Source organism: Maniola jurtina, chromosome 3 (genome assembly GCF_905333055.1).
Source record: "Maniola jurtina chromosome 3, ilManJurt1.1, whole genome shotgun sequence".
NCBI lineage: Eukaryota > Metazoa > Arthropoda > Insecta > Lepidoptera > Nymphalidae > Maniola > Maniola jurtina.
Window position 1 is genome coordinate 12,511,085 of NC_060031.1, and position 257,477 is coordinate 12,768,561.

The following is a 257,477-nucleotide window of genomic DNA, read 5'->3' on the forward strand; positions in this document are numbered from 1 at the left end:
TGCATTGTAAAAATTAAAGGTCATTATTGTTAACCTTGAAACTGTTAGCACATTATTTCCTCTCCCCTCCGGACCACGGAAGTGTATAGACGCGTTCTCTGCGTCGCGCTTAAATCTAAAAATTATTTAACATTTTATATCAAAAATAATAGTGGTGAAATATTAGGAGTGCATAAAGTGCATCGCATTCGATCTTTGTCCTCACAAGCGCACACAAACACGTGAGTCAAGTATTATCATCACTACCTAAATATTACCTATGCATGCTTGAAGAGAGACAACGTTCCAATGGTCATTAAAGAAAAACAGGAACAAAAGAGACATAGGTATTTCTACAATTACCGCTTCACACTAACAAACTGAGCTCAACATATACTGGACGGACACACTCATTATATGAAATCTCTCGATATTGACCATTTAAATGAGATCTCTGCACCTGTTCTGAAGGCATCCAATATTGACAAGACGTATTTACATGTTTTTATAAACTCCTGGTAACTGAAGGCTCGCTATTATAATGTCGGACGAATTCAGCTCAACTCCCACCTCTCCCCTGCCGCAGACCCCCACAGACGAAGCGCAGGCGCAGCCGAAAATGACTTTTGAACGCACTGTTATAGGTGCGAAGTTACAACATGGCGACTCAGCACCTAACTTGCCTACGCTTGGATTGTATAATATTACCGAGCGCAAAAAAAGGAAAATGGACGGAGTTGACTTAGATACTATGTCTTACATAAGCGAAATGTTTAGTTCTTTTTCACGGCAGCAAGCGAAGCTCTTTCAGGAATTAAAAAGCTCAATTAATAATTTAAGGGAGCAAAATGAGGACCTAAAGAAAAGTGTCGACACTATGTCAAGCAAGTATGATGAGTTTTTATCCCGCATTAACACCATTGAATCAGAGAGAAAACAAGACAAACAAATTATTCATCAACTGGAAGAAAAAATTGAAAACTTGGAGCGAAAATCTAGGGCTACAGGATTAGAAATACGAAATATCCCGAAAAAAAGCGGAGAAACCAAAGAAAATATTTTGGAGAGTGTTCAATGTCTTAGTAGGGCATTAAATATGGACCTGAGTGTCTCGGATATTCGAGAAGTGTATAGGATAAACGCAAAAGATGGCTCAAACCCTATAATAGCTGAATTTTCCAGTGCCATCCTCAAGGAAAGAATAATAAGTAAAGTCAAGACTTTTAACAAATCAAAATCCAAGAATGAGAAACTAAATACGTCTCATCTAAACTACACTGGATCAAAAAAACCTATTTTCATTTCCGAAACTCTGACACACAATACTCAGAAGCTTTTCTACTTGGCGAGAAATTTTCAAAAAAATTATAACTACACTTTTTGCTGGACGTCGAGAGGAATTGTATATCTACGTAAAGATGAAAAATCCTCGCAGATTAAAATCAGTTCGGAAGCGGACCTCGAAAAACTTAGAAAGAAAGAATGACTAGATTTAAGACTTAAAAAGTGCTACTTATATATTATAATTAATTTAACCTTAAATAATATACATTCTACACTTGTACACTTATTTACACTATTATACAAAATCGTGCATTTTATTACATTTTACAATTTTTATCACAAATTTTACCATACATCTTTCCATAATTTTTACTCATCTTGGCCAAACCTTACAATTGTTTTCTACAAAGTCATAAGACGACAAAATTTACTGAGGCAATACATTTATTTTTCGTTTAATGCTAAATAGCCTCAATGAAATACTAAATGACCTAGACAATGTGTCTGTATCAAAGAGCATAATTTGTGATGTTGAAGAATGTTATAGGTATATTAATTTTAAAAGAAATTCGACTTTCACAATGATCACACAAAATATACGTAGCATAAATTGCAATTTTAATGGTTTTGAGGTCTTAATGTCCAGACTTAATATAGAACTAGATTTAATAATTCTTACGGAGTGTTGGCTCGGGAACACAGTGTCTCTGCCGCCTATTACTGGCTACAATTCAATGTCATCAAATAACCACAAAAACCAAAATGATGGCATAGTAATATATATTAAAGAACAACATGACGTTATAACTGAACTACCCTCATTTCAAGATGGAAACTGTCTAGTGATAAAACTTCGAAACATGGTTGTAATCGCGATCTACCGTTCTCCATCATACAAAAATATTGACAACTTTTTAGCCTCTTTGGATAGCTTACTTCAAAAATATTCAAATTGCAATAACATTGTGATTATAGGGGATATTAATATAGATCTCATTGCAGATAGAATGGACTCTAATTCAGAAAAATATCTCAACCTTACTGCATTTCATGGCTTATTACCTGCTCATAGTTTTGTAACGAGAGATGTTAGTGGATCATGTATTGACCATGTGTTGCTAAAAACAAAAAATCCTTCCACAGCATTAGTTCCACAAACACAAATAACTGATCATAAGCCTGTAATTTTAAATATGCAAATAAAACAGCCTATTACTCAGTATGCCATCACCCATATTAAAAAAATTAATACAGAAAAATTATATTCAGACATATTAAATAGTGATTTAACTCCACTGTTAAACGATCCGGACCCAAATTCTGCTTTAAATCACCTAATAAATACATTGAGCACTGCTATTAATAACAATACTCAAATAGTCACATTGTCAAGGCGGAAAAAAATTATCAAACCATGGATTACACCTGGACTTCTTAGATGCATAAGACATAGAGATAAACTGCACAAGAAAGCCAAGTGCTCTCCAGAAAACGAAAAAATAAGTCTTATTTATAAACGTTACAGAAATTTCTGTAATTCTCTTTTGAAAAAAATTAAAAGAAATTATGAGAAAGAACAGGTGAATATGGCCAAAAATGACAATAAAAAGCTATGGAATGTCCTTAAAAATATGATAAATTCCCCAAAGCAAACAGGGTATAATAAAGAATTACTAACGCTTAAAGACTCCCCACAGTTATCGGTTGAACATATTAATCACTATTTTATTAACGTTGGTAGAAAATTAGCTGAAGGTTTTGACTGTGTGAGTGATAATGCATCCAGATTGGATCGAGCATCCCGAAATAAATTAAAATCTTTTGTGCTACTAGATACGGACGAAGCGGAAATAAATAATATTATTAAAAATCTAAAAAATGAATGTACAGTAGGATGGGATGGAATCAATAATAAGTTACTTAAAAATTGTAAGAATCATTTAATTCCTACAATAACTCACATCTTCAATTGCTGCCTGCAGAAAGGCATTTTTCCAAAAGCCCTAAAAAAGTCTGAGGTTCGACCAATTTTTAAAAATGCGGACAAAAATAACATTAGCAACTATCGACCAATCTCTATTTTGCCATCATTATCTAAAATTTTGGAAAAAATAATAAATACAAGATTGGTGCAATTTTTAGAAAATAATAATCTCTTATCTCAAAATCAATTTGGCTTTAGACACGGTAAATCAACGGATGATGCAGTACATACCTTAACAAACTATATAGCTAACAGTCTCGATCAGGGTAAAAAATGCATATGTATCTTTTTAGACTTGGCTAAGGCCTTTGATACCGTATCCATCCCAGTCTTACTTGATAAGCTTGAATGCATCGGTATCAGAGGTCTTCAGCTGAAACTATTTAAAGATTACCTAGCAGATAGAGTACAATGTGTTAGAGTGGAGTCCTACACAAGTACTGACCTGATGGTTACGCATGGGGTGCCTCAAGGCAGCATATTGGGACCTACTCTTTTTCTTATCTACATTGATTACCTTACTCGCTTGCAACTGAGACAGGGGCAAATTGTTTCGTATGCGGATGACACTGCACTTGTCTTTGCTGCGGACTCTTGGAAGGAGGTGTTTGAGGCAGCGCAAGAGGGTTTTGACACTGTTACTAAATGGCTTCATGATAACATTCTGTCCCTAAACATTAATAAAACCAAATATATCACCTTTTCAATACGTCAAACTGTTAACTTCCCCGATAATCTCCATATAGTAGCTCACTCATGCTCTCATTCTAATATTTTCCCTTGCAGTTGTCCAACATTGGAAAAAGTTCAGCATATAAAATATTTGGGTGTGACCCTAGACTGTAACTTAAATTTTAAGCAACATATCAATATACTAAGGAGTAGACTGAATAAAATGATCTACATTTTCAAAAATCTTAGGCATGTAGTTGAACCTAAAATATTAAAATCTATATATTTAGCCTTGTGCCAATCTGTAATTACATACTGTATATCGTCTTGGGGAGGAGCGTCTAAAACAATCTTAATGAAAGCTGAAGTTGGTCAACGCACAATTTTAAAGGTGTCCACTTTTCGCCCGTTTCGGTACCCAACATTTTTGCTTTATAAAGATTGTGAAGTTCTTTCAGTAAGAAAGTTGTTCATATTGAGTATATTATTGAAACAGCATAGTGAACTAACGTATGACGCTTCTCATCTAAACAATCGTAGAATACATAAAGTAGCAAGCATACCACATAAATTAAAAACAGCTTTCATTGAAAAATTTTACTGCTTCCAGGGGCCTCATATATATAATAAAGTTAATGCATTGACACATATCTACCCACTAAATAGAACTAATTGCAAAAAAACACTAATTTCATACTTACATAAATTATCTTATGAAGACACCGAAAATTTACTTACCACTTTTAAATAACTTATACAAACTGAAGTTATAGATTTCATCTAAATACCCTCGAAACTTTTCACACTATTGTATCTTACACACCCTCTCTCATATACACACATACACACACAGATAGCAGACATACATTATAGGTACTATATTAGTCTATTTCCGAGAGAGGTCATCTAGTATGTATATATGTAGGTATATATTAAACTTCACCTAATACACATAACATAATTTTCAATTCTGTAAGGGGAGAGCCCTGATGCCTATAACACAAGTGTACAACTTATTTTAGGCATCAGTGGCTTAACCTAATTTCTTGTTGTAATTTTTTATGGGGAAACAATAAAGATTATTATTATTATTATTATTATCTTCTGCGAGAAGTACCTATACCTACACTGTGCTTCTGGATAATTCCATGTTTGCTTCGGGATAATTCCACGTCTGAATCACTTATCACATTTCCTTTAGCGCTGCAATCAAACTCTCCAATTAGCAGGTAGTTAATCGGATGTATCGTGTATTCGGAAATAGCAATTCTGATTGATTCGGTCGGGTCAGACTCATCTGCCAAATCAAATATCGCATTGCGCACAGCCGGGTCCGTGGTGTATATCAAATACGGGATGCAATTACGAATGCATAGCAATACCTATAAAAGGTATCGTAACTTTAAAATTGAACATTCCAAAACAGTTATATTCAGATTTATTTTCATAAAATATTCTTCCATATCTGCTTCTTTTCAAGATTGCTTCTTTTAAACTTCTTTCGTCTTAAAAAAATGAAAAAAAAAATTAGATTTGCTCTTAAAACATTGCGTAAAAAAACTTTATGATTAAAATGAAAAATTTGATGAATGGTGACCAAAATGCGTGAAAGCTGAGCTGAAGGCTGAGCTTTCAGTTGCTTACAAGATGGTGTAAGTTGTTTTGTTACATTATTGTAACTTTTTACGATTTGAAAAGAGCAACGGCAGAGTTTCCTGCTAGCTCTTCTCATTTGAATCTACATTCTGAACCGGCGGTGGTGGCAGGGTTACTGGCATAGCATAAGAGATACTTAACTAGTTGTCCTACATGATTTGATTCTTCTAGACTTAGTGTTTAGTACAAACTTGAGAATATTAATTGATGCGAAAAGAATACATCGGAATGTGCACTGTGGAGCACCTACCATTTTTATTAGTGAACTAATTCGTGAAAGCGTAAAAAAGCGAAGATGTTATTCTTAAAAAAGAAAGTTTCTAGGTGCTGCATATTATGCAAACAGTATAGAGAGTATTTGCATATAATAGACATGCAAGCTAATAAAAGATTTTTAATCAGCTGATTTTTATCTAAATTTTTTTAGTTACGTACTAATCTGTACGAGTATTATGTAACCTGCGATAGCAAATTAGTAGATCCTAAGTAATATTCAGAGCAAAATAACCTAACTGCAAAGAACCATTTTTAAAGCTGGTATTTAATAAAGTTAGTTGATGAGATAATATCCAGTCACAAAATGTCTGTATACCTAAAGAGCAAGGAACGACCGTGAACTGAGTAGGTAGGTAAGTCTGAAGATAACGAATTTTAGGCCTCAAGTTCTGCACACCAATAAATTATATGAATGCTCAAAGGTTTAGGTTTTTTTGCCAAGTTTATCATGATGACTAATATTCCCCTTTACTTTACAACAATTACGGGTCTTACAACGGCAACGGGTGGGGTTTGAACCGGCGACCATTCGGATTGCAATCCGGAGTGGATTGCCGATGATCTATCGCGGTTCTGAAATTTTTCTTACTTAAAAATGATTTTTAACCCCCGACCAAAAAAGAGGGGTGTTATAAGTTTGACGTGTGTATCTGTGTATCTGTCTGTGGCATTATAGCTCCTAAACTAATGAACCGATTTTAATTTAGTTTTATTTTGTTTGAAATGTGGCTTGATCGAGAGTGTTCTTAGCTATAATACAAGAAAAACGGTTCAGCCGTTTGAAAGTTATGTTCTTTTCTAGTTACTGTAACCTTCACGTGTCGGGGGTTTTAATTTACACTTTTTACTACTAATTCGGACACACACTAGACTAACACTGCCTCTTACTTGGCTTACTCGTACATGTAGGTATACCAAATGCATTTAACCTTAATCCAATTCTGCTTGAGAACTTCAATAAATATATGGGAAAATGGCAAATTATTAAACAAACCTATATTTAGTTTAGTAAACAAACCTATAAAACTAGATTGGCCGAGTATGACGCGAGGAACTTCGTTTGGACTACCAATTTCGCACCAAGCAAGCGGTCGCATGAATCATACATGACACAGCGTACGTAGCCTCGACTGCACACTGCACTATGAATTATCAATCGCTGTAATTTCGATTCGTCTAGCGCACTGAGGTCGGTGTCCGTGATTCCGTGCCACGTGATCGGAGCCGTTTTCGACTTTTCACTAAAGCCACCTTAGCACGCAACTTGTGATTATCCCATTGCTAGTCTCAATTGTTGTGATTGGCTGAATTGATATTCTCCCTGTGACAGTGTATTTCAGCCAATGGTGAGAGGGTGTCAGCCAATCAGATCAGTGACTGACAGTGATTGCAATCGTCACACCTGTAGCTGTAAATTTGGTTTGAATAACATTTTTTTTTTTTTTTCATTTAATTTACACTATTTAAGGTCCAGTTTTATGACATACTTACTGAAGATAGGATCCTAAGGAGGACGTGTTTTACTACCGCTATATGCATTATCAGTCTATGCCCCGGATGCACCTGCGTGGACTACACAAATCACAATCCCCTATTTTACCCCCTTAGGGCTTCAATCCTTTTTAATGGATATACCTATACGTCATAACAGCTTCTGTATGCCAAATTTCAGCACGATTTGTCCAGTAGTTAGAGCTGTGCGTAGATAGATCGGCCAGTCAGTTAGTCACCTTTTCCTTTTATCTATCTAGATATTCCAGAAGGTTAATTAAGAGAAGAAGAAGAGAAGAGAAGATTAATTGGGAGATACTACGAGTAAATGTGCCACTTTTTAATATGCCGATGTTTTCACTCGAGTGCCTTTTGAGCTACGCTATCGGTTTAATTAACGAACGTTATTGCATTTATGAGGCTGATGGGATTGCAATTTATGAAACAGCGCGACGTCTCATCTCTACAAATTGCAACTCAACATGTTGTTCGCAATAAAGATTAGCAGAATATCGGTTAGATAACAGCCGATAAAGGCTGTCGACCGCCATTTGTAATGCATTTCGTCGAATACTTATCTGCTTATCGATCGTAAAGTCCTTGTTTATTTTTCAAAATTATCACTTTTATACCTATTTGCTAATAATTATTTCCTCGCAGTATCTCTCTTGACAGTGTAGGTAGTCGTGCACCGTGCGCATCATCATCATCAACCGATAGACACCACTGTTTGACATAGGTCTCTTGTAGGGACTTCAACACGCCGCGGCCTGAATTCAGCGGCTTTCTGTGATTTGCCTAATGTCGTCTGTACTCTGTACGCCTAGTTTGGGGGTCTTCCAACGCTTGGGATTAAGATCAGCTCCAGATGAAGGAACGCTTCCAATAACAAGACTATTTTATGGATATCTATCATAGCTCATTAAAATCACTATTTGGTTTTTAGCTTCGCTCGTTTTCCCCCTGCCTATCCCTCGCCCTTTTCAAGAAATGCTATAAAAATAATAATAATCGATCTTGTTCATTAGTAACACTCGCTATTCTTACTCGCTCATCCTCAGTATAAAGACAGCTTTAAACTTGTATGCCCACTTTGTTGTGGTGTATTTGACTCTCTTATTTTTACTATCAAAAGGTATTGTTCTTCAAGCTATTTTTAATGTTTAAATACCATTTACTGAATATAACCAAGTCTATTTTTGCTAAACCGATTAAAGTAAATTGCTGGATTTAAGTAAAACAATGAAAAACAAAATCCATTACTCTATTGGTTACCTCGTTAAATAGTCCGCAAAAAAATAAAACATCGGTCAAGTGTGAGTCGGATTGCACACGATGGGTTCCGTACCATCGTACGAGAAATGACTTTTAATTTGTTTTGTGATGTAAGTTGTAACCACAAGTGCATGCTTTTTGGATTTTTCCCTTTAATTGTGCTATAAGACACTGCTACTTGCCCCTGATTATATGTAGGTCAACTGAAGTTACCCTATTGGTTTTGGTTCCCTTCATGGGGCAGACTAGCAGACAGATAAAGTTGTGATCCTATAACGATCTTTTTCTCTGGAGGTACGGAACCCTAAAAAGAAAACAACAAACCTGTAACAAAACTCTTTCATGCGAAATATTCGTGCATATGAATAACAAACCAGACCTAACCACGCTTGTTTATTCGGCCAAGAATGTAGCACTTGTTGCGTGGGTTTCCAAGTTTTGCATATAAAGGTAGGCGTGATTTGTCGCTTGAAAAAGTCACCGCGAACTGGAGCGCGCGTTAGAAACTAAGCATAAAGGGCGGGACCCACCTCCTGTTCGTCCCGTATTTTGCTAGCCAAGCGCTCATGGTTCCGGAACCGTAAGAATATTATTTTAGTGTTCCCTACCCCATAATAGAACGGTCTAGACAAGCACGGTTCAACCTAGACCTCGCTCATTGCTTTTTATTAAGCATGATTGAAAAAAAATAGATAGAATAGAAAAAATGGTAGGCTGAATCTTCGTCATCGTTTCAGTCGATAAAGGTCTATTGCTAGATTTATTTAGGTCTTCTCCACATACCACGGTCTCGTGCCGCTTGTGTTACGCTGGTCAATATTGTGGTCATAGTTGGAGAGTCAAAAATACACTTGACATTACATAGTATCGATAGCCTCATCTTCCTAAATATGTGAAAGGAAACGCTTACTGACTGACTTACTGACTGATCTATCAACGCACAGCTTAAACTACTGGACGGATCAGGCTGAAATAAGTCTTATGTACCTGTTTGCGCCCACCCTATAACCACCACGACAGCCATGGCAGGCACAACGCATGAGCAGACACGAGACGCGCGATCGATGGCGTTGGCGGGACAAACCAAATTTTAATTTAATTTCCATACCCTGTCACGAAAATAATAAAATTATGTAGTTAAAAAATTCGTTTGACTTTTCTGGTTTTTAAACAGTTACATTTATTTACCCATACATAGAAAAATTCCAATCTCTTTAAAATTTTTAGAGAGACTGGAATTGAGCCAAATTATTAATTTGTGTTTAAATCAAAAATCAGTACCTATCTATAGACAATTTATGATACCTGGAGTATCATAAATTGTCTCTCTGACTAAACCCCTCTGTTTTTAACCCCCGACCCAAAAAGATGGGTGTTATAAGTTTGACGTGTGTACCTGTGTATCTGCGTGTCTGTGTATCTGTCTGTGGCATCGTAGCGCCTAAACGAATGAACCGATTTTAATTTAGTTTTTTTGTTTGAAAGGTGGCTTGATCGAGAGTGTTCTTAGCTATAATCCAAGAAAATTGGTTCAGCCGTTTGAAAGTTATCAGCTCTTTTCTAGTTATTGTAACCTTCACTTGTCGGGGGTATTATAAATTTTTAATTTACACTTGTAATAAAACAAAATAAGGGTCATCCGTTAAGTTTGACTGTAATAAAATTGTGATTTTCGCTTTGTTTTTTTTTTTAAACATATTATGATTAAACAATATTTTTTGGATACATAATTTAATTTAAAATAAACCATTTTATTTAATTTAAATCAACATCGCTGGAAATATTTAACTATTTTAAAATATCAACAAAGTTTTATGGTCCTTGTTTATGTAGTAGATATATTTTGTTAAAAAAGTTTAACGAGTCCCATAGCGTCCGCCGTGTTTGATATGTACTTATTAGTTAGTCCGAGTTATAGTTTACAACGGTTAAATGTTTCCCGGAACACACATACATTTTGGCCTGATTCTCATCTTTCACGCCGTATTCAATTCTGGTGTAATTCGGGTCGGCTTAGCGCAGTGGAAGCTGTCCATTGTGTGTCACATTGTTTAACTGTGAGATCAGCGGGTTCAACCGACATTCTCTTTAAGTGGCCAGGTATCACCGCGGTATCAGAGCTTTAATGGGTATAACGTGTGACTGAATGTAAAGGAAGACTTAAACTTTTGGCCCCGTTTCTAAAAAGCCTTTCAGTCTTTGCCGTAGAATTTATAGCGAGCTTTGATAGCGATATATCGATAAATGGAGCGTCTAAATATTTTATTGCATTTTTCAAACTCGGTGTCATTTTGTAGACACGCACTAGAAAGTAATATCTATGTCTGTGGTTTGCCAGATTTCCGTAAAAATAAAATTAGTTTAAAGTTACGCGGATTTAAAGATTTGTGTGTAAATTTTTGAGACCGAGTACTTTTGAAACAATATTTTAACAGAAATCTGGAAAATCACAGACATATATATTGATTCCTAAAACGCGTATTCAAAATTTTATTGAGTTTGATTAGTTAGTATTCAAATGAGAGCCAAACTACGTTTGTTTGATGCGCACTACGAATAGACCCCTCTTAATTAGAGGGTTCCCGCTACGGACAGCTCCACGGATAACTCTGCCGTGCCCTCTGCCCCTCTCGCCCTCACGCTAACCAATTAGCGACCACGTGATGAAGCTACATGTACTGGGATCCCCACTCAATGTAATGAGAGTACATACGTATGTAGTCCACGAGTGCGACTAGCTGTAAGCTGATGCCATAACAACAGAAGTGGGATATTTCAATTACAGGACTAAACCTTTATAATAAAACTCGTATAAAGTAGGGAGTCTATGTTTGTCTTTTGTTTTTAATTAGAGTTCCATCTTTGAGGCAGTTTTTACGGCGTATTGTGAACAAAAAGATTTCCTTTGGCAAGATTTTGGTGGCTGCACTTTTTGAATCAATCCTTGAACCCTTAAGGAGTTGGCCTTTGAAATTTGAAAAACCAAAGAAAATTATTTGTTCACGAAACGTTCCTTTTAAATTTGTATGTCTTGCGAAGGGTTATACTCTTTGTGAGATGTAACCAATTCGGTCAATTTCTTCAGATTTTCTTCTCTATTTTTAATTTTGCCATTTAGAAGTAGAAACTTAGAAGTTTTATCGAAGGTTCTTGATTTGATATATTTGATACTTATGCATAATATTATTGTTGATTTCGGGCCAAATCATTACTCACGGTTATTATTAAAGGCAACAAGTATGATTCAAGTTCGACCTAAATAACTCTAAATATAATAATCGATGTTGCCCAAACGCTGTAACATGTAATGATGTGATATTTTAAAAAAATAACTAATCATACTTTATAACAAGCGTTCGCAAAGTGGCTCGTGTATTCGAAGGTAAAGTACCGTTTAGTGTTAAAATTGTAATGAACTTTTGAAAGGGTTCTTTAGCCTTTACTAAATGCTTTGACATTAGTTACATAGTTCTAAAACGAATTTTTAACAAAAGATCGATATTGAATTCATGGAGTTTCGGATTTCTTCTGATATGCTAGGATTTTCAGGTAGGTAGGTAGGTACCTACTTGCCAAAATTTTAGAATCTTATCTTTTAGAATGAACTTAATTATTATTAATATTTTATTTATTTTATTAAAATGATACTTTTCAAAATAAGCAAAACATTTATTCTTTGATTCCATCTTGTTTAATCAATAGTAGGTATAAAGTCAAAGTCAAATAATAATTAATTCATAGTATAGGTGCTATTTGATTGTGCACTTTTTAACCCCCGACCCAAAAAGAGGGGTGTTATAAGTTTGACGTGTGTATCTGTGTATCTGTCTGTGGCATCGTAGCGCCTAAACGAATGAACCGATTTTAATTTACTTTTTTTTTGTTTGAAAGGTGGCTTGATCGAGAGTGTTCTTAGCTATAATCCAAAAAAATTGGTTCAGCCGTTTAAGAGTTATCAGCTCTTTTCTAGTTTTCTTGTAGAAAAGAAGGTTAGATAACCGTTAGGTTCATAATATTATGTCAATTGACAAATGTCAAGCTGTCAAGATGGACGTTGCCTAAATACATAATTATTTATTTGAAAATGATGTTTTGGAAAACTCAGATCGTAAGCGCGGAATAGTCCAAGAAAATCGGTTCAGCCGTTTGAAAGTTATCAGCTCTTTTCTAGTTACTGTAACCTTCACTTGTCGGGGGTGTTATAAATTTTTAATTTACACTTGTTGATTGTCAATTGTTGGATTTGTAAGATGATCTAATGGTGACAATTAATTACGTAAACTTTAAACTAAAGCTACGAGGGTTCCACATATTGTCAACATGATCAAATAAGTAATTAAAAATGATATACCTAAATGCGTATTCTTCATTTTCTTATTTACCGGTCCTTTCAATAGAAGTCAAGCTTTGGTCAGGTCTTTTCAATTTAACAACGGCTGGTAACCCTATACTCAATGGAATGCTGTGGCTGGACGTCGGGTCGGTCTAATGGAATTACGCAACTAGATATGGGATATCTGCAAGAAAGCTTTTGGATAAGATGGCCTTTATTTGTAGAAGACTAGATGATACCCGCGACTTCTTTCTCGTAGATTTAGATATTTAAAGACCCCGTGAAAACTTTTTGATTATCCTATCTAAAGTAAGTAGTAAGTTCCCTATGCTATGGCCGTCTCCAAGACGGAAGCTACATATTATCTCTGTACCATATAAATGACGTCCGTGACTTCATCCACGTGGTTTAAGATTTAGGTTTTTAAGAATTCCAAAGGAACTCTTTGTTTCCGGGACAAAAGGTAACTTGTGTCAGTCCCTGGGATGCAAGCTTTCTGTGTACCGAATTTTGTCAGATTCGGTTCAGATTCTGCAGCAGACAAGTAGACACACTTTCTTATTTCTAATACCTACTAGATTATGCCAGCGACTTCGTCCACGTGGATTTAGATTTTTTTAATCCAGTGGGAACTGTTTAATTTCCCGGGATAAAAATTTATCATTTTCCGGGATAAAATGTCCGTCCTCGGGATGTAAGGGAATTCTGTACCAAATTTCATCAAAGTCAGTTAAACTGTTGGGTTGTGAAAAGCTAGCAGACAGACAGACACACTTTCGCATTTATAATATTAAGTATGGATTAGGATTAGTATGGATATGTCTCAAGTCTCGTTAGTTGGAGGCCGCCCCGCAGTCGCGCAGACGGCTGGGCTTAAGTGGCAGTAGCGAGTTTGTTTTCCTACGATAATGTGTCTGTAAATATCAGCCCCTCGTCGCTTTCACGGCTCGGATGCTTATTTGCGTCTACAATGGTTTAATTAACGCTTTCACTTTGGGTGGAGACATTTCATACGTAACCTCAGATATTGGTCGCAGATGGCACATAGTTAAGAATTTTATATATTTACCTATGTGTAATACTTTGTTGCACTCAAACATACATACAGAAGACATTAGAAGAAACTATACTAGATGGTGCAAAGGCGGCCTTATTGCTGCAGCAATCTCTTTACAGGCAACCTTTGGTTTACGGATTTAGTGACCAGAGTGCGGGATGGAAGTATATAAGAACCTACCTAGGTTCTTATTTGCTAAGTTTCAAATCTACTGAAGGCACCCGTGCTAGTCCTATATAAGCCGTGGTATCGTAGTGGTTAAGAGGTCCGCCTCCTATTCGGGAGGTCGGGGGTTCAATCCCGGGCTCCTCTTACTTTTTGGAGTTATGTACGTAAAGCAATCAAATATCACTTGCTTTAACGGTAAGGGAAAGCATCGTGAGCAAATTCTGAGAGTTCTCCATAATGTTCTCAAAGGTGTGTGAAGTATCTCTCATCATCATACATTCGATCGTCGGCCCACTACCTAGCACGGGTCTCCTCTCAGAATGAGAGAGTTAAGGCCATAGTTGGCCACGCTGGCCTAGTGGCAGACTTTACACACATACTATTACACACGGAACATTATGAAGAACTCTCAGGTATGCCGCTTTCCTTACGATGTTTTTCTTCACTGTTAAAGCAAGTGATATTTATTAGTTCTTAAAACGCACATAACTCCAAAATTCAGATGTGCATGCCTGGGATTGAACCCTGAGCTCCCGCATAGAAGACCGACGTATTTGACCACTAAATTATCACCGCTGTTCAGGCAGGCGTTTCATATGTAATTAAAAATGAACTCTAACGGCCTAACGGTATCTAAAACCGTCACAAAATATGTGAACGGATTTATTGTGATAAATTTTATTTACAACCACATCGAAATGCTCTACATCTAAAATGAGATTACAATTTGTATTCTCCGCAAAGCTGCTGGAATCGCTTTAATCCAAGTTTAATCTCATTTATTGTATTAAAACCATTTTGCTGGAAACTTCATGGACGAATAGTATATTCTATAACTACGATCCATTTTTGATATTTTCGGATGAAAATATGCGGTCCTCTTTGGCACATTTTACTGAAAAGTAAATAAATTTAATGCTGTAGGCAACGTAGGCTTCACAGAGTTGAATTCAATGTATAGTTGAAACGTTGGTCGGAGGTCGTAAGTGGAGCCTGGAGTGGTGTGGGTTCCTCCCTAAACTAAACTTGCTGCAGCGCGAAGCCGCCCAGACTCCCCCATCTCACGCACACATCGGTCTTTCAATACAAATTTTTGTGCGGCCACATGAAATAGACATAAATAATAAAAAAAAGCTACATAGTTGCATTTTCTGAAGCAAAGTACACAGTACATTTGAAGGTTAGACCGAAAACTGTCTGGAGACTTATTTGGTAGGACAAACACATAATTAAATAGCGGGCGTACCTAGCCCGTTTATAAATACCATATAAATACATATTTATGTGACAGTTTTATTCGCGTGATATAAGAGAATTGTATTTATTTCAATGGTGATTGTTTTTTGTTTATTGTAGATTTTTATTGAGATAAAAGAAATTATTTAATCTTATATAAGTCTTTATAACTGTTAAATTATATCTTTTAATCTGTAGTAAAAGAAAGCGGTATAAACATTACCTTTAATTTCAACAACGTTACTAAGAAGTAATTAAAAGATTTTATTTCTTATTTATTCTTGTTTCAGAGGTAAGAGAGAGATCGATAAACTCTGAAACTACTGAACCGATTTTAATAATAATTCTTTCACCATTAGAAAGCTATTTTAGCCAGAAGTAACATAAGCTATTAATATGTACTAATATCAAATTTTACCCGAGCGGGGCTGGGCGGATTAGCTGGTATCAAATAAATTCAGTAAATTATTTATATCTGATTTATATTTATATCTTATAATGACATCATGTCACATCTTTATTAGCTAAATCTTTTTACGGCTTTGGTTAGAAGAGATCGGCAAATCTTACCCGGTGCCATCTACCTAACTTGCTGTACTATATCATATTTCATTTTTCTTCAATCCCATTTATCCTGTTTCAGTCACAGCTCTATGATGGCTCTATGATTCAGTTGTTATTTATACTAAGCATTCAATGCAAAACACATCATGGCTAGTTATACTATACACCTACTCAATCTTACAGCCGACATGCAGGTTGCACCGGGCCGGATGAACTTGCTGCAAAATTGCACTTGATCCCCGCCCCACCCCGTTTTCCGCCTCTCAATTCCATTACAGATCTACTGCATTTCCTATCTACATCAACACTCTGTATAAGGCATTACCTTACTTTATATTATGTCGTCTCGTCGTTCTTTACAATTTTTCATCTTTCATTTAGTTTGAGTTTACATCATAGATTTGGTCTTGTTTAAAACCTAGCTCTGGAATTTATAGCGTTTCATCAATCAATAAAGCTAACTACAAACTGCCTATGCCTAGCCCTGACAGTTTTCATTTTGTAGGTATAAGCATTTTGTTTTCTAGCTATTTCTCATATTTACACTGCATTATAAATGATTACTGACTTTTCAGTTTACATTATAAAAATAATCTTACTATTAAGGTCAAAGTATAAACTTGCTTCGTCTGATTTTTTGACATTTTGTTCATACAGCTAAAAAATAGTGAACTCATTTCTTTAACATGCTGTTAAAGGTTGTTCTTTCACTCGTTAGATATATATTATGTATTTCTGACAGCAAAAATTGACAATTTAAATCCTCGATTAAAGATTTTCTAGCTATTAAAATATTGGGCACGGTACCAGTTTGCCAATTTTTTTAAATAGATTGTCCATATTTATAGTTCACAATCACGTTTTACCTTTAATTCGTGCACGGCTTTTATAATCGCGACCTAAAACTTGTCAGAGGGCAGGTGTTCGGCTTAGTATGCGCTGACGTGATCCGTTTTTGCTCAGTTATAGGAACAATGGCCGGCGGCGGCACATTCCTCCCGTATCACCGTTAGGTGGGCGAGTACCGCAGTAATCGCTGTAATAATCACCACCGCACTATCATCGTTGTTGCATTGCTTGTATTTATTCTGCTGATGCCCTTTTGATAGCGTTAATTTTGATCTCGTTTCTTAAGTTAAATAGAAAACCACAGCAAGAACATTCCGTAATCTTATGTAGGTTCATACGAGTACCTACTATTTACACTACTTAGATTTGGTACGGTATGTTCTTGTTGTGCTCCTCATCAGTTTTCATCTGAAACTTATTGGCATCACTAATGATTCAGTATTTTACTACCTTTAGGGCTAATTCGCACGAGAGCTTTTTTAACGTCCTTTAAGAAGTATTTAAATAGAACAAATGCATTCCCAAGTATCTGTTCACACGACAGCGCTTTTTAACGCGCACTTTGTATTTTCAGCGTAACGCCGGGTTTTAACGCAACGCTTTTTAACGCTCGTGCTAATTAGGGCTTATGCCTGCGGCTTAATACATTCAGAAGATTATTAGCATTATTAGCAATTTCGTAGCAATTTTTCATAATGATTAATGTCATTATAGAAGTCTACTATCGTGTTATTATTACCTTTATTAACATTCCTAAATCAGAGTCAAATTCATGTTTCCTGAAATGAATGCCATATATTATCTTATAATCTTAGGCATGTCTTTCCTATTAAGAGACAAGGCGCGGTTGGCTGCGAGCCAGACCAAACAGGGTAAAAAAGCAAAGGGCGGTGGCGATGACCGCGCCCCGAAATAGCGAGCAAAGTCAAGGCGTGTATCTACTATACCCAGCGGCGAGCGAGCTCTATTTTCAAAAAAGTCCTACAAAAGTCCTACAACTACTTGCCAAGGATAATATTCCCAGACAGTAGACAGGGGTGCGTTCGCTCAAGGGAGTGCTTTGATAATTTCGCACGATGGGAACATAATTTTCATTAGACATTACCTAATACACGTTGACGCAATTCGACCTTATAATAAAAGTACACGCGAAAGCCATGTAAATTAAAACGAAATCGCATGTAGTGGGTACATTTCTGCAGAATTTCAAAACGAAACCGTGTCGACAGCGCTCAACGAAACGGGCGCACATGTTCTGTTCATAGCCAACCTTATAAGAGTCGATAATGCTGACCAACTTTGATACTTTTACAAAATTGGAGTTGGATTAATAGCTCGGAGAAAATAACGGAGTACGAGTTAGTATCGAACATACGTGAAATGTACCTACGCATGTTAGAACGGGCCCAATAGGGCACAATAGCAGCACGGTGGCCAGTGAATCATGCGACAAGCTTGAGACTGAACAAGGACATCCTCACACAGCTCAAGCTGTGGCAAATGGAAACATAAACATCGTTACTCCATATCCGTCCGCTCTATTCACCATTGTGCCGCAACTAATTGCAGACATAATAGACTTCGCAACGAAACTTCGCGCTAGATGACACGTCGGTCTTTTAAGGATAATAATAGCATTGGGAAACATTGTCCATAACGTTTTCTTATCTGTATTTTATTTTTAATCACACTAATATTATAAAGCAGAAAGTTTTTATGTGTGTGTGTGTGTGTGAATGTTTGTTATTCCTTCACGCAAAAACTACTGGACGGATTTGGCTGAAAAGAATGGAGATAGATTATACCCTGGATTAGCACATAGGCTACTTTTTATCCCGGAAAATCAAAGAGTTCCCACGGGAATTTTAAAAAACCTACATCCACGCGAACGAAGTCGCGGGCATCAGCTAGTGAATTATAAAACCTATGCTAATATTATATTTGCAAAAGTGTAGTACATGTCTTCTTTGCGTGGCTCTCTGCTAAACCGATCTTGACGTAAAATTATATCTTTATGGGGATGAACGTAGGCGTAGTACGACACTCATACTTTTATCCAGAAAGATTAAAGATTTCCCAGGGGATGTTTTATAGGCACAATTCCACTAAATGGATACAAATATATATATCATACTTATTTCTGCGCCTGGGACTGCTTTTTTGCGAACAAAATATATTTATCCGCCCTATAGACGTAAAGTTATAAAGATTATTTTTTGTCCGTACAGATGACTTGAAGGCGGTGCCCAAGAATCTGGTAAGGCAGGCGAAGAGGGCCGGCTCCGAGGACAACATCTCCGTAATCGTGGTGTTCCTGAAGGACCCGCGTGATATCATCGCCGATAACTGCCCGCCCATGGACCTTGGGTAAGAGTACCTGTGCTACTACTTATTAGTATAATTTTATGCTCGCACAATTTAACGACTTACAAGGGCACGCTTGCAACTTATTGCTTTACTGGTTTTAAAATGATTGAGCCTTACTAAATCCTCATTGGTTTTGGAAATTGGAATGTGTTCAAAGGAAAGATGAAGTCGCTGTAAATGTTCCAAAACGAATGCTATGATCATTAGGTTATACTGATATTATGAGTCGCAACTCGCAACTCTATGCTTGCGAAAAGCGATCTAAATGCCGCGCCGATCAACGATGCTACTCGTACATGTATTTTGTGTGCAGTGGCTCTTATCGTTGGATTACGCTTGCCCACAACAACACCTCTGAAGTAATGATGCAGCCAAAATAAAACGTGATAACAGAATCTCATTCACGCTCGCTTTGGAAGACACCCAAATTGTGTGTCAGAGATTATCAAAGGTGTCAGACAACACATAAGCCATCCTCTAGTATGGGATGAAATGATGTAGTCTAGCGTATATTGTTAATTGGTGTTGGTGTGAATAAGGCTTTGTGTGGTTTTCTGAACAATCGTTAATTGATGTGTGAATACTTTCAACCAGGTGTGATTTAAACGCTGCTCTAACAAGCGTTATTAAAATAGTTACAATAAATGAATCATGCAATAAAGTTGGTACGACGCGCGACGCAAGAAACCCAATGGATCGTGATTTAAAAAAATTGTTGTATTTTTTATTTTAAATCCTGACAAGCCACTGAAAGCTTCACATCTTCATCTATATGTGACATTCAAATCTTCAATCATTTAAATCTGACAGCATACTACATAGTCTCTACCACAGGCGGCTCGTCTTAAGGTGCGCTGGTGCAGTGCACCCCCACAAAAATTATAGAAAAATATGTTTTAAATCAATATTATTTATTATATTTTGTACTTAGTTGGTTATCGTGACACATTATTTCACATCCCTACCTAATATACTTACTATAAATAATTAGTACGCATTTAACTAAAGGTAAACTTGTGTTTGCACTGACTACAGCTGAGTGGGAGCGCTAGCAATATCGCTCCTATGAAACAAATCTCCATACAACCGCCAGTACCGAACTCAAGGAGTGCGAAAGGGAAGCCTCGGCAAGCTCCGACACGTGAAACAAAAGATTTTGTATGAGAAATTAGCTAAATATGGTGCGCCGCTCCGCGCTACGTTGCCAGCTCGTAGAGTTCGTAGCTTAGAAATTAAAAACAATCCTCAGGGATCATGTCAAGCAGAGTGGTCAAAAATGCGACGTTGCCGATTCTATGTAAACAAACATTCGTGAAACTGATTCGTCGCCGGCGTCGTATCACCTCTGACCTCATAGTCACTTTGCGCGCGAAAGCGGATTATAATTAGATAGCATTTAAGGCATTTAATAATTTAAAAAAAAACATGTGCGTTATTTGAGTTGTTTATTGTTAAAATAGAACAATATTATGTGTTTTTTTATGAAAAAAAAGTAAATAGACTTTAGAGAATCGTTTCGAACTAAAGGCACATGAGCTGGTGGCCACCACGGCCTGCATTTGAATTAACACAAAAATGTAACGTGACAAATAAGAGCTACACACGTGTTTTTAAATCTGAACAATTAAAATTATTAAAATTTAATACACTGTGGTGTTGTGGTTGTAAAGATACTCTAACAAATTATTTTGTTTCCCGTGCCCCGTGTCTTGTGTGATTGTGCTTGGATCTTCCACCCCCGGCTCTCGGCGGTGGTGGTGAGCCTGTAGGTATGGATTGAAACAGGAACTCTAAATCATCAACTGATTTAGAGTTTAAACTATTATTTTAGCGCATCAATCAATCAAAGTAAAGAAGCGACCTAGCAAAGTGAGTAAGTAAGGTAGAAGGTAAGACATTTGCTATTTTTTTTTTTGTGAACACCCATGAAAAATTTTCACGAGCCGCCTCTGGTCTCTACCCGCAATTTCGTTCGTATGGATTTATGTTTCTTAAAGATTTCGTTGGAATTCATAGAATGGACTCAAAATCCTTGAATAGTGTAGGTACCTATTGAAGGATTTTGAGTCCATATAGTTAGTGTGTAGGAATATTTCCCCTCAAGGAAGATTTGCTGGATTTATCTATGTTCTCTGATTTAGATTGAGCATTGCCTATCAGTCAGTCACGTGTCTGTTTTAAATGTGGAATACCTTCATCAGATTCTACTGTATACCTTCATTATATGCTTTTACCAACCGGTATCGATGAGTAATCTTTGAGACGGGTAATTTTGCTTAAATGGAAACATATTTACATATCTAGTAGACGCTAGCCTTGACATGCTTTTAACTATCTTTTCTCAAGATAAGCCATAAAAATGAAAGTATTATGTGACTTTCCTTATTAACTTTATATGGCTTGAATGATTTGAATATGACTTTATCAATGATGTCATTGGCAGCAATTGAAAAAACTTGAATAGGTACCGCTTTAGTAAACTAAATTATTTTTTCGTAACCACGAATTTCACATGGTATTCGGATTTTTCCTTTATTTATGTAATAGTTATTTTCACGATTATAGATGAACGGGAAGTAGGCACCCCATAGGTTTTCTTGACAGACACGACAGACAGACAGACAACGAAGTGATTCTATAAGGGGTTATTTTTTTCTTTTTGAGCTAAGGAACCCTAAAAAGAATAAAATGTGCAACCTCTATCTAGAACTATTTGAAGTAATGATTAACTCACATTGGTAGTAATGGTAGTAGGTAGTTTGTAGTAAACTTAAAAAAGCTTGTAAAAATTACATAAACAATATGGCTGTAATAACACAGGCTGGACAACGCGCGGGTGACGAACGTGCCACCGTTCGTCTTGAAGGATGAAGCCTGCAAAACCGTGGTCGCCGAGACGGGAGGCGGCGACTGCGCCGAAGGGGGCGACAACGGCGTGTCTGACAGCGACAGTGAAGACCTGGGGCCGGAGACTGCGGTAGATGCCGACCTAGATGTAGATGACGACGCCGAATTGAGAGACGAGCCTGCACCTCCCACGCCGCCTGCACATGCCGGTAAGTTTTCTTGAAGCGCTATAGCCCAATCAGAAGTGACTTCTTGCCGAAGCCCGGCAGGAGTTTCAATCTGAGTGGTTAAGACAATGCCGAAGGGGGCGACAATGGCGTGTCTGACAGCGACAGTGAAGACCTGGGGCCGGGACTGCGGTAGATGCCGATGTAAATGACGACGCTGAATCGAGAGACGAGCCTGCACCTCCCACGCCGCCTGCACACGTCGGTAAGTTTTCTTATAGCGCTATAGCCCATTGAGAAATGACTTCTTGCCGAACCCTGGATGTTTCAATCTGAGTGGTTGGGACGGTGCCGAAGGTGGCGACAACAGTGTTTCTTAAAGCGACAGTGTTGAACTGAGGCCGCAGACTGCGGTAGATGCCGACCTCGATGTAGATGACGACGCCGAACTGAGAGACGAGCCTGCACCTCCAACGCCGCCTGCATAGCCGGTAAGTTTCAAGTACTAAAACATTACACTATGCTGTGATTAGCATAAAAAGTTGTCATACCGACGATAGTCGAGACGGAACTTGGAAGGCAGAAACTGCGATAAAGGAGGCCACAATGGTGTTTCTAACAGCGACAGTGATGAACTTATGCCGGAGATTGTGATAGATGCCGGCCTGGATGTAGATGACAATACGTAATCGAGAGGCGAGCCTGCACCTCCGACGCCGTCTGCAAATGCCGGTAAGCTTTGAGTGATAGGCCCTGACAAGTTGCAACTTTTACATACGCTGAGTGAATGGTAGGAAAAATGCCGAAGGAGATGACATGTTTTGGGACTGCAAAGGGAGCCAAAGGAGGTAACGGCAAAATAAATAAGCTCGAGTGGGAGGCCCCGGTAGATACTAAGTTATTATAGTCTATGCGAGTCTAAGTCTCGAGTTTGACAAGAAAGAAAAGTGGAAAGGCGTCAATATCCGAAATTATGCTGTGGCTGCCGTGGTAAAGTTTGACTGTTAATTGTTCGATATTTAGCTAATTAAAGATCGACACTGATAGGTAAGTAGGTTAGGTTATTAATTAAATAAAATTGATATTCGTCGTTAAAAGGTGTGGTTATGATTCGCATTTCGCACCTATTAATTACTTAGAAACAATTTGCTTCTGTTTAAACTGGTTAAGTTACAGTGGGTGGTGTAGGTGCGGTGGCCTGTATCTAGGTACTTGCGTCACGGTTTTAATGAACTGTTAGGTTTTCCACTAGTGTTTTAATTAGAAATAGCTTTATACCTAAATTGAATAAATAGGTACCTACCTACCTAATTTTTATTATATTGACCCTCTTTTAACAAGTAATACGTACGCTGATCAAAAACTAGTTCCTAACCACTGAGCCATAGGGGTCTCCTCAAAGTTCAGTTAATTATTAAGTTAATCCCTAATTAACTGATGTATTATTATCTAATTGATATTTTGTAATGTCCGTTCTCTCATTCTTCGTTTCGAGTACACAAATTAACTGCGGGAAAGTAGACCGGAGAAGGTCAATTAACTTTATCTTTCAACCTAGCTAGAAAATCAAGACTATCAATTATTCTAAATTAATATCAAGAACAAAATATGTATTAATATGAGATTTAAAGAAAACTGAATCCCTGAACGTAGTGTGTTCCCTACGCTACCGGGGTCCGACTCCGGGTGTCGGGCACGGGAGTCGGGACACCGGGCGCCGCGGCCGGCCGGGCGGCGCGCCGGTTCCGCCCGTCGTGTGCCCTCGCCTCGCGCCCGTCGCGGCGCCCCCGTCCCGCACCGATCAGTCGCACGCCGAACGCTCGTGGGCTCTGTTCCGCTCTCTATCGACATTTGCACTATTGTGAACGGCTTTTTGTCTATATTTTTACACCGTGAATTTTATTTCGGTGGTGATTACTGATTAAAATCTGTGCAGTGAAATTACCGTTAGCGGTACGTGACGAGAATGTTTTCTATATTTTTAACATTCCAAATAGTTAGTGAAAGGTTATTTCTGTGTTGATTCATGCGGAGCGGTGTTCTGGAAATAGATCGTTCGTACTGTGGCGCATCCCTGCTTTGGCCTGCGAAGGATTCCCGCAAAGGCCGCTGCTCGACTTGCATATTTTTACCCGGATATGTCTCGATACACGGGCGTGTCTCCGGCCTCCGCTAGCCGTTCTCGAAATGGCGTCCGCGAAGTTTTCGCGAGTTTGAAAAGCGACCGGTAAAAATATAGCCGGTAGCACGCGGCTTCGTCGCCGGTGACATTGTCTTATCGAAGATAAACGCAGTGACTCCCTATTATATTGAAACATATGATCGACATAGCGTCTGTTTTTTTGGCAGGGTGTGTCACCTGTTGATAGTGCGAAGGGCTAAGGGATGATCGTGTGATCACCTGGTGTGAAACTACGCGTTCGGAACGTCGAAAGAGTATTGTAAATGTGTTATTTTTGTGTTGTGCAGTGGAATCGAGCCACGTCGACGGCAACTTGGCGGATAATGTAGCGGAGAGTGGCGAGGAGTCCGAAGACGAGTGGAATTACTTCAAAGGCGAGGGTGAACGGGAACAGATCCCCAGTGAGGAGAACGACGAGCCGCCACGCTCAGAGACACCCGGTCAAGATAATGTTAGTTTACTATACATTTCAGTAACAACTTAATCCTATTCAAATTTTAAACACCTAGTTATGCGATTATACGCCTGCTGCAAACATTACTAACAACTTTGTATGTTAGCAAGGAGTTTTGCCTTGAATTCAACTAAAACTTGGTGAATTCAATAATTGTAATGCAATATTTTGAATTGAAGACAAGAAGTTCTTAATACTAGTTAGCTGTTAGACCAACAACAAAAAGAGTTCATACCTATGTTCGGCCAACAAAAAAAAATATGATGATACCTATAATATATGAGACCTTTGATAATATGATATTATCAAAGGTTGGTTGTTAAAATAGTTGTTTTACTTAATTTGTTATACTCTGTGGCCCTTTCCTTTGTCATAAAGTGTAAATTAATCATAGATAAACAACATATTCAAAGAGTACTTAGGAGTACTTAAACATAGGTACTTAAAGTATTTTTTAACTCACAATATACTTACTGATTGTTTATGCAGCAAAGTAGAAAGAATCCTTGATTACAATTCAAAGTGTGAGTTACATTCATGGTTTCCAAGAAATGTGTATTGATAATGTGGTCTACAAATAGCTATGCTTTGCTATTCCATTGTGTACTTGAGAATGGGACAGTTTTTATATTCATTGGCAGCTGGTGGCTTGGAATGTAAATGTTTTTCATATGAATATATTTAAAACTAGGCAAAATAATCACTAGTTAGAGTACTATCTGTTACTTACTCTGTTATAATGTTAGGTATTAGTGATAAAGGTCAAGCTTGTTGATATAATAGTATGTTGTCTGCGCAGTCCCATATAGAGAAGAGAGAAAGAAAATAATATGCATTTATTTAAATTTCTATGCAACTACGTACTTAATAAACAATTTAAATATACAACTATAAATGTTGACTTAATATTATTGGCTGAAATATTACTGACTAAATGCAGATAAGTAACAACAACTAATCAAAAATTTTCCTTTTAGTCTGCCTGGGAAAGTAGTTCAGTAGACATGAACAGTTCACCTCTCAACCCTGACGCGCCGGTATTTGTACCCGGCGGGGTGGGCGGCTCCGACGTGCTACTGGCAGAGTCTCCAAGGAAACCCATGCCCATGGATGACATTGAGCTGCCAGATGCAAACCAGTTCAAGACTGAAGCTGTGGTACGACCAGCTGAGTTACAGGACTTAGATAACTGTGACCAACTTAATGGGCATCATGTGAGTTTGATATCACTTAGCTTTCTTTGAATTGATGACTTCATTTCAACGTGTTCTTGACATGGTATGTTTTTGGTTTTTATATGAAGTCATTGGTTTCTGATAATCAAATCAAATTAAGGATAGGAATCAAAATAAATACCTCAGTGTTAATTTTAGTATATTTTAGTCGAGTGGTGACATCCAAACTAAAACTACTCAAAGATATATTTATTTAATAAACATTTATTTCACCATCATTTTGATCTGGTTCAATCATTTTATCCATCAAAGAAATAGCCCTTTTTATGAGTGTCTAAGAACTTCTTAAGGTTCTTAGTAGGAAAGGTGTTCTGAACCTGTGTTAGATTCACTTGAATGGACTTGTAAAAGATTATTTATATAAAAAACATTTCTATTCTATTAAAGTCAGCTGTTTCATAGTAAAAGTCAAAATATATTATTATGCTGTATTAAAAAGAATTGTGTACCACTCTAATAACATATTATATAAGTTGTGAAAATATGAATAGAAAGTAATTTCTATTTTAGTCAAATTATTATGAATTTATCAACACTTCTTTGTATCCAACACTAAGTAATGCAACTCGCGCGTCACCTTTTGTAATTGTACCGTGAGAAATTTACCGCAAGTCCCAATAACAATTACACAAAGTTTCAACTCAACCAGATGAAATATGCGAACACATAATATTACAAACAAACATAATATATAGAAAAACATTAATTTTTATTATATTATAAGATGACAAAAAATATGCTTTGATAATTTCAGAATATATCAATGGAAGGTGTGACAGAACATTTGAATGGGAATGACAAGGATGAAATGGAGAGCTTAGGGTTTGGCTTCAATGTAGGAATTGAAAAAGAGAAGGTCAAAGACAACAATCTCATACAAGACTTTGAAAGAATACAGAAGGACACAACAGATTTTTGTAATATTCAGGTTGGTATTACTCCTACAATGTAAAGGTAAAATAAATTATTAGAAAGCTTGGGGATGAGTTGATTTGATAATTTTGATAGTTCTATTAAGTGTTATGTGATATTGTGAAATGGTGATAAAGAGAATAGCCGGCTGAGTTTGTTATGGGCTCATCTCAGACCATGGCGCGCTTGGAACCTTCGTAGCTTTAGTTTTAAGTTTACTTAATTAATTTATCACCATAATAGTACCTATTACAAATAAATGCCTTTGCAGGAAAATTGTTTCAACATCATCAGTCATGACTGATTTGTCGAGCACTACTCCACAAGACATGAAATCAAAAAAAAAAAGTGTACAAAACTCAAAGCCTAATAAGAATAATCTTTTTACAGCAATATGCAAATGTTTGAGCAATTCTTGAGCTAAGTTGCGTAGGCAGGTGCAGATCTTATTTTAAATTGTAAAGTTATAGATATTAAAATTTAAAAACCAATTAATATTTCAGGTGTTTCCTGCACACACTGAAACAAATCCTTTCAACACTGACGTTGATGACGAATTCTTTGAAAGACTTAAAAACAAAGAAAGGGATCCAATGAGTATGAGCTTCTACCAGGAAAAGGATGATGATACATGTGAACGCTTTGGTAAACTGGAACCGAGCGTTGATCTCAATGCAGTTCAACCTCTACCTGACAGTGACGATGAGGACATGCAACCAAATGGAGGACATCAAAGTGACCGTGATGACAAAGAAAACGTATGCCCTAGTGAGAAATCAGACTTGTTCAATTTAGAAGATGGCCAGGAACCAAATAATGATAGAATGAGGTTTGATGAACAGTCTGATACCCTAGCAAACAATATTACCAACTTAGATAATTTCATGGACTTCAATGTCAACAGCACAAACAATATACAAAACTATTCCAACACTGAGTTTGAATGCAACATACAGGAATCAGTTGTTCAAACAGATACGCCTGAATCACACAAGCTTCTTTTCGAACAAATACCAGAAATACCTGATGGCAAAAGTTCGGAATTAGGATTTACGAATGAAGACTTACTGGAACCTTCAGAGAGTGAAAGAGATGCGCGAGCCATCACACCACAGGACGAGACCTCACAGGACATCGAAATGGAGAGTAAACTTGAAGAATCGCCTTCAGAAGAAGTCCAAGCTGAATTAGCTGGTGAAGTCAAAGATGAGCTAGCTCATTCAGATCACATTGACATTTCTGAGACAAGCGATCATGTTGAACAACTAGATATTATTGAAAATGAAATCACTAATGAAATTACAGAATCTGAAACCACGCCGGACTTAGAAGAAAAACTAATTGAACAGTTCTCCAACTCTCCAGAGATGGATCACGAAAACGTCGTAGTGGATGTTCATAAAGAACCCGAGTTTAGAAATTTCGATGAATTTGACGCTGAGAATAAACAAGATAATATGACCCATGATAATATTAAAGACTCGTCAGAATTCGATATAGATACTGAAATAAGATTAGAAACTGAACAAGAGGTAGAACAATTACAAGCGCCTGTATCACAGATGCCAGGCGATTCCCCAATACAGTCCCCTGCGCCGAGCGAGACTTTGCTGCCGAATGAGTCTCTATTGCCGCGTGATTCTCCCTTACGTGATTCGCCTGCTCCACAAGAATCTTTATTGAGGGAGTCCCCACTGCCCCAAGACACTTCATTACCAGAAAGTTCACCATTGCCCCAAGAAGATTTGTCTGTGCTTCGAGAATCTCCACTGCCCCAAGAAACACAGTTGCCCAGTGAGTCGCCACTGCCCCAAGAGTCACAGTTGCCCCATGAGTCGCCAGAGCCCAGTGAGTCGCCACTGCCTCAAGAGTCACAGTTGCTCCATGAGTCGCCAGAGCCCAGTGAGTCGCCACTGCCCCAACAGTTACAGCTGCCCCATGAGTCACCAGTGCCCAGTGAGTCTCCCTTACCCACTGAATCACCAGTCCCCAGTTCGGTTGCACATCTCAATGCACCGGAACCAACTACTTCACCTCTCGCAAACTCTCCTCTTCCCACAGAGTTAGAGGTTTCAGAGTCTATTGCACCAGCACAGTCACCATTACCCTTACAATCTCCAGAACCAGAGTCAAAATTACCCGCACAAGACGATCTCGAGCCTCCGGTACCGGCCGAGATTCCCCTACCACGGGAATCACCCCTACCTTCTGAGTCACCCTTACCAGATGATGCACATCTCGCTGATTCATCGCTTCTCAGGGAAACGTCACAAACTAAAGACACATTCTTATCTGAATCACCTTTACCTATTGAAACTACCATTAATGAACAAGTATTAATCACTGAATCGCAAATTGAGCCACAAATAGAATCACAAATTGAAGCACAATTAAATTCACAACAAATACTGGAATTTGAACAAGAAATATCTGTCCCAGATGATATACAACGAGAATCTCCTCTTCCAGTTGACAACATTGAAGAACGAATCCATAGATCGCCCCTTCCTGTAGAACAAAACTTCGAGGAAACTTTCTCAAGAGAACAACAAGAGTTTTCTGCATTTGTACAAGAATCAGTTGAAAAAAGTGTGCCCGAACAGCCCTGCCGGTCTTACAGTGCATCTCCACTGCCTGTTGAAGCACAACTTCAAGCACAGTCACCTATTAATAGACATATTGAATCACCTGTATGCGAGCCCCTCAGAGATTCACCGTTGCCTGTCGAATCGGTAGCTACTGAAACTTTGTCTGAGCGACTCGAAAGCTTTTCGCCAGCGCCCGTAGATACCATCGCAACCCCCGAGCCGACAAAACTCGCGGAGCCCGTCGCACTTGCAGACGAGCCCGCGCCCGTTGCGCCTTCCGCTCCTTTAGTTGAATCCGTTTCAGAGGTCGTGCCTCCACAGGAGTCGGAAGTAAAATCTGAACAATTAGCCGAAATGACTACCTCGACACCCGACATCGTGCCCGAAGAACGACCGCGCAACGAACTAGTCACAGACATAGACATCGGCATTCCCGAATCGAGGGCGCAAGAAATATGCGTGCCCGTCACTAGCGAGATCCAGCACGAGGACGTCGTGCGGCCTGGTGCCACGCCGCCGCCCACGCCCGCCGTCGGCGACGCGCCCATCGCGGCCGCCGTCGCCGTCGCCGCCACCGCCGCCGCCGCCACCGCCGCCGCCGCCGCCGCGATCACCGCGAAGGCCGCCAAACCGAGTTCCCCCAAGAAGGCGTCCACGACGCCGGCCGCGAAAACCGACTCGAAGGCTACGCCGAAGTCGACCGCCGCGCGAACGCCGACATCGGCCAAACGCGTCGCCTCCGCTACGACCGCGGCGCGCTCGCCGGCCCCCCGCGCGCCCGCCGCGCGCTCCGCAAGCGCCAAGGCGTCGCCGGCCGCGCCGCGCGCCGCCTCCAAGCCAGCCGCGTCGCCGGTCAAGTCTGCCCCCTCGCCCGCCAAGCCCACGGCCGCGTCCGCCAAGCCGACAGCCGCGTCCGCCAAGCCGACAACCGCGTCCACTAAGTCGGCCACCCTTCCCGGTAAAACCGCCGCGAAACCTGCGCCCCGCGCCGCCGCGGCGCCCGTCCCGCGCACGACTGCGGCTCCGCGGCCCGCGCCCATCACTCGGTCGGCCCCCAAGGCCCCCGCGACGAAACCCGCCACAGCACCATCTAAACCGATGACCGCAACACTCAAGGCGACGACCATATCAACCAAGATGGCGGGCGCACCACCCAAGACGACCGCAGCGCCCAAGACTACGACCACGGCACCGAAGACGATGAGGACCGCATTATGTGATGGTATGCTTCGAGGTGTCTCAGCCGAGAAGACAGCAAGCCTGCCCAAAGCTAAGGCTCCAGGGCCGCCGCAGCCTTTGACGAATGGAGATGTGAAGACGAGCGCCAAGCCCGCGCCCATAACGCGAGCCGGGGCCGCGCGCCCCGCGCCTCCCAGGTCAGTACTACAGCTTACTACCAATTTTGTGGCTCGTAGCTTGAGTTTTAAGTTTGCGTAAATAATTCTTACAGATCTTACAAAACGAACAATTGACAGTCAAAAAGTGTACAATAGTACCTACTTTGAATAAATTATTTGAGTTTGTGGTGACAATGTTGACTACAATTTGTTTCAAGAAGGATTGAACTTTAGAAAGCTTGATGCGTCGTTGTTGATCATACCTACATGATCTTTTGTCGCTGACTTGTCAGTCTCAATGACAGAGACGACGTTCTACGAAACTGAATCTGCCGATCATCCTTTCTGATGTGCGATCTGTCTTGCCGAGTACTGTATGTGTTGCGGTCAAAAACCGGTCAAGTGCGAGTCGGACTCGTACACACAGGGTTCAGTACCACCTTAGTACCACCTGCCAAATTTTATGATTCTAAGTCAACGAGAAGTTCCCTATAGGTTTTGATTCTTCCCTATAGGTCTTGACGGGTCTTGACAAACAAACAGTGAATTGATCATCATATATGAATTCCTTTTTTCCCCTTCGAGGTACGGAACCCTAAAAGTTACTGTTGTAAATAAGATTGTACAGTGCACGTAACGAAGTATATAATGTTGTATTATGGCGGCAGACCCACGGCGCCGAAGCCGGCGTCGCGCGCGCCTCTGGACAAGCAGAGCAAGGACCTCGCCAACAAGCGCATCACCGCCAAGGCCGCGCCGCCGAGGACCGCCCCCAACAAGGTCAGTCTTCTATCTGGGCAGGTTCCAGCACTTAAACATTTTCGTCTATTGTGCGTGCAGTTCCTGTCGCCGCTGGAGTCACTCCAGCCATCCAAGCTCGCTCCAGAAGCCGAGCAGACCACCTAGGTTGCCGAGGGCTTCCCGGAGCGAAGCTGGGGATCTCAAGTAGCGTCCACCACGCTCGTGCACCTTAGCACGTGCGTCGGTGTTTCATCTACCTCCTAGCCGGCCCTGCACAGAGGACTGTATGTCGAAACGAGAAGGTGTTTGTTTAGTGCTTCCAGCCCTTTCAATCAATTTATTTAGTTCGTATTTAAAAAAAAATTGGTATATAAAGAAGTTTACCAGGATATGAAGCTGTGATAGCCTAGTAGTTAGATGTTTGCCTCCTAATCGGAGGTCGGGGGTTCGATTCCAGACACGCACCTCGTAACTTTTTGGAGTCAAGTGCCTTTTAAGTAATTAAATATCACTTGCTTTAACGGTGAAGAAAAACCTCACGAGGAAACCTACATGCCTTGGAGTTCTCAATAATGTTCTCGTAGGTGTGTGAAGTCTGCCAATCCGCATTTGGCCAGCGTGGCAGACTATGGCCAAATCTTTCTCATTGTTAGAGCAGATTATGATGATGATAAACCACTAGTAATGCATGTTTTATTTGCAGGCCCCAGTTGGCATCAAAGGCACAAAAGCGGTAACCAAGAGGCAAGACAACAAGAAGGACACTGAAGCGGCGCTCACGAACGGCGCGCCCGAGGCGTGCAAGGCGCCGCCCAGCCCGCCCGCCGACGCGCTGCCCGACGTCATCGCGTAGGCGCCATCACACGATTCCTATTATTTTCCGCTTCAATTTTGTGATTTTCTATAAGTGTATCATAGTTTTACGGCTCGCGCACACGCGTCGAATTTTGACGTACGTTTTATACCTTCACAATTTGATAGCATAATGCGCAAAAAACCGACACAACACGTTTTATTAGTGGACTTTATTGTCAGCACACATCAGAGTATCCCATCGTGAATATCATTAGTTTGTCAGTACTAAAAATTAGAATGAAGTCAGCGAACGCGCTTTACCTCTATTTCCGTCAGTAAAGGTCCAGTTAAACTGATCGGCTGACTCAGTGTTATTACTATCATTGATATTTTTCAGTACTGAAGAATAACCTGCGTACGGCTTCTTTTGTCTCGTCGTATGCCATCAACTTTAATTACATCTTTTTAATCAGCGTCTATTTATTATTTTAAACCATAGTGTTTTCTCAAGGTCTTGAACAATTAAATCCTGTTTAAAGAAAAAATGGCGAACATACTAGAATGAAGAAATGTACGTACGAATTCGAAGAGTGTACGTTGGTCTTTATGGCTAAGTAATGAATCTTCTCTTAATACTTGATAGCATCAAGCATGGTAACTATTAAGTGTCTGATTTCTGGCATTGCGTCCTTACAGCAAATGTCAAAAAACAGTCGTTAATATTTAAAAACCTCTCCAGTGTTAAGAGACGTTTCGGTATACGCCCGTTAAGGTGATCAAACATTACGCACACGCAAACGCAACACATCTTTCAGTACGGAAAATTCGAATGACGTCATCATTACGTCGATTGCACACGCGTACAATTTCGAATGACGTCACAAGAACATTTTTGAAAGTGAGATTCAGCTTGCTGCGTGTATTTTGTCTACATATTGAAAAATGCATTGCGCGATTGCGTATGTAGTGTGTGATCAATATTTAGGCTTGACTACTTTCTACGCTGATGTCGGTCGCGCGTACAATTCGCTTTGCCAGCGTCACAGTGTTGGCAACCTGTTATCGTACACGAGACCGACATCAGCGTAGGAGCAGGCCTTAGGTTGAGATCTATAGAGCGTACTTTAACATTGCTTAGACTTTGTGTTAAAACGAGACAGATGTATGTGTTTGATGTATAAATCCGTCTCGTTTTAGCTCTGTCATAAGTCTGGGTAAAGTCGAAGTATGCTCTATAAATCTCAGCCTTAAAGTCGCTCGTAGCGGCTAGTCGTTAGGTGCGGGAGGCGTCTCCCATTTTTATATTATAGACATCAGCTTTTAGATAAGAGTACGTTGCGGAGAGCGAGCGCGTCGCTGCGCGCGACTACGTGCGTGTAGATGCGCAGTAACGCGCACCGACGCGCCCGAATTATTATCCACTATTATGAGAATTTTTATATTACCAACGAATGATTGATTTTAATAAATCCGGCTTTTAATTTATTTTCTTTGTATAACCGTATTATTTAAATAAAAAATGTGAAGAACGACTGAGACATTGTTTTATTTTATTTTTTGAGGTTTTAAACTTATGACTTATGATAGTGATAAATAATAATGATGATAAAAGTTAAAAAAAATGTTTACTTATTATCTACATTTAATTGTCAATGTTTAACTTAAATATCATGGTGTTACAAAGAAATACTAAATAAAATAGAGCATTTTATTCAAATAAATGGTTATATCACCCATTTTTGTTTTTTTTCTTTACTTTGGCAGGATCTCCTGTAGTGAAACAATTTTAAATTCAAAATATCCTTTATTCAATAGTAGCTATGATATTATTATTTACAAAGTTATAATCTAACTTAAAAATAATTGAAAGGGATACGAAATAAGTATACAATCTATATTAAAGTGAGAATGAGAAAGTATAACCTCGACGCGCTCTGTCGTGGTAATCGAGAACCACTGACCAAGAGTGGTCTGTGTCGAGAGAGCAGTAATTTCGAACAGCTGTATTTTCGATTATTTTTTTAAAATACTTAGAATGTTCGCCAAACGAACTTTCTGCCTATCAGGGTTTCATGCCTCCTAAGCAACATCAAATTATAGGTAGGTACTTTTTTATAAACAATATTAGAAAAAAAAAATTGGTTGTCTGTAAAGTCGGTTTACTGACGATAGTTGAACGTGACAACAAAGGCCGATTGTGCTTCTTTGTCGCTCGTTCCGCGCTCTCGCTTGCACTTCAAGCCGCATGGAACGCCTCAGAGCGAGCTCTGAGGCGTTCCATGCGGCGTTACCGAGGTAACGCCGCATGAGTCATGTTTTTTCGTGCGTGCAGCCGGCTCTATCGAATTATAAGACGTTGTCACGTCAAAACTAAACAACGTTTTTTCGCAACTGCCTTTTCTGACTTACTACCCGTTCGATTACCACGACAGTGCTGACGTCACACGTCAAGGCTTATTGTTGAAGATGAGGGAACCGCATGTCTGTATCGCGGAGGTTGTCCGAGATCCACTGCTCAGCTTCAGCTGCCATTTCTTCATCGAAGTAGTCCCGCCATCCACCCGCTTTTCCTATTTCAATAATTTTCTTTGTATTAGGATCCCGAATCATACCTACGTGACTAAATACACATACCTATAGGTATCTAACCCGCCTAAACCCACCCACTTAGGTAACAGCAAATATCTAGGTAATCCGTTTGAATTGTCACCATAATTTAGTAATTTGTTGCATTTCCAAATTATTGCAGATTAATAAATCCAGTTTGTTTGAAAGACTAACAATTTATAATGTTTCTGAGCTCAAATGTTGATTTAATTGAATAGGTAAGACTAAACCATTTTCCAAATAAGCTTTTAGAAGGCTGCCAGTCAGTTCGGTTATAATATTCTGAGTACAGTTCTAGCGTAAAAGTAGTGTGTTTTGATGAGTTAGATTTGTAGTTTGAGCATGCAAGAGGTTAGTCTAATTATATTTTCTAAGTATACAACTACTGACGTGAAAAATGTAGCTACCTTTTCTAATAAAATTTTCCGTTCCCGCCTGAAGGATGCCAAGTTCGCTCATGACGTCGTAGTTCACGGACTTGTTTTGTTTGAAGCTCTCTATACTCAGGTGTTCACAGAGTCGCGCCAGCTGCTCTTCGCTATATTGCTTGCCAAAGAATTTGCTAACTCGACGAACGGCTGCAGGCAGATCCTAAGGAAAAGGTGCAATTTTTTTAATTTTTTTCGGTCCATTACAAGTGAGCCCTTGAATGCGATCTCACCTGTTGGTCAGTGATGATCCAGTCTAAGGTGGTAGCGGGCTAACTTTAAAGGAGTGCGGCAGTTTGAAAATTTACATGTACCTACCTACCTACAGTCTCTTTAAGCCCGCTCTTCACTCGTGCGCGTCGCTAACTTGCCCGCGACTAATAATGTCCCTCTACACACATTAACAAAAAGAGCGGCGATAACCTAGTAGTTAAGAAATCGGTCTTCTAGTTAGGATTCCGAGGTTCGATCTCGGGCACGCACCTCTTAACTTTTCAGAGTTGTGTGCATTGAAACCAATTAAATATCACTTGCTTTAACGGTGAAGGAAAACATCGCGAGGAAACCTGCATACCTGAGAGTTCTACATAATGTTCTGAAAGGTGTGGTAAGTCTGCCAATCTACACTTGACCAGCGTGGCGGACTAAGACCTAACCTAAATCATGATAGTGATGACACTCGCAATTATTCGCAATCTAGTTAGCATAAGCGATATCTGATGGGGAACGCCACGAAGCGCGATAGAGAAACAATGAAACGTGCGTGAAATCATCTACTATCGTTACGAGGCTTTCGCGGTGCGAGTGAAGAATGGGCTTCATTGTGGTGTGCCGCAACTTGCAAGTCATAACGCACTTAGCGTGACGATCGATATTCGATCCATTGGAGCGCGTCGAGGCACTAGCGTGCACGCCTCCATAGATTGAAGGATTTACGACATGGAATGGAAATCAAAGCTCTGAGTCCGATTGCTTTCTGTCTCATCATGACTCTTCAGAGAAAAATGCTAATCGAGATTCGAACCTGCAACTTCGTGCCTACTTCAACAATTTCTTGGAGGATTCAGCTTTTTGCATTGTGCAAAGTATAAACACTAGCAGCAGGTCAGCTTTTGCAAGTTTTGTATGTATGCTAAACCTACTAAAACCTTGCTGAAATTGACAATGACAACTTCTGCAAGAAAACTTGCCAGTGAAAACAGCAGTGCACTGCTGTGCTTTTTATGATACCTACTTATCATATTATTTATTTATTATCAAATAAGTATGCATTGTTCTCACTTTAGACAGTTCCTCGTAAAATAAAAATAGCATGTTCGGGTGATTTCTCTTTTCCCACGATTCTTTAAGGTGCTCGAAATATGGAGTCCAATGATCTGAAAGAAGATTGCTTCTTTTAGGGTGATTTTAGAAAATACTTCCTGCAGAAAATATTTCAAAGATTATTTTATTCCAAATAACTTTTATACCTGCTTACCTATGTGCTTTTGCAACGTCAGAAGAATCTATTTTATTGGTTCGGAATGCCATTCATATTAACAAAAACCAGCAAGAAACACGGCGGTTGCTCATTTCAAAAGTTTTTACGATAACATTACGCCGTTTCAATTTAAATAACCTACGAGCGTTGAAGTCTAGTATGGCAAAGACGTGTTTTATTCGTCGGATCCTGGATTCGATCCCCGGCATGCACCTTCTAACTTTTCGGAGTTAGTTTTTAAACAAGTAGGTAAATATCACTTGCATAAAGTGTGAAGGAAAACATCGTTTTGAAACCTGAATGCCCGAGAGTTCGCCACAATGCTCTCAAAGATGTATGAAGCCTGTCAATCCGCACTTGGCGATCTTGGTAGACCCTTCGAATTCTGTGCGGAGACCCGTGTTTAGTGGGCTGGCGATTATAATGATGATAATCAAAATATAACCTATGTACAAACCATACAGTATGAACGTAAAGTCGGAGGTACTTACGTAAATCGCTTATAAAGAAACGCCAGTAAGTTTTGAAATCGCCAATGTATCCCTGGGTCCTCATCGATTTGTTGAGGTGGTAGAATGAGACTACGACATCTCTCGGGTCCCGAGCGACGTAAATCACTTTCGCTGTGTCCAGTAATGTGGGGGGCAATAGAGAAAGGGGTAGATGTGTTTTGACGAAGCGTGGTGAGGGTGCGTTGACAAGCTGCTCCGTGCCAGGTTGGCTGACGTATTCGAGGAGTTTCAGCTTCCTTTCGCTGTCACTGTTCTCTTGGCGGAAGCGTTCTTTCATTACTGGATGGACGTATACTGAGAATCTGCAAAAAAGTTGAACTGACTGACTTCCTTTAAATGATCTATGAATGCATAGCCTACACCGCAGGGGTTGGAAACTAGGTAAGGTTCCTTTTATAATGAAGGGAGTCACTAAGAAAAAAATTTGGAAATTCCAAAGGAGATGAAAGTTTGTATGAAAGTCCGTCGTTTTTTCGAGTTAAGAGTAAAGCCATAAAAATTGGAATTTATGCCTTCGATTAAAAATGAAGAAATAAACGTGGATTTTATGCGAATCCACCTAGAAGAGGGTGAGGAAGTCTGTTACTGTTCAAGTTAAATCAGGTAAGTATATAGTTCGCGACAGCTTGAGATGGCAATCGGGGCGAGGACGCCCGGCGCACCCGCACGTCACCCGCGCTATTCCGCACGGGGTTAGCGCGGGCGCTGTGCGGGTGTGCGGGGCGTCCCCAACCCGGTTGCCATCTCGACCTGTCGCGTATCATAGTAAATAGTAGCATAGTATATACCTATACACATTATGTTATATTGTTTATGTTATGTTGTTTTATTATGTATGGCACAGTACTACATAAGGGTAATTAATGTATGGGTAATGGTAATCTGAATTACCATAGTTGTCGGATGAATCACCTCGTAGGAATCTAGGGCTTTGTACCGTTGCGCGTTGCAGACTGGTTGGTAAAAATTAGTAAGTGGGTCTCGCTTACGATTAAATGAAAACTACAAGTAAGTACATGATGCCCGCGGTTTCGTTCGCGAGGATTTATATAATACTAGCGGATGCCCGCGACTTCGTCCGTGTGGATTTAGGTTTTTAAAGATCCCGTGAGAACTGTTTGGTTTTCCGGGATAAAAAGTTGCCTTTGTCAATTACAGGGACGCAAGCTACCTCGGTAGCAAATTTCATACAAATCGATCAAGCGGATGAGTATTTAGGAATCCCGCGGGAACTGCTTGTTTTTCCGGGATAAAAAGTAGCCTATGTCCTTCCCCGGAATGTATCCTAAGTCTGTACAAAATTTCATTAAAATCGGTTCAGCGGTTGAGCCGTGAAAGCGTAGCAGACAGACAGACACACTTTCGCATTTATAATATTAGTATGGATAAAAATTCAGTGAGAACTGTTTGATATTCTACTACTATGTCTATCTCCCTACTAAATAAACGGTACGGTTACCTCATGAGTTCCAATGGGAACTCCACGGAAATACTTTTATTTTCCGACATAAAAATTAGTTCATGTCCATCCCCGGGATGTAAGCTATCTCTGTACCTTTCGTCAAAGTCGGATACACAGATGTGCCGTCAAAAGCTAGTAGACAGACAGACACCCTTTAGCATTTATAATATTATATATACCTAGTATGGAATATGGTTGGATACAAGCACACACGCGCGTACAGTATGAAACGCTATGGTCATGCGTGGCCATGTCTTGCTGTTTCGCACACACACGTTTGGGTCACATGCGTGTTGTATATAAGGCTTTTAAGAACTTGAAATAAAAAGTAAGTAAATGCCTACTTACTCTAAAAATGGATATCTTTCTGTGAGTGGTGTTGCATTTGATCTCTCGTAATCTAGATCGTTAACCACCATCCAAACTAGTTCTTGCGTCCAAGTCGTTCCTAAGAAGATAAAATCATAATTAGTTTTTTGAAAACGCAACACGCTGTAATTAAGTAGGTAAGACTGATGAACAGGTTTATCGTAGCGGTGCGCTGTAATTAAGTAAGTAAGACTGATGAACTGTTTATCGTAGCGGTGCGCTGTAATTAAGTAAGTAAGACTGATGAACTGTTTATCGTAGCGGTGCGCTGTAATTAAGTAGGTAAGACTGATGAACTGTTTATCGTAGCGGTGCGCTGTAATTAAGTAAGTAAGACTGATGAACTGTTTATCGTAGCGGTGCGCTGTAATTAAGTAAGTAAGACTGATGAACTGTTTATCGTAGCGGTGCGCTGTAATTAAGTAGGTAAGACTGATGAACTGTTTATCGTAGCGGTGCGCTGTAATTAAGTAAGTAAGACTGATGAACTGTTTATCGTAGCGGTGCGCTGTAATTAAGTAAGTAAGACTGGTAGCGGTGCGCTGTAATTAAGTAAGTAAGACTGGTAGCGGTGCGCTGTAATTAAGTAAGTAAGACTGATGAATTGTTTATCGTAGCGGTGCGCTGTAATTAAGTAAGTAAGACTGATGAACTGTTTGTCGTGGCGGTGCGCTGTAATTAAGTAAGTAAGACTGATGAACTGTTTGTCGTAGCGGTGCGCTGTAATTAAGTAAGTAAGACTGATGAACTGTTTGTCGTAGCGGTGCGCTGTAATTAAGTAAGTAAGACTGATGAACTGTTTGTCGTAGCGGTGCGCTGTAATTAAGGCTATCGTTGTCAACGATCCCCCGTCGATTTCCTACGTATGATATTATTGTTCTTATCTCTATCTGCCCTGGTTCGTGCATTCTCGGTTCCTAGATCGGTACATTTGTGATAACCAAATTTCAAATTGCTGTGATTGGCTGAATTTACCATGTTCTTGCTGCGACAGTGAGTTTGAGCCACTAGCGGAACAATGTTAGCCGGTCAGAAATGATTGCAATTAGTCAACCTGTTTGACGTCCGTGTTCTGTTTTCGATTACAAAAAAGAAAAAATTGTTGTTGCAATCATCAATTTTAGCAAATAGTGAAAGAGAGTCGGCCAATCAGAGGTCACAACTACCGTCACACTTTCTGTCACACTATGGCAGTAGGCATACCGAGTAATGAAAACAATTTTTCATTCTGTCTAGGTCGAAGTAGGGTTGCCACCTGGCTCTTTTTGATTTACAGGCTACACGATCAAAAATACGGGGTTAAGATTTGAAGAAATTTGAAAATTTGAAGTATTTGAAGAAATAGGCGTTGGTTCTCTCTGAAATGCATGGAAAGCCTATTTAGATATTTCAGTTTATTTGTAAGTTTTGTATTTTTTCTCTGTATGTTGCCGTGTCTTGATTGGTGAACTGTGTTTGCAATGTGGTTTTAAATAAAAGATTTATTTATTTAAATAGCTTTTAAAAACTCTTAGTGTTGTAAAGCAAAATGTTATACATTTCATGCATACAATCTTCTCATTTCAACTTAAAATTACATTTAATTCGTAATTCCACCTTCACAGTATCAATACTATGGCCGTAGCCAGGAATCGATTGCGGGAGAGGTTTTATTAGGGCCGGAACTGAATCCTGTCATGAGGAAAAAAACATTCGCTCAACTTTATGGGCTAATTACCTGGTTAGTGGAATTTCGCCTTTCAATTTGACAGTGAGATAAAATACAACAATAAAAAAGCGCGAGCGCAGTGAGCGTAAGTGTTTTTGGTTCAATACAGAAAAAATTAAAGTGAAAGGGAAACGAGTTTAGCCATAACAAGATTTTATTTTTAAAGCTTCCTATCCATACTAATATTACGAATACGACAGTATATCTATTTGCCTATCTATTTGTTACCCTTTCACGGCCCATCTTCTTTACCAAAATTTTGGTACTTACTATTCAGAGGTAACTTGCATCCCAGACATTTTTTTTAGGCGGCTTTTTAGCCCGGAAAATCCCCCACGGAATTTTTAAAAATCTAAATTCATGCAAACGAAATTGTGGGGTTTACACCAAGTAATAGAAATTCAAAGCGCGAGTGAAGTGACCGCGAAATGTTTGATATATTTCCAAAAAAAAAAATTGGTAAGCAAATGCAAGAAATAGTGTAAGTATTATTTTAGGCTTAGGTTTTTGACGGCTTCCCAGGCGCAGTCGCCATTTCAAAATTTCTGGTCTGGTGGGAGGCTTCGGTCATGGCTAGTTATATGGTTAGTATGGCCCTAACGGCCAAGAAATTAGACTGCATCATCACTTACCACTAGAAAAGATTAAAGTCACGGGCTAGCTTGTATAAAAAAAGGCTTACATCCTCAAACCAAGCCCCGCCGCCTTGGCTACGACCATGATCAATATCGAGTGGGTTTCGGCTACGCATTGCCGCAAAAGGAAAATATTCTTTCTACTGGAAATAACGTCAGTGTTTGATTTCGCCAGCCAGCTCCTGCTGAATTTGTAAAAAACCGGCCAAGTGCGAGTCAGACCCACGCACCGAGGGTTCCGTATTCGGGTATTTTTTCCGACATTTTACTCGAGAAATCAAAAACTGTTATGCATTAAAAAAATATGCATAAAAATAAATAAAAATCTGTTTTAGAATGAACAGGTAAAGCCCTTTCATATGATAACCCACTTGATATATGTAGTTATCTTACTTTGAAAATTGAAAATACTAATATTTGTTCATGAACACATGACAGACGGATAGAAGGACAAATGGACAGACGGACAGACGGAAAGACTGACAGACTGACAGACAACGAAGTGATCCTATAAGAGTTCTTTTTTGCTTTTGAGTTACGGAACCCTAAAAATATTTAGTTTTATTTGCCCCGTATTTTATTTTCATAATTACAGGTTTCTGTATCCTGAAATACGGGGTAACCAGTAAAATACGGGGCCTCTGGCAACCCTATTCGGAAAACACTGTCACATTCAAGTTAATGTCAAATATTTTGTTTTCAATTACAGAAAGCTGCATCAATCATTATTACAATATTTTCTTTGTTGTGATTGGCTGAATTTTTGAGTTTCAGCCAATAAACAGACTGTTTGCCAATTAAACGTCATAACAATATAAATGCCAGAAAGTTTAACCAAATAAAACAAACTTAATGAGAACCTAGTGAGAATGCAAACGGCACACAATTTATAATACATATTATGTTAGTCGTATATAATAGATATTATAGTAGTCGTTCACTTTGGTAATAGTCAGATTGTCATCAGTAAAATTGATATTGGTCGATGAATCGTAAATTATTGTTTCGGTGACAAATATTTTTATTATCTATTTATCTTTGAACAGAATGGAATAGAATGAAATGGAATCGAATACAATGATAAATTTTTATTCCTGTAAACTTTTAGGTAAACTTCAAAGTGTTTTTGGATGGTCAGAAAAATTTACCACTGGTTCGGAATGCCGTTCCTACGTTTTCTAGGGTTTCGTACCTCAAAATGAAAAACGGAACTCTTATAGGATCACTTTGTTGTCTATCTCTCTGTCTGTCGTGTGTGTCAAGAAAACCTCTAGGGTACTTCCCGTTGACTCAAAACCATGAAATTTGGCAGGTAACCTAACTGCGTAATTTTGGGTAGTTTTTTTAATCGATAAAGAAAGTTTGCGACATTGTTCAATAAAAAATTTGGATTCCAACTCCTCAACCCTGATGTTGCAGGGGACCTGACTACTAAAGCTAATGGGATTTAAAAAGTGTCGATTATTAATTGATATTGAAGGTATCTATACCAAGTAAACACTTTGTCGTTGATCTCAACCCTGATGCTGTAAGAAATTGCATTCCTAAATCCTGGTGATCCCTCGGGATTTGAAAAGGATCATCCGTTTAAATATTCTTACGTGATACAGAAACAAGTTGCATCCCGGGGACGGGCTATTACGGAGAGGCAACTTTTGTTCTGGGAAATGAAAGGATCGGGATTTTTAAAAACCTAAATCCACGCGAGCGAAGCTGTGGGCATTAGCTAGTTGTAAATATATTTAGAAGCTACTATAAGATAATAGATAAGGTACTTATTTCCTTATATTTTTATTGTATGGCAGCGCGCGGTTTTAAATTATAAATTGCACGTCCTGTCCTTTTCTGTAATACATTTTTTTCTCAATATCTACCGCTTTATCTCATAGCAAGAGTCCGTAAGACATAATACAGTGAAAATAGGCAAAATATACAATTTTTGCAGTTTCCACGTCAGTACCTGTCGAATTTTTCTAACAGTGTAAGCAGCAGAGCTGAGTTTACCATCAAGTGTTGATATGTGGGTGTTCCATAGAAGCTTTGCATCTAACATTATACCGAGAAACACGGGGTTCTCCTTTATTTTCAACATATGATTATTTATCAATGAATTTATGTCATTTAAGGTCCTGGTATTGGGCAGTGTGAATTCAACACACTTAGATTTCTTTGCATTTGGAAGTAAATTGTTAGCAATAAATCAGAGAGTGACCTGTGATATGGCATTACATATAGTATACATTGTCAAAAATTATAATATTAAAGCTGTGCGTATTGCGTGAGGAATAGGTTGCAAGAGAGTTGCAACTTGCAGGGTTTGATGCATGCGCTATTGCCAGCAAACATGAGACATATTTTTATCTACAGGCAACGTCTGAGTAGGTAACGCATACGTCTAACGTAAGTTGAAATGTACCAGTGTATTTAGTTAGACCTATTGACAAGTTTGGAGTTGGGTGCAGTCTAAATGTGGCCCGTGTGTTTAGACTGTCAGTTTCTGTCAGTTTCACGTGTCGTCCCCCGCACTTCACCACCCCGCTTGCACAAATCGAGACAGCACGAAATTTTCAAGATTTCTGGGTGTAATTTCTGGTTTTCGTAGTTCCCACATAATTATAACAATATAAAATATATAACGATAATTTTTTTACTACATAATATTCATTAAATTTTCTAGGTCTGTGGTTTTTCCAAATTTCATTAAATTGCTTCGTTGTCTAGAAAAACGAGCACAAAGTTGGGCCTTTTTTTAAAGAAAAATACAAATCTTTGAGCCCCTGTAATTTTAAAACTACATATTTTTAGAAAAATCTAAAACACCACAGACACAGATATTAGTTTCTAGACTATGTCTGCAAAATTTCATGGACTTTGGTTGCTTAATATTCAAATGAAATGGGAACTACGATTGTATGGAGTAAGTGACGGAGACAGCCCTGTTAAGTAAGTAAGACTGATGAACTGTTTGTCGTAGCGGTGCGCTGTAATTAAGTAAGTAAGACTGATGAACTGTTTATCGAAGCGGTGCGCTGTAATTAAGTAAGTAAGACTGATGAACTGTTTATCGTAGCAGTGCGCTGCTCTAAAGAGCTCATTCAGGTTATTCTGAGATTGTCTTTTGTGGCAATTAAATCCGGATAAGACATTACTTATTAAATAATATAATTGAATAAGTATCTACTTCTAGAAAAACCGTTGTTGGTTAGTCGAATAAAAAAAAAACAAAACGCCCTCCTTTGGTGTGAACAACGTACGAACTGATTATATTGCAGTTCCGACGGATTTGAAATCTGAAATGTTTCTAGAAAGCTGAAAGCTTACGCTTACCTACGTTTAAACCGTCATGCTGATCTACTTGGAACGGAAATTGGGGCATCATGATAAAGAAAATTTCACCTGATCGTGGATAGCTGGCAACGAACACATCGCTTGGCCGGATTTTCATGCTGTATATGTTCCATGCCTCCTGTTTGAACTTGTGTGGTAGAAAATAGCCTTTGCTCCCTACGCGGACGAAGCCTGTGTGTTCCCCTGAAAAAGAAAATATATGAGTACTTAGGATTTTCTTTAATAACTTAGTAGTTAGGTAGTAACTTAGGTAACTTAATGGCCCCAGTTGCTACAAAGTTGTCTAATCTAGTCATTGCCATTCGACTGCGCTAGATAAGCTACGTGGATACAAATCTATCTATCAATAACTGCCTACAAACCGTCTTGCAGCCTAGTTTGACGGCTAAGTGCGACGACGCAGTCTCCCACTGCAAGTAGGTTTGGTTTGGCTAGCAAAAATATCCAACCTTGGCTAACACAAATTCAGCATGGACCAAGAATAGTTCAGAATAGATTGTTATCGTAGCAAAATTATAATACAACTTTTGTGCTCTAAAGGCTGATTAGTGTCGGATTAGAAATCCGAACATGACGAAAAAACCTATTTCGAGTCGGTTGGTAGGTAGGTTTGTGTAGATGTAAAATTTTTGGAGATTAAATAATTTAATCGTCTGCAAAGGTCTTGATCAGATCTTCTCTAGAATGACATTAAACTGACGGGACATCTAAATTATATAAAGTAACTGGGAATAATTTTGGATTTGATCGGGATATAAAGTAACGTCGCGTCGTCACTCGTCACCAGATGGACTTGCCTCCTCCATATAAAAATTTCACGGTGTAGGACGTAGGTCCTATTGGGTACCTATTGCTTTTCTGGAAAATTATAAACATAGCAAGTTTGAACTGAAGTCAAATGTAATATAAAAATGTAAAATCGACCTGACGATGACGTGACCTTCCTTCATGAAACTGTTGTTTTTTTCACCTTATTATAAGTACAAATAAGTAGGTACTACAAGGAATTTTTTCTCTCCACTTTTTTCAATTGGTTCCTACCTTGGTATCGTAATTAAACTTCCTTATTCCATTTAACAGCAAGGTTTCCAATGACTTTGTTAGGTAGGTAGGTACTATTAATAACTTTTAATAGAATAGAATAACAGTTCCTAAAACCTTCAAAACTTGCACGTTCGTTCGCATTGTACCTACCTCTACCTAGCCGGGTTATTACCTATTGAATTAATGAAAGCAATCAAATATGTAATCCATACTAATATTATAAAATATACGAAAGTGTGTCTGTCAGTCTGTCTATCTGTCTGTCTGCTATGATAAACGCCAAACTAAGACAATACTAACACAGCATACCCAGAGTTTTTCACAAACATTTAAGTTTCATACCTAAATATTCTTAATGATGCTTTTTTGCACACCGTACCCATGCGTCGCAGTCCATCATCGACGCCACTGTCCAGTCTTTTAGTAAACGGGTTGTACTTATGTAATAAAATAATAATAAGTTAGTAGCCTCTATACCTACTCTATTTGATTTGTTCACTATGTTGTTGTAGTAAATAAATTAACTCATTAATGTTTTAGCATTTAAATCAATCAACTTTGTATATGTGTATGTAATAAAATTGGTACTAATAATGCACGTCTAGGCCACGAACAAACCTACCTTGTACATTGGAAATATTAATTGTATGTTTTTAATTTGTATGAAGGTTTTATAAAGGTCAAATTATATAAAATCCTTTGTTTTGCAGAAACATTATAATGTATTTGGTGTTACGGTGTTGAACAGCAAAAAATAAATTATGAATACAGTTAGTAAACTGCACATGAAACCAAATTAAGTGCAAAGAAAAGGTTTATATATAGTAGAAAATAAGAAGAAAGGTAGAGTAGGAACGTATCACTAGACTAATCAGTAAACATAATTTCACGTATTGGAAATATTGAAATAATTGGTACGTTGCATTGCATTGCAACTTAGATAGTTTCTTTTTACGGTCTTTCAATACCTACTCTTGAAAATAAAGAAATAAGTCAGTACCCACAGAGTATACTTATCTACCAATTTTTTTATTAACCAATCCTGGATCGGTCCCATTTCTGAAAAAATTACAACATTGCCGCCTTTTATATTTTTTTCAGCATTCGTCCGTATTTAGAAATAAATGTTGTTGAGGAACTGGGAACTGTTTGGTTTTCCGGGATAAAAAGTTGTCTATGTCAATTAACATGGACGCAAGCTACCTCGGTGCCTTTCATACATATCGGTTGAGCGGATGGGTCTTTAGGAATCCCGTGGGATTTTCCGGGATAAAAAGTAGCCAATGTCCGTCCCCGGGATATAAACTAACTCTGTACCAAATTTCGTCAGAATTGGTTAAACTGTTGGGCCGTGAAAAGGTAGCAGACAGACAGATAGACAGACAGACCGACACACTTTCGCATTTATGATATTAGTATGGAAGTATGGATTTTGTCCGCGTGATTAATATAAGTATTATTTATAGCCATGCCAAGTTAAAGCTTTCTAGTACTAATGTCTGAGCTAAGCCGCGGACGGACGCGTACGGTTGGACGGACAGACAGACGCACATGGCGAAAGTGTAGTTTCTTGTTTACGGAATTCGAAAAACATATTCCATGGAGTAAAATTTTGAAAATAACTAGCTCGAGCACCATTTTCCGAAGTTTTCGTCGAGTTATCAGCTTATAAACAAAATCAACTTAGGTAGGACGTACAAAACGATTATAATTAAGTAACTGCAAAACAAAAGCAATAAAGGAATCGATCTATGCATAATATTCTGATGATCCAAGAGGTGACTGGAGAATTCATTAAGCAGTAAAACACCTCTAGGTAGGTAGGTATTTGCTATCAAAGAGGTCGATAGCGCCATCGTCTCGACAATCATGGTGAACATTTGGAAGTTGTACCATGTACTTAGGGTATTTTTAGGTCTCTGTAATTATTACTTATTTTTTACAAAACTTACCTGTGAAATACTTCATCAGCATCTCCGCTACTTCTGGCTCTACATCTTTGATCTCTAGAGGATAGTTATTGTTTGATTTCTCCATATTTGACTCACTAGAACACCGAGGTCAATGACATTTAAATATGTTTTTATTTAGGTAACTTTGAACGGTCGTCCGTTGTGATTAAACCTGCGCTCGCGCGCCAGTATCGCGGTCGACTGTTGAATGTTGATTTCATTATTTATGATCAAACAGACTGTCATCTGTGTTACTTATAAATTCTATAGGTAGGTAATTGTTATCTCTACTCCAATTAGGTTCAGATTTGAAAATAATGTCATTACACTATTGCTTTATAACAATGGAAAGGTTAATTAATCTATACTAAAGATAAGTGAGTAGGTACGTAAGTATATATACATGTTTTGTAAAAATAAATTGAAATGCATTATGTGGGTCTGTGATTTCGAAATAACTGTCTTTTATTAAATTGTTCATTATGGATATTATGAACAGTTTAATAAAGGACAGTAAATCAGGATGATTTCTAATGCTATTTACTTACAGGTTTTTATTTAAGACCACTCATTTTTTAGGGTTCCGTACCTCAAAAGGAAAAATGGAACCCATAGGATAACTTTGTTGTCTATATGTCTGTCTGTCCGTCGTGTCTGTCAAGAAACCTATAGAGTACTTCCCGTTATCCTAGAATCATAAAATTTGGCAGATAGGTAGGTCTTATAGCACAAATACAGGAATAAATCTCAAAACCGCGAATTTGTGGTTACATCATTAAAAAAAAAAAAAAAAAATATGTTTCAATTTTCAAAGTAAGATAACTATACCAAGTGGGGTATCACATGAAAGGGCTTTACCTGTCTATTCTAAAACAGATTTTTATTTATTTTTATGCATGATAGTTTTTGATTTATCGTGCAAAATGTTGGAAAAAATACCCGAGTACGGAACCCTCAGTGCGCGAGTCTGACTCTCACTTGCCCGGTTTTTTTTAATTTCTTATGTAGGACTGTCTTTGTGCGCAATCGATTTTGACGGAATTTTCATGATCATAAACACGATCGAAGGTGCAACAAAATATAGTGTGGTAGGTAGGTATACGTACCTACCTACGTGGACGTATGTACGGTCTGTTACTTACTAGTTAAATACTACTCTAATAGGTACCTAGTGTAAGCTTGGCCCATCTTAATTATCTATAAACGTATAGAAGTTACTGATTAGATAGTTGGCGCCACTCAAATCATAACAAATCATAACATCATATTAGAAGGCGTCATTGATTGGCTGAAGTTGTTCAACATCTGATCGATAAACGTACTGTATATAAAATTCTTATAGTTTTTAGTTGATGAATTGTAGCATAATAAAGGATAATATTTGTAATCAATATATAAGATGAAAACATCTTTATTACTTAGATGATTTGTTAAACGAGCTTGATGATTTGTATATTAGTCACTAAGTTTATTCATTGTACAATTTGGATTGGCCGATAACGATAAGATAAAAAGGGGAGTGGCTAATAAACGTGGAGAGGTTACCTGTAAGAGTGGTTTTAAAACGACGACATTCGGAAATATACTAACGTAAGAGGAACAACATTTATTTGACACAAATGTAAAAGTTAATAAATTTAAATATGTAATAAAAGTATAATAATTTATCATAAAGATTGTGTTTGTGATTTCGTCAGACCTTACCCAAAAGGTCAGAAGAGGGACATCAAGAAAATATAATATTTTCTTGTCACGCTCACGACTCAGAGAAACAAGTGGAAATATACAGAGGAACGAGAAAGAAGTGGAGGTCTAGTAGACCACAGACATTTTGGAGCACAAGGCCAATATTTGGGCCTCAATATATCAAAGTACCTAGTCATGGCATCAAAGGATTTCTGGATAAACGGGTAGGATCTTTCCATGATTTTATTTTTATTGATAGCTATTAATGGTAATTTTTTTTTTTTTTTTTATTTGTGTGGGTTTTCGTTTTGTTTGTTCTACATTTAGTTATCATTTTATTAAAAAGCTTTGCTCCGAGTTGGAATGGAAATTATATAACGTTATGATACCTAGAATTACCCACATGTTTATAATTCATCTTGTATATTGGTTATACAAATGCGATCGACCTTCAAATTGTGGTTTAAATAACATTGAGGTATTTAGAAGGCTTATTTTACAATGAAAAATGAAAAATGTTTATTTACAAAATACAGTCTTGTACAATTTTCCTGTTTCTGGTGGTACCCGCACTAGGTTATCCTGTATCGTGGGTACAATGGAATAGATAGTGAACATAGTGTTAAACAATATAAAAAGTGTGGTTTACTTAATGATGGGCGTTATTGTTACTTTTAAATAGTTTTCAGGATGTATCTACTATGTCCTGCCGGGGTTTTATTTCTCATTAAATGATTTCACAGGTGAATATCTCACGGAACGTGGTATTTCAATCTTCACACTTGTAATCGTGTGCCGAATTAGTTTGGTTAAGAGTTACGATAGGGATTTATTTTCACATACCTAGTGGTTTTGTTTTACGGAAGGTGAATTTCTGGATTTAGGTTCAATCGTTTGCTGCATTCATTGTATAGATAGATGTTTTCCTTTTTCTAGCACACAGTGACGCGATATTATCACACAGCACTCATTGGGCATCTTGAATGTTGTTTTGTGAAATTATTATTTTTTGTAAACCGCTTTGGGATAAGGTAGAAAAAGTTACATGAAATAGCTTTTCGTTTTACGCCTGCCAGTGAAATAATCCGCCTCTACTTGTAATGGTTACTGAGTGATTGGGGATATAAAATGTTAATTGATAAAAATGAAGGTGATCCGTTGTAATAAAGTAATAGTGACCAGGGTTAATAAATTGAGCATTTTGAGAAATATAAATCCTAAAATGGGTGTAAAAGTAGGTTTATCTTATCTGGTTATTCTTTAACTAAATTTAAAATTATGGTAGGTAGGTAGTCAGATAGTTTTAAATACGGGGTGCATAAATAAGTGTTTTTTTTTACAAAAGTGAGGAGAAATGTTTTCATTTATCTATTTTTACCACTTGAAACGCGTAATGTTTGAGTTTCAAACATAACTTTGCTGATAACAGCTCACCATGAACAACCCATGGCCGGCCCACTACTGAGCAACAAGTGTCTCCTCACAGAATGAGAAGGGTTTAGGCCGTAGTCTACCACGCTAGATAACAGCTAATTTACTTTTAATACTGGCACAATAATTTGAGTACTACGAGTAGTAGGTAGGTATAGTATATGGGCAGCGGGGTTTTTTTTTTACCTGTATTCACGCAATTAACTGTGTACTGCCGCATTTAAATGCAATATGATTTTGTTTTTATTGGAATAACATCGCTTGGCGGGTTAAATTCCTGGCAAATGTTCTATTAAAATTAGAGTAAGTTTTTTTTTAATGGTAATATACCTACAGTACTGCCCTTAGGGCAGGGCGCGATAATAAGTACCTACTACCAAAATACTATTTTCTTTGTTGTACGCAAGAAATTTTAGGCAAATATCTTTGCACTACGCTCGCGTTTGTGGCATGACATTATCCCAGAAATATATTTTAAAAAAAAATTCACGCTCGCTTGACTCGCTTCGCGATAGTTCAGTTTCGATATGCATTTAGTTAACAAAACTCTCAGGAAACCACGTTTGTTGTGCTCTCGAAATTGATCAGTCTATTTGATAAAATCGAAATGCGGTGCCTTATAAATTTCGCTTAGGAGCGCCGGTAGTATCTCATGATAATAATATGAATATTGATCATAATTTTTTTTAGGATGATTAAGCATTGAAGGGTTTTCGGCTGGTCTGGCATTTCGCCTGATTTTATGTTTTTGCTTATTTAGCGCGTTCAGGAAAGCTTTGACAACGTTTTATAACATGAGTATATATATTTTTTTGTTTTAGTTACCCAAACAGAAAAAAAAAAGCATTAAAGATGTGGGACCGAGGGATAAATCTAGTTTGATTTTTGGTTGGATTATGAAGTTGTAGTTAGGGTATTTAAAATAGAAAGATTTCAATTGTAGGAAATGATGTAAAACATGTTGAGGATAAGTTGTGTAATAAAGTCGATAATTCACTTGTTGGATGTCACGCGATCTATTGCGAGGAGGAATCTTTTTCTTGTCTCTGTTTTTATAAATACGGTGTTCTGACGGGTTTTTATTTACGTCTCGGATTATTGAATACTTTCGGTGTTTGATTGGACGGTTAGAGGTTGCAAAAGCAATCGCCCTCTAATTAAATCATTTATTTAGGCATTAGTTCAATTTGGATTAAATCTCGCGAAAAGCCACGGTGGCTGTCTCTCGCGCGTCTTGGAAAGACATTCCTAATGCCTGTTTTTCTGAGGGAGGGATGCATTATCAAGTGAGATGAGCTGCAATGTTTGCGGCTGATTATTTTGGAAAATTTGCAATCGTGGCAAGTGGAGTAAAGTTTGACTAAACGATTTAATGAACTAAGTATATAATGGATTTGGTGAATGGTTATGTTATATAACATTTTGATAAATGGATGAATTTGAAGAGTGTATGTATGTGGTTGATGCACATTTGTTTCATATTTTTACTTAAGTTATAAAGTATTACATTTGGTGAGTAGTTATTTATATTTGGTAGGGTAGGTTTGATAAACAGGTAGTTATCTTGATTAATAAGTGAGTTATCATTTTATAAATGCGTACTTTAATGTTTGATGGACTGGTATACTTGATAAATGTGCATATTTTCATACTTCAAAGACAAGTTGTACCTATTAGTTTCTTCAAGCTTTTAGTTGCTGATAATTATATTAACATTCTTTAGAGCGCATGTCCTATGGACGAAATCGTTTATACATCCTTTCACTGTTTGAAATGTTACAATCATAAAGAGATAGTTATGACTAGAGGAGGTCATAGCTTGTTGCCGCTCTTGTACATCCATGTGTCGACTAGGTATTGTTATCTCAGTATATTTCAGGGAACCTCCGTTCGGGTGAAAGCGATAGCTGTTGGATAAATGCTTGTTGGGTTATCAGAAGACCGTGTAGTCTTCGATGAGGTTACTTGTAAATATTATAGCGAAATAGTAAGTTTAAAAATAGAATGAGGCTAAACTAAAAAAATGAGACAAAGATAAAAATAATAACTTAAAGCATTGAAACAGCATAAAGTGAAATAGTAACTTACAAACTATACATACATATTTACGAATTATGTAGATAGATATAGTATTACTGGATTACGTATATCAAATAAGAATACTGTCAGCTCATGTTTTGTTTTCGGCGTGGTAATTTTACGCTTAAAACTCATAAGAGATATCATGAGGTTCGCTTTCTGTAAAAGTTATTAGCTTTAACAGTTAATTGATTTATTACATTATTTATTTATTATACGCTCAACAAGTAAAAGTATTTTGTTTTGACAAAATCCAAAGAAGTACCTATTGGATTAATAAGGCAAGGTACGAAGCATTGGCTGGATTTTACAACATTTAAAGTTTCCTGTTCATTTTTATCATTGAGTTAATTTGAGGCGGAAGGATCCTCTTGAAAATTTTTAAGATTAAGTTATTAGTAAGAAAATATATTTTGCTTAGGTTAGTTTAAAATGTACAGCCGGTAATTTAAAAAAAAATATATATATTTAATTTTACATAATAGGTGAAGCTGGTTGATGCACCAAAAATCGAATTATCATAGGAATTTAATTAAGCTAACATTTTTATTTATTATCAACTTCAAATATACAGTAGCAAACTGATTAGTTGGAATACATGCAGTGATTGGAATATTTAAGTTCCGATAGAAGAATCTATATCGTGGCTTGTTCCTTTATGGACAAGAATATTTTTTTTGACTCGTGGGACCACTTACACAAAATATCAACGTTCGGTTTGGAGGTCTTCCATGGCTATTCCTACAGTTCCATGACGTATTGAAGAGGTTAACACTTTGTCGCTCATCACATCAACCAGCACGGCATTTGGGTATGATGGATGGATGTAGATAGGTACACATTTGATGGGGGGGGGGTTTAGTGGTTTGTATCAATAGGAACCAGGGGTTGAATGAGGAAGGCTGAGGACAGTACGTGTGGTGCTTACTAGGGAAGGTTTATGTTCAACAGTGACCTTATGATGATGACGATGTAGATGACGATGATGATGATGATGGACGTACGAGGATGAATCTTTTACGAAACGAATAAAGGGAAATCGAACAGATGCGGGTCATTACGGTTAACATATAAAATAATGTATGTAAAGTACGCCATATGGTGCATATTATGGCTAAAATAAAATATATAAGTATCATGTGAAATTATAAATCAAAGATTCTTTTTGCATGTAGATATTATATGGTTAAGAGGCACAAGTGACGCAACTACTGTACCCTGGCGTTTGTTTAACATTGTCCATTAGTACTTCAGAATGTGGATTTTGCTAGAAAAAAAAACAATAGGTAATTGTAAGAAATATGGGAAGCGTAATCTGCATTAAAAGAAAAAGTTTGAATTGGAAGCAACCAGGCATAGGATTTTCATACATCCGTAATCACGTTCCTTTCAACTCTCTATCTATCACGGTTCACGATACGCCGTTCGCGGTTCGGGCCGTGACGCACGTGCAGACGGACAGACGGACGGAGAGCAGAGGTTTAGAAAATAGGGTCTCGTAGGCACCCTTCGAGGGGTACGGAACTGGAGAAAACTAAATTATAATAATGATAATAGGTTTTCTAGGTTACCAAGTAAAATTACTTCTCTTAGGTCGGATTGTATTATGATGGATGCTTATGAAACAAAATTAAATGAACGGTCTACTCAAAGTGTTTTATGTTTGCAGGATCCAAGGATGTTGGAAATGAACAAATGAGGGAAAGGATGACCCAAAACTAGGTATGGGTCAGGGACACAAAGTCCCAAGGAAGGAAAGGATGGAAAAGCCCCGAGGTTACGGGCTATGGACAAAAAGTCCTATAGGAGGAAGGAGGTGGACCCTAGGATAAGGGTCATTAAAAATTTGGATCTGGAGGGAAAAGACCCTAGGATAAGGGTCATTAAAAATTTGGATCTGGAGGGAAATAAGGACAATCATATATGTATCCCGGTAGAAGAGAGACGCGCCAAGGCTCGGAATCCGCGATTTTCCAATAAGAAGGGAAGAAGAAAATATGTGCGTAAAACTATTGCGTTGAAAGTGTATGAAAATGTTTTGTGATTTAAATCGAGAACTGGCGGCGATTAACTTTAAGTTTAGAGAGTTTATTTTATCAAAAGGACAAGAAGTTCACTTACACATATTCATATTAAGAATCGCTCCCGATTCTAAATATAAATATAGAAGAAAACATAATCTTTAAAGGTATGGTGACTATACAATAATATAAAAAGTCAAAACACGTTATATTCGTTAACAAACTATACCTACATCTAGCTAAGATATCTATGGTGTTTGACACTGTTTGATTAAACTTTAAACTTTGTAAAAGATTTTTCCTCCAGTATGAGTTTCGGCAAGTACATTATGTAGTAGAGCTAGGTAGTTTACATACCATAATTAGTCCTAGCTTTATGTAATTGTAGCATAATAGGTATGTTCGTTTTGTGTACCATATTTATGAGATTTAGCTTTAAAGTGATGCGTGTATGTACGGACTTTAATAGTATTTTCCTAACAAATAGACATATTTTGAATTTGTATAATTGACTTATATAATATAGTTCATCAGTTTTCTTATATAATTCTTTAGTGGGAAGGAGAGTCTAGTTGGAACAGAACTTTTAACAATTTATTTTGAGATACTTGAAACCCTTTAAAGTAGTTTTTAGTAATTAGTTTTACATGCTCATCCCCAAATCTCTATTGAGTGTTCCTGTAAAATATTGGCTTGTGAGTTATAATTGATACTTCGGACTTTATGCATGTACCTACCTTCTTTGATTAAATGGAGGCCTCCTTTAGTTGCTACTGGTCTCGCAATTTTTGATATCTTTATGATTTTTGAAAAATTATTTATAAATTTAGAGTGTCTGCATCTTTTTATTTTAATATTAGCGGAAGAGAACAGAAAAATGAATTTTAGATTAAAGGCTAAATTTGAGTGCTACTGTAGACTGGCAGGTAAAGTTGCGAGGGTAAATAGTTTGGAATTGAATTGAGTTTATCTGCTATTTTCTAATTATATCGGATGGAAAGGGTTGCTGCGAGTGCTCTAAAATTAAGTTGCAATCATAATCAATACCAATGTATCAATAAAACTGTATATTCCTTCTAGTTAAGGTTAGCAAGAATATTAATTTAATTAATTACTATCTTAATTTTTTTTTGTTTTGTTGAACTAAGTCTTTGTCATTTTGGTTGTGAAGTTTACATGTTACTTAAGTTTTAATTTTTTTTTTAAAAGCGATGAGACTCGCTTAAAACAGGATGGCCGAGCTGTAAGCTTGGCCCATCTTAATTATCTATAAACGTATAGAAGTTACTGATTAGATAGTTGGCGCCACTCAAATCATAACAAATCATAACATCATATTAGAAGGCGTCATTGATTGGCTGAAGTTGTTCAACATCTGATCGATAAACGTACTGTATATAAAATTCTTATAGTTTTTAGTTGATGAATTGTAGCATAATAAAGGATAATATTTGTAATCAATATATAAGATGAAAACATCTTTATTACTTAGATGATTTGTTAAACGAGCTTGATGATTTGTATATTAGTCACTAAGTTTATTCATTGTACAATTTGGATTGGCCGATAACGATAAGATAAAAAGGGGAGTGGCTAATAAACGTGGAGAGGTTACCTGTAAGAGTGGTTTTAAAACGACGACATTCGGAAATATACTAACGTAAGAGGAACAACATTTATTTGACACAAATGTAAAAGTTAATAAATTTAAATATGTAATAAAAGTATAATAATTTATCATAAAGATTGTGTTTGTGATTTCGTCAGACCTTACCCAAAACTAGGTACCTACGCACTTTCACTTAAGCTAGCTTAGCTTTCTTTTTTAAATATTCCACATGTTTTACGTAAAAGATAGTGTTTAACAGGGCTCTCTCCGCCACTTACTCCATACAATCGTAGTTCCAATTTCATTGGAATATTAAGCAACCAAAGTCCATGAAATTTTGCAGACATATTCTAGAAACTAATATCTGTCAGTGTGGCGTTTTAGATTTTTCTAAAAATATGTAGTTTTAAAATTACAGGGGCTCAAAGATTTGTATGTGAATTTTTAAGACCGCGTAACTTTGTAACCGAATATTTTAACAGAAATCTGGATCGAGTGACAGAGAGACCCCTCTTAAAAGTATATCTTTCTTCTTTGGCTTACACCTCCAGCTCTAACAGAGCACGTATTTGATTACGTCAATTACAAAATTAGCCCATGACTGCAATCTTACCTGATGGTAAGTGATGATACAGTCTAAGATGGAAGCGGGGTAACCTGGTATGGCAGTTTTGATTAAACCCATACTCCTTTGGTTTCTACACGGTATCGTGCCGGAACGCTCACGGCTCTGCCGCCAAGTTGACTTTTGACAATGAAAGTAGGTACTAAGTATATAAATCATCTCGGTGAAAATATGTTTATTTTCTATTAGATAGGTACTTACGTTATAGCTTCTTATAGCTGATATACCTCAAGAGTTAATTATTCCAGTTGGAGTTTATTTCGCAGTAACAGCAATTTCACAGTACAATGAATTTGCTATATACTTAATTTGCATAGGTATAACCACCTATGCAAAAGGTCGCTTACATAATAATATGTACTCGCCCGATTTACTACCTGAAGCACACACGGGTATAAGGTTACATAAAAACCTTATAATTTAAAAGATCAAGATTTTTTAAATAGAATATTCAAAGCATGGCTAGGTTCAAAAGGAAGTTCATCGGCCAGAACAATAACAAGAGTTATCTAACAGGATGCAATTTAGTTTTATATCGTTTATTACTTTTAGCAAAGTATACGTAAGTATACCCTAGTCATAACTATAATAATTATATTTATTTATAAATCCATAGTTTAACAGGGCTGTCTCCGTCACTTACTCCATACAATCGTAGTTCCCATTTCATTTGAATATTAAGCAACCAAAGTCCATGAAATTTTGCAGACATAGTCTAGAAACTAATATCTGTGTCTGTGGTGTTTTAGATTTTTCTAAAAATATGTAGTTTTAAAATTACAGGGGCTCAAAGATTTGTATTTTTCTTTAAAAAAAGGCCCAACTTTGTGCTCGTTTTTCTAGACAACGAAGCAATTTAATGAAATTTGGAAAAACCACAGACCTAGAAAATTTAATGAATATTATGTAGTAAAAAAATTATCGTTATATATTTTATATTGTTATAATTATGTGGGAACTACGAAAACCAGAAATTACACCCAGAAATCTTGAAAATTTCGTGCTGTCTCGATTTGTGCAAGCGGGGTGGTGAAGTGCGGGGGACGACACGTGAAACTGACAGAAACTGACAGTCTAAACACACGGGCCACATTTAGACTGCACCCAACTCCAAACTTGTCGATAGGTCTAACTAAATACACTGGTACATTTCAACTTGCGTTAGACGTATGCGTTACCTACTCAGACGTTGCCTGTAGATAAAAATATGTCTCATGTTTGCTGGCAATAGCGCATGCATCAAACCCTGCAAGTTGCAACTCTCATGCAACCTATTCCTCACGCAATACGCACAGCTTTAATATTATAATTTTTGACAATGTATACTATATGTAATGCCATATCACAGGTCACTCTCTGATTTATTGCTAACAATTTACTTCCAAATGCAAAGAAATCTAAGTGTGTTGAATTCACACTGCCCAATACCAGGACCTTAAATGACATAAATTCATTGATAAATAATCATATGTTGAAAATAAAGGAGAACCCCGTGTTTCTCGGTATAATGTTAGATGCAAAGCTTATATGGAACACCCACATATCAACACTTGATGGTAAACTCAGCTCTGCTGCTTACACTGTTAGAAAAATTCGACAGGTACTGACGTGGAAACTGCAAAAATTGTATATTTTGCCTATTTTCACTGTATTATGTCTTACGGACTCTTGCTATGAGATAAAGCGGTAGATATTGAGAAAAAAATGTATTACAGAAAAGGACAGGACGTGCAATTTATAATTTAAAACCGCGCGCTGCCATACAATAAAAATATAAGGAAATAAGTACCTTATCTATTATCTTATAGTAGCTTCTAAATATATTTACAACTAGCTAATGCCCGCAGCTTCGCTCGCGTGGATTTAGGTTTTTAAAAATCCCGGTCCTTTCATTTCCCAGAACAAAAGTTGCCTCTCCGTAATAGCCCGTCCCCGGGATGCAACTTGTTTCTGTATCACGTAAGAATATTTAAACGGATGATCCTTTTCAAATCCCGAGGGATCACCAGGATTTAGGAATGCAATTTCTTACAGCATCAGGGTTGAGGTCAACGACAAAGTGTTTACTTGGTATAGATACCTTCAATATCAATTAATAATCGACACTTTTTAAATCCCATTAGCTTTAGTAGTCAGGTCCCCTGCAACATCAGGGTTGAGGAGTTGGAATCCAAATTTTTTATTGAACAATGTCGCAAACTTTCTTTATCGATTAAAAAAACTACCCAAAATTACGCAGTTAGGTTACCTGCCAAATTTCATGGTTTTGAGTCAACGGGAAGTACCCTAGAGGTTTTCTTGACACACACGACAGACAGAGAGATAGACAACAAAGTGATCCTATAAGAGTTCCGTTTTTCATTTTGAGGTACGAAACCCTAGAAAACGTAGGAACGGCATTCCGAACCCGTGGTAAATTTTTCTGACCATCCAAAAACACTTTGAAGTTTACCTAAAAGTTTACAGGAATAAAAATTTATCATTGTATTCCATTCCATTTCATTCTATTCCATTCTGTTCAAAGATAAATAGATAATAAAAATATTTGTCACCGAAACAATAATTTACGATACATCGACCAATATCAATTTTACTGATGACAATCTGACTATTACCAAAGTGAACGACTACTATAATATCTATTATATACGACTAACATAATATGTATTATAAATTGTGTGCCGTTTGCATTCTCACTAGGTTCTCATTAAGTTTGTTTTATTTGGTTAAACTTTCTGGCATTTATATTGTTATGACGTTTAATTGGCAAACAGTCTGTTTATTGGCTGAAACTCAAAAATTCAGCCAATCACAACAGAGAAAATATTGTAATAATGATTGATGCAGCTTTCTGTAATTGAAAACAAAATATTTGACATTAACTTGAATGTGACAGTGTTTTCCGAATAGGGTTGCCAGAGGCCCCGTATTTTACTGGTTACCCCGTATTTCAGGATACAGAAACCTGTAATTATGAAAATAAAATACGGGGCAAATAAAACTAAATATTTTTAGGGTTCCGTAACTCAAAAGCAAAAAAGAACTCTTATAGGATCACTTCGTTGTCTGTCAGTCTGTCAGTCTTTCCGTCTGTCCGTCTGTCCATCTGTCCTTCTATCTGTCTGTCATGTGTTCATGAACAAATATTAGTATTTTCAATTTTCAAAGTAAGATAACTACATATATCAAGTGGGTTATCATATGAAAGGGCTTTACCTGTTCATTCTAAAACAGATTTCTATTTATTTTTATGCATATTTTTTTAATGCATAACAGTTTTTGATTTCTCGAGTAAAATGTCGGAAAAAATACCCGAATACGGAACCCTCGGTGCGTGGGTCTGACTCGCACTTGGCCGGTTTTTTACAAATTCAGTAGGAGCTGGCTGGCGAAATCAAACACTGACGTTATTTCCAGTAGAAAGAATATTTTCCTTTTGCGGCAATGCGTAGCCGAAACCCACTCGATATTGATCATGGTCGTAGCCAAGGCGGCGGGGCTTGGTTTGAGGATGTAAGCCTTTTTTTATACAAGCTAGCCCGTGACTTTAATCTTTTCTAGTGGTAAGTGATGATGCAGTCTAATTTCTTGGCCGTTAGGGCCATACTAACCATATAACTAGCCATGACCGAAGCCTCCCACCAGACCAGAAATTTTGAAATGGCGACTGCGCCTGGGAAGCCGTCAAAAACCTAAGCCTAAAATAATACTTACACTATTTCTTGCATTTGCTTACCAATTTTTTTTTGGAAATATATCAAACATTTCGCGGTCACTTCACTCGCGCTTTGAATTTCTATTACTTGGTGTAAACCCCGCAATTTCGTTTGCATGAATTTAGATTTTTAAAAATTCCGTGGGGGATGTTCCGGGCTAAAAAGCCGCCTAAAAAAAATGTCTGGGATGCAAGTTACCTCTGAATAGTAAGTACCAAAATTTTGGTAAAGAAGATGGGCCGTGAAAGGGTAACAAATAGATAGGCAAATAGATATACTGTCGTATTCGTAATATTAGTATGGATAGGAAGCTTTAAAAATAAAATCTTGCTATGGCTAAACTCGTTTCCCTTTCACTTTAATTTTTTCTGTATTGAACCAAAAACACTTACGCTCACTGCGCTCGCGCTTTTTTATTGTTGTATTTTATCTCACTGTCAAATTGAAAGGCGAAATTCCACTAACCAGGTAATTAGCCCATAAAGTTGAGCGAATGTTTTTTTCCTCATGACAGGATTCAGTTCCGGCCCTAATAAAACCTCTCCCGCAATCGATTCCTGGCTACGGCCATAGTATTGATACTGTGAAGGTGGAATTACAAATTAAATGTAATTTTAAGTTGAAATGAGAAGATTGTATGCATGAAATGTATAACATTTTGCTTTACAACACTAAGAGTTTTTAAAAGCTATTTAAATAAATAAATCTTTTATTTAAAACCACATTGCAAACACAGTTCACCAATCAAGACACGGCAACATACAGAGAAAAAATACAAAACTTACAAATAAACTGAAATATCTAAATAGGCTTTCCATGCATTTCAGAGAGAACCACCGCCTATTTCTTCAAATACTTCAAATTTTCAAATTTCTTCAAATCTAAACCCCGTATTTTTGATGGTGTTAGCCTGTAAATCAAAAAGAGCCAGGTGGCAACCCTACTTCGACCTAGACAGAATGAAAAATTGTTTTCATTACTCGGCATGCCTACTGCCATAGTGTGACAGAAAGTGTGACGGTAGTTGTGACCTCTGATTGGCCGACTCTCTTTCACTATTTGCTAAAATTGATGATTGCAACAACAATTTTTTCTTTTTTGTAATCGAAAACAGAACACGGACGTCAAACAGGTTGACTAATTGCAATCATTTCTGACCGGCTAACATTGTTCCGCTAGTGGCTCAAACTCACTGTCGCAGCAAGAACATGGTAAATTCAGCCAATCACAGCAATTTGAAATTTGGTTATCACAAATGTACCGATCTAGGAACCGAGAATGCACGAACCAGGGCAGATAGAGATAAGAACAATAATATCATACGTAGGAAATCGACGGGGGATCGTTGGCAAGGATAGCCTTAACATGTTAGGAATTTGGGAAACGTAAGTCAGTGTCACGTAGATATTTAGCGATCCACTCGTCCGCCTGAGCCGTCATCTCTTCGTCGAAATACTCTCGCCATCCGCCTGACTTGCCTGTAACAATTTCCGAACCTTAAAACAGGACGGTTCTGACTCTTTCTTGGTTTTTACTAGGCGACCAAATTATGAGGGAAACTTAAGAGGGCTCTCTCCGTCACTCGTTTCCACTCGTTTCATACAATCGTAGTTCCAATTTCATTTGAATATTAAGCAACCTAAGTCCATGAAATGCAGACATATTCTAGAAACTAATATCTATGTCTGTGGTTTTCCAGATTTCTGTTAAAATATTCGGTTTCAAAGTTACGCGGTCTTAAAATTTTCATACAAATCTTGGAGCCCCTGTAATTTTAAAACTACATATTTTTAGAAAAATCTAAAACACCACAGACACAGATATTAGTTTCTAGAATATGTCTGCAAAATTTCATGGACTTTGGTTGCTTAATATTCAAATGAAATTGGAACTACGATTGTATGAAACGAGTGGAAACGAGTGACGGAGAGAGCCCTGTTAAGTCACTGTCGCGTAGATGCTTCGCGATCCACTCGTCCGCCTGGGCCGTCATCTCTGCGTCGTAATAATTTCTCCGTATGTGGATTAATACAAGGGTTTTAGACCCTCAGTAATAAAGAATTATCATGTTCAACTCATCACCGGCTCATTACTGAGCACCGGTTTTCTCTGAGAATGACTAGGTTTTAAGCCATAGTCCGCCACGCTGGCCAAGTGCGGATCGGCAGATTTTACACTCCTTTGAGAACATTATGGAGAACTTTCAACCTTCTATCGATCTTTTCCTTCACCGTTAAAGCGAGTGATATTCATTGCTAAAACGCACATAACCTCCGAAAAGTAGATATATAGATAGAAGTCTTTATTGCACACAAAAAACATGTAAACGAACAACACAGAAGGAAGAAACCAGAAAAAACAATTGTGTGCAAAGGCGGCCTTATTGCTTAGAGCAATCTCTACCAGGCAACCTTTGCTGAAAGGAGAAGCTAGTGTTGAATAGTACCAAGTCGCAAAGAATTATTCGAAATTATTTAAAAAGCAATTAAAGAGCATCGGGATCGATCATTAAACCCCCCGACTTCCCAAATAGGAAGGTGACATTTTAACCACTCGCAATATTGAATGCTACTTACAGAGAAAAACTTTCGAATCCCAAATTACGAGGATCGAACCTAGGCCATCAGAGAATCGAACCTAGGCCACTCAGATAAAAGATCGCAGCACTTGCCACTATGCCACGGAGGTCATCACAAACATTCTTACCTTTTCGTATAAAAGCTCCGTCGCTCGTGTACACGCCAACCTGCTGCAACGTCTCCATGTTTACAGATTTGTTCTTCTTAAAGTTATCGAAATCAAGATGCTGTGCAAGCTTGTTAACTTGTTCGTCTGAAAGTGTTTTGCCATAAAAATCCGCGACACGTTTTATAGCTCCAGGTAAGTCCTAAAGAAATAGAAAATCAATCTTTTGATATCAATCACTAAAAACCAGTCAAGTTCGAGTCGGACTCGCACACCTATGTGTACCATTGTACAAGAAATAAACACTTTTCAGGGTTCCGTACCTCAAATGGAAAAACAGAACCCTTATAGGATAACTTTGTTGTCTGTCGGTCTGTCCGTCTGTACGTCTGTCCGTCTATCCGTGTGTCGTGTCTGTCAAGAAAGCCTGTAGGGTACTTCCCGTTAAACTAGAATCATGAAAGGCAGGTAAGTAGCAAGTAAAGGAAAAAATCCGAAAACCGTGAATTTCTGGTTACATTACACAAAAAAAAAAATTAAAATGTATTCGATTACTAAAGCGCCATCTATATGATATTTACTAAATCACATATACGAGTAGATGGCGCTGTTGTCATTATTTTTGCAGTGTTGCATATAAAAATGTTAAAATGTTTTGTACATCGATGGTTTTGTACGATGGTACGGAACCCTTCGTATGTGAGCCGGGCTCGCACTTGACCGCTTTTTTGTGATGTAACCACAAATTCACGTTTTCGAATTTTTTCCATCACTTGTACTCTACCATAAATTCTATAATAATGTTAACTGTACTGACTTTAATAATGATTGGTGCAAGTTTTTCGGAATCGACCTACAGGAACATTGTTCGGAATATCGATCCATCTTAATTTAAGTACCTTTATGATTTCCTCATAAAATAAGAATAACATGTTCGGTTGGTTCCGCTTCTCCCAAGCTTCAAGCACATGTTCACAAAACGGTCCAGATAAAACTAAAAAAACAAAAAACGGAAGTTACATTAAAAAAAGTAAGGGTCTCCAAAATTTTTTTCTGAGAAAGAGAATGAAAGAGGAGAAAATTCTGAATTCATGAATATAATAATGTATTACAATATTAAAATAGATAGAAAAATAAATAATTTTACTATAATATTTCAGCGTTTATTATGACGATCGTAGCCGGGTTTTAGATTCCAACTTTATTTCCTTTTTAGGTACAGAACCCTAAAAAATTACATAATCTATCCATTATAATTATTTATTTATTATAATGTCTACTTTATCCTTACCGAGATCTGAAACAAAATACTTCCAAAATTCCTTGAATTCCATATCATATTTTGACATTTTCATCAACTTGTGATGATGATAGTAAGAAACAGCGACGTCTCTTGGGTCGCGAGCCACATATACTACCTATTGAACAAAATATAATAGAGACACTTCATAAAATTAAGTCTTACAATACATAAAAATATTTTTTTATAGAATGTCGTAAAACCTTTGTCTTATCTAAGAGTGACTGTGGTAACAGTGACAGCGGCAGATGGCTCTTGATGAATCTTGGCGAAGGCATATCCTCTAATTCCTTAATGGTCATCGGTATTACAGATTTCTTCAATAGGTCTACTTGATCTTCCGAGTAAGAAAGTTCAGATACACGAAGTATTCCTGACAATCTAGAAATATTGTAAGGGTTAATTTCTTAATATTTTTTTATGTTTCATGATAGTTTTGATATAATATTTTGATGTTGATATTACCACGGTGGCGCTTCCAAACAATGGATATTAGGTACATACTTTTTTTGTTTTAACGTATATTATGATAATGTTTAGATTTTTTTATTTATTTTTTATAGACCGTATGTTTTAAGTACACAACTTATATCTTAACTGATAAAAAATATTTTAGTAGGAAAGATGAATTTAAGTAAAGACCCAAGTTATACAACTACGCATAGGCGCATAGGCGCGTTCCCTCTGATGCAGAGAAAAGAAAATACTGAGAAAACAAGCACAATATAATGTAAATATCTCTGAATCGCGTATCGTCAACCTAGATCAGAGTGGCGATTGACGAGCGGCTGTATTGCATCGCTTCAGCCCACGGACTTGAAATAGCTTCATCCCGTAGTTTAATTCCTAACAGGCTTCAGCCTATGAACTGTGTTATGCTATGTGAACTGTATAGTCTCTGAACTGGCAACGGTACTGTCACAATTCTGGCAACTTTATAGAATGAAGGGAAATGCTTCTTTCCTTCAGCTAAATAGTGACTAGACTATAGCTAAATAGAGTGTGATAGTGATAGTAGTTTATCATTACTAACGATTAACACTGGAGAACGACTCTTCTTTGTAAAATTCTTAATAACCGCTTAACAAATTGATAATCCCAATGAATTCCATTCATTTAATTCATCATGAAACGCACTTTTTGTAAAAAAATCAAAAAATTAAAAAAAAAACAAAACATTTTTATTCAATTAGACTTTTACAAGTTCTTTGAATCGTTCTGTAGTTATAACTTTGGAAGTTGTAGGTTCTTTTTGAGAAAATCGAGTCAGAGTAGCGGGTGGCCCGGTTTATTTGCTATCGAATGTATTTCGAGCTACGCTTTAATTTACATATTGCTATTCACAACAGTAATAGACCAGATTAAAAAAATATAATAAGTATAAAAACTTACTCTAAGTATGGGAATCTTTCATTGAGCAGTGAGGATTTAGCTTTCTGGTAATCTAAATTATTGCATACCAACCACACTAACTCTTGAGTAAGAGTGGTTCCTGCAAATAATAGGTCTTTTAGTTATGTTGCCAATAGGCGGAGCGTCCTAGCCTCTCTTTACTCTTACATTTTAGCTAGTAGATACATTCCAATATGAAAATAGGTATACCTAAGTAAGTAATATTATGTAGATATTCACTGACTTTGCACCATAAATGCATCAAAAAATATTTAGCTATTCGTAATACCGAAAAGTTACCTGCTTTTGGGTAAGTAACGACGAAAGTGTCGTCAGACCTCAGCGGTAAGTTGTAAATGCTTGGAAGTACTGACATGATTCCGGCCTGGAAAATGTATTGTTTTGGGCCAACCCGGACAAAATATAGCTTATCACCTACACAAAAAAGCAATCTTTTATTAATAACTATTATCTATTCATAATAATTTATAATATTACTCCATTCAAGAGTGAATATGCAACTTCTAGACAAGCGTGCTCCACTTAGGCTGCATCATCACGTACCCGCAGGACTGAGTGCAGCCAAGCGCTAGTCTAGTAATGTCTAGGACTTACGACTACTGATGAATACTGAACAACTGATTTCTCGTGAAACTGGGAAAAGATTCTGGAATAAAAATATTAATTATTTCTGCATCAAACACATACATTCTTGAAAATCTATCTGTTTGTGAAATTCCAATTAAAAACGCAGGTTTTGCTAATGCGCAAATAACCGTAAGATATTATGACCTTAAGAAAGATATTTCGAAATCACAAATTGAAACGTTAAACTGGGTAATTTTTCGACTTATCACTGAAATGTGATTAAATTAATTATTATTATAAAAATTACCATATAAATAATCCTTGAACTCTAGATTATCCTCAGAATTAAGCAATTCAACCTCGTAAGGGAAATCTTTACTAGGCTTATAATCCATCATGTAACGTAACTACTTTAATTTAGATTTATTTGAAGTATTTATTATTACTACTTGTTTTTTTATTTATATTATTATTAGTTATTACACACAGCTTGTGATAAAGAAGTTCTGAAAGTGTGCCTCCGAAACAATTTATATGTGCCTTTAAGTAATCATATCCCGTTTTTTAGGGTTCCGTAGGCAAATGGCAAAAAACAGAACCCTTATATATTCGTCATATCTGTCTATCTGCCGTAATATGTCACAGCCACTTTTTTCCGAAACTTAAAATTAGGATAACTATACCAAATGGGGTATCATACGAAAGGGCTTTACCTGTATATTCTAAAACAGATTTTTATTTATTTTTATGCATGAAAGTTTTTGATTTATCGTACAAAATGTCGGAAAATTACCCGAGTACGGAACCCTCAGTGCGCGAGCCTGACTCGCCCTTGGCCGGTTTTTTAATCTTTATTTGTCTGCAAGTAGTATTCAAAAATATTTGCCTAAAGATATCTATATTGTATTTAAATTTTCCGGAATTAGGCACGAAGATAAAAAATTAAATTTTGTATTTCGGCAGAACTATTTGCTAACTACTTATAATGATACGAATTTAAAGAAAACAACAGTAATGCCAAGTCATCTTAATATTTAGGAAATATGAAAATTCTCAAGGATTTTCCGTTATCGCTAGCAAAATATGTCAACCTTTAATTATAATATCTCGGGCGTTTTATTGTAAATAGATAGATATATTCTTCTGACTTCATCTTAATATTATATTTGATTATTATTATTCTTTATTGTTGATTTTTTTAATTTTGACTAAATTTTGTATTTTTTCTATATAACTTAAATTAATTTAAAGTGACCACTTACTGGCTATTTCTTGAAATACTTATTACGAAAAAACCTGTTAAACTTTTTTAGAGACTTTCAATTCTACCTATGTGTACCGAAATCTCCTAGATTTCTGAACCGATTTGCGTAATTTTTTTAAATTCATTGTTCTATAAAAAAAATTGGATTCCAACTCCTCAATCCTGATGCTGCAGGGGACCTGACCACCCAAGTGGAAGGGATTTAAAAACTATCGTCGGTTATAAATTGATATTGAAGTTATCTAAGTACTTATATCCAGTAAACACTTTGTCGTTGACCTCGAGGACCCAACTCCTCAACCCTGATGCTGTAAGGGATTGCATTCCTAAATCCTGGTGATCCCTCGTAATTTTTAAAGAATCATCCGTTTAAATGTTTTTACGTGGTACAGAAACAAGTTGGATCCCAGGGACGGGCTATTACGGAGGGGCTAATGTTGTCCTGGGAAATCAAAAGTACCCACGGGATTTTTAGAAACCTAAATTCACGCGGGCGAAGCTGCGGGCATCATCTAGTGAGCATAATAAAAATGTGAAAGTGTCTTTCCGCCTGTTTTTCACGGCACGGATCCGTGACACTTTGTCACGTGTTTGGATTTTAACGAAAAATAAGTAAAATAAATAAATAGAAGATTTATTTTATATCTGTTATTAATAATAATACAATTGTTACTTATATTTTAACATATTAAAATTAACAATATGAGAAACGGAAGTCGGTGTCACGCAGATGTTCCGCGATCCACTCGTCCGCCTGAGCCGTCATCTCCGCATCGAAGTGATCTCGCCACCCGCCTGACTTACCTGGAACAATTTTTACAATAAGTTTTTCAAAAATATCGCTGTCGAAAATGTTTTAGGTATGCAATTTTAAGTTACCTACTATTATTAATACAATATAATAGTAGAAGCCGTGAAATACTAGTGGTAAAGACGTCGGTCTGCTATTCCGGAGGTCGGGGTTTTGAACCCGAGACTGAATTTTCGGAGTTATGTGCGTTTTAAGCAATTAAATATGTATTGAAGCAATACATCGTGAGGAAACCATGCCTCAGACTTCTCCATAATGTTCCAAAGGTTTGTGAAGTATATACCAATCCACACTGGATCAGCGTGGTATGGCCATACTCTTCTCACTTTGAGAGAAGACTCGTCCTCAGTAGTAAGCCGGAGATTGGGTAATGATGATACAATATGTAATAATAGTGTGATGAATCGATATACGTTGGGTTCTCAAGGTGCCTGAATGGCGATCTCGCACCGGAAAGCAACGTGTTGGCAGAACTCTCCACTAGACAGACGACGTCAAACGAGTCGCAGGGAGTTGGGTCGCTGGATCCATGGGACCCACCCAAGACCTGAGTGCGTGGAAGTAGGTCCAGCAATGGTCGTCTAGTCTTATTCGCTTTGACTGAATTTTTGGTCATGTTAATGTATTGTATTATACCCAATCGCGTGTTTGAATGACTAACTATCGATTGAACTAAAAATATGTTAAACATTCGCAGTTTTGAAGGCTTACGTTCAAATATACCTACCTACTATGAGCACTATATTTCATACCTACTCTTAAAAGATGTGAAAATCAAGCACGATTGAGGATAGGTATTAGGTACCTACCTACTACTAGCGCCACCTAGTATTTTATAAATATGTATTATTTACAATTTTATGCTAGATTACCTACATTGAAAATAAATATACGTAGGTATTATAAGTATCACTCATTCTAGGTTCATATGTACAGACCAATAAAGAAAATCGATTGATGATAGATAAATATATATTCATTTCTTTCATAAGTTTCACCTTTTCGTATAAAAGCTCCGTCGCTCGTACATATGCCAAGTTCCTTCATGTCCTCCATGTTAATTGATTTGTTTTTTTTAAAGTTATCAATATCAAGGTGGTCAACCAGTTTGTTTATTTGTTCTACGGATAGTGCTTTGTCATAAAAATTCGCCACACGTCGTATAGTTCCCGCCAAATCCTAAAGAAATTGGGAATACCTACTTTAAGAAATCTTGTATTCTATGGACATCTTATAAGAAAGTACTTATATTAAATTATGATATTTGTCTATGCAACACAACAATGCAAATATATAAAGTTTAGGGAAAAAACAAAAAGAAGAGAAAAAGTAATAAGAAAGATACCTACTAAAAATGTGGCCTATGTACTTATCTAGTTTATATGTATAATGAAATGAATACCTGGTTTATATAAGGACGCTTTAGTTAGGTTGGCTTTTTATACGTAGGCCTATATTAATTTCTACATTCAGGCTTTAATTTTCTTAAAGCAGATTTTTTAATATCATTTTAAATACAGTGTATTTTTTAACTGGGACAGTATGGGGAAATCCAAAACGCATCGATGTACGATGCCAAAACCATAAGAGATACAGGGAAACTGTCTTACATGCACATGGCCGGTTTTTATTTAACATGAGATTTTGTGCATGTAATGCATATTTCTACCGACCTTAATCATATCATCATAGAATAAAAATAACATGTTTGGGTGGTATCGCTTCTCCCAAGCTTCTAGAACATGTTCAAAATACGGAGTCCACACAACTGTAATTAAGAAAACAAAATTAATATGTTAGTTTGGCACGACCTTAGAACACGACATAACAAGATGCAGTCATAGATAATGACTATGATGCAGTAATCGTTGTTGAGGGAATTCTCATAGCTTTATGTGTAGCGCTGACTCTACCATGCAGCTAAGACACGAGCGGCGGCGTCAGCTATTTTATCACCGCAACCCAAATTCGAGTTTTCTTTAAAAAATGTATTAAACTATTTAGAATCATCCTATCTGTTACATCGCGTTGCGTTAGACTCAAATTCTATTTGTTACATCGCGTAGCAATACCTACACAAATTATTTTTATTATTTATTTTTAAATAAATAGTAATAAATTCATTGTTTCTGTGTCTTCCTTCACTAGGGTATAATCCATGTTGTGCTTAGTGTCCTTAGTGCGCCCACGAAGGCTCGGTTAATACGTAGATAATTTGAAGTGTGTAATCCTGACGTATCCGGTTGATCATTATTCCAAGCTTACTTTTAGTTTATTCATTTTTCAATCTTAATCCTCATCTTTCTGATATTGTGCCCTCATTTATAATCTTTGAAAAAAAATTGGTTGTCTGTAAAGTCGGTTTACTGACGATAGTTGAACGTGACAACAAAGGCCGATTGTGCTTCTTTGTCGCTCGTTCCGCGCTCTCGCTTGCACTTCAATCCTTACATGGAACGCCTCAGAGCGAGGTAACGCCGCATGAGTCATGTTTTTTCGTGCGTGCAGCCGGCTCTATCGAAATATAACACGTTGTCATGTCAAAAAAACTTACTATTATTAGAAATGAAATAATTCCAATAGATCTTAAACTCTTTATCAGGCGACAGCATCCTCAAAAATATATGAAATTTATAAAAGGAAATGACGACGTCTCTTGGATCTCGTGCTATATATACCACCTGGCAAAAAATACAAAGTACGCTAAAATAAGACGAAATTTTGCATGAAATACCAATGTATCATCAAAATATCATATACAATAGCGTTATAAGTGATGTAACTAGTACCGTCTTTAAAAAAATGCACTTTAGCAATTTGAAAGAGCTTGATAAAGTCATAAAAGAAGCTACTGTGGAGTTTGGACTATACTGTACCGAAATCTATATTTTCCTATTTCTGCTATCAAAATTTCATACCTACAAAACATTAATCCATACTATCCATACTAATATTATAAATGCAAAAGTGTGTCTGTCTGTCTGTCTGCTAAGTTTTCACGGACAACTGCTGAACCGATTTTAATGAAATTTGGTACAGACTTGGGATACATCCCGGGAAGGACAAGGCTACTTTTTATCCCGGAAAATCAAAGAGTTCCTACGGGATTTAAAAAGTCTACGCCGGCGAAGCCACGGGCATCCTCTAGTTAAGTATATTATACATATCTAAGCAGTGCATATATCTAACCAGTGTCTTTTAATTTATATGATACTTATCACAAGTATCTAAACCAAAAATTCTAGTCACATGATACAATTTTTATTGAAGTTTGTTTGACCTTTGTAGTGTCCAGTAACGTTGGTGGTAGTAGTGAAAGCGGTAGATGGCTTTTGACAAATCTTGGTGAAGGTATTTCTTTCAAGTCCTCAACTGTTAAAGGTAATTGAGATTTCCTCAGTTTTTCTTTCTGACTATCGGTTAGTGGGGTTTTTTCTACATTAAACATTGTCGATATTCTGCAAACAAAATAGCAATACAACTTGTCAGTTTCATAGTGGGTATTAGTTCTGCAATAAAACAGGATTTCACTAAAATTGAATAATACATGTTACATCAATTCGCAGCGTTACGCAAAGACAACGGGAAGTACTCTATAGGTTTTCTTGACAGACACGGCGACGGACAGACAACAAAGTGATCCTATAAGGGTGCCGTTTTGCCTTTTTAGGTTCGGAACCCTAAATAGACGACGTCCGCACCTCTCGAGAGACCTATTATTTTGGTCGCGACATCGTAAAACTGTAAACATGGCGTGCGGTTTCTTACCTACTGCCCTATTAGCTCGTTTTCCTGAACAAGGTGTAGACCTACCTACGTTATCCTATTCGTTGGAATCTTTTTTTAGGATAAACACTTACTCTAGAAATGGAAATCTTTCAGTGATGATTGTTGATTGAGCTTTCTCGTAATCTAAATTGTTGCATAACAACCATACTAGTTCTTGAGCCAAAGTTGTTCCTGCAAAATAACAAGAGGTATATTTTGTGGTATGAATTTTATTTTTCAATGAATGCTTTTTTTAAATATTACTACACTGGGTTCGAGATTGTTTTCAAGCAAAATTTTGTCTTCTGTAAAAGTGTGAATTACTAATAAAATATTTTAAAAAAACTTACCTGACTTTGGGTAGGTAACCACGAAAGTATCGTCAGAACGTAGAGGAAAGTTGTAAATATTTGCAGCTTCTGCCAAATATCCTTTAAACATGAAGTATTTTTTTGGACCAACGCGAATAAAGTCTGTATTGAAATCTACACATAAAAAGTTAAAATAAGAATTTTGCAGAAATCAAAATACCTATTTATCTTAGATTTTAGGAAGCAGGCAATTCTTTTTAATTTAAAATAATTATATGAATAAAAAACTAAACGAGGTCCTGGGTTCAATTCTCAGCGAAGGCAATGTCGAAGCTTATAATTTCTAAATTGATCTACCGACAAGGCCGTTCTTTTTTTTAATGTATGTTTCGCTGGCAATCCTTACATGGTTATCGGAGACTTTGTATAGGTTTACACGACATTTTTTGTAACCTTATTCTTTTTAGATTGTCACGAAACAGGTTCTTTTTTTTGTACTGTGATCATGATTTCTAAGTTAAAGCCTTACTTTTTTTAACTTATTCTATTCAAACTGATATTTATATGCATATGTAACTTAAGTCAATCGAGCATAATAAAAGAAACTAGAAATCTAAGCGTGAAGCTCACGTAGCGTAAAGCCGGGCGGGCTTTACCATACAAATATTATTGGCGTCACTCAGAAAAGCAGGTATTATTTAAATATTTTTATCGAATTATTGGAATGTCCTCTCAAACCAACACAAAAAACATCAGGTTCAATGTGTAGAGGTTATCCGAGAGTTTTAATCTAAAAAAAACTAATGCCAAAATAAATAATTTAATTAGAGCGTGATTGCTATCACAACATCTAATTATCCAGTTCACAATACAAAAACCGAAAATATGCGATATCGCCCCGAATCTCGGAAGGAGACTAAACTAAAACCTTCGAAACACCCGTATTTATGCAAGTTCAATCTTGTTGACCTCCTAGCAACAGATTGTATGACATCGAATGAGCCAAATATCGATTTTATCAAACTACCTGCATTAGGTAAATTAATAATTTTATATTATTTTTGACAACTCAAATCAATATTTTAAAAATAACCTTACAGTTCGGCCGTCCTGAATTTAACACGTCCTCGTGTTTCTAATCAATCTTGTCATGTCAGTCGCGGGCTTCCCTGCCCTAAGTCAAATCCAAATCATGGGCTATCCTGCCCTCCGTCAAATCATTAAAACCTATCCATGAACTGCCGAACTATCAGTTTTAATATCAAATCAATAATAAATCCAAACGACTAACCTCTCATTCGATGTACACGAAATCTGAATTACTTACTGCAAGTTACTTTCCACTTCACAAAAGACTAAATTCTTTAAAAAAAAACTAAAAATTTTAATCACCAAATCAAACTCAATAAAAATTTTAATCAAATGTGGGTTGTTTACAAAAAGATACCAAAGCGAAATTAAGACAACGTGAGACACATCCCACTTCTGAATTATTGGCGTCACTCAGAAAAGCAGGTATTATTTAAATATTTTTATCGAATTATTGGAATGTCCTCTCAAACCAACACAAAAAACATCAGGTTCAATGTGTAGAGGTTATCCGAGAGTTTTAATCTAAAAAAAACTAATGCCAAAATAAATAATTTAATTAGAGCGTGATTGCTATCACAACATCTAATTATCCAGTTCACAATACAAAAACCGAAAATATGCGATATCGCCCCGAATCTCGGAAGGAGACTAAACTAAAACCTTCGAAACACCCGTATTTATGCAAGTTCAATCTTGTTGACCTCCTAGCAACAGATTGTATGACATCGAATGAGCCAAATATCGATTTTATCAAACTACCTGCATTAGGTAAATTAAAAATTTTATATTATTTTTGACAACTCAAATCAATATTTTAAAAATAACCTTACAGTTTGTATGAGTAGGTACACGTGAAACAATAAAATATATTTTTTACTTTTTAGTGGTTTCGGAAGTTAGTTTTTTAATTAAAACAAAATAGTGGTCTAGACAAACACGATTTCATGCTAATTTAAGTCTTTGCAACAACTAAGTACTTACCTACTACTTTAGATAAATTTAAAACAAATTAATTTAAAGTAGTAACTTAAACTTTAAATTAATTTGAACAAATTAAGTCTCCATTAATAAAGATTAAGCATCTTTACCTTTAGAATATTCCATCAGTTCTTGGTTTTCCTGAGGATCCACTATTTCAACCTCGTAAGGAAAATCTTTTATTTTTATTTTATCCATGACGAACACTTAACTGTTCTGCAAAGTTTTTCGCTACAAGAGAAGACTACTTGCAAAGATAATTGTTAATATATATAAGAAGGAAAATTTTAGAGTTCCGTACCCAGAGGGTAAAACGGAATCTTATTCATGTCATCCTGCTGTCTATCTGTCTGTTCGTCTGCCTGTCTGTCCACATGTCATGAGTCTCTAGCTCATAGATAAACGAAATGAGTTACAAACCTGTAAATTTGGTATTTGGTGTAGAACGCAGAAACTGAATATTGAATTATGAATCTAATTAAGTTATAATTGAATTATAACTTAATTAGATTCCTAATAGTCTAATTAAAATTTACAGGAAAAGTCGTTAACAGTAACTAACAGTAGGCACACACACAAAAAAAACAGCAATGAATCTTTACAAACAAACTAAGTTTTGCGGTCCCAAATAAAGGGAATATGCTTTTGGGGCGGTAGATTTTCAACCAAATAACTACTTATGACGACCACCAAGGGTTCTGTAGCTTGGAGAGAATCCAAACTACAGAATCCTTGGTGTTCGAGTTTCACTAGCACTTGGCCAGTTTATATGCATTTATCTTTATTTGATAATAAATAAGTGCCTGTATTTGAGATGGGTACTAAAATATAATTAAAATATCTATCTGATATTTTCTGAAAGTAGGTATTTGTTCAAGTTATCATTATACAGTCTTATGTATAATTCATTATTCCACGTAATAAGATAAAAATAAGCCGATAAACCAAAAATTGCACAGTGCATTATGCATAATATAAAAGTACATACCTACTATGAGGATTTTTATTTTCTACTCTGAAGATAAGAATTCAATTGCTAAGTGAAATCGCTAGCAGCCGCAAGATCCGAAGGTGGCTTACCAGTGTCGTAGGAGACGAATTTTTCATATTCATTTAAATTATAGTGAATTTTTAATTTAAAACCTATCTAGTTCTTATATGTTAATGACGGTCTCTGTCACTCACTCCATACAAACGTAATTTAGTTCTTATTTAAGTATCCAATCGCACTCAATGAAACTTTGTAGACACATTCCAGAAACTAATATCTGTGTCTGTAGTTTGTCAGATTTTCGTAAGAATAGGTAAAATAAATGAATAGGACATCTATTTTATATCTGTTATTAATAATAATACAATTGTTACTTATATTTTAACATATTAAAATTAACAATGTGGGAAACGGAAGTCGGTGTCACGCAGATGTTCCGCGATCCACTCGTCCGCCTGAGCCGTCATCTCCGCATCGAAGTGATCTCGCCACCCGCCTGACTTACCTGGAACAATTTTATTGCATGTCGTTTTAGTAATCATTTAATCAAATATGTTTACGAAAAATTAAAATAACTGACAATAATTTTGGAACACAAGAAACAAATAAAATGAGCTGATAGATAAAAGTGGGAAATAATAATTAATCTAATTTAGTAAGTAAATAAAATTTTAAGTGACTGAATTAAAAACTAAAGCGTGCGAAAAGAAAAATGTACTAAGTGGGCGAAAGTGACCAGTAAATAACTGCATAGCGGGTTTTTAGTTAATTCATGAAATGTTACAAAAAATGGGATACTTTTTTAAGCTGCAGTAATAATATTGTTAGATAAGGCAATATTATTCCTAATGTGAATTGTATTTTTTTCTATGTTAGCATATTTTTTTTTTGAAAATAGCTGAATCAGTTCGATTTGTAGGGGAGAAAATATTAGGGGGGATAATATTATAATAATATCTATCTCTATTATTTGTCTAATACTAATTTATACCTTTTCTTATAAAAGCTCCGTCGTTCGAATATATCCCAAGTTCTTTCATATCCTCCATGTTAAGGGACTTGTTTTTCTTAAAGTTGTCGACACTCAGGTGGTCAACCAGTCGGTTTATTTGCTCTTCTGAAAGTGTTTTTTCATAAAAATTCGCCACACGTCGCACAGCTCCCACCAAATCCTGAAGAAATTGCAATTATTTTTTAAATATCTTGTTGTATTTACATCTTTAATTTATTTACCACAACAATGGCAGATAAAGGCTAAGGCAAAAATAAGAAGTAGTACATACTTAGACAAAGTTAATACCTATAGGATGTGCCTAAACCGCTTGATCGTCCCGGAAGCCCTATTAATCCGTAGGGCACAAAAGCTGTTTAAAATAGATTGTTTATTTTTTTAATTTTACATTTATTACTATTTTTTAATTTATCTTAACTAAAATACTTACTACAAATTCAAAAGTTAAATAAATTAAATTAAATCTAAAACCGCAGCGGGGCATTGTACCCAAGATGCTGGCAGCGTGGGTATTCAATTTCGTTTTCTATCTACTTTACATTAGATTCTCGTAAGTATCCAATAATTGTATTCAGTAGGTAGGTATATTAATTTTTTTTTAAGGAAGTTGAAATTCCCTAGTAATAAATATACCCTACTTTTACATTTAATTTAAGTAGGTATACAGTTTCCAGGAAAAATGTAAAGCAAAATAATATTATATCTACCTACCTTAACCATGTCCTCATAGAATAAGAATAACATGTTTGGATGATTCCGCTTCTCCCAAGCTTCTAGAACATGTCCAAAGTACGGAGACCACAGAACTACAACAAAAAAAAAACAATCAAGTGCGAGTTGGACTCGCAGACGAAGGGTTCCGTCCCATACAAAGTACCGTACCTTACCGTACAAAGAACTAACACTGTTTAATTTTTTAATTTTTGGAATGGCTTTAAACTTGAAATTTTGCATGTATGTTTTCTGTACTACGAAAAATGCTATAATAGGTAGCTATTGAGAAATTCTAACGGGATCCTTAAACCTATAACCTACGCGGATGAAGTGAAGAACGAAAACAAAAAGGGAATAGAATAATCTACTTAGTTAAATAATATTATGTATAATCTACTGAAAATATATCTTACTGTTATTAGAAATGAATAATTTCCAAAAGGTCTCAAAATCTTTGTCATTTGACATAAGCCTCGTAAACTTATAAAATGTATAGTAAGAGAAAGCTACGTCTCTTGGGTCACGTGCAACGTACACCACCTGTCGAAAAAAACACAAATATATTTTTTATTATTATTTTCACTTGTATTATCATGAAAGCTATAAATATAAGCTGTGATATCCTACGTCCACCTCCTAATCGGAGGTCGGCGGTTCGATCTCGGGCACGTACTATGCGTGCCAACAAAGTGACGAGCGGCGCGGGCAGTGGAAGTTAAGCGGGCGGAACCACAAACGCATAATTCTGACTTTTGATTATTGCTGTTACAACCCTAGCCTAGGCCACATATACTGCTGAATTGCTATTTCCGAATTGACGTCCTGCTAATATTATAAATGTGAAAGTGTGGATGTTTGGATGTTTGTTGATCACGGATTTGGCTGAAATTTGAAATTCTTTCCGCCCTTCCCAGTTCCCACACCCGCCCGCAACGCCCGCGCCGCTCTAAACTTACTTTTTGTGCGTATTGGTAGATTTCACGCACCTTTTCAAACATCATGGAAAATTCTCAGGTATGCAGGTTTCTTCACGATATTTTCGTTCACCGTTATACCAAGAAATACTTAATTTTTTATAGGCTAACATCTTAATCACTAGCCTATCACCGCTCCGCTCAAGGAGCAATTCTGCTCATATGCAATTACGATACATGCAATTTTTATCAAAGCTTCTTAAACCTTCGTAGTGTCCAATAATGTCGGTGGTAGTAGCGACAGCGGCAGATGGCTTTTAATGAATCTCGGTGACGGCATTTCTTCTAATTCCTTAACTGTGACAGGTAATTGAGATTTTCTCAATTGGTCCTTCTGATGCTCGGTTAACGGCAGCGATTCTACGTCGTACATGGCCGTTATTCTGCAAATACGATACGAGCTCTAGCATCAGTTATTCACAGAAGTCGTATAGAACATGTAATATCCATTAAAGAGCTGGCGGACAAAACGGTGTAAGTAGTTACACTTGTAATCATAATACTTTTTAAAAAAATGATATGAAATGTGCACATTAATTCATACCCTGTAGATTGGTTCGAAAGTTAAACTTCTCGGACAGTATCTGTCCAGAAAAGTAAGCAAAGCCTTTCGTATCATAAGTTTGAATTTGGAATAATCTTTCTTCTTGAATATCTTGTAATGTTCATATTTTTTGCGTTGGCCGAATTAGCTAAATATGTTATTTTTTAAATAATGTACTTGTTTCATTTTTTAGAAAAGCACTATACATGCCTCGACCGGGAGTGCCTTTCTGGCGTCGTGTTATAGAAACTCACACTCGACCAGAAAATGCTTACTTCTCGGTCTCCTGGAGTAATGTATTCTTTAATCCAGACTGTTTACTCACAAATCTCAACTCATTTCCAAGCAAAACGGCTTAAAAATGTACTAAAATTGAATCCGAAGTTCATGATTTCGATCACTAAATACTGAATACATTTCCAAGCAAAACGGCCTAACATATGCCAAAGCTCGTTATATCGATCAAAACGGTATAACTACAGTAAAGTTTCAGCTACTCTCATTTAGTTTTTGCTCTAACTGTATATGCAATTACTACATTGTTAATATTATTGACTGAGATCGTCTAAAATAACCGAGCATACATAGTAAATACATTTAATTTTAATGCTAATACTTAATTAGTCGTAATTTTCTAGTGTACTTAACTACTCATATTTAATTGTCGTTAAAAACTTACTCCAAAAATGGAAATCTTTCATTGATGTTTGTTGATTGAGCCTTCTCATAATCTAAATTGTTGCCCAACAACCACACTAGTTCCTGAGTCAAAGTTGTTCCTGTAAAAGTATGATTGTGAGATAAGGTAAGTATTTAGTCTTGAATGAAGCGACTTGCAAGTCTATAAGGTCAATTGATTGGAGTTGATGGGGTAGATGATTTAGGTAACACTTAAAAACATTAAGTAATCATTTAAAAAATACTAAAAATATTGTTTATGTGTCTGGATAAATAAAACAATATTTTAAGTATTTTTTTACATTATTATTCAATGTTAAGAACTGCTGAAGAATTTAATGAAAGAAAAATTGATGAAATTGGGTTGGGCTTTGGAAACTGGACCAAAACTGCAGTAGCCGAAGGTTTGGTTTTGGCATTCCTGAGGATTGTTAAGGCCGATGTGCCGTCAATTCCACTTTGCTCTATAACATACACATTACACGAATATGAATTAAATACGAAGTTTTTAAAATATTTTATTATAACAATCACTAAGGGTTCGAGCTAGTAATTTGTTGATTTGCAAAATTCTATTCCAGTTAAAATAATTTATATAATAAAGGCAATAACTAATTAATTTACTAAAGACAATAATTAACTTACCTGATTTTGGGAATGTAACAACGAGAGTATCACGTGAACTCAGTGGGAAGTTGTAAATATTTGCAGCTTTTGCCAAATATCTTCTAGGCAAGAAGTATTTCTTTGGCCCAATGCGAATGTAGTCGCTCGAGTAGCCTACAAAATTAATAAAGGATTAACATAAAGATATAATTGGGATTTTCGAATTTGTAATTTAGGGACCATGTCAACATAATTCCATAAAAATAAAATTAGGATTTTTTAACCCGAAGCTTTGGTAGAGTTACTTGGTTTCCCTAGCGCGTTCCCCAGCATTTTTTACATACCTACGTACTTGTAGTTTGATTTACATTTGAATATGAATTATGAACCAATCAATCTCAACGAAATTTGGTAGACACGTTCTAGAAACATAAACGTCAGGTGTGGCTGTGGTTTGCCAGATTTCCGAAAAAATGTGTAGTTTCATTTCATAGTTTCACGGACTCCTAATAATCTTTGACCCCGTGGAACTTTAATAGGACTTGCACTGTCTAATACAGACAAAAATTAAAAAAAAAACTGTTTGGTATATATATCGGTAATAATGTTTCCTCCGATTAAAATTTTCTTTAATGTACAGAAATCGTCCAGTTATAAGTAAGTAATAAGTATCACGATTTTGGTTCGTCTTCACTATAACTTACAAACTTAGTCACAGCGGCAATAGGTAGTTATTTTACCTTTTAAATATTCCATTAGCTCTTGGTTTTCCTGCGGATTCACAGTTTCAATCTCGTAAGGGAAGTCTTTAATTTTTATTTTGTCCATCACGAATACTTTTAACAGTTTTATAAGGTTTTTATAACAGTACCTAATATGATAGGTACAACGTTGCCGTATCCAGTCGAAAGAAAAAATAAATTAATAACTTGTTTTGCAAAGATTTTATAGTAAGTAGGTTAGGAGTTGTTGTCATTTTGTTTTTATCTTTATTAGATTAAAGTACTTATCAACTTATCTGAAAGGAAGGGCACAAGCAGAAAGTGCAAGTAATCAGTTATCAGTCGTGTGGGGTAGGAATTAATTGTGCCGTTTAAAAATAAGATTAGTTCCAGCCACGTTTCAGCTTACCTATTTACCAACATCAGGGGGCACGGCAGTGCCCCCGCCAAGACGAGCCAAACGGCGGCTGGGGCGCTACGTACCATTTTCTCGAAGTGTTTCGCCGTATTTTCGACCCGTCATAACTTCGGTCTGGATGACGCTAGAAAGCTGAAATTTTCAGTATAAGGTATCCTCAGCAAATTTACCAAATATACTAAGTATCAAATATCTAGCTTTTATGGTTACAGATTTATTGATACCTAAAATACGCCGATTTCGTCCCTCACTGATGATCATCAAAACCTCTACTCAAAACCTCTAAGGTACTTCCCGAAGTCCTAGAAGACTGAAATTTAGTATGTAGACTAGAAATTGCATACAAACTACAGAAAAATTAAGAAATTGGAAATTTCCCCCCTCTACGCCTCTTATGGGAAAAGCAAATCTGTAAATTCTGTTGCTAGAATGCTGATATTTTTAGGATAAGATGTCCTTGGCATATTTATTGAATGCATTGAGTATCAATTGTCTAGCTTTTATAGTTTCAGATTTATTGATAGTCCAAACTTCTAGTCTGTAATTCTAGGGTACTTCCCGAAGTCCTAGAAGACTGAAATTTGGTATGTAGACTAGAAATTGCATACAAACTACAGGAAAATTAAGAAATTGGAAATTTCCCCCCTCTACGCCTCTGTATGGTTGAAGCAAATCTGTAAATTCTGTCGCTAGAATGCTGATATTTTCAGGATAAGATGTCCTTGGCAGATTTATTAAACGCACTGAGTATCAATTGTCTAGCTTTTATAGTTTCAGATTTATCGACATTCAAAACCTCTAGTCAAAAATTTTAGGGTACTTTCTGAAGTCCTAAAAGACTGAAATTTGGCATTAAGTAGAAATTTCAAGAAATATGAACAACAGATAAATTCAGAAATCGAGTCCCCCTTCATCCCTTGTATATGAGATGCATATCTGTAAAACCTGTTGCTCGAATACTAAAGTTTTCAGGATAAGATATCCGTGGCAGATTTATCAAACGTGCCAACTATCTGTGTTTCCTGAAGTCCTAAAAGACTGAAATTTGGTATATCTGCTTCAAAATTGAGTTGCAAGATTCCACCCGAACAAACATAGTTACATACGAGTAAATTGCAAGTTAAATAAAAGCTTTTAAAAAAAGAGGTAACGATAGAGAGTGGGCCATGAAAATGATTTACCTACAAGAAATATATCCAAAAAAAATCTAGGGCACATGCCAAAAAGAAATGAAATCCCACCAAAAACATTTCATGTAAAAAAGTGGCCAAGACTCACAAGTTCATAATGTTTTCACTGTTAAAAAGTTATGAGATCTCTAGTAGAGCAAAGCCCCTAGCTGAGCTTAGATTTGTGCTGGCCATGGGAGCTATCCCAAGTCCAAAGTAAATAGCTTTTAAATTCTCTTGACTATATCACATTTATAACAATAAATAACAAATAACTCTACTTACAAGCTCTGATTCTACAAACCCTAAATCTTGGTTAAAAAAGTACGGCTTGGCCGTTTAATGTTCGTAAAACTATTACATGACATAACATATTTTAAGGCCAAAGGAATAGTTTGTTCGACAATCACTAATTTGTATTGTACTTCGTGATGGTCGCAGAAGCTATTCTGGGCTTAAATGTCATTTCAGATAAAAAATCCACGAACTGTAAACGGCCAAGACGTACTTTTTTAACCAAGATATAGGGTTTGTAGAATCAGAGCTTGTAAGTAGAGTTATTTGTTATTTATTGTTATAAATGTGATATAGTCAAGAGCATTTAAAAGCTATATACTTTGGACTTGGGATAGCTCCCATGGCCAGCACAAATCTAAGCTCAGCTAGGGGCTTGGCTCTACTAGAGATCTCATAACTTTTTAACAGTGAAAACATTATGAACTTGTGAGTCTTGGCCACTTTTTTACATGAAATGTTTTTGGTGGGTCATTTTTACCCGAAGGGTGCCAACTGTCAACGGGGCCCTAAAAATTTAAGTAAATAATAATTTAAGTATTTTTATCCTATATTTATTAAGTAATTTTTATCCTAAATAGCCGTGACAGCCCAGCGGTTAAGGAATCCGAATCCTATTTGGAAGGTCGGGGGTTCGATCCCGGGTACGTACCCCTAACTTTTAGGTAAACATCACTTGCTTTAGCGGTAGGGAAAACATTGTAAGGAAACCTGCATGCCTGGAAGTTGTCCATAATGTTCTCAAATATGTGTGAAGTCTGCTAGTCCGCACTGGGCCAGTGTGGCGGACTATAGCCTAAGCCCTCCTCATTCTGAGAGGAGACCCGAGCTCATTAGTGGGCCGGCGATGGCAATTTGTATCCTAAATTAACATGTATGTAACTAGGAATATACCAAAGTAGATTAGGAACGACAATCAAAACTAATTTTAGCAGATTTAAAACATGAGCACCATCTTGATAAAATTAATTAATTCACATCATTAAAATAAATAAACTTTATTTAAATAAAAAAAATCTTAACCTATTCGTATAGTCAAAAGTTTTGTCTAGCAAAATAAATAGCTTAAATTCTACAAACAGTAATACCCTCTATTAATTACGTTGGCACTGGAATTACTTCAGGTGTACTATCTGGTTTGGCAATGCGAAGGTCGTTGATAGATTTACACGTGAGGGTGACCGGGTCTCGCGTCCGCTCGGGTCCACACTGCTCCGTCGCGCCAATAAGCTTCATCTCCTCGTTAGGCTCGGCCTCCAAGCGCCGCCGGCCGGCGATGACGATCGCATCACCACCATCAGCTTCCACAACCTTCTCGCCCTCCGTACCGATTATAACTCTATACGGTGTGTTAGGTTCCACAAACGCATTCAAAGAGTTTGAGACATCAGCCCTGTCCTGAGCGATCGACTCCTCTCCACTCCTCTTCGAGTTCCTCAAAAGAGCACTGAGTAGACTCATGGGTATTTTTTTTGGTAAAGCAACAACGAATAGTATGTTCGAGACATCGGCTTGTACGTTGAAACCTCCATCCTGCCTCCGGTCGTAGGTCGGTGCGGCGGCGACCGCGGCCAACATGCATACGAAGATGAGGAGCATGGTGCGTGCGTCGGTTACACCCTGTGCTCGGTGACTGCGCGCAGCCAACTCTCGCTCTGCTTTTACCAAGAACCCGCGAACCAGTCGCCGGATAAATCGAGAGCACTGTAACGGTTTAAGCGACACGATCTCGCTGTTGATTTTACATACGGCGCCAGGGCCGGCGACAGGACTTTTTGGGGCCCAGAACGAAATTACCAAGTGTGGCCCTCCTAATTAAAAAAAATCGAACCGGTCTGAACACATATACTGTCCGGTCCGGTCAGGTTCAGGTACCGGTCTGAAAACTATACTCGAGGAAAAATTCGAAAGCGTAGCGAGCCCGAATTTTTACTATTTTTCAGAATAGTTAGTAGAGCAGGAGGAAACTACATTCTAAACAGCATGGTTACTTTTGTATTTAGTTTCTAAGTTGATACCACATAAGTATCTACTCGTGTGTTGATACTGCAGAAGCGCGAGCATAGCAAGCGATTTTTTTACCGTACGAGTATCAAACAGTAAACACGAGGCCTCTAAGGCCCGGGGTGCCCGGGTCCCAGACGCTGTACCATAGTTATTTCCTTCTTTTGCCAGCCCTGTATGGCACGCGTGATACTTTGCTACAATGTTCGCTACTGATTGGCGATTGCTGACCGCAAGAGCGCAGAATGTAGAGCCGCAATAATATTTATTGTTATTGTGAGCCGGTATCATCGCATGTGTCACCTTTGCATGGATTGTTTACCTGTTAGTATTGGGCAATGTAGGTAGATATCTCAAGAAGGTAAAAATAAATACTTACTATAAAGTCCTCGAGATGACCTGATTTGATTAAAAATCGGTTCATTCGTTTAGGCGCTACGATGCCACAGACAGATACACAGATACACAGATACACAGACACACAGATACACACGTCAAACTTATAACACCCCTCTTTTTGGGTCGGGGGTTAAAAATGAGTAGGATGATCGTAGATCGCATGTTTGTTATCTCAGTATATGTAAATGTTAATTAATGATAGTCTGTTTGTCTGTCTGTTCGATACAATAAACTCATCCAATTGAGTCGAAACTTTGTAAGTTGAACTTGCGAGAAGGTTTCTGAGCGTACCATCAACATACTCGTAGCTAAGTGTCGCGTGAGTCGCATTGAAACGTATGCTGATTACCTACTAGGCATTAGCTATAGGAACCTAGTTACCTATTTGTGAAGTTACCTAAAACCACAGACCTATAGCATTTTGTTTCTTAAAGGTTAAGACCTCAAGACCTAAAATTTTTAACCCAAAAACTGGTCTATATCGAGATCTTAACTTTCACGATTGACACAGTAAAAATATCTCTTTTTGCTTTTGCAAATAAGCTTTCATATTTTATGCACAATTAGATTTTAATAGTTTCCGTTTAAAACCTCACTATCTCGAAGGATTAATGATAGAAAGTTTTGAGAATCTAGAACCTAATATTTTCTTCATGGGCACAGTCATGAAAAAAATTTTGTACACTTCTATCATAAATTGAGGGAAATTTGTATATACCGGAAAAAATATATATATGTAATTAGTTCCAATGTAGTGGTACAAAAATAATTTGAATCAATAATTTCATGAATTTTTAATAATGACGCCCTAAATAATTAACCTTACTGATTTAAAGCCTTTGAGGTTTTATTTCAAGTACTTATAGCTACAACCTCTAAAAAATCAAAGTCTTTGGCTAATAATAAAATTAATTAATGGTAATTGACAAAAAAATTGTACCTCCCAGTTTTTAACAGGATGTCATGTCGCGATATCTCATTGATTCAGTCATCAGTTGGTCACCTCTGACTGTAACCGCAGGTTATCGATACGATAACCGAGTTTCCTACAAACTGTCAGCGCACGCGCACAATTCATTCGCGAGAGAAGTTGGTAAGTTGACTGTAGAGATAGTATAGCACAATATTATCTACTCAGTACTTAGCTGTGATACGCCTACTTGTTAAAACATTGAGCTCTTATTTGGTTATGTTTCGGTGGTCGATCCGACCCCGTCTAATTTTTCGGAGTTAGGTAAGTGTCTATGAAGAAATAAAATATCACTTTCTTTAGCGGTGAAGGAAAACATAATGAGAAAACCAGCATACATGTGGGTTCTTCATAATGTTCACAAGGGTGTGTGAAGTCTGCCAATGACAATGGCCAAAATATGAGGAGAGCCTGGTTCAGTAGGCAGGTTTGAAAATTTAAATGATCATGACTTAGCTGATTAAAGTGAGAAGACGATTTTATCTTGCATTTCGGAAACGGACATAGGCTATTTTTTATCCCAGAAAATCAAAAATTTCCCACGGATTTTTTTAAAAATTACCTAACTACGTTATCCATGTGGACGAAGTTGCGGTCATCAGATAGTCTTCTATAAAATCATAAAAGCTACATGCCAATCTGTGCGGCATTTCCTCGAGTTCCTACCTACTCTAAATTAAATTAAAAAGAAGTAGATAATGACGTGTAGGAATTTTGTGTGTATTTATGAGAGTTTTAGTGGTGTATTTTCATTTAAGAAAGCAGATAGTTTAAAGTCAGTAATTCTTCTTCTGCTTCGTCGTAACACTCTTGGCAGAGCGGTCATGGTCATCATGAAGTGACGTTTTTGGGGGCAGATGTTATACGTTTCACGAGCATTCGCCACTTCTCCCTGCTGGCCGATAGTCTGGTACACTCGTGCACGGGACTTTGGTCGGTGCATCGTGTAGGCGACCTTCCTCGCCCTCTGGTATCCTCCACCTTGCCTTGCACCACTAGATGCTTAACGGAGTCACTCTCACGCCGGGAGACATGTCCGAAGAACTTTAGTATGCGACTCTGTACTAACGCCGTAAGACGTTGTTTAACGCCGAGTTCTTGGAGTATAGAGAAGTTGGCGCGAAGTCAATTATCGATAGACAAATTATACGCAGCAGTGCAGTTATCTAAGCATCCAATCCTAAAGTATTCAGTACCGTTACTTACCTGTATCTGATCTTGTATCTACCTAGTTACAGCTAAGTGTCGGTATTAGCGGTCAATCGATCTTGTGACGGGAAGAAATTATAAATTTTGTATTATAAAGTACTGTTTTTGCTAATAAGATATCTAGAACCGTTATTGCAATTTGCAATGGCTTCTATCGTTTCATATTCTACTAGATTAAGCCCGCGTCTTCGTCCGTGTGGACTACATAGTTAATTTCCAAACCCCGATCATTCATTCCCTAAGAGAGCTACTTAGGGAATGAATTTTAAAATTCCTTTCTTAGCGGATGTCTATATTGTCTACGATATAATAATTCCATAATAAGTCCAGCATTTGAACTGTGCATTGATAGATCAGTCAGTCAGTCAGTCCGTCAGTCAGCTTTTCCTTATATATATAAGGAAAAGTTAATAATTTATAAGTCCGATTTGTGAGAGTTCCTCTACTTTTCTAGGCAAGCGCGCTTCACCTTAGGCCGCATCATCGCTTGCCAAGCAGGTCATTTAATCTATAAATTTTAAAATAAAACCACCACCAGTCAGACTCGCACACGAAGGGATCCTTACCATCGTACAAGAAATCAATCAAAGAATTTAACAGGCTATGTACCTACCTAGTAGCTGTAATTATAGACTTGTGGGAACATTATCACACTTATAATATTATAAAGGAGAAAGTTTGTATGTGTGTGTGTGTGTGTGTGTGTGTGTGTGTGTATGTTTGTTACTCCTTCACGCAAAAACTACTGAACGGATTGGGCTGAAAAGAATGAAGATAGATTATACCCTGGATTAGCACATAGGCTACTTTTTATCCCGGAAAATCAAAGAGTTCCCACGGGAATTTTAAAAAACCTACATCCACGCGAACGAAGTCGCGGGTATCAGCTAGTATTTAATAATTTGTATTTAGTGCACGAGTAGGTAAGAGGTCTAATCATTGTCTAAGGCCAAGCCCGCACAGCGATTTTTATTATCTTTTCACCTGCACGCACTGCGAATGCGGTAAGCGCTATACAACTAATTGCTAACTCCCTACTGCACAAAATATTCGCGCGAATAAAATAAAATAGCACCGCGTGTATATAAAATCACAGATTGTTTTTCCCGTGCGAATTTTATATCGCAAGTGCGCTCCATATGATTGCAAGTGTCAGAATTGCGAAAAAAAATTCGCGCGATTTTTATTCGCAGTGCGGGTTAACTCTAACCCTATGGTAAGTAGTTTTAGGTCAGTACCGTACTAACTAATATTATGTTGTAGTAAGACTATGATTTTTATGACATTGCATTCTCTTGTTGCATGAAAAACCACTTACTTGCTCGTAAGTACTTCAAGACCATAATTCCGATCGATTTAAAAACTGATTTTTTCCATATTATGCTACAATTAAATGACCCATGAAACTGAGTTTTATAGCCTGTGTTACTTCTGAGTAAAGTAGCTTTCTAATAAAGAAAGAATTATCACAATATTAGTCCAGTAGTTGCAGAGTTTATCGATTACGAACAAACTTACATATTATCAGTAGGTAGGTACCCTACATAGATTAATCTAATCCGAAGTACAGTGTGAATTTGAAGTGCACATAATTAAAAGGTGCTCTACTTTTCTTTATCATAATGCCTCTTAACGAAACGGACTAAATTCCCAAAGGCCCGGCGATTCAAACCCTACCCATTGAACTACTCCCCCGACAACCCCACCACTGAGTGAGACCCACTCCTTGCACAAACTTTACGCTTAGTTGGAGGGGAAAGAGGAATATAGTCATGATAGGAAAATACGACTTTGCCTGAGCAAAATCGACCATCACCGTAAAGTTTCTTGAAGGCTGAACTTCCTAGTTCCAATTTTAGATTAGTAGGTATCCTTTTAGTTATCTGCTACGTTGTCCCCAAGATGGGAAAATTCGACTTTGCCTGAGCAGCATCGACCACAAATCGGACGCAGAGCTTTTGAGCAGAGTTCTCAATCTCAAATAAGTATCGATTTTTAGCTTCATTAATTTTTAACTTATTTCTAACCTGTTAATCTGGCAGTTACCTTGGTCAGCATATTAGTCTGGCCATTCAACGAGGTAACGCAGCCAGCGTTCTGGGCACCCTGCCTCGTTACAGTGATTTGGATGATATTTTTGTTTTATAATTTTTATATTTAAGTATTTTTAACATTTGTGAAAATCTGTATTATTACTTTCTGAATAAAATATCCCACCTGTTAATCAGGTATTAGAACTCATTAGTTTTCATCGACAAATCTGACCTATATGCGATTTTATAGCTATTCAGGGACCGGTAGGTACCTACCTACTACCTAGGTACTTAGTTATATACTTATAAGTAAATAAAACATGAGCTTATAGAACGTTCATGAAGAAAAAGTTGTTGACCACAAGCTTAGGATACCTACGATCTTCCACTTAGGTAAGTACAGAGTACCTACTAAGGACATATTTTCACAGATAATAATTTAAAGAAAAATAAAACAAAACATATCTTTTTAGGGATTTTTCAATAAAAATTATCTTTTATTTTCAACGAAACAATTTACATACAATCATACGACTTAAAAATAAGTAAGTAACTAATTAAAACTAGAAATAAATAAAAATAAATGCATTTTGCAATATCACTCACTCGTGGCTACATTATGGCCTAATTTGTTACTCGACTGCACCAGAAAGAGGGTGCTTAATGCTTTATCTTAGTAGAATTTATTCTTCAATGATGGCGTGTCTTTCTTAACAAGGGTATCAAAACATGCGCGAGGCGATTCTTCAGTCTGGAAAGAAGAATAAAGTATTTTTAATTATAAACGATTTCAAAAAGTACCTAGATGGATCTAAATTAGCTGGGCTCGTATCAAAAGGTAAGCTTTTGCCCTCTGTTCCCCAGCGTGAATTTCAGGTCATATTGTAGGTATAAAGTTCTATTGGAACGACTTTTTAAATCTCGATAGGGACATGATTCTGGACAGCGAAAGTTTGATCAATATTTACCGGTTTATATGCGTGGTGTACGCACGAACATAAACAAACGAATGCCTATGGTTTTACAGCCTAGTAGAAAAGTAGAGAAGAGATAAGTAGAGACTTTTAATTGGTCTGGTCTAGAGACAACTTCATGTAATTAGACTTTGAGTCAGTTGATAAAATAAGGCAAACCCAGTGTGGTTATTCTAAGGTGGCAAAGATTTATTTAGATATGATTTTAACGTTTATTGATAAGTAACGGAAAAGCCAAAAGGTAAATAGATAAGTTATCTTAATTCGCAATGTTCTGACAACTATTAAGATAGGTAGGTAAATATCTTATCGACTCTCACATTTAAAATATTGAGGAAGGTTTTATCATGCTAATATTTGTTTTTAAGATAACAATTCTGAACTTGCATGATGACTTTGCATTTCTAAATTTATTCGTGGCATTGTTTTTCGCACTCCTTCTATGTAACCAAACTAGGCCAAGCGATTGGTTGTTATAAAAGTTTGATTCAAATATAAAACTTATTTCAATAACTACTTAGTATTAAACAAAGATCTTTTTTATCATTTTTTATATAATCGATTAAAAGTCTAATTTCTAAAGTTTTAAAGTATAACATAGGTAAGTAACTATATCATTGAAGATAGATTACCTTTGAATTTTCTCTTGCTTTCCTGGTTTTCCTGCAGACGCGTCCTTTCTCTGGGGCTTAGCTTCAGGGCTGAGACTAACATCGCTTAGTGGGGCTTCGGCGGGCTTCTCCGAATCAGGCTTGGCATCGCTGCTTACTTCTGGTTTGGTACTCGAGTCCGAACTAGATGAGCTAGACGAACTGGATGAACTGGACGAACTGGGCGGTTTTAACAAGTCATCGATATCAGAAATGTCGAATAAATCACTGAATTCTGAAGCGGCGTCAAGGAGAGTTTCAGCTGGGGCCACGGCGATGACTACGCCGTCGATGTTTAGTCTATAGTTCTCAGTACCATTCTGCCTTTGATCGTAATGCTTTTCGGTGCAATCAGGAGCCGGCGCGGCGAAGGCCACAGCCGCCAGTGCTACAAGCACGGCGACCACACATTTGTAATTGACCATCGCGTTAGTATGTTGGAGTCACACTGAGCTTACGCTAGCGGGGCCGTCTTTGTAAGCACAGCGGGCTGCATCTTTTATTTATTCGCCGAGATAGCGGTACAGACGTGAGACGGCTTCGATCTTACCTTACCACCCAGTCAAGCAAAACTGGAATTGATACGCTATGTAGGCCGTTATATGTTCATGGACCAGGAACAGTTTTCATTGCCGCAGTAGCGAAGGAAGCCATTAAAATTTTCTTAGCTTTTTCCAAGTATCTCTTCAGTACCTACTTACTATAATAATTCTGTGATTATATGAAACTCAGGAGGTATAACCATGTACCTAGATCCATACCTACATTGTAGTGAAAAAATCATAATTTACCTTGTATCTAATGCCTAAACATTATTCGACGAAGCCAGAAACCCATGCAAAAATCTCGACCTAAGCTCCGTCACTAATGTACATAATTTGACACACAGTCTAAATTGCAACAAATAACTATGTACATTTGTATCGTAGTGGGTTCAGGAACATCCTTAAATCTATGCTGCCGTCCTGTATCTAAAAATGGTTCATAAATTATGGCTAAAAACACGGGAATTTAGAAAAACTTCTGTTTTTGACTAAAACCCTAGGTCCTACGAAATTTTTGGCGGTGACTTTGAACACGTTGAGGCATGCAGCTTTGCTCACGATATTTTCCTTCACCGTTAGGTAAACCAAGTAATATTTAATTGCTTAAATGCATATAACTCCGAAAAAGAAGTGCGTGACTAGGATCGAACCCCTAGCTCTCAAGTAGGAGGCGGACGTCTTAACCACTAGGTCATCACGGCTTTTTGGAGGATATCTACTAAAAATAGTTAAATAAGTAGAGTTTGGCACAGATCTGGAAGTGAAGTAAACCAACCTGTTGCGATGCGCCTGCGATCTCCGTCGATAACTGTACTGCACTATGCCAACGGTAAACGGCACCTAAACGGTTTTAATGCTTCGGTTTGCTTGTCCACTCGTAGATCGAAAGATAGGATGTCTCAAATAACTTAGGACTGCTCTTTTTTACCCGACTACGGCAAAGGCAAAAGGGTTATGATTTTAGCAGTCTATGTATGTACGTAAGTTTGTATTTATGTGTGTGTGTGTTTCACCGTAGTGCCTAAACTATTGAGCCAATTTTGATGAATGAGATGTCTATCGATTCATTATTAGGGTCCGGGTGACATAGGCTACATTTTATACGAGTAAAATTGACCAAACGGATGTTACATGAAAGAAAGTTGGGCTCTCCAAAAATTTTTTTTTGCTATTGTATCGAGTGGGGTGTCAAATGAAAGAGGAGAAAATTCTGAGTTCATAAATATAAATGTACTACAACAATCTACCAAGCGACAGAAAAACAATTTTACTACAATATTTCAGCGTTTATTAAGACGATCGCAGTTGGGTTTTAGTTTTCAACTTTTTATTTGATGTTAAGTTACTCCTTGACTGCGATTTCACCTGTGGATAAGATGAGGATGCAGTTGATTTTAAATGGAAATGGGCTAACTTGGAAGCGGGAATGGCAATTTTATTAAAACCCTCAGAATACAGAACAAACTCTTAAAATCATACCTATCCCTTAGATATCGCTTCTACACGGTTTAGTACCGGATTGTCGGCTTAACTGCGATTTCACCTGGTGACAAGTGACGATGCAGTCTTAGATAAAACCAGGCTAACTTGGAAGTGGCATAGCAGTTTCATTGACCTCTTATAGTTTTCTATGCGGGCGATGAGGCGTCGTATCAGAACGTCTCGCTTGTAATCTGTCATTTGGTTTGATTTAGCCACGACCAAAGCCTCCTTGGTAGGAGACAATTTAGAAATTACTTACATATTTTACATTCCCGAATTGTTTCTGCTGGGAATTGAACCCGGGACCTCCCCATTATAAAATCCCGGCGCACATTACAGCGCCAAGGACGTCGTTAACTTTAAAATCACAATGCACTCCTGTCGCCTGAATATGAGATGCAGGAAGATGCGATGCCGTGAACAAGTGACCTGCCCATCCTCCAAGGAATGTAAGGAACGTCATGCCATCAGGTCTCTTGCCATCGCTACACGTCAAGCCAATTGGTATTAAGTACAGCTGGATATACCTAAATAAATCTGTAGGTTCCTCATAGCCATGATCAACCCATCGCCGGCTCTCAGTAAGAGAAGGGTTTGGCCATATAGTGGATTTGTAAATAGACTTCACCTTTGAGAACATTATGGATAACTCTCAGGCATACATTTTTTCTCACGATGTTTTCCTTCACTGCTAAAGCCAAATATGATATTTTTTTAACGCACATAACTTCGAAAAGTTAGGAATGCGTGCCCGGGATCGAATCCTCGACTTCTCAAATAGAAGGCGGACGCGTTAACCACTAAGCTACCACGGCTTTTTAGTGTAGTCTGTAATCTGTAGTTTATTAAACTGGAATATGTTTGACCTTAATAAGAAGGCACTAGGTAAGTATGTTTACAGAGTGAAATGCTAATCCGACTCTCCTATTTGCATAGCAGGTTTTTATTTCGGTCAACGAAAATTAACCTTCTTTTAATCACGAATACGCCGATTAACCGACCAATTACAAGAAAGTAAATGTAGGTGTGAAACGGGACTGCCCGAGGCGACCTACTTGCAATGAAAGCTTTTTCTGATAAGTACTAGCTTTTGCCTGTGACTCTGTTTGCGTTAGGCGACCTCCCTGGCGGTGCACCGGTCGGTGTGCTGAATGATGGAATGATAAGCGCGCAGCTTCACTTCGATAAGTTTCTTTGTTGCACGCGTAAGGGTGAAGTGTCCACTGAAGCAGAGTATTGGGATTGGTCTGTTGAACACAGCTCCGCTCCGCCCCGCTTCATTAAATGGGCGCCCTTATAAACCAGATTTTTTTTAAAAGATAGCAATGTACCTTTTGCTAATAGTTCCTCTGGTGGTGCAAATGTTCATGCGACATACACAGGCGGCGGTAATCACGTTGGTTCAGGTGACCTGCCTGGTCGTTTTCTCGCTATTTTGACTTTAAAAAATACACATACCTATTGTGAAGTAGGTTTTTCCACCCGAGCGGTGCTGGATCAGCTAGTAAAATATTATAAGGTAGTTAGGTATTTAAATGAAACAGAAAATAATTTACAAACTTAAGTTTTATTAAGGCACTTACAACTAAAATAATTTTTAACATAAAGAGTAATTCCCTTATAATTTACAATGATTCACAAACTTAGAGATTTACGCAAAACTTTTATTTTTATTAATCAGCCGAAAAACTAAACAATAAAAAAACATTAATTTTCACGTAAACCTCAAGGTAAACCTATCAAAAACTAGACACAAAAATAATAATAACGCTGCAGAAAACTAATAATAACAATAAGGAAGAAATAGGTAGGTACTATGCATTTCAATTGAGAAGATCAGTAACTATTTCATACAGTAACTATTTTAAATATTTTATTCTATTGACAGAGACTTAATCAGACCATGACAGCAATTATTTAATACTACTATACTTTGACCATATCTTTATTTTGTACTAATCTTGCTTTAACATTCTAGTCGACATTCTCATAATATAATAATATATAAGAATACAAATGAATAATATTTAATATCTAGTAATGGTAATTTTAATCCTATTCTTATTGTATCTTTAATATTAACCATTTTACTGTACCTAAAATTGTATTTGCCATGCCCTGACAGGGTCTCATGTATTTAACTTTTAGCTTTAAGCACCCACCATCAATTAATGTAAATAATAATAAATAAATCTGAAATAAATAATATGAAAGCAAATAAATAAATCTGAATCTGAATCTGAAGACCGTCGACAAGGAAAGTACTTCGTAACACCAACTTGCATACAAACACAATAAACTTATATTAAAGAGTCGTTGCTTACATTCTTTTAAAATTCGTACCACCGTGTTTTTTTTTAATTTATACCAAAAATCACGCAATAAATTAACAGAATAATGAAATGTCAAATTTAGATAAGTTTATATTTTAGATACGGCGATGGTTTTCTTAGTTCAAACGCATAATAAATATAACAAGGGGAAGACTCGATTGTGCTTTATTTAATACCAATCAAAATAACATAAAATCAACCATTCGAATAGTCACAAAAGACGTTTTCAAAGTAATCTTAACTAACTATAACTTTTATTTTGTAACAGTCGAAATTAATAAATAATAAAATCTAATCTTTAATCTCTCGATAAGTTTCCTAGCAACGTTGTAAAATTGTGTCTTTTTTTTAACAAATAGCTAAGGGCCGATTTTTCAATCGTCAAATAACTTTTATCATAAAGAGGTTTAGATATTTATTCGATAGAAAGTCTGTCAAAACGTCAAATTTTTTCTGTAGATAAAAGTTATTTGACGATTGAAAAATCGGCCCTAAGTAACTTTAACTTATTGATAGATTACGGATAGATTGAATAATTATTAATTTTAGCCGTAAGTCAGTGACTTAGGGCGTTTGTGCACTAATTCGTATTCGGCTCGTAAGTATTCGAGTGTTCTAGGTAAGCAAAACAATAGATCTCCGTTTTCTTGCTTAGGTACATAAATAAATACGAACCGAATGCGAATGAATGCACAAACGCCCTTAGAAAGAAAAAAAAATACTTCACTTTTTAACGTCTGTATTCAATATTCAATCTACCTTTAATCTGTAAATATTATGTTAATTAGTAACTTTGTTATTTGTACAATTTTGGACAAATAAAAACGTACAGATAGATTCAATACTGAAAACGGACATAAGTTTGACAAAGTAATTTCAATCTATAACTTAGAAAGGATTTTTTTATTGTTTACAACGTTACTCCACATTGAAAAAGCAACTGTTTATTATGTATTCTATTCTAAGTAACAATAATTGTATACAATTTTACGATAGTAACAAAAATATTATTGATTACAAGACTAATAATAATATCATGAAAATAATATCAATTTTTTCACTCAAAATAGGAAAATGGATGGCGAAGGCCACTTTGGAAGACTTAAACTAAAGGCACTTATAATTAGTTATTATTTGTCAACTTTTTATCACTATAATCATAATACTTGGTTATTTAATATTAACACAAATCTAACATCTTTCTCCGATTTTCCGATCGTCTTTCCCCGATCATTTGCCGATTTTCGGTCGTCTGTGAAAGGTGTTAGATTTGTGTTAATATTGAGACCGAAAATCGGCAAAAACATAACATTGAAAACAACCTTCTACGTGAAGGTTCTTATATTCACAACTCACAAATAATTGACCCGAAAGATATAAGTAACAATAATTATTTATACTCCAACCGCGGAAAGTTACTAGCTAGGAGTAGCGCTCTCTCTCTCTTACGTCCCATCTCTCTCTGTTGTCCCATATCGCGGTGTAAGAACCAGATGAACGTAACTACAAAAAAATCAAAAATCGTTTTTTTTCATAAATCGGGTCACAATGTGGTCCTTTATGAACTGCCAAAACGACGTAACGATATAGTCAATATTTCACAAATTCCAATAAAACGTATTAGCATTTCAACAAATTTCAATAGAACCAAAAAAACATATCATGAGTTCCGCTAAAATAGTTTTAAAAATCTTGCAACCAGTTAGGGCTATAGGAACGTATTTGCAAAGACAATATTTTTAACCGTAGAAATATTGTTTGTTTCACAATATCATAGAACCATATCAACGCAAAAGCTTTTACGTTGTTTTGGGTGTTACAAAATTGTGTTTGACGCTAAGTTTAAAAAGCCAAAACAACGTTTATCTATTTACGTTCTATTGGCCCGAACATTTTTGTAAAATAAATAATTTAAGTTAATGACCAAAGCGACGTAATACGATACACGTTACTCTGGCGGTACTATTTTCTTTGATAATTATTATAGTCCATTGAAAAATAAAAACTTACGTTAGTATGGCAGCTAAAAATTGATGATATTTTTTGAAAAAAAAAAGGGAGCAACAGAAAGAGAAAATGTATGTCAAAAATTCTTTTTAGCAACTTTGAGTATCTCAGAAACATTCGTAAGATTTTGTTTCAAAAAACTGACTGAAACTAATGTTGTTCAAATCGATAAACGGGGCAAACATGAACCTCACAATAAAAAATCGGCAGATACTAAGCAATTCATACGAGATCATATAAAATCTTTTCCCCGAATGCCTGCCCACTATGCGCGAAAAGATACAAAAAAAGAGTTTTTACATCAAGATCTGAATGTAACCAAGATGTATGAGCTTTATAAAATTAAATATTCTGAAGAGCAAAGAGAACCCGTTGACATAGCTTACTATCGTATAATTTTTAATATAGGTTTCTATAAACAACGGAAAGATATATGTGACAAATGTTTTACTTTTCAACATTTGAACGCAGAAGAAAAAGAGATGCAAAAAGAAGAGTATGAAAGGCATTTAGAAAGAAAAATTACCGCACGACGACATCGTGATGAAGCAAAAATATCAGCCCAATCTGGTGATATACATTTCGTTGAATATGACTAAGAAGCCATTTGTAATTGCCCTTCATCATCCTCTAAGCTAATTTATTACAAACGCCGAATTGCGATTTACAACTTTACCATGTTGGATTTTGAGGCAGAAAAGCGTAATGTTTTCTGTTATTGCTGGCACGAAGGTATTGGAAGGAAAGGGGCTGTCGAAATCGGGTCATGCTTATTGAAATATTTGAAAACCAAAGCTGATGGTAAACCGATTACATTTATGTCCGATACTTGTGCGAGTCAATGTCGTAATGTATATATTTCAGCTCTATTACTGTACTGTGTTGAAGCTTTCAATATACCAGAGATTAACCAAAAGTATTTTGAACCTGGGCATAGTCAAATGGAAACAGATAACATCCACGCGACTATTGAACTGGCTAAGAAGAATATACCGATATTTCATCCATCTGAATTCTATACAATTATCAGAAAAGCTTCCCGAAAAAATCCATATGACGTCTATGAAATTGATACAAAGGATTTTATAGATATTAAACACCTTAAAACCGCACTAATTAAGAATGCTAAGGTGGATTGTGATGGCAATGCTGTCAATTGGCTCAAAATAAGATGGCTACAGTACCGCAAAGAAGACAATAAACATATATATTTTAAATATGACCTGGATGATAAAGATTTTAAAATGATTAAGATTATTAGACGAGGCAAAAGAGCACCTGTGCAACAAATTGTGTTAAAAAATGCATATAATAAACTTTTACCCATTTCTGCTGAAAAATATGAAGATTTGCAGGACTTATGCAGACTAGAAATCATCCCGTCACAATATCACAGTTTTTATGAAGGATTTTCAGAACAGATGATGACGAAGATAATTAAGATTTTTCTATGCGGATGGCTTTAACATGTAAACTGAACTATGTTTATTATTAAAATTGCACGTTTTCAGCAGTAAATAAAGATTAAGTTGTGATTGATTGATTATTTTCATTGAATGATTTATTTAATTTTTTTATTCATTTCATCACTAATACAAAATTAAAATTAGCTTCACAAATTTAATGACGTATTTCAGTACGATAACCTTACGATAACAAGAGAAGTTTAAAAAATTAAGGGCCACAGTAACGTATGTCTACCGAATTAAAAAAAATATTGTATCTATGACGTAAGCATACATATTAAATAAATAATTCTTAACTTTTACAAATCTCAAATAGTATGCCAATATATCAGTATATATTTTTTTTTCGTCAATTGTATAGTTTCTCTTTAAATAGCTGGTAAAGTCTGAAGAGGCAATTTTAGATAGTTTTTTCGCTCTCCTGTAAAGTTTACGAAAACGTAGTTACGTTCACCTGGTTCTTACACCGCGATATAAAGTCAACAATCTCAGTGGGTGTTAACCATTTTGAGTCACCGAGTTTACAAATTGAGTAACTTTATCAATCAAGCTTATTGCCACAAGGATTGAGCTTGATTTGAGAGATGAGAGCTCAATATGCTCAATGAGCTCGGCGCTTAATCAGTCGTGGCCTTCAGTGTGAATGCATTAGATATGACCCTCAGTGTGTGTGTGTAGAAGCCGTCGCCGTATCGCAGGCGGTAGAGCGCGGTGTCGAGGTAACGCTGCACCGCGACCGCGCAGGCAGACGAGGGTGCGCCTGCGCAGATGTCTCGCGACGCCGAGCATAATGTTAGCGCTTGCGTCCATATTCTTGAAGTTACTGTGAATTAAGAGTTTGTGATCATTTTATTTATTATTCTGACTCTCTGTCTTAATCTATAGTGATGTGTCTGTTGTCTGCCTATCTATTTGTTTGGTTGTCTGTCTGTCTTGTTGGTTGTCAGATACCTAGACGTAGTGTCTTCCAGTTAAGGTGCACATGAGACCGGTCTGCCCGCGAAATTAAAAATTAATTTGGTTTTTCGCAATTCATAAACTAATACTTCAAAGTAGGCTTACGGCATTCTAATTCCGACAATAGCAATATCATCTTCACAGGATTACGTAAAAATCTTTACTTGAAAGTATTCAGTTTAAGAAATTAGTCAAAATAATGAGTTTGACATGAGTTACTCACACATTAGTCAATACTAAACTAATTTCTTAAACTGGACCCTTTTAAGTAAAGATTTTTATATAAACCTGTGACGATGATTGCCATTTGCGCAATACGACAACGTGGCATTTTGCCATAAGTCTACGTTATCGTATTAGTTTACAAATTGCAAAAAACCAAATTAAATTTGAATTTCGCGGGCAGACCCGTCATGCCCCTTAACCTTTGGTAATAGGGATAGGATTGTCTTGTTGACTTTCTGGCTGGTTGATTGATTGTCTGTCTGTATTAGTCGTTTTATCCGGCGTGCTATCTGACTTGACTGACTGTTATCTTGTTGGTTATCTATCTGGCTGGTTGTTTGCTTGTCTTATTGTGTCTAGCTGGTTGACTACCTGTCTGTCTGGTTGTCACTATCGTCTTGTTTGTCTGGTTCTCTGTATACCTCTCTGTTGTATGTCTATCAGTCCTATTGTCTATCTGTCTGTTGTTCAACTCACAGAAACGCTGCATATCGACGTCACAGTGCTGCATCAGCTGCTGCAAAGGGATTGTCCCATCCACGGGCACATTGTTACCCATCACCAACATAGACTGTGCGTCCGTTTCACTTCTTAGTACTTGCTCTATTTGTTCTCTAAGCAACTGATCCTGTTTACTTTGTGGTTTTTTGAGATCATCCCGAATCACATGAAGTTTGTAATGTGTGGGAATGTGCTGTAAAAAAACAAATAAATCATTATAATATTACGAAATACAGTTTTCCTGCCACAAATCGGCTATATTCATCCTTAATCATGAAGGCATGAAGACAGATTAGCCAAAGTGCTTATAGACGGTCAAAGTCTAACGGTAACATAACCTAACTTTAATTGCCTGTCATGCAACTGACCTAAGAATCCATGATTGCGGCTTTTAAGTTCAACAATTAATTCAGTGCCTCTAGTAATGAAAGGGAATAATTCAAATTCGACACTTTTTACTGAAGGCACTGATTTATTTACTATCAAATGTATGATAATAGCCATGACCGGCTGCTTAAAGGTCATAGCTCATTACCAGCAACCCGACTCGGACCTGTAAGTATTCTTTATATGGACTTCTATGGACATACGCTCGCTACATCAACTCCAAACAACAGATCGCCTCGCTCGGAGTTGATATAATGAGCGTATGTCCATTCCGTCCTGCACCGCCACTACTACCGCGGTTAGGATTCTTTATATGGGCTTCTATGGATCTCTCGCTGTCACTCGGCAGTAGAAGTAGGATAGCGATAAGTAGATTTTACTTGAAGTAGGTACTACGAATAAGCAATCCAGGTATACATTATAGGTTCATCTTGTACGAGTGTGAGAAGCGCCATCTGGTGTCAACTGTGTCGATCACTACAAGTTGGTCACCTATCCATTTACCAACTTCGTTCAACAACTCCAACCTCCTCCTCCCTTACCAGTGCGCTAGGCACTGGAAAGGGCTGTGATCTTATTAGTGGGAGGTCCCGGGTTCGATTCCCGGTAGGGATTTGGAATTTTATAATTTCTAAATTTCTGGTCTGGTCTGGTGGCAAAGACGTACCGCTAAGCGATTTAGCGTTCCGGTACAATGCCATGTAGAAAACTGAGTATGGGTTTAATGAAAACTGCCATACCCCTTCCAGGTTAGTCTGCTTCCATCTTAGACTACATCATCACTTACCACCAGGTGTGATTGCAGTCAAGAACAAAAAAAAAACTGATATGAACTGTCGCAACTAGGCCACACTCACCTTGGTATCAGCAAGCATCAGTATCCTATGCACATGCGGCTGATCAGTAGTATCTGGAGAGAGCCTGTTTAAGCAGTCGGGGTATATCTCACTAAGGACCACGGAATTCTCACCGCCTAGTTTAGTCTTCTTCAGCTCATTTATTGCCAGATCATCCAGTTTGTCATATATTGAAGTGGCAACCCTGGGTTTTATATCTGGAATTAAAAAAAAAACGCTATTAACTACTATGAGCCATGAAGAAAAGAATTATTGAAATATGAAAAATTGATAAAATCCTATACAAAATATTATGAAAAACATATACATTTTTAAAGAAAAAATTATTGTAATTTCTACTAACGGCAGCTATGTAAAGCTGCATGAGTAGAAATTACTGGATTTTACACATTTACAATATGACAAAATAATTCAGTCAGTTTTACTCACCAGGACATTAGGTATGATAGCATGGAAAAGAGATCATAATAAATTACAATCCTTTATCAATAAATTGTAAGAAACAAGTGCAATTTAGCTACAAAGCTAGTTGGTTTCAAAGCTAAAAAAGTCAGTCATTATACCAAACTCTTATCAGCACCTTATATTTGGATCTAATGCACAACCCCTCATACAAACAGTACTATAGCTAATTCAGAATGGATGCATTAAGTAGAGGGACTTAGGGCCAACGCATACTGGCATACTGATGGAGTTAAGTCTTTTGATAACAACATAAATTTAGCTTTACTTTGCTATACGGTTGAAATTGGCATAATAAAATGCATGGACGAGACTCAAAAAACCGACGCCCGCTACACGGTGCCGCCATTATCCCGAAGTAAAATCAAAGTAAAAGTCAAAATCATTTGTTCAAAGGAGGTACAATTGTAGGTACTCATTTTGATAGTCGAAATTGTTAAGAGGAAAACCATCTCGAATGACTTAGACGATTTCACCTTCAAACTAGCAATTTTGACATGTCATGACCCTCTATTGACAATTAATCAAGCAGACATTTCAATCTGCGAAATTTACGCGGACTTTTAGTATTTTGACGTAGGAGGGTAAAAGATCCAGTACATGAACGAATAAGGATTACCCTGACTTTCACCTAAAATTAAGATATATGAGAATTGTTCTATATATAATTTTTATTTTTTGTGTATCTGTACACAGTATATCAAAAAATCAAATAAAATGCGTGGTATTAATTATTATAAATTATTTTATTTAACAAAAGGATAAATTGCCAGTAAATGAACTGGAAATTTCAGTGAATGAACGAACTCTATCTAGTGCATAAACTCTCGATTCCTATTAATAAATTCTTAAGTATATTTTCGGCTTGGAATTTTTAAAAAAATGTCAGATTTTCAGTTTTTGACTTATTGTATATTTTTTTCTACATTTTGCGCGATAAATCAAAAACTCTTATACATAATAATAATAAATAAAACCTGTTTTAGAATGTATAATAGAGCCCTTTCATATGATATTATCCCCTTTGGTATAGTTATCTTAGTTTGAAAGTCACCTAAATTTTCTGGAAAACAGTCCAAATGACTACAGAGAAAATGAAACTTAACGCCCTTGTTGCATCCAAGTCGCTGGAAGTGCAACATCAGCTACTGAATGTGTTAAGAGTAGTGAGAATAATATACCGTAACACAAGTGTCTGATGTTATCAGATTTGTTCCTTTGAGCCGAGAAGCCACATGTTCTGATGCTTTTTAGACAATCTAAGATCTCTCATTAAGTGATCCAAATAATTTTGATTGAATGGTCTAAGTTGAGATGTAAAAAAGTCACTACATCGTCACTACCTTCTGAAAGTTCTTGAAATGGTAGATTAGAGGTACTGGGTTGGGGCTGAGGTACAGATTTATCACCAGAAGTCAGAATCGTTCAAATTGCAGACTGCAAGTTACAATAGAGCCGCTTGGAACAATTTTTTTGCTGTTTCTTCTGGTAATATTCACAACGCAGAAATAATAATCATCATGGTGTTTAGATGGTTTGCGCCAAATAATAAAATTTTTTTTTAGTAAAAGTAGTTAACTATTCTTATTTGCTCATAAACGCAACGAGGAAATACAGCTTCCACATATAAAAATTGGAGTCCAGGCCTTGCTGTTAGCTGCTAATGGGTTCTCAAAGTAGCCCGAGTATGCTTGTTTTACTGGGCACAAAAGGAAAGAATGAAAGGAGCTTACCCAGTACATCTTAAAAGATCCGTTATAGATACATGCATCCTGCCATGCCTTACCTATGCCAGCCAAACATGGGTCCAGACAAAGAATATAAAAAGAAATAGTAACTTGCTAAAGGGCGATGGCAAGTTGCATAAATTAAGCAAAAAATATTCAAAGTGAGAATTGAAGACATAAGAAAAAAGACAAAGCCTACAGACACCTTGAGACATGCCCTAAAACTGCAATGCAAATGGTCATATTGTATCGATTTTTACAGATGAAAGAAGGACAGGTAGGTAGACCGAAGACGCGTTGGTCTAATGCTATTGTGCAAATCGCGAGAGAAAATTAGCTTGATAGTACCAAAGACAGAGAGAAATGGGGATACCCAAGAGGGATCCATATCCAAGAAAGAAGAATACCAGAATAAATATAAAAAAAATTCAAAAGAAAAATAAAACCGATTTCAAAATCACAAACACTAAAAAGTAAAAAATAATTTAAGTTATTGTGGTTTTTGAAGTTGGTTTTATTTTTCTTTTGAAAATTATTTATTTCAAAATTTTTAGTGGCCCCACTGTACTATAATAATATGCCATGCCCAGCTAAAACCCTACTGTTTACTAAGCAATTACACTGATCGCGAGCAATTTGCTCTTATCCATTGAGGAGTTCTGTTCTCCATCTCAGAAGATATTCATCAGAACTTCATCAAATTTATATGGGACCACCTGCAAAGTATACCTAGCTTTTCAAAAAAAAAATAATTTCCAAATCGGTCCAGGCGTCTTTGAGCAATCGGTGAACATACATTAAAAAAAAATTGAATTTGCTCTTATCCATTGAGGAGTTCTGTTCTCCATCTTCAAAGATATTCATCAGATCTTTACCAAATTTATATGGGACCACTTGCAAAGTATACCCTATCAAACAAAAAAAAAATCCAAATCAGTCCAGGCGTCTTTGAGTAATCGGGGAACATACATAAAAAAAAGATACCGACGAATTCAGAACCTCTTCCTTTTTTTAAAGTCGGTTAAAAATATACTAAGATTTACTAACATGGTGTTATACCACAGAGTAGCAAACAGAGGCAAAGCTTCTAAGAAGCGAGCAAATTTTATAACTATTTTGGTAGGGTTGGCAAATACAATTTAATTAACAATAGTTATTTGTTCAACAAGATGGTAAAGTTTGTTTTTGTTGTGATTGCCTAGTTTAAATATCGATCAATAGATCTAAATATCGATTTTGAACGAAATCAGTCAATTTAGAAAGAATTATAAATGGTGCCTACTTTTTTAAATTTTGGTTACAGTTTCCTATTTTGTGATCCCAGGGAGCTCTAAATATCGATTTTGAACGAAATCGGTCAATTAACAAAGAATTTCAAAATGGCGTCGACTTTTTTAAATTTTGGTAACAGTTTCTTATTTTGTGATCCCAGGGAGCTCTAAATATCGATTTTGAACGAAATCGGTCAATTAACAAAGCATTTCAAAATGGCGTCGACTTTTTTAAATTTTGGTAACAGTTTCTTATTTCGTGATCCCAGGGAGCTCTAAATATCGATTTTGAATGAAATCGGTCAATTAACAAAGAATTTCAAAATGGCGTCGACTTTTTTAAATTTTGGTAACAGTTTCCTGTTTTGTGATGCCAGGGAGCTCTAAATATCGATTTTGAACGAAATCGGTCAATTAACAAAGAATTTCAAAATGGCGTCGACTTTTTTAAATTTTGGTAACAGTTTCCTTTTTTGTGATCCCAGGGAGCTCTAAATATCGATTTTGAACGAAATCGGTCAATTAACAAAGAATTTCAAAATGGCGTCGACTTTTTTAAATTTTGGTAACAGTTTCTTATTTTGTGATCCCAGGGAGCTCTAAATATCGATTTTGAACGAAATCGGTCAATTAACAAAGAATTTCAAAATGGCGTCGACTTTTTTAAATTTTGGTAACAGTTTCCTTTTTTGTGATGCCAGGGAGCTCTAAATATCGATTTTGAACGAAATCGGTCAATTAACAAAGAATTTCAAAATGGCGTCGACTTTTTTAAATTTTGGTAACAGTTTCTTATTTTGTGATCCCAGGGAGCTCTAAATATCGATTTTGAACGAAATCGGTCAATTAACAAAGAATTTCAAAATGGCGTCGAATTTTTTAAATTTTGGTAACAGTTTCTTATTTTGTGATCCCAGGGAGCTCTAAATATCGATTTTGAACGAAATCGGTCAATTAACAAAGAATTTCAAAATGGCGTCGACTTTTTTAAATTTTGGTAACAGTTTCTTATTTTGTGATCCCAGGGAGCTCTAAATATCGATTTTCAACGAAATCGGTCAATTAACAAAGAATTACAAAATGGCGTCGACTTTTTTAAATTTTGGTAACAGTTTCTTATTTTGTGATCCCAGGGAGCTCTAAATATCGATTTTGAACGAAATCGGTCAATTAACAAAGAATTACAAAATGGCGTCGATTTTTTTAAATTTTGGTAACAATTTCCTGTTTTGTGATCCTAGGGATCCTCAGATATTGATTTTGAACAAAATCTATGACAGTTCAAGAAAATAGATTTTAAACACTATTTAAATTATTATCATTAACATTAAATTAAATGAAAACACGACGCGCGACGTGTACTGCAGCCCCTGAGCTTGAGCACAGGCCGAGCCGGTATAAACCGATTTCTCTCCGTACGCGACGTAGCGCCTGTGCTCACGCACACACGCGCCTCAAGCTTGTAGTAGTGTACCTATCGTAGCGCGCTTGTATGAAGCTTTGACTCTGTTCGCTACTCATGTGGTTATACAACGCAATACCACACTCACAAACACTCGTACAAACATACAACACACTCACACACACACATGGACGCACGCACACGCACTTTTGAACGGTTTGAACGGAACACGGTTTTGAAATTGAAATTGAAAAAAGTGTAAGAATTTGTAAGAAAATATTTAAAAAAGGTATATCAGCCGGTTTTTTATTCCAGCTCTTAATACATGTAAAAACGTCCAATCTGTTCATTTACTCGAGCCTTTACCCTAGTACCTAATTATATCGACCGCCCCATATCAAAACAAAGTAAATGTCATTTTTCCGAAAATCGTTTTATGTCATAAGCCTAACTTTCATAGTATGTCCCGTTGTATTGTAAGGACACCCACATTAAAGTAAAATTAAAAGCTAGTAAGTCGCTTTGACCATTTTAAAACATAGTAAGTCTTTGAACTGGCTAGGTTTTTATAGATTAATGCGCCTTACTAAGTTTTTAAAAGGAATTAGATTAAATAAAATAAATATCACCCATTATCTAAATACCATGTCAAAACAGTAAATACTTAATAATGCATTAAAACTTAAAAGTAAGATAGGAAAAGTCAATGACCTCTACATGTCAACTGTTAAAATATGGTTTGCAAGGGAAATACTTTGCATACTTACATAATGTTTTTAGACAACAAATGGACAGACAGCAAAGTGGTCCTTTAAGAGCTCCGTTTTTCATTTTGAGGTACAGAACCCTAAAAAAGAAAATGATGCACATGTAATGAATAAATGTGTTGGCCAGTCTTCACACTAAAATATTTAAACCCCTTTAATTTAAGAACTGTCATAGCCTAGTGGTTAGAACGTCCGCCTCCTAATCGAAGGTCGGGGGTTCGATCCCGGAATCACGCACTACTAACTTTTCAGTTATGTGCGTTTTAAGCAATTTAATATCACTTGCTTTAACGGCGAAGGAAAACATCGTGAGGAAACCTGCATACCTGCAAGTTTTCCATGTTCTCAAAGGTGTGTGAAGTATGCCATTCCGCATTGGACCAGAAAGAACTACGGCCTAAACTTCTTTTGAATTTAAACCACTTACTAGGTTTTGATCTGAGAAAGAAATTTGACATTAATTGACAAAATTGAGAGACCTAAGCTTGTATAAGAACACAGAAGTGTCATAATTCGTGTTCACTTTGCCTAACGTCTCTCAGAGAGCAGAGAGAGATTTAAACTGTTTCTTATAATCACTGGCCATATTTCAAATGCGAAAGTGTGTTTGTTGGTTTAATATTCAATCACGCTGCAACGGAGCAACCAGTCGACGTGGTTTTTTGCATGGATACATTTAAAGACCTTGAGAGTGACATCTCTCTCCGCATCGTATTCTTTATTGCTGAGGGTTGTGACCTCTTTCCATTATTCCTACATCTAATGGTAGGTTTTCTTGGGATAATAATGCAGTGGGTTCAAAGAGCCTACGGAACTCGACTAGAAAAACGAGATTTTGACACTTAGGTTTAACGGTTATGAATTAGTTATTAATATCAGTGATAAAATTGATTAGGGCTGTCAGGTAAAATGACATTTATCTCGGAAAATCAAAGAGTGTCCACGAGATTTTTTTCCAAGTTTGCGCTACTAACTACATATATTATGAAGAGGAAAGGTTTGTTTGTTTGTTATCGATAAACTCTGAAACTACTGAACTACTTGCACTAAAGACATAATCATCAACATCAACCGACAGACGTCCACAGAGAACATAGGTCTTTAATAGGGTCTTCCACATGCTACGGGTTTGCGCCGCCTGAATCTTTGCGCTTGCGCTTGACGACAATCATGCTTTAAAGAAAGCAATGATGAGGTCCAAGTTGGAGCACGCTTACCTAGAAGATGCCTATTCACTCTAGGCTCTTCCTAGGCTCTCCCCATTGCCCGCAGCATGAATCTGAGCTTTCTTATGATGGTTATATTATGTACATATAATATCTCATAAGAAAGCTCTAACACACAATCCAGCTAAGTAAGTCCAATTTCGAAAAAAGCTAGCTAGCCGACAAATCTAACTCAGGCAGCCTTCGGGAACCTTCGAGATGTCTCTGTCCAAAATTCCTCAATGCTTGAAGAACAGTCTTTGAATAGTGCATATTGTCAGTGATGAAATATGGATCCGAAATATAGGTCTTTTTTTTGTACACAGGAAATGCCTGACGCATACCCCTCCGTCATGTGGGTCTTGCACCAAACTTGCACTACTACGAAATCCATTTCGGAACACGGCACCCGGAACGAGGCGCGCTATCTCCTAACATAGGTATAATACCTATTTAGAACACTTACTATCTGTCATCATAATCTATGACAACCTCCGAGTATTTACCTGGTAAAACCGTAACTTTAGAATAAAATTTAGTATATAAGCAGGCTTTATTTAGAAATGAAAAAATCCCTATTTTATTTTTCAACGATTATAAACACAACTTTCATTCAAAAATAATAAGCTTAAATTCATTTTAAATAATATTTTGCGACGAAATGATGCGCGCAGTCCTTCCGCCATGACAGTCCAGTGGACACTGAATTCCATAGAGCGCCTGCAAGAAAATAAATAGCACAGGAAGTTTTTTGGTTAGTTTTAGATTATTTAAGAAACGAAAAACATTTAGTATAAAACTAACAGTTAAAATTGATTGCTAAACCTAAACATATCATTTTCTGGAGGTTGGCTTCAAAGTATCAAGATGTTAAAGAAAACTTTTACAGAACAAGTTGCGAACAGCAATGTTTTCAACTTGGTTTTTTTTTTTATTGGGATAATGTATACTAAATAAAAAGAGGCCCTTATAATCTTCACAAACTGAAGTTTTTAATTGCATGTATTTAATAGCTGTTAATGCTTTAGAAAAATAAACAATTTACTTCAAAGTACAGCATTTTTGCGATTTGTCAAATAGCAATTACCTTAAATTTGTACGATATAGTGGTGATAATTAATTACGTAACTTAAAACTAAAGCTACGAGGGTTCCAAACGCGCCCAAGTCTGAGAGTAAATTAAAAAGTATTTGAAGTTGTTATAAAAATAACCTCAACTTCACTCTGTACTATGCTACTGGTGTGCATTGCACCTAATGTAGCTTTGTATTTTTGTAAATTTTTATTATCTTTTTTATCAATCCATACTAATATTATAAATGCAAAAGTATGTTTATCTGTCACTTTTTCACAACCTATCTGTTTAACCGGGTACAAACTACAGAAATAGATTGCATCCTAGAGAGTGATACTGATTTTGACCACAACTTAATTTTAGAGTAATATAGAGCACCCTCTTCTTACTAATGTAATATGAAAAAAAACAGACAAAAGATACAATTTGACAGTTTTAAATTTAATTTAGAGCTGTCAAACCTCCTGACTTTAACCACAGCTTTAGCTACCACTTGGGAGCCTACTGTTTAAAGTAGTGTGCACTATAATTTAGAGTTTTCAAATGTAAAATTCATATTTTGTCCTTTTTTAGCAATATTAAAAAGAAAAAGATGCAGATATGCTCTACACTTAATTTAGAAATAAGGACAACAGAATCTTCGCCAATAGGCTACATTTTGTCCTGGAATTTTTACACACATAACTTGTCCTAGTAAAGAATAAAATTACCAAAGTATTGTGCAGCAGTCGTAACATCAGCATCCTCACACCACGCCAGTATCAGTTGCATAGTTTGAAGTAGAGAACATGGTAGCTTGAAGAAGAATGACCCTGTTCGGATTGGCTGCTTCCTACTGCACCCTTCGCACAGCCATTGTACTCTGAAAAGTTAGAAAAAGATACAAAATGATTATTATTGGATTGATAAAATACTTATTTAAAAAGTTCGTGGGAAATAACATTCGACAATAAATAATATGGTGGAATATAAAATGAATAGTATTCTCAGAATAAAAAGAGCTTTCGTCTTTATCTACTACACTGGCTAAGTGCTGATTGGCAAACTTCACACACCTTTGAGAACATTATGAAGAACTCTCAGGCATGCAGGTTTCCTCACAATGTTATCCTTCACCATTAAGCAAGTGATATTTACATTTATTTGGGGTTCAATCGCAGACAAAACAATCTGATTTAACTAATCAAGTGTCATACTATCGTTTTAGAAATAAAACTTTTTGATCTTTTTCAATGACAGTCATTTTGAAAATTTTATTAGTTGTTAGCAGCAGCAGCAAAAGAAATACATTCTAGATACAGCCTGCAGACAGACAGATGGACAGGCAGCAAAGGCTTAGTAATAAGGTCCAGACAGGTCCAGTACAGACAGTAGAATATGGGTACTGTTGTGGTGGACTATATTTGAAATAGCCCTTCTATAGTTATTAATCTGGTTCAATGAGGATCAACTAATAAATAAATTAAAACATTTACCTGTCAATAACTCGAGCTGATTTGCATATAACTTTACAGTTTGCCCCATTTGTGGGACACGTAATATTTGAAGGAAGTAGTCCAAAAGATTGCAGCTTTCCTATTAAGTTACTTTCCAAGTTACGCATCCCATCGCAACTAATTAATTCTTTATACAGATTCAAATTCCTGTAATTACACCATTAAAATATTAAAGTCGCTCAGTCAATTTTTAGCTAACTTTTGATAAAAGAGACGGTATAAGCATTTGTTTTTGGCGTTGTATATTTATTACCACTATCCTGATTAACTTCTAAGCCGATTTTGATGCAGTTTTTGCATTATATAGGTTTAGGTATTAAACAGAGCATGCAAACATGTGAATGGTATAAGGTTACAGGAGCTCAGGGCAGCTCCAGAAAGTTTTGTCAAGGGACTCATGGGAAAAAAATAATTTATTGTAATACTACATAATTTATTGTAATAATTTATTCTCCTTACCCCGGACTTGTATTGAATGGTAAAGTAATTTCATTAATTTGAGATTTTGGATTAGTTTCGTAGGTAGTTGAATCCGCTTCCATGTTTTTAGATGACCGTGTAACCTACGCACGCGTTTACTTCCATACATTCAACTATTACACATAACAAACTATGTAATTTACAATTACAATATTTAAAACAAATTAATTTATTGAGAATTATCATCAAAGAGTAGGAATGTAATTACTACCTTCATCACATCACAAAAACAAAACCACGTGACCACCCAATAATTACAGTTGATTGATGACAGTCACTTGACAGTCACCACAGACCAGTAAACTGAAGTCACACAAACCTCCATGCCAATATCATATCATATGACAGTTTGTTTCGAGTTTTGACTTTTCTTTGGCATAGTTACCTAAGTACCTAGTTAGTCCTATTTTTTCAGTGAGGAAAATCCATTGAGTTTGATAGAGCCACTATTCTGAGGGAAAATCCGTCATGGATACTATATTCAATGTACATACTCTGCAAGTACTCTGTCAGATAGATATAGATCTCTGTCATGAATACCACCGGCCACAGGTGGAAAGCAGTGGTTTTGTTAGACTCCTACCGACTAAAAGCCTCACGAAGTTCCATCCCACCACAATAACGGAGTACAAGGGACCGACAATCCTCCGTTATTCCGCCAGCAGATAACCACCGCAACAGACCAAAAACCTTTAGAGGCATGCCGGAACCACAGCAAGCCAACCAACCCGAGGACCACACTGGGAACAACGGGTTACCTAGTGAAATTTATTCACAGGTCCTCCTGAGGGCTAAGGCTCGCGAGGAGGGCGATTCCCTCTCCACGTTTTCCATCCTCAACACCTCCCTCACCCATCTTGCCTGTAAAGACCATCTGTAACTAGTTATGAATGACGGATATTTTTACACACAGTGTTTGGCTATAGTTTGGCTTGCATCCACCTTGCAGCTTTGCAGCCAATCGGATCAAAAGATGAGCGTTGGCAAAGAAGCAATTACCCAGACACGCTTGCTAGTACTTGTTGTTTGCTGTTTGTCACAAGAAGGTCACAAGTATGTGGCTCTGCCATTAGTTGCGATTTATCTTTTCAATGTTACCCGTTTCTTGTCCAATCCGTGGAATCTCTAGATTTTGTTCATTCTCTTCTTCAATCTGTGGTTTATGGCATGGTTTATGATTTTTTTTATGGTGGTCTTTACTCTTTGATTGTATTATCTATGGTTTGTGGCTTGCGTTGTGAAATGTGAAGGTGGTTTTAACTTTTAATTTTTCGAAATCTTTATCGTGTGTTTTTTCCATTTCTGACATAAACTTTAAATATTTTCCAGTGATTTGATAAATATTTAAAACGAAAATTGTTTTCCTATTGAAAGGCTTTAAAGCCGTGAGTTTTAACGACTTTTTATGAAGACTTCGCTATGGTATGTTATTCAATTTGTTTTTATTTATTTAAATTAAAATATCACCGAGAAAAATATTATAATATTTAGTCCCAGTTTGGATATACAGTACTTATATTACTTATATAAGATGAAACGAACTGATACATGCAACTCAAACCGCTCAACAAAGGTGATATTTTGGACCTTTAGATCCTCTCTTTAACTCGGATTTTTTTAGAGATGAAAAAAAGATTTTGAGAAAGTCCAACGTTTAAAAAAATATACTTAAATAGATGCAGGTGGAAAAAATAGCGGGAAAAAGCTAGTTCCAAACAAATTACGAGATGATGATCTAATTTCTTGATCCATTGAACGATACCAATTTATAATGAGCATGGGTCTCCTCTCAGACTGGGATTCCATACTTAGGCTACTTGGGCCATAGTACTATGGCTTAAGTCCTTTACAGTCTCACACTATGCTGCCCAAATGGGCATTTGGCAGTCTTCAAAGGTTTGAGAACTTTATTGAGAACATGCAGGTTCTTCACTGTTAAAGCAAGTGATATTAATTAATTACTTAACATGCACATATAACTCTAAAAAATGGATGTGCATGCCTGAGATCAAACGGGATATTAGGAAGAGGAGGCTGAAGTCTTAAGTACCAAACTTAACTATTGCTTAATATAAAACACCACTCTTTCTTGGAAGCAACAAATAGTTCAGGACTCTTGCAGTCTCTGTATCACTTCAAAGCGATAAGGCCACCACTAATTGTACTTCTATTTCATTTGATTGATTTTTCTATTGAAGGGTTACAAAACTGTGCATTAAATAAAACAACATTTTATAAAGCATTTTGTATTTATGTCTATGGTATGTTTGAATGAACTTCCCACCACATTGTACAGTTTCCATTAACAGTCTCCATAGCATGAAAGTTGTAGTTATCGCATTGCTACAATTTTGCTGCAAGTATTCGTTTTAGCTAAAACTAGTCTGTCAGCCAATCAGAGGTAATTGTGATTGTTACATTGTGGTAGGTAATTATTAAAAATTGCTTTGAATTTTTTTAAATAATTTGAGATTATTAATTAATTTGTTGAAGATAGTTTAATTATATCAACCTCATTGGCGCAGTGGTGAGCGCCGTGGTCTCATAAGTAGAAATTTATATTTTCTAATTTGTTTCTGGTCTGGTCTGGCACTGGTAGGAGGCTTCGGCCGTGATTAGTTACCAGTTACCACCCTGCTGGTAAAGCCCTGCCGCCAAGCGATTTAGAGGTCTGGTACAATGCCTTGTAGAAATCGTTCAAGGGTATGGGTTTAATGAAACTGCCATACCCCTTCCAAGTTAGCGCACTTCCATCTTAGGCTGCATCATCTCTTACCATCAGGTGAGATCGCAGTCAAGGTCGTGTGCTTAGTTAAGGGAGTTGGCTAACTAACGGCTTATGCAATTTCCCTGCGACATATACAACAGCAACGGGCTGAGCAGCCCATGAGCCTGAGCTCGCAGGTGTGGATCCTCATTTACACTCGTAATTTCTGTGTAATGTGCGTGATAGGAGGCGTAGCGTTATTGATATGACGCAATACGCGTATTTTCGGTGGCAGGAGCGTATTTGCTTATACATAACGCGTCGCGCCCGCTGAAACACTGAAATGACTATAAGCTGTTGGGTTCGATTTATGTCGGCCACTTACGATACTATATTGGTCAATAAAATTTTATTATTCTAACTTTATGACCGTAAAACACCCAAAAATAATGTTATTATTGGAAACCGTATGCGTCGTAAATTTTAAAAATATATTCTTTTTTACTAACCATATAGCTACCCCATTAAAACTCGGTCATTCATCACTTATTTACTACCTATTTTATTACTTACCTAACTCAGGAAAGGATCAAGGCAGGACCTTTTCTTGGTTGTATTTAGAAAAACAATTTACTGAACCGGTAACCTGGCTCCAAGATCCAGGCCAGTACAGTACAGAAAGATTGTCAAATATTTAGATTTTCGTCATTCGGTGAAAGAGAAAACATTTTTCAGATCTCGAGATAGTGAAGTGAACCGAGAAGGTGATTCCACGCTATATTAGGCACGATATGACGACGGACGAGATTTTTATATAACGTCTATAAAATTCGCCATATTATTGCAATGCAAAAAAAGTAAGCAATATGAAAATATTCAAACTACATATTTAGTATATTTAAATGTAAATGAATATCCGAGAGGTGTAAAAGAAAACAGGAGAGGTGTAAAAGAAAAGAGCAAGCTTAAAGTAAATGAAAACTAACTTAAATATACGTCAGTCTTTTATTTCATTTACTCTGATTTCTCCAATCTAATGTTTTCCTTCCATTGTTTCCGTTTTTGGGTGTGATTGCCCCCCAGGTAGGTACGAGATTGCGTAGGCGCATTCTATGTAATTTGCAACTCTTTACTGCCTTCTGTTAAGGCGAACGATGTCAAGATTCAAAAAAATGTGCTTTCTAAAATACCAAAACCATATATATGTACATAATATTATATTTAACTCACATAAATCGTTCTTATAATAATTATTATTATTGGTCAGAACTACAAATAGGAAAGAGTCTATATTTGTAATATTGTCACTTGAAAATTATAGTTTGCACGAAAAATACTTTGCATTTCAATTTTAATAAAATTATTGATGTATTTCTATAATAATTAAAAAATTATAATAATTACTTAAGTCTTAGTTCTACAAAATCCATTGAAAAAAAGTATTGCTTTGAAATCCTATTAAATAGTCACAAAATACTTATCAGATTTTTTCCTATTCTAAGTTCGGCACATTATACCTACTCAATTTTGTCTTTGTATAACTTTTTATATTATGTAGATTTTAGGGCCTCTTTGTGTAGGTATATCGCGCACTATTAATAAACACTAACCGGTATCGGCAGAATAACATCTTTGCCAGAACATTAATGTAACTTGTTTGTACGTAAATACATAGCCTAGTATGTAATTTGTTTCTTGAAAGAACCCATTAGACATTGTTGGTTGAAGTCTTTGTGTGGCCCATCCACCGCTCTCACCAAAATCCTTGAGGTAACTTCAGTTATTTGATACGAGTTATTAATGGAGCTTGTTGATAAATGTGTATAAATAAATGCAAATATTTTCGGGTATTCTTGCTAGATTAGATGCTAAGCAACAACGAAATCCTAAGACGCACCGGTAAAAGTAGAAACTTAATTTTGACTATCAAACGCAGGAAGGTCAGTTATCTGGGACCCAAATGTAAACCAAAACGCTAAGCGTTTGATAGAAAAAGTTAGAAAACCAGTACCAATGACATCGCCGGCCCACTACTAAGCAAAGATCTCCACTCAAAATTGAGAAGGGTTTAGGCCATAGTCTGCCACGCTGGTTCATTGCGGATTTGGCGGTCTTCACACCTTTGAGAACAAACACTATGAAGAAGTCTCGGACATGCACGTTTCTTCCCGATGTTTTCCTTTAACGCTAAAGCAAGTGATATTTAGTTGCTTAAGTTTTCCCCATTTCTGAGGGTCGTGACTTTCTTAATCACATAGTAGTAGGGATTTTCTTGATACAATAATGTGGTGGGCTCCCCGTTTCGTCCGCATCATATAAGTACGCGGCATATTTTGCAACTTTAAATCTGTTTTAAGTCGAGTTTGTTGACATTGTTCTCATCGTTTGTCTGAGATTCCAATTTGTGGACCACAAGGCTTAGAGAAAATTGCCAATATCGCCGAAATTTTCCAATCGAGCAAAATAGGGCGCTGCCTGCTACGAGTAAATTCTGTTAAAGCAGCAAACAGAATGTTAGGAATGCGGACCTAGTAACTATAATTAGCTAAACTGTCCTATGCAGTATGGAGCAGTCTACATCGTTCCTGGTACGTCTTTCACCACTAACAGACGTGTCTTTAGCGCTCCTGGACATGTTCCTTTTTCTTTTGCCTTTTGAAAAGATTAGATAATTGAAGTTTCTTACTGGTTCTTCTGTCTTGACATTTTTATCAGAGCCATAAGTTTGTTTACGCACATTGCCAAAGAAAAATAAATGTTCTTGAATTTCGAATTTTTCAAGCCATGCAAAATTGTTACAAGTTACAATGCATTACTTCAAAAGTAATATTTTTACATACGCATCATGCTTTCTAAAACATGCTTCTTCTTTATAGAAATAAAATACTAGTAACAAGAACACTTCAAATAATTTTGTCGAAAAATTCTGTATTAAGTAGGTAGTGGTAGTTGTGTGGAGTAATCTTCGTTTTTACAACATCTTTGAAAATAACCTAGCCATCATCATCCCGGTGGCTCTTTTCTAAAATCAATGATGTTCACAAATTGTATTTTGGCGTTAAAGAAAGGTTGAGGAAAGGTATTGGGTTCTGTTATTCATAGGTGGGTACAGGTTTTAAAATTTGAACATCTAGGTTCAACTCGTGTATGAAACGCTCATTGCGAGTCACTATAATTAGGCGAACTCTCCTATGCAGTATGCACGAATGTGGATAATTCCGGGAACGTCTGTCAGGCTGCGTCACTTAGCACGCCGACGTGTCTCGAGCGTTCGTACTCGAAGAATATTCTCGACGCTCTACATGTCAGACATAAGTGCATAATATCTTGAGCCCTAATAAGTGCAGCTAGTTATTTTATATGAAATGTTATGATAAATTGAAGTCACCATCTAAAAAAAACCCACTCCAAAAATTAAGATGAACTCTAGCTTACGTATACTTATCACGGAAAGTATGATATCACTGGGTTATTTAGTACATAATAATAGACAACGGATATCATGAAATAAATCAAAATACCCTCCTTAAACTATAATTTAAAGACATCCTTTTTGCCTGTAAATGCAGAGTCACAAAACACCGATCTATATTATCGAATACCTAAGTTACTCGCTTTACATTGCTAACCGCCGATTCACTTACTTTTTTATTAGGAGGAACAGAGTTTCCAGCCATTCATGATTTGAAAGTGCCTGTAAAAAAGTCCCATAAATATTTAAACAGTAAAAAACTCTGTTTGAATGTTAATTTAATTTTTAGTTAGGAATAAAAACAGACAATATAATTTCGTCACAAGGTGGTGCATCCTTACTCTGTGTATCTTTTCAAAAGTGATTTCGTCTCTTTTCCGTTTACCGCTAGTTTTAAAAGACCCTCTCAGAGTTAAAATTGCACGCGCAACACAACTGCGCACTTTATGTCTGTCTTTTATGTATCATTGTTAGTTTGTTACTTAATTCTACAAGAAGGCGGTGGGAGTTAGGAAGATTGGGATGCGTTTATCGAATCAACTGGCTCGTACGATGCTTTGTGATCGCCAGTTCGCACGACAATCTCACTAAATGGCTATCATAAACCTAAACTATCTTATAGTTAGTAATTGGATACAATAAACAGACAAAATCAAGGTTTTTTACAAAGTTTTTTTAGGTTAACTTATCGGTATGTTGTAATTCCGACAGATTTTTCGAGACGAGTGGAAAATATATGTAAAACATGTCTGGTTTGGATTACAATATAGATTAATACAATTGAGCATTTCTGAAGATAGAATATGAACTTTGGAAATCTGATGGCAAAGTTTGGTCTCATCTTAGTTCATGATTTGTTTATGATGTATACCTACTACATAAAGAAATTTCGGTATTGAGTACCTATTCATCACAATCAGCCTATTAACCTAACTCTTCTTTATACACTCATATTGCATTCTGGACATTATATAAGTTTTTTGAAGAACAACTCGGCCTTCTACCGTCCTCACCATTGAATAGGGAAATATACCGTTATCTATGGTCTTCAATAAGCCACATCTTGCTACCTTTGGCATGTTCTCTATTTTCATCCTATAATACTAGATCTCCTCTCCTAACAGATGGACGACCTCGGTAATCGGTGTTACAAGTCATCATATTGAGCGTATTATAACAAGTTCATTAATTATGATCAAAGCTGGGCATAGGTCTCTCTACACGCCACAATCTTGCGCTTGAATCCAGCGGCTGTCTGTGACTTCTTTGATGTCGTCTGTCCACCTGGTGGTAGGTCTTCCACCACTGCGTTTCCTGTTCAACGTCTCCATTACAGCACCTTTCAAATTAATTCATTAACATCAAATTTGACTGCACGCCAATCATAAGGAAGTCTCAATAAAGCAAAACTTGCATATTGTTCCGGAAGTTATTACTCTCATAACCATAAAGTAACAAAGCAATATATTATAAGTATAATCGCGACGTTCATCGCTGCTGCATAACGTCGAAAAACGCATTTCCTATATGGTGGGAGAGGATGCGCGCGCGTATACTACAGAATTATATCCGCAAGTTGTTAATTGCAAACATCAGATACATGCTTTTGAGCAGATGGTTAACACTTAACAGAGATAAACGCTCTGGTAACATTCACAAAACTACCGCTATGTGAACTGGTTACAATAATTCACGTTAATGTACACTTTTACAGCCTTGCTAATAAAAATTTACATACAAATCATGGCTTAAACACATTTAACAGTTCATCATCTTCTAATATGTATAAAAGGATGTGACTAACTGGCGATCTATCAACCACTCAAACTATGTATTAGACGGATCCGGCTAAAAGGCGTGCAACTAGCTGTTGTGACGTAGACATCCGCTAAGAAAGGATTTTTGAAAATTCAACCCCTAAGGGGGTAAAAATTGGTAGGTTGGTAGTCGCAGGCATAAGCTACTTCAGTCATACATTCAATGCAGTGTGTACTGAATTTTTTTATTTGCAAATGTACAACTGATTTTATCTGATTACCCAAAGCTTCAAAAGTTAGTGGTTTTATGCTTATTTCTGAAACTAAAAATAGTATCTTAAATGGTCGAACTACCAAAATAATACCTACCTCTTGGTCACGGCCCTTAGCCGAAGTGAGACTTTCGTCTATGGAACGACACATGCGGAGAAACCCTGCCTTCCGTAATCAAAAGACCTGAAGAGAAGGACGTCTTAACCACAAGGCTATCGCCGCTTCATCAAATCACATAAAATGACTAGTCAATAATCGATTCTTTATTCCAAAATGAAATAAAAGACCATACCCATTACGTTACACAAGACAATTTTCGCAGCGATTAAGCTTCTATCAAAAAAAATGTTACGTGTCTAACAAAACACCAGTTGCATTCACGATTATATTATTGGTTGGTACTCGATTGTGAACCGATTTGTTACAAAAAGAAGAATTCTGTTCCCAGGCGAACTTTCACCTGTCAAACTAACAATATAGCCACTTAATTTTTAGAGTTCCTTTAAGAACCCTTATAGGATTACTTTGGTGTCTGCCTTTCGTGTCTGTCAAGACCCGTCGTCAGGGAAATCAAAACCTATGGACTTCCCGTTGACCTAGAATCATGAAATTTAGCAGGTAGCTTTGTCTTATATCACTAACTAAAAGGGAAAATCCGAAAACCCTGAATTTGTAATTACAAGGTGGGTAAAAAAGTGTAATTTCTCGTACGATGGTACGGAACCATCGTGTGCGAATCCAACTCACACTTGACCGGTTTTTTTAACCGCCATTAGCATTACGTACGTGGGACTAATCAACTGTGTCATCTATTCTACACATGTTACGAGATTTGTTGTATTCTAGAAATTTGTTGGAACAAGAGCGCGGTACTTTGTGAAGTTTTTGGGTTCGCCTTTCGACCAAGAACGGTATTCTAAATAGACCAAGTGTGACTAATGAATATTGCATGTAGAATTTGTTAATTGTTAACTGTGAGACCCGTCGAAAACGCGTCTTTTTCTGTTATGCCTGATTCTGTATGCAACAAAATGCATGAACTGCTGCGGTTCTTGTGGTAACGGATATGCAGAAGACCCAGACTCATCTTGACCGTTCACTGTACCTACTGTGATTACTGCTATCCAATGTTTTAACTTAAAATCATAACCCTTCCTTTTGGCTTTGTTGTAGTCGGTTAACAAGTGTAAATTAAAAATTTATAACACCCCCGACAAGTGAAGGTTACAGTAACTAGAAAAGACCGAAAAGACCTGATAACTTTCAAACGGCTGAACTGAATTTCTTGGACTATTCTGCGCCTACTATCTAAAGTATCTGAGTTTTCCAAAACATGATTTTCAAATAAATAAATAATTATATATTTAGGCAACGTCCATCTTGACAGCTTGACATTTGTCAATTGACATAATATTATGAACCTAACGGTTATCTAACCTTCTTTTCTACAAGAAAACTAGAAAAGAGCTGATAACTCTTAAACGGCTGAACCAATTTTTTTGGATTATAGCTAAGAACACTCTCGATCAAGCCACCTTTTAAACAAAAAAAAGTAAATTAAAATCGGAACATTCGTTTAGGCGCTACGATGCCACAGACAGATACACAGATACACAGATACATAGATACACACGTCAAACTTATAACACCCCTCTTTTTGGGTCGGGGGTTAAAAAAGGGTTGCTGCCAAGTACAGCAACATTTTAATCATGTAAGGTAGTTAGTGGGTGCTATTTTTAAAAAGTTGATATTAAAAGTACCAGATCTACTGAGGTCAAATAGGGAGGGTCCATAAATCTTTATAAAAGTCCGTAACTATGTAGTAAGTAGTTAAATAAATAGTTTATGGTACCTACTATGTGGGACTTTATCTAATGTATGTAGGCAAGTAATGATTTATTATCTTGAGAATGGGGTAAAGAAACGATTATTGTTGCGTGATCTAACATAGTTATTGCAGAAAGATTATGTCGTTGTTTTGCGAAAAAAGCTTGCTTCATTGTTCCAATTTTTCTGCTCATGCGGACATAATTAGTTGTATTGATTTTTCTATTGCTTGTTTGATAATAGCGAATGAATAAGTAAATCACTTTTAGGATATCTTTAGTAGCATTGAAGGATCAGGAAACCATAAGAAATGCAAAACTTTTAAAAAGTCTAGCATTCCTTTCTTCTATGTATTCAGACCATAGTATATAGTATTAGCTAGCTAAGACTCCCAGATTCAACAATTTCGTCAAATTGTTCCGGTGCCTCTGAAACATCATGCAATATTCAAGACTTCAAGAATAAATTATTCTTGAAAATATGGCATCTACTCTTCATTGTCCATCATATTGACAGAGTTGTTGTAGCTGCTACACTGCAGAGTGAACTATAAAGAAGAGAAATTATTGACGTGTATATTCGTCAAATATAAAGCAGAGCCAAAATGCGTTACCTTTGAGAAAGGACTCGCCATAATTATTACTCTATTAACCTGTCACCTGTCATTTCAAAAGTACGATTTAATACGGAAAACACTAAACCGTACTTTTGACATGACAGTTGACAAATAGACCAAATATGGCGAGTCCTTTCTCAAAGTTAACGCATTTTAGCTGCTTCATATTTATCGAATACACATGTCAAAGATAATAGTCATTGATAATTTATTGCCACGAAATTGGATCACGTCGGCAGCTCCATTTATAACTCCATCGCACGAGTAAACATTTACCTTATAAATATTAAAATATGAACACCGTAATTTAATTGGTTTCGTTGCAAAAGACCTTGACCTTCTAACCGTGGCTTTCAGGTTTCAATAGTAACTAGGGAATTCATATTTCAGTTTCCTTTTCAAAGTTGAGGCGGCCCGTGGCTTCTGCGGTTTCCATAGTTCTCCACTATTCATATTTTCATTACGAGATATTTGTGAGCGCATGAGCGACGTCGTTAGCTTAACCATGAAAGGCTGTGCGACCTTTTATAACATTCTATAGTTCACAGACAAAAACCTCTACGAATGGCTTTCATAAAAAAAGTTCTGCACATAAAGTTTTTTGTAGAAAAATTGAAGCATTGTTGTAAGTTCCTTTATTATTCGGCAACATGAAAAGGCATTCTATAAACGGATATCGTTATTCAAGACGTATAGATAGAATCAGTTGTCAAGTAAAATCTGAGAGATGCTATCTATAGCTATTTGTTAAAACGATATTCAAAGAAAACTGATGAGTAACTAGTCTTTACAGCGGCTATTAGAAGTTGATAAAGAAGCTAATATAAAATTTAAAAGATATTTTATTGTTGCCAACTAGCGATCAACCTAACTTTTTCTATGAAACTTTGTTTTATGAAACTCCATAAGTAATCAACGTACTGAAATATACTATGGTATGTAATGTACTATGATGAAATAACCTAGCGGCACATATACCTAGTATTGGATATAAAACTGATTCAGTCCCCCTATATGCAGTGAGCTGACTAAATGAGTTCAATAGTCACTAACGTGTTTGCAATTTCCTGCCATGCACCACACGACGCTACGGACATTCATTCTGTTACTCATTTTATTATTTCTGCTTTCTTAAATTCACTCATCATGCTTTTTCTAGAACAAGTCTCTGGATTTTTCCACTCAAAAATTTTGCTATGTTACTATCTGTTGTATTGTAAAGAAAGATTTCATAACTATTTTATTAAATCTTAAATTTCCGTCAATTTTCTTTATATTCTTCTGTGTTATCCAGTTGAAGATATCGTCCATCTACCAAGTTTAACTATTTAATTTTAACTAAATGGATTAAATGGGTTAATGTTTAACTATCATTGTTTTCAGTAAACTGTGTTTTAAAATAAAGACGTTCGCAATCAAGCAATCAACTTCAAACCTCAATTACTTACTTAAATTGTACCGACTTCTTGAGAGGGCTCTCTCCGTCACTCGTTTCCACTCGTTTCATACAATCGTAGTTCCAATTTCATTTGAATACTAAGCAATCTAAGTCCATGAAATTTTGCAGACATATTCTAGAAACTAATATCTATGTCTGTGGTTTTCCAGATTTCTGTTAAAATATTCGGTTTCAAAGTTACGCGGTCTTAAAATTTTCATACAAATCTTGGAGCCCTTGTAATTTTAAAACTACATATTTTTAGAAAAATCTAAAACACCACAGACACAGATATTAGTTTCTAGAATATGTCTGCAAAATTTCATGGACTTTGGTTGCTTAATATTCAAATGAAATTGGAACTACGATTGTATGAAACGAGTGGAAACGAGTGACGGAGAGAGCCCTGTTAAACGTCGTTTGTTTTCTTTTACGTAATGCTAGCGTAAGATGACCGGTAATCGACCCTAATTCCACAGTCTGGTGCAATCATTAATCACCACTACCAGGTCCTTGCATTTGTTACTTGAAATAACAGCTTTTTATTGGCTAATTGTAATTGTAACTCTATATACATTAACTAAACCAATTCAGTCTTATGAATAAACATTTTGTTTCCTAATTCTCTATCAAAGTCAAAGTTTTATAAGTTTAACTTTGTTCAAAAGAAGTTCTTCATCTCGAGTGCGGATAGTCAAAGTAGATACTAACTTCAATAAAGTAACACATCTATGCATAGTACCTATAAAATAAAATCGCTTCCCGCTGTCTATATCTATGAACGCTTAGATTTTTTTAAATACGCAACAGATTTTAATGCGGTTTTCATCAATAGATAGAGTGATTCGAGAGAAAGGTATATATGTAGGTACCATAGTTTAATAATGTTTCGAGTTAATTTGATAAAATATGACGATCATTCTTTAAGATGTTGGGAGAAATCAAGCCGACTGAGTGCTTTCATTGAAAATTAACTAATATTATAGGAGAAAGGTAGATTAAACTCAAAAACTACTTAACTGCTTTAAAAAAACACTATAAAATATATAGAATCACGATAAATAAATATAGAAAGCTACATTATCAGCAAGTGGACTATATTTTATTTTATCTATATTTTATAGTGCAATAGTTCCTCTTCCGTACGAAGCCGGGACGGGTCACTAGTGTTTGTGTATGCTCAAGCTTCCGATATTTACTCAGCTTTTCAATGCTTCGTTGGTTTTGTACTCGTGCTCTTTGTATAGTTCACTTTTGTCATTCGCTGCATTTTACCAATATCACTCTGCAACACAGAACACCGGTGTTCTGTGCTCTGCAATCTTCATTGATAAAAGCTTTTTATCAGAGTATAAAACTGTGCGATCAAAACACGACCATCTTGTATAAAAGTGTTTATCTAAAGAATTTCCTTCTTATACTTATAATAAGTTATAGTGTGCCCTACTTGTAATGCCTACAGCAGTTTTCAGTTAAAACTCTTCGATCCCTTTTTCAAACTCTGCTTCCAGACACAATTTGTAACTTGTCCGATAAAGGCTTAAAACATTCAAGCCACGTATATTATGTTAAGGTTGTCTAATATAAAGCGAACATATTTTCCAGATTGGTTCGAATTTGGGTCATGAGTACATTTTTGGCATTTCGTAGTCAAATCATATTTTATTACGACAAGTACTTCAACTCGTAAATATCGACAATATAATAGAATAGAAATATTTACTTATTTTTTACTCAAATAAACTTTAACAAATGCTTTTGAATCATCACTGGTATTTACCACTACTGGTTAGTGGTTCGAAATGCCTTTCCTACCGAGATCTAAAGATTGCCGCAACAGTAGAATTTCGAAGTTATAAAAATGATTGATGTATAATAAAAATAATAATAATTTAAATAATTTAATAATCGAGTTGTATGAAAGACGCTTGATACCTTGTTTCGAGAGCCACTCTAACGCCAGCTGAAGGGGCAGTTAACAGTATATTAAATTGTTAACTCTGTAATTCCTGACGGTTTTAAAAATAAGTATCTCGCTGAATATAAGAATGTTATGATTCTTTCAAAAGTTTTATTTTGAAGATATTTTTATTTTACTAGGTGATGCCCGCGACTTCGTCCGCGTGGATTTAGGTTTCTAAGAATCCCATGCGAACTCTTTGATTTTCCGAGATAAAATTAGTCTATGTCCTATCCCGGGGTGCAAACTAAAAAAACTAGCAGACAGACAGGCTAATAGACAGGCAGACACATTGTCGCATTTATAATACTAAGTATTAGTATGTCAGTATCCGTATGGATGTACCGGTAGGTATGCATCTTGCACGCTGTATCATTTAAATTGATCTGTTTTAGCAGAATTTGTTGTTTCTTGTTTATCACATATCTGACTTGCACGAAGCAAGACAAATTAAAAAATACTACTACTAGATATACTTAGGTACTTAATGTTGGTCACGGTGCTTGTCCTAGAATTTCTTCTGAGCTATACAGGTTTTGCTACGACGTTTTCCTTCACTAAAGGGCACATACGGTACTAGGTCTAGTAGTAACTTTAATTTAAAAAAATATAGGATGGATAGGTAAACATCTTACCTATTAGGTTATCATTGGTATACATAATATACTACTATCATCATTGGTACTACACATTTTCACTAGGCCATCAGTTGTCAATTTTGTTTTCTTACTTGTTACTTTACCAATATCGATACATAAATATAAGAGGATAAGCACACTGATTGACTTGTGCATAGCTCAAACTGCTTCTTTTATACACAGAAAATGCCTAACGCATACCCCTCAGTCAGGGGAAATGAGGAGGTTATATGGGGCTTGCACCCACTTAAACCTGTGATTGTCCCTCAAAAGACTGGCGGTTGCGGGGGTATCACTAAGTAGTATTCACCACGGTCCTGCCAGGTTTTGACCCGCCACCAACTGGCAGGCGCAGGCAGGTCCCATCGCTAGGCTGGCTGCTACCAGATCCGTCTCAGAAGCGCGCCTGAAACACAGCGCACTACCGCCTGACCTGTTTATATTTCGGTTGATGAATGCCCCTTTCGCCCGTCAACCGTAGGCCGGTAACTCATGGAGGCTGGAGAGAGATCCACCATCAAAATTTCCCTCTCACGTTCCGCCGCCTCCTTTACGGACATCACCTCTTCGCAAAAGGAGGCAGCGGCACTCCACACCGCTAGTGGGTCTAGAAACTTTAAGGTTCCCATGAAAGTTGGCCCTATAACGCAGAACCCCACTAAGAAAGGATTTTCAAAAATATCACTCGAATTAATCTGGGACGGGTCAGCTCAACTAGTAAAAGATAAATTAACAAGATTTGGTTCTCAATAGCTAATGGTATCTATTTATATATATCTGCACTGAGCTTGATAGAGCTCGTTAAATGTCTCGTTATAATTAGCATAGCGCGCTCTAAATTCATCTCGATTCCAGCAACGTTTCTCTCTTCCCTAAACAATATATCCAGGACAATTTGTCGCAGCTAAATGTGATATATCATTCCCATAAAGATGACAGACTTTTGAAGATTTCTTTATTATTCGTCGTATAAATCATTTTTATATGCCGCCCATTGCTAGTTACAATTTATTTCTAGATTATTTTTAATTTTATGTTTTAATCCGATATATCCAAATAGAAGATTAAACTTCAGTGATAGATATCACAATTTACAACCTATATTATAAATGCGAAAGTGTGTTTGTTTGTTGATTTGTTTTTCTATCACGCTGCAACGAAACAACGGGTTGGTCTGATTTTTTACATGGATATAAAGTGACATAGGCTATTCAACTCGGAAAGTCAAAGAGTTTCCACGGGATTTTAAAACCTAAAGCTCGGGTATCAGTTAATATGATAAGAAATCTAAAGGATTGTTCAGAGCAAAGTTTGAAAGATGTAAAAAATATTTTCTTATGAGTAGGATAAGCTGTGATAGTCTAGTGTTTAGTAGTCGTCCGCCTCCTCCGCCTCCTAATCGTAGGTCAGGGGTTCGATCCTTGTCACGCACCTCCAACTTTTCGTGGTTATGTGCGTTTTAAGTAATTAAATATCACTTGCTTTAATGGTGAAGGGAAACATCGGGAGGAAACCTGCATGCCTGAGTGTTCTCCAAGTGTTCGCAAAGGTGTGTGAAATCTGCCAATGCCCAAAAACTCTTCTTACTCTGAGGTTAGGATCTCTATCACAAAGCTCAGACAAGACACTGTTAAAACGAGACAGCGTTATATCGCTGGCATAAATCTGTCTCGTTTGAACTGAAATTTAAGTCTGAGCGTACTTTGACTTTGTCAAAGTACGCTCTATAGATCTTCATTTGAGAGGAGGCTCGTGCTCTGTAGTGAGTCGGCGATGGGCTGATCATGATGTAGATGATGAGTATAAGCAAAAAAGAGTTGTTTTCGACATGGGGAGAACAAGGCTTTATATTTTTCTGATCGGAAAACGGCAGCTGCACATTTCTCTGCTTCAGTAGTTAATCAGTAAAATGATTGTCTGAGCCTCCATTATGATTATTCAGATTACATCTGCCTCACTGAACGCGATAAATCTTAGAACAATAAACATGGCACGGTTTTGGGTCAGAGTGATTTATATGATTTATTTATTCTCATAATAGTTCATATAATACTAACTGATCGCTCCGGCTTCGCTTGAGAGGAATTTCTGAAAATCCTTTCTAGGTTTTCTTTAGAAAACCTACATGCAAAATGTCAAATTTCTAGACCAAGTGGTTTGAGCTGCACCTTGATTGTTAGTCAGTGATTATGAATATATAAAACTATTTTCATTTCTTAGCTTCAATTGAAAGAAGGTAGAGAAGCAGAGAAGAAGTAAAAATATTGTATCTGTTTGAATTCATTTCTCAAAGTCGAAATCATTGATTGAGCATTCCGAAAACTTAGAACATGAAATTGTTGGTTCTAGCTAAACCTAAACACAGTCATTAATTCAATTGCATTTTCAATGGAGTGCATTTCGGTAGATTACATAAAGTTTGCAGAACACGATTTTTATTAAGCTGATTAACATATCAGTTCAGTAGGTGGGGTACATATACACATACTGCTTTCAGTAACTCTGCTTTTATTTACAAAACTGTATACGCTTCCGAATATAATTTTGTAAACTCATAAAACAGGTATATAAATTTACTAGAAACAATAAACAGACTACACAGAACCAAAATTGTGCGAGTTCTCGCTTCACGCAGCAAAGCCGACTCAACAAATTGCTATGCAGTCAGAATCCTCGACGATTCAGTAGTTACGCTCACTCTCACGTCGACGTTGGACGCACCGCGTGCTCCCTGTCACAGACTAACATTTTGCTTTATATACTTACATGTGCACTTATCATTGGTTCTTTTAATTTTGTTACCCTGTGTCGTCCCAAGTGAACTTTTGTTACTACTAACGGACAGATTCGCTATATCCTGTTCGGCGCTGGGGTTGGTTTGATGTGTAAGTATGCTTTTGACTGTTTTAATTATCGTTACTTTTAGTGCGAATCGTCCTGACGTTTTAACAAGTTTACAGATATTAACAACGTTATTTTGGAATACAATTTTCGCAACTTGCTTTAATATTATATTTCTATAGTTAACTAGCGCTTCACTTGTTAATCGTGATCAAGCCGTAAATCGGATTCAAGTCGACTGATTTTGATGAAAGTTAAGAGTAGATAGTATTTAAGTCTTAACTACATAAGTATGCTAAAGTTTCGTCTCAACAATTTCAATACTTTTTGGTTGAAATCCACTAAATTAATAATATCAAACAATGGTAGAGATTTCATAAAAATTCAGATTTGGGAATAATTTAATAAATTACTCGAATACTAGGACAGTGAGTTTGAACATTTTATTGACAAAAGTCAAAGCTAATGAGATTTTATTGGATACATGATCATTTAATGCATTTGTATAAATCTAGGTACTAAGTATCCGCGTAAGTATATAGAGACCGGTTGGAAAGTGACGTTTTGTTAACGGAACCGGATTTTGTACGTATGTACTTATTAGTATTAAGCTAATTCACGAATTGTAGAGCTTGTAGTGTTTGACAACTTTCTTTTTATGTATTTGGCAGATTATCATTAGGTCTATGAGTTATCTATGTTAACTTTATTATTAACTGCAACAGTTAAACCATTTTGTGGTTTAACTGTTGCACAAGTTTTATTAATTAAAGAATCTTGGATTTCTGTTTGTTTCGATTGAAGGTGCGCAAGCTTAATATTATTACCATTGTAATGCAAAACTAAATTTACATTTCTGAAATATGTAATTAGCATTAATAATAATGTTAAAGCCAGGCTAGAAGCCCTTGCGAATAGTCTGGCAGCGAATAGCTAAAACGAGCTACAATAGAAGAACTGTCTTGTGGACAATAAAGCCAGGGATGAGTTTGAGCATTGAGCCCTATGAGAAGAGTTTCTTGATGGAGTGACCTTCTCCCAACCCTTAACGCACTCATATAATCTGATTATAGTCCACATAAATGACTGACTGCAGATAGCCTAGAAATATCAAAAAATAACATCTCTGAAAGCAGACGTGTCAATTTAGTTTCGTGATTTATGTAAGTACAAAAGACCAATACTTATTTTGCTGAATTTTTACTTGGCTTTTATTGTATAAAGTTTATCAACAATGGGGTTTATTAAGTTAGGACTGATAACTTTATTAAGTTAGAACGAAGTATAAGATAAAAATAATGAACCGCCCTAAAAATTATATTAGGTATATGAACCGAATTTTCATTTCATCTTATCATCTCTACATTCGTCGCTCGAACTTTATAAATTAACTTAATCAATTCAATCATGTACTAAAACGAAGCTCAGGCCTCAAAGTGCCCTTAGACGCTTGTAATCCCACTTTACTACCCAAGATCCTATGTGATTCCACTTTAGTGATGAAAAAGGTCAAATAGCCTGACCTACTAAGGGTATTACTAAAAGTAATATTCCTTAGTGATTTTTACTAACGGTAGCAAAAGAAAGACCTGGGTATTTTATTTCTTCTGAAAGAATTTGTCTAATAACATGTGACGACTTCCGTGGCGCAGCGATGAGAAGAATTTACAATTTCTAAATTGTTTCTCATCTGGTCTTGTAGGAGGATTCGACTGTGGCTAGTTATCGTATTACCACGGTAAAGCTGTGCCGCAAAGCGATTTAGCGCGCCGCGCCGTGTAAAAACGGTTAAAGAGTATGGGTTTAGTAAAAACTGCCACACTTCTTCCAAGTTAGCCCGCTTCCATCTTAAGACTGCATGGTCACTTCAGTTAACACCAGGTGAGATCGCAGTCAAGAGCAAACTTGTAAAAGAATTTAAAAAATGAAGAATATATAATTTGAGCAAAAAAAGCTGATTGCTGTCAGTTTAGAAGATTAAATGATGAATGTGATTGAAAATCTTAATCTTAACTAATTAGATTAAGATTTTCAATCAACTTTGGTTTCATATTGTTGCATTCTGGTGTTTTAGTCTAGTGTTAGTGTTGCAAAAATGTTTAAAAAATTATTTACACCTGCCTTTTGTTGCAGTATTTTTAGGTTATTGCAATTATATTAATTGCCAGCTAAATTGGCACACTAAATATGCATAATGCATACTATGCAGTCGAGTAGGCCACTAAATAGAAGTTGTTGATGTTTGAACTTTGATGTAAGTACTTTAAACAACTACCAGTTAACTAATTGAAAGAGATATGCAGCTGTCCAGAGATGCAGATGCTTAAAAAGTAAACTTGCAGTCACACTTGTAATTTATTCTGTTTATTCGCTTACCATCAGTGCAGCGGCGTACAAATTCAGGGTCATTTAAAATATTTATCTTACTAGAGTAAATGAAAGCTTTATTGCAAAAATACAGACAATAAATAATAAACTAGGACACAAAGAAGGCGATTGTCCCAGGTAGTAAAAAAAAGTTAAATACGATAATTCTGTAATTTTATAATTATAAGGCTATTATAGTTTTTAACTAATCATAACTTTTTTAGGCCCTGATAAAAGTTTATGTAAATTGTAACATTTCATTCTATTTGACAAAACAAAGTTATAGAAAGTCCGCCAACATAAGTCTTGTTCAAAGAAAACTTGGTAATAAGATACCTATTTCAAAGTTTCCTCAAGAGAGGTTCTGCTCTCTATAGAATTAAGAGCCAATTCTTTCCCTCTAAGAGCAAGATTATGTCAAAAAATTAATATTCTCGAAAAACTTTTAACAGAATTCCAATACAATTAACACAGCAGGTGCGGTTGTAGATTTTTATCTCTTTATTCTTTAGTTCCTATAACTGCCTTTCCATTGCAAATAAAGTCATAATATACATTTTTATTTGCATTAAACTTTGAGCTTTTCTGAGAGCAAATATTTAGGAAGGTTATTTACTCATTGGCAGATGTAAGTATCTGTGTAGATAAAGTTTAAGATCTGCCAGATCCCCCGCGTGTGATTTATTTTCATAGTAATATATTGTCGGTAAATAAACACCTGATGGTTAACGTATTAACTACCGGTCAATGCACCCGCCATGTTGTTTTTAGATCATCGACCTTTTCAATTATAAATCTCTAGTTTCGGAGCGAGACTGATATACTAGCGAAATACTTTCTTATACTGGACTTTGTGGTTCACTTTCTTACTTGTTATACTATAATCAAATTAAACATTTTAAATTGAATTTAGTATGTTATTCCTTCAACGTTCTCAGTGTTCAACCAATTTAGTATTCTTCCATAATAGTCGCAATAATATAATTTACAAAATACTTAGATTATGTAACAATTTTTGAATTATGAATAAATAAACTGTTACGAAAATTTGGTGAGTGTGTGTGTAATAACAGTGCGTGTTTGCAAAACATAGTTTGTAGAGATTGCTTTAGCAATAGTAAGTTGCCTTTGCGCCCTTCTTGCATAGTTTCTTCTGTATCCTTGTATTGTTGATACATATATTACGTGTGCAATGAAGATTTCTAAATAAATAAAATAGTTAGCTTTGAACCTCTCAAACTTGATAGGTAGTTAGTTTTTTAATGATAGGGTGCGTAGTCAATTTATATTCTTTAGTTTACAGTGTTGTTAAGGTTTCTCTTCACAGACCCTTTCAACTAAACGAGAGGCATGTGCTTACAGTAGTGTACTCGTATAAAAGTTACACAATACCAATAGCTTAACATCAAAAAAGGCATTTAAATCCTTAACGGATTTAATTAAATACCTTTCTTGTGTTAAGCATCGAAGGGAATGTATGGAATGGCTATTCCGAACCAAAAGTCGTGTTCTAAAGCTGTCAAAATTAGTAAGACTGGGCAAAAAAGTTGCAGCCTGCAAAATTTTTGATCGGGATGAAAAATCTAATGCGTATTCTTTGCGCAGTAGACAACATAGACATCGTTGCTATTCGTTTTAAGCTCTTCGATTTCTTCTAGTTATATTCCAGTATCTATATTATTTTTAGCCATGAGGAAGTTATAATAATTTTATTTCGAAATGATCATGATTGTCTTCTCGACCAATTTGATCGAAGATTGATCGATGATGTCACCTTATCGTAGTTTAGAATCACTGCTATTTCGAGCGTAATCACTTCAATAAAAAGTAAAAGACCATAATTTGCTTTCGTTACACAATGGAACCGTTGTTCGTCTTCACCAGTCATTTTCGTGGCTATCGAATAGAAAGGTGAAATTCGATATTACGTATTTGATCTCCATAACATCTCTAGTCCGAAAAACAAAATTTCAATGCTTTAGTTTAGTATTTTCGTGTTAGTATTTTTGTGTCGTGCTTGAACTAACAATAATGTCAGAAAAATTATGGAGTTAGTTAATTTTGAACCGGTCAATGGTAGATAATTCAATAATTTTCTATGTTATGACTCATGATGTATGAAAATACTCGTTGCAGTTTTCAGTATGTGATTCTTAAGGACTAAAAATCGGACAAGTGCGTGTCGGAGTCGCACACGAAGGGTTCCACACCATCATAACACTTTTTTATTTTCACGGCGGCCTTTTTGAACTTTTTATTATTTGTCATTTACAGACGGGCGGACAACGGAGGCTTAGTAGTAGGGTTCCGTTGGCATTCCTCGGGTACGGAACCCCGAAAATCTGTATCGTGCTTGTCGTTGAGATGATTAAGAACGCTGGTTATTACTCAGGTCAAATAGCTAATGATGCGTGCAATCCCGTTTGGATTTGTTAGGTAATTAACAGTAGTTGGGTAATAACTAATAATAATAAACAAGCCAATTAAGCGAATAATGCGCAAATTGAACAGCTTTTAGAATTCCTTTCAATTAACTAGCATGTATTAATATGGCAGAATCATACTTTGATTTTGCCGACGCGACGTTAGAAAATTTACCTTATGTGTTCACAACTTTACACTAGGCATTTCTGTTACTTGCTGATATTCAAAATATTTCTTTAGTAGATCAATATCTCAATAAATTATCTATTTATTAATAGGTTGTTTACTTTATTTTAACAATTTAAATTACCTAGTAATCTTTAACATAACTTGTAAATAGCCATTTCCAACTATAGTCCTGTACCATTGTTGGGTTATCGGCTTGTGGCATCTTTTGTTTTAAAATATAGAAGAAGCTATCACGCAAATGTCATTTAAAAGCAGCTAGTTCTTGGCATTCGATTTATTCTGTGAGTTTTGTCTGATTTTTCTCGTAACAATTTATTTATGTATTTTCTCGTTCCTGAGCAAGGATTGGTAGATAGGTATTTTTATAGACTACATAATTGCTTTATAGTTTATGGTTTGTAATTAAGTGTCTATTAAATATTATAAAAGGAGGAACATCCTCCATGAAACGTTATTTTTTATTGGATCTTGCGGGCGTGTTCTTCACTTCCAGTCGATTTCCTGTAGGGATTGTTTTGTCGGTCGCTGGCCTATTTTACTTTCATGCGACGTAATCGCGGACGTCGCCAACTAGTCTGAGATGTGTTACTACTTAGTCCTTACTAACTGACACTACTCCGCACTGGGAGCACTATGTTGTCTATGTCTGATTTTGACCATAAATGTGCGGGGCATGATAGGGACAAGAAACTAAATTTTATTCTCAAGAATTAAATTGGAACATACACAAACGTGAAGTACTAATTCTCTTGTATACAAAACTGTGGAATAAAAAAGTAAAGCAACTATTTTCTAATGCCTTCTGCAGATTAGGATACGGTTCTATTGTTAGCTTTATCCTATACATCGATGATCCTATCGACAATAACATTTGTACCAATATTATAACCATTTGGTATCAGTAAAGTAGTAATAGTAGCTGTGATAGCTTAGTGGTTAGGACGCCCACCTTCTTACTGGGAGTTCGATCCCGGGCACGCACCTCTTAACTTTTCGGAGCTATGTGCGTTTAAAAAAAATATCAGGAAAACAACGTGAGGAAACCTGCATGCCTTAGAGTTGTTCTCAAAGGTGTGTGAAGTTTGCCAATCCGCACTTGGCCAGCGTGGTGGACTCATACTGAGAGGAGACCCGTGCTCTGTAGTGAGTCGGCGATGGGTTGATCATGATGATGATGAAAGTAGTATAATAAATGGAACAAGGTAAAGTTGATAAGCGACGTATTTAAGATTGATTGGTAGTCTTGCAGATTCCTGAACTACTGGATCGTTGCCAATTTAATACATTTAGACAAATTGATCTGCTATTTCGCATACTTTCTATAATTTTGTAAATAAAGAGATAAGAGTAATTTCTCATATCGAACTTTTATGGACATTTATTTCATTCAAAAGATTTTCTGCTGCTTCCAAATGTCTAGTTCATCAAATGTTGACACAAGAACCAATATAGGGAATGAACGTATGGCATCGACCATATTGGAATGATACGAAAAATATTTTCATTTAACTTTAAGTTATGTGCCAAGAAGCGATAAGAAACTTCTCATAGATTTTATTCATATTTTGTCTGCATTCTTGTCACCGTAGTTTTGGGTAGATTTCGCTACTTGGCGAATTTTAATATTCGAAATGCGAAAGTGTTATTGCTATTTCTTCAATCACGCTGCAGCCTGCAAAAGAGCTATGGATTGACGTGATTTCTTACATAGATATATAAAATTTGTTTGTTGAACTGTTTGATTTCCCGGAATTACTTTAATTCTTGGAACTATAACTATGCGAAAAATCACGTCGATCCGTTCGCCCCGTTGCGACGTAATTAAGGAACAAACCAATAAACCAACAAACAAAAACACTTTCACATTTATAATAATGAAGTAGTGAAGATGTTATTTTTCGTTTGAACATACAAGACATTATTTTATTAAAGTTAAAAAAGTTACTATTTACATTGAAGCTGTTTTTGGTTCCTGTTTATTTGTGTTTGGATATTCCCAGCTTGCATCTTGTTTTACACACAGACATGTTTATCGTCTAGCAATAGACAGGGGTAACTCGTAAAACGATAACGACTGCTCCAACCTGAGGTGATTTGTTTGGCTTCAGTTTGAAATTATTTTTGAACTGGGCCTCTGTAGTTTGTTGTTGTTTATAGGGAAAGATTTTCAAAGTATCTTAAAGTTAGGACTTTTTTGGGAGGTGTAATATTGTTGAGAAGCTTGATAGCCTAGTGGTTAAAACGTTCGCTTCCTATTCGAGAGGTCGGAGTTTTCGACCCCGGGCACGCATCACTTTTCAGAGGTGCGTTTTAAGCAATTAAATATCCATTTGCTTTAACGGTGAAGGCAAACGTCGTGAGCAAACCTGCATGGCTAAGAATCCTGCATGTTCTCAAAGGTGTGTGAAGTCTGTCAATCCGCATTTGGCCAGCGCGGGGTGGACTATGACCAAATCCTTTTCGTACTAAGAGGAGACCTATGCTAGACAGTGATGGGTTAATCATGATCATGATGATGATTAATGTCGCTTGTTGTTACGTGTATTCAGTAGCAGTAGTTACTGGGCAAGTATTATACAGTTTCTCGGTTAAGGTTTTTTCTTACGCTCCGGCTACACGCTCCGTCTGACCGAGAACTGCTCAGTCCAATCTTTAGCAGCTTTTGGAACTGTGCGGGATACCGTCTTGCCGTCCACACGCACGCACTTAACTGTGCAAACTGCCTTGTGCAGGTAAGTTCAGATAAGGCGGAGCTTAAGTCTTTTGAACTGAACATATTTCTTGGTTTAATTTAATTTCTTCTTGAAATAAATAGCTTTCAGTTGCACCTGCAGCACATTTTACTTCGCCATTGTTACGTAGAACGGAGAAAATACCTTGAAGTTTATTGTAGGAAACAAAGACCAAAGTTTTATCTCTAGAAATTCACGTCACATTCTTCGAGCCTCAACGCTTTTAACACACCGACGCGACGCCATAGGCATAAATCGTTTCAGTTCAATCCAATCTTCCCATCCAACAGTCTATATGGGTCCAATGCTGTACAATCTTTTCAAGAGCGCGACGTCAAACACGGTATTCTGCCTTCCTTATCCACCCGCTTCTTGCCACCTTCTTCACTTCGTTCTGCACTGTGCTAATCGATAAGCGGTTTCCACTCCAGAGCACGTTTGGATCGCCCCGTGTCGTTTCGATACCGCGTGCGAATGTGTCGATGTGCTAAATTAAAGGCACAGTATAAGGAGACACAGTAGTCCGACGCCAATAATTGTCCAGGTATTCTTCTTCTTCTTCTTCTTCTCTCTGGGCTGGTTTCCGCACTTAAACGTTTCCGTCTGTTGTGCGTGCGTTGCCCCTCCCCGCCGAAGTCTTCACTCCAGCCATCCAAGCTCGCTCCAGAAGCCAAGTAGACCGCCCAGGTTGCCGAGGACTTCATGGAGTGAGGTTGGGGAACCCAAATGGCGTTCTCGTTGTTCTGCCACGACCATGCACTCCAGGAGCACGTGTGTCGGCGTCTCATCGACCTCCATGCAGGCCCTGCACAGAGGACTGTCGGTAACACCTATAACGAAAAGGTGTTTGTTTAGTGGGCTATGCCCTGTTATGAGTCCCACCACCTTCCTAAGTTTACCTTTGTCCAGGCGGAGTAGTTTGTTAGTTTGTCGTATATCTATGTTAGGGAAAGCCTCTTTGGCTTGCCTGCAGTCAGTTGCGTTTGCCCATAATTGGGAATGCTCCTTAAGTGTTAGTTCATGCAACCAAGTTTTATACTCACTGAAGGGTATGGGTACAATAGGCTGAGGCCCTGTCACCTTCAGCGTCGTGGCCTTGCGTGCTAATGCGTCCGCTGCCTCGTTTCCCTGGTCCCCATCATGTCCTTTGACCCACCGTAGGGTGATATCATTCGACATGGCGAGTGTTTCCAGAGCCTTATGGCAGTCTTGTATGAGTTCGGAGGTTGTCCAGAATTTAGCCAAAGCTTTGAGAACAGCTTGGCTATCTGAGTTAATGTTAATCTTAAAGTTTTTTACCTGTCGATTTGCCATTGCTATGGCTGCGGTTGTAATGCCTACACACTCTGCTTGGAAGACAGAGTTGTCCTTACCGAGTGCGTGACTTATTTTCATGTTTAGTTCTTGGCAGTAGGCCCCTGCTCCTGTGCCAGTTTTTGTTTTGGATCCATCGGTGTACACTTCTATTGCATCCCGTGTTGACTTCGTATCTATGTTTATCTCTGGATATATTTTGTATGGTATGTCCAGTATGTGTTGTTTCCTGGTTCTGTCACATTTCCACTCCAGGCGTGGTTCTTTGGTTATGCTTTGCACTAGAATTTTAGTGTGCCTTGTGTTCTGTTCTTTCCATAGACCTGAGGTTTTCAGTCTCAAGGCTGCGAGCGTTGCTTCTTCTCTGATTTGTAAGTGTAGGGGCGGGATCCCCAGTATGATTTCAAGTGCTGTTGTTGGTGTGGTACTCATGCAGCCTGTAATGGCGAGGCATGCTTGTCGTTGAAATTTCTGTAGTTCTTGCTGGGCGGTCGTAAGAAGAGTTCTCGGCCACCATATCAAAGCGGCGTATGTTAATGAGCTTCTTACTACCGCTAGGTATAACCACTTTATTATCTTTGGTTTAAGCCCCCATTTTTTCCCCAGCATGCGTTTACATTGGTTTAGTATCGTAAGCGATTTATTAATTTTATCTTCTGTATGCCTTTTCCAGCTGAGCTTGCTGTCCAGAGTCACACCAAGGTATTTTACCTCAGTTGACAGTTTGAGGCTTGTGTTGAACAGAGTTGGTGGTTTGGTTAGCTCTATTTTCCTTTTGTTGGTAAACAGAATCATCTCTGTTTTCTTTGGATTTACGGTGAGTTCATTTTCATTGCACCATCTTTCGATTACGCGCAATGCCCGTTGCATGACTTCATATAATGTGTTCTCTAGTTTTCCACTGATTAAGATGGTGAGATCATCAGCATAACCAATGGTGTAAAATCCGCTTGTGGATCGCCCCGTGTCGTTTCGATACCGCGTGCGAATGTGTCGATGTGCTAAATTAAAGGCACAGTATAAGGAGACACAGTAGTCCGACGCCAATAATTGTCCAGGTATTATTATGGCGATCCCGGGACGCTCGTTACCAGTTATCGCGCGATTGCTCTATCTAAGGCTTCGTCGAACCTTTGATAGGTAATAAACATACTTACCTACTCTGTGCTAAAGGCATACGTTAGCGAATGCGAAATGTGCAATAATCCGCGCATGTTAACTTGTTATGCAGACTTGCAGCAATCTACTGATAAATAATCAAGTAGAAATAATCCAAATCTCGCGGGGCTAGTTTAAGCAACACCGCAGTCGCGACGGTCCGGCGCCGTTGTCACAATGTGAACCGCATTACCTACTTGAGAATATCGAATATCGCAAACTATCAAGTGTTTAGGACAATAAGAAACCAAGTATGTAAGATCCTAATGTGTTAGGAAATATGAGGAATCTATGAGCAAAGCCAAAGCGTGAAAACAAAGAAAGTACTTTCTTAGTTACTTGTTAGCATCATTTTGTTAAATGTGGCTCGAGCATCTTAAATATAACAAATATCATTGAAGATATGTAATAGCATTTTTAGAAGTTCAGAATTTGACACAAATAAGGTGAAGCAAAGGAAGCTTGATGTAGCTGAAAATTGGGCATAGTTTAGTTAACCAATTTCTTTAGGTTTTGACTGTATACTAGATTTTTTGATTCAACATCCTTTTATTTAATGTTTATAGAAGATATTTGCTACTATGGTATTTTAAAATAGGCCCAAAATTATAGCGTAAATGCGACCGTATGGCGCCGGATTGTCGCGCCTTCCATGGTGTTGCAAAAAGTCACCCGATTTGGGTCATTGTTACGCGACCTTTGCGCTATTCTCTTGGGACTCATTTCGGACGCGCCTTGATAGGTTACCGCCATTTATCAATCCATAGCACTTTGAGTCTTTGTGAATACTCTGTGAATAGATTTACGAATGTCCAACTGAATTCTACGCTTGTTCCAACGTATTGTGCTTGATTTTGGGTCAATGATTTTAGTTCGACATGGTAACTGTGTATCTAATAATCACGAACATTGAATTCTGATTCAGTAGGTAAACCTAGCAGCTTTGCAAATTGCGATTGCGTACTTTAATTTAAGTTTAAAGAAGCGTACTTACTAATCAAACGGCAGGAGACATTAAAAGTTCACAATATAACTCTGAAATCAATACATGAATAATTTTATTGTAATGCGAACAAAACATTACGGACCACGGTTGACTGGCAAGCAATGCGGTAATTATCAATACGGCTGCAGAGACTTGTAAGCTTACGCATTTAAATTTCCCGATGCTTGAACATCAGAGAAAAAGCAAGAATAAAAAATAAGAATAAAGTATGCAGACGGCGTCTGTGCAAAACAATCGAGGTGCAACGAACTCAGGAACTCTGCCACAATTGAGTCGCCTCTATCGAACTGTCCAATGATTCACGATGTTTTCTATTTAGGGGACCTGTCGCGGACACGTGATTCAATCAATGAGCTGGTTATAATAAACAAGTGTAAATTAAAAATTTATAACACCCCCGACAAGTGAAGGCATCTTGACAGCTTGACATAAATTTGTCAATTGACATAATATTAAGAACCTAACGGTTATCTAACCTTCTTTTCTACAAGAAAACTAGAAAAGAGCTGATAACTCTTAAACGGCTGAACCAATTTTTTTGGATTATAGCTAAGAACACTCTCGATCGAGCCACCTTTCAAACAAAAAAAAGTAAATTAAAATCGGTTCATTCGTTTAGGCGCTACGATGCCACAGACAGATACACAGATACACAGATACACACGTCAAACTTATAACACCCCTCTTTTTGGGTCGGGGGTTAAAAATACTGACACAAATCGAACCTGAAGCCATTCATCATCTTCAACATCATTATCAACCGATAATGTCCACTGCTGAACATCTTTTATAGGTGTTCGACACGCCACGGTCTTGCGCTGCCGTCTCAATCCAGGGGATCCCTGTAAATATTTGATGTCATCTGTCAACCTAGTGAGGTAGTGCCTGGTAGAGATTGCTCCAAGCAATAAGGCCGCCTTTGCACACAATTGTTTTTTTTTTCTGTTTTCTTCTTACTGTGTTGTTATCCTTATATGTGTTTTTGTGTGCAATAAAGAGTTTCTATCTATCTATCTATCTAGTGAGGGTCTTCTAACGTTGCGCTTTCAGGTGCGAGGTCGCCATTCGAGTACCTTGGGACCCCAACGTCTATCGGTTTTTCGGACTATGTGCTCTGCCCACTTAAGATTCGCGTTCACGATGACCCGGTTGGTGCCATTTCGGTTACTTTGGTTCTCTTACGGATTTCCTCATTTCTGATTTCAAAACTCCACACATACCTATCTCCATCGCCTGCTTAGTTACTCTGAGATTTCTTATGAAAGCCATTAGACTAAAGAGAACAGAAAGATAGATCGAAACTGAGCGTGTTACTGATAAACTCGTAAGTAGGTAATGGTTTGAATAATACCGTCGCTATATCGCCACCATCTCGATAAGATGAGAAAGGATATCCGTAATGCGCGCAGTTAAATCGATTCGATCACAATAAATCGATACCTTTATTGCTACCGTATCACTTCTATCCATTGTATTACTTGGCATAGTGTCGTGTTGCATAAAATCATGATTCAATTAGTCATCGATTAAACTGTTAGATAATAATTGATAGCCCATTAATTTAATGGTTGGTTACTACTTACTATTATGGGTATGTTGGTCAATGGTCACTATAATTAAAACTATACCGTTCATATTAGACGTACTTAGGATTTAGAGTGCGTTATCCATTAGTACTAAGTATTTAATAAGATAAGCTGCTTCTTTTATTAATCTAACTAAAAGCATTCGGCGCCGTAATGTCTTGGAAGATTTTTCTTTGTGGTTATCCACTTTTTTATTTTCAAGAATAGCTTATTCGCCCGGCTTCGTACGGGCGGTTTTAATTAAATGTGATGTACCTAGAGATCCAATGCCATTCCGCATATGGCAGCGTGGCGAACTGTGGCATAAACCCTTCTCATTCTGAAAGGAGACCTGTGTTCAGTAGTAGGCTGGCGATGAATTGATTACGATGACAGAGAAATTTTCAAAAATACATGTCATTTATTAAAGATTTTTTTATAAAAAATATCAGTTTACCACTTTTGCTATTAGGCAGACAGACGCAGAGTATGTAGAGAATGGCGTGTAGTTTAAATTTTATTCTGTGATTTAAATTTATTTACCAAGCAGCTAAGCTAACGATCCCTTCTAAACTAGCCCATATTTGGGTGTTCACTAACATAATTGTATCTGGTCTGGTAAGATTTAAATAAAATTATAAATTGAAATCACTCTTAATTATCACTACAGCCGTACTTCCATGAATGTGGCAATGCAATTTCGAGTGAAATTTACCGATAATTAAACCGAAATTCATCGGACATTTAAATTAATTCACTGCGGTAGTTTTAATTCGGACGAGATACAAGAGACACTGCGCTGATTGTTTCATTAAAGTTTCGTTGCAATAGCATCTACATGCCCTGGAGGTATTTTATGCGGTATGATATCTTGGCTTCTGAATTTATATACTAGGTAATATTATAAAGAGGTAAACTTTGTCAACTGGTTAGTTTGCATTTAAGGTAATCTCTGAATATCTAATGATTCGAAAATTATCACGCACTCAAAGTCGCGGGTATGTAAGGGTATGTAGGTATATTATCTAAATCTAAATATGTAAAAGGAAAAGGTGACTGACGGACTGTAGGTAGTTTGAGCTGTGCGTTTCAGCCCGATCCGTCTTGTTAGTAGACGGATCGGGCTGAAAGTCGCGGGCATAAGCAAGTTAAAAATATAAATAGAGTGTCAGACCTTGCACATCTCTCCGCTTTTATTAACGCCAAAATGAAATGGATTATATCATCCAGTTCTTTAATCCTTAAATTACATGTATAAAAAAACGTTTACTTAATTTGGATATCGAAGCCACAAAGATAACTGAAAATAAATTTTTGCTCTATATTCTTAGTTACTTAATCTAAACATCAATTTTAAAGTAAAGATTATCATAATAGCAGCTACTCTATTCGTGCCCTATCTCACCGAACACCAAAGTATACAAAGATACACACGTGTGCAGACCAAAAACATGTGCACGCGCAGCTGACGCGTCGAGCCGCGTGCCCATTTTGAGTTTTAACCGTTAATCGTTGTGCGCTCGCTTCCTTCTCGCTGAATTTATTCTATACACGTAATAAGTCATTAAATTCTTACTGAATTCTTATGCGTCAAAGAGAATTCTATAGACTCGGCAGTCGGCAGAGATATTATAAAATTTCAGAGGGGCAAAGCTCATACAAATTGTATTTTAAAAGTGAAGACAAATTACGGACGCTTGTGTGTGACAAATACCTTAAGCGTAGCGTAGCATCACAGACTGCATCGATATGATCGCGGGGAAGACGCATTTTTTTTAATGAAAAGATAGATATGCTATGAAATATTTTATCAAATTAAATAAATTCGAAGTCATAGTAGACACAGTACAAGCGTTCACCAAAAAATGGTTATCAGGGTTGAGACTGGATTAAAACCATCTGAACTTTAAAGCTTAGTCTACAAAGCTTTATAATTTAAGTTACTTAAAAGCCACTACTCAGAGAGGACTATATACATATCTATGACTATAGTATGTCGTTCATAAAAATAACCTTAAAATGGTCTCTGAGTTATTGTTAACTTAAATGGGTAACAGTGCCGAATTCTAATATTCTTATCAAGCTTAAAAAAACTGTAACGTATATTTTTCATACATATCGCGGGTTTATTATACAGTGATCGTTTTCCTGTTTTTGTTGCGTAACCGTGCCGTTATTATTAAATGTGGAAATATAAACTATGGCTTATCGTTTTTAATGCGACGGGTCTGCCCGCGAAATTCAAATTTTATTTGGTTTTTCGCAATTTGTGAACTAATACGACAAAGTTGGCTTTGGTTGATTATGGCATTCTATTTGTGACAATAACAGTATCATCCCCACCTATTTATATAAAAATCTTTACTTGAAAGGATCCAGTTTAAGAAATTAGCTCTAGTATTGACTGTAACTCACAAATTAGTCGATACTAGAGCTAATTTCTTAAACTGGACCTTATCAGGTTGTGATGGTACGGTGTGATCGTCTATACTAGTGGTTAAGATTAGGCATTATGAAGAGATAAATAAGAAATAAACTCAGCTGAATTATAGAAACACCTAGGTATTTAAAGTCATGAGTTATTTACAAGTAATTAATTGGTACAGTACGTTGGGTGAACACGTAGACTTCTCGACCAGCTAACAGGTTTACACGGATTGAATTATAAAAAATTAATGTAAAATTTCAACTCCTCAAAATAGATATAATGAGTGGAGAGATTTGCTAATTTAGAACGTCCTGTTAGTGTGGAAAATCAGTTGATACGTGTATTTGCCTTATTTAGGCCATCGGTTTGAGACCAACCGGCATTCCTCAAGCACGGGGGAAATACCTACGCTGAAACTTCAGCCTTAATCCATGTTATGTGGGGCACAGCAATTGGACTCTCCTATTTCGCTGCGAAGCGTTTTCAATTGCCTAGGTACGGAAACCTAGGTTCTTTTCAGTGAGCTCTGGGCTCGCCCCAAAACCATGGTATTTTTGTATATATATATATATTTGTTTGATTGATTGTCAATAAATTGGCCAATTTATTAGTTCGGAGAGTCCAGCTGTATAAAGACATGACGTGTTTGCTTTGTGCCGGAATCTCGCTGCTGGTACGTCACCAATCAACCATGTACCATATAATATCAAGCAAAGGAATTACAAAGTACAGCAAAACTAGTATTTTTATCTATTCAAAAACTCGGTGATTCACAAATTCAGCTGGCGTCGGTTTTAACAGATAATGTTACCTAAAATGCTGTTTGGGAAAGATCGGTACACAATAAAAAAAAGGTACCTACCTGCCTCGCCATCTGTCCTCCGGAGGCAGCGTGTATTCCATTGTCTCGTTCAGGGTATTTTAGTAGGTAGATGAAATTTAGCTGTTACTCGAAAGTATCCTCGACAAGGTCCCTTTAAGGTGTCTTTAGCCTGGGATTCGAACCCAGCCAACCCTATTATCTTTAGTAGTGGAGAGCATTCTTGGTATATTAGTACTAATCGTTTTGTGATAATAAAAGTATAAGGAAAAACCATCGTGAGAATTTCACATAATGGTATAAAATACCATATGATGAAGGTAAACTTGATCGAGAGTTCTCTATGAAGTCCGCGCTCAGTAGTGAGCCGGTGAAAGCTGTTCATGTTGATGAAGACGATGTTTATACCGCGGTAGCTAGTAGTTTATAGCACACCACCTTATTTTAGCTATTGAGTAATTTTTCTACCAAATCTATAATTGTAACGACAAGTGTCATTCCATCAGACTGCATTAGACTGCTAATTCAATTTTATTCCCTATTTAATGCTGAATAAGAGCTAGTATTATAAATAGGTGCACTGCTGAAAAAAAAACCTAACCTAATTTTTACTTAATAATAGGAATTGTGATTGGTAAATAGGTCATATGAGAAAATCTTAATATTGGAGCTCAAGTTAGTTCGATACATGGTTTCTTCGTATCTTTGGCTTTGTTAATATTACAATACGATAGTCTAGCCTCCAAACAAATTGAATCTCCATTATTAAATGTCTAGGAAAATGTATCTAAATATAGCAAATAAAAGATGATAGTTATACCCAAGTGCATTTATTTCTGGTAAATAATTGTTTATTTACTCATACAGTTGAGTATTTAGAAAAAAAGAAGAGAAACTGAATTTATTATTTAGACTGGGAATTAAGTAACTTTATTACATTAATTAATTCCCGGCCGAATATTTGCTTCCTAAGCCATACTAATTATTGAAAGGGAAAAGCAAATATTCAAACAAAAAAACCCTTTCGGCTTTATATAATATTATGTACACCATTTTATCTAAAATACACACATGCCCACATAATCAATAGAGATATTATCTATAATTCTTACTTCCATAATAAAGTAAATTTTAAGGACACACATTATGCGTAAATTATAATATATTCATTATTTATTCTAGATATATTTGAATCCTAGTTCCACAAAGAGAAATGTCCCATTTCTATAATTTTGGATGCAAATCTAATAGTTATACACAATATTGTAACACCTCCTAATATCCAAATAATAATATCATCTCTAATTTAGTTTGTAAAATAATTCTTTACTCAAGATTTTTGGAACTGATTTTCAAATAATCTAGTTTAAAATTAAATGTAAATTAGTACATCACCATATATCAGCTTCTGCTGGCCCGGATACACACTATTTTATTCTATTTATAATTTTTCTATTATTAACTATACAATTGCAATATATTTCTACACTTAATTAATATTCACTGTTAGGCTCTACTGCACGTTGAGCCAGACCTCAATCGAATGTCCCTCTCGGTCCCCCAGTGTAGACTTAAAACGTCCACACGGATATCTTTTGTTCACGCCCATGATCTGAAATGAAAAAAAACCCAGCGAAATTTCGGTTTCTGATTGGTTCACTCTTGCGCACAGAATTACCCTGGCTGATGGCTAATTGGCTGAAAATAAAATGTATTTCGAACATCCCTTAATGGGCCGTACCTTTTGCTTTCTCACGCTCTTGCCTTGCCTAGACCACTCGCATAACACGTGATTACAATTTTGTACACTTGTAGAGATTTCTAAGTTAAAATTTACGACTTTTATCTAATTTATGACCGACCCTAACGCAATTTAGCTTTAGAGCAATTTATTTTGCCCTTTTGTTTTTTTATACTTCCTTTCCTACAATTACTCAGAATCTTAACTAATTTATTTCTTTTCGTTCGAGATTTTTGTTTTTAAGAGCAAGGCTTCAAATTTCCGACAGTCATAAAACCGTATGACGGATGGCAAGGCCATCTCACGCTCCCCCAAAATAGATTTTTAATACACGTAGCTCCTTTTGTCCCTGCAGCTGTGCTAGTCGTTTCGAAATCTATTTTTCCCCTTATCTGTATTAGAACGCTAGTATCAGACCTCCTACGCCTATCTATTATACCCTCGGGCATGACCATAGCTATTTAACTCAGGTATCTCTTTGTTTAGTGTACCCCAAACTACCTGTTTTCTGTCCCTTTTAATACTCTAGTTTTACCTATCTTTCTATTTATCTACATAGTACCTAAACAAATGAATGGCATTGTAGTTACCCTTAACTTTACCAGTATGAACGTCTATTAATGTATATACATTATTATATGGAACTGCCCCTATTATGTACGGTCCTTCATATAAGCGCATGAATTTTTTTGTCAACTTTTTATCCGCATCTGACTTCGTAAAAGTCTTAAGTTTCACTAAATCTCCGATTTCGAATTGTATTAACTTATGATTTTTGTTATAATGTAATTGTCTACTTTCGGCCGCCTTATCCATGTTTTGTCGTGCCTGCTGTCGAATCTGTTCTAACGATTCACCCTGTAAGTCTGCCCTCACCGATGAGTCAGTGTTGAAATCAGTCGATAGCAGAGTACGTTTTCCATATATAATCTCGTTTGGCGAATATCCCGTTGTAGTATGTATTACCTGATTGTAACAATCTTCTATATCCGATAATAGATCTACCCATGAACGATGTGATTTGTCGCAATACGTCCTGAATAATCTACCTAACTCTTTATTAACCCTCTCTGTCGAATTTGGCCGCGGATTTCTAACAGATGTGTGCGTTAATTCGATACCTAGTTGGCGAATACCTAACTCGAAAACTTTTGAAGTAAAATTCGCGCCTCTGTCTGAACATAATGTCTTAATTGTGACCTGCTTATGAAACTTTTTTACACAAGTTAAAGTAGCCTTCCCACTAGCCTGGCGTAGTGGGTATAGTCTGATTAACTTACTATAAGCATCTTGCATTACGAATATGTATTTAAAACCAAATCGTCCTGCCGGTAAAGGTCCAAAAATATCGCAAAAAACTCTCTCCCCTATTTCCTTCGCTATTACAGTTTTATCGGCCCCGTGTGCGTTTCCAAAGCATGCTTTGACTTTTGACATGCCTCGCAAGCTCTTACAACACGACCTATTATACGAGACATATTTGGGAAATAATATTGACGTTTCATCAGAGCATAAACCTTGTATCGCCCGAAATGACCTACTTCTTCATGTATGCTAACTATCAAATCCCTTAGTATGTTCTCGGGAACATATAACCTTAAGATATCCCCTTTTATGTCTCTTCTATAAAGAATCCCTTCTTTAAGCACGTAGTACTTTGATTCAGAAGTGTCTGCTGTTTGCACGCGTCTAATTATCTCACTAACAGTCTTGTCGCGACTTTGATAACTACCTATCTCTCTCCATCGCTCCCGCACTAATCGTCCTAATGATGTTTTAAATAGATTCATTTCAGGCCCCGTGGCCTTGTTAGTTAATACATCAGTGGTCCCCTTTAAGTGTCGAGACAATACGTCTGCTACAATGTTTAGTTTACCTTTCACATGTTCGACTGTGTAATTAAATCGCCCTATATAATGTACCCAACGTATCATCCTAGCGCTCAATAGTTTGCACGTCTGCAAGAAAATCAGACTTTTATGATCAGTCCTAATGACTAAATTCGCTCCTCTCAAATATGTTTCAAACTTTGACAAACTGAAAATGATGGCCCATAGTTCTTGTTCAGTAACTGTCCATTTGCGTTCTGTCTCTGTCAATGCTTTACTACAGAACCCTAATATTTGTTCTTCACCAGCTTCATTCAATTGATAGACATAACCCGAAACCCCCAAATTACTGCTATCGGTTTGTAAATAATAAGTTCCCTTAGGATCTGGGTGTACAAGAAGTATAGTGTCTATAAACAATTTCTTGACCCTTTCAAAACAATCGTTAATTTCCTCTGTCCATGACCATTTCGTATTTTGTTTTAATAGGTCACACAGTGGTTTAACCTCTTCGCTATATTTTGAAATAAATCTTCTGAAATAATTTATTAATCCCAGAAATCCTCGTAATTGTTTTATAGTCCGAGGTATAGGGAAGTCTAATATGGCTTTAACCCGTTCAGGATCCATACGTACCCCGTTAGTATTTACTATGTGTCCTAACAACTTTACCTCTACACATAAGAACCGACACTTCTCTAACCTTCCAGTTAAACCTGCGGTTTCTAATTTATCTAACACTCGATCTAAATGTTCTAAGTGTAACTTTATGTCCCCCGTAGTGAATATGACTATGTCGTCTAAATAGTTTACGCAAAACTCTCGTACTCCTACTAGGATATAATCCATTGCTCTCGAAAACCCTGCTACAGAAGTCTTTAATCCTTGAGGTAAAACATTATAAGTATACGTCTTCCCCATGAACGAGAACCCAGTATACTTCCTAGAATCTTTATGCAAAGGTATTTGAAAATAGGCATTATTCAAATCAATTAAACTGATATAATTTACTCCATGAAAGGATTGTAAAATCTCAGATGTGAGTGGAGGCGCGCCCGCGTCACCTACCATTTTCTTATTCAACTCTCGTGCGTCCAATAAGAGTCTTATTGACCCATCTCGCTTCTTAGTGAAAGTGAGAGGACTACAGTAAGGAGTCGCTTCCTGTCTGATCACGCCTAGTTTTTCTAACTCTTCTAATTCGGTTTTTACCTGTTCTCTATACGCCAAAGGTACCGGATAACTGTGTTTTACAAAAGGTGTTTCGTCTAATAGCTCAATAACGTGTTCGTACTTGTTTGTCAAACCTAAACCTTCCGTAAATACCTTACAGTGTTTGTTTAACACAGGTAGTAATAATTCCTTTTGTTCATTACTTAAGTTCGCGTCATCTAATTTTAATCCCTTAAATTTCTCATTATCTAAATTCATGTCTGATACACTTTGTTCCACTGGCCTAGAGTTTTGATTTAATATTAAATTAATCGTGGCTGCGTTCGTCTCTCCCCCTAACCTTTCGATTTTGCAGTCCGAATTCAGCCTAACACAAGACCTAACGCCCATATGTTCAATAGTCAAAGTGTGTTCACCATTACAGTTCACTATTCCTTTTACCCGCTCTAACCAATCGTATCCTAGTATCAATGACCTAGGAAGACGTCGCATAACTAGTACAGGTGCTTCAACTAAAGTACTACCTAACTGAAACTCTATTAGCACTAACCGATTCGTGCTTTCACTTCGCGATCCAAACGCGCCTTGTATTTGAATTGCTGGAATAGCGATCTCTGGCAATGTCCCATGTTCTCTTAGAATAGAGTCGTACAATTCCCTAGTTATTCCACTAATCTGACTTCCCGTATCTATGAGTGCACTCATACTTCTTCCATACAGTCTAACACATACTTCAGGTAACCTAGGTAAAGAATAATCAACACTCACATCGGTTTGTTCATCTAATTCATGATACATTGTGTACACATTCAAACCTCTCCTCATACAAGTTTCACAAGTCACGCCTAACTCATTACACTCTGTTACATTTTCAAACTGGTTTTCCAATAAGATTCCTATACTCCTAATTTCAAATTGACTACTATACTCGTTATAATCAACGCCGCCTCTTAATAACCGTTTAAGTCCCTTATCTCCGGTCCCCAAACTCTGTCCTGGCTTCCATCCACTATTAATTAAGATTCTATAGACTACACCTGTCCCTTCGTGATCTGAGGTCTTTCTGACGCCCGTGCCACACAAGACTAACTGACTTGACCTCGTTTGTGTTGGGCATTCTAGTTTTTTGATGAACCCTCCCCCACATTCTTAGACACAGTAAGATTCTCGCCCTCTTTCACGAACGTGATAGCCGGCCTAATTTGTTTAGATTCGGATACCGTAGGCCTGTTAAAGTTAACCCTAGAACCTAATCGACCACGCTAGCCGCGTCCCCTCGTCGAATTTCCCCTAGCTCTCCAACTTCTTGTTGACATTGTTGCTACAATAGGTCGTCTCGATGATGACTCATTGTATCGTCTACCTCTGTAATTATTACTAACAGTACCTCTCGTAATTTGCCTAGGTTTTTCAACAATATTTTGCTCTATGTTTCGAAGAAATTTCGCTCCGTTCATGATGTTAACTTCTTCTGTTCTAGTAAACCATAATCGCTGTATATCTATAGCATAATGTCGCATAATAGAATTGACCAAATCTCTCTCACTAAACGCAATAGTTAATGACTGCATTGATTCTGCTTGCTCAGCAAAATGTTCGGACATCGACATTCCCGAATCGCTTGAATATACCGCATTAATCAATTTATATCTTATAGATTCCTGAATTTGTTCGGTCCAATAATTTCGTCTAAAATCAATCTCGAAGTCAGCGAACGTAGTCCAGCCCTTCGAATACAAGTCCATAACCTTCCGAGCATGCCCCGAGATGCAACCTAACGCTATATCTATTTCGCGATCTAATCCATTTACCGCCCTTATATATTTCTTTAATCGTTTTAGAAAAACGATGGGGTTAGTGAATGGTTTTCCGTCGAAATTTGGTTTAGTTACTGACGGCTGTACAACATATAAATTCCGGGTCTCAGATAATGTACTTGTGCTCGCGGTTTCAAGATTTGACCCCTGCCTATCAGATTTTTCATTTTCATTAATCCCGTTCGACTCGTGTGAAGAGACGCTCGCGATTTCATTTGAACCGGTATTTGAATTTAACTGTTGTAATTTTGCTTCGAACTCGGTGATTTTTTTCAAAATCAACTCTAATGTAGCATTCCCTAAGGTCGTTGTTTGCTCGCTCGATTCTACGGTACTAACATCGCTTTGCCCCGCACCTACTTGCTTTGCTCTACGTCCCTTCCTACCTGAAGACATCTTTTTTTTTTCAATTTGACCCTATTTCTTTTACCTACCCAAGTGCCAACTTAAATTTTATTTGAATAACTTTCATAAGTCGCGAAGCCGTATTTTTAATACTAATATATTACTGATACTAATTGCAATCACATGTTTGGGTCTGCTTCGATTATATGTACTCTCAGAGTTTGAAAAAAAAATTAAGTCTGAGAAATAAGCAAGGAATAATAGAATAATAGCTCGATCTCTGTAGTATCTTCTGAAAACCTGTAAATTTTACATTTATAAGACATACAGCTTATTTCTGCTCTCCTGCTCCCCCTATACATAAATAAATGTAAATGTACAACATATAAATATAAAACAACACGCAGTGTGTCCTTAAAACTTATAATTTATAAATAGCAATGTAAGTTTATAAATTTTTCTCTCTCAAATACCCAATCACAATTTCTACGTTGTGTTATTTTTATGTTAATGTAAATCTAGTCATATCGTTATTTCGAATACGTACATAGATCCCTGGTCACTCGGCATCAAATTTCTGTGATGGTACGGTGTGATCGTCTATACTAGTGGTTAAGATTAGGCATTATGAAGAGATAAATAAGAAATAAACTCAGCTGAATTATAGAAACACCTAGGTATTTAAAGTCATGAGTTATTTACAAGTAATTAATTGGTACAGTACGTTGGGTGAACACGTAGACTTCTCGACCAGCTAACAGGTTTACACGGATTGAATTATAAAAAATTAATGTAAAATTTCAACTCCTCAAAATAGATATAATGAGTGGAGAGATTTGCTAATTTAGAACGTCCTGTTAGTGTGGAAAATCAGTTGATACGTGTATTTGCCTTATTTAGGCCATCGGTTTGAGACCAACCGGCATTCCTCAAGCACGGGGGAAATACCTACGCTGAAACTTCAGCCTTAATCCATGTTATGTGGGGCACAGCAATTGGACTCTCCTATTTCGCTGCGAAGCGTTTTCAATTGCCTAGGTACGGAAACCTAGGTTCTTTTCAGTGAGCTCTGGGCTCGCCCCAAAACCATGGTATTTTTGTATATATATATATATTTGTTTGATTGATTGTCAATAAATTGGCCAATTTATTAGTTCGGAGAGTCCAGCTGTATAAAGACATGACGTGTTTGCTTTGTGCCGGAATCTCGCTGCTGGTACGTCACCAATCAACCATGTACCATATAATATCAAGCAAAGGAATTACAAAGTACAGCAAAACTAGTATTTTTATCTATTCAAAAACTCGGTGATTCACAAATTCAGCTGGCGTCGGTTTTAACAGATAATGTTACCTAAAATGCTGTTTGGGAAAGATCGGTACACAATAAAAAAAAGGTACCTACCTGCCTCGCCATCTGTCCTCCGGAGGCAGCGTGTATTCCATTGTCTCGTTCAGGGTATTTTAGTAGGTAGATGAAATTTAGCTGTTACTCGAAAGTATCCTCGACAAGGTCCCTTTAAGGTGTCTTTAGCCTGGGATTCGAACCCAGCCAACCCTATTATCTTTAGTAGTGGAGAGCATTCTTGGTATATTAGTACTAATCGTTTTGTGATAATAAAAGTATAAGGAAAAACCATCGTGAGAATTTCACATAATGGTATAAAATACCATATGATGAAGGTAAACTTGATCGAGAGTTCTCTATGAAGTCCGCGCTCAGTAGTGAGCCGGTGAAAGCTGTTCATGTTGATGAAGACGATGTTTATACCGCGGTAGCTAGTAGTTTATAGCACACCACCTTATTTTAGCTATTGAGTAATTTTTCTACCAAATCTATAATTGTAACGACAAGTGTCATTCCATCAGACTGCATTAGACTGCTAATTCAATTTTATTCCCTATTTAATGCTGAATAAGAGCTAGTATTATAAATAGGTGCACTGCTGAAAAAAAAACCTAACCTAATTTTTACTTAATAATAGGAATTGTGATTGGTAAATAGGTCATATGAGAAAATCTTAATATTGGAGCTCAAGTTAGTTCGATACATGGTTTCTTCGTATCTTTGGCTTTGTTAATATTACAATACGATAGTCTAGCCTCCAAACAAATTGAATCTCCATTATTAAATGTCTAGGAAAATGTATCTAAATATAGCAAATAAAAGATGATAGTTATACCCAAGTGCATTTATTTCTGGTAAATAATTGTTTATTTACTCATACAGTTGAGTATTTAGAAAAAAAGAAGAGAAACTGAATTTATTATTTAGACTGGGAATTAAGTAACTTTATTACATTAATTAATTCCCGGCCGAATATTTGCTTCCTAAGCCATACTAATTATTGAAAGGGAAAAGCAAATATTCAAACAAAAAAACCCTTTCGGCTTTATATAATATTATGTACACCATTTTATCTAAAATACACACATGCCCACATAATCAATAGAGATATTATCTATAATTCTTACTTCCATAATAAAGTAAATTTTAAGGACACACATTATGCGTAAATTATAATATATTCATTATTTATTCTAGATATATTTGAATCCTAGTTCCACAAAGAGAAATGTCCCATTTCTATAATTTTGGATGCAAATCTAATAGTTATACACAATATTGTAACACCTCCTAATATCCAAATAATAATATCATCTCTAATTTAGTTTGTAAAATAATTCTTTACTCAAGATTTTTGGAACTGATTTTCAAATAATCTAGTTTAAAATTAAATGTAAATTAGTACATCACCATATATCAGCTTCTGCTGGCCCGGATACACACTATTTTATTCTATTTATAATTTTTCTATTATTAACTATACAATTGCAATATATTTCTACACTTAATTAATATTCACTGTTAGGCTCTACTGCACGTTGAGCCAGACCTCAATCGAATGTCCCTCTCGGTCCCCCAGTGTAGACTTAAAACGTCCACACGGATATCTTTTGTTCACGCCCATGATCTGAAATGAAAAAAAACCCAGCGAAATTTCGGTTTCTGATTGGTTCACTCTTGCGCACAGAATTACCCTGGCTGATGGCTAATTGGCTGAAAATAAAATGTATTTCGAACATCCCTTAATGGGCCGTACCTTTTGCTTTCTCACGCTCTTGCCTTGCCTAGACCACTCGCATAACACGTGATTACAATTTTGTACACTTGTAGAGATTTCTAAGTTAAAATTTACGACTTTTATCTAATTTATGACCGACCCTAACGCAATTTAGCTTTAGAGCAATTTATTTTGCCCTTTTGTTTTTTTATACTTCCTTTCCTACAATTACTCAGAATCTTAACTAATTTATTTCTTTTCGTTCGAGATTTTTGTTTTTAAGAGCAAGGCTTCAAATTTCCGACAGTCATAAAACCGTATGACGGATGGCAAGGCCATCTCAAGGTAAAGATTTTTGTATAAACACATGGAAATGATACTGCCAGTGTCGCAACTAGAATGCCATAAGCCTACTTTGTCGTATTAGTTTACAAATTGCGAAAAACCGAATAAAATTTGAATTTCGCGGGCAGACCCGTCGCTTGCCCCCTGTAATTTTAGATAGCTAGTGACCTAAAGCCCCCTAATGCCATTCTATAAGATGATATGAATTTCTTAATATTGTGGCAATATGTTACCTATGTATTTTGCCTGTTAAATTATGACGCCATTTTATTACTATTTCTTTATAACTTTATATGTATATCCTCATCTTCTATACACTAATATAATAATAAGGAGCTAATGATTGTAAATTTTGATGTAGGGCAGTAATCTCCGGGACTAGTGATTTCATTCCGAATTTTTTCAAGATAGCTACATTATTCCCCAGCGCTATGCTATAAATTATATCATGTTGTACATCTACCTTTCAACAATTTTGAAAACCATTTTGTTAGCACCGAATGGGTTAAGTTTTTTAGAACCTTCGGTCTTTTCCATGCAAAACAATTCGTCTTAAGTTGTTTTTGCAGATAAAGAAGTCGCTGAAAATAACTCCGACGTGTAGTATAATGAATTAAATGGCCATTATGTTCGGGTTGTGGCCTTCACCTAGCGCGGTTAGCGATCATTATCCTGTTAGTGTCGATGCTTAGTGGCGACATTGTACGACATTCACATGCTATCATCATGCTCCGTAATAGCCTCGTGGATATTCGTACCAGGAATTGTCACTACCCATACCTATTATTAACTTTACTTGCTTTAGGGGTGAAGGAAAACATCGTGAGGAAACCTGCATGCCTGAGAGTTCTCAATGTTCTCAAAGGTGTGTGAAGTCTGCCGTGGCAGACTATGGGCTGAAGCTAAATCCTTCTCACTCTGAGAAGAGACCCGTGTTCAGTAGTGGGCCGGTAATGGGTTGATCATACCTATTATATGTTTAACACAAAAGAGTGTTTGGTGTTTTGTCCTTCAATCATGTCGCAATAAAGCAACGAATCAACGTGATTTTTTGCACGGGTATAGTTAAATACCTACCGGGAGAGTGAAATAGGCTACTCTTTATCCCGATAAATTAAAGATCCTCCGGGCTTGACAAAAACGTTTTATTACTGTCTCTTCATAATGTTTTAAACACAGAAAACGTTACGAGCAGTTTTATAGATAACCGTTTTTAGCCTACTCTAAAATTTTTTACGGTCTAATAAATCACGTTTAGGTAGTTCATAACATTCTTTAGGAAAAGTATAATAACGACTATCTTCATCAATCTGACCAAACGCTACAGACATTCTGGTACAAGATCCCAGTGTCGCCTGACGTTACACTTATTTTCTGGCGGTTCTCATTCGCACGAGGGCCTTTTAAACGTCCGTTAAAAAAGCGTTCAATTAATAGAACAAATGCATTCCCAAGTATCTGTTCATACGTCAACGCTTTATTAACGGGCACTTTGTATTTTCAGCGCAACGCCGGGTTTGAACGCAACGCTTTTTTAACGCTCGTGCGAATTAGGGATAATAATTGATCGTGATCTCTCCTCGCGTTCTACATGGTGTAGCGATGAAGCTCGTTTAAACATTACTCTCTCTCACAATTTTTTTCTCAGAAAATAAGTAAGGTCTGGCGGTTCCGGGATCTTGCTCTCTGTTTCAACGTGAACCGTCGTATGATTTGACTAATTGATCGCAATCTCTCCTCGCGTTTTACACGGTCTAGCAATGACGCTTGTTTAAAGTTTACAGCTCGTTTGAAGCAATCAGCACTTCGAATCGGAAGCGGAACATTAGTGGATCGCCAGCGTACATTGTCGTGATAGTGATACGGAAATACCCCAAGGTCCCAAATCACATGTCAGTAGATTCGCTATAGACATGCTATAATTTAAAGGACCAGCGATCCGCCGCCGAAATTTGAATGCTACAATTATTACATATCCACCACCAAGAGTTGCCACCTGCCATTTCTTGATTTACGGGTTACAAGCATCAAAAATACGGGTTTTAGATTTTTATACGGGAGACAGTGTTATAATATGTAGATATGTTTTTTAATCTTTAAGTTTTATTTGAAGAAACAGCTTTTAAAATCTTTTACGATACGATACGATGGTAACCCCAAAACATCTACCTGCACCTGACTCATTTATATAGAAGTTTCTCACTCATAGATTGTTGAAGGTGAAAATGACTGAAATTGCCAATTTTATCGGACATCTATTTCTCGTTCAAATAGTTTCGACTATATTTGAACACGGGCTTTTAAAACTTCCTCTCAAAATGAAAAGCCCGCAAAACCCGAGCCGTGTTCGCACAGCATAAAATACCTATTTATTACATAGGCTCTATTTGTTTTTGCTCGAGCCTCAACGGAAACGAGCTAAATGGCCAGATTATTCTCATTTTCTGTGAAACAGTCTAATTTTCTAGGCCATTCATTCAAGCTTTACGTAACTCAAAATTTAACCGTTTAGAGAACAATACCTGCTTGAATGTGAACATAAGTAGGTTCTTATAATTTATACGAAAATTATTGAAATTATTTCTGAATAATTTGATAATTCACAGGAAGTCATTTAATGAATAATATTAATAGGTATAATACAAGTACCTATTAGGTAAAATGTTAGAATTAGGTATAAACAATTCTTGCACAATGACAATGAGCTATGATAATGTTATGGGATTCCCTCTTCTTACAATACATTAGGTACCTAACCTAAGTATATAAACTCACTAAATATATTTTGTTTAATGTTTATAATCATATTTTGAGAATATTTTTATAATTTCTTCTAGAAGCATAAAACTCATAATACTATATAGGTACCTATTATTATATCGATGATTTAGAGTCTAGATATAAAAAAATGTTGACTGACTGACTGACCGATTGATCTATAAACGCAAAGCTCAAACTATTGGACGGATAGCTATTATAACATCCGCTAAGGGGTTTAAAAAAAATCTCTTCAGTAACTCCTTAGATTAGAGGGTAAAATAGGAGGTTGATGTCGTCCACGCAGATGTACTCGCAGATATAAGCTAGTTCAATATAAATGTTGGGGTTATCATGCATTTAGTGTTCTTTATGAAAGGTGTCTTGCAAATCAACTTCTTTAATGCAATATACCTTGTAAAAGCCGTCCTTACTGGTTTTGTCCATTTTGAGTCCACGGCGACCGATGCTCGCAATAAATTATAACGCGGATAACTTATGTACGGTCATATTTAACATTTCCAAAGTATTCTGGTGTGGTTCGAGACAGGCATGCTAGGCACGCGTCGGGGGACAGCCGAGGATCTAAAATTAGATCATACTTGTTCTGGTTCGCCCTGTCCTCTCAGTTATTCGCCATAACAAAAACCATGCAATGCAACGTATTTCATTCACTAGCCGAGTATGTTAACTTTTGTTGCAAAGCAAATCAATCAAGTCCTCATAGGCCCTTTTAACTGAAAGAAAATGTAGATAGTTAGCTAACACAAATCATTTTTTAAAAGAAAATGCTAATAGGTAAGTTACACAGATTCAAAAATGCGCTAATTGTAAAATAAAAATGTCTGAAAGAAGTAGGCGTACTATCCTTTTTACATTGTTCCTAGCTGAAAATGAAAGGATTTCACTAATTCTTAGACCTTTCAATTTAACTTCGTTAAGAGATTTTTATACAATCTATTTTTCAAAATAGGACATGAAATAGAGATCGTTGGTACTAGTAGTAGTAGGACAATGGCGTCAATTCTTTTTCTTTTTTTCTTGTTTGCTGGCACTACAAAAAGCCACCAAACAAGAAAAGAAGAAGAATTGACGCCAGTTCCCACTAATACCAAAGATCTCTATTTCATGTAACTTTTTTGAAAAATATAGATTTTCGTTGTTAGGTATATTTCGCATAACATTCAAGCTTTTCATATAATTTTAGTTCTGTTGGATTTTTACGTATTCCTTGTGAGAAGCCTGAGATCTTAAACTTTCTAAACTGCTTTTTAAACTTTTGAGTGCGATTTGTTATTTTTAAACTCGGTTAAATCCACGGAAGCGTGTTCAAGGGCCTTTCACGTGTGATACTTTTTGCCGATGCTTGATGTACGCTCGTGATTTATAAAAGCGTGTCTTTCGTATGCGTTATGTAAATGTGGCATGTCCTTATGGATATTAATGCCTGAGTCGTAGGGTAGTTTAAATCAACTTAATAATTTATTGGCAGATTTTTAGGGTTCCGTACCTGAAAAGGAAAAACATAACCTTTATAGGATCACTTTGTTGTCTGTCTGTCCGTCTGTCAAGAAAACCTATAAAGTACTTACCGTTGACGTAGAATTATGAAATTTTGCAGGTAGGTAGATCTTAAAGCACATAAGTAAAGGAAAAATCCGGAAACCGTGAAATACATAATTAGTATTTTCAATTTTTTAAAGTAAAATAACTAAGTATACCAAGTGGGGTATAGTTATACCACCACTTGGTATAGTTATTTTACGTTCTAAAACAGATCATTCATTTTTATGCAGAATTTAGTTTTTGATTTATCGTGTAAAATGTTGGAAAAAATATACGAGTACGGAACCTTGAGTGCGCGAGTCTGACTCGCACTTGGCCGGTTTTTTTTTTTCAACTTTATGTTTCAGTTAATCTTTTCTCTCGTTTAGGATGTTTGCAGTTATTAAGTAAATGGAACGATAAAGTGCAGCCTGCCTCCTGTAAAGCTTATGATTACAAATCACGGCGATCCGATGCCCCAATGTCACGTCATTAAATAGTTAGTGATCTCTTTATCAGGGTTCTCTCCGTCTCTTACTCCATACAATCGTAGTTCCAATTTCATTTGAATATACAGAAACCAAAGTCCATGAAATTTTGCAGATATATTCTAGAAACTAATATCTGTGCCTTTGGTGTTTTAGATTTTTCTAAAAATATGTAAGTATGTGAATTTTTAAGACCGCGTAACTTTGAAACCGAATATTTTAACAGAAATCTGGAAAACCACAGGCATAGATATTAGTTTCTAGAATATGTCTTTGCAACTACGTTTGTATGGAGCGAGTGACGGAGAGACCCCTCAGGTTAAAACTGTCTGTCAAAAGATTTCGCCGAGACTCGATGCAACTCACCTGTGTTAAAATGAAGATTGCTTGCAAGATTTGAAATTTTCCTGATTTAATAAACTGAAAATTCCATGTAAAGTATGTATGTAATTCCTTGCCTTGCAAACAGGAGTCTGCATTTTCGCGTAAGACCTTGCCGAGACGAGAACACTAGACTCTCACAAAAGGGTTTGTTAGGTAACTAGATTACTTTGGTGAGATGCTCTGAGGTGTTGACTAAAGCAAGTGTTACTTGTATACACTGTATCCAGTTAAGAAATTGGCTGAGCCAGCCAGCAGCTTTGTGAACAATATTTAGGTTAATGCAAACACTCTTATTCTCTTTTGCGTTTCTATTTTAGCATCTGTAACTTTCAAATCAAATCATTTATTTGCACGATTGCAGGTACAATGATGGCGTTTTGAATCTGCTCTACACTACGTACGTATAAGCTAGCTAGCTTTTTTATTTTTCAATACAGTTGCTAGCAAAATGCATTTTCAATGCTAGTAAACATAGCTTGTAAATTAAATTTACAACATTTTCAGCGATTTTTTTTGCAATTTTTTACACTTTTAAAGGGTGTCTGGCAATGCATACCTTTACCTGTTATCTTTCAAAGCCACAATAATATAATCTTCATAGTCTCTGATCATTCTTCCCTGTGTTGGGGACAATACGGAGAGTAACTTCCAGCTTTTATAAAAGAACGAAGGTCTGGCTCTCGCTGGCTCTCTCTCTATAATCTAAAATGTTACTAATCAAAACCTTGCAAGTCTGCGAATCTAATGTAAAGCTCAGAATCATGGTTTTACTGATACCAAACTAGCTTATGCTTTCGACTTTGTCCGCGTGGACTACACAAATTCCAAACCCCTATTTTACCCCCTTAGGGGTTGAATTTTCGAAAATCCTTTCTTATCCGGATATCTACGTCACAACAGCTATCTGCATCCAAAATTCAGCCCGATCCGTCCAGTATTTTGAGCTGTACGTTGGTAGGACAGTCAGTCAGTCAGCTTTGCATATAAGTATTTAGATGTGTAGGTGTTGCGACTGTAGTGTGTCAAAAGCATTTCTACGGAACAATTATTTATTTATCATTGAGCTAATTATAATAATTTTATGTATCTCTTATTCATAATTATGCGTATCAATGTAAATTTCAAGACTCGCTCTAGATACGGATATATTATGACATCAAGAGTATAATTTTACTGCACTCCTTAGCACCCGTTGTGTGCAATCACACTTGATACTCGTGGATCAACGGCCATGGTTCCACAGTATGCACTGGCGTATCCAGTTGCAGCAAATAGACCGTTCTTTGTTCTATTGATATTAGAATATGGATTTGAATTGTCTTTTTAGGGTTCCGTAACGACGGGGCCCTATTACTAAGCCTCCGCTCTCCGTCCGTCTATCTGTCAGCGGTCTGTATCTCGTCAACCGTAATACATAGGTAGAGAGTTGAATTTTTTTCAGAATGTGTATTTTTATTGCCGCTATAGCAACAAATAATAAAAATTAAAAATGGCTGACCGTGAAAATTAAAAAAAAAAACATTAAATGTGTTATTTCTGGTACGATGGTACGGAACCCTTTGTGTGCGGGTCCGACTCGCACTTGACTGATTTTTTATGTTCATAACCTTGGGATGTAATTTAAACTACAAGATCAGTGTCACTGTCATAAGTTGAATCACACTTTGGCTTTATATAATTCTTACATTGATTTTTTTTCTAAAAAATGTTATCTCATCGAATTTGTAAAGACCTTGCAAATCTTTATGTTTTGCAATTATTTACCAGCACTGACCGTACTATTACAAGTACGCTGGACTTGCTATTGTCGACCTGTTTTTGAAGCAACTTGACTGATTTATCGCCATTTAGTCGCTGATAGCAGCAGTGAGCGTCATGCGCGTAGATACTCGGTACTATACGGATACTAACTAAATGTGAGTGATAATCCTTCTGTCAATACATAACAGTTTCAATACAAAGACTATTTAGGTAGTAATTTTAATTCCTATGTGGCTCGGTTGGGCACTTTCAAGTATCGGCACAAAATATAACTGTCATTTTGTCACACCTTATCTAGCGTACTTGTATATCTCCATATCTGTGGCTACAATTCTTTGCAACAATGCGCTAATGCATGTATGCGGAAGTCCATTACGTTTTTAATAACTGCATGTTACTATACAAAGTGAAAAACAAGAGATTAAAACAACACAAAACCCATATTATAATTTTTTTTTTTTTTTTTAATTTATTAATTATGTACCTATTTGAGAAAATATTAAAGTTTAAAACTAGTTTATGTCCGCGACTTCGTCCGCGTGGACTACACTTTCAACCCCCTATTTTACCCCCTCACGGATTGAATTTTCGAAAATCCTTTCTTAGCGGATGTCTACGTCATAATAATGTAACTATCTGCTTGCCTTTGGACCCGATCCGTTCAGTAGTTTGAGCTGTGCGATTATATAGATCAGTCAGTAAAGTCAGTCACTTTTTTCTGTCATATATTTAGATTTGGGATTAAAATGCATTAAAGTAATGTAATAACTACTCGTATTTATGCCGCCCCAGTCACGCTCACATAACTTAACGGCAGTGACTCATTATTTCAACATTATGTCTGAAAGATCATAATTTATTCATAATTTATTGTTTTATCTTCTCTTAAAGACTATGCATGCTCACTTTGCCTTACTAGTAAAACTACAGAGTGAACTAGAAAGAGGGAACTCTCTCGGTTTTATCCTGAATCGACGATATGTCAAAAAATATTAAGCTATGGGTGACGTGAAATCAAAGGAAAATAGGCTATGCATAGGCTACCACCTAGCGTCAAATGTAGGAACATTTGACGCCCGCCACTGACGTCGAAGCCTCAACATTTTGTTACAATGAACTGTGCTGATAATTTTTTTAACGAACTTTATTTCGATTCATTTGATGTTAATGCACCCATCACGTTGGTCCGTGTAATACAATACAGATAGAATTTCGAACTTGGCGGACACGCTGTCGCGTGTCTTGATATTCCAGTAAGTTCATTCCAGCGCTGAAATCAAATTTTGTGTTCGTAATATTATGACTGGTTTTCATTATTCCAGTAGATAGCATTCCAGTCCAGCAATCAAACCAGTGCTGCAATGCCACTGGAATCATGTAAACCAGCACTGAAATGCACATGCACAGGAATATAACTATTCCTGTGTGTAATCCAGTCCAGTGACTGGATTGATTCCAGCAGCAATCCAGCTGGATTTTTACTATGGAATATTGTTCTATTCATCGTCGTTGTCTCAACTGATGGATGACCGATATCCAACGTTGGACATAATATGTAGCTCTCTTGTAGGGATTTCGATAGGTAGGTACTCCACGGGTTTATCCCAGTTACAAGTCTCACAGGGTCCATCGGCTCTCTGTGAGACTTGTAACTCGTTTCATGACATCATATTACTGTGGTATTATATGAACTTAATGTGTCATATACATTATATGACATTAAACTGTCACAAAAACTTGTAAGCTTGTGCTACGACACACCCACTCGCATATTATTAATGAAAGCTATTTAATCAAATTTAACATTGTGTAATACATTTCACATATTTTATAATAATTACTTTGTAATATTTTACTATCGTATATATTAATAACCTACTGTCAATAATTAAATTTTAACTTCTGACACACATTATACTTATTAAGCACTTGCCCCACCGTCGACGATAGAGAGCTAAAAACTAGAAATCAGTTGGAAAGCAACGAGAAGCGAGTGTGTAATTGGTATAGTTTTGTAGCTAGGCTATCAGAGAGTAGCGAGTGTGGGCGGGCCTTTTACTCGCGGCGGTCGCTTAGATAGGCACAGACCTTCATAGGTATATTACAAACGTGTTTTGACCGCCAAGAGAGCGTGAGCGATTTTCTTTCTATGATAATTTTTCTCGCTGCGACACAGTAGTGGAGAAAAAGTTCGCGCCGACAGAGTGGAAAATGAGACCGATCAACTATTAATATATTTACTTATTTTATCTCTTTTATTGACATGAAATCATACCTTGATTGTACGTTTTCTTGAGCCAGAAAATAGACGATAACTAGACGCTTCTTCGTTGGCGATGAGACAATGATGTCTTATGATAATTTTGTGATCTCAATTTCATATCATACCCATACGAAAGTGTGTTTAATTGTTGGTTTATTGGTTTGTCCTTCAACCACGTAGCAAAAAGGGGAAGAGAGTGACATGGGCTACTTTTTAACCCGCAAAATGAAAGAGTTCCCATGGGTTTGTTTAAACCCTAAATCCACGCGGATGAAGTCGCGGGTATTAGCTAGTTATGATATAATTCAATTTAAGATAACGAATTCTTACGTTAGTGTTAATGCAGCAATTAACCAACAATTAACCTATTTATGTGTGCATTGTTTATAGCGTTTTTATTAAATTAAATAATTTTGGATACTTCTGCACTTTTAACAGATTTGTTAGATGATGCCTGCAGCTTTGCCTGCGGGGATTTAGGTTTTTATAAAGCCCATGGAAACTTGATTTCCCAAGACAAAAGTAGCCTATCCGTAATAGCCCGTCCACGGGCTACAAGGTATCTCTGAGACTGTCATCATTTCAACGAATTATCCTTTAGAAAGCTCCTGGGATCACCAGGATTTAGAAATGCAATTCCTTACAGCATCAGGGTTGAAGAGGTGGGTCCTCGAGGTCAACGACAAAGTCCTTATTTGGTACAGATACCTTCAATGTCAGTTTATAACCGACAGTTTCTAAAACCTATTAGCATTGGCGGGCAGGTCTCCTGCAGCATCAGGATTGAAGAGTTGGAATCCAAATTTTTTTATGGAACAATATCGCAAAGTTTCTCTATCGGTTAAAAAAAAATTACTTTACTTAAATCGCCAATTATAGATACGTCGTAATTTCAGTTTTTCAACTGTAAAAATACTGTAAACATATCACATCATTGACATAGATGTTCAATGTTCATTATGTAAGAGGCGTTGGTGGTAATTGGTTTTGCAATGTACATTTCCAATTCGCATCGTTACGTCACACTCTTACCTCGGCCCGTATGCAGTGACCAAGATCTCGACCGTCTCAGATCCAACTATTAAGTAAAACGCGGTCAGAATTGTTTATAGTTATTAAATGTACGGATACTATAATTTTTCGAATACGCCGCGTAGAGTATAATTTCATACAATTTTTGTGATGTTCTACTTCTCTCATAGAAAGATAATAATTTAAAATCGTCTCAGTCCTCTCTACATTGCCTGCAACTGCTCTGTACCTGCATATTGAAATGCAATAAAATGTAATATATTAGATGATGCCCGCGACTTCGTCCGCGTGGATTTAGGTTTTTTTAAATCCCGTGGGAACTTTTCGATTTTCCAGATGCACATCCCGTATGCACGTCCATGAAATGTAATTTCTTCAAAATCAGTGGTCAAAAGTTCAAACGGATGGGTCGTGATGTGGATGTGGATATCACCGAAAACTATTACCTATACAAAAGAATTGTCAATACAAATTGTGGTAAGCGCAATGTGAATATAACCACTTTGATGCTAGTCTACACTCTACAGAGGTCAGAATTCATACATTATTTAGAAAGTAAGATAAGTTCATGCATAAACTAAATCTACTACACCGAACACAGCAACGAAATAAAACCTACCTACTTAAAATACATTTGTGCAAATTTATTCCACTGCAATTATGGGTTCATGATGTGACATTTTCTTTTCCAAATCCAGACATGCAATAAAGGAGTTATGTCATAACTTGATATTTTATTCGGACATTACTAAAATTGACATGCAAATTAACTTTCCCCGCTCCTCGATATCATGGAGACATATTATTACCTATACATCATGTATTTATACTTGCAGTGCCATATATCATGAATTCATGAATCATAGGTCGTTCTCAGCGATTCGTCGAGTGGTCGAGTGTTACACTTGACACAGATTTTATTCCCGCGTTCTCACAAGTTATCATAACCCATAACCTCATAACCGACCTCAATAGGTACAACACGTTTTTTTTTTTTTTTTTATATAACCATAAAGTACTGACAGCAGTACTTTATTAGAATTACAATCTAGCCTACGAGTAAAGCTAATAAGTAATATTATGTTAACCTAAACTTATAAAAGTACTTATATCTAAGAGTCCGTCCATTGACATATTTCTTAGTTTATCGTTAGTTATTATTTTATGACACTTTGTTCTTGTGTTCATTATATTGCACTAGCACTAAATTTTCACTTTGTTCTTTCTTGTGTTCTTTACACTGCACTAACACTGTAACTACACTAGCTCAAAAGGCTTAGTCCTTTTAAGTCTACGCTTTAGGTCTGTGTTGTCGAGGAGCTGGATAGCCTCGACGTTCACATGTTGATGGAGCCTGCGTTCGTGGGATTTAGCATGTTTGCTAATAACCGAGTCCACGAAGTCCATTTGAAGATCGCGATGAATGTCTTCATTTCTGACGTACCAGGGTGCATTGATGATACCCCTGAGTACTTTATTTTGGAATCGCTGTATTATTTGAATGTTGCTTTTTCTGGTACAACCCCACAACTGGATACCATAAGTCCACACTGGCATTAGGACCTGTTTATACAAGAGTTTCTTATTTTGTGTTGATAGTGAAGAGTTTCTACCTATGAGCCAGTACAATTTTTTGTACCTTATCTCTAGGTCTTCTTTTTTCTTCTTGACATGAGCTTTCCAGCGTAGCTTGCTGTCAAGAGTCATTCCAAGATATTTTGCCGTATTAGCATAAGGTATCTTTTGTTGGTCAATATAGATAGGGTGATAGTTCGATTTTTTATTTGTAAAATCAATATGGGTAGACTTGGAATCGTTCAATTTTATTCGCCATTTTTTCGTCCATTTGTGGAGTTCATTTAATGCTGATTGTACTTTTCCCGCCGCCTCCTGGTGAGTATTACCCACAGCTATGATGGCAGTGTCATCGGCAAAAGTAGCGATGGTATTATGATCAGGTTGTGGAAGATCAGAGGTATACAGGAGATACAGGACAGGTCCTAGAACGCTTCCTTGAGGTACTCCAGCTTTGATCTCCTTGAGTTTGGAGTAGGCTTCCTCTTGCCTCACTCTAAATACTCTATCAGATATATAAGATTCAAGTATGTTTGCGAATGGTTGAGGGAGTAATACTTTAAGTTTGTGAACAAGACCTTCATGCCAGACTTTATCAAAGGCTTGTGCTACATCGAGAAATACGGATGAACAAACTTTCTTTTCTTCTAGTGTTCTTTCAATTATATTCGTTATTCTGTGAACTTGATCGATTGTCGAGTGCTTTTCCCTGAATCCGAACTGGTGGTCGGGAATCAGATTTTTTTCATCTAATATAGGTTTTAATCTGCTGAGTAGTAGCTTTTCAAAAAGTTTAGAGATAATTGGTAGCAGAGAAATTGGTCTGTATGATGTAACCTCATTTGGTGGTTTTCCTGGTTTGGCGATCATAATTACTTCTGCAACTTTCCACAAGTCAGGGACGTGCTTCATTCTAAACGCTGCATTAATCAGCGTCGTTAATTTAACGATTCCTTTTTTTGGAAGGTTTCGCAAGATTTCTGTAGTAATTAGATCATATCCTGGAGCTTTTTTCAGGTTCAGTTTATTAATTATATTAAGTATTTCTTTAGGTGTGACTAGTTTAATGGGAGTGTTTTCTTGACTTGTTTCGATTGTAGTAAAGTCAGTGTGTTCTCCTTCGTTTGGTTGAAATATTTTTTCTAGATATTCTGCAAATCTTTTAGCTTTTTGCTCACTATTTCTTGCCCACATTCCATTTTCTTCCTTGATTGGAGGAATATGCAAACATGGTCTTTTTAAATTCCTAGTGGCTTTCCAAAGTGAATAGTCGGTGCTCCGTTCGCTTGTAAGGCTACAACACGTTTGACACCTCGAGAGGTGAATTAATGTTGTCGTATGCCTTGTACGGTTCTAAACTAGCAAGCTAGCGAGCTAAACAAAAGTGCGCCACCATATGGCAACCGGTCAAGGTTGAGAATTCCATAATTCATATGTGAGAGGTTCAAAGCGAAGCGAATTGTCAATGCTGAGAAAACATGTGAAATGATTTTTTCAAGGTTAGTTATAAAGTAACAGATAGTTCCCACGGAATAGAAAAATTTGTATAAGGGCATTGCTCGGTGAAGAGTAACTATAGAGTTTTTTGCCGATTTCTCACATTCTAAACCGGTAGTAATTACTAACGCGTAAACTTGACCATCAGAAAAAGCTTGTAAGCATTTATTAGTTTCCTGCAACTTATACGGCGTGTGTAGAATTCCAATCAAAGGCTGTTGTAAAAACGAAATTAATTAACAAATAATTTATTTCTAACTTAAGACTTTACGAAAGTTAAGTTTGTTTTCCTTCTTTTGTTCTTTAATGGCTTAGAAGTATCACAGGCAGAAAATGTGTCTTGTTAAACAAGCATCGTATCGACTAGAGGTACTTTCAGCTCAAATATAAATGTTATGAACCCGTGGCAAACCACGCTACCTCGATCAGTAACCGAGCTATTAGAATCTTGGGTTTTTGTTGTGTTCAAAGGGGCTCAGTAAACCATTAAACGCCTAATACAAACATTTAGTGAGGAAAGAAAACCGACGAGCAGACTATTTGCCTCAGAAGATGCTCGTTCTGAGATTGCTCAGAAGATGTTCGGCCTGAAACTGCTCAAATAGATCCAAAGTTCATGAATTCTTTTTGAACCATTTTCAGAACATATCAAAAATCACTGCACTAATGTCAAGCACAAACGACGGCGATTGGAAAGTGATTGATTTCAAACGGCAAGCTATATCTTATCGACTCGGAAATCAGATTTTCCGTTCGTTAGAGATCAATAAGATTGAAGCCGTATCGAACTGTAAAAACAGATTAATATAGGACATAAGGCGGAATTGAAAATAGAAAAGTTTGATACTCGCCTGCTTTCTTTGTATAATCAATTTGTTGACTTCGAAAATTCGTTCTGATGCAACTTTAAATTTTATTTCGACTTCCTTTCTTACCTACTCTTGTGTTTATTTAGTTACGAGCGATGCTGCTAGGTTAAAACTATAGCTTCCAAACTGCGAAAATCTAAACTTAATTGGTTTAGTGGTCTCTGTGTGATGCGATGCACTACGAAACAATCAGACAAGCTATTACAGTTTTATGATTGTAATAAACACAAGTCTTATATAAAATTCAGACGTGCCTGATTTTATCCACGCCCTTGTGTTTAAGATCAGTATATTATGTTCTTATAAATTTTTCTTTTATCCAGGCTTTTTATCTTAAAAGAAATAACAACATCCAATAATAACAGACACACAAAATTACCAAGTACCAACCGATCCGAACGCTCTTGCTAGTTCGCTGGATGGCGGCACGATTATAATCCAATCAGAATGGCCATGTAATCGAAAGAGGGCTTGCCATAACGCAGTTATGATGGAAAAGGTAATAGAATTACCGGCAAGCCTTTGCCAGGCGTATTACCTGCCCCTGTCTGGTCAGGATATTGCTGTCTGGGAAATTGATTGACTTTTTTAGACTATCAATGTTTATAAAGGAGACCTAAAATTTATGGAATTATGGTTTATATAGGGTTAGTTACGCTCATACGATTTCTGATATCGTCCTTGACGTCTCAACAGATAGATCGATATCTAGACGTTAGTCTTTTTTAGGGATTTCCATACTCCATGGTTTGGTACTGCTTATGTGCAGCGTTTGCCTACCACTAGTTTGCTATCATCCACATAGGTGAAGATCTACTGAACCACGGTTTTCAATGCAGGTTCGTCATTTCAACACTTCCATACCATTTCGAGTATTTGTATTTTATTTTATGAAGAAGGAAACTTTTACATTATTTACATAAAATATTGCGAATGTTATCATAATGATAGCGAGTCCTTGCTGATACCTTGAAAATAAAACGTACCCTATTTTATACTTTTATCGTAATACTTATTCCCTACTAGGCGAAGTAAATGACTAGTATTTTAATATGGCAGTCAGACTAGTTAGTGTGTTTATTGCTAATGACTTCATCATGTTGTAGGCTATTGACATTTTGCCTTTTCATCTGACACTCGGCTGATAGAAACAGCGGTTGTTTACAATTAATATAATATTCTAAACTTTACTAATTTTACTACTTTTCTAGATTTTCGATTTGGTTACTTTCTATGTTTAAAGTTTTGTTACTCTTCACATCATTTATAATGTCCGATTCACGTCATTCTAATGACTTACCAATCCATTGATCTTATCAGTTTGCATCTATATCGATTGCGATAATTAATCTAAATAGTATATTTTAATATAATGTATGTACTGAATCCAGTGGTCAAATTTCAATACAAACCCCATTCCAGATCGCGTGCCATCTTATCATAATATGAACATTTCCCATCATTGTGATCGTGGACAAGCTTGTGTCTTTAGTGAATAACAAAAAAATCGCAAAATTCAAGACGCCCAATGTAGACGGACTGTAATAATGTAGACTTACTGGATCCAGCGACTGGTACAAACCGCTAAATCTACTCTTTTCATTATGAAAATATTTTCTTTAATAGTGGTTTTAACCTTAAAAGTACAAAAACTCGTACATTATGTATGAATACAAAATCGCTTTAATTATTAGACTGTCACGATAGAGCCGGTTTTTTCCCCGCATTCAACAACAATCGTTCTATTTTATCGTGATGCTGCCGCTACTGTGAGCTGACAGGGTTTTTGTAAAAACTGTACCTACTTTTAAAGAACTTTAATGGAAAAATTGTTGCGCAAGATGCTATCTCCTCACGATCTCCACCAACACAACTTGAACAATGTCATTAAATGTAGCAACCGTATAGGTTTCTTTCGCAAGGAGTAGATTCATTGTCGTTATTCCTTTATTGTTTTCATTCTTCATCATATTCTTCAGCCTGTTTGCGTCCATGCTAGACATACGCCTTTCCGATTGTGCGCCACCACATGGGTTCCTTCTTTTCCGACCACCCATTTACCGTCATCTTTTTGTGGTCGATGCATCAGGTCATGTGCTGCGCCTAAAAGAGGTTTACGGTCACTAGTGGGTGTACAACTCTCTGACTCAGCCACCATTTGCATTGGTTTTACGTCGAACATGTCTGCTATAAGCTTATAAGTACATTGGCTTGCTTATGATTTGGGATATGTCGGTAAATTGTCTTTTCTTTATTACATACGAGAATATACAATCCTAACAAACTATTTGCTATTCGTTTTATTTTTTGTATAAGCTAGAAAGAAAAACTTAAGCCTTCGAGACTATTACACGCTTTGTTTACGCTTAAGTTCGGTATAATCTTGACATTGGTCTGACGAAGCAGAAAATAATATTATTGTAAGCAAATAAGACCTAGCGGCAAATCAGATGGTAAGTACTACCGTCTGATTCGATGAATCCTATTATCGTTCGTTTATCACGCAACAAGCGCGGCTGAGTGCCTGTTTCAGTTGCAGCTACTGATTTGAATATTGCTTTATGTTATACTTAAATCGTTTTTGGAAGTGCTTCTGCGAATCACTTAAACCCAAATACAGCAAAGGCAATTTATTTATTTGTTATCGTCTATTGTTAAAGTTATCGTCTTAAAGTGTAGATGATTAAATGGCTGCCTTTTGGCGTTTGTTGTTTAATCAAAAGCTAAAGACCTTAAAAAAAAAACGTAAGATTCTCTTAACTTCGTCGTCGTTAACCGATAGACGTCCACTGCTGGACATTGGTCTCTTGTAGGGACTTCTAAGTGCCGCCTTCTTGTGCCGCCTGAATCCAGTAGCTTCCTGCAAATCGTATAATGTCGTATGTCTACCTAGTGGGGAGCCTGTCTACGCTGCACTTACTCGTGAGGTTGTTATTCCACCTTAGAATTTTTCCTGCGTCCATAGCATCCAGGTAGCGTCGTAGTGCCTTTAATGTTGTTTCAGCTTGTTTGTAATAACTAAACATAGTGTTACTTGTGCCAACTTAGTTCAAAAATGTAGAGGCATTTTTAAAATTTAATATAAGACAGATTGCTAGTTAATTCCGAGGGGAAACATTTCGTTTTGAGAAATCTTGAAATCTTGACCTTATATAAGATGCCGTGCACAATTCGAGCTTGTTATAGGTCATATCTTTGCCAACGATGCCGCATTTATGTAAAGGCATTAAAAACAAATTTGCATTGCTATTACCTCTGAGATAGCTATCCAAGATCAATCAGAGTAAGAAACCTTTAGAAATTTTCAATTCAAAATCTCTTCAGGCAGACATTGATTGACGGATCAATTACTTCTATTTGTCGGGGTCTGGTCCTATAAAGACTCTCTTATTCTCCTGTAGTTAGATCGCAGATTCTTTTACATTATAAGAATTCCTTATAAAACAACGGCCTTATTTAAAAAAAAATTAAAAATTGCTTGTTGTTATCAGTATGTAACGGGTTGTATGCAATACGTTTTTACCGTTTCCTGTGATATAAAATTAAGTTTAATCAAAGATTTGAAATTGAGTATAATAATATTGTTATTAGTTTTGAGTTAGTGATATCTTTTAAGCAGTGCTTATTTCATTATTAATTTGCTTTCATGTATATTACATTTGATGGTAGATTATTCTTAAAGCCACATTTAAAACTACAACAATTGTTGTAGGTATTATATAATATAAAGTTTGAAATACAACCAATAATAGAATTCAAATAACTAAATTAACATTATAATGTACAGGAGCCTCAAAACCGTTCAAGTTGTTGAAATTATTATTGTGCTTACTATTAGTTTATGAAGTATCGAGAGTGGAGACCGCATCTTGTTTTTATTGCCACAGCTGCAAAACTAATCAGCGTGGGGCAAACCATTATAATCTTGTCGTGTGAGGTTGTCATGTACTTGTATGTAATTGCCATTGAAGGAATGTGTATGAACAGTAGTTGGGTTATCAAGGCTCGCACCCCCCAGTCTCGGTGAAGTCTCATTTAGTTATATCCGTGCTTGTGTCGGGTGTGAATGTGTCCTCAGTAATAGATTTGTCAGTTCTAAAAAGCTAAATGGATGTAAACTCAAGAGGACTTTAAGTCAATTTTTTATACTAAGTAAATTTCTGGGTAAGCAATTATGATTTATGCCATATACCAGTACTTATATCGTAACTATCATGAATGTAAAGATGCAATTCTTTACTATCATAAGAGGTGCAAATGTTATCTTCCAATACTTATCAATAAATCAATCGTTCGATATTCAAACACACGTATATAATATTGTATTATTTACAACAAAATGATCTAAATGACAATTTAAAGCATAAGTTAATAAGACTTTATTAGTTAACAAGTGATAGTACCTGATAGAGTGATTGATATGCGAGGAAAGTAAATAACTACATATTTTTTATTTATTATCAAACTGTCTATCTACAGGTGTTCTCTATTGTTATCTCAATGAAAAGAAAGTTTTCTAATTTCGTTTGCTCTACATTATGTTCCGTATTAGAAACAAGAAATATAATTAAGTATTATTAGTTTTCTTTAACGTTTCTGATTTTTTTTCAAGGGCGTAGATTTATTTATTCTTCCTTTTATACTTAAGCTCCTTATATTTTATTTCTCTATGCTTTAGGTTAACTAAATATTACTGCAGTAAGATTTAAGCATTTTAATATCTTCTAATTTTACATGTTTGCGGTATTCAATCGAGGTCTGCATATTTATCCTCTAGGTGCTCACATTTTAAAGGGGCATTTTAATTTTAAGTAATAGATTTTATCTAGCCAAAAGACAAATACGTTAATGTATGGCAAAATTTCTAAATAAACATAACAATTTATATCTTCCGATGTGTAATTCTTGTGAAACAATCAATGAATGAAGTTTTAAAGTTCAGAGCACGTGCATACTGCACTCCCACGAAAATCGATGGAATTGAACCCAAAATGCCCGTGTTTCCTCGACGGAACATGAGAGGGTGGCTTTTGAAGGGGAGAAAATGTATATTGTTTAGTGGAATAATAAAAGTGTTGTCTATGACAACACTGGATCCGGAGCAATTAAGGCTTTCTGATATTAATTACTTTCTTTATTCCTGGATTGATACTGCTATCACAGAATACTAATAACTACGTACCTACTGCTAAAGGGACTGATTTTTTGGAAATATTTCTAAAGAAGACAATACAATAAAGCAAAATAATTTACAGATTGAGACGCTAGAAAAAAAATACAATATTTTAGAATAAAATTAATTATCAGGCATTTTAGAGTAAAATTAAGTATCAGGTAACAGTAAACATGTAAAAAGCAGTATCACTATAATTTCGCTTAGCACTAACATTGATCTTCATAGTAAACTCAAAAACCTAAGGCGTAAGGACTCGGAAGTTAGAATTTGATATATTTAGTACTCTCAATCATCACTAAACAACATTAAGAAGGCAGGCTTTGTAAACTAACAAAAAATTAATAAGAAAATAATAACTAAACCATCCTATAAAGAACGCATAACAATTTTAGAATGTTTTGTACAAAGCTTAAAAAGCGAGATTATGATTTCCCAAAGCCCCTTATCTTAATAGTCATTGTGATCCGATGTCATGATATACATCTCATTTGCTTTAATCCAAAAAGCTCAAGATAAGGCGGCTTCTGGCGTCCACCATACACTACTTCGTTGTTACTTTTTATTTTGATCAGTGAGTCAAATCATGTGTAGCAAATCTTTATTTAGAACTACTGCGAACATGTGAATGCAACTTAGAAGAATTTAGATTTTTCAGAAACTAAATCCACCTTTTTTCTTTTTCTCAATCATAAGCGTCGAACCGAACTAGATAAATGATTTTACTTTACATAATTACTATTCTGCATAAATTAGGGCATATACGACTTGTTTATTTACTCATCAGTATTATAAAGAGGAAAGATTTGTTTATTTGTACTTAGTCGATAAACTCTGAAACTATTGAACCAATTTTAATAATTCTTTCACTATTAGAAAGTTACTTTGCCCAGAAGTAACATAGGCTATAAATTACATTTATGTACCGCGAACAGTTACAAAATTTGAAATTTAACAACCTTTTTGGCTGGTACATAATATTACCTACGGTATACATTACAACACCATTATGTGTAAAATAATGACATTTCGTACGTAAAAATTCTGGGAACCATTCTTAATTAGTGAGGCAATTTCATCCTACCCCTAATCATAAGGGTCGGCTTTCAAACAGGGAAGGTTAGGTTAGGGGCCTTGGGATTGGTTTACAATTAAAATTAAGGGCAGGAAAACTTTGTCGCTTCTACATGATATTTTCTAGAATTACATCAAAAACAATATATTTGATTTAGACTTATGTAAGTACTAGTTGATGCGTGTGACTTCTTCCGCGTGGATTTATGTTTTTGAAAATCCGAGTGAACTCCGGATTTTCCGGGATAAAAAGTAACTTATGTTCGTCTCCGGGATGCATGTTGGTACGAAATTTTGACAAAATCGGTTAGGTAAACGGATGAGCAGTGAAAAGGTGACGAACAGACACTCTTTTGCATTTATAATATTAGTATGGATAATGGATATAATGAGTAGTGAGTTTCATTAATTTCTTATTTGGCATACTACAATGATTGCAAAATTCGGACTAAAAGATATAATGATAATCCTATTTTATGAGTTACGTATAATACTTATACGTTGTGTACGTTTCTTTTACAACACGTTTATGTAAATCAGTCCTTATTTACTTATATTAATATCGATATTTCTAATAATATTTTCAAGAATAAACATTGAAATATCTTTTCTAACAAGATAAGTTGATTGGAAAAGTCGTACTGCTCACGTTTTATATTCGTTTTCGTCGTAAAACATCAATCATAATGTCGAAATGAAATATAAATGCAGCCATACTCTAAATCAAACGAAAATATATTTCGATATGAATATTTTCGCAAGATTTTATGATTTCATAGCAAAATTAACGAGAAGTTTACGTAAAGTACTTTTTTATTAAAAAAAAAAAAAACTTGAACCAGGAAAATCGTTTCGCTAACAAGTACTACACCACTACAGCAGAGGCACTACAACTGGATCGGTATTATGCCGTAATTGCTTATTTGATGCAGAGCTTTTTCTCTACATTACTCTCTTGATATCCGCTTTTCGCGGACTTTTCTTTTCTTGTATTCTGTATAATTATCATTAAAATAATAATACTCTTATTAAATCTTAAATTATTATCTTTTTATATCCGTTTTGAAAAGTTACGGTTTTCTTTAGTGCTTTAGTGATATGGGTACATGTTATTTCCTTAATTTTATTATTATCTGAAGAGCTCATCTCAGTGATTAAGCCTGAATTCCTCCTCACCCATCGCATTCATCAGTCGCCCATTGCACTGCTCTGAATCTAAACTATTCTCACTCTGCTCCTAACTCTGACTCTGCTCATATCTATTCGTATGGTCAGCATTGTCAAAGTTAATATGTGGTGCTTAGCAATGAGTATCTATTCATACGTTCAACATAGGTATGTCTTTGACTCACGACCGATGTACGCGACTGACGCGTATTAGGATTTAGGCCGTCATATCACCACATAATACCAAGTAATAAATCAAAATCCTCCTCCACACTCATTTTGCTTGTGAAAAGTTAGTTTGAACTCTTCCTTTGGTCGTATAAACTTTAGTTCTAACTACCTATTTGTTGTATAAAGACAGCGTCAATGTATTTGTAGTCTGGTTTCTAAATTACATGGCAATAGGTGTAGTTTATTTTTGCACGCCCGTCGCCGCGCCGCCGCGCCGTGATCGTTGTTATATGCCTCTGACATCCGGTCGCGCCCTGTCTGCCTAATTGCCAGGCAAAAAGGGGTTTTACAATGTACAGCTACCCGTTCGGCTAATTGTAATAGCTCATCACCATAATCTTCTATCTATAAGTACATGTAAAAGGATAACATAGAACTGATATAAAGGTTTACCTTATATGTTGGGGTGAGAAACTTGAGATTTTGCATGTAGTAAAGACGTAGCTGCAATTTAAAACGCTCATACTATTTTAGGCATTTTTATATGACACATGCTAATTGGTAACTTTTACTACTCAAAAGTAAATATTAATAAAATTTAGAAACTGTAAACTCGGTCATGGGGTGTCATATCGTGAATGGTGCTGCTATAAAAGTTTATTGGTCCAATGTCTCGATGGAGTGTGAAGCGGACGTCGTGTATTATTCAATGGTGCCGACTGCCGAGTGGCAAGTGCCGAGTGGCCAAGCCCTCGGGACTGCCCTACCAAGCCCGTTATGTGCGGGCGACCTCATAATTTTATACAATTTATTTAGGCCTCTCGTTAGCTTTTTCCATTTGTTATTTTCATTAAGCTCCACAGTCGTTTTGAGAAACGGTATCATGAGGAGTTTTGTTTAGTCCCGCATGTTGGTCAAAATTTCATATTAGCTGATGCACGCGACTTCGCTTTATTAAAAATCCAGTCTATGTTCATATATGGATAAAAAATTTACGTCTTTAGGACGGACTAGTGTAAATTAAAAATTTAAAACACCCCCGACAAATGAAGGTTACAGTAACTAGAAAAGAGCTGATAACTTTCAAACGGCTGAACCGATTTTCTCAGATTATAGCTAAGAACACTCATTCAAGCCACCTTTCAAACAAAAAAAAAAACTAGTTAGTTTAAGAGCTACGATGCCACAGACAGATACACAGATATACACGTCAAACTTATAACACCCCTCTTTTTGGGTCGGGGGTTAAAAATAGTCAAGCGCCTTTCATCAAGTTTGGTTCAGCAGTTGAGCTTCAACAAGGTAACAGATAGATAGTCAGCTTTTGCCCGCGTCTTCGCCCGCCTGGTTTAATTTATAGGTATAGCGCTCGGGGACAATACCTATAGATACTAGTAACTAGATCATCAGATCAATGAAAGAATATTCAAAATTAGATCACTAGTTCCGGACATTACCCCCTACATGCAAACTAACTTATGTAGATTATGAGTTACTTATAACTCTTTAAAATAGTATAAATTATAGTACTTATTAGGTTTATAATATTGTCCTGAAATTAACTAGATGCAGACGCTTTCAAAGACGTTGTTAGAATTTTATAAAGTTTTCTTGTACATTTTCAAGAGGCGAAAGCTCAAAGCTTTCTTGTAAACATCATAAAGTCTCGCTTTTTGATGCTTCGTACGAGACTGAGACAGCTCCGGCCAAGCGTTTTACGGGACGAGATGAAAGATTATGAGATGGCAATGAACTTCAAACTGATTTCAAAACCCGACGTGTACTAATAAAGAACAATGTAATTGTTAGTGTTGGTGGGTGTGCAAATTAAAATGACATGTTGCACTCATTGTTTTTGATTCTAACTACTTACAACTTATTCTTACCTAACTTCAGCTTGGTGTTGAAGCAAAAAGGAAGTTTATCGTATGATTTAATTTTACTCCTCTGTTTATAAGTCTATGAAATGTGATTATTTACTATAGGTATTGAGTATGCTAACCTAATGCTTAAGACGGGTTATGAAGAGCTCTCTCTCGCACCTGTTTTCAAAACCTCATAATTCCTTAGGTAAAAGTTATTTAACGATAGAAAAATCAGAACTTATATAAACACTTTAAGAGGGCTCTCTCCGTCACTTGTTTCATACAATCTTAGTTCCAATTTCATTTGAATATTAAGCAACCAAAGTCCATGAAATTTTGCAGACATATTCTAGAAACTAATATCTATGTCTGTGGTTTTCCAGATTTCTGTTATAATATTCGGTTTCAAAGTTACGCGGTCTTAAAAAATTTCATACAAATCTTTGAGCTCCTGTAATTTTAAAACTACATATTTATAGAAAAATCTAAAACACCACAGACACAGATATTAGTTTCTAGAATATGTCTGCAAAATTTCATGGACTTTAGTTGCTTAATATTCAAATGAAATTGGAACTACGATTGTATGAAACGAGTGACGGAGAGAGGCCTGTTACTTTTGACAAGTAGGCACCTACACTAGACTGAAGATGGTTATTGATCTTGCATTAAAAGTCGGGTAGGTACATATGGCAACGGTTCCATAAATCGTTTGTTGGCAGTAAAAATGAGATAAACCGACAGATTACGCGCACGCGTACAAAATATATTCGCTAGCGGTCAGCGTACATCCGGCAGGCATCGAACCCGCTTCAATCAGCGCGGTGCAACGACCTTGCCATGTTTACCAACCAACACATAAAATACCCGTGAAAAAAATATATCAGAGTCAATGCACACTTTTAAGCAAGTTCATATCACTGGGAAATATCGAGTGGAACCCTACATGCTTGAGAGTTCACCATAATGTTCTCAAAGGTGTGTACTGTGAAGTATGCCAATCCACACGTGGCCAGCGTGGTGGACTCTGGCCATAAACTTTCTCATTCTGAGAGGACACCCGTGCTCAGGAATGGGCCGGATGGGTTCCGTTGCTGTACCTATACATATATAAATATTGGTAAATTTTGTTAACAACTCTGTATAATTTTAATTATACAGAGTTATATAAATCTCTCATTATAATTTTATTAAGAAGTATCCCGTTAGCCCGCTTCTATCTTAGACTGTATCATCACTTACCACCAGCTAACTCAGTGTCTAACACTGAATGATAGCCACCGAGCTCATTATTTAATCTATTGAAGGTTTTCTACGAAAAAATATTTTAATATCACCCAGTGAAGCAGCAATGCAGAACCACCCAACCTCGGTGGCTATCATGCAGTGTTATACACTAAATTAGCGAATCACCTAGCTGGTGCGATTGCAGTGAATGGTTAACTTGTGTCTGAATTTAAAAAAAAGTAGGCAGTTGGTACAAATCCGAATTTACGATTCCCCTCTGCAGCTTAAATGACACAAGCTTTATATTTTGTAGTTTGTATTTGTTCAAGCTTCAACTGCACACATGAACTATCTATCAGCAGTTTAAATCGAGTGATGACGACGTGCGCAATAAATTACAACCAGGCGGGGCTTTTTTGCAATCGCACATCAGTTTTTGTACTTACTAATCAAAATAGTTTGTGAGTAAAGCTTATACAGACGTCTGTTATTTTTTGTAAGAAGAAAATTCCGTTTTGAATTTTCCTTTAAACATCACCGACATTCGCCCGTAAACGGTTACGGGCGAATGTTCCGTTAAAGTAATATCTGGAAGAAAAGAAAGAATAAATGAATGACTAAAACATACTACGAAAATTCTAGGTCTTGACTATTGTTATTAATAAAGCCTCAAACTAGATCCTTAGTGTCAAAACTCGAAAGTATCTTAGTTCCTAGGGTCATTAATAAAGAAAGTCGGTAGTTTACGACAATTGTGTACACGTCTTCGTAAAATCAGTTTTTAAAATGTTATTAAAGTTTTCATTACGTGACTCTATTAAACTAGACATAATTCATCCTTTGCTGGCAGAAAGTTTCTGCAGAACCTCAATGTTATAAATTCCAACTTAATTACTTACTTCTTATTTTTCCCTCTACTTATAGAATTTCCTGTATTTCCTGGTTATTAAAACATGAACATTAGACAGAAAAAAAATTCTATCTGTAACTTAAGCAAATCCAAGTTTGATACCTATTTACCAAAAGTTTCAAAGCAAAACCTGATTTGCTGACCATATTTTGTTACAGTGCTATAAAGATAGCCATAAACACAGAAACCGGCAATTTGCGGCTTACCTCGCGGACCTACCCAATGACGTCAGTCAGCTACACAAAAAAATTTAAAACTCGGAGCAATAGTTCATGGCTTTTATGTTTCTAAATATAATTTTATATCAAGACATTCACTACCAGTTAGAAACTTTGCCTTGGAGAGCAAGATTCGTCGGTCCCTGCCATCGCTAATAATATGATAGTCAAATCGTTAGTCAAGAGCAAGAAATCGTCATCATTATCATCGCTAACCGATAGACGTCCACTGTTGAACATTGGTCTATTGTACGGACTTCAACACGCCATGGTTTTACGCCACTTTTTACTTGAATCGAGCTGTTCCCTGGTACTCGTTTGATGTCATACGTCCACCTAGTGGTGCCAATGCTGCCTTTTCGGTCCGTGTTCACCATTCTAGCACGTTGGGAGTTGGGACCACAAAGTTTATCAGTTCTACGAACTTGACTGACCATTGCCACTTCAGCTTCGCAATGTTAACCTGCATCACTCTGGTTCTCCTATCTTCTTATTTCTGGTTTGATCACGTAGAGAATCTCTAAGCATAGCTCTCTCCATCACCTGCTGATTAACTTTGAGCTTTCTTATCATGCAACTCATAGCAAGATATAACTACTGGTTTTCCTAATCGGTTGCTGAGGTCTATGATAACTGATATTACGTTGCTATTATCGCAATTGCTGTAATACTAAATTAAGCCAATATAGCGAATCGGCCAATCAGTGGTGATTGCGATCGTCATACTGTGGGTGTCGTTAGTGCTAGAGATTCTTAAGGCAATTGTTGTGTAAATGAGCTAATAACCTATCAAATGTGAATTTTAAATAACCAGTAGCCCGTGGTTAATACCAGAAACATGCAGTAACAAAGCAGACTTTTGAGTACTCCGATATAGTAGTTAATTTCTTGGTACCAAGAACTTATCTCTATAATAGTATCTATAATAAATAATAGGGTCCTCTAATTTTTTTTTTTGTTTCTTTTGTACATACAATTTCACCAATTTAAAAGATCAATTTTTGAAATCTAGATTACTATATGTACTTTGAATATAATATGTACCTACCTATCACCTATCAGATGATACCTATTAATGAATTACAATGTTGTCCAGTGTCCTACATGAAAATTAAATAAAGCTATTCATTTTCAGTTTTTCTCGAGTTGAGATAAAGCAGTAGGTATCACAATCATTTTATTTAATTTCTAATTCTGGTTTTTTCTATTGCTTTTTAGTTAAATTAATTTAAATAGTTGCGCAATTTCTATGAAACTGTTTAGCAACAAGGAACTGGTGATAGAGTCTTGAGTCTTTACGTAGTATGGGCGCCCAAGTTGCCCTACTTGAAATAAAGATATTTGAATAATTACACATATGCAATATAACATTAACCCAGTTTGAGGCTCAAGCTGTGAAGCCGTTAGCCGATTTGGCGGGCTGCAAGCACGTTGACGTTTGTACTCGTATCTCTAAGCGGCAACTACGATGCATAATAAAACAATAATACATAATAAACTACTTGCATAATATACTTACATATATATATATAATGTCATATATACCGAATCGGGACAGATACAGTACCGGTACTTGATAAATAATTAGTTTCTACTGAGATAATTTGCTATTCTAGACTCAGTCTCGATTCTCGGCGGATTTTTGTAAGTCCATAGGTTAGTTTTTTTTTTAGTATATAGAATATTAGCCATGTTAAATGACTAATATTCCCCTTTCCTCTCCAACTAAGCGTCAGGCTTGTGCTAGGAGTAGGTACGACAATAGTGCAATGGGCGGGGTCCGAACCGTCGACCTTTCGGTTTTCAGTCCACTCCTTTACCGGTTGAGGCTCCAAATAAGTTGATATATTTTTTTTTAATTTTACAATTTCATAACTTGCAAATCCAGTATCCACCTAGGCTCAGCTGGCAATTCAACTTTGCCATAATGAGACAGCACAAGAATTGACTACCATACAACTTTCAGGTTCTATCACACTTCTTTCTATGGAGGTGGTAAGCCTAAGTTCGAGTCGTCAAAGTTTAGAACTTGGTAGCCAACTTACTGGCACATCGTTAATCTTCAGAAACTTAACTAACTTAACTGTAGTTAGATACGTCATGTAAATGACTATGACTGAGAAGTGCAGAAATCTGAAAGGCCGGCAACGCATCGGCGGTACCTCTGGTGTTGCAAATGTTCATGGGCGGCGGTAATTACTTAACATCAGGTGACCCACGTGTTCGTTTGCTACCTATTTTATTATTTAAAAAAAACTATTATCCCATGAGGTATGACATATCTCTCAGTCTCGGTGATCATGCGAACAGCATTTTGTTAATCGACTAATATTATGGTTATTTCATATTTGCACTTACTTATTTAGAACTAGCTGATGCCCGCGATTTCGTTCGCGTGGATTTCGCTTTTTGAAATCCCGTGGGAACTCTTTGATTTTCCGGAATTATTATAAGTAGCCTTACTCCAGGTCCTTTTATATCCATGCAAAAGGTCTCGTCGATCCGTTGCTACGTTGCGGTGTGATTGAAGAACAAACCAACAAACAAACACATTTTCGTATTTATAATATGGGTAGTGATATTCAGTTGTGACGCTATACATTTTTTCGCGATCAATGTTAGTATGCATGAGTAAATTCCGTTAATCCCTATACACCAAGGATCCTTATTTGTCGTGAAAAGTCGTGGGCTACGTGAGTGGATTATTGCGCAAGCGCTACCGCATTAACTCTTTGTAGAATATCAAACAGCTTATTTGTAGTTTCCTCAATTTGGAAAGCCTGTGATCCTGCGAAATAGAAATTCTATTTCGAAACGATGAAAGCTTAGAATACCCAAACACGTAAGCCTCTTTTAGGTAGCGCCAATGTTTTCTGACAGCAGCCTTTCGCATCCAATCAGTGCCAGCCACTTTCCGGAGTCATTATCTAAATACATATAATTTATTTAAGTACTAAGTAGGTATCTACAGCTAGGTACTTGCCGCGATCTTCACTCGAGGATACCCTTCCGGCGGTGCCACCAAGCGATTTAGCGTTTCGGTACGATGCTGTTTTGAAACTGACAGTACGGATAAATAAAATTGCCATACCGCTTCCAAGTTAGTCCGCTTCCATTTTAGAGTGCATCATCACTTACCACCAGGTGAGACTTCAAATGTGTATCAGTCCTCCTACATATTATGATGATGATCATGATCAAGCACATTTAAAAAAATCATATATAAAATACCAACTAAGGTCATAGTGGACATAGTCCCAGATTAGCTGTAAAGCTGTCAACAGTAGGTAAAATGTATAGGTATATGCAGGTCAAACAATTCGCAAATCTCATTCGCAAATTTCATCTCTATTATATGTGGAAAAGGGCAGTTGAATGCACTTACTATATGTAAAGATTTAAATTATTAAAGTAAATTTAAACACTTAACGCAGTTATCAGTGTACCAGAAATGAGCTATAAAAACTTTTAACAAGATAAACGTTTTAGACCGACGCGGACGATCTAAGTCGCCAAAAAGACATTTCAGCCTTCAAGCATTCTTCTAATAAAAACTATGTCAACTATGTTCAACAGGGAAGTATTTTAGCAACGCTAGCCTCCAAGTTGTTAAGTGGTTGTGACATAACCGACAGCCAGTTAGCGACCTTCAATTTAACGAGTGACGAGGTGGCGAGTGTCATCGACAGGGCCTTCACCGTGGTTACTGACGAGTTTAATTAGCTTGCCACGACGCTCGTTACGATAAAAATAAACACATTGATTTATGTGTACATCTAGTGAGTGTGCAGACGGCGTGTCGCGAGCCGCGTCCCTCTATGGTGTCATGACACCATGACTAATGATATACCTAGTATACCTAACCAGTCTACGTACAGGGAGGTGAGGCGACATCGCTCGTCGTCTCAACCGATAAACGTCGATTGCTAGACTGAAGGCCTCTTTCAAAGATTTCCACAAAATACGGTCTTGTTTCACTTGTGATTAGCTGCCTTCAGATACCCGCTTGAAATCGTCCGTCCATGGGGGGTTAAGGTTTCTTAAAAATCCCGTAACTCTGGTTTTCTGGGACAAAAAAATACCTATTTCCTTCTTCTCTATAGTAATATCCAGCAGACAGTTTCAAATGTAGTGAATTATGTATGAATTAGAGATATCTTGAGGCTTTGGCCATTTAGTCTTAATATTTGAAAAACCTTAACTTTATCCTTGTCATAAGTGCCATGAGCAATAAACAGAAAAGTGCGGAAATCTGCTCATAAATTTATAGAATTACTAGCCGATGCCCGCGACTTCGCCCGCGTGGATTTAGGTTTTTTGAAATCCCGCGGGAACTCTTTGATTTTCCGGGATAAAAAGTAGCCTATGTGCTAATCCAGGATATTATCTATCTCCATTCTCAATTTCAGCCAAATCCGTCAAGTAGTTTTTGCGTAAAGGAGTAACAAACATACACACACACACACACATACAAACTTTCTGCTTTATAATATTAGTGTGATAGAGTTAGAGATAGCAACGTGCGTTATCGCTAATGCTTATAGTAATAATTCTAATCGGTCGTTCTTGTATTTCGCGATTAGATATTCCGTAAACAAGGCCAAATTAAATTAGTCCCAAAAAAGATACCCTCCATTGTAAAAGCAATATAGAAATGTACTTTAAGTACTTACTATTAAAAAAATCTACATTTTTCTTTGATTTCACGTCACCAAATATTTGACAGTCTATTCAGGATCTAACCGAGAGTTCCCTCACTATAGTTCACTCTAATATTACGATCTCGAACTGCGGAAGGTTTGGTCTCAAACTTACGTCATGGGCGAACAAAGAAATAAACAAATCAACTACCTTCTATAATTACTACTTTATCAATATATACTCGAAAAAGTGAAGATTTAATTTTCATCGTGGATCGCGTTCATAAATCTTAACCATCAGTTTGTATCTTGGCTCTCGTAAATATCAATTTTCTATAAGATATAACCAGATAATTTAATTATAAGCACCCCATAAAAACGTAATAGTTTCTCGTTCATGATAACAACAAAAAACAGAAGCCATGGGCGCATAATAAATTACGGCTTCGCATTAACTGGACTCTCTCCGTCACTCGTTTCATACAATCGTAGTTCCAATTTCATTTGAATATTAAGCAACCAAAGTCCATGAAATTTTGCAGACATATTCTAGAAACTAATATCTATGTCTGTGGTTTTCCAGATTTCAGTTAAAATATTCGGTTTCAAAGTTACGCGGTCTTAAAAAATTTCATACAAATCTTTGAGCCCCTGTAATTTTAAAACTACATATTTTTAGAAAAATTTAAAACACCACAGACACCGATATTAGTTTCTAGAATATGTCTGCAAAATTTCATGGACTTTGGTTGCTTCATATTCAAATGAAATTGGAACTACGATTGTATGAAACGAGTGACGGAGAGAGCCCTGTTAAAAGCGGTTTAATACAGTCTCTAGTGGTTTTCTAATTTCATTATGGAAAACACTAACATTATCAGTAAGAATTGATTGATGATTATAAAAACTTATTGATGCTTCATTAATCAATGGAGCATCGGAGCTATTTACTTATGCAGTTTATATTATGCTGGGTAAGCAACGTTGATGTGAGTCCCTAACTCGATGGGAACCTAACTAACATTTAATTATAAATACCTACTTATCTACTTAAATGTTGAAAAATCTAAGAGATAAATCATAACGTGAATGCGGGAACATGCTTCAATAAATGCCTATAATTTATTATAAGTGAATAATAGAAAGAAGTCACAACTCACGACCCTCAGGAATGAGGGATACGTCATTGATAGACACTCTTGCTGAAACATCTATTTTAGTGATCGCTGATTGGTTAATAGCGGAAGAGTTTCAGCCAAATATTACAGGAAGCTTTTTTTGTACATAAACTTGTTACAAACTAATAATGAAATTAAGGTGCAAAGGTGGAACTTACTTCTTCGCAATCAAACTTCCACAGTACAAAATCTGTACAGTGTCACCTGCAATAATTTTATTGAGGTGATTTTTCTTATAAGCGAATAGCAGGCAATCGCAAGCAAAATAATTCAAACTCAAATCATTCATTCAAAGTAGGTACCTCCTTTTGATGGTCAGAATTGTTAGATTTGTAAGATGATAGAGTGGTGATAATTAATTACGTAAACTTTAAACTAAAGCTACGAGGGTTCCGAACGCGCTTAGGTCTGAGAAGAACCCACAACAACTCAGCCGGGTATTCTTTTTAGTATCACCACTTCAAAATAATGTTCATAAAGCACCCACTAAATGTGCCGAATGCCGAATGATGTGGCAGAAATGTAGAGTGGTTGTATGTGAATGAATGTCGCAACTTGCAAGCCTGAGTGCTCGGCCGCGTGGGAACGGCGGTTGTTCCTCTGGCTCTTTGTATGAGCCTGAATAGGGGTCATATGGCTATATCGACAATGTGCATTGTTATTACTTTCATACTGCATAGTCCTGCAGCGGCTTTCAAAGCTATTTGTTGTAGTTAAGGCTTGATCATTGCATTACGTTCAATTTTCGTTTGCTACTGCATATTACCCGACTACTGCAATGCAAGAGAAGAGTAATGTGTTTAACAGTCTTCTTATGATACAGAATATAGAGATGTTTCATTGTAGCGTCTCTGCTTTCGGGTCTTTGAAAAATAGCTCGTCGTTGGCTTCGTCTGCTAACGTTCCGCATATTATCATAGAGTTTCTTATGTCATGACTCATGATAAATTCAATTCTTATTCGAAATTGGTTTCGACACACGACCGTGTGTCTTGATATGGCCAACATGGGTCCATGATAGCAAAATGCTTCAAAAAATAAATGTTTATAGAATAAATGTTTAGATATATTTCTATTATAGGCAATAAATTATTATAATGAAACCCCACTTGACATGCCTGATAGCAACAAATTATAATTTTATTTATAGCAATCCCTAAGCTTCGGAAGGGTGGAGTATTATTCCCATCTCTAAACCACCCCTGAAATTAATACGCCCTACATAGCTACATCCTATAGGAATTGTTACTTTCAAACAATCAGCTGTGTTATGTATGAATAAAAATATGTATAATATTGTGTTAATGTAGAAATAATAGAAAATTCTCTTTTTAAACCGGAATCACTATACTTAGATATACGTTTAACGTCCATAGTTGTGGCTAGAGTTAATTAAATTGCAGAAGTTAAAGTCACATCTTTTACAAATGCTTCATTTTCTTTAGCAATAAAACTATGAACAGTTTGAGAATAGGCAAATGAGAACAATAGAAATAAGCTCCCCCGAGACTGTGACCCGTGGCCCGAGGGCTTCCGCACAATGGACGCTTTACTCGCACAATAGCGCTGCATCGAACTGATTACTTGGCACTGAAACCATCCGTCTACCGACATGAAATACGCTGCAATTTTTCATTATAGCAACGTTTATTTTTGTTACAGATCATGTGACTTAAAAACCCGACATGGAAGAAGAAAATACGAATAAAACTGCTGAGGCTAGTGACGCGCCGCCTAGCTCGAACGCCGATGAAGTTAACAATCATGAAGAACAAACAAACGAGTGCAAAGTGAAAGACAATAGTGATAATTCCATTGCCACAATTAAAGAAGAAAGTGATATAATTGTAAAGACATTTGAAGATTGTAAAAGTGAAAGTGTAGATTTTAAGGAGTCATTCGTAGAGAACGGATCGTGTGAAGCGATTGATGACGCACGTTCGATAGGCGATCTCGACAGCTTACCGGCCGGTGACGAACTAGCGCTCGGAGCCGCGGGCAGCGACAGTGGGGTGGAAGGATGCGGACGAGCGCTCAGTAGCGGAGGTGGATCTCGTTCCTGCGCCTCGAGTGTGGTTTCCTGTGGCTCGGGATGCGGTTCCGAAAGCTCATCGCTTGCTGGAGCGCCTCCTAGACCCCGCCGACGTGTAAACGTCACAGTAGCGGAGCCAAAGAGAAGTTCCCCAGTAGGGACATCGACACCACGACCAGTTACGGCCCCACGGGGACCTAATCTTGCAACACGAGAGCGCGCGAGAAGTAGAGAGAAACCGACACCTCCCGAAAAACCCCGACCGCTTACACCCAAACCACGCATAAGACCAACCACCGATCTTCCAAACCTAGTCCGTGAAAGTCCAGCTTTACGTGCCAAACCTACAAAAACTTCCACCGCGAGATGTAGAACGCCAAATTCGCCAGTAGATGAAAAGAAATGGCCCACAAACGGGCAACGGCTATCGACCGCCACTGACGCGACCGCGACCCGGGTAGCAGCCGATAAATATGGAACGTTGCCACGGAGAAGGCGCGACGTCGATCCAGAGTCTTCCCCAAAACACGAAAGCACACCGCCCACCTCCAGAAGACCTACAGTTTCACGATCTGTTTCATCAAGGACCGCAACTAAAACTCGCGTGAGGATATACGCTGAGAAAATTTGTCAAACAGTTTTGGTGGGGACTGATATCGAATCAGCTCTTGCGGGAATCGTGCCAAATATCGAAAGGTATATTTACTTACTAGAAAAATAATTTCGTAAACTAAGCCCCTTAACAAGCCCTCTACGAATTAAATTTTTTTTCAGTCGCATAGACGTAACGCGATGTCATCGCGGGGTACAAGCGAGTGCCCGCGACACGGAGATCGCGCGACTGGTGTCAGCAGCCGCGGTCGCCGAGGCAGTTGCGACTGAGGAGCGCGAGAGAAGGTTGCACGTGGAAGCGCAGCTGGCTGCCGAGCGTGCTGCCAGACTGGCGGCGATCTCTGAACTGGAGAGAAACTCGCAACGACTGCTGGAGCTCGCCGGTGCTGGTATGTATGGCTTAAAACTTTATGACCACACGTTAATGGGTCAAGTTCAGTTATTCATAATTTTAGCATATTTAATCAGGCTGTTTGCGTCTATGTACATAGGCCTGGCTTTCCGAGAGCGCGACACCACACAATGTCTTCTAGGAATCTTTGGACGGTGTTAGACGATCAATTAAGTGGCGGCATTAAATTTCGAAGACCGTAATTATGTGGTTATTGGTGGCACACTTTAGCTTTTTTAAACATTGGAACGTCGGGGCATTTCCGAGCAATCTGTATGAATGCACAGAATTTAGTCAAAAGGTGCTTAGTACTTGTCTCCTTAATCCAAGATCCAGTTGCCAAGTATAGTGCTTGGTACCTGAAAAATGTCTTGATAGTCCGACTTGTATATAAGCAATCTTGATACAATAAAATTATAGTATTACGGAAGTTGTTCAGAAGGCTCGAAAATGGATGATACATTCAAACAATGGTTCCAGGCGCCGGTGCCAACGCAGACGGCTGCTTGCGAGCATTGGAGGAGCAACTTCGATCTGCGCGCGAGCTGGCGACGCGGCAGCGCGGCGAGATCGACGCGCTGCGGGACCACTGCGACAAGTTGCACGCGGTGAGATTACATTGCCTTGTTTGTCACATTGTCTATAAGGCGCCGCTTGCTGCAGTTTAATAGCTTTTCATGTATTGGTTCCTCAGCTTTGAGAATTTTGACTCGAGCTAACACTTTCTTTATGGTGTTGCGCCATTGCCGCCATTTCTCTCTATTGGAATCCGTCTGAAAAGCATAGGTTAGACCAACGTCTCGGACTGCATCCGTAGATCCTTCCGATCGTGCCATGGAATATGTCTATTTTTAATTCATGGCAATGTCTGACTAATTGTCATCAATAACCAAAACATATTATGATACCTAAATTTTAATAGATCATGATTGTCAAGTTTTAGATATCAAGAAAATTATGTACCGTTGTGAAAGTTGCTCAAGTCATGCGTTGTTACAGGAGGCGTGTAACGCTCGGGAGACATCGAGGGTTTTAGAGGCGAGGCTGAGCGAGGCGGAGCGCGAGGCGGCTGAGATGCAGGACTTCCTTGCCGCGGAGACGGGAGCGCTGAGCGACTCCTTGCGAGACGCTGAGGCGGAAATCACGCGCCTCACCGCCGAGCTCGAGCGCAGGTATGGACTTAACCTCCTACAGAAGTTAACATTCAAAAGAGTTGAAACTTCGGTGGAGAGGGGAGGGGCAATACTCGCACAGATGGAAACGTGTAGTTGCGAAAACCTGCCCAGAGAGAAGAAAAGATGAAGGGTTAAAACCTAGGCGCTGAAGTATCGTCGCGGCCGTTGTCTCAAGCAATAAACATCCATTACTGGACGAATGTCTCTTGTAAGGATCTATCTGTACAGAAATGCTTTGGGCCGCTTGTGTCTAACTGGTCTCTCCCTAGCTTGAATTTCGTCCATTTTTTATAAAATTTGTTATTAATTTGGCCAATGGCAATGGAACAAGACGACGGCATTATTTTAATATTACTGAACGAAATAAACCAATAAGAACAATTATATTGTAGGTCACGGGAACAACGAACGTTCATGTCAAAATGTTCTGTCCCCCTTTTCAAGAACAATGCTTACTCAAAATGCATTTTGCAGGCGCGGCGAGTGTCGGCAACTGGTGCGCATGTGCGAGCAGCGGCGACAGGAAGCGCTAGCCGCGGGCGCGCGGGCGAGGGGAGGCGCGGGGGCGGCGGCCGCGCTGGACACACTGTCGCGTCGCCTGCGCGCGCTCACGGAGGCCGTGCGCGCCGCCTATGCCCTGCCTCCCCACGCCATACACCCCACCGTCTACCACAACGAGGCCTACTGCAGGTGAGGATTCCTCTTTCACATTCCTGTCATCATCAGTTCGAATTTTAAGCATAGAAAATGGTTATTTTGTATAAAAATGGGAACCCATCGGAAAAAAGATCGAATGCGTACACAAATTCTTAAAAGATAAAATGCAAATCGATGCTAATAGGATGTTTTTTTCGTCAGGATCGGACGCCTGCAATTTCTTGTGATTAATGTTCCTTTTAAAACCTCCAATATTAATCAAAGTAGGTTTTAATTAATCGTTTTAAGGCATTTAAAATGTAGTAGAAGATGAAAATACGAAGCCCTATTAGTCGTTGTGACATCACAGCGCATCTTCATCAAATTTTCAGATGGAAAAGCACACTAAATCACTTACTCATACCTATTTAATTATAATAAAAAAAACACAATTTTTGTTGTAATTTTTTATTTATTTAGATGATCCAGGCTCACTGTACTCTTAAAAACAGTTCTCCAAAAAATACACTAAAACTAAAGTCATATTTTGCTTTGGACGCAGTCGCAGCGACAGTGGAGAAACTCTATCTCCAGAGGAAGACACCCGCGGTGGGCTTTTGGGCGCAGTAGCCCGAGCTCTACGCTCGGCGGCCGCCGCCGCGCCGCTCGCTCACAACGCCCATAACGCCCACTACGCCCACAATGATGACGAGCGCTCACGGGTGTCTGACGACAATGATAACTCCGCAGACTTGCTGGACTCGGAGACGGAACCGTGTTTAGTTACAGATCCAGGTAAAGTGAACCCATTATTATTTTATAAAAGACAAAAATGACTGACTGACCTAACCTAATAGCTCAAACTGCTGGGTCTAGAAACTTGATTGTATATTATTGTATTTAGTATCCAACCATTTTTGGTTTGCAACTGTTAATGTAATACAAAAAAAAATATAGGCATACTTAATATTTTTCAAGTATAAACCGTATGTATAGACTAAAAAGTGGAAACGATTTAGCAGGAAAGCGGGCCCCTACGCAACAAATGCTAGGAAGAAAAGTGAAATAAAAAAAAAATTGGTTACAATAAATATTTATAATATTAGTATAATATAGATTTTTTTTTTAGAATGCGCCGAAGAATGGTGGTCAGGTGCGGAAGGCGCAGGCGCCTGGAGCGGGGAAGAGCTGTCACCAGAGAGGGAGTCTTGCGGTGATGGCGACAAAGGTTTGATTCAATAATATATGCTACATAACTTTTTTATCATATCGACATATCGACGTCAGCGTAAACCGCTGGGTATGGAAACTTGAGATTTTGCCCTAAGTTCTCTATATAAAGCAGACTTTCCACTAAGAAAGAATTTTAGAAATGCCACCAGAATAGTACTGGAATTTTTTATCTGATATTAGTGGTCAGCTAATATGCGTACTTTAATCCGGCTCGAAGGACCACTTAATCATACCTACTAAGTTTGTCTGTCTGTCCATCTGTCCTTTTAATCTTCGCCTGGAGATGGATACAGTCTAATTTTTACCTCGGAAAATCAGGATTCCCACGGTATTAATAAAATTAGAATCCACGTGGAATCGTGTCTGTTATAAATCATAAAATTACAGAAGCGGAAGGTGAAGGCTCAGCGGAGTCGCAATCAATGTCAGAGCGGGACTCCCTCCGCAACCTCTCAGCGGCCATCGCGGCACGCCAACGTTGGGAGGCCGAGGGCGAGGAGGCGGCGCGAGGAGCTTTATTAGAGCGAGTGTTGGCGTTGGACCTGCGACTAGCGGACTTGCTGCGAGCGTTGGCCGCCGCCGCGCAAGCCGCCAACAGTCCCTCGTCCAGAGCCCCCGACACGCCCACCGCTGCGTTGGCTCATGCACTCAGGTATGAATAAAACCGGTATGTGGGAATCTCGCGCTTATTAGATCGCACCAACGTTGGGAGGCCAAGGGCGAGGTGGCGGCGCGAGGAGATTTACTGGAGCGAGTGTTGGCGTTGGACCTGCGATTAGCGGACTTCCAACCGCCAACGGTCCCTCATCCAGAGCTTCTGACATGCCCACCGCTGCGTTGGTGTATGCACTCAGGAATGAATATAACAGCTAGCACATGGGAATCTTGTCATTAGATCGCAAGACAAAAAGAGAGGAAGTGGAATCAAAGTTAATACACTAATATACTTAATAAATAAATAATACATCATAGGCAGTCATTAATAATGAGAACTCTTGTACTATACAATATTTTTATATCATAGTTAACAAAATATTTTTTTTTTTTCTAGGGATAAGATCGAGGTGACGGAAAAGAACGTGGCAGACGTGGTGGTGAAGAAGCTTGCTGAGTTGGACGCCTGCAAGAACTTGATGGAGCAATACCAACACTCTATTGAAGTAAGTAGCTTTAGTACACTTTTGATCGCAATTTACTACTTAAGTCAAGATGAAAACCATTTATTAAAAGTGGATAACACTTAACTACACTTTTTGATTGCCAGTCGGTAGTTGAATTTAACACTTTTAAGATTACACTTCTTACGCACTTCTCCATACAAACGTATTTTGTCTATTGGATTTATAGCATATATAGTAATTTGTCAATTATAAAAATTATAACATAAGCACTTAATGTACTAAAAAAAAAAATTAAAAACAAAAACCGAGTAGCATAAAAGCTAGTCTTTCTACAGAACATCTTTTACAGCTAGTTTATAATAGCGAAAGAGAAATGAAAAAACTGTTACTCTTTATAAGTTATTATCGGTAATCCGGTGTTTAACAACTAGTCAAACCAGGGGGGCTATCGACATTGATGCTGTCCTTTAATGATTGATATATTTTAAGCTGATAGGGGGCTGAATCTTTTTATCAAACGTCAAAACACGCGTTCAATATGCGAGCTTCTAAAAAATACTGGCATGTGACGTCACAACGTGATTTGACGTAGTATTTTTGTTTAATCGATAATTTAAAATAATTATTACACTAACAAAAGAAGTAGATTTCACGTATTTTGGAAGACCCTCTAATTCACAGAAAAAAAGTTTATTTTTACATAGGCAAATGCCATATTTTTCGAATATTATTATAAACGTAGTGAGGTGTTAGTAGCGTTAGTGCCGTTAACTGATTTGATGTGAAACAGGTATTTACACCATTCAGGGCCTGCTTGGCGATCTCGAGTCAAGAGTGAAGTGCAAAGGTTAATACCATCCCACTACTATACTCTTATACAATACCAGCTTCTATACTACGCACATCTATTTTACGTCGTGTGCTCTCTCTCTCTCTCTCAATATCTACCTACTCTATGTTAATTTCTACTTACTCTATGTATTTTTTTGTTTTTCATTATAGGCGCGTCCAGTTTATTTATTTATTTATTCAAAGGTACACACAACAGTCCAGTCCAGTTATTTTATTTGTCAATATTAATAAAAATACTATATCTATATTTTATTATAATTTAGCGCCCCGTCCCCACCTTCGCAGCGTAGCGTAGGAACTATTAATTTTAAGTTTACGCATTTTAATAATTTATGCAACTGAAGCTAAAATTGAACGTTTTTTTTCCGACTTAATTCACTTAATCTTAATATTATTATCAAATTATAGCTTATAAGCTTTTTAGGTATTTCCTGTATCGGTGAAAGCCATATCTGTACAATAGTTTCTGAGATAAAACACTCTTTAGCGCAGCGGGAGACTATTAGTATAACATACCTGTCTGCAAGACACTCATTGAAGCTTATTTTTACAAAAATCCAAGCATGTTTTCTAAATCCAAATCGTAAATATAGTAAGTAAAAGACTTCTATTAGGTGTATTTTCTATTTTACCTATTAAAAATATCTTTTGTATGCATCAATTGTGTATAAAATCTGAAATCTACTAACTTTAAAGTATACAGGCTGTAACCAAAACGCTAGCAAAAACTTAGCGTATTATTATGCTACCTTAAGACGATCCAATACCAATAACTATTTGCCTTATCTTGTAGTTTTAGTGATTTAGTTTTTTTCAAACCCGTATTGCATGGCGTGCAGGAATCGGGTCAATGCCCCACCTACGACGCGGTATTGACTTCGAGTGGCCTATTTACGAAACGTTCGTTGATAACGTTAACGTTAAAGAATACAAAACGCCAGTCAGATGTTTTATTAGCAATACATTGTGAACTCGTAAAAATATAGGATTTTTAAAAAAATCGCAGTTTTTAATGCTATCTTATCAGTAATCATCAATACTCTCACCTGTCTTTGTTTACTAGCGCTCTGGTTACACCTTGTATAAGAGTAATGCTAACCTTTTCACTGACTGTATTGATAGGTATACCGTATATTATGTAATATGTTATGGGAGAGAACACACAGACGTCACCGTCACATAGCTTCATCGCAGCGCGTTGACTCGCGACCTCCAGCACTATTGTACACCTACTTGTAACTTGTATATAACTGGGAGAATGTAAATATTGCAACTATTGGCTGAACTGTGTTGTGATCAAATTGTATAACTCGGTCGCGGTAAGTTTGCATCTCGCTAGAATGCGGCGCCTCTCCCACTTACCCTCTCGACTCCCCGCGGTCCTCTTGTCGCGCCAGTACGGTTCGCATATCGTACCTAAACGTCAGTGTGACGTCATCGACGCGAGGTGCAAACTTAACTTGACCGAGTAGTATGTAAATAACACTGTGATTAAAATATAAATTGGTTACTGATTAACTTTACACTGTGAGTGAGACTTTGGGGTAACTTTTGAAGTTAACTTAACGTTAATTTGAAAGGTTACATAAGCCTCGGGGATCTGTGTCTCAAAGAAAATTCCTCAAAACTATAATAATTTGGCCCAAAATAACAAAGATACTTCGAAAAATCTTTAGTATTATTGTATAGATATACTCTATTAATTCTGAAACGAAATTAAGTAAGAAAAGTAGTTCTAAGTATGTATAGTTGCAACAGCTGAAAATATCACTATGCAAAAAATGTATTCAACGCTTGCCAGTTAGAAAATACTCGTATTTAGACTTTAGAATATACCCAATATTTAGTCTATGAAATAGCCAATTATCAATACCGTAATGATAGCTTTTACAGATACCATGTAGAAAATAAAATTAAGATTTATTAAAGTGCGATTTTTGATTTGCGCTTTAGACATATTTATTTTAGTGCTTACAGTGTAAGTTGTACTCCGTATCATAACAGGTTTTTGTATTGGACAGGTGTTAAAAAGTCAACTGGCTCAACGCGGTGAAGAGGACGAAATCGAGTTAATTGAGCAGGTTAGCTATATTTTATTACAGAGATCCTTCTAATTAAAATCTATTCTTAACCCCAGAGATTAAATGTCTTACTTAAAAATAATTATACCAGCTTAACAAAAATAGTCAAAAAATACTCATGGTTCCAGTTTAGATTAAAATTGTTAATAAAATAATATTTCGCGCATAATAAGTAAAATAAACATACGAAATGTGTGATTACGAGATTAAAAAGTAGCACTAATCACATAATATTTGAAAGACGTAAAGAATAATTACAAAAAATAATCCACCTAAGGTTTTTTTTCAATAGTAAGTAAAACACATAAATTCAGATTCCGTTGCGATTTGATTGAAGGACTAACCAACAAACTAACGCTCTTTCGCATTTATAATATTGGTATTGGATAGTGATTTAGTTTGAATGTACCACCATACCTACTTGCCCCCAGGAGCTGGAGTGCTGTGACGAGGGCGAGCGGCGGCGTCGCTGCGAGGCGGTGGAGGCGGCGCTCGGCGCCTTGTCGCACGCGCCTCGCCTGCTGCCTCTGCGCCGCCGCCTCGAGCGCCTCGCGCTGGCCCTCGCTGCCCCGCCGCCCGCACCTGCCCCGCGCCCGCCCGTCGCACAACCCGCCGCCTGCACCTAGTACTAAGACTCCCGAGCAAAACGTCGTGCCAGCCGAATTAAGTACAACTTCTTGCTCCGCGCATGAATTTCGCTAGTGAAAGGGGTAACAAGGAACGTCATTCGAGCGCAGCGCCACTGACGCCCCAGAAGCTCGACTCGAAAGTCCACCTTAACTTTATAGGAAGGCGGCATTTTGTTTTCTGTGAAGGCCACTAAAGTTATTGTTTATGGATGTAAACTAAATTCAATGCGCGTGCCTCGAGGGCGAAGCGGTAGGGGTGTCTTGCCACATGGGCCTTACCTCATGCTTCTCTGACACCGCCTCGAGCGCCTCCCGTTGGCCCACACCGCTCTGCCTCACGGATCAAAACCCGCCGCCTGCACCTAGGCTTAAATTCTAAAAAGTCAGAAGATCCTGTGCCCGGCAAACAACTTGAGCACTGACGCGATTTGCTGGCGAATGGCGGGTGTACGCGATTGGTTGATATGTCGACTTTTACTTCCCGGATTCGGAACTTTTTCGGCACTATACAAGTACATAAGACTCGCTCTACAAAGATGTTTAAATGAATAGTGACTCTTGTTACAAAGCAATAAAGTGCAATTCAGCTCGTACAGCACTGGGGTCTAAAGTTTACGAATCTTTGAAATAAGTACATAATTATGTATTCCACAATGCATTTTTTAACAATTGCACGTTTCTTGATGCAGTATTATATTATAAGTTATATGAGATCATACGAGCTTGTAATGTCATTAAATTATAGGTATTAAAATCGTTATTATTTAAGGTTAAAAAAATGTTAAGAAAATGTCAATAAAGTACAAATAGTACAACATTAATTTTTTCAAACAAATTATTCAGACTTTTTGTGTATTTGTACTTTGTTAATACATAAAAATGTATTATCAAAATATTGTCACAAATGCATTAATATGCGTTATGAAAATCCAATACAAACGAAAATATAATATAAGCATTGACAGTTTCCTATGTCTGTAACATTATGATAAAAATATTTTCTATAGTTTCCTACTACGTAATCCTAGCATTTTCCGTAACTTTCCAAGATTAAGTGCCAATTTATCATCTCCATTTTTGAACCAAAATTTGCCAAAAACCATAAAATCCTTTTGTTTTAAAAGGATTTTTGTTACATTCCCTTTCATATTTTCTAACAATAACTATCCAAATACGAAGAGTTTTTATTTTAGCTAGTTTACAAGTCAATTCTTTATAAGAATATCAACAGTAGGGATACTTAGATTGTCTTAAAATATTTTATAAATGAAACCTAAAAATATTCGCCATTAAAATAACGCAGTCCATGCCATTAAATGACATAAAAAAGTCATCCGTCCCGCACTCAATGCCTGCGCTTGCCGTATCAAGACAAATAATTTTATTTAGAAGAAAAAAAATTATTATGTAGCTACGCGTTTACCGAATAGATACGTAAATATTTAATGAAATTATAACGAATAGATAGACGAACATGGTTTAGCAAAGAAATTGTTGGTAGGTTTTTGAATAGAGTAAGCCAAGTTTGCATGAAATTACTATAGCCCATTCGCATCCGATACAATGTGTAAAATAGAGACAGATTTTTACTTTAGAGCCTACGCTACGACGAACTATTGTCCGTGGAGGACAAAAATTGATCACTTAAGTTACTAAAAGTTCATCGGATAATGCATACGATGGAGATGGAAATAGTACGGCGAAAAACCTTAGTAAAACGACGAACTTTTGTCCTCCACGGACAATTGTTCCTCGTCTGCGCACGCTCTTATAGTTTACGAGTGGGTTTGACTAATATGTGCTAGTAATGCATAAGAGTACCTACATATTATAATTATTATAAAAAAATATTGTTTCTGTTAAATCTTTCGTTACCTAGTCGTCCGCGCCAAGTTCATCCGATTAAATTGAAAAGTGTCGATACTAACTTGCATTAATACTAATAGTTATATAACATGAATTGGTAAGATGTGCATGCAGAGTTAGGTCAATAGTGAAATAAAATTTGAATTAGTAGCTAAGTAAAGAAATTTAAATACCTAATTGATAATTTCTATGAAAAAGATTGTCTTTATAATAAAGGCACATAATATTATTACTGATTGGTATTTGATCTCAACTGCGATTTACATCACAGTTATTAAGTTTCTTCTTATCTATGCTAAGAAAAAACTTCTTTTATAAAAGAATTATAATTAATATTACACAAACAATAAGCTTTGAATATTTTTCGTGTGAAAACCTCAGGTTTTGCAAGATTTAATCTTCATTCCGAACGGCATTTATTTCTTATAATATACTCATTAAAAAGGAATCAAACTAATTCCGCCATTAATATTATTGTTCCTATTGTAGGAATATATCGTGAATATTATGTAGTAATATAGGAATTCTATATTATATTATATTTTGCACGTATTTCGTCATGACAATTGCAAGACAATATCAAATATGACAGAAAATTATTGCATATTTTTGTGCTTTTTCGTGTGCAGTGTAATAATTAACTAAGTAATTATTTTATGACAAAATCAAATAGATTAGACTTTAATACTTACTACTTACTTACATTTCGTATATTTTGTACTATCTTATGTTAATATAAAAGCATAAATAAATCAGCGTCATAAAATTAAGCAAATGATAATAGTGTGCACTTTTAATAATTAATTTCATTTACCGCTAATTTCATTTTCTTACTTATATGACTCATCCCATAAATAAAACAATGCTTCTAAAATGTAAATAGAATTAGTAAACTTATTCACAATTTTGAGTATTGTGTGCCATTGTTACATAAAATAAAACTTGATACTATTTAATGAAATGATTGCTTGTGAAAAAAATCATGTTGAAAATCTTATGAAAATTGTAATTAAAATGAAAAATGTTTGAACGACTTTGTTACTGTAGTAGTCTAGTCATAAAAAATTGTTAAATAAAATCGATTGATTGTTTAAATTAATCATGCTTAAATATTTGAATAATCATGTTTGAATTACAATCCTTTTTTCTTTTTTCGAGTTATGGCCTGCGCAGACGAATATACTTGTCCGCCGAGGACAAAAATGGGTCACTTACGCTGAGATCTATAGTGCGTACTTTGACTATGCTCAGACTTAATACATTGTTAAAATGAGACAGCATTATACCGCTGGAATTAATCTGTCTCGTTTAACTGAAACTTAAGTCTATGCAAAATCTATAGAACCGCATCGCATAATGCACACGGTACTCATAGTGCTCCTAAACACCGTTGTGAATGACGAGGGAGTTTTGTCCTTCGCGGACAATAACCCCTTGTCTGTGCAGGCCCTTATAGTTATTGTCCATAGTCAAACAAATTCATTTATTATCAGACTAATTTTTATGTTAAAAAATAGCCATTATTTTTCTCGTGTACCTAATTCGATTCACAAGCAAAATTACTACCGCCTCCTAAGATTATTATATTTTTTACCGTAAAAATATCCGAATTCTTACGTGTGTTGCCTCATTTAATATATTTTAAATCATGGCAACACCGTCACAACCGCCATGTGTATTTTAAGTTACACGTTAATTTTTATAACTTAATTTCTGTTCTAAATCAACTATTGAACAAGAATTGTAAGGTTGGAATTAAAATTGTTTCAGTCGATATAACGAATGAGACTGATGTTGTATATGCAAGATATTATTAATATTAAACACGCTTAGTATTAGAAATGTTGACTTCAATTAAATTGTGTCTTCACAATGCATTGCACTATATTTTACGACACCAACAAGTAAATTGTAGATTTAAGAACTCTATAAAGATACCAGTATCTATGCCTCTACAAACGAATTTTCGGTAGATAAACGTTACCAATTTAGTTCATTGGGGTCCTAAACTATGAGCATTCTATGATTTGCAATTGCGAAGTTTTATTTTTTTAATATTGTAAGTCTTCATAATACATAGTACAATATAAATATGCTTCGTCCATCCATGTTGCTTGCTTTAGGTGCTAGAACACTATTGTATTGTATGAAGTTGTTTGAAAATATTTCGAGTTACACGAATAAGAATTGTCACATTGTGTTGTATATAATGTGTAAATAGAAAAGTTTACGGTAACTAATCTTTTATTTTTCCAACCTATCCCCATAAAAATAAAATCGGTTAAAGATGAAATACTGGATATAATAGATTGATACTTAACAAGAATTGTACAAAATCATGTTCACTGCGCCCAGCGTTGACGGGCATGGCTTCATCGAAGTGATCGACGGAATATATAATTGCTGCTGCAGATCCAGATAGGAACGAGGAATAGAGACCTCTAAAGAGTTGATTGGATCGAGAGAGGAGGGTGGGGTATATATTATGCACCCTGACTCCGCAACCGGTCCATATAATATAGGCACTAGTTTTGACCAGCAAAAAACCTGGCCAAGTGCGAGTCAGACTCGCGCACCGAGGGTTCTGTACTCTGGTATTTTTTCCGACATTTTGCACGATAAATCTAAAATGCTGAGGACAAAAATCCCCAAAGCGTCTGTCATACGCGATCATTTGTTCGCCGAAAGCGAACAAACTCAACCTAAAATCCGATGTGCGTGCGCGCCTGTGAACGTTACTTCTATTTTTTTCTAGGTCTCCTGTACTTTGGTGCGGCCGGTTATTGATGTCCTCCGCTATTCGGAGGACTTTTTGTAAGGGTACTTTTAGTCGCTCGTGATATTTTATCCCTCGTAGGTACTTTGGACATCTTAAATAGGTAAATATATTTAAAAATTGAGCTATACGAGTATGTATAAAGTAAAAAGGAGAATCTGACCACAGGCAACACACACATGTCATATCCAAGTTCAGCTCAGATAGCCTAGGCCCTAGATTAAGATTTTACGAAGATTTTCAGAAATTCTACCTAAGCGAAGTCGGGGCGGGCAGTTAGGGTACTTAGGGTATTGATAGTAACTGTAAAGTGAAATTCTTTTTTAAACATTTATTCAATACTCCATTTAAAATATTACATAAAGATATACACAGTTGAGTTTAAACATCACCACAGTGAGGCAAAGTAGATACTTAATTACTATTTTATATTTAGCATTGTTTAATTGAACCGCATACAAAAGAACATTTTGTTCTATAATTTAGGTAATATACTGGATTATTTCAAAGAAGTACCTACCTACCTGATTTACATTCGCCGGAAAAATAAGAATACCTACTATTAAAATTTTACTGTAATAAATTAATTTAAATAAGTGCCTTGACTGTAAGTTTTTGCGATAATAAATCTCGATCACTTCAATTATATTGCGATAACTCTTTTTATGACTTTGTTATGTTAACGGTATGGTGTTAATTTGTTGCGTAGGTTATAAACGCAAAACAAACACACAATGTAAAAACGCATAAATGTCGAATACTATATCGTCTACTGGGTTCTAATTTCTAGGTTGTTTAGTTACGCACAGCCCCGAATGTGAGCCTCGGCCTGCGTAGACGGGAAACTATTGTCCACGGAGGACAAAAATAGGCCAATCTATCTGCGACGCGAAGTGTCGTAGTAAAAATAATTAATTATTATCGGCCGCAGAGAGTCAGCAACTACGCACAACATAATTATACTGTATCCACGGAGAGAAGTTAATGTATCTCTGTTATGTAATCTCATGAAAGACAGAAAAGTCAAGTTGGCATTAACCATTTTTAGTGACCAACCAATCACAAACGAACCTGTTTTTCGTACAACCTTTCGATAAAGTAGTACGGAAAACATAAGCTCGCTTGCGATTTAACTCCTCTCCGTGGAAATAGTATAATATATTTACGTCTATTTGGTATGAAAGATTTATGACTTTTAAAGTGATTTTAGCTGGTTTTAAACTGCGTACATAATGTAAATATGCTTACAGTCATCGGCTGATAATACTGGCACGGTGTGAACGCGCGCTAACGCTCCGTTTAGCGTAGGCAGCGTGTTCGCATTGCGTCCATATTCACAAAAGAAAGTATCAGATCTAATGAGTTTTGCTAACGCAAAAAGTCACACCGAAGGCACATACAATAAACCCCAACAAAAACACAGTTTATTTATTTTTAATGCATATCTTCACATGTACAGATGATAATTTGTCTACAACCCAACCATCATTGACTTACCAGTCCAGTTGTATGACAGAGTAAAAGTTTCGTTAAAGTTACTCTTAAACTTTGACCGTCAATAAAAGCAAGATAGGTCAGGATTTGTTAACTTTAACCTTAATCGTGGCGGTCCGAATACCTTGGACAGCTCACTGCTTTTATTAGTGCTCAAAGTTTAACGCTTAACCGTACCTAACGTAACTTTAACTGTCACTAATGCAGGTGGACCTTACTATATAAGCAAGACTACCAATGATAATTAGGAGCTAAAAAAATTTCATCAAAAAACTGATAGGCCGACGTTGCCCGTTAAATCCGTTGAACATATTATCCATTACAATAATTTATCATGTAGCTAGTTATCTTTTTCGCCGAAATTCGTATCAGAGCCTTTGCACACTACATTTTCATGCACAGTAAAAAGTCTTCAAGTCTCAGGCTAAGATCTATAGAGCGTGCTTTGACTTTGCTCAGCTTAAGAGCTCGTTCACACAGGTTGCGTAAGCGTAGACGTAGCGTGTACCATTGCGTTGTAATGTATGTAACTGTATGAATCATGGCACACCGCTTGCGTAAAGCGTGGACGGATGCGTAACCCGGTGTGTTAGGGGTTCACGCGCGTCACTACACACGTGTCACGTGAACGCAATTGGTGTGAATCGGCCATAAGTCTTCAGTTAGAACATGAAAAATTTATATCAGCGATTTAACGCTGTCTCGTTTTAACAGTGTCATAAGTTTGAACAAAGTCAAATAGCGCTTTATAGATTTCAGGCTCAGGTGTCGAATTAATACATTTCAAAAACTTTGAAGATTTTCGTGAGTTTCCATGTTATGAGTAAGCAGGCCTAAAGGGTTTTATTAATGACCTACTCAAGACTCTGTACCACCGCGATTGTTATTTCACCAAGTTTTCGCTAAATAGCTAGCAGTACCCAGATATATAAACTCGACGCCGTATTTAGTTTTGTAACAAGTATATTTCTACTAATGTGCGTTTGTATAAAACGCAAAATATGTCGTCATGTGCAAAAGGCATTCAACTCATACGTAAAGTACAATTTGTCATGTCAAATTTGACACTTCTCGTATATAAAGATGTAAAATTTAACGTATCTCGCGCGTAGTTTACGATCTTTTCAGAGAAACGGCTGTGAAATCATTTAAATGGGACACAAAAATTCCCTTTTTGGTCTAATGTGTGACATTGAGAAATCCCAAATATCCCTATTACAAACTACTGACAGCGCTAGAATACTGGATACTATTGTTTTGAATATGAAAGTGTCGATTTTTTTTTTAAATTAAATATTTGTAAAATTAGTAAAATACAATACAACTATGTATATGAATTAAATTCGAAACTAACTCTGCCATCTCGATGGAACCTATTTAGAGAAGCTGAAAAGTCTTCCGAGAACAGTAGCAAGCATATATACTAGTTTGGATACGATATATCCTTGCACAAGATTTCTACAGCTATGCGAAAGTAATTTCGTTCCTGAACTGTCTGCTTGCTGTTTCAAGTATAGATTATAAGACTAGAAACATAATCACAATATTATCCTATTCGCCAATAACTAAGAACACACTATAAAGTACGGAGCTCGCTTAGTCGCTTAATGTTAATTGGCGTTTTTATGTAATAATTGTAAATATGTTTCAAGTCTAATTGGGGCATTTTAAAGGTAAAACAGAATAATTAAAATCGGCAAAGCAAGTGCAGAGTACCTTATATTGACCCAATGAAAGTTAAACCTAAAATATAAATATATCAGTCAGTGGGCTGTCGTTTTTTTAGATTAGTCTATTTGCCTATCTACAATACATTTATAATAACTACTAAACTACTCTATTATGGACTATTAGAAAAAGATATATTATGTAATTATGATTACATAAGTACATTAGACAAAAATAATCAATCAACAATAGTAAAAATATGAAAAAAATTGACGATTAAAGTATTAATATTGTGCTTTCGAATCGGCAATATAAGATTTATTTATTGTTCTGCTTATTGTTAATCGACTCCCAAAAAAAGTTTTCCGTAAAAATAAAAACAAAATAAAAACCAAGTGAAAAAAAATATTGGGCAAACGTTTAATATCTATAGTGGCATATTATTGTAAATTGAATATGTACTTGAAAAGAACAACCGCCGAGTTTCTTGCTGGTTCTTCTCGGTAGGAACGGCATTCCGAACCAGTGCTAGATTTTTTTGACGATTCAAAAGCACTTGTAAAAGTTTAATTGGATAAAAACATTTTGAATTTGAATAGTTTGCGACAGGTCGAGATGGCAATCGAGGTGGGGACGCTCCGCACACCCACGCAGCTCCCGCGCTAACCCGGTGCGGGATAGCGCATGTCACAATGTATGGCGTCACAATTACGCATCAAATCATCAAATCAGCATATCTATGCGATCACAGTTTGAACCGATATTAGGCATGTCCAATAGGAACATATTTTTTCCTAATAAAATTAGCTAAAGTATATTTTTAATCCATTTGTAATATGTCCATAACAAAGAAGTACAATGAAACTTATCACTATACACATACATAATTAAATGAAGAAAAAAATATATCCGATTGTTCGACTTCATTTTGTTAATCTAAATATACAACAACAATAATAATAAAATGTGTATGGATGTACACCGTATTGCAAAATGCACATAAATTCTTATATAATGTATGTATTTATATACTTCATTATTAAATACATGGAGTGTCACTATACAATAAGGAATGAATGATGCAGCATGTCCAATACTATATTTTTATCTAAATACCAGAGTAGTTGGCATCTTTTGACGATCCAAGTATGTTTGAAAGTTCGTTAAATAAATTATAATTATGTAGAGTGTTGAGTTGATTTATTTATATTATTGATCAACACCAATGTACTTATACGTACATTTTTACTTAAATATAATAGAACTGTAGTATAAAAAGCAAGGTTAGAAAGAATGTATGACGCTCGAGGCACATGAGTGGACAGACAACACACGAAGCGTCAATTTTAAGATGTTTCAATGTAAATCGGACTTTAACATCATTATGTAGGCATTGTCAATGAGTGAAGTAAAATGAAAAAGAGCGAAAGTACGCGCCGCAGCGCGTTGATTCGATTTTGTTTTGTTGAATTTATTCCTCAAAAATAAATAGTTTAGACTTTAGTTTATTTTGGGAAAAAATCCTTCGCGCATTTTATACTGAACAGTCTTTTAGATCAATTAATTCTTATTATTATAGTCAAAAAAGTAATCGTTATAAAAAGTCACGACGCTTTACTTCGTTTCCACCTTAAATAAAGTAGCCATAATTCGCGAGTTTCCAACACGCAGTTGTAAATAAGATGATTCCAAAAGGGCAAAAGTCAATCGAGATCATGTTAATTTACAAAATTTGCAGAAGTATACTCCATTGAATTTATTATTATTAATAATGAAAAATCATTTCCAACAGTGGCAACATCACAGATTTTTTTCGCAAAGTGATAGAAATATTCTTGAATAATATGTTGATATTGAAATACCGTTACACATCCAAGTCGCAACGTAGTTTGTGGTATTACAAGCATTGTGACGTGGTGTGAACTGGCCTTTACCGACAAAACCTCAAAAAAAAAGATAGGTTCTTGTGACTGTGCCATAGAAAAAATAGGAAGTTTTAGGCGGTACGTAATATGTAGTGTGATGCACTTACAAATCATTTGAGTATAAATAAACGAGTTCTGTACACTATCGTAACACACAAAAATAAATTGAACGCAACAGAACGCGCAACTATGTGCATTGACCATTATCATCACATAACCTCAAAACTTAGAATGATGTCATGATGATTGATGTTATGTGTCGTCTTACCAAAAGTGCGTACCTAAATGTAGTCTGTTCTACGCGTACGAATTTATCTTCACTTTTCTAAAAGTATGAGGCTATCTGGAGTTTTTATCATATCTTCGTATCTCAAGAAAACCCCCAGCATTATGCGATTAACAGAAGGTGCTACGACCCTCACAAAATACGTCACACTCGCTAGATCATCAAACGTACTTGGTTGGTCGCGACCGAGGACCAATTTATGGAACATAACGTCGCTGCACATGCAAAATCTTTTTTGTTACCATGTATTTTTTTTTTGGATTTTCCTTTTTGATGTCATTTTGTTTGATTTTACAAGGCGTGTGTACATGTAGATACCCGTTCTTTAGCATGTGTGCTAGTACAAGAGATAATCTTTTTACATATGTGATTTTGATCTAAAAGTAAAGCATAATTTTTCAAAGAAGTTGAAGAGTCTCCTGAAAAGTTGTGATTTTCCACATAACCTAATTTTCATGGGCAGCGACTTTTACAGAATTAAGCCCCAGTAAATCTAGGACCCCATTGCATTATTATCTATCACTATGTTATTATTAGATCAATGGAAGGTGCCACAACCCTCATGCTCACTAGGAGCTTACTAGGTGTACCTGACAGGTCGCGACCGAGGACCAACGGTAACGAAATATTACAGAATCAAGCCCCTGTAAATCTGCGAGCCCACCGCATTATTATTCCAAGAAAACCCCTACCATGAGGGGAGTAGAGAGAAACGATAAGTCGCTTGGTGCAAAGGCCCTAGGTGGAGAGGTAGAGGCGATGGTAGTCGTTGGCGCCGAAGGCCGCGTTGCACTTGGGGCACTTCCGTTGGCGCGTCTCGTAGCGCGTGCGCAGGCAGTCCCAGCAGAACACGTGGAAACACTTCGTCAGCACTGCGTCTTTGCGTTTAACCTGTAAAAAAAGTTATGTATTATAAGGGTCACTCAGATAAACAGGCATTATTGAAATATTTTTAACGAATAATTGGAATGCCCTCCCAAAACATACGCGAGGGGCACAATTTACAATGCATTTGTACGTCCTTTTGAGGTACGGAATCCTTAAAACAATGTTGATTTTGATATTGACATTAGCTGGACCTCTTGTGGCGTCCTCTGAGATCAATTTTGCACCCTTCCATCTTGCTAAGACATGATCATTTGAATCGCATTTGTTATTCGATAACTACCTTTCAATCATAATCAAAGAAAAAAATTACTTTGAGGGTAGTTACCTTGCACGAAGGGCAGGTGAGGGTCTCCTTGTACTCTCGTATCTCTTCCAGCAACACCTCGTCCATACTGCTGCCGGCTTGCTCCATCTTCTTCATGCGCTCCGCCTTACGCCGCAGCACGGCCAGCTCCTCCTGATAGTGAAGAAATTTGTTTCATGGGGCAGCTCAAAGATTTGAAAATTTTGAATTGATGACATAAATAGACAATTATCTGAAAGCTTCACTTACATGTAACCGTTTAGTTTTATACGCCTCCGCTTCGAGCGCGCTCGTTTTCTCCGCGACCACTTGTTGCGCCTCTTTCATTTGTGCGTGATACTTTTCTGGAATACAAAATCATAATGTCAGTTACGTTCGATCGAATAGCGGAAACTATTCATCGCCCGCAACATGGTAGCCGCAATGATAGTCAGATGAATTAGATAATTACATAAGATTGAGGTGGCCAGCCATTCCACAATTTTAAAGAAAATATAACGCGTTGAGGGCTGTGTTTTTTTTTCTCAATGAACATTTTCGGTCTTTAGGTCTAACATTATATAGACAGCTATCTCACCAAGATGCAGTTTGAGGTCGGCAGCGGACTGCGCCGACTCGATGGCCTTGCGCTTGTGCATCTCCATGGCCTGTTGCCGCAGCAGCAGCTCCTTCTCCACGGCCGACAGTGTGTTCTGCAGTAACCGCTCCTTCTCCTCCAGCCGCCGAGCCACCAGGCTCAACGACTCGATCTGTTGGTCCCGCGTTGTCACCTGCAATGATCCATGGCGTTAGGCTGGCATCTATAAAATGAATCTCGACTTTGCTCAGACGGGTAAAACGGGGTAGATTTATGTGGAGACGTAAATCTCTCTCGTTTAAACTGACTCTGTCTAAACAAAGTCTGTCTCTATAATATTATGCAGTTACCCGACCGCCGACGATTAGCGAGAAAACGCTTAAAAACTAAAAATGAATTTGCAAGCAACGATAAGCTACGGTGTATTTGGGATGGTATTTTGTTCGTATTTTTAACCCGCGACCCAAAAAGAGGGGTGTTATAAGTTTGACGTGTGTATCTGTGTGTCTGTGTATCATTGCGCATGGCATCGTAGCGCCTAAACGAATGAACCGATTTTAATTTAGTTTTTTTTGTTTGAAAGGTGGCTTGATCGAGAGTGTTCTTAGCTATAATCTAAAACAAGAGTCAAGATGGACGTTGCCTAAATACATAATTATTTATTTGAAAATGATGTTTTGGAAAACTCAAATACTTTGGATCGTCGGGGGTGTTATAAATTTTTAATTTACACTTGTTAATTTAAATCGTTTTGTCGCATGAAAATATATTATCTATACCTGGTCCTGTAAGAGCTGCTTCTCTTCCCTCAAAAGCTTGTGCAGGGAATTGGCCTTTATCCTCTCGGACATAAGCTTGAAATTGGCGTCATCCTTCTCCCTGAGTTGTTGTATTAACCTCGAGTTCTGCTCTTGCATGTCTTCAAACGCCTGCCCCGTCACTTCCATCTCATTCAAGAGAGCTTCTTCTTCCTAATGATAATGCCACAGTTTAGTCTCAATGCTGAAACGACTCGAATCAACGTTTTTATTTTGATTATAAAATACGCGGATACAATTTATCGTTATATCGTGCAAAGGGGCATGCGATTTTTGGAGAATTCTGAACGTTTTCCAAATAACACTAAGGGTGACCACTGAATATTTTGTGACCAAAAGACGCGCTGACTATATTTATATTGCAGATATTGCAAAGTACACTATGAGAAACAAAGGATTTAAAACAGAGGATGTGAAATTAGGTAAAATGAGGAACAACCAACGAATAAAATCTAAGAAATTACCTGCGACTCGCAATAGCAGCATACAGCATGCATGACGCTAGCATATAACAGTTTTAAGATCTTCGGAGCTCATACGGTCTTCCAATTGCTGCAGAGCCCTGGTTGTGTCCCTCAACCTCAATTCTTGGTAACCTCTTGAGGTTAAGTTACTGGAACTTGCTCCAGTGTAACTTTAAAGCCTGGTGCAGACATGCTTTAAAATTTCAACAAAAGTTTAAATCCTCTAACCTCAAAGTTACCCGTGAACCAGCGAAGGGCCTCGCGAAGGTATGCGTTAGGGTGACCACAAGTTAATCTTCTAACTGCTGGATGCACTGGTCCCCTTCCTTACGTTCTGGTCGACTCCTGGTCCATCCACCTCGATTACTACGCTTTCTAGCACCAGTCTCTGCCCTCAAACCTCAAACCCAATCCCCAAACAAGCAGTCCTGTTAAAATCCTCTAACCTCAGAAGTTACCTGCGAACCAGCAAAGGGCCTCGCGAAGGTATGCAGTGGATCAGCGTTGGGTCGAGCACATGACAATTGTTTCTGAAGCTCATACTTCTGCTCTTCCAGCTGCTTGATCTTCCGTAACGCATCTTCGTCAGCTAATCGCCTTTCGCGTTTACTTTCCTGAACGAACATTAGGAAAAATGAGTACCATCGAGCAATAGGAGCCACTTATAAAAATAAAGATGGATGATTTGCACTAGACAATAAACAAAACAAAGTCACAGGAATTAGGTTTGGTTGCATTTAATGGGCAAAAAACAGACCTTTACATTGAAAGGTCTGTTTTCCATCTTTCTACATATAATCTTTCCGGCATTGGAAAGTACTGTTCTTTACATCCTAGAATCTTTCTGGAATTCTTTCATATTTAAATATGTTACCGCAAATTCACTAAAGTTGGAATTGACGTGTGGTGACTGGTCTTCCTACTGATTAATGTGTCTTCACGAAAATACATCTCAATTGACAATTCCCTTTCATATTGACAATTTCCTACAAAACAGATAAGGGATACATATTTTATTTTGATATATTTTTCATCAGGAATTGAATTATAATTTTTGAAGTTGGTTAAAAAGAGAATGGAGTAGTGGTTAGACTATGACGAGTTCGGGAGATACCTGCGCCATCTTGGCCTTCTGTCGATGGTCGTCGAGCTCCTGGCGCGCCTTGCGCTCGGCCGCCATGAGCTGCACCTTGTCGCGCTGCTCCTTGCTCACGCCCTTGTACATGTCCAGCAGCAGCTTCAGCTCCTTCTGCTCGTTCACCGCCTTCCTGACCACCCACAACCATCATGGACACTATTACAACACTATCACTCTTATAAAACAAAGTCATAGGAATAATACGGGTTTATCTATACATATAATAAAATTGTAGAAAAGTGGTGTCTGTACAATGGAAATATATAAAAAAAAAGTAGCAGGGGTTGTTATTATATCGATGCCGAACCCGAAATTGTAATTAATTTTTTTTTTGTCTGTTTGTCTGTTTGTCTGTGTGTTTGTGCACGCTAATCTCAGAAACGGCTTATTCGATTTAGATACGGTTTTCACTAATATATTGTAGTAAGCTTCACTTAGGATTTAGTGTTTATTTCATGTCAATCGGTTCATAAATAAAAAAGTTATGTCAATTTAAAGAATCACGGCGCCTCGCGCCTGAGCGTCCGTGGCTATATAAAGCGCGAAAAGTCACTATTCCACGCGAACGAAGTCGCGGGCACAGCTAGTAAATAATAGTATTATAGTTTATAAGTTACGGTGATATGTAGAAATGGCTATCTGGTTATCTACGCGCCATGTTTTGTACGCGCGAATTACGAACGAGATCTTCTCTCTGGACTGGTTTCCGCACTTGAACGTTTCCGTCTGTTGTGCGTGTTATGAACGAAATAGCACGGGTGTATGTTGGTCTTGTGTTTAAAATCTTAACGTCAAGCTATAAGGTCTGTATTACATTGGTGTTCATGCGTTGACTAATTTTACCGTTACCGTACCGTTAAGTTACCGTATTAGGTATCGTACAAGTCTAAATAGATTTACACAACTGTCCGTAACGGAGTCGTCTAGGCAGAGCAGATGCGGGTCAAGGACAAGACGCGGGACTGCTCGAACGGCAGATATCGCAATGGGTGTGTCGTTCGAGCTCGTGAGGAATGAAAAGTTGGGATGCTGGTTACGAAAATGACGTCAATTTTTAAATCGATAGATGGATCTTTATATTCACTATAGTTTAAAAATTTCAAGTATTGATTGCACATTCAACTATTAAACCTAATCAAAAATATTTTATACTTGCGTATAAAATTAAATGGGAAACTTTACATTTACGGTCAACTAGAGGATGCCAGCGACTTCATCCGCGTAAATTTAGGTTTTTAAAGATCCCGTGGGAACGGTTTGATTTTACGGTATAAAATGTTGCCTATGTCAATTACAGGGACGTAAGCTACCTCGGTACCTAATTTCATACAAATCGGTTAAGCGGATGGGTCTTTAGGAATCTCGTGGGAACTCTTTGATTTTCCGGGATAAAAAGTAGCCTACGTCCGTCCCCAGGACATAAGCTGAACCTGTACCAAATTTCATCAGAATCGGTTAAACTGTTGGACCATGAAAAGGTAGCAGACAGACAGACACACTTTCGCATTTATAATATTATTAGTATGGATTAGGAAAAGGAAGAAAAGGGAACTGGAAGGTTTAAAAAATCATTTAAGGATGTACGAACACTTCTGGTAAGGAAATCGTAGCAGCAACACACAATTTGGATTTCGGGACAGACATACTTGAGCTGCTGCTTGAGGTCTTTGATGATTTGATCCTGCTCCTGCAACTTGGCGCGATTGTGTTCTTTGTTCCCTGCGTTTTTGTTCTCAGGGCCTGCACTGCCGCCTTCTTCGCCCTAAAATTCATAAGGTAAAATTAAAAAAAAATATCTACAGAAGTATTTTTTCTAATAACAAGTGTAAATTAAAAATTTATACCACCCCCGACAAGTGAAGGTTACAGTAAAAACTAGAAAAGAGCTGATAACTTTCAAACGGCTGAACCGATTTTCTTGAATTATGGCTAAGAACACTCTCGAACAAGCCACCTTTCAAACAAAAAAAACTAAATTAAAATCGGTTCATTAGTTTAGGAGCTACGATGCCACAGACAGATACACAGATACACACATACACACGCAAACTTATAACACCCCTCTTTTTTGGTCGGGGGTTAAAAATAGCTAGCAAACGGGCAGGCGGGTCACCCGATGTTAAGTGATTAAAGCGGCCCATGAACATTTGCGGCACCAGAGAACCGTTCGTGCGTTGTCAGTCTTTTAGGAATTTGTTGGTCGGCCCTTTCCATGCTGAAATCTAGTGGGAACCGCGCCGCCGAAAGAAGTTGGTTAATCGTCAAGACCAAAACAATGAAAATTTTTTGAAGAATTGGGTAGTCTGCAAAAAATCCCTTTTTAGGGTTCCGTATCGAAGGGTGCCACGGGATTACAAGCCTCCACTGACCATCTGTCAGTCTGTCTGTCAGTGGGCTTGTATCTCAGGAACCGTAATGAACAGAAAGTTAAAATTTTCAGTGTGTATTTCTATTGCCGCTATCACAAAAAAATAATAAAAAATCAAGATGGCGAATTTCAAAATGGCCGCCATGCAAATTAAAAAAATTAAAAAGTACATTATGTACTCTGGACTATTGGTATTTGTATTTTTTGTGTGTGAAATCTATTTGTATTTGACCAGTTTTTTTCATACATATTATGGACAAAAACAAGTACAAACACCAGTACAGTATATATTTACCTCAGGGTCGGGTTCCTCTTTTTTGACAACGAGTGGCTTTTCATCGGGTTGTTCTGTACTTGCACCGCCGCGTGTATTTGCCTCTTCCATCTCTTTGCGGACCTATGATTTTATAAATAGGACACATAAACAGAAATTCAGGAAGTCTCCTAATTCGTATGAAAACATAAAACAACTGTTCTTGCCTATTTATGTCTATGCGTGCGTAAACACACTTGCGTATCTGTGCATATACCATTACATCTGTGCATTTATATTATACTAGCGACCCGCCCCGGCTTCGCACGGGTGGACATTTATTTTTTCTATTTTCCGGGATAAAATATAGCCTATACGGATTCGGAAAAATCCCTCTAAGTAATGGTAAAAGAAATTTTGAAATCGGTCCAGTCGTTTTTGAGCCTATTCAATACAAACATACAAAAATACAAAGGTTTCCTCTTTATAATATTAGTATATGTAGATGTCTGTCTGTCTGCTAGCTTTTCACAGCCCAACAGACTTTAACCGATTTTGCTAAAATTTGGTACAGAGTTAGCTTACATCCACATCACACACATGCATGCTACTTTTATCCTGAAAAATCCCATCCTTGTAAGCAATTTATAGGTACAGAGGCAGCTTGCGTCCTGGAAACTGACATAGACAACTTTTATCCCGGATAATTAAAGAGTTCGAAATCCTGCGGAATTTAAAAAAAAAATCCTGTGGGTTCGAAGTCGCGATGTCATCTAGTTACTTATATTATTATTTAAGATAGTATCAAACCTTGCTTAACTCCTGACTCTTTATATTCTTATACTTCCTCTTATACTGTTTTCTTCTCTTATACTATACTAGCCGATACCCGCGACTTCGTTCGCGTGGATGTAGGGTTTTTTAAATTCCCGTGGGAGCTCTTTGATTTTCCGGGATAAAAAGTAGCCTATGTGCTAATCCAGGGTATAATCTATCTCCATTCTAAATTTCAGCCCAATCCGTCCAGTAGTTTTTGCGTGAAGGAGTAACAAACATACACACACACACACACACGCACACACACACACACAAACAAACTTTCACCTTTATAATATTAGTGTGATACTTCCTCTTATACTATGCAGCAAAGTGATGTGCTTCATTTCTGTGCAAACTGCACCTGTCCGCTCGTTTATTTCTATATTAATACACCACACAATATACATATACACTACACATATACACAGATTTAAATAAGGGATACAACATCCCTTATTTAATTCCTGACTTGTGTCTTTGTTCTTCTTGTACAGATGCACTTCCCCCTCCAGTTGTAATTCTGCAGTGGTTAGATGAGATGCCTCAGTTGCCTGCTGACCATTCCCGTCTGTTAATATATTAATACATACCTTATTTAATTCTTGACTTGTGTCCTTGTTCTTCTTGTACATATGCACTTCCCCTCAAGTTGTTGGTTGTAGTTCTGCGGTGATTAGATGAGATGCCTCAGTTGCCTGCTGACCATTCCCATCTGTTAATATAATAATACATACCTTATTTAATTCCTGACTTGTGTCCTTGTTCTTCTTGTACAGATGCACTTACCCTCAAGTTGTTGGTTGTAGTTCTGTGGCGATTAGACGAGATGCCTCAGTTGCCTGCTGACCATTCCCGTCTGTTAATATATTAATACATACCTTATTTAATTCCTGACTTGTGTCCTTGTTCTTCTTGTACAGATGCACTTCCCCTCAAGTTGTTGGTTGTAGTTCTGTGGCGATTAGACGAGATGCCTCAGTTGCCTGCTGACCATTCCCGTCTGTTAATATATTAATACATACCTTATTTAATTCTTGACTTGTGTCCTTGTACTTCCTCTTGTACCGATGCACTTCCCCCTTGAGCTGTTGGTTGTGGTTCTGTAGAGAAGTGATGAGGTGCCTCATTTCCCTGTTAATTGGTCCCGTTTGTTCATTGGCCGCGAGGTTCTGTTCGAATTCAATCCGCAACATCTCATACTCTTTCCTTAGCTGACCCAGTACATCTTCAAGCTGGATCATTTCTGCCCGGAGTGCCTTTTGTCGTGCTAATTCTTCACTCTGTAAAAGGATTAATTTCAGCTTAAAATACGCTTTGTTAAGGGCTTTTTAAATTCAAAATTGACATATAGTATAGTGTCAAATTGTTTAGAAAATCATGTTACTTCTTTTAGAAACTATATGTTTGATGATTTCAAAATGAATTCTCCTGATTAGGTTATGGGGAGAATACTGACAAACTATTCTCTATTGTTAGAAAATTGGTAGTTCCACAGCATTAGTACAAAACCGGGTCTTACATTCTTAGTAAAACAAATATTTTTATTTTACAGATGATTTCGTTTGATTAAGTAAATACTTGGTTTGTAAAATCTACGAATTAAACAATCTATCTCCGTAAGATAATGTAACCGTAATCATAACTCTATCATGAGCGATAATGGAGGTATGATTACAGTGCGTGCTGCTAGAGTGCACAGGCATGCCAGAACAACGCGAGCGCCATTTGAGATCCCCAGTCTCACTCCAGGAAGCCATCAGCAACCTAAGCTCTGTCTCGTCTACTCGGCTTCTGAAAAGAACGCACAACAAACGGAATCGAAAACCTGTCCAGAGAGAAGAAAGTAGATACCTCCATCATCTCGATCTGTCGCATGTGTAAATTTTTAGCACTTTGCAACTGTAGCCGCGTCTCGTCGAGAGCAGTCTTCATCTGCATTGACTCGTTGTAGAGCACCGAGAACTGGCTCTGTAGACACTTGTACTCTGTCGTCTCTACTATCACAGACTCAGGCAGTTGACGGATCTGGACAAAAACAGGGTTTATTACTGAGGTGTGCGTCTAACCTATATCCGATTAAGAAGGCCAGATAAAGGCTAAAAATAGTCATATATCAGTACAATGGAACACAAAAACTGAAAAGCAAAGAAACTTTTTATATTTTGTATTGTTTGAAACTACATTTTGTGTGAGGTATTCTGAAACGTATTTAAACCATGGAAAAGCAGATTTAGGGTTTCGTACCCTGAGGGTGCCAACGCGAACTATTACTAAGCCTCCACTGTCCATCCATCCATCTGTCTTAATGTACACAACCTAAGAAGCATAAAAGAGAATTTTTTCGAATCCTTCTGTAGAGTGAGTATATAGAAAAGGAACTGCTAACTTGGAAGAACTTTTGCAATTTTTGTGGAAGCAGTACTATTAATTGGGGTAAGCATATCTAACACAAGCTGTGTGTGCTACACAGGTTGCCTTCGATGTGAGGCTGTCACAATCAACCTCAAGTAACCTGTTATTAACCAATTGACAGCAATTTCTGCACCAAAAGTTCTGCACCAAATTCTTTAATTTTACATTAACATTTGATAAGGCAGCTGCAGTAATAACTCTACTAATAAAGTGTTGTTGTCTGATTGATTGAGTCAATGGCAACTCACGTCCATCTTAAGCTTCTCCAGCTCTTTGAGGGTGTCCCGATGCTGTCGATGCAGACGATCCAGCTCAGCTAGTCTATTATTGGCCAGTTCCCGCTGTTCTTCAAGCTCTGCAGCAACATCCTCCAGTTTGGCGTTGACTACGGGATGCGGCGCGGCTATAGCTGGTCCAGGTCCTGGCGTGCTGCCACTCGCGGTTCCAGATTGATGGTAGCTCTTGAGCTTTTCGATCGCTTCAGCTAAGTGGTTTTCTAACTTGTCGTTTCTTGATCGGACCTGGAAAAAATGTTTCTCTCAAAACTCAAAGCTAAATAAGTGGTTATTTGACACCTGAATTCAAACGCCATTTTTCGGTAAAGGAAAACCCTGCATGTTTTGGAAGAAAATTAGGTATTTTAGGGGCAACATAATATCCAAACCAAAGGCTGATGTCATATTGTGCAGTCTCACCTCCAATTTGGTTGTTCACAAATCTTGAGCTGAACTAAATTGTCAGTTCTAAAAGTAATGCTATTATTTTCAAAAAGTTGTGAGTCCAGGATCATCTATACTTATAAAACATACCAATTCGTTTTTTTTCAACAATTTTATACCTTCATCAGCTCATACTGCAGGTTGTCAAATGTCAATCTAGTTCTTTCTGCAGTTGCGCTACTCGCAGCGTCATGGCGTGGTGGCTCTCGTGCAGCGTGGTACAAAGGGCTTGCAGGTCTTACCTTCATCAGCTCATACTGCAGGTCGTCAATCTGGTTCTTCAGCTCGGCATTCTCGGTGTCTCTGCTGTTGACCGCGTCCTGCAGTTGCGCTACTCGCAGCGTCATGGCGTGGTGGCTCTCGTGCAGCGTGGTACAAAGGGCTTGCAGGTCTTACCTTCATCAGCTCATACTGCAGGTCGTCAATCTGGTTCTTCAGCTCGGCATTCTCGGTGTCTCTGCTGTTGACCGCGTCCTGCAGTTGTGCTACTCGCAGCGTCATGGCGTGGTGGCTCTCGTGCAGCGTGGTACAAAGGGCTTGCAGGTCTTACCTTCATCAGCTCATACTGCAGGTCGTCAATCTGGTTCTTCAGCTCGGCATTCTCGGTGTCTCTGCTGTTGACCGCGTCCTGCAGTTGTGCTACTCGCAGCGTCATGGCGTGGTGGCTCTAATGCAGCGTGGTACAAAGGGCTTGCAGGTCTTACCTTCATCAGCTCATACTGCAGGTCGTCAATCTGGTTCTTCAGCTCAGCATTCTCGGTGTCTCTGCTGTTGACCGCGTCCTGCAGTTGCGCTACTCGCAGCGTCATGGCGTGGTGGCTCTCATGCAGCGTGGTACAAAGGGCTTGCAGCCGACGGTTCTCTGCAGTGACCTCCTCGTTGGTAGCACGGATTGTTTCGTCTAATGATGGCGCTGGTGTACCCTCTAGTCAAACAAATATAATATTGACAAAATTGAACAAAAAACGTTTGGATCTCTCTATATTTTGGGACTCTAATTAAACTTTCAATTGTTTATATTTATTATTCAAATTAATTATCAAACAATAAATTAATTTAAAATAATCTGTATTTTTCTGTATTTTATTTAACCAGTTTCTCCAGATCTATTCCACTTATTAGAAATTTTGTACTGTCTTTTTTATTCTGTGGTTCTACATATTACATGTGGTCACTTTTCTATGCAAGACTGATTATTTATTATTAGGGTCCTTGTCAGTATCTTCTCAGTAGATTCAGCTTTTTGAACCCATGGTATTCTTGAATTATCATAAGAGCCTTTAAATCTTCTTTGTAGATTCAGCTTTTTGAACCCATGGTATTCTTGAATTATCATAAGAGCCTTTAAATCTTCTTTAAGTCTTCATGAAATTAATGATTTGACTGATGAAATTATTACTAACTGGACTAGTTCTTTTGGCTTTCCTTTTTTAGTAACTCTCATGGTTGACATTAAATAGTCATTTTATCACTAAAACACCATAAATGCATTCTCACCTTCACTTTCCCCTTTAATAGCCTTCCATATCTTATCATTCCTTTGCTGTAGCCTATCAAAGGCCTGTAATACTTTGGCCACTGCTCGTTTACTGACTTGCACTCTGTTTGCAAGTTGGGCGTCCAATTCCTCCTTGTCCCATGTTGATAACTGCATTAAGAATGAAGTGGTCGCTTCGTTCTCATCTATAACATGGAAATTCTGGTACATATACTGAAATAAACAATTTCCCATAATAACCTACATGCTTTAATTAATAATTAACATAAGCTTGAATTTAAACCTAAATCAATAGCTTTGCATTGATCAATTTAACTATTAATATCCATTTATGAAGGAAGGAAAACTGACTAACTATAGAATAACGAACTAAAGAGTCATTAATCAAAAAGAACGCAGTTTTGTATTAGATCTCTGGGTGAGGTTAGGAATTATTATACTTTTTAATTCTGAGGTAAGTCTGGTCGGATGTGGCTTTAGTTGTATCTTATTCAACAAACTACACAATCAAGTGCCTACATGGTAATTACTAGGAATACAGGCAATTAAAGTGCTTCTATCTGAATAATCTCCAAGATTTGTGACCCCTGTATACTGTAAAAACTAATGTTAGTTATTCCTAGTTATTCTGATAAACCTGTGCTCAGTAGGGAGTGGCAATAGGTTAAGATGGTGCTGATGATGATAAATATATTAAAATCTAAATAGCCAAGTACATAAATAATATCAGTATGACCACCAGTCATAGAAAAACAAAGAATTACTTTTGTTTTCTGATTCATCTGCAGTCTCCGCATCAAAGCGTTGCAGCAACACCCTGATGTCTTCATTGAGTAGGTTCCAGTATCTATTGACAACACATAACACTGCATCGTCTTGTGTCTGTCGCTTCTCAAGCTGTTCTATCCTGGCCCGCAGTTCAGCTTCACACCTGTGCCGTTGCTCTATTCTCTATTATAAAAAGAGTAAATATACTGATACATACATATACAGAACATCCTACTGTATTGCTTGATGCAGAAAAAATATATTTTAGGTAAAATAAATTGTTGAATACAAACTATGTAATTCCTTCTGTTTCCAAAATGAATAATATACTGTCCTTTTCTTATAACATTGCATTGATAAGAAAGATGGGAATACTCTCAAATTTAGTTGTAGTCAGAATAAGTACTATTGTCAAAATTAAGTTGGATTTCAAAAAATTCCCTCATTCTCTGAAGTGTCTCTCCTTTTCCATGGTATTGACAAAATAGACTGTGGTTAGTTGGTTGAGTCTATGTGCCAAAAAACCAGTTGAAATTAAGGTTATCATTACATTATGAAAGATCAATCTCTCATACTGATAATTATGATTATGAGAGAGGATGATAACAAGGTACTTACAACCTTGGCTAAGTAGTTGAGTAATTTGTGTAGTTGTAAAAACAGCTGTAAAGAGTACATTGTCAAACAGCTGACTTTGATTGTGATTAGTGATGATTACATTGTTGTTTTCACATTAATATACAGTTAAAATGTTCATGAAAGTAAATCATATGTATCTTTTCTGCGTTTATGTGGTTACCTGAGCTAATTTCTTGTTCTGGAATTGTAAAACCTTAATGTCCATTTCTTCAAGGGTGGAGACAGGACCTATTAAGTGGGGTTCAAAGTGAACTTTTTTGATCGGCGGTTGACTGCTGCCATTGCCTCCATCTTCGGCTGTACGTTTCGACATTGTAATCTGAAAAAATCAAGTAAATTACTGTAGTTTGCACGGAAACTCCACTTATTGATTGGTTACTACTGACAAATTAAAAAGTACACAAGGGTGTGGACGTTCCGTTATAGGTTATTATTACATTATTTAGTCGGATAATATACAAACCTGCTTGTCAATATTGACAATTTGGAAATTGTAATTTTCTAAGAAAAATCTTTAATCAATAAGATTTTATGATTGTTAGATCGATCAAAGGCTATCATTTTTAAAAGGCTACATTAATTTATTAGCAAAGAAATTAAAACAATTAAATCAGCAATCCCTTCCCTAGAACCACCTCAGCCAAACACAGACGAATAACCAAAACCACACCAAAACATAGACTCAAGAACGTAGTGTTTATATACTCTTTGGACTCAAGTTTCTTTCATTTTTAAGATTTACGGCCCTGGGTTCTAGCTTATATGAGTAAGGACTTTTTCTGGCTTTACGGCTCGAGTTCTAAATTTTTCTTATGAACTATGCATACAGTCTGTCAAACATGGTTAAACGAGAGTACAAACTACAAAAGCGTGACATAACTATTTAAAATTATCGGTAAAAGTTTCTATTATTATTTTTTTCAAAATTCTTATAAATTCTTAAAAACAAAAAGAATATGAAGCCCTTGGGAAATTTATAATTTTGAATAAAATATGTTCATGCTTAAAAATGTATCATATTAAAAGTATACGTAATTAAGAACTTCAAAATAAAATGCATCGAATTTTTATATAATGTATTCCAAAAATAATATAGTTAACACAAACTACAACAAAGTTAATAGAAACTGTAAAGAAAAAATAGCAATACAACAAAAAAATGCGCATCAAAATCAAAATGTGCTGGTAGTACAAAGCGGGACGTGAAGGATTATACTAAGTCTGTGGATTGTACGAGGTATAGGAAAAGAACCTTAAAAAACTTGTATCCAGGGCCGTAAAATAAATTTAAAAAAATAGGAAAAGAAATCTAGATTGTCTGTGGAACTCAAATAAACATTTTTTTTTTCAAAATACCCTCACAACATGCCATACCTACAAAACTATTCTTAAATCTTAATTAAATACCTACCCTTTTCTAAAGGGAGCTGTTCATAATATTCCTATAGACTACTTGATCTTGAAACATTTTTAGAAATACTTCATATTTTTTATCATGGAATGATTTAACATTTGGATTCGCGTGCACTACATCTGCAGTTCCACCCATACTTTCTATTGCTGCTTGGACACTGTTGAAATAACGCGAAGCGTTTGCTCCCAAAATAGCCGACCCTACAAGAACAGAATCGTTTTCATGTGGCTTCAGTATTGGCAAGCCAACTGAGTCAGCTTGAATCTGGATGAACAGGGGATCCTTTGTGATGCCTCCGCATATTGTCAGACAATTGAACGGCGAATATCCTGCTAGCTGCAATGTGTCTATTATGTGTCTTGTACCATACTGAAGAAGAAGAAAAGAAATATTGATTAATATTTGGAGACTAGCTCTTTAACCATAATATGTGTAGTTAGGTGTAAGAGGATTTTAAAAAAGCTGACAGTTTTATGGTGTTTGCTCAGCCCCTAAACATACAAAATTTTCGGTAAAAAGGTAAAATGTTAAAATAAGCTTACCGCCAGAGCCTGCATAGTGGCAAGATAAAGTAGAGCCAAATTATCTTCATTGCTATTTATAGTCAATCCAACAATCATGCCTTTCATTGTAGGATCAGCCAACGGTGAGCGATTACCATGGAAATCTGGCCATACATGGAAATCCTTCGTCAGCAAACTTACATCAAGAAGCTTTTGATGTCTGGCCATTTCTGACAGCAATCCTCTCAAATGGTATCGTACTCTAAAAATAATGAATTTTACATAAAATTGATAAATAGATTAGTTAATAGATCGTAGTTGTAATTGATAAATAATTAATTTATACTTATAATAGTTGACGAATAACATACTCGCCAGTACTTTTCTGCTGGAGAAGTTTATTGCCAGCTGTGTGACTCGATATAATATAATCAAGTAACATGCCAGAAGCACTTTGTCCTGCCTCATTTAACCACATATTTGGTATCATCGCACTATAGTAGGGCCCCCATACACCTTTTACTAACACAGGATTCTTATTAACAGCCATATGACAGGTGGATGTGCCACAAATTAGACCCAATCTACTAGACATATCTCTGTCAATGTTTTCACCTTTAGCTCCGATCATACCCAAACCTCCGGCATGTGCATCAATGATGGATGTGGCAACTGGAGTTCCAGGTTTTAGTCCAAGATTCTTTGCCACTTCCATGGTGAGTCCTCCGCAGTAATCTCCTGGCATCCTGACTATACTTCCGATTTTTTCAAAGTCATTATCAGCTAAATCATCAAGACCAATTTTTTTTAAGTAATCTAAATTCCAACCTTTTTTCCCATCAATGTTACATTCATAATTCCATTTACAGACTAACGAACATAAAGACCGACTCATTGAACCAGTTGCCTTCCATGTCAAAAAGTCTGGGAGATCAAAAAAGTAGCCATAGTCTGCCCATTGCTCGGGCATATGTTTTTTTAGCCAGAGAAGCTTCGGCATCTCCATTTCCAAGCTAACTTTCCCGCCTACATACTTGAGGATTTCATGACCACTTTTGTTTATGAAATCTGCTTCAGCCTGAGCCCTGTGGTCCATCCACATGATTATATTCTGGTTGTTTCTATTTGAGTCGCTCACTTCTTTAGGATTTCTATTTTTGTCTAACGCTACAAGAGAGCATGTAGCATCAAACCCAAGCCCTTTTATGTTTGATGTGTTTACATTTTGTGCAACATTCTGTAATAAACATAAAATTAATAAGTCAGATAAAATTATTAGAAACTCCAACATTTGCATTTATAACCACCCCATTGAATTTGATGCTTTATCATTTGATAAATACCAGTTTATTCTTATCAAATATGCATAAGTACAAACCATTATAACATGTTCACAGCATTTCCACACATCATCTGAAGATTGCTCATAATAATCTGTTTTTGGGCTCCATGTCTGTAATTCCTTGACAGATGTTCTCACCACATGACCTCTGTCATCCACAAGTGCTGCCCTTACGCTTCCTGACCCCACATCAACACCAATAAAGTATGCAATGTCTTCGTCATTCATGTCTTATACTCAAGAATATTTTTTAGACTAAGCTCCTTGTGAAATATGTTTAGAATGATTATGTGCACTATGATAAACTCTGAAAGCAAATATGATTATCATTAAATAGTTATAGCTAAAAATAACAGAACATGTTTATGAAGCAATTTCATATCTTTATGGCACAACACAACTGTTGATATAAAATCATACATAAAATATAATGTAGTATAATTATTATGTAGATAAGTTGGTAGGTATATTTTATTAGTTGATGGTAAAGTTTTAAAAAATACCGCGTTTATATTCCTATCATTTCCGTCCTTTTGACATTTAGACGCTACACACAGCCTAGATTGCTTCTAACAAAACTTGAGATAATAGATAGTACATAATAAAAGCAATAAAATAATGACCTTGGAAGGTTATTAATGTTAAGACAAGATAAAAAACTGGCCTGCGCTCGGCACGGTGCTGAGTGGCTGAGTGCACATTTGATAAAGATATCGTTAGTAGTGGTGACCTCCCTGAACTGCATCTGTAAAGAAATTCCATTTTACTTCTGGTTATTTTTGTATAATTCAATTGTCAATATAGATTGCTACTAACGACGGGAATTACTTGGATTTAATTACATTATCACAGTGAAGTGTGAACTGTAAACGCAAGGTTTATTAATTAATCTTCAGTTTCCTTTTTTTAAATTAAAACACCATTGCCGCCTCCAACATCAGTCATCATTTTGACAATTGACATTAACATTATCGTCACAGACAAACAACTAGATCATAGAAATTAACAGTTCAGAAATAAAGTGAAGTCGTGTTGGACCATAGTGATATTGAAAAGGCTCAAAGGGTTAGAGAGCATGGTTAGAGCCCAGAGATTTTACAAAAAAGTCAGAATTTTTTGGTCAGACTCGATAGGAATAATTCATTTACGACTTCTACCAGGCTGCATGGTCTACGATCTTTGCCTTTCCTGAAGGGGATAAAAAATAAAACTAATTTGGTCTGACAGTCTTGACTCGGTGTTTTGGTTTTTAGGTTAGGTTAACCGATAAGTTACAACCTATGTAAAAAACGTACCTGCCCTAGTGATTTGATAACCTATATTCTATTTGACCTATGTTTATGAAAAATATATATTCATCCATATTCCATGATTATAATATTAACTATAGAGTTCCTAATAATTACCTAGTATAAGAGTACACTTTTAGTCATGGTCCGTTTCAAAAACAGGTAAATACTATTAATGATTAAATTAAAACATAACTTGGATCATTTTGTTTAGTTTGGAATGAGCCTTAGGTACCTAATTGTGAACATTTTTAGATACGTGACAGTTGAAATCTTGTCGCCCATGGTTCCTGAAAATAAACCATTGTCATTGAAGTCAAGAATATTTCATGATACACTAGTAGAAAAAATACAATTACTACATGGTGATTTTGGTATTGCAGCTGTTAAAACAGGACTTTTAACGAAATATTGCAATGAAAATACAAGAATAGCCATTATCAGATCAAGACATGGACCGCATAGATTTGTGACAAGTAGTTTACCTTTTATCACCAAAATTGGTAAACTTGATGTCAGTTTACGAACGCTTCATACAGGTGCTACATTAAAACATAGTTTTAAGTTCATACAGAAACACCAAAGATCATATTTGGACTCAATGTGGTCGAAACTGAAAAATGAGGATGAACGAAAAGCCTTGGAAGCAGCTGTAATGGACTTTACAAAAACAGACATTAAAATAAATATTGAAACTATTGGATAAATAAATTTATTACAAAATAACTATAGACATCTGCTGTTTTTAATAGTAAAATCATTTAAAATTAACAGATTTGCACTTATAAAATAAATGATAGCTAGATATTATGCTGGAAATTGGAATATATACTATAATCACTGCATAAGTGTTAGGAAATTCATTTGTCTATCTTTGGATTTCAATTATATGTAATTAATATCTTAAAGATAAATAAAGTAAAAGTACTCTAGTTTATGTAAAACCTAATTAAATAGCACCAATATACAATCTACTATCATATAATCAATACTATAATAATGTTTAATATTATAATAAAAAATATCCTAGCAGCTATGTCAAGTTTTAGAAATGCTTATTTTAACAAAGTAATATTCTTAAAACTTAACTCTAGAAGGGGAACTTTTAGGTTTCCATACCTGAAGGATGCCAATGAAACCTCTACTACGTCTCTGCTGTCTGTCTGTCTGTCAGAAGGCTGTTTCTCTTAAACCTCTCATTATAGGTAGAGAGTTGAAGTTTTCACAGAATACATATTTCTATTGCAGCTATGATAAAAAAAAAATACCCGGCTGAGTTTTTTGTGGGCTCTTCTCAGACTTGGGCGCATTTGGAACCCTTGTAGCTTTAGTTTTAAGTAACGCAATTAATTATCACCACTATATAGTACAAATTTAACAATTTCAACCATCAAAAGTAGTACAATTGTACCTTTTTTGAATAAATGATTTTGACTTTGACTATAATAAAACATTCAAAATGGCCACCATGAAAATTAAATGGCCGACTTGCACTTGACTGATTTTTACTTTTAATATCTACTCTGGGATATGAAGATATAGCTTTTTAATTAAAGTAGATTCACATATTGGTACTTGAGCCTTGCGGTACTGTGTACAAAGAGATGTTACAAAATTTGTTACTTTGGTGAATATGTCTGACAAATGTTCATTTGTCTCCTTCTTCATTTTTGCACACAAGCATTGAATAAACAATGAACCTTTATCTATAATACGATATGCCTCAAACTCCGGAGCAGTGGCCCAACAGATAAGAAAGTGGGACTTCCTCAAATAGTAACTTGACGTTGGGCTGTCTGCTACTAATTTATTATTCACATCTGGGTCTTCATCGACTTGACAGGCTTGAAGTATCAATACTTTGGGCATCCCATGAAGGTTCTGAGCTTCATCAGAGTCTAACATGTTCTGTATGTCTTCAACTTTTATTTTCACACAGTCGGCTGCATAAACATGGCCTCGCACCCCATGTGATAAAATGCAAAGCATAAACACACTGTCATCAGGCAAAACATCATTTCGTATGACATCTTTGATAAATTTAATAAATTCTTTATGGTCCAAATTAGATTTACTCTTCACTTCAAATTTCAATGATGACATTGTCCTTTCCAAACAGGACAGATCCTTCGAGGAGCCCAAACGGTCTTCTAGATTCAGTTTCTCTTTCCTTTCAATACTGTCTTTAGAAGGATGAAAAATCTCTTCGTTGATAATGCAACATACACCGAGACGGTTTTTATTCTTAATGACATATGCATCCTTTTTTATTATTCTATTATCTGATTTCAAATTCTCAATGGGTACATCCTCTGTGTGTAATTCATTGAGGAGTTGAAATATATCTTCATAGCTTTGCTTTTCATCTGCTTGATTTTTAGAATCATTTAAGGAGTGTTTAGTAAGAGGACTGCCAGAAGCATTAGATTCGCCAGAACTGTTTTGATTGTTGATTTGATTTTGTACTTCCCCGAGGATTTTGGCAAATTTACTGAGGCCACCAAAGTTTTCAATTATTTTTATGAGCATATCTAAATCATATGAGGCAGTGTACATTTTCCTTTCTCTGTTGTACTGCCCGAGTTTAATCAACTTCTGACACATAAGTTCTAAGAATACAGCCTCACATGTTTCATGTTCCGATACATCTACCTTGTATGAGTGTAAGGTTCTTTTTAACTTTGTTAAAGACTCTGATGTCATATTTTCACAAAGATTATACAGAACTTTTTTCACAGGGTCTATGTAAACATTTACACAGACGTTCTCTGGGAGGTAGTGTTTCTTCACACTTGACACGTTGAAACCAAGCTTTCTGATAATATTATATAGTCGGCATATACAAAGGGCTTCCAAGAATTCATATCTCCAAGTGGGCCGAGACTGTGCATAAAGAGCCCAATCATAGAGTAAGTTCATGGTGTTGCTCTCGACATCTTTTGATACTCTTTGATAAACAATTAGTCGTTGGAGCGCCGTGTCCGGGACGTCATACAACAGAAACACTAACGATGTCATATCCTGGGGATCAACATCATTTTGTATTTTTAACAATATATCAAGACTTAGAGAATTTATATTTTCAAACAAATTATCTAAAGATTTAACTTCTGCATCTGATCGCAACATTATGAAACACAAACACGATTCACTGAAGCAGTAGGTAGACTTCAAGTTCATATAATAATCAAGGTAAAGTAAAATGTTTTTAACAAGACTTTAGTTTTCGATTTGCGAAGATTTCAGATTTTTCATTTTTGAGTCACAGTTTGCTCTTTGACAAACAAAGCAACGTCCAGTTCAAAAGTTACTAAATAAATTGTAACTTAGTTTTAGATCCTTTTTAATTCAAAAGGTTTCATAGTACGTTTTATTGTACTTATTTAAACTTTAAAGTAAATATTATTAAAATAATGGTGTTATTTCACATATTAAGATGATTGTGGTTAAAAAAATGTGTTTTAAATATTTTGCAATAAATGAGAAAACAGGTTCTTTGTTTCTGAACATAAATATTATTACACCACCACGGGGAACGGGGAAGCCCCTGACCCACTGACCTACTAGTACTAAATACAAGTACGCTGGCCCTGCTGGTACTGATCGGTTTTTGAAGCAACTTGATCTTCGCCATTTTAGCGCTGAATATCACAGCTGAATATTATGTACAGTGAGCTGTGAGCGTACTCAGAACCAAGGACAGGACCTTGTACCTACCTACTTAGATACTAAGATGTACTTCCTGATTCCATACTCAGAAATAAATGGTGATAAAGATGACTGCTGATGAGACATCTGTCAATGTTGTTTTTTTATTGTTCTGTTTGTATGGTATATCTCTTAAAGCGTACTTATAGTAGAGGTCATTGCAATCAAAGCAAGTCAATGTCAGCATGGCATGGTGTCAGCTGTCAGAATAGAAGATGATGATTCTTTGATTATATGTTGCATGTTCATTGGATCAAGGTTAAAATGAATTGCACATGAATTCAGTGTAGAACACTCCTTATAGAAAATAATTTAGATTTGCCATTTATAATATAACTGTGCACCCAATGAAAACTAAATGAAATGCATTTCTCTCGCTCTCTTGTTGCATCTCTCGTATATTTCTCGCTCGCTCGCATGCACAGAGTACTTTTACTACTTTTTAATGCTCGCATGGTTACTCTGTCTTGGACTAGGTACTGCTGACTGCTCCTCACATAATTCAACCGTGTTTATACATATTATCTGTGTTTATACAACATAGTGATTGTGATTACATACTCTTTGTTATACAATTTCAAATTATCATTATAATACTCTTTGCAGGACTTCGTCTATGTTGGTGTTAGCTTGCCGCTGGCGGGCGTGCTCTGCCTTTTTAGAGGGTTTTTTTTTTGTTAAAACTGACTGGAAAGCGCTCTAAGGGGGTGCCGTGCGTATGTCAGTGAGCGCCGGCACAGACGGGGTCCATACTTGTATAGTTTAACTTACTTGTTACAAATAACTACGAACTTGACATTGGCTAATCTTTGCAAAGCCAGACGAGAGAGAAAAAAAAATAGTCCTTGCAAATTATAACCCAAAATAAGTACCTACCTACGTTTTAATGATTTTTGCTTTGTATTTTTTGTTGAAAATCTAGTTCTTACTAGCTAGAAATGCTAGATTTCTAGTTTTACGTGTAGGTAGTCAACATTTGATGACTGATGTAATGTTTGAAGGAAATAATTAAAATGTCTGTCTCCAGAGCAGAGGTGCTTAGACTATACAAGGATTTGTTAAGGTACTCAAAAACATTGAAATTGACCGACGTTGCGTATTACAAAAAGAGAATTTCCAGTGAATTCAAACAAAACAAAACTTTGGACACGGCGCAGGACATCAGTTACGCTTTCAAGGTACCTAACTATAAAAATAAATCTACCCGCTGACCAAGTGTGGTTTCGTAGACTTATGATGTTTTCCTTTATCATTAAAATATTAGAGGTTTACCGTTTAGGAGAGGAGAGAGGTTAGAGGTGTATGCTCAGAACCCTAGATCTCCCAAAAAGGAGGTTGCAGTCATCACTAAGCTAACACTGATATCCTACTATATAGCATCCTATGATTGATATTATAATCAAAACTATTGGATTATATTGCTAATATCTGTGTGTGGAATCTGTCTTTGTTCTCAGCCATATCATTTCAGTCATTGTGGCACAAAGGAGTAACAAACATCTGAACTTTCACATTTATGATATTACTAGCTTATACAGAGACTTGGCCTGCGTGGACTACACAAATTTCAAACTCGTATTTTACCCCCTTAGGGGCTTTATTTTCAAAAATCCTATCTTAGGAAATGTCAACATTATTATAATACCTATCTGTCATCCAATAGTTTGAGCTGTGTGTTGATAGATCAGTCAGTCAGCATTTCCTTTTATATTAAGATATTTTATATTAATATCCCCTTTTTTCTTTTTTCAGAAAGGAAAAGCTCTAATCAAACGAGGGTCTATAGTTTAAAGATGATTTGCATACAGTCTCTCCATAGAATCAAAAGAAGTGTAATAGCAATTCTGAGCACTCAAAAAGCACCAAAACACACTGTAGATTATTCTAGATTGCCTAAAATTAATGAGTGTGATTTGGCTGAGCAGTTTGTAAGAGGCAGTGGGCCGGGAGGGTCAGCGGTTAATAAGAATGCCAACTGTGTAGTACTAACACATGTTCCTACAGGTTAGTTTTCTTCAACATATATTATTAGCTGATGCCCATGACTTCATTCGCCTGGATATAGGTTTTAAAAATGCTGTGGGAATTTATTGATTTTCCGAAATAAAAAGTAACCTATGTGTTAATCCAAGGTATAATCTATCTCCATTCCAAATTTTAGCCAAATCCGTTCAGTAGTTTTGCGTGAAAGAGTAACAAACATACACACATACACACAAACTTTCGCCTTTATAATATTAGTGTGATTATGCTGTATCAATCTGTGATAGCCACCATTTAGCTAGTTATGATTTCCACCACCTATGTGGGAGGTCAGCGGTTTGATCCTGGGCATGTACCTCCAAGTTTTTGGAGTTGTGTGTTTTAAGCAATCAAATATCACTTACTTTAGTAGTGAAAGATGTGACGAACCAGCATGCATGAGAGGTCTATGAGTTTCTTGGTCTATGAGTTGTGTGAAGTTTGCAAATCTGCACTTGGCCAGTGAGGTAGACTATGGCCAAACCCTTCACATATAGAGAAGAGGCTCATGGCGATGGGTTGATCATGATGATGACCATAATATCAGCCTCACAAAGCCTGTGTATATGATTAATAGTGGTCAGAATACATAGAGTAATAAATACCTTCGAAGACATAACATGGAGTTGTTAAAACTTCCAAATATATTAATTTATTTTTATTGCAATCAAATGAATGAAATAAAATGAAACTTCAATCCTGGGTATTAAGCTGTGGTATTACCTACATAGTGTTAGTCTTATAGTAAGTAAAGTCTAATGTGTTATAAACTTATAAATGAGGTCTAAATGTGTTCATGGTTAACAGGAAGCACCTATAAGTTGGTTGTGCAACGAAAACCTAGTAGTAAACGCAAAATATGGTTTAAAAACTATATCTACAGGAACGGTCGCCTTCCTTCGTCTGAGCTAATTCCTTCCTGGATTCATAGATGACGCTAGGGGTTAAGCTTAGGCTAACACCCGCGCCTGCGCACTTCCGCGCATAACCATTAACGCGACGCCATATTTGAACGCGAGAAGTCATTGCGACGAGCTCCTGCAAGAAAATAATTCCCATACGCGCGCGCACGCCGATTTTCTGGCCGCATACAACCCGAAACCGCCACAGCATCCCTGGAGCAGATTCCGGAGCCAGGAAGAGTTGCAGAGACCAAAAGGTTAGTGACCTTTCTTGCTGGATTTGTTTTTGGGCCATATTTGTTGTGGATATAGGTTTTTGGTTGCACATATCATTACCGCAAACGCTCCTGGATCCTTGGCATCACGCTGAGCTTCCATTTTATGGTCCATTCGAACCTAGGATATTGTTCTAGTACGCATATTTATCGCGATTTTACGTAATTTACTCGTAAAATTGTAGTCGTAAGATAATCGACAACGCGTTGTGTAAGTTATTCACAAGTTCATAATATATTTAAAATTAACGCATTTAATAAATATTTCGATAATATATCTTAATATTTACTCAATTTACGTAAATTACTCGTAAAATTGCCATCGTAAGTTACTCGACACGCGTTATTTTCTGTTCTTTGTACGCCGCCATCTTGGTTTAAGATACTCGCTAACAGTTTAATTGTTAACTATTTTTGTTATTTTGTGCCGTTAAAATGGAGAAATTAACGTCTAAATTAAATATTCTTACTTCCAAAAAAGAAAACATCTTTCAAAGAATGAATAGATTGTACGATATGTCTAAAAGTATTACAACTTTTGAAACGCGAAAAAATGAAAGGTTTATGAGTGAGTCAGAAACGGTTGATGACCTACGAACAAAGTTCGAGTCAATATTAGATGAAATAAATACTATTTCGCTACAATTAGACCCACCAATGCAGCCTAATTATCAGCCTCTTGATGCTTTCGAAGATTTATATGCACCTGTTAAGAGAATTCGTAATAAAATCTTGTCAAATTGCAATAATTCCACATCTACAAGTAACAATGATAGCCAATTACAGCCACAAATAAAGTTACCGCCTATAAATATTCCCAGTTTTGACGGAAAAAATGAAAACTGGCCCTTATTTTATGAGTCGTTTAAGGCTAATATTCATAATAATAGTAATTTGACGGATTCGCAGCGAGTTCAATATTTAATTAGTAAACTGTCACACGGTGCGTTATATTTCACGGCAGGTATTGTACCTACAGGAGAAACTTATCATATTATATGGGATAGTTTAGTCAAAAAATTCCAAGATAAAAGAGCATTAGGCACGCACTACCTAAATAACATTTTTGAATTAAAAAACTGTACAAACACCGCTAATAGTTTAAATACTTTCATTGAGAAATTCTCCGCATCTATCGCTGCTTTAAAGCAGTTAGAGATTCCAGACCTTACGGATTTTATATTTCTATATTTCGCTTTAAAAAAAATAGACACGCAAACAATACAAAATTTTGAAATGTCATTGCAATCAAACGATTCTAAGATCCCGTCGTACACGCAACTCATTGAGTTTATTCAACTTCAAGTTAAAGTACTCGAACGCTCAAATAAACCTACCAATTTTAATAATAGATCGGACAAATCGCGAGGTACCTACAAGTCATTCATTGCATGTGACACAAACGAGCCTATCGCTTCTGCGCGCAGCGAATGTGTATTGTGTAGCAGTAAGACCCACAAACATCTATATCAGTGCAATAAGTTTATGGAGATGGAGTCGCCGCAAGCAAGATTCGACTTTATTAAATCTAAGAACGCGTGCGTAAATTGCTTGTCGCTATTTCATACTCTAAGCAAGTGTAAATCTCGATCATCTTGTGTCAGGTGCCTTCCAGCTAAGAAGAAACACCATTCCAGCTTGTGTAGAAATAATAATAATGACACAATAAATAAAAATTCATCGTCCGACCGCACGTTCACGAGCGTTTCGCCCGCTGTAGCCGTGGACGCAACGCCCGCGCCCGCGCCATCGCCCGCGCCGCTGACTAGTGTACAGTCGCTCACTACGTCTTTACCTACGCATGCTTCAAGCGCTTTATTATCCACTGCACAAGTGTACGCGAAGCATTATAACAGTAACAAAAAACTTACGATACGCTGTTTATTGGATACGGGCTCACAAAACAACATTATTAGTTATAAATGTTGTAAATTGCTTAATTTACCTATTACTCCCGTTTTTAACTCATGTATTAAAGGTATAGGTTTAAAATCACAACCAATACATGGTTATGTTTATTTGAACATCGAATCGCGCGTGTACCCTGCTAATAAATATTATATCAAGGCTTTAGTTTTAGATTGTCTTACCGATAATTTGCCATCGCACTTTATTGAAAATTGTGATACAAACCATATTAAAGACTTACCTCTCGCAGACTTGAAATGGAATATACCTGGTGACATTGACGTTATTTTAGGCGCTCAATTATTTCCGCACATCTACTTAGGTGATAAAATTGTATCCAACAGTACCGCACCGGCAGCTTTATTAACGACTTTAGGATACGTTTTAATGGGTGATTATACGCCTCGTGATCGCGAATCTAATGAGTATTCATTCACCGCGCTCGCATTGGAAGATTTAGAACAAAATCTCCAAAAATTTTGGGAACTGGAACAAATTAATGAAAAAACGCACCTCAGCCCCGCCGAGACTGAATGCGAGAACTTATACCGCGCTTCAGTTTCTCGGGATGAGAGTGGCCGATATTCGGTCGGTTTACCCTTTTCTCAAAACGCATCCGAACTAGGCAACTCGCGTTGCGTCGCTCACCGCCGCTTGCTTGCTCTAGAGCGTAAGTTTAAGACTGACCCTTCGTTACGTCATGATTATAATCAAATCATCATGGAATACATTCAACGAGGTTATTTATCTGAGGTCTCGGACAATAACAATGCCGATGAGGGCTATTATATTCCGCACCACGCTGTTATTCGCCCCGAAAAAAGTTCGAGTCGCGTTCGAATCGTCACGGATGCCTCCGCGAAAACCGCAGATAGGAACCTATCGTTAAATGATGTACTCCATACTGGACCTAACTTACAGGCGGATTTGTTTTTACTTTTGTTAAATTTCCGATTATTTCCAGTCGCCATGACTGCAGATATAAAGCAGATGTACTTGCAAATTGAGATTTTGCCGCGAGATCGTAAATACTTAAAGATCCTTTTCAGATTTGACGAAAATGAAGAAATACGCACCTTTCAGTTTAACCGCGTCCCGTTTGGACTAAAGTCCAGTCCGTATTTAGCCATGCGTTCGGTGCGACAACTATGCCAGGACGAAGGTAATCGTTTCACGGAGGCAGCAAAAATAGCTGAGTCTCAATTATACATGGATGACCTTGTGCATTCGGCTACTAACGATCAAACCGCTAAAACCTTGTCGCAAGAATTGATTAATTTGTTCAAATCGGGTTCATTTGAGTTGATCAAATGGTCAAGTAACTCGTCAACTCTTTTATGTAGTCTGCCAGACACGCATCGCGCTTCGGTGAACTTTACCGATAGTAACAATACCACTAAGGTTTTAGGTCTGTCTTGGGATCCCAGTGAAGATGTCTTTCGCATGACCATTTCTAAGATCGACAACAAATGCACGAAACGCACAATTTTATCTCTCGTTGCTAGATTGTTCGATGTTTTAGGATTAGTCGCGCCAGTTATTCTTTATGCTAAACTGTTGATCAAAGAACTCTGGCTCCAACGGATCGATTGGGATGAAATTCCTTCTGAAGATATAATCAAAAGATACTCTGATTTGGTCCACGATTTTTCAATTCTTCCAAGTTTAAAAATACCACGTCATACGGGTATTACTGAAGGATGCAAAATAAATATAGTCGCCTTCAGTGATGCTAGTTTAAATGGCTATGGTTGTGTGATTTATATACATGTTACTGATGCTCTCGGTAATATACGCGTTAACTTGTTGTGCTCAAAATCGAAAGTTTCACCTACCAAAGTAACGACACTCGCTAGATTGGAGTTATGCGCCGCGCTTTTAATGTCAAAATTAGTTAAAATCGTAAGAGATACCTATTCTTCTCGCATTCCGATTGAAGGAATTTATGCGTTCTCCGATTCCACAGTAGCGCTGTCATGGATAAAATCGTCACCTCATAGGTGGAATACTTTCGTTAGCAACCGCGTCGCACAGTGTCAAGAAAATCTTAACCCACAGCATTTTTATCATGTTGCGGGAATCGAGAATCCAAGTGACTGTTTATCACGTGGTGTTTTGCCATCACAATTAATCTCGCACCCACTTTGGTGGAATGGCCCACAATGGCTCCGCGACTCGCCTTCGGAATGGCCGATAAATAGTTTTTCGCCTACCACTGATAACGAGTTACCTGAATTCAAATCCACCGCGTTATTAACAACAGATGTTCAATGCGAACAACCGGTATTATATATTTTATCGCAACGCTTTTCCTCATGGAATAAACTTATTCGCTCCGCTTCTTATGTATTACGCTTCGCGCGACTTCTACCATCTACTGGAGAAGTCGATAAACTTAATTTTGTTGAAAACGCAATAATAAAGGACATCCAAAGGGTTCACTTTAGTGATGAAATCATGCGATTAAAAAATAAAAAATCACCTTCAAAGAAATTACAAAGGCTAGCTGTGTTTATTGATAATGACGGCATTTTACGCATTGGAGGTCGGCTTTCTAAATCGGATTTACCATACGAGGCTAAACATCCCGCACTTCTTCCAAAACATGATCACGCGGTTAACTTGATCATTGATCACTATCATACGCGCAATTGTCACACTGGGCCTTCTTTATTAATGTCCCTTATTCGTCAACGATTTTGGATACTAGACGCTAGGACAATCATTAGGTCTAGAGTACACAAATGTAATACATGTTTTCGAGTAAAGCCTGTGCATCCTACACCATTAATGGCTGATATTCCTTCTCATCGTTTGCAAGAAGCGAAAGCCTTTATGCACACAGGTGTGGACCACGCAGGTCCACTCCGTATAACGCCAACGCGTCGCCGCGGTTATCAGTCGCAGAAAGCTTACATATGCTTATTCGTATGCCTCGTGACGAAAGCCGTTCATATTGAACTTTCGTCAGATTTAACAGCTGACTGCTTTCTCATGGCTGTAAAAAGATTTTTAAGTCGCAAAGGTCCAATCTCCTGTTTTTACAGCGATAATTCTGGCACCTTCCTTAAAGCCAAATCGCAGTTGGATGAAGTGTATTCACTTCTGAATAGTTCCGATTATAAAAGTAAATTAAATCTAGAATTACAAATTAATCGCATTGAATGGAAGAATATCCCTCCCCGGGCCCCCCATTTTGGAAATATGTGGGAGAGTAATATAAAATGTTTTAAAACGCATTTGTATCGAGTCATCGGTAATCAACTTCTTACATACGAAGAGTTAATAACAGTGCTAACGCAAATTGAAAGCATATTAAACTCTCGCCCGCTTTGTTTAATGTCGTCCGATCCACATCCGGAAATTCTAACTCCGGCCCATTTTTTGATGTCTACTCCGCTACAATATTTTCCGGCTGCTCCTTTACCTAGCGAAAGCCCTAACCTAATTAAGAGAAAAAGACTACTCGACAGTTTAGTTCAGTCCTATTGGAAGAAATGGCGCTTAGAATACTTACACACTTTACAAGTTAGACAAAAGTGGTGTACGCCTTCTAACCCTGTTAAGATAGGTACGGTGGTTTTAATTGGGCATGATGATTTACCGCCTTTACAATGGCCGCTAGGAATAATTACAAAGGTTTATCCAGGGGCTGATAATGTGGTTCGCGTTGCTCTTGTTAAAACTGAATCTGGCGAATTCAAACGACCTGTTGTGAAACTTTACCCACTTCCAACGCAATAACCGCATTATAATTTATTTAAGTAATTTTAATTGTAGAATAAATAACTATACGTTAATTTTAACACGCTTAACGGATTTAAATATAATATTTTTACACGCTATCATATTTTTTATTATTAAACTTAGTATTATTTATTACTCGCGCAAATTCGTGCAATAATATTTATTAAGTACTAGTAAGTTGGACTTCGTCAACGCGGGGAGTATGGTTGTGCAACGAAAACCTAGTAGTAAACGCAAAATATGGTTTAAAAACTATATCTACAGGAACGGTCGCCTTCCTTCGTCTGAGCTAATTCCTTCCTGGATTCATAGATGACGCTAGGGGTTAAGCTTAGGCTAACACCCGCGCCTGCGCACTTCCGCGCATAACCATTAACGCGACGCCATATTTGAACGCGAGAAGTCATTGCGACGAGCTCCTGCAAGAAAATAATTCCCATACGCGCGCGCACGCCGATTTTCTGGCCGCATACAACCCGAAACCGCCACAGCATCCCTGGAGCAGATTCCGGAGCCAGGAAGAGTTGCAGAGACCAAAAGGTTAGTGACCTTTCTTGCTGGATTTGTTTTTGGGCCATATTTGTTGTGGATATAGGTTTTTGGTTGCACATATCATTACCGCAAACGCTCCTGGATCCTTGGCATCACGCTGAGCTTCCATAAGTTTTGATTCCCCTTGTCTTGGCAGATATGATGGACAGACAATGAAGTGATCCTATAAGGGTTCCTTTTTTTCTTTTGAGGTACTGAACTTTTAATTTTTTTTTTATTTCAAGGTGCAGTTATAAAGTGCCACATTAGTAGATGCCAAGATGAGAACAGGAAACTGGCGCGAGAAATGTTAAGATCTAAATTGGACGAAATGTTGAACGGCGAAAACAGCGTGGCAGCACAAATGAAAAGAATAGAAGAACAAAAATTCAAGAAGTCAGAGTATAAAAGGAAGAAAAAGGCACTGCTTAAAGAGGAATGGAAAAAGCGTGAAGGATTAACTTAGTAATGTGTTTGAATAGTTACCTATAGATAGTTACCGCAATATATTTTTAATACTTAACTGGTCGGTTTTAATTTTATTGCAGATAAAATAGGTATTTCACCATTGAAGGAAAACATCATGAGGAAACCTGCGTGCCTGAAATTTCTCCAAAATGTTTTCAAAGATGTCTGAAATGTTGTCTAGGATAGTGGACTATGGCCAAATCCTTCTAATTCTGATAGGGGGCCCAAGATGTTATTATTAACCAGGCGAATGTCAATACCAAGTATACAAAGAAATAATTAGTTTATATCTATAGGGGGTAATTTTCGGAACTAATCATTCGATTCTGAAAATTCTTTTACTGAGAGATTTAAAACTTTATTATACCCGAGTGCTATTAGTAGTTTGTAAATTATATCACGCTTACGAAGTCGTGGGAAAACTCTGATCTTTGATACATAAATTATAAGTAGAAAATAATAGCTAGTCTGGGCACACGTCTTGTTTCCGTCATGTAAATAGATAGGTACGTATAGCGATTAGAAGGTACCTACATGACTTTATAAATAACATTTGTATTAAATAGTACCTATAGTAGGTATAGACTCCTTACAAGGCATTAGTCGTGACCTAATAATCTGATTGGATAGGCAATTAATTGCCGGCGCAAAGCTGTGGTGACCAATAGCTATCAAAGGCCGAGAGTTTCCTGTATTCAGTATGAAACGGATATGTATTGTATGCAGTCAATGCTATAATTCTAATCCTTGAATGACATTTATTTATTACTAGAGGGTGCCCGCGACTTCGTCCGCGTGGATTTAGGTTTTTGAAGATCCCGTGGGAACTGTTTGATTTTCCGGGATAAAATGCCTATGTCAATTACAGGGACGCAAGCTATCTCGGTACCAAACATACAAATCGGTTAAGCGGATGGGTTTTTAGGAATCCCGTAGGAACTCTTTGATATTCCGGGATAAAAAGTAGCCTATGTCCGTCCCCGGGATATATGCTAACCCTGTACCAAATTTCGTCAGAATCGGTTAAACTGTTGAGCCGTGAAAAGGTAGCAGACAGACAAACAGACAGACACTCTTTCGCATTTATATTATTAAGTAGATGCCCGCGGTAGGTTTACTACACGATTATCTAACTATCCGACTATGTAATAAAGGACTGAAATCTGAAGCTAGATCATCTAAAACTTAAAGTTTAAGCGGCTTTTCACGTCGGTAATTGTATTGAGGGCCGAAATAACCCTTTGCCACAGTTTTACTCAAAATACCCAAGTAAATCCTCATGAATAATTTACAGCCCGGTTGAGCCCAGTTTTGGATGTCAGCCTTTATTGTCACGCGACTTTCCATGTAAATCCTACGGATTAGTGCCAACTAATTCCTGCAGATTTTACCTAAGGTAAAAATAAATTAATCTCTAGGAAAGTTAGATTTCATAACATTTAGGTAGATATCTTTTTAAAAACAAACATTTTAAGCCCTTTGACAGAACAATGGAGAATCAGGTACTTAATAAGTATAGTTAGTTTTTTCAATATGGTATAGCTACTTACCTACCTACTACCTAGGTACCCATAGTGCGCGAAAGGTTGGGATGGCAACCTGGATAGGACGCCCCGCACACCCGAACAGCCCCTACGCTAACTAGCAAACTTAGCTTGACCGAGTAAGTTAGTTACTAGCCTATAAGTCTATAGTACCTGCTAATAAACTCAGCCCCTGATAGTATTCAACTCGAACGTAGGTAGGTAGGTACCTACCTACTGTATAAATTCAAATTCAAAATATTTTTTTTCAATTAAACTGTTACAAGTGCTTTTGATTCGTCAAAATAATCTACCACTGGTTCGGAATGCCGTTCCTACCGAGAAGAACCAGCAAGAAACTCGACGGTTGCTCTTTTCAAGTATTCAATTTACAATATACAATAATAATAATTTATGTATATCTAGTAATAGTATTTGCATCAGAATGCCAGATTTTGTGGCACTATTTTATTGTTAAAAGTTGTTCTATTGCTAGGCGGGGTAAATAGACCAATTGTTTGCAGTACTGAATTTCAATCAACTTTGCTATCCAACTTTCCTCATTTCTCGTCCCGACTGCCGTACAATGTTACATCGTTTGCTTTGCTGTAGCATTTACTATTTATGCTGCATCTGGCTACAGGCGCTGCTTTCGACTACAATTTCCGGATTTGTAGGTTTTGTGTTTATGTCTCGCATTTAGTTTCTAACTGGCGGACCAATTCAGTAGAGTCGACATAGACAATTCTATACTTTTTTGAAAGTTGTACCACAGAGTAATATGTTGTACCTAACTACTTACCTATTATTTAGGTAGGTATTATTATATTTGTACCTATGTATTATTTAGGAATCTGGTAATAACAGTTAACGCCAACCATTGCCAAAAGGTGATCGGTTCTAGGTATATTCAAATTATGTTTTTATTCAATTAAAGTTTTACAAGTGCTTTTGAATCGTCAAAAAAATCTACCACTGGTTCGGTATAGCTGTACATAAGATCCCTTACTCCCAATTACCCGTGTTTGGAATGATGAACACAAGGACAGAAAAACCTGATTAAGAAGGAAATACTTAGACAAAATTAATACCTGTGCATCCGTGCCTGTGCACTAAAACAGGGAATAACTCAAATTCGACGCTTTTCAGGAGAGGCAAAAACGTAACTCTTGATGATTTATAGAAGCTACCTATGTATTTTAGAGTTGAAACTATAACTTATTCTAAATCTTCAAAAGAAGTAACTTATTATGCAAGTTGTTACTTACATTGTATAAAAGTGTTAAGATAAAAGCCTTTCTATTCATTAATTTGAGAGCAAAGCTTCTCATTTATCCGACACAATAGATAAGTACCTAAAAACCGGCCAAGTACGACTCAGACTCGCGCACTGAGGGTTCTGTACTCGGATATTTTTTCCGACATTTTGCACGATAAATCAAAAAATATTATGCATAAAAATAAATAAAAATCTGTTTTAGAATATACAGGTAAAGCTCTTTCATATGATACACTACTTGGTAGAGTTATCTTACTTTGAAAATTGAAACACAATTTTTTTTTCTGTGATCTAACCACAAATTCACGGTTCTCGGATTAATTCCTTTACTTGTGCTATAATACCTACCTACTTGCCAAATTTCATGATTCTAGGTCAACGGGAAGCAGGTATCCTATAGTTTTCTTGACAGACACGACGGACGGATGGACGGACGGACAGACAGACAGACAAAAAAGTGATCCTATAAGGGTTTCGTTTTTCCTTTTGAGATACGCATCCCTAAAAAGTACCTTCTCGTATTTATTGCTACAGACTATTAGGTGCCGATTACGTCTAAAAAACGTTCCACACATGAAATTCGCTATTTCCGCTCGAATTTGTACGGGCGTCAATAAAGATAAAAGTTTATTTACGTAGAGTTTTCCCTTTATTTTCTTTTCACTAGCTATCGATTCGGAGTAACGATCACTATCCGCGATAAAAAGTTTAGGATTGATCTCTATGTGATTGTTTCCTTGGAATCATTCGTTAGCACTTGGAAATGTTAGTTATTTATTAGGTAGGTAAGTAACTTTACCTGTTTTTTTTAAAGAATATTAGCCATGTTAAATGACTAATATTCCCCTTTCCTCTCCAACTAAGCGTCAGGCTTGTGTTAGGAGTAGGTACGACAATAGTGCAACGGGCGGGGTTTGAACCGTGGACCTTTCGGTTTTCAGTCCACTCCTTTACCGGTTGAGCTATTGAGGCTCTAACCTGTGCCTTTACACAGTAGGAAACGGTAATATTGAAAGGATATACCTACTTAGAGAAACGGTATTATGACTATTAACGGTATTATAACTGTACGGCTACGTACAGCATAGAAAACAATGAGTGTGTTAGCGCAGGGGCTTTGCGGGTGTGCGGGGCGTTCTCATCCTGGTTGCCATCTCAACTTGTTTCGTACAATAGGTACAAACTTAAATCCCTAGGTAGTACAAAAGTTTCATCTTTTTGTTTGGGGCTAAAAAGAAAGGCGTGCTCATAAATAAATGAGGCGAGAGAAACATTAATTCCCCTAAGAAAAGCCTTACGAAGCCTTCACGCTGCTTGGTACATTTACTTAGGCTTTACATATAGGTAGGTATCTACGATCTACCAATCAACGTTAAAAGTAAAGATCTTAAGACGTCAGTGAGTATTTTGTATTCGTTAAGATAAAAATAAAGAAGCAAAATATAATATTTTAATTTTTGCTTCGGTTAAAATGGAGATTATATGACAGCTGACAGGCAGGAAGACAATGGATAGACAGGTAACCGACCACAGGAACAGCACTTGCCATCGCGGGAAAGGGTGTATCTACTCTGCAAAGTGATTGTTTCAAAGATATTAAAGTACTTTATAGCAAGGCCGTAGCCATAGGATTTCGGGAAGAGTTTTATACAGACTAAAAATTTTTTACCGAGCCTTTCATGAGGAAAATCGTTTTTTTTTGGCCCGACTTGACAGAGTTCCTGCGGCGTGATTCGCTAACTTCACTTCTAACACTGAATGATAGCCACCGAACTCAGTTTTTAATCTATTGAAGGTTTTCTACGAAAAATATTTTATTGTCAGCCAGTGTTGCAGCAATGTAGAACAAACCAACCTCGGTGGCTATCATGCAGTGTTAGAAACTGAGTTAGCAAATCACCTAGGGTCAGTAATAATTTGGCTTTCAATTTGACAGTAAAATAGACTTAAATACAAAACTGGAGTACGACTTGTGAGCGCAGAGAACGCGTAATCTTTCATTTTACCATAGAAAAATGGATTTGAGTCAGTAATTTTGTCAGTTCTCTGTAAATATCTGCCTCTAAGATTACCGAATTCACATAGTCGCATGTTTGCTGTGAAATGTGACTGTGGTGAATTGGCGGCGAGCTTTATGTAACAACATACGACCGCGTGCCATAAATCGTCTGCTGCAAACCCACTAAGCTGTCGACTATATGGAGTAGCACGTAGCAAAGTGTGTGTACCACCACTACTTCGTTTAAGCGATTCCTTTGTAAAGCTGTTTCTTTTTAAGGTCCCAACGGGCTCTATTTAATTTAATTTATTTATATGGACGATCAACAGGTTGCAATAAATTTTAGATACACAGAAAGAATGAAATACATATTATTGCTATATTGTAGACTCACTTAGTGATTGTCACAGTTTCCGATGTTGTGCCACAATTAGAAGGAGAAAAAAACCACTATTACTAAGACTCCGCTGTCCGTCCGTCCGTTAGTCTGTCAGTGGGCTGTATCTCGTGAACCGTAATAGATTGAGAGTTGAAATTTTCATGGACTGTGTATTTTCTATTGCCGCTATAACGACAAATAATAAAATTTTCAAAATGGTCGCCATGAAAATTAAAAAAAGAAGTTTATTTCGAGTACGATGGTACGGAACCACTCGTGTGTGAGTCCCCACTCGACTTGGCTGGTTTTTAAGACTACTATCAGACTGAGTACTTACGACAACCATGTAGACTAGAATTTAAATGCCGAATGCACTAGTTAGCTCATGAAAGCTAAAAAAACAGTAGGTATAACCCTCTCACAAATTGAACATTAGAAAGTAGCAACTGCCGAGTTTCTTGTTGATTCTTCTAGGTAGGTATGGCATTCCGCACCAGTGGTTAATTCTTTAAGAAGGTACACTTAGCGTAAAGCTTGTGCTAAGAGAATGTGCGAAATAAGACCTTACAAAATAAGGTGATAGGTAGGTACCTAGGTACTTAATAGCGAATTAGTTGGCAACATACAAGGCATATTAATTTTATCATTCTATGGCTGTACGTAGGTACATGAAGCAAGTCATAATGATTTGCAGAGTCGACATTGTTTCACCTTGACCTAAATATCGAGTTCTCTATGCCATGGCCCCTGCTACCCGGCCGATTTTAATGTGCGAGCTAGAAATTCAACTGGTTAGCAAATATTAATTCTGATGAGTTATATGGATTTAAATCGTAATAAAAAATAGAAAATGCTGGGGTTTGGAGCCATAATAATCAGCGATCAGTGATTCTGTGACTATAATATCCATGCTGTGAATGATAGAAGTTGCTAAAACGCAGTTCAGTCTACTCCATCTTGGTCACTGATTGACGTGGTCTAATAAGCTAACTACCCATAGCTACACCAAATCAATAAGCCCAAAGTCCAAACCCGACTGCTGCAAGTTCTCAAGGAATTAGGGAGCCTACAGGCTATCCTTGTTACAGCATGAAGTTAAAGTAAGTATATTATTGCAGTATACCTAATATCTAGATTACTTAATGTTAGTAGTAAGTGATTTTCGAGTTAATAAGGCTGGTGGAAATTACATACTTAATATATACATCCATGACTAAATATCAATTGTATGAGGTCTATGACCCTTAGGTACACCGTCTGAAAAAAACGGCATCTAAGTTTCGAACGGCTTGATAGATTTTTATCCAACTCGATTAAACAGATTATCGAGTAAATAAATCTGTATTCAAACCGGACCACATTGTTTGAACCCTTACATCTTTCTTTTTGCGTCTGGGAATGCAACTTCGATGCAGTCTGAAATAATTGGTCTGTGATATCATTGTTCCATACACAAGTGTTTTCATAAATACATAGGTAATTAAGCGTTCGAAAATTCAAACATACGAGTATTAAGTGAATAACACATCACGCTTTTGCAACATAGATTATCTAATTATATTAGTGTCGGGCGTGGAAAACCAAAGAAACTAAGCAATTAAAATATTTCAATAATAGCTGTTCAATAGCTGAACTTTTAACTGTCTACATTGAGTTTTAGGTTTAATTAAAACGTTACAAAGGCAGATGCCTTTGCAACGTTCAATTTAAACCTAAAACGCCAACAAACTTTTATATTTTTATGTGTATTTCATCATAATTGTACCTACTAAAATTGAATTTAAGATAAAGCTTGCTTCATATTAACAGGATTGTACAATATTTTCATACTCACACCCTATTTATTTTCTACGTCATGGTTAAATTAAAAAACTTTTTCAATCCAATTTTCTACACACCTGAATCTCAGCTTATTATAATTTCACGCCAAAATTTCATGAATTGAGGTATAATGAATGCCTGTTTTATGAATTCGGGTGCGTTGGACTAAAATATACCTACCTGCCTATCTAATTAAAGCTTTTCGGCCAACAACTAGGTAATCAATTTTCAATCCGATTTTACTAATCCAATTTTAGTTTAGCTATTTATAAGTCGTCACATTTGAAAGTATCTAATGACAATTTAATAAAAAAATTGGTTGTCTGTAAAGTCGGTTTACTGACGATAGTTGAACGTGACTACAAAGGCCGATTGTGCTTCTTTGTCGCTCGTTCCGCGCTCTCGCTTGCACTTCAAGCCTTACATGGAACGCCTCAGAGCGAGGTAACGCCGCATGAGTCATGTTTTTTCGTGCTTGCAGCCGGCTGTATCGAATTATAAGACGTTGTCACGTCAAAAATACTAAAAAGTCTAAAGTACTAAAAATTTTATGTACCTACCCAGTGTTCACTGACATTCGCGCCATCAAGACGAATCAAATGACGGACGTATCATGAATAACAATTGGTTGAGTCGTTGAGTAGTTACGAGCGGGCATATGGACGGACATATTATTATGTACATACATATATGCAGTTCAAACATATGTATAAGCCCTCGTTTTGGGCCGAGCCCAAGGGCATGTTTTGAAGTCTTGAACTTTTTTCTAAATAAGTTTTAGCTTTTCCCCTTTCCATTCTGAGAGGAGCCCCATGCTCAATACCGCGATGGGTATAGGATATCAGGCGGGCGATGGCTTGAGTTTAAAGAATGAAGAAGTTTTAGCTTTGAGTCAAAATGCGTATGATTAGTTTCATCATAATATGAGGTATAGAATTTTAAAATCATATTTTGTAATGGCCGCTCTAAGCCCAAGGTCCATTGTCCTTTGTTGGATTCTTTCCGTAGAGAAAATGAAACAATTATAATAATGCCACTGTAATATTTTGGCTTGCCAGTGCTTGCTCGTTATTTATACATAATAACAAGTGTAAATTAAAAATTTATAACACCCCGTCAAGTGAAGGTTACAGTAACTAGAAAAGAGCTGATAACTTTCAAACTGTTGAACCGATTGTCTTGGATTAAAATCGGTTCATTAGTTTAGGAGCTACGATGCCACAGACAGATAGACAGATACACACGTGAAACTTATAACACCCCTCTTTTTGGGTCGAGGGTAAAAAAATAGATGTCATTACATTTGTTTAATAAATTGCCGACCAAATCGTGACCTCTCCCGACGCTTCGCTATTAGCAAAATATTTTCCTGAGTTCAGCAAAAGCTTGCCCGAGGTTAATTGCTTTTGTTTTGTTAGAAGTTCTCCTTAATGAATAATTATTAGATCGTGTTTTCCCTATATATACATTTTGGTAACCTTATGCCTAATTTATTAGGCCTATTAAAATAAATACAAAGCACACTAAGATCTACCCAAATGTACTAGATAAATATTATATCATCACTAGCTAGGTACAATCCATTGAAATTTTATAATCCAATAATTTCCGTGAAAAGAAGTATAAACGAAACTATCTTTGTGTATTGGATTTCGAATGTTTTTTGGAATCATTTTTGAATTGAATTTCGAATGTTTATCGTAAACATGTCGTAAACATGATTGGTTGGTGTCTCAAAATGGTTACCGCCCTTTGAGATTTTTGTCTGTCTTATTTGTATGGGATATCGTAACAGAGAGCTCTACTAATTTATTTCCGCGGATAGAGTAAAGTAAATATCATAATAAAATTTTATCTAATCAGCAACAATATCGTCTTTGTAATCATTAATATAATATTACCTAATCAAAAACATGTTAAAAACTCGTTGCCCCTGGGCCAAAGTGGTCATCAAGTCAGCATTGCCACGCTGAATTATCGATGGCATTTATATCGCAATTAGGAATTTCGACACTCGTAAATAAGCCTAGAATCATGAAATTTGGCAAGGAACAAGGTCTCACAGCACAAATAAAGGAAAAGGTATTAAACCAGTATGTTAAAATTTTTTTTATAAAAAATAGTATGCATTAGGTAATAGAATAAATTTATTAAACTACTTAATAATAATATTATTTAGAGCAAACATAAAACGGTTTATCTTTAAATGTAGCATAGATACTTACTTAATAGGGATTATCGCTCGAAGGTAATGAAATTAAAGTTAGCGTCGCCTTCGGAAATCTCATTATCGATATTAAATTTTGAAACTCAACAAAGTTTGGTGAACTTTTAAAGCGAATTATTTAAGTAAGTATCTCTTGTATAAATGAAGAAAATTATTGAGTGCCATAACTCAATGAATAACTGTAATCACAAGATTTCGAAATTTGAGGTTTTGTATGTATGTAGGTACCTATAATGAAAACCTCAGTTGTGGAAGGATATTCAGAAATTCCACATTTATCGCGGGCGAAACCGAAAACATAAAACTAGTTCATTTCTTTAAACTTATCAAAATAATACCCCTTTAAATATTTAGGTAGATACCTACTAATACAGGGTAGATAGGCACCTATTAAAATCCTGATTGAATTCCTTTTGTGAAATTGTACATACAAATCCGATTTTCAATTATGGTTGGAGAATAGGTATTAATACGATATGTAACGCGATCTATTTACATAATATGAGAGCCTGTATGTTAGGTTTGATTTAAAGTCTTCCTTTATTCGAAAAGGGATCGTTTTCAACCAAAGACTTTGGTTAACTAAATGCCGCATGTTCAATATCAACCGCCTATTTTTAAGGGTCCTACAAAAGGAAAAAAAACCTTTATGGGATCACTTTGTTGTCTGTCTATCTGTTTGTCTGTCGTGTCTGTCAAGACAACAAGAATCATGAAATTTGGCAGGTAGGTAGGTCTTATAGCACAAGTAAAGGAAAAATCCAAGAACCGTGAATTTGTGGTTGTTCTAGACGGATGGCTTGCGGTATCTAGCTACTCTAAATCCGTGTTCTCATATCCCTTTGAAGATACCAGAGATCCTTTGAAAGTGGACCTATAGATCCGGTTTCAAAGGGTTCCTAGTGAAATATGCTTGTGGTTGACTGGATGGCGTGCTACTTTTCAGCCCGTATCAATTTTCAAAATTGTTCGAAAATACTTGCTTTGATTTCATTCGAGCCGAGGAGACGTCGTGAATTTACATCTTTACTTATTTCTTGCATATCTATTTACAAGAAATTATATCTATTTATTCGTGTTAAATATTGTATAGTTCACAGTGTATTATAGTGTGCATTGTTGTAAGTCTTGGATTCTCACCATAATATTATGCCCCTAGCTCCGGATCCTGCTACGCTGTAGACGCGGCGTAGGCCGTAGCACTTTGATCAACACGTCATTACAAAATGGCAACTGTGACGTAATTTTACTCAAGACGTTTTCCAGATAATTCCTTCCTTTTAAGCTAAAGTTCATTAACATGACAACAAAAACATGAATAAACAAGAAAAATATTTTGACATTAACTAGTAAGATTCTTGAGTAGCTACGGAGTACGGACGAAGCTACGACGTAGTACCTCGCTGTATAGCAAAAAGTAATCGAAATTATGATTACCTATTTATCTACTAATACGAATAGAAAGACTTGTCCTGACTGATTGACTGATCTATCAACGCATAGCAAGCGCATAGCCTACACCGCTGGGGCTGGAATCTTGAAATTGACAGTTGGTTCCTTTCATGATTGAAGCGCTCATTAAGAAAGGATTTTTGACACTCCACCCCTAAGGAGATTAAATAGGGGATAAATGTTTGTGTGAAAATACTTCATTCTTCTAGTTATATGAAACTTGTTATTTGGATTTTCGGTTAAAAATAAAGATAAAGCATATACCTAGGATTTGTAGAAGTTCACCGCCAAGGGGGTTAACTAGTTATTAGTTATTATATAGTCTAGGTAGGTGGGTATTTCTAGGTATGATAGTCCGTCATATTTCAAGTTATATCTATGATAATAATAATTGGTATCTGGGCTTTCGAACAAGAATAAGACAAAAATGAAAAGTTTATTTTCAGGATTTTTCTAAAATTCTACTCCCTCACTGGTTTTCAAAAATTCCACGGGAGCGAAGCCTGGGTGAGTTACCTAGTTAATTATAAAAGCAAAGAAAAGAAATGTTACAATCTTACGATTGTCTAAACTACAAGCATGTACACTAGCTGATGCCCTCAACATCATCCGCCTGGACTTAGGTTTTTAGATATCCCGTAAAAAACTCTTTGATTTTCCGGAACAAAAATAGGTAGGTAAAAATACTAGGGTGGACTTCGTCTGTGTTGGTGTTAGCTAGCGGGCGTGCTCTGCCTTTTTGGAGTTTTGTTAAAACTGACTGGAAAGCGCTCTAAGGGGGTGCCGTACGTATGTCGGCGAGCGCCGGCACAGACGGGGTCCATATTTGTATAGTTTAACTAACTTGTTACAAATAACTACAAACTTGACATTGGCTAATCTTTGTAAAGCCAGACGAGAAAAAAAAATACTAGGGTCCATTTTCTAGGGAGCTATAGTATTTCTGATTTACAAAGGACGCTTTTTACTTGTCAGCATTTTTGTTTCCGCCAGTGAGCGATGAATGCAACAGTGCTCCTCGACTCGGATGGATGGCTACCGGGAATTCATGGAACGGCGAATCGAAATACGTTGCAAAGTGCGAGAAATAAGTTTTTATGGATGCAAAAATTCTATAAGTTAACTATAATAAACTTTTTTCAAAGTTTTGACTTTGAAATAAGTTTTTTTAACCCCCGACCCAAAAAGAGGGGTGTTATAAGTTTGAAGTGTGTATCTGTGTATCTATCTGTGGCATCGTAGCGCCTAAAGGAATGAACCGATTTTAATTAAGTTTTCTTTGTTTGAAAGGTGGCTTGATCGTGAGTGTTCTCTATAATCCAAGAAAATCGGTTCAGCCGTTTGAAAGTTATCAGCTATTTTCTAGTTACTGTAACCTTCACTTGTCGGGGGTGTTATAAATTTTTAATTTACACTTGTTTATACTACTTAATCAACATGTAAATGCTTGACTGTCTATCATATGCCATTAGAGAAATTAGTCATAGAAATGTTACTGAGAGTGGTAATGTTTCCCAGCAACACAGATATAATTCTTCTTCTTGTTTTCTCGTTTGGTGACTTTTTGTAGTGCCAAAGAATAGTTTTTCTTTTAAATAATTTTTAAAATTGTATATACTTTCAATACAATATCTGTAATTATGAAGTAGGTATACGTAGGTACGAAAGGTCAGCGAAGAGGCGCATCAATATCATCAAGCATAGTGCAAATGTTACCGCTAGAGCGAGCATTTGCTATGGTGTAGAGGCTATCAGAGTGATCGCACATTATTGCAAGAGCCGCAAGATCAACACTTGAAACGCATTTTAATACTAAAACGTCAGAATCAGAATCTTTAAATTTATTAGAATATACTCGTAGCTCAAGGAATTAGCTAGCTAAAGCGGCTGTAGACAGGCCATCTCTGTCGTAGAATGGATGACTGCTGGTAGGTACAGACGTGTTTTGGAGTACAGACTACGTACTACGCACAGCGAGGAACTGCTTCTGAACCCGCCCGCTGGATTGACGTCTGATGATGGTTGATAATATTATAAAAGGTCTTGGCATGAATTATATATGAGAAGACTTGGATGTAGGTACAAATTAAAGAGGGGTGTTATAGAGTAGGTAACTAAAGAGGTTGTATCTTTATTTGCTAGAAAATACAGATTAGATATTAGAATGTTTTTTAAGTTTAAAACTATTCTCTCGTACATCAAGTTATCACATTAAAAATAGCGAAAGCGATTTGCTTCCTCGTTTCTAGTCCAAACCGCTACAATATAGAACGCCCGTCCGTCATCAGTTTTCTCCTCCACTTTTAATATGGGAACCTTCAAGTAAATAGGCATCTTCTAGGCAAGCACGCTCCAAGGCTGCATCTTCACTTGCTAGCAGGTCTGATTGCAGCCAAGCGCTAGTTTATAAATCAAAACAGAAATGCGCGTGGCTCTGCGGTTATTCTCGTAGTATGCGACCAGCTTAGGGGCCATTAAGCCGTGAGAGGTAATATAGGGCGTAGGAGTCGTATATTCAAACCATTTCACGCGCTTAATATGCGTCCTCGTGGCTCTTGCCACTTTATTGCTCACCATAGACCATAAACTAAGCAATACGACCCTTGAATGTGTATGAAATGCGAAAATGGTCCAGAAAAAAAGGCTTTTCAATATCACTTTTTAATAAATAAAATTTTTGTTCCGAGCCCCGAGAGAATCGTGCGAGTAGCATAAGTTAGCGGTTCCTGAATGTAACTCGGCGCATACTTTAGAAAATAAATGTTGTAATGATACTGGTGTGTTTTAGTCATAGCGAATTCGTATGTCTATGGTTTTAGTATCCATACTAACATTATATAAATGCAAAAGTGTGTGTGTCTGCTAGTCTATTCTTAAACGACTTTGACAAAATTTTGGCACAGATGAAGACTTGCGTCCCGATAAATGGACATATTATAGGTCTCGTGAAAAAGAAAAAGTTCCCTCGGGATTTTTCAAACACTCAAATCCACATGGACGAAGTTGCGGGTATTATTTAGTATAATGTAAAGATTTGTACTAGGTGCGCGAAAAATCATATGATTTTTTCAGTTTTTATATTTTTAATGGCACCGGATAAATAAAACACGGCCGCTTTGGTGCCAACACCTACCCATTGGATTTTGCATACATTTGCAATTTATATGTGCTATTTATTCAAATTCAATCAAAACATTACGTTTTTGGATGGACTTTTACAACCTTTTATTCAATTGTATAAAGGGTTTTATTTATGACCAGTGGTTCGGATCGTTGGATCTTTTGAAAATAATCAAAATCGGAATTCAGACAGGCATAAAACGTAGTGCTTATAACCCGCCCCAGTTTCGCACGGGTGGACTTACCTATTCTATAATGAGGAAGGTTTATCTATGCATAATCCATACTTCCATAGTAATATTATAAATGCGAAAGTGTGTCTGTCTTTCTGTCTGTCTGCTACGTTTTCACAGCCCAACCGCTGAACCGATTTTATAGAAATTTGGTACAGACTTGGAATACATCCCGGGGAAGGACATAGGCTACTTTTTATCCCGGAAAATCAAAGAGTTCTTGCGGGATTTAAAAAAAATCAAAATCCACGCGGGCGAAGCCGCGGGCACCCACTAGTTAAGTATAATCCATACTAATATAATAAATGCGAAAGCATATCTGTCTCTCTGTTCCTTTTTCGCAGTCGATCCGTTGCGTCTATTTTAACAAAAAGTACAACGATAGAGATAGCTTACGAGGACGAATGTAGACTGCTTTTTGTCCCAAAAAATCTAGAAGCTACCACGGGACTCTTGAAAAACCTAGGCAGGTATATCTATGTGAACGAAGTCAAAGGCATTGCATTTATTTTCTACAGAGGTAGCTTGCACTTTTGGTACCAAAAAATCAAACAGTTCCACGGGATTTTCAAAAACCTAATTCCACGCCTATGAAGTTGGGGGCATCGATGGTCGGGGGGCGATCGAGCTCTTTGAACGAGAAATGACCTATTGCTTTTACAAAAATTTGAAAATTGATTTTATAATTTTTATGATAGTGTATTTACCTACACTTTTATTAAGGATAATTTTCAATAATCTACATATTAAAAATTTCGAAACTGGTAGGATTCGACTACATGGCATTAACAGTCGCTTCTGTATTGAATGGATAGATAGATGGATTATTATTAATTATTTAGCAGTTAACAAAAATCGAATCGCAGTCGATTCGATTATATCCGGTAGTTAGGTATATCAGTATATTATACCTAACTACCTTACTATTAGGTACAGACGTACGATAATACCTACGATTACCAACAAACGAGTGGGTAGGTATATAACGACAATTTCTATACTAATAGATGTGATGAGAACACCATTAATCTCGTTTTGGCATCAGTTCTAACAATAGGGGTTTGTATTAAGGGTAGCTAAACAAAGTAATAGGCTTTAGGAATACAATGTCGATATTCGTGTACCTAACCAATCACGTTGAACGATTTTCTCTGTTTTCGTGTGGAAACGAGAAAATACTCATTATACCTATCAAACTTAGAAAACCAATCGGTTTTTATCTACTTTTAGAAGTGGGTATTCATGGGAGATCCTAGGTTCGATTCCCAGATGGGTCAAGTACTTAAAGAAATAGAAAAATTCTTATCAAATACTTAAACTATTACAAGTATTTTTGAATCATCAAAGGTGTCTACCACTGGTTCCGAATGACTTTCCTATGGGGAAGAACCACCAAAAAACTCGGCGGCTGCTCTTATTCGGTTTACAATAGTAATCTTATGCTCTGTATGAAAATAATGATTGCAGTTCTGCGCACTGCAATAGTAAGCTGCGAGTCATATCCACGTTCTTTTATCATTTACATAATCTTTAATTGTGTAGCAGTACCATAAGCTTTTTTCAGGAATTTCAAAGTTATTAATGGCAAACGGCAAGCCTAAAATTTTTTGTGGAATTTGGTCGTCTATATAATTTAATTGTTACCAAATAAATGATCAAGTGAGAGTCAAACTCGCGCACAGAGGGTTCCGTACTACATCACTTTTGTTAACGAACCGTAAAACTAAAAAAAATATGCTAGTTAAAACGTTGGTTGTTTACTTCTTCCTGTAAAATATTCATTACGGTATTTTTTTAACCGACTTCCAAAGAAGGAGGAGGTTCTCAATTCGTCGGAATCTTTTTTTTTCGACATTTTGCACAATAAATCAAAAATTAAGTATTATGCATTAAAAAATCTGTTTTAGAATGTACAAGTAAAGCCCTTTCTGAATATGATACCCCACTCAGTATAGTTAACTTATTTTGAAATTTTAAACCCCAGATCCCCCCCAAAACTAAATTAAAAATCATTTTCGATATACAAATGTTCCAAATTCCATGTCGATAGCTTTAATAGATACTGAAATAAAATTCTCTTTAGACTGGAATAAGTTTTGTATATTATTATATAGGTTTTCGCCCGATTTTTATTAGTTTACGATTCCAGGATTAGATAAGTTTTATTAAAATAAATAAGTAGGTTTTGTTTATTCGTAAGCAATATTACAGTTCAAATAATCTAAACTAATAAAAGTTATCCAGACTCGATACAAACAACATTTTAAACAAGTAAATTATGTACATTTTAATCAACAATCGAGATGAAACAACAAAACCAATTATTTTTTACAAACTGAAAGCCAACAAACAATGTTGTTTCAGTATCTATAACTACATTGAAAATAATTAAACAGAAAATGATACCTATTATAGTAATAGAAACACGAAACTATGTGTAACGGATCAGTTTTTGCTTCGTCTTTGTTATTAACCTATTTGTGTCCACTGGTGGACATAGGCCTTCTCGAGAGGGCGTCACCGTACACAGTCCTTTGCCTTCCTCATTCACCAAGTTCCCACCTTCTTAAGGTCATCAGACCAGCAGGCCGGAGGTCGTCCTTTTACTCGCAGTTGTGGAATTGATTAAAATTGTGAATCTTTTATTCTTGGCACATACAACTGAATACAATCAACCCTTTTATTACCCTTTTCAAAACTTCGCAACTCTTATTGGAGGCTCATCCTTTTACTAATTTATTTAAATTGTGTTTGACTAAAAGACTTTTTATAGCCCCGGACCCATAATCCGAGCATAATCCATAGTAATATTAATTATGCGAAAGAGTGTCTGTATGTTGGCCTGTTCCTTTTCACGGTCCAATCGCTACGTGAAAGATTTTAATACAGACATAGC

General features: G+C 36.8%; 13 protein-coding genes and 1 long non-coding RNA gene across 28 annotated transcripts in view; 4 read left to right on the forward strand and 10 right to left on the reverse strand.

Moving 5' to 3' along the window:
- LOC123880932 (titin-like) overlaps positions 1–33,985 on the forward strand; it is a 128,651-nt gene extending 94,666 nt beyond the window's left edge. Inside the window, exons 8-16 of one of the 3 annotated variants that reach the window (XM_045929352.1) lie at positions 19,053–19,191; positions 22,012–22,247; positions 24,675–24,838; positions 25,819–26,055; positions 26,831–27,004; positions 27,492–28,944; positions 29,458–30,952; positions 31,579–31,693; positions 32,358–33,985. In XM_045929352.1, the coding sequence (XP_045785308.1) occupies positions 19,053–19,191; positions 22,012–22,247; positions 24,675–24,838; positions 25,819–26,055; positions 26,831–27,004; positions 27,492–28,944; positions 29,458–30,952; positions 31,579–31,693; positions 32,358–32,507 (4,163 nt within the window). In that variant the 3' untranslated portion in view covers positions 32,508–33,985. Of the gene's footprint in view, positions 1–19,052; positions 19,192–22,011; positions 22,248–24,674; positions 24,839–25,818; positions 26,056–26,830; positions 27,005–27,491; positions 30,953–31,578; positions 31,694–32,357 lie in introns of all 3 variants that reach the window. The other 2 variants (XM_045929350.1, XM_045929351.1) reach the window with 2 other exon arrangements.
- Positions 33,986–34,718: 733 nt separating this feature from the next.
- On the reverse strand, positions 34,719–48,245 carry LOC123880950 (sulfotransferase 1B1-like). The gene is made up of 7 exons (XM_045929394.1): positions 47,995–48,245; positions 45,047–45,181; positions 39,287–39,386; positions 37,456–37,778; positions 36,766–36,860; positions 35,464–35,647; positions 34,719–35,019 (listed from the first exon to the last, which is right to left on the reverse strand). Exons 1-7 carry the CDS (start codon positions 48,077–48,079, stop codon positions 34,904–34,906), a joined length of 1,038 nt encoding a protein of 345 aa, XP_045785350.1. The 5' UTR covers positions 48,080–48,245; the 3' UTR covers positions 34,719–34,903.
- A 14,284-nt stretch (positions 48,246–62,529) lies between these two features.
- On the reverse strand, positions 62,530–75,579 carry LOC123879176. The gene is made up of 15 exons (XM_045926769.1): positions 75,461–75,579; positions 73,320–73,448; positions 73,062–73,161; positions 72,482–72,659; positions 71,756–71,882; positions 70,875–70,969; positions 70,200–70,380; positions 69,090–69,194; positions 66,839–66,973; positions 66,539–66,638; positions 65,350–65,527; positions 65,138–65,264; positions 64,746–64,840; positions 63,868–64,048; positions 62,530–62,639 (listed from the first exon to the last, which is right to left on the reverse strand). Exons 1-15 carry the CDS (start codon positions 75,546–75,548, stop codon positions 62,530–62,532), a joined length of 1,929 nt encoding a protein of 642 aa, XP_045782725.1. The 5' UTR covers positions 75,549–75,579.
- A 1,096-nt stretch (positions 75,580–76,675) lies between these two features.
- Positions 76,676–100,589, reverse strand: LOC123880949 (luciferin sulfotransferase-like). Of its 2 annotated transcripts, none has more exons than XM_045929392.1 (10): positions 100,585–100,589; positions 97,213–97,222; positions 81,607–81,731; positions 80,909–81,037; positions 80,265–80,364; positions 79,247–79,424; positions 78,481–78,607; positions 78,065–78,159; positions 77,333–77,513; positions 76,676–76,846 (listed from the first exon to the last, which is right to left on the reverse strand). In XM_045929392.1, coding segments are annotated over exons 1-10 (1,056 nt in total). In that variant the 5' UTR covers positions 100,586–100,589; the 3' UTR covers positions 76,676–76,736. The 2 variants fall into 2 exon arrangements, with proteins under 2 accessions (XP_045785348.1, XP_045785349.1); XM_045929393.1 differs by lacking the exons at positions 97,213–97,222; positions 100,585–100,589 and adding exons at positions 88,329–88,332; positions 88,709–88,713.
- On the reverse strand, positions 84,455–85,194 carry LOC123880961. The gene has a single exon (XM_045929406.1). The coding sequence runs from the start codon at positions 85,069–85,071 to the stop codon at positions 84,571–84,573; it is 501 nt and encodes a 166-aa protein (XP_045785362.1). The 5' UTR covers positions 85,072–85,194; the 3' UTR covers positions 84,455–84,570.
- Positions 90,777–92,255, reverse strand: LOC123880959. The gene is made up of 2 exons (XM_045929405.1): positions 91,694–92,255; positions 90,777–90,838 (listed from the first exon to the last, which is right to left on the reverse strand). The coding sequence occupies exons 1-2, from the start codon at positions 92,134–92,136 to the stop codon at positions 90,778–90,780; spliced, it is 504 nt and encodes a 167-aa protein (XP_045785361.1). The 5' UTR covers positions 92,137–92,255; the 3' UTR covers position 90,777.
- On the reverse strand, positions 95,287–112,597 carry LOC123880951. 2 transcript variants are annotated; one of them, XR_006799381.1, is made up of 7 exons: positions 112,336–112,597; positions 111,856–112,023; positions 111,091–111,242; positions 102,472–102,668; positions 101,204–101,420; positions 100,082–100,367; positions 95,287–97,536 (listed from the first exon to the last, which is right to left on the reverse strand). XR_006799381.1 is itself a non-coding variant. In XM_045929395.1 (6 exons), the coding sequence occupies exons 1-6, from the start codon at positions 112,416–112,418 to the stop codon at positions 100,162–100,164; spliced, it is 1,023 nt and encodes a 340-aa protein (XP_045785351.1). In that variant the 5' UTR covers positions 112,419–112,597; the 3' UTR covers positions 99,985–100,161. The 2 variants fall into 2 exon arrangements, 1 of the variants encoding a protein (XP_045785351.1); XM_045929395.1 differs by lacking the exon at positions 95,287–97,536 and having other exon boundaries at positions 99,985–100,367.
- Positions 112,598–113,591: 994 nt separating this feature from the next.
- LOC123880936 lies at positions 113,592–199,260 on the forward strand. Of its 5 annotated transcripts, none has more exons than XM_045929369.1 (13): positions 113,592–113,778; positions 161,739–161,774; positions 189,660–190,725; positions 190,804–191,030; positions 191,513–191,640; positions 192,032–192,204; positions 192,682–192,897; positions 193,406–193,638; positions 193,973–194,071; positions 194,464–194,728; positions 195,128–195,236; positions 198,071–198,130; positions 198,562–199,260. In XM_045929369.1, exons 3-13 carry the CDS (start codon positions 189,683–189,685, stop codon positions 198,754–198,756), a joined length of 2,748 nt encoding a protein of 915 aa, XP_045785325.1. In that variant the 5' UTR covers positions 113,592–113,778; positions 161,739–161,774; positions 189,660–189,682; the 3' UTR covers positions 198,757–199,260. The 5 variants fall into 5 exon arrangements, with proteins under 5 accessions (XP_045785325.1, XP_045785324.1, XP_045785326.1 ...); XM_045929370.1 differs by lacking the exon at positions 113,592–113,778 and adding an exon at positions 129,738–129,929; XM_045929368.1 differs by lacking the exon at positions 161,739–161,774.
- Positions 185,602–201,962, reverse strand: LOC123880968. Its single transcript, XR_006799385.1, has 3 exons — positions 201,837–201,962; positions 188,481–188,483; positions 185,602–185,635 (listed from the first exon to the last, which is right to left on the reverse strand). It is a non-coding gene; the product is annotated as an uncharacterized LOC123880968 (long non-coding RNA).
- A 5,784-nt stretch (positions 201,963–207,746) lies between these two features.
- Positions 207,747–223,096, reverse strand: LOC123880935 (E3 ubiquitin-protein ligase Bre1). Of its 2 annotated transcripts, none has more exons than XM_045929364.1 (17): positions 222,903–223,096; positions 222,600–222,758; positions 221,797–221,983; positions 221,032–221,217; positions 220,239–220,459; positions 219,064–219,336; positions 218,255–218,428; positions 217,426–217,683; positions 215,627–215,728; positions 214,610–214,725; positions 212,940–213,093; positions 212,284–212,439; positions 211,323–211,514; positions 210,544–210,736; positions 210,216–210,310; positions 209,988–210,119; positions 207,747–209,665 (listed from the first exon to the last, which is right to left on the reverse strand). In XM_045929364.1, the coding sequence occupies exons 2-17, from the start codon at positions 222,750–222,752 to the stop codon at positions 209,513–209,515; spliced, it is 2,745 nt and encodes a 914-aa protein (XP_045785320.1). In that variant the 5' UTR covers positions 222,753–222,758; positions 222,903–223,096; the 3' UTR covers positions 207,747–209,512. The 2 variants fall into 2 exon arrangements, with proteins under 2 accessions (XP_045785320.1, XP_045785319.1); XM_045929363.1 differs by having other exon boundaries at positions 212,272–212,439.
- Positions 223,097–223,501: 405 nt separating this feature from the next.
- LOC123880940 (FGGY carbohydrate kinase domain-containing protein) lies at positions 223,502–226,667 on the reverse strand. 6 transcript variants are annotated; one of them, XM_045929379.1, is made up of 6 exons: positions 226,541–226,667; positions 226,363–226,443; positions 225,735–226,005; positions 224,728–225,593; positions 224,396–224,618; positions 223,502–224,222 (listed from the first exon to the last, which is right to left on the reverse strand). In XM_045929379.1, the coding sequence occupies exons 3-6, from the start codon at positions 225,924–225,926 to the stop codon at positions 223,857–223,859; spliced, it is 1,647 nt and encodes a 548-aa protein (XP_045785335.1). In that variant the 5' UTR covers positions 225,927–226,005; positions 226,363–226,443; positions 226,541–226,667; the 3' UTR covers positions 223,502–223,856. The 6 variants fall into 6 exon arrangements, with proteins under 6 accessions (XP_045785335.1, XP_045785334.1, XP_045785330.1 ...); XM_045929378.1 differs by having other exon boundaries at positions 225,735–225,962; positions 226,322–226,443; XM_045929374.1 differs by having other exon boundaries at positions 226,322–226,443.
- Positions 226,668–226,936: 269 nt separating this feature from the next.
- Positions 226,937–227,720, forward strand: LOC123880962 (ribonuclease P/MRP protein subunit POP5). Its single transcript, XM_045929407.1, has 2 exons — positions 226,937–227,149; positions 227,243–227,720. Exons 1-2 carry the CDS (start codon positions 227,130–227,132, stop codon positions 227,691–227,693), a joined length of 471 nt encoding a protein of 156 aa, XP_045785363.1. The 5' UTR covers positions 226,937–227,129; the 3' UTR covers positions 227,694–227,720.
- A 352-nt stretch (positions 227,721–228,072) lies between these two features.
- On the reverse strand, positions 228,073–230,541 carry LOC123880939 (caspase-8). The gene has a single exon (XM_045929373.1). The coding sequence runs from the start codon at positions 230,165–230,167 to the stop codon at positions 228,506–228,508; it is 1,662 nt and encodes a 553-aa protein (XP_045785329.1). The 5' UTR covers positions 230,168–230,541; the 3' UTR covers positions 228,073–228,505.
- Positions 230,542–231,734: 1,193 nt separating this feature from the next.
- LOC123880963 (mitochondrial translation release factor in rescue) lies at positions 231,735–240,603 on the forward strand. Its single transcript, XM_045929408.1, has 3 exons — positions 231,735–231,873; positions 232,448–232,699; positions 240,326–240,603. Exons 2-3 carry the CDS (start codon positions 232,489–232,491, stop codon positions 240,544–240,546), a joined length of 432 nt encoding a protein of 143 aa, XP_045785364.1. The 5' UTR covers positions 231,735–231,873; positions 232,448–232,488; the 3' UTR covers positions 240,547–240,603.
- Positions 240,604–257,477: the final 16,874 nt, after the last annotated feature.

Bases quoted from the DNA above. Each gene is read 5' to 3' on its own strand.
- LOC123880950 (XM_045929394.1), bottom strand. From the start codon at position 48,079: ATGGAGAAATCAAACAATAACTATCCTCTAGAGATCAAAGATGTAGAG. The intron at 45,182-47,994 runs GTAAGTTTTGTA...TTTCTTTTTCAG, and splicing joins GCTGATGAAGTATTTCACAG to GGGAACACACAGGCTTCGTC. The intron at 35,020-35,463 runs GTAGCTACATTT...TTATTGAAATAG, and splicing joins GGAAAATTTTATTAGAAAAG to GAAAAGCGGGTGGATGGCGG.
- LOC123879176 (XM_045926769.1), bottom strand. From the start codon at position 75,548: ATGGATAAAATAAAAATAAAAGATTTTCCTTACGAGGTTGAAATAGTG. The intron at 69,195-70,199 runs GTGAAACTTATG...AAATTGTTCCAG, and splicing joins CGGAGCTTTTATACGAAAAG to GTAAGTCAGGCGGGTGGCGA. The intron at 66,639-66,838 runs GTAACTTTTCGG...TATTATTTGCAG, and splicing joins CGTTACTTACCCAAAAGCAG to GAACCACTCTTACTCAAGAG.
- LOC123880961 (XM_045929406.1), bottom strand. From the start codon at position 85,071: ATGCTCCTCATCTTCGTATGCATGTTGGCCGCGGTCGCCGCCGCACCG.
- LOC123880959 (XM_045929405.1), bottom strand. From the start codon at position 92,136: ATGGTCAATTACAAATGTGTGGTCGCCGTGCTTGTAGCACTGGCGGCT. The intron at 90,839-91,693 runs GTAATCTATCTT...TCTTCTTTCCAG, and splicing joins AAGCAAGAGAAAATTCAAAG to ACTGAAGAATCGCCTCGCGC.
- LOC123880949 (XM_045929392.1), bottom strand. The intron at 81,038-81,606 runs AAATAACTACCT...TTGTAGGCTACT, and splicing joins AATGGAATATTTAAAAGGTA to CGAGCGACTACATTCGCATT. The intron at 78,160-78,480 runs GTAAGATATATT...TTTTTGTTGTAG, and splicing joins ATTATTCATTTCTAATAACA to TTCTGTGGTCTCCGTACTTT.
- LOC123880951 (XM_045929395.1), bottom strand. From the start codon at position 112,418: ATGGAAGCGGATTCAACTACCTACGAAACTAATCCAAAATCTCAAATT. The intron at 101,421-102,471 runs GTGAGTGTGGCC...GTTTTTTTACAG, and splicing joins TGATGCTTGCTGATACCAAG to CACATTCCCACACATTACAA. The intron at 100,368-101,203 runs GTGAGTTGAACA...CTTAATTCACAG, and splicing joins CGTCGATATGCAGCGTTTCT to TAACTTCAAGAATATGGACG.
- LOC123880936 (XM_045929369.1), top strand. From the start codon at position 189,683: ATGGAAGAAGAAAATACGAATAAAACTGCTGAGGCTAGTGACGCGCCG. The intron at 194,729-195,127 runs GTATGAATAAAA...TTTTTTTTCTAG, and splicing joins GCGTTGGCTCATGCACTCAG to GGATAAGATCGAGGTGACGG. The intron at 195,237-198,070 runs GTAAGTAGCTTT...TGTATTGGACAG, and splicing joins AATACCAACACTCTATTGAA to GTGTTAAAAAGTCAACTGGC.
- LOC123880935 (XM_045929363.1), bottom strand. From the start codon at position 222,752: ATGTCGAAACGTACAGCCGAAGATGGAGGCAATGGCAGCAGTCAACCG. The intron at 221,984-222,599 runs GTAACCACATAA...TTTTTATAATAG, and splicing joins AGAACAAGAAATTAGCTCAG to AGAATAGAGCAACGGCACAG. The intron at 221,218-221,796 runs GTAATTCTTTGT...TCCATGTTATAG, and splicing joins AGATGAATCAGAAAACAAAA to ATGAGAACGAAGCGACCACT.
- LOC123880940 (XM_045929379.1), bottom strand. From the start codon at position 225,926: ATGAATGACGAAGACATTGCATACTTTATTGGTGTTGATGTGGGGTCA. The intron at 224,619-224,727 runs GTATGTTATTCG...CATTATTTTTAG, and splicing joins CAGCAGAAAAGTACTGGCGA to AGTACGATACCATTTGAGAG. The intron at 224,223-224,395 runs GTAAGCTTATTT...CTTCTTCTTCAG, and splicing joins CCACTATGCAGGCTCTGGCG to TATGGTACAAGACACATAAT.
- LOC123880962 (XM_045929407.1), top strand. From the start codon at position 227,130: ATGGTCCGTTTCAAAAACAG. The intron at 227,150-227,242 runs GTAAATACTATT...GAACATTTTTAG, and splicing joins ATGGTCCGTTTCAAAAACAG to ATACGTGACAGTTGAAATCT.
- LOC123880939 (XM_045929373.1), bottom strand. From the start codon at position 230,167: ATGAACTTGAAGTCTACCTACTGCTTCAGTGAATCGTGTTTGTGTTTC.
- LOC123880963 (XM_045929408.1), top strand. From the start codon at position 232,489: ATGATTTGCATACAGTCTCTCCATAGAATCAAAAGAAGTGTAATAGCA. The intron at 232,700-240,325 runs GTTAGTTTTCTT...TTTTATTTCAAG, and splicing joins ACTAACACATGTTCCTACAG to GTGCAGTTATAAAGTGCCAC.